Genomic DNA, 215,986 nt, shown 5'->3' on the forward strand with positions numbered 1-215,986 from the left:
AAAAAAAAAAATCAACGAAGAAAAAAAATTTAAAAAAAAGAGTAATTCATGAAATAATTTTGATGATGTTTCAGTACCTAGAGCAGTGAATCTCAATCTTGACTGCACATTAGAAACACAACACTGAAAAGATTCTTTTTTAAAAATTCCTATGTCTAGATCCCCATTTAGACCAATGAAATAACATTTTTTGGGCATCCAGGTATCAGTGTTTTTCTAATCTTTTTTTTTTTTTCGTAGTATTTTTTTTTTTTTTTAATCCTCACCCGAGGACATTTTTTCTATTTTTTGTTCAGATAGAGTGTGGGAGGGAGAGAGAGAGAGAGAAACATTGACGTGAAAGGGACACATTGAGTGGCTGCCACCCACACGACCCAACCAGGGCCGGGGACAAACTGCAACCGAGGTATGTGCCCTTAGCGGGAACCGAACCCAGGTCTCTCAGGACCTCAGGCCGACACTCTAACCGCTGAGCCAAACCGGCCAGGGCTCTAATCTTTTAATTTTGAGATTATTTTAGATTTCTAAAGAACTTGTAAACATAGTCCAGCGTTCCTGTTTACCCCTTACCTGCTTCCTTTAACACCTTACATAAGCATAGGGCAATGACCAAAACCAGAAATTAACCTTGCTACAATACTGTTATCTAAAATACAAGGTTTGTTTGGATTTCACCAGTTTTTCTATCAATGTCTTTTTTCTATTCCAGGATCCATTCCGGGGTCCCACATTGCATTTAGTCATCTTGTCTCCTTTTCTCTTCTTGGAGATGACAGTTTATCAGTCTCTCCCTGCCACTTTCCTTGATACTTTGGAGAGTACTGGTCAGGTATTTTGTAGAGTATTTCTCATTCTCATGATTGGATTGAGGCTATGCATTTGGGGCATGAACATCACAGAAGTAATGTTCTGTCCTTCTCAGTGTGTTGTATCAGGGGTGGATGATGTCAATACATCTCTCACTGATCATGTGGACCCCGATCACTTAGTTAAGTTGGTGTCTGCTAAGTTTCTCCACCGTGAAGTTACCATTATTCCCTTTGAAATGTATAGATATCTTGGAGGAGAGACTTTAAAACTATCCTGTTCTCTACTCTGAGTGTTACCTGGAAGTGGTTTTTTGTTTGTTTTTGTTTTCCAATTTGCAAATCTTAAGATATTTGAAATAAACTTTGTCATTTAATTCTAAGGAGGGGGGAGGATTATCTATTCCCCTCCATTTTTTGCCCACTAATTTTTGCTTCAATCAGTGGCTCTTGCCTATAGAAATTATTTCTCTTTCCCCCCATACAGATGTAGATGTGAACAAAAACTATCTCCGTCTTTGTGTCCTTTCATGCTGTGACATTTGACCAACATCACTTTTCTTTGTAAGCATAGCAAAGTCTTCTAGTTAATGATTTTCTGTGTTCCTTAAAATGTAACCATAAATACTTTTGTTAGTAGTGGTCAGGGTGACAACTGAGACGAATGTGAAACTGGTGACAGTATTCCACCAGGAGGAATGCATTTTGTCCCTTTGTCTTGTCAAGCATTAGTACCTGAGTTATACTATAAAAAAAAAAAAATATATATATATATATATATATATATATAAACTTGATAAATGTATTATTAGCATATTAGCATAGTTATTTATTTATTCATTTTTTTTGTGGTACATGCCCCTAGCAGTAACCGAACCCAGGACTCTCTGGTCTGCAGTCCGATGCCCCAACCGCTGAGCCAAACTGGCCAGGGCTATACTACTTTTTTTAAAGGTACAGTATCAGGAGTCTTTAGCAGAGAATAATTTGCACAGACATGCTGGGCCATATGTCTGCTCCAGCCCAATCTTCTGGTAAGTAAATTACACTATAGTAAATTCTATTATATTCTAAGAAGTTGCCTACTTCATCTTTTGGCCTAAAGATGCCTTCTTGGCCTGGCCAGTGTGACTCAGTGGTTGAGCGTCAACCCATGCACCAAGAGGTCGCTGGTTCGATTTCCAGTCAGGGCACATGCCCAGGTTGTGAGCCAAATCCCCAGTACGGGGCATGCAGGAGGTGGCCAATTGATGTTCTCTCTCACTGATGTTTCTATCTCTCTCTCCCTCTCCCTTCCTCCCTCTCTAAGATCAATAGAGAGAGAGAGAGAGAGAGAGAGAGAGAGAGAGAGAGAGAGAAAGATACCTTCTTATAACTTTGGCCATAATTTCTTTGCCCCACCATTGGACACCCTCCTTCCTTCTCCATTTATTAATTGGAACTCTTCAGTATGAAAGAGCATTGTTTATTTATATATATGATATCCTGGATATTTATTCTAGCAGTCAGGAGGTTGTAGCATCTGTTCAATTAAATATAAAAACAGCCCTGGCTGGTTTGGCTCAGCGGTTAGAGCGTTGGCCTGCGGGTTCAATTCCTGCTAAGGGCACGTATCTCGGTTGCAGTTTGTCCCCTGCCCTAGTTGGGTCGTGCGGGTGGCAGCCACTCGATGTGTCCCTTTCACATCGATGTTTCTCTCTCTCTCTCTTCCTCTCTCTCCCTCCCACTCTATCTGAACAAAAAATGAAAAAATGTCAAGTGAGGATAAAAAAAAATAAAAATAAAAATAAAAATAAATAAATATAAAAACAGCCCCAGTGAGAGCAGTGACCCAGGAAATGGAGAAGAGGAGATGTGTATGAGCTTGTAGGTGCACACTGATCAGATCTGACAATAGATGAAGGAACATGGAAAAAGGGTAGGTCAAAAGTGAGTTAACTGTCAAGCTTGGATGACTAGGAGACAGGTGCTGTCATTTGAATTCAAGGACCTCTTAGAGATAAATTGATGTTCTTCTTTTAAAATAGCATAGAGCCCTGGCCAGTTTGGCTCAGCGGTTGGAGCGTCGGCCTGTGGACCAGAGAGTCCCAGGTTTGGTTCCCACTAGGGGCACGTACCAAAAAAATAAAATAAAATAAAATAAAATAAAATAAAATAAAATAAAATAAAATAAAATAGCATAGAAGTTAGATCATTCTGTGTGTATGGTTCTGCAAAATGGTATTCTAACCTGATCTATCTTGGAGATGGTTCTATTTGGTGATATTTTCTGTTTCATTCATTGTTGTTTCTTTTTTCTTTTCTTTCTTTTTCTTTTTTGTTCAGATAGAGTGGGAGGGAGAGAGAGGAACAGAGAGAGAGAGAGAAACATCGATGTGAAAGTAACACATCCAGTGGCTGCCACCCGCATGACCGACCAGGGCCGGGGACAAACTGCAACGGAGGTACATGCCCTTAGCGGGAACCGAACCCGGGTCTCTCAGGACCGCAGGCCGACGTTCTAACCGCTAAGCCAAACCGGCCAGGGCCATTGTTGTTTCTTAATGGATTTTTTTTTTTTTTTTTTTTAGAGAGAGAGAGAGAGAGAAACATTGATTGGCTGCCTCCTGCACGCCTCGCACTGGAGAATAGGCCTGCAACCCAGGCATGTGCTCCAACCCAGAATCAAACTGGGGACCCTCTGGTGCATTGGACGACGATCAACCAACTGAGCAACACCATCCAAGACTGCCTCATTCTTTACTAAGGCAGCATGGCAATCCAGCCATAGTATGGATGTCTTTTTATTTCTTTAGCAAGTCCCCTACTCATGGATTTGCACATTATCATATATATCCCCCTAACGGGAACCGAACCAGGGACTCTCTGGTCCGCAGGCCGATGCTCCAACTGGCCAGGGCTCATTATCTCATATTTTTTTATATGACATTGTCTTAGGCACATTTAAGCAACTGCTGGACCAGGGTCAACATGAGAAATAAATTAACTGAATTGCAGGAGAGTTTTGTGTTGATCTCTGACAGATACTGCCAGTTTGCTCTGCAAAAAACTGTCTTCTCTTTTCCAAAACAAAACGAAGATGCCTCTTTCCCTATAACCCTCCCCCCCAGGCACATAGTTATCAAACTTTTTCATCCTTACCAATCAAATTGTTGGAATGTGTTATCCTGTCATAATTTATCTCTTTAAATGATATATGATGCTACTTTTATAATAAAAATGCATGTTCTTATAAATAAACATTAAATAAGTAACACTTAGAAGCTGGATACAGGGGATAGCATCTTTTCTCCAGACCTAAGATGTAAAGAGATTAATTCAGGATCAGAGCCTCCAGTGGAAACGCAACTTTCCAAGAGCAGGATTCTCAACCCTGGGCGCATGTTAGGTCCACTTGGTCTCAGAAGATGTTGCCCTGATCCACAAGATCCTGGAAGAGAGCCACTTGAGAGATCCCAAGTGGCTCCCTTTCACCACCAGAGGGCGCCTGTCTAGCGTCTTGATCCTCAGAAGCTGGGAAACCAATGAAACTTTCCAAGAAGCCAGAAAGTCATTTCAGGTCCTGGGATCCAGACCTGGTTTTGTTGTTGACCTACATTCCTGCTCCCCACACCTGGTGCAGCCATCCCTCATACCTGAGAATCCCTGCCTCCAGAGGAGCTAATAGTACTGGCTTCTGAGCTCTGGATAGAATAGAGGCTGCAGAGAAGGAAATTATTCCCAGTGGGGGCAAAGGCACACAGAAAAGTTACTGGAATCAACCTCGAGTCTAATAAAGATGTTTTTACATAACTGGTTCACATAGACACTGCAATATATATCAATATATATCTATATATCTATATCTATCTATCTTCTAATAAAAGAGCCATAGTAGCCAGCCTCCGAGATGGCTCCCAGTGAGTCTCACCTCCTGATATTCCCGCCTTTGTATAGTCCCCTCTCACAGAGAAAAGAGCTCACTTGTGGGACTAGCAGGATATTAAGGAAATTACAGTGTGTGACTTCATAAAGACATAACAGCTTCTGTCTGGCTGTCTTTGGAGTCACATACTCTGAGGAGAAGCCAGCTGCCATGTGGTGAGGACACGCCAGCAGCCCGATGGAGAGGGCTGCGTGGTGAGGGGCTACTGCTTCCTGCCAACAGCCACCACCACGTTCCAGGCAGGTGAGTGAGCCGCCTGGGCAGAGGATCCAACTCAAGTCTTGTTTTAAATATTTTTTCTTTATTGATTTTAGAGAGAGCGGAAGGGAGAGGGAGAGAGAGAAATAGAACCATTGATGAGAGAGAACATAGACTGGCCACCTCCTGCATGCCCCCCACTGGGGATCCGGCCCACAACCTGGGCATGTGCCCTGACTGGGAATGGAACTGGTGACCTCTTGGTGCATGGGTCGATGCTCAGCCACTGAGCCCCACCAGCCGGGTCCAACTCAAGTCTTTAGATGACTGCGACCACAGCCAACATCTTGACTACAGCTTCATGAGGGACCCTGAGCCAGAACCATCCTGCTAAGCCACTTTAGATTCCTGAGCTACAGAAACTTAGATAATAAATGACCATTGCTTTGAGCCCCTGAATCTGGGGTTATTTGTTACACAGCTAATACATATGCCTACCGCCCGGTCCGTGTGGCTCAGTGGATCGAGCATCATCCCATGGACTGAGAGGTCCCAGTTGGATTCCCAGTCAGGGCACATGCTTGGGTTGCGGGCTTGATCCCTAGTAGGGGGTGTGCAGGAGGCAGCCAATTGATATTTCTCTCTCACATCGATGTTTCTATATCTCTCTCACTTCCTCTCTCTCTAAAAAAATCAATTAAAAAAATAAAATAAAAGGAATACACGTGCCCACCTCATAGTTTTGTGAAGATTAAATGTAGTAATGTATATAAGAGCTAAGCATAGTGCCTCATATAAGTGTTGGTTTCTGTGTGTAAATGAACATATTATACATACATGCACAGAGACTACAGACTAACAGAGACACCTGGGAAAGTGGCAGAGTGACCAGGGCCATCAGAATGTCTTGAGAGGAGAAAAGTACAGTGCTATTGCCTAAAGTCTAGAGAGAAAGCTCAGGAAATTAAAGAAAAGAGGATAGCAAACTGCTGGCCTGAAGCCAGAATTTAGCTCAGAAATGTGTTTTTGTTTGGCTGAGAAAATGTTTTATAAAAAAAAAAATTGTCATCATGTAAAAATCAAGAAATTATTTTGAGCCCTGGCTGGGTAGCTCAGTTGATCAGAGTGTCGTCCCAATACACCAAGGGTGCAGGTTCAATCTCCAGTCAAGGCACATACAAGAAGCAACCAATGAATGTGTAAATAAGTGGAACAACAAAATCGATGTCTCTGTCTCTGTCTCTCCCCCTCCCTCCTCCATGCCTTCTTCTCTCTTTAAAAAAAAAAAGTAATTGTTGTGTGTGTGTGTGTGTGTGTGTGTGTGTGTTTCTTATTGATTTTAGAAAGAAAGGAAGGGAGAGGGAGAGAGAGATAGAAACATGGATGAGAACCCTGGCCGGTTTGGCTCAGCGGTTAGAGCGTCGGCCTACAGTCCAGAGAGACCCAGGTTTGCTTCCCACTAAAGGCACGTACCTCGATTGCAGTTTGTCCCCTGCCCTGGTTGGGTCGTGCGGGTGGCAGCCACTCGATGTGTCCCTTTCACGACGATGTTTCTCTCTCTCTCTTCCTCCCGCTCTAACTGAATAAAAAAAATGGAAAAATGTCCTTAGGTGAGGATTAAAAAAAAAATGGGAAAGAGCCCTGGCTGGTTTGGTTCAGCGGTTGGAGCATTGGCCTGTGGACCAGAGAGTCCTAGGTTCAGTTCCCACTAGGGGCACGTACCAAAAAAAATGGGAAAGAAAGTTAGATGGTAAGGCTGTTTGGCATTTGAAAAGTAACCCTAAGTACCGTATTATGCAAAGAAAGATTACTCAGGTCTCCTTGGCATTTGGTTTCCTGAAGTTACATTTTTGAACTTTAGATTCTTTTTTTTAAATAATTTTTTTTTATTGATTTTAGACAGAGAGGAAGGGAGAGGGAGACAGATAGAAACATTGATGAGAGAGAACATCGATTGGCCACCTCCTGCACGTTCCCCACTGGGCATCGGTACCACACCTGGGTATGTTCCCTGACCAGGAATCGGACTGGTGACCTCTTGGTGCATGGTTCGACGCTCATCCACTGAGCCACACCAGCAGTGCGAAAGTTTTTCTTTTAAGATGAGAGGAAAGCGGAAACAAGAAGGATAAGGTTAATCACGTATTTGATCACCTAGCTAATGTGTTATGCGCTTTGGGGGGCTTTTGTTGTCAAAAGTCGAAGGCACATTAAGTGGGATGAAATCCAAGATATACTGTGATGTGAGAAAGTTGAACAATGTCTTGATTCATTCCTTAAAGTTAGTTTTTTGGAGAAAAAGAAAGTTGTGTAACCCTGGTGCCCAGATGTCTCCTGGGACAAATGGCTGTTCAGATCTGGAGCAAGAAAGGTACAAGGTGAGATCTCAGGTGCCAAGTTCAAGAGTCTCCCACAGGCCACAGAGGGAATCATTTGAGTATCGATAAGAATAAGTGAAATGGGTTGAAACATAGCAAATATATTTAATTCCATAAACTCATAATTATACTTAAAAAAAAAACAAACCTCACCTTGGAAGATGGTAATGAACCAACTTATTGTTTTGAAAACTGGTAAATCAAGGGCAAGAAACAAGCATTTATTCTGCCTTTCTTCTCTGAATGGTACCTCAAGATAACCAAAGAGTGGATTAAGGGAAGATTCCACCTAATATAAGAAGAGGGAATCATCAAATCAGAATGTCACCATTTTTGCAACTTTTTATGAGTTAGTAGGTCGAGGCAATGAATGGCATTCAACATGACGAAAGAGAGACAACATAGAAGTGACATAACTGCGGATGCAATCAGCAAACTCTTACCAAGGAACAGAGAGGGGTGGAGGGGACCAATGGTTAAAGGGTCTTAGCCACATCAACCCATTGTAATGGACCTTGTTTGTATCGTGATCCAAACAAACAGTAAAACAACCTGAGAAAATTTTTTTTTTTTTTTTGCTATGTGCCCCTAGTGGGAACTGAACCCGGGACACTCTGGTCCACAGGCTGACGCTCTAACTGCTGAGCCAAACCGACCAGGGCCAACCTGAGAAATTTGAACAAGACTGAATAGTTTACTGTACTGAGAAATTTCTGTTAAAATTATTATATATGATGATGGTATTGTGACTGATCTTTACAAAGAGCCCTTATTTGTTTGAGTCCGTTCTGAAATAGTTATGAATGAATGAAATAATGAAGTGTCAAAGCCATCTCCTGGGAGCAGGAAGTGAGTGGGATGGAGATGGCACAGGCTGGCCATGATCTGCCAGTGGTTGAAGCTGGGTGCTGGGTACCGGGTGGGGTCGTCATACTGTTCTCTCTACTTTGGCATATGTTTGAAATTTTCCTCTAGAAAATTTAAAAACAGTGTGTATGTGGGAAGGGAGAGGATGTGTAAAACTAGTTGCTAGGATATGCAGACATTGTCTCTGAAAGGACAAAGGAGTTGGTAACAATGTTCACATCTGGGGCAAGGAATTGTGGGAAGAGAGAGAGACAGGTGAAGGAGGGAGCCTTTTCACTATATCCTCCTTTATTTCTGCTAAGCATACAAATGTCTTGCCTAAAAAAATAAAATGGGTACATTGGTGAGTCAGACTGCCTGAGGCAGAAGCAGGACGAGGGGTGGTGCTTCGATTGACAGAGCAGAAAAAGACTTTTGGACTGAGGGCGGGAGGAAGACCAGCGACGGCAGCAGTGGGCGATGGGTCTTGGCGAGGGCTCACCCGGAGCTGTTACAGGGCAGGATGGAAGATGGTGGAGAGGGATCCGCTGGGTGGTGCATCCCAACAAAACACACTGCAGAATCTCCCATCCTTTTGCACAAGTGAGAAAGCAAAGGCAAGGTTGAAGTGAAGTGACTTGCAAATGGCAGAGCTAGGATTGAACCCCGGCTTCCTGGAATCCCGAGCAGGATATGGAAGCAGCAGAGAGTTCCAGGGCCTCCAAGGCCATGTACGCCAGACGTGGATCCATGGCAGTGGTGTGGGCCAGCGACAGAGGGACACTCTGTGCAAGACTCCAGGCCACAGCACAACCATGGAGAGAGGGGCGGGTGTCCCAGGAAGGATGCGGGTTTGGATGAACCTGACCTCTAGAAAACAAAGAACGGGATCGTTTTGCACACCTGCATGTGTGGCTTGTATTGTAGTAATGGGCCCTGGAATCAGACTCGCCTAGGAGTCTGCCTCTCTGTGGGCCCACTTCCTGGGCTGTAAAATGGGATTAGTAAGGATCCCCTTCCCAAGATCACTGAGAAAATTCAAAGATACAGTATATATAAACTATGTAGCACACTACATGAAGGCATGGATATGAAGAGGGACCTATTTTATTATTATTAGTTATTTTAATCCTCACCCAAGGATATTTTTCTATTTATCTTCAGATGGAGCGGGAGGGAGAAGAGAGTGAGAGAGGGAGAGAGAGAGAAACATCAGTGTGAGAGAGATACATCAACTGGTTGCCTCCCACACGACCCCAACCAGGGCGGAAGAACTGCAACCAAGGTACATGCCCTTGACCGGAATCAAACCCGAGACTCTTTGGTCCAAGGGCCAGTGCTCTAACTGCTGAGCCAAACTGTCCAGGAAAAATGAAGCCATTTATTTATTTATTTATTTATTTATTTATTTAATCCTCACCCGAGGACATTTTTCCATTTTTTTAAAAAAACATATTTTTTCCTTTATTGATTTTAGAGAGGGAAGAAGTGAGAGGGAGAGAGAGATGGAAACGTGGATGAGACAGAACATGGCCGCCTCCTGCATGCCCCCCACTGGGGATCGGGCCCACAACCTGGGCATGTGTCCTGACTGGGAATCGAACCAGCGACCTCTTTGTGCATGAGTCAACGCTCAACCACTGAGTCACACCAGCTGGACCATTTTTCCATCTTTTGTTCAGATAGAGTGAGAAGGAGAGAGAGGAAGAGAGAAAGAAACATCAATGTGAAAGGGACACATCGAGTGGCTGCCTCCTACAGGGCCCAACCAGGGCCGGGGACAAACTGCAACCGAGGTACGTGCCCTTAACGGAAACCGAACCCAGGTTTTTCTGGACTGCAGGCCGACGCTCTAACCCCTGAACCAAACCTGCCAGGGCTGAAGCCACTTTAAAATGGAGCCAGAGCCCTGACCGGTTTGGTTCAGTGGTTAGAGCATCGGCCTGTGGATCAATGAGTCACAGGTTCAATTCCCATGAAGGGCACATACCTCGGTTTCGGTTCACCCCTGGTCCTGGTCAGGTCTTGGGGGGGGAGGAGGGCAACTGGTCAATGTGGCTCTATCACATGGATGTTTCTCTCCCCGCCCCCCCCCCTCTATCTGATGATAAATAGAAAAATATGCTCAGGGTGAGGAATAAAATAAAATAAAAATAAAATAAAATAAAATAAAAAAATGGAGCCAGAGCTGCCATGCGAGGAACTGCTTAAACCTCAAACTTCCAAATGTTAAAAACTGGGCAAAGTCACCTTTGGACTGGGTCTAAGGAAACACTGTGTTGCAAAGAACGGTTTCCAAAGATAACGAGACAGCAGTTATTGTGAAGACTGGACTGATGAAAATTAAAAATATTATTTAGAATTAGCATCACCATGTTATGTTAAATACGCCATTACACAAACATTCAAGCCCTGGCCAGTTTGGCTCAGTGGTTAGAGCGTCGGCCTGCGGTCCAGAGAGACCCGGGTTCGGTTCCCGCTAAGGGCGCGTACCTCGGTTGCAGTTTGTCCCCGGCCCTGGTTGGTCGTGCGGGTGGCAGCCACTCGATGTGTCCCTTTCACATCGAGGTTTCTCTCTCTCTCTCCCTTCCTCTCTCTCCCTCCCACTCTATCTGTACAAAAAATGGAAAAATATCCTTGGGTGAGGATTAAAAAAAAAAAAAGAAAGGTCTTCCTTTTACCAATGTACTTGTTCTGCTTCCCTTTCTCATAAATACCCATTGCCTTTGTCTCCTAATGGGGACACTATTTGGACTTCCCAAATAGTTATTCTTATTGATCTCAAATAAATGCTTGTTGCCTCACTTTGAAAGTTCTTTTTATTTTTGCCCTGGCTGGTTTGGCTCAGCGGTTAGAGTGTCGGCCTGCGGTCCAGAGAGACCCAGGTTTGGTTCCCGCTCAGGACACGTACCTCGGTTGCAGTTTGTCCCCAGTCCTGGTTGGGTCGTGCAGGTGGCAGTCACTCGATGCATCCCTTTCATGTCAATGTTTCTCCCTCTCTTTCTCCCTCCCACTCTATCTGAACAAAATATTGAAAAATGTCCTCTGGTAGGAAATAAATAAATAAATAAATGAATAATAAATAAATAAATAAATAAATAAAAACAAAACTTTCAAAAACAAGAAAGTTATTTTTATTTATTGATTCTAGAGAGAGAGGAAGGAAGAGGGAGAGGGAGATAGTAACATTGATGAGAGAGAACATTGATTGGCTGCCTCCTGATGCCCCCCCACTGGGGACCGGGCCCACAACCTAGGCATGTGCCCTGACCAAGAATTAAGAATGGATCTGGTGACCTCTTGGGCCGGTGAAAGTTCTTTTTATTTTTAAGTCAACATAACAAAGGTCAAACCAGCAGGGGTGAACATGATAGAAGTCTACTTTTCTCTTATTTAAGTCACCTCAGTCCAGGGCTGTTAAGGCAGCTCCGCAAGGTCAGGGATCCAGATTGTTACCTCATAGTCCAAAATGGCTGGGTTAGCACCTGCCATTACACAAACATTCAAGCCAGCAGGAAAGAAAAATGAAGTGCATGCTTCTTTCCTTTAAGGGCGTGGCCAAGAAGTTGGACATATCTCATGGCTCATGTTCCATTAGCCAGAATTTAGTCAAGTGAGAAACAGTCTTCCTCTGAGTGTGCTTCGTTAAACCACAGGGATCTAGTACTAAAGGAATGAGGTGAAGGGGGATTACGGGACACAAGCAATGGAAGACTGTCCCAGGCAGAGGGAACTGAACTGCGTGTGCAAAGACTTCCACAGCAAATGATACTAAAGCTGGGTATTAAAGCCTGGATAGGAGTGAGCTAGTCAAAGGGGACAGCCTGGGTAGAAGCACTGGGACCAGAGAGATGCCAGCTTCCAGGGACACGAAGTCCAGGTGGCTGAAGAAATAAAAGCAAGAGGAGAAGTCTCTGGAGAAGATGCTGCTGCCTGTCATCTGTGTCACAGGTCATTAAAAGTCAGGGAGGTTAAGAAACTTGGCCAGAGTTGAAGTCTGATTCTGTGATGTTAGGACTCAGCTAGTGAGCCTGGACTCCAAGCCAGGTTTATAGAATGCTTACAAGTTTAAAGTTACTGTTTGCTCAGAAGGATTTTTTTTGTTTGTTTTTACTTTTTTCTCTGCATTAAATCACACCCCCAGACCCCCTGGACATGGTGCCCAGACATCAGGTATTTTGTTTGTTTTAATCTCCTGAGATAATTCACATGCAGACAGGACTGAGAACAACTGGGTGGGACCCTCCTCCTCTGCCCCAGAGTGTGTTCTGGCGACCCTTAGCTCCTTATTCCTACTGTTGGGTGGGTGCCATTTGATCATACCTGCTTAATGCAGTATGCCGAAGCAGATGGAGGCCTGGGTGATTCATTTCCACGTCTCTGATCCCACAGGCAAGGAAAGGAGCTAAGAGGATTCTCCCTCTGTTTTTTGTTCTGTTCTGTTTTTCCCCCATTTTGACTCCCACCTAGTAAGAAGCAGGAGTCTGGCTTGGTTGGGGCTGAGGAGGAGGGTGCAGGCTAGCAGCTGCTGGGCTGCCTCCTCCCCCAACCTGCTCCAATCCTGACTCCCAGCGTGGTCCAGCCCTTACTCCTACCCAACAGCCCCCAAGCAGCGCTGGCTCAGAGCAGATGGAGCCGCCGCCGCACTCACCTCCTCCAGGGGGCGGACCCCAGCACAGAACCAGCTCCTGCCTGCTGGGAGCCTGTGGGTGAATTCCCAATCCTCAGGAGCACAGTTGGCCCCAAGGTCACCTCTCTTCTGCAGTCACCTTCTCCGTCCACATCCAGATAAGGATGTCTCCATCTCAGGCAAGGTGGGACTCTCACCTCAAAGTTAAGGTTTAATAGGCTGCACTCAGCTTCTTTAGGAGCTGGCCTCGCCTTCTCACTCACCCAGGGACCCTGTCTGTCCCTCTGTCTTCATGCCCACATTACACCATAAACCCAAGATGATTGTGTGGAGCAGAATATTCCTCTGGCTTTAAGAGTGATCAGGGGGTAACAACAACCCAGGATGGGAAACTTCACAATTGATGTTACAGAGCCCCCTTAAACAGTTGACAGTAACTCACTTCTGTGTTAGCTAGAGTCTTTTTTTTTTTTTTTTAATATCAGAGAGAGAGGAAGGGAGAGAGAGAGAAACACTGATGTGAGAGAGAAACATTAATCGACTGCCTCCTGCACGTCCCCCACCCGGGATTGAGCCTTCAATCCAGGTTTGTGCCCTGATGGGAATCGAACCGGAATCTCTCAGTCCATGGGAGAACACTCATACTGAGCCACCCCAGCAGGGCCAGCAAGGAGTCTTTTGATTACAAATGAGTGAAACTCATCTGAAACTAGCATAAACAAAAAAGGGAAGTGATTGATTCACATAGTTGCAAAGTCCAAAGGAGAGATTTTGTTCCTGGAAAGGGGACCTGGTCCTGAGCGGGTCTGCCGAGGACCAGCCGCCATGTGTGGGTCCTTGACTTCGTGCAGGAAAAATTTCACAGCACGAGGCCAGGTGACTATGAGGGAAACTTGATTAAAGCTGGGGGGACAGTGAAACAAGGAAGGGCTTAGCGTAGAAGAAACAACAGGAGAGAGTCTGAGCTGGGCTGCCTAAGCTCTCAGGGAAGTCAGAGAAAGGGGACCTTGGGGGCAGGGGATTAGCCTGTGACTGCCCATTGCTCCCCAAGTTACAAGTCTTGTGGGGTCCTTTAGAATTTAGGAGATGCATGCCTGTGGGGGAAAAGTGGGGGGAAGAAGAAGAGAAAGGGAACGGTGGTGAGGGGGTGCTTCCCAGAGGGAGAGCATGCTAGGTCCGCTGTCTTGAGGCTTTATCTCTTTCTTGCTGGGAGTTCATCTTAGGGGAGGGTTTCAGCAGAATATGTATCCGTTTTCTAGGTGTGCTCCTTCAGGATGATGGTCCTCACCGATTGGTCAGTGTTAGGGCAGGGGGTCGTTAGTCACTGCAGCTGGTCCTGGTGTCTCCCACCTGGTTTTGCTGCTTTTCTGGATCTGGAGCTGAAATACACCTGAGGCCTCAATGTTATTTCTAGGGAGGTGACCATCTGTCAGTTTGTTCAGCTGCCTGTCTCAGTTTCCCCATTCCACTTGTCCTGCTCACTGGCCTGTCTCAATTTCAGGTCTGGCTGGATCCAGCACCTATGTGAGGCTTGGCACCTTTCCTCTCCAGTCTCCTCTCTTTTCTTGTCTCATTCTTGTTCCTCCAACCCTCCTCCTCCTCCCCCTACCCCTACCTATCTCTCTCCCCCTCTCCCTCCTCCCTCCAACCTCCCCACCATCTCTTCTGCCCACTAGATGTTTTGTTGTTGTTGTTGTTATCCTCACCTGAGGACATTTTTCCATTTTTTGTTCAGATAGAGTGGGAGGAAGAGAGAGAGAGAGAGAAACATTGACGTGAAAGGAACACATCGAGTGGCTGCCATCCACATGACCAACCAGGGCCGGGGTACGTGCCCTTAGCGGAAACTGAACCTGGCTCTCTCTGGACCGCAGGTCAACGCTCTAACCGCTGAGCCAAACCGGCCAGGGCTACCCACTAGATGTTAATAGCACACACACACACCAGTGGTGACAGCACTAAAGGAAGAAACCTTTATCTGTGAGATCATTAGGGCTTGGAGCAGGGGGGGAAGGGAGCCCTTGGGTTCTGAATCTGGATTTCTCTGAAGATAAGATTCCCACTGCCACATTTTTAGCTGATTTGAGGAAGACCTATATGAAATCACCTCTTACTAGTCCCTGAAGCTTTCTAGGTCTCTGTCATTGTTTGCTTAAGTTTCAGTGCTGTGAGAATGAGAGTATTTATTTGAAAAGTTAAAGCATGGCACAAAATGACAAGGTTTTTTTTTTCAAGGTCAAGCAAACCATTCGGGAGCAGAGTTTGATTGTTACATCTGCATCAAATTAGTGGCTTTCAAAGATGCACTAAATTGTCCCTTTGATCTAATAATTGCCTTTTGCCTGGGGTGATGCCTCCCTGCTGGAACCAAAAGCCACTGTGAACTTCTCCAGCTTAAAGAAAAATGGGATCTTCTCAGAGCTGACATGTAAGAGATGATGACTCACGCAGACTTGGGTTCTAACTTGACCGTTTTCTTCCTGGATTTTGGAGAATAATATCTGGCTCCCCTTCTGAACTTAGTTTCTTTCATCTGAGAGCAAAAAGCCTATATTCTCCGTTTCCCTTTTCATCCAAATTCCTGGAAACAACCAAAGGTAAGTACAATTACTATCAAATGCCTTGACTATCTTGTCAGTGACTCCTGAAGCAATTATCCTGTCTTCCTTTTCAGTGCCTAGAGGCCACTTTGTGGCAGGCAGTTAGACAGGCGTGCGCAGAGCAAGGTTGATGGGCCAGATACAGAAGTCACCAGGGCAGAAAGTCCTGGGTGCCTAGCAATGGGAAAAACTTAGAAAACAAGGACTGCGAACCCAGGGTAAACTTTCCTCCCCTGGCATGTCAATAGTCATGCAGTAGACGCCCTTGAAGGAGGAACAAGGGGCCTAAGAGTGGCTTCACAAGACTCCCACGTGGGCCCTGGCATGACCACTCCTTAAGCATGAACCCCTGGGGATAACATCTAGGCCTCAGCTGTGTTTCAGCTCCAGACCCAGGGAAGCAGCAAAACCAGGCAAACGATGCCATGGCTGACCTCAGGACCAGCTGCATTGACTAAGGACCCCCTAGCACCAACCAATTAGTAGAGACCGTGACCCTGAAAGAGCACACCTGGAAAGCTGATGAATATTCTACTGAGTTCCTCCCCTGGGACCTCTTCTAACATCCCCACCCTTAACAGTCCTTAGGACACAGGACCCAGCAGCTCTTCCTCCCAGGAGGGAGCACACCAGGGCCTTTCTTCCCTCCCCTCCCCCTCTCCCTCCCTTCCCCCTCCCTTCCCCCCTCCCTTTCCCCTCCCTTCCCCCTCCCTTTCCCCTCCCTTCCCCTCCCCCTCCCTTCCCCTCCCCCTCCCCTCCATTGCTCCCACCCAGGCACATTGCCTTTACCTTTCTCTCTCCTAAGCTCCTAGGGCCTTTCTTTTGCCTCTGTAGCTTTTTTTTTTTTTTTTTTGAGCCTACACCCAGCTGGCTCACTTTTCCTACCTCTGTGACTTTCTAAATAAACTTTCTCTTATAGTTGAGTCCTGGTTCTGAATTCTTTAAATTTTTTTTCTTTTCTTTTTTTAAATCCTCACCCGAGAATATTTTTCCATTTATCTTCAGATAGAGTGGGAGTTGGGAGGGGGGGAGAAACATTGATGTGAGAGAGACACACTGATTGGTTGCCTCCCGCAAGACCCCCTAATAGGGCCAGGGACTGAACCGCAACCGAGGCACATGCCCTTGACTGGAATCGAACCTGAGACTCTTTGGTTTGTGAGCTGACACTCTAACTGCTGAGCCAAACTGGCCAGGGCTGAATTTTTTTCTTAGCCAGAACAGAAGAACTGAGGTTGCTAAATGAAGGTCTAGTCTGATCCTACCAGTCTAACACCTGGTGACATTTTTGCCACCACCAACAACTCTTTTTCTTAAAATTTTTTTTTTCTTTATTGATTTTAGAGAGAGAGGAAGGAGAGGGAGAGAGAGATAGAAACATCAATGAGAGAGAACATCGATTGGCTGCCTCCTGCATGCCCCCCACTGGGGATTTGGCTCACAACCTGGGCATGTGCCCTGACCTAACCTGGAACCGTGCACAGGATGATGCTCAACCAACTGAGCCACACGGGTCAGGGCCCAGGTGTGTCTTTATTTGACAAAGGTATCGGTGGTGGCTTGGAGACAGGAAGTAGGGGTCAGGGAGGAAAGAGTGGGAGGAACACAAAGGGACAGAGGAAACTTTTGAGGGTGATGGAGATGTTCACTACCTTGATTGTGGTGATGGTTTTCCAAGTGTATATATGTGTCAAAATTCAAAATTAAAATGTATGCCACTTATAAGTTGATTGTTCAACAAAGTTATTGCGCATTCTGCACTGTTTCAATCAAAGAATATGTATTACTTTTTCATTATGAAATGACTTTTGTCACACCCATCAGGATGGCCACTACCAAAACGGTAGAAAATAACAAGTACGAGTGAGGCTACGGAGAAGTTGGAACCCTTGGGCACTGTTAGTAGGAATGTAAAATGGTGTAGGTGCTTTGGAAAATAGTATGGCAGTGCCTCAAAAAATTAAAAATAGAATTACTACATGATCCAGCAACCTCACTTCTAGGTATACACCCAAAATAATTGAAAGCAGGATCTCAAGGAGATATTTGCCCACTCATGTTCATTGCAGCATTATTCACAGTTGCCAAGAGATGGAAGCAACCCAACTGTCCATGGACAGATGAGTGGATAGAGAAAATACGGTATATACGCACAGTGAAATATTATGCAGCCTTAAAAAAGAAGGAAATCTGTCACATGCTACCATATGGGTGAACCGCTAGGATGTTATACTAAGTTAAATAGCCAGTTATAATGAAAAAGACAAATACTGTATTATTCTACTTATACAAAGTATATGATTATTTTCAATGCCTGCAAGAAATGAGCTATTAAGCCATGGAGGAACCTTAAATGCATATAACTAAGTGAAAGAAATCAGTCTGGAAAGGCTTCATACTGTATGATTCCAACTTAATGAATTCTGGAAAAGCCAAACTATGGAGACAATAAAAAGATCAGTGGTTGTCAGGAGTTAGTGGAGAGAGATAAACAGAAGAACTTTAGGTCAGTGGAAATACTCTATATGACACCATAATGATGGATACATGTTCTTATACATATGTGCAACCCATAGCATGTACAACACCAAGAGTGAACTGACATGTCAACTACAGACTTTGGGTAATGATGATTTGTCATGTTGGTTCATCAATTGTAACAAATGTATCACTCCAGTGGGGGATGTTGATAACGGGGGAGTCTGTGCTTGTGTGGGGGCAGCAAGTATAAGGGAAATCTCTGTACCTTACCCTCAATTTTGTGTGAACCCTAAATTGCTCTAAAAAAAGGACAAATAAAAAAAAAATGAGAAAACAAGATTCTTTTTATAATTAATATGGGACATATTTGTTTGATAAGGCCAGACACCTGAGTTTATTCAGTGCCATCATTCTTTTTTAAAAAAAGATGTCTGGCCCTGGCCGGTTTGGCTCAGCGGTTAGAGCATTGGCCTGCGGTCCCGAGAGACCCGGGTTCGGTTCCCGCTAAGGGCATGTACCTCGGTTGCAGTTTGTCCCCGGCCCTGGTCGGTTGTGCGGGTGGCAGCCACTCGATGTGTCCCTTTCACATTGATGTTTTTCTCTCTCTCTCTCTCTCTGTTCCTCTCTCTCCCTTCCACTCTACCTGAACATGTCCTCGGGTGAGGATTAAAAAAAAAAAAAAAAAAGATGTCTGACTGGGACCATCCATTCTTCTGAGTTATGTCTTTTGCTTACTTGGTAGTGAAGAAACAGGAGAGTCTGACTTTTCAATGTCTTCTGGGACCCACTGGTTTCCTAATTTCCTGCGGCCACTAGGGGGTGCAAGGATCCCGAGCAGCTAGTGGACCTAGGTGCAGCCCAGGCAGCTGGGGTCAGGGCTTGTGGCTGGCTGGTGATTCAGCATAGAAGGCCCTCCCTTCTCTCTGGGGCAATGAACAGTAGGCTCTCCAAGCCCCAGGGCTGCAGAAAGACACCCCCGCATCAGAACATGTGCTGGTACCTGGAGCATCAGTTTCAGGAGACCCCAAGGAACAGCCTCAGGGGGGTTTTGCCCCTCTGTTCTGCATTCCTGAGCCTTGACCCCAGGAGCAGCCACAGGGCAGTTTGAACCTCCCAGTCCCTCTCCAGACAGTCTGGCTGTGTCTGAGATCACACAGGTACATTACAGGCTAGAATAACCCTGTAATGGATCGGGCTGTGCTTCCTGTACAAGTCTTGGTTTTCATTTACTGTAAGTAATCCTGTTTCTCCTATGAGACTTGAGAGCAAGAGAAGGAGGAAGGCTGGAGCGGAGCTATGAGTTTGCTGAAACCAACATGGCGGTAGTCAATGGCACCAAAGCAGCTACTGAGACCAACCTAGGCCTCTGAATTTTATCCAAAGAACTTTGAGGAAAGGTTGCATTAGGAAGTGCAAAGTGCCTGGGGCTCTGGAGTTGGACAGACAGGTTGAAACCCAGCTCTCCCATCTACCAGCAGGTCTAGTTATCTTCCCTCAGGACCTCAATTTCTTCATCTGGGAAGTGGCAATGATATTCAGGACAGTTTTATGAGCCAATGGTTCCCTAGCACCCATCACAGTAGAGCCTTAACTCATGATAGCTAAAATTGGACAGAGGCTTGAAACAACCATGTTATTATCCCTCCAGTCCTGTGGATGGACTGGGCTCGCTGGGCTGTTCCATAGCTGACCTTGACTGGAGTCTCTCATGCTGTTGCAGTCTGATGAGCTGAGGTCATCTGGAGGCTAAACTGGAACGCTGGGAAGACTGGGCCCCTCTGCACTCCACATGGGCCTCTCTGGCAGGACTGCTGAGCTTTACATACTGGATCTGGGAACTCCTAAAAGCACAGAAGTGAAGCTGCCCATTCCTCTTGATGCCAGGTCTGGAGCTGATACCACGTCTCATCTGTTAGCATCCATTGGTAAGTCCCAGGCAGCATAGACTTAGTGTGGGAGGGACATATCCCAGAGAGCCAATACTCCAGATGTGGCTCACAGGGGGCCATTATTAGGGACTAGACACCAGAACGGTGAATTAGTGTCCTGTTGCTGCTGTAACAAATTGCCACAAACTTAATGTCTGAACATAACATGCATTTATCGTCTTGGAGGAGAGCAGTCCAAAATAGGTCTTACAGGGCTGAAGTCAGTGTGCCTGGGTTGCTTTCCTTCCCAGAGGTTCTAAGAGAGGATCCTTTTCCACATTCTAGAGACCACCCACATTCCCTGAGTTTTGGCTCCTCCCTGTCTTCAAAGCACATTATTTCAACCTCTGCTTCCAACATCATAGCTCCTTTTTCTTTTTTAAACTTAATTTTTTATTTTTATTTTTATTGATTTTTAGAAAGAGGGAGAAGCATCAATTTGTTGTTTCACTTATTTATGCATTCATTGTTTGCTTCTTGTATGTGCCCTGATCAGAGATTGAACCCACAACCTTGGTATATCAGGACTGCACTCTAACCAAGTGAGCTACCTGGCCAGGGGTTAGCAGCCCCTTTTTCTTATATGATGCTCCTACCTCCTCTTATAAGGACCCTTGTGGTTACAGGGGATCTACCTGGATAATCCAGCATAATTTCCCCATCTCACATGATTAGCAACCCTGATTCCATCTGCACCCTTAATTCTTCCTCACCATGTAACACAATGTCTTCACAGGTTTCAGGCATTAAGGCATGGACATCTTTAGGGACATAATTCTGCAGGTAGGAAGACAGACACTTTATTGATTTTACTATATTCTTCCCAAAACATTTTTAGAGATTAGATTAATCATGAATGATATTTCAGGGGAAATGTTCGTCATGCTTTTACATAAACACTCCTTTGGATTTTTTTTGCATTCAATGAACATTGCCTGACCTGCAAGTCCTTGTGCTATAGAATCTACAAAACAGATGAACAAAACACCATCCCTGCCTTTGAGAAGTTCACAGTTGTGGCTCTGCGCCAGAATCTATTTCCATTTCTTCTTGCTCAAACATTCTTTTTTTTAAATCCTCACCCGAGACATTTTTCCATTTATCTTCAGATAGAGTGGGAGGGGGAGAGAGAGAGAGAGAAACATTGATGTGAGAGAGACACGTCAACTGGCTGCCTCCCACAGGACTCCAAACGGGGCCAGGGACCAAACCACAACTGAGGTAGGAGCCCTTGACCGGAATCAAACCTTCGACTCTTTGGCCCGTGGGTGGATGCTCCAACTGCTGAGCCAAACCAGACAGGGCACTTTTTCTTTTTTTTAAATTTCCACTGAAGGATATGTTTTTCATTGATTCTAGAAAGAAGAGAGAGAGAGAGAGAGAGAGAGAGAGAGAAACATCGGTCAGTTAGTTGCCACCTGTATGTGCCCAGACCAGGAATCAAACCTGCAACCTGGCATATGCTCTGATTGGGAATCAAACCCATGACACTTCAGTGCATGGGACAATGCTCTAACCAACTGAGCCACACCAGTCAGGGCTCTTGCTCACAGAATTTTGTGCAAATTGAAATGAGCCCAATTCCAGGGCATGAATCATAACAGATTTGAGTCAAAGATGGAACACTATGGCTCATAGGTCCAGCTTGCCACCTGTCTTTGTAAATAAAGTTTTATTGAAACTCAGCCACACTCATTCATGACAGTATTGTCTGTGGCTACTTTTACACTATAAAGGTAGAACCGAGTAGTTGCAAGAAAGACTATAGCCCACAAAGCCAAAGATATATACTATCTGGCCCTTTCTAGAAAAATTGGCTGACCCCTGGTTTAAGTCAGCCCTGGCTGTATATTAGAATCATTTGGGGAAACTATCTTTTTTTAAAAGCCAAAACCCTGGGCCCTACTCCCAGAGCTTGTAATTTAATTTATCTATAGGTGAGCCCTAGGCATCAGTATTTCTTAAAAGCTACCCAGGTGATTCTGTTGGGCTGCTAAGAGTGAGAACCACTTGTCTATGACAATCATGACAATTCTGTTCCCCTTTAACAGGGCTGACTTGGGGATGGGGTGGGATGAGAACCTACTCTGGCCAATAAACCATAATAGACAATCTACTGTGGGGGTGGGAGGAGCTGGTTCTGGAAAAGCCTTCCCACCCTTATATAAAGATAAGCATGAGCCCTGGCCAGTTTGGCTCAGCGGTTGGAGCATCGGCCTGCCGTCCAGAGACCTGGGTTCGGTTCCTGCTAGGGGCGCGTACCTCAGTTGCAGTTTGTCCCCGGCCCTGGTTGGTCGTGCGGGTGGCAGCCACTCGATGTGTTCCTTTCACGTCGATGTTTTTCTCTCTCTCTCTCTTCCTCTCTCTCCCTCCCACTCTGTCTGAACAAAAAATGGAGAAATGTCCTTGGGTGAGGAAAAAAAAAAAGATAAACATGAGCCCTGGCTGGTTTGCCTCAGTGGTTAGAGCATAGACCTGCTTACCGAAGGTTCAAGTCCCAATCAAGGGCACATGCCTGGGTTGCAGGTTCGATCCCTGGCCCTGGTCAGGATCATGCAGGAGGCAACCAATCAATGTGTCTCTCTCACATTGATGGCTCTCTCTCTCTCTCACTCTCTCTTTTTCTGTCTCTCCCTCCCTCCCTTTCATTCTATCTAAAAATCAATGGAAAAAATAACCTCCAGTGAGGATTAACAAACATAAACAAATAAAGACAAGCATGAGGAGGAAGTGGTTCTATTGTTACCTTTTCTCCCTTTCTGCTGTGGATGCCGTTGTGTAAGAGTGATGGTTGGAGCTATGGCAGTCATCATATGACCATGAGGGGATGAGCTTGAGGTTGAGAAGCCACAATACTGAGGATGGTGGAGAAGAAGGATGGCAAAAGCCTGGGTCCTTGATGACATCACTAATCTGCCAGGCCAACTCTGGGTGGCCTTCCTCTGCACTTCTTGTTAAATATCCTTATTTGAACCCCACTGGTGGGGTTTTCTATAACTTGCAGCTAAATGTATTTATAAATGACACTACATTCTGTTAGGGAGACAAAAAGAAAAGCTGCAATTACAACGGAAGTGGGTGTAATGAGTTGTGCGATGGCATCCCAAAAGCTGTGTTCACATCCTGATTTCCAGAACCCGTGAATGTGGCCTTGTTTGGAAATGGGGTCTTTGCACATGTCATTAAGTTAAGGATCCTGAGATGTAATCATTCTGGATTTTCCAAGTCAGCCTTAAATCCAATGTCAAGTGTCCTTATAAGAGAAAGAAGAGAAGACATGAAGAGGTGAAGGCCATGTGAAGACAGACAGGTAGAGATTAGAGTGACGCAGACACAAGCCCCAGATGCCACGTTTGAAGTCATTAGAATCTAGAAGAGTCAAGAAATGGATTCTTTCCTACAGTGTCCAGAGGGAACACAGCTCTACTGGATTTCAGACTCCTGGCTCCCAGAACTGTGAAAAAATCTATTTCTATTGTTTTAAACCATCTAATTTGTGGTAATTGGTTCCCTCAGCCACAGGAAAGTAATACAGAGGGAAACATTACAGTGGAGGTATGAAGAGGGCAAGGCACAGAACTCAACCAGGAAGCAATCAGACTACATTCCCACGCACAGTCCATTCTTAAACTCATCTGTTTCTTCAACAAGTATTTAGCAAACTGCTGCTCTGGCCGAACAGTGTGACTGACTCAGAGGATGTGGCATTAAACAAGAGAGACCCCATTTCTTTCTTTTAATTTAAATCATTTTTTAATTTTCAATTGTAGTTAACGCACAATATTATATTCGTTTCAGGTGTATACTCCAGTGATTAGACATTATATAACTTACTAAGTGATCATCCCAATAAATCTCATGCCCATCTGACACCATACATAATCATTAGATTGTTATTGACTATATTCCCTAGGCTGTCCTTTACATCCCATGACTATTCTGTAACAACCAATTTGTACTTTTTTTTTTTATCCTCACCGAGGACATTTTTGCATTTATCTTCAGTTAGAGAGGGAGGGAGAGAGACACATCAAGTGGTTGCCATCCACACGACCCCAACCGGGGTCGGGGACAAACTGCAACCAAGGTACATGCGCTGAGCAGGAATCAAACCCGGGACTCTCTGGACTGCAGGCCGACACTCTAACTGCTGAGCCAAAGCAGCTAGGGCCAATTTGTACTTCTTAATCCCTTCGCCCTTTTCACCCATTCCTTTAACAATCCCTCCACTTCCCATTTGGCAACCATTAAAATATTCTCTGTATCTATGAGTCTGTTTCTGTTCTGCTTGTTCATTTATTTTGTGTGTGTTTTTTAAAGATTCAATTGTTGATACATATATATTTATTGCCATTTGATTGTTCATATTTTAATCTCTTTTTTCCCCTTCTTCTTCTTAAAGAAGACCCTTTAACATTTCATGTAATAGTGGTTTGGTGGTGATGGACTCCTCTAGTTTTTTTTTCTTGTCTGGGGTAACATCTTACATGTCCTTTGATTCTAAAGAATAGCTTTGCTGGGTAGAGTAGTTTTGGTTTTAGGTCCTTGCTTTTCATCACTTTGAATATTTCTTGCCACTTCCTTCCAGCCTGCAAAGTTCCTGTTGAAAAATCAGCTGATGGTCTTATGGGAGCTCCCTTGTAAGTAACTGACTGCTTTTCTCTTGCTACTTTTAAGATTCTCTCTTTCTCGCCCTGGCCGGTTGGCTCAACGGTTAGAGCGTCGGCCTGCGGTCCCGAGAGACCCGGGTTCGGTTCCCGCTAAGGGCATATACCTCGGTTGCAGTTTGTCCCCGGCCCTGGTTGGTCGTGCGGGTGGCAGCCACTCGATGTGTCCCTTTCACATCGATGTTTCTCTCTCTCTCCCTCTCTCCTCCTCTCACTCTACTTGAACAAAAAATAGAAAAATGTCCTCAGGTGAGGATAAAAAAAAAAAAAGATTCTCTCTTTCTCTTTCACCTCTTGCATTTTAATTATGATATGTCTTCTTGTAGGCCTCTTTGGGTTCATCTTGTTTGGGACTCTCTGTGCTTCATGGACTTGTATGTCTGTTTCCTTCACCAGGTTAGGGAAGTTTTCTGTCATTGTTTTTTCTTTCTTTTCTTTCTTTCTTTCTTTCTTTCTTTCTTTCTTTCTTTCTTTCTTTCTAACCTCAATGGAGGATATTTTTGCATTTATCCTCAGATAGAGCAGGAGGGAGAGAGGGAGGAAGAGAGAGAGAGAGAAACAACAATGTGAGAGAGACACATTGAGTGGCTGTCACCCACATGACCCCAACTGGGGCTGGGAACAAACTGCAACCGAGGTACGTGCCCTTTGCGGGAACCAAACCCAGGACTCCCTGGTCAGCAGGCCAATGCGCTAACCACTGAGCACAACCAGCCAGGGCTTTCATTGTCTTTTTCAAATAGGTTACCAATTTTTAGCCTTCTCTCTTTTCCTTTTGGCATACCCATGATGCAAATATTGGTACACTTGAAGTTGTCCCAGATGCTCCTTACACTATCCTCATTTTCTGGGATTTTTTTTGGCTGTTCTTATTAGATGTTTTTTGTTTTTCCTTTATTGGTTTTAGAGAGAGAGAGAGAGAGGGGGAGAGAGAGAGAGAGAGAGAGATAGAAATATCAACTGGCCGCCTCCTGCATGCCCCCCACTGGAAATCAGGCCCACAACCTGGGAATATTTCCTGACTGGGAATCAAACCACAGACTTCTTGGTGCATGGGTCGATGCTCAACCATGGAGCCACACGAGCCGGACTTTGTTACCTTATATTCAAAATCACTGATTTGATTCTCAGCTTCATCTACTCTACTGTTAATTCCCTATAAATTATTCTTTATTTCAGTTAGTGTATCCTTCCTTTCTGACTGGTTCTTTTTTGTGGTTTCATATCCTTTTTTATGCTGTTGAAGTGTTCACTAAGTTCACTGAGAGAAGATTCAATAACCAGTGTTGTAAACTCTGCATCTAATAGATTGCTTATTTACATTTTGTTTAGTTCTTTTTCTATTGTTTCATTTGGAATATGTCTTTTTGTCTCCTCATTTTGGCAGCCTCCCTGTGTTTGTTGCAATGTATTAGGTAGAGCTTTTACATTTCTCAGGATTGGTTGAGTGGTTCTGTAGGGTCCAGTGGCACAGCCTCCCTAGGCACCCAAGCTGGGCCCTCGAGGTATGCCCCACTGTGTGGGCTATAGTACAGCCTCCTGTTGTAGTTGAGCCTTGACTGTTGTTGGCACATCAATGGAAGGGACTTACCCCTAGACCAATCTGCTGCAAGGACTGGCTATGACCACTGACACCATGGAGGATCAGCTATGCAGAGGCCCACCCCACAGAGCAGGACTTACTTCAGTCGGGCTCTGGTGCCCACTGAGTCCACCCCTTGAATGTGTTGCCTGTGGAAGTGTTTGGGTGGTGGTGCTTTGACGTGATCTGAATCTGTCCATTAAGTGCACTGGCTCTGGGGCCTCCTGGGAAGTGTAGGCCAAGATCAGCCACCACCTGTGTTCAACCCAGGTCACCTGATATAAGCTGCAAAACGATCTGCAGATGGCTGCTACTTGTGCTGAGCTTGGAAGTGCCCAAGTAAGGCCAAGCTATGAACCAAGGCTAGTTGCTGCTAGTGTGGAGCCTGGGGCCACTTAGCAAGAGGTACAGGGCACTCTGAGGCCAGATGCTGCTTGTTTGAGAAAGTTTAGTGAAGTCTGAAGCATGAGCTAAAACAGGCCATTCATATGGGAATGCCACTGGAAACAGCTTGGGTGGGCCTGCAAGTTGGGTGGGACAGGGTCTCAAGGAATCACTAGGATGGGGCAAACAGTGTGAGCCAGGTTGATGAAAACTCAGATATGGTACCTGACTGTGGCTCTCTGTGTGCTGGTGGGGATGGGAGGCAGAGGTCTAAGAAAAGGAACAATGGCCTCTGCCAGCACTTCTGTCTGGGAGAAAGCTGCCCTCCCCCCAGCTCTTGCCCTGATGGCAGACAATTCGGTTCTTCCTTGTATATCCCTGGTGCCTTTTGAACTGCTGCCCCAGTGCTGGAGCTCAGAGGGAGAGAGTCCAAGTAAGTTGGCGTGGGCCCTTTAAGAGGAACTGCCTGGGACTCTAGAAGCACCCTGTCTCACTCAGCCACAATCCCCACTGGTTTTTATAGCCAGAAGTTATGGGGACTTCTCTTCCTGGTACTGGAACCCTGAGCTGGGGGCCTGGCTCCTCAGGGGGGACTCTATAGCGGAGATATCCCTCCTGATTTTTATCCTCCACACATGGGTGTGGGACCAGCCCATTCCATGTCTCTGCCCATGCTGCTAGTCTCATTGTGGCTTCTTTAAATCCCTAGTTTGGGAAGTGCCATTCAGCTAGATTTCAGGCAGTTCTAAATAATGATTGATCTATAGTTTAGTTGTAATTTTGATGTGGTTGTGGGAGGATGCAAGTACCACATTTACCTAACACCGTCATCTTGACCAGAAGTCCCCTCTAGAACTCATTTCTGAATTCACAGAGGAAGACAGAATGTTAAACAGTTATAACACCTCATCATGGTGAGTATGGTGATAAGGGACTATGGAACTACACAGAGGGACATTCAGTCTTTGGTGGTCAGGGAAGGCTTCCCGAAGGAGGTGGCATCTGAGCTGAAAAACGAACAAGTAAAAGCCAATTGGCATAGAGTATGCTTTCAGATAGTAGCTCCTTTTCCTCATTCATATTGTGTCTATGTTCAGCTTCGACATTTTTTTTGGTAGGTGCCCCTAGTGGGAACCGAACCCAGGACTCTTGGTCCGCAGGCTGATGCTCCAACCGCTGAGCCAAACCAGCCAGGGCTCTATGTTCAGCTTTGATGTACGAAAAAGAACGCAAGAGGTAGATCAGACACAAACCCAAACCGTAACAAAGCATGGAATCCTCCCACAGCACAGAGCAGATGCTGCATGCATCCATAGTGCTCAGCTTCACCAGGACTAGCCTGAGATTCAGGGAAACCTGAGTTCAAGTCCAGCCCTATCTGACCTTCAGCTAGAACATTGAGAATATTATTTCACCTCTCTGAACACCAGTCCCTTCTTTGTTTATTTCTTTTTTGAGTCTGTCATGCTCCAAAGTCATGTCCTCATTGGACGTTGGATTTCATTTGCTGCAGACCAAGGTTATCAAGGCCAATACTCTGGTTTTACAGAAGGGTAAACAGGCTTAGCAAGAGGAACAGCTTGCAGTTAGTGGTGGGGCTGGGAACTTAAGCATCCTGCCTTCTAATACAGGGCTTGTCCATGACCAATTTCCTCTTCCACACAAAGCGGGAGTGCAGTGGACTCAGGATTTGACAAGGGGTGGCATGTTTTCAAACCTTTCTATCAAGCTAGGGCAGCTTGTAGGGAGACCAGCTTCCTCTTAAGAAATACATCTGCCTAAAACAGCACCAACAAATATTGAAAACAGCAAAAATGGATGAACAGCCATAGTAAGGAGTACCATGCAATCATTTAAAAAACTGATGTGGCCCTGGCCAGTTTGGCTCAGCGGTTAGAGCGTCAGCCTGCGGTCCACAAAGACCCAGGTTCAGTTCCCGCTAGGGGCATGTACCTTGGCTGCAGTTTGTCCCCGGCCCTGGTTGGGTCGTGTGGATGGTGGCCACTTGATGTGTCCGTTTCACATCGATATTTACCTCTCTTCCTCTCTCTCCTTCCCGCTCTATCTGAATAAAAAATGGAAAAATGTCCTCGGGTGAGATAAAAATAAATAAATAAATAAATAAATAAATAAATAAATAAATAAATAAATAACAAACTGATGTGGCATCCTGGCCAGGTAGCTCAGTGGGTTGGAGCATCATCCCCTACACCAAAAGGTTGTGGGACGTGTATGGGAGGCAACTAATCAATGTTTCTCTCTCACATCGATGTTCCTCTCTCTCTCTCTTCCTCTCTCTTTAAAAATCAATGAAAACATCCTTGGGTGAGGATTAAAAAAAACTGAAGTGGCACAAGATGTTCATGATATATCTTTTAAAATAAAGTGTATTTAGATATGCAAAAAAATTGCAAAGGAATCACAGGAAGTTTCCATGTACCTGCATTCAATATTCCTGATTATGATCTAAATCAATATGATACACTTGTTAGAATTAACAAACAAATATTGATACATTACAGCTAACTAAAATCCATATTTTATTCAGCCCTGGCTGGTTTGGTTCAGTGGTTAGAGCGTCGGCCCATGGACCAATGAGTCAGGGGTTCGATTCTGGCCAAGGGCATGTACCTCAAATGCTGTTCGTCTCCGGCCCCGGTCGGGTCGTGTGAGAGGCAACCAGTTGATGTGGTTCTAGCACATCGATGTTTCTCGCTGTCTCTCTCTCTCTCTCTCTCCCCCTCCCTCCCTCCCACTCTATCTGATGATACATAGAAAAATATCCTTGGGTGAGGAATAAAATAAATAAATAAATAAATAAAAATTTAAAAAGTCTTTAAAAAAATTTAAAAATTAAATCCATATTTTATTCAGATATTCTTAGTTTTTACCTAATATCGTTTTTCTATTCCAGGGTCCCATCCAGGATACCACATTACATTTATTTGTCATATCCCCCTTAGGCTGCTCTTGGCTGTGACAGTTTCTCACACTTTCCTTGTTTTTTTTATGACAGTTTTGAAAAGTACTAGTCAGGTATTTATAGAATGACCTTCAGTTGGGATTTGTCAAATATTTTCCTCATAATGAGCCTGGGGTGATGAATTTGGGGAGGAAGACCTCACAGATGAATTGCCATTTTCATCACATCAAATCAAAGATGTATATTATCAGCATAATTTTCACTGTTGACCTTGAAGATGACCTGGATAAGGTCATGTCTATCAGGTTTCACCACTGTCCATGATTTTGTTTTGGTCCAGCTTTATTGAGATGTAATCGTCCATGATATTTATATGAATGAAAAACACTAGCTTGAAAAATGGATGTAAGCCCTGGCAGATGTGGCTCAGTGGGCTGGGCATCGTCCCATGCACTGAAAGGTTGCCAGCTTGATTCTTGGTGAGGGCACATGCCTGGGTTTCCAGCTCCATCCTTAGTAGGGGGCATGCAGGAGGCAGCTGAGCGATAGTTCTCTCTCATCAGTGTTTCTATCTCTCTCCCCCCTCCCTTCCTCTCTCTATAAAATCAATAAAAACATTAAAAATAAAAAAGAAATTTAGCCCTGGCCGGTTTGGCTCAGCAGTTAGAGTGTTGGCCCACGGACCTGGGAGTCCCAGGTTCGATTCCCACTAAGGGCACATACACCAACTGCAGTTCATTCCCGGCCCTGGTTGGGGTTGTGCAGGTGGCAACCAATCAATGTCTTTCTTTCTTTCTTTCTTTCTTTCTTTCTTTCTTTCTTTCTTTCTTTCTTTCTTTCTTTCTTTCTTTCTTTTATTAAAGGAGCTAGAGAAACTAGGAAGTCGAAAGAAAGATCTGATAGAAACTAGTGTCTTTTTTTTTTTTTAATCCTCACTTGAGGACATTTTTCCATTTTTTGTTCAGATAGAGTAGAAGAGAGAGAGAGAGAGAGAGAGAGAGACATCGACATGAAAGGGACACACTGAGTGGTTGCCACCCACATGACCCAACCAGGGCCGGGGACAAACCACAGCTGAGGTATGTGCCTTTAACGGGAACTGAACCCGGGTCTCTCTGGACCGCAGGCTGACGCTCTAACTGCTGAGCCAAATCGGCCAGGGTGTGTTTCTCTCTTTCTTTCACCCTCTGTCCCTCCAGCTCTAACAGAAGATAAATGCAAAAAAAAAAAAAAAAGAAAGAAAGAAATTTAACATTAACACCATACTATTTTCTTTTTATTTATTTATTTATTTATTTATTTATTTATTTATTTATTATTATTATTATTTTTAATCCTCACCCGAGGACATTTTCCCTTTTTTTTGTTCAGGTAGAGTGGGAGGGAGAGAGAGGAACAGAGAGAGAGAGAGAAACATCGATGTGAAAGGGACACATCGAGTGGCTGCCACCCGCACGACCGACCAGGGCCAGGGACAAACTGCAACCGAGGTATGTGCCCCTAGCGGGAACCGAACCCGGGTCTCTCAGGACCGCAGGTCGACGCTCTAACCGTTGAGCCAAACCGGCCAGGGCGAGAAAGAGAGAATCTTAAAAGTAGCAAGAGAAAAGCAGTCAGTTACTTACAAGGGAGCTCCCATAAGACCATCAGCTGATTTTTCAACAGGAACTTTGCAGGCTGGAAGGAAGTGGCAAGAAATATTCAAAGTGATGAAAAGCAAGGACCTAAAACCAAAACTACTCTACCCAGCAAAGCTATTCTTTTTTCCCCCAGTTATTTTGCAGAATATCTCAGTTGGGGCTTATAAAATTATATCCTCCTGATTAGATTCTGGTTAAGCATTTTTGGTGAGAATACTTCCCAGGTGATGTCGTGTCCCTCTCAGTCCCTCCACCAACAGAAGGCATTTGATGTTAGTTTTACTCATCATTAGAGATGTCAAAGTTGGCCATTTAGGTAAGGCAGCATCTTCCAGATGTATCCACCATAAAGGGACCTTCTATCAGTAGTTAATATGTAATCTGTGGGGTGATACTTTGAGACTGTGTACTTTCCATTCCTTCAAACACATAGCATTCTATTACTATTTATTTTTTAGTTAATCCTCACCCGAGGATATTTTTCCTTTGACCTTTGTTAATCCTCACCTGAGGATATTTTTCCTTTGACTTTTAGAGAGAGTGGGAGAGAGGGAGGGAGAGACAAACATTGATGTGAGTGAGACACATCAATTGGTTGCCTCCCACACGACACCAACCAGGGCCAGGGATTGAACCTGCAACCCAGGTACAACGTGCCCTTGACTGGGAATCGAACCTGCCACCCTTTGGTCCTCAGGTTGGTGCTTTAACAGCTGAGACAACCAGCCAGGGCAAACGCACAGCATTTTATTTATTTATTTTTAATCCTCACCCGAGGATATTTTTCCATTGATTTTTTAGATAGAGCAAACACACAGCATTTAATTTTATTTATTTTTGTTTTTTTTTCTCAATTCTTTTTATTGTTTTTTTTTTTATTACCTCACCTGAGGACATTTTTGCATCTATCTTCAGACAGAGTGGAAGGGAGAGAGGGGGGAAGAGAGAGAGACATCAATGTGAGAGAGACACATTGACTGGTTGCCACCTGCACAACCCCAACCAGGCCAGGGACGAACTGCAACCTAGGTTCGTGTCCTTATCGGAAACCGAATCCAAGACACTCTGGTCTGCGGGCCGACGCTCTCTAACCACTGAGCAAAACCGGCCAGGGCAATTCTTTTTATTGTTTAAACACACAGCATTTTAAAAGGTGAGTTTGAGCCTGGCAGGTGTAGCTCAGTGGATTGAGGCCGTCCTCCCATGGACTAAGAGGTCCCGGTTCGATTCCTGGTCAGGACATATGCCCAGGATGCAGGCTCCATCCCTAGTAAGGGACGTGCAGGAGGCAGCTGATAGATGTTTCTCACATCAATGTTTCTATTTCTCTCTAAAATATCAGCAAAAACTTATTTTTAAAAAAGAATGCAGGGCCCTGGCTGGTTTGACTCAGCGGTAGGAGCGTCAGCCCATGGACCAGATAGTTCACAGGTTTGGTTCCTGCTAGGGGCATGTACCTCGGTTGCGGTTTGTCCCCGGCCCTGGTTGGAATCGTGTGGGTGGCAACCACTCGATGTGTCTCTTTCATGTCGATGTTTCTCTCTCTCTCTTCCTCCCTCTCTCTCTCCCGCTCTATCTGAAGATAAATGCAAAAATGTCCTCGGGTGAGGATTAAAAAAAAAAAGTAAAAATAAAAAGAGTGCAGGGTCTGGAGCTGGGTAGTATGTGGTTAATCCCAGGTCTGCCACTTACTCCCTGTGTGATCTGGGACAAGCCACTTAACCTCTCAGTGCCACAGTTCCCTTATCTGCAAAAGGAGGGTAATAATAGTCCCCATTTCCTAGGGGCATTTTTTATGCATGCAGAGCCCTCAAAAAATGTTAACTGCATTATGTGCGCTAATGAAAATCAGGAAGGAGAGGGAAGGGAAATTCTAATAAGAGAGAAGAAAGCAAGTGCTAGCCTGGAGAGTTGCAGGGAACATGGAGGTGCTAACGGTCCAAGGCAGGTGATGACCCTGCGAAAGCAGATACCTACTTCAATGGAGGGAAAAAGGAGGTACATCTGTAATACTTTCAACAATAAAGAGTTTTTTTTTAAAAAAAGAGAGAAAGAGACCCCTGGCCAGTTTGGCTCAGTGGTAGAGTGTCGGCCCGCGGACCAATGAGTCGTGGATTCAATTCCGGCCAAGGGCACAGACCTCGGCTGCAGTTTGTCCCGGGCCCTGGTTGGGGTTGTGTGGGAGGCAACCAGTCGATGTGTCTCTATCACATCAGTGTTTCTCTCTCCCTTTCTCTCCCTCTCTTTCCCTCCCACTCTATCTAAAGATAAATAGAAAAATATCTTTGGGTGAGGATTAAAAAAATAAAATAAAATAAAGCAAAAACAAAAATAAACAGAGCCTAGCAGCCATTCTACACAGGGGCTTCTCACGCAAACTGCACTCAGGAAGAAGCCTGCACTGACTGTCTGCCCACTGTGAGTTCCTGCCATCTGAGCCGCCCTTGTGAAGGAGCTCCTATTTCAACCAATGGGACTGAGGCTTTCTCCTCATAGGAGTTGTGCAGCTCCAGCTAATCAGAGTGGCTCTATTCTGACCAATCAATAGTGTGCCTTTGGGGCCAGATCAAACTTCAAGGATTTAGATTCTTCATTTGCATGAGAACAGGCCAATCAGGAACCAGGGACAGAGACTTCTGCTATATAAGCCAACTCCCGCACCGGCTCTGGGAGTGCACTCTTCCTTTCTACTGAGGATAGTGGCTCCCCTGAGCTGTCTCACCAGATGGAGCAGACCAGCGGGGGACAGAGTAGAACAAAACTGTTGTCTAGTGGAAGAGGGACTCAGCCCCACATCCACCTGGCCCCAGGGCTGCCTCACAGCAGTTCTTTTTTTACTAAAATTTCTTTCTTCACCACATGCCTAATTGGGGATTTCTGACGGCGTTGAATTGGCACCAACAACCATCAGTTAACATTCCATGGTGCCCAATGTGGGGCTCTGAAGCAATGACTTGATCTCCTGACACCGTCCTAAAATCAACTGGTCTGGCACCTGCACAAGCCCCTTGTGCTCGAGTTGTCTTCCCATCAGCACCTGAGGGCCTTGGGTAAGTCCTCTCCGACCCAGTACCTCCCATGCTTGCACTTGAGGTCTCGAAGACTTTATTGGTTTAGGTAGAGGACCCTCATCCAGTGATCTTGGTTCATATATTTGGATGGATTTGGGTTTGGCACCCAGGAGGAATATTCCTCAATCACGGTTTGCACCAGGAGGGTATCCTCCAGGGAGGACTTTCCTCTGCTGCATTTGGTACCTAGGGAGGGTACCCTCCAGTTGCATTAGGTATCGGCTAGGGTAACCTCCAGGTTGGAACTAGGCTTTACCCATAAGGTTTGTGAGGATACTCACACTTATGAGCACTGGGGTAGGGGGCACCACCCATAAGAAGGAGTGCATAGTAGGTAACTCATGCTCTAAATTTTCACATGCTAATCAGCCAGTATTTGGGACTTTGGTTGATTACATGCACCAAAATTATGGTCCAGAGAATTGCAGTTGGCTAGATCTCTGGACAAAAAACTTACGTTGTGATCGCAAGCTTTGTTGGCCAAGACGAGGTTTCTTTGCAACCCCAAAGCTTGTTTATTTGTATGTTCAATGAGCACAAAGAAAATACTGTCTTCCCAGAAACAATAGGAAGCTTAAAAAACAACAACAACTGGTACCTTGAGAGCTCTAAATGAAACCAAGAGGCTACTATTACCTCCCTTAGGAAAAATAATTCTAAATTGGGTACATGTCTTGATAAATTAAAAAGGAAACCTGCACTCATGGAACTGGAACAAAAGGGGGATTGTTGGAAAACTTCCTCTGACACTGTGCTAGCAACCAGGTACTAAAACAACCCCAGAAGATCCCTCCCTTCCCAGGCCCCCACCCTTGCCTACCACCCTGCCTACCCTCTACCTTCCCCCCACCCTCATCTTTGTCTCCATCCTGCCATCTGATGCTCAGGCTTCGCTTCTAGAGCCATTTTTTCTGCCTTCCCATGGGAAAATCTGCCTCTTTAAGACTTTTCAGGACCATTCTCTTTAAGATCCAGAATTTTTCTTTTGAATTTTGTGTTATTTTGCTGTCTGTGTTTATGTGTGACTGTGTATGCATGTTAAGGTATGTTTCTACCGCTAGATGGTATTGCCAAAAATTGATTTGTAAATTTAAATTTAGATTGTAAAGGGCTCTAGATTCAATTGGCTTAAAATAAATGAGCGCTCATACAAATTGGAGAAATAACAGAAACGAATGCAATTGCTTTTAAAATGCTCATGATCTAAGATTAATCTTTAGTAAATAAAAACTGACCTAAGGTCCGGCTGGTGTGGCTCAGTGGTTGAGCATCCACCCATGCACCAAGAGGTCGCCAGTTTGATTCCCAGTCAGGACATGTGCCCAGGTTGTGGGCCCGATCCTCAGTGGGGGGCATGTAGGAGGCATCGATCTTCTCTCTCATCGATGTTTCCATCTCTCTCTCCCTCTCACTTCCTCTCTCTCTCAAATCAATAAAGGAAAAAAAAAATTTTTTTTAAAGCTAGCCTAAGGGTGTTGGTTTAATTAAAGACATCCAGTTGTCCACTGCTCTGTAGCTTTGGAACTAACAGACCAGATGGAAAACCAGGATATAAGGTGGAGAACTCAGTGTTTCATTTTACAAGGTTAGAGGGGCACAAGATGCCTCAGTTTGGGATCTAGACACTTGTGATAGAGCTTGGTTAAGCTGTTATGGTGACTGGAAATGCTTGCATATAGAGAGTAGGATGTGTGTTTGGTAAAAGAAGGTATGAGGAATGGAAGTACATTTTTTATTGAAGAAAAGAAAATAATTTTGTCCTAAAGTAAATGATCATTCTACAATAAGAAAGGAAAAAAATAGGACAAAAGATGAAAGGTTTATGAAAGTTGAAGGAAATTTGTGTATGTTGCAAAAGGTTAATAGAAAATGAATCTTTTTTTTTTCTTGGTACATGCCCCTAGGGGGAACTGAACCAGGGACTCTCTGGTCCATAGGCCGATGCTCCAACCACTGAACTAAACGAGCCAGGGCTAGAAAAGGAATGTTTTGGTTTTTTTTTAATCCTCACCCGAGGACATTTTTTCGCTCTTTGTTCAGATAGAGTGGGAGGGAGAGAGAGAGAAAGACAGACAGAGAAATATCGACTTGAAAGGGACACATCGAGTGGCTGCCACCCGCACGACCCAACCAGGGCTGGGGACAAACTGCAACCGAGGTACGTGCACTTAGCGGGAACTGAACCCGGGTCTCTTCGGACCGCAGGCCAATGCTCTAACTGCTGAGCCAAACCGGTCAGGGCTAGAAAAGGAATCTTCACAAAGAAATGTTATGTATGGTCAAACTAAGATTGGAATAGATTTGTCTAATTTAAAGTATGCTGATACAGAATTAGAATTTGAGTTTCTTTCTGTGTTAAAGGGCCAAAAGTCTTTTTTCTATATTATTGGTATGCCCTAAATAGGAAATTATAAAGGGGAAGTAAAGATGTGCTCTGCATCACCAGGGCCTTGATTGCTTAGATTAACCAAACCTTAATATTTAAAGAGCTGAATTTAACTTCTAATCATTTAACGTTCTTTTTTTTTTTTTAAGAAACTGTCCTCTTTTTTAAAAAACAAGTTTTTATTGATTTTTTTAGAGAGAGAGATAGAAACATCAATGTGAGAGAGACACATCAACCGGCTGCCTCCTGGATGCCCCCTACTGGGGATCGAGCCTGCAACCTGGGCATGAGCCCTGACCAGGAATTGAACCCGACCTCTCAGTCCATGGGACAATCCTCAATCCACTGAGCCACACCGGCTGGGCTCATTTAACTTCCTATAGTTGCTTGTGAAGTATTTTTTTAAACCCTGAATGATTAAATGCAAAACTAAAATAAGGGAATATCTCTTTACCAAAGGGGGAAATGAAATTAATGAGGCCTATCTGATGTTTGGAAGGTAGATTTCAATCCAATTGCCCCCTCCCCCATGGATAAAATAATGTACTGATGATGATCCAAATATATTCTCATTGGGTAGACACATACCTACATGGAAGGGCCACAACCACAGCAATTACTGAAATACTTCTAGAGAGGAATTTTCTGGCTTGGAAGATCCCTACAGAAGTTCATTGAGAAAGGGAGACCCATTTTACTAGACAAATTCTACACCAGGTAGGTAAACCTTGGCTGATATTGCAGCATTTCCATTGCATGTGTCCTCTTTTTTGTTGTTGTTGTTTTTCTTTTTTTTTAATCCTTACCCGAGGATATGTTTTTAGAGAGAAAGGAAGGGACGGGGAGAGGGAGAGAGAAACATTGATGTGAGAGAGAAACATTGATCTGTTGCCTCCCATAGGCACCCTCCTGGGGATCAAACATGCTACCTGGGTATGTGCTCTGACCAGGAATCAAACCTTTTGTTGTACAGGACGAGGATGACATTCCAAACAACTGAGCCACACTGGCCAGGGATATCCTTTGGTTTTATAAACTTTTTTTTTTTTTCTTTATTGATTTTTTTTTTTAGAGAGAGAGAAAGGGAGAGGGAGAGAGAGATAGAAACATGGATGAGAGAGAACATCAATTGGCCGCCTCCTGCATGCCCCCACTGGGGATCCAACCCACAACCTGGGCATATGCCCTGACTGGGAATTGAACCAGTGACCTCTTGGTGCATGAGTAGACGCTCAACCACTGAGTCACACCGGCAGGGCTATCCTTTGGTTTTATAGAACAAACTGACAAGATAAGTAAAATTCAATTGGTAAAACATGTTGAATCTTTTCATCTGCCTTGACCTAAAGTCCTTGGTATCACTTAAGATCTGTTCCTTTTGGTCAACATCAATTGTCTCCTTCTAAAATTGTTCCCGGAAGACCTATCCTGTGAAGTTAGATTGGGGAATGTGCAAACCTGACTTTCTGCAAAGAACTTACAGAAGCTCTTGAAATTAATGCAAGTCTGTAGAGTGGTCTTCACAGTGTGCTCCCAAGAGACAAAGACACCCAGCGTCATGGCCTACAACCCAGATGGATGGTCCATCAAAAAAGACATCTCTGCTCTGCCTGGTTTGGTTCAGCAGTTAGAGCATCAACCCATGGACCAAGGGTCATGGGTTGGATTCCTGGTCAAGGGTTCCAGGTGCAACCCGGGTTGCAGGTTCAATCCCGGCCTGGTTGGGGCATGTGTGGGAAGCAGCCAATTGATATGTCTCTCTCACACTGATGTGTCTTTCTCTCTCCTTTCCCCCCACTTTCCATTCTCTGAAAATCAATTGAAAAAATACCCTCCGGTGAGGATTAACAAAAACAAACAAACAAAAACAACATCTCCACAGGACTCACTCCAGCCTTGCTGGAAGAGAGACCATACCAGTTATTGTTAACCAATCCCCGAGTTGCAAGGTTTAAGAGGTATTGACATATAAATTTATGTTTTTCATTTCAAAAGGCTTCCATAATTATACCCCATTTATCTGATTGAACACCACAGTCAATAAGAGACCTCAAATTAAAGTTATCCAGAACAGAAAACCACTCAGACAAAAAGCAGATGACATTCAAAACATGGCTTTTCCCAGGATCCGGAACTGGGCCAGTAAAGTCCTGCTAAGTGTAACTCATGTTTATTTCATAGCTGCTCTAACATTTACTTCTTGGATATTTTAACAACCTTAACCCTCTCACAACAAGCTGGTCACCTGTGTTTTAAATTGTATGTTCTAGTTATTCCACATCATTTAACCCTCGGCTATAGAGTACTTCTTGATTTTTGCTCTTTCAGCCCTTGTAAATGGGAAACCTTGGGCATAAATGTATTATTATACAATGCTTTCAAACCTTAGCCTTATCATGGAGCCTATCTGCTGGATTGCCATCCAATGCCTGTTTCTTTCTACCTCTGGTAAAACTGATGATCCCTTAGTTATTTCTGTTAGCAATTTCTCAACTATCCCTAACTTTACTATTAATTTCACCAAACCTCCACCTTCTGAAACTTATCAGGTTAAATTGCAAAAGGGTTGCAATTTACTTTCCCCTGTGTCTAACTAACTAAACCACCCTATGCATTGGTCACACTCTCCCCACGTGGGACCCAAGCATCTCCCATAGTTGGATTAGTTGTTAGCCACCTCTTATCGCATTGCTACCTGCATCATAAATGCCTTAGATGTGGTGGCATCTATCAACCCTGACTGCTTTGGAATTCCCCTTTGTAAGGCCATTGTGAGTGGAAACAGCCCATGAACCTAAATGTTCAGCCCACCATGTTCAAACATACCCAGAAGGACTTCTAGAGGGATGGTCAAACCAGACTGAGCCCTGGTTGGGGAATATGCTCATTCCTTTCCTGTTAATGAATGTATAAATGAACAAACTCTTGCGGGCTCTCTTTGTGCCCCCACATGTTATATTTTTGGCTGTGCATACATAAATCAGCTGTGGGCATTTGATGGTCTCGCTAGCTGGAGGATGACAATACCTTTTGGGACACTTGACATCCTCTTTCACTGTCCTAGGAGTGGGAACAGCCACTCCTCCAAGTTCTTATCAGAGGAAAAGGGAGGGCTGATTATAGTATGTCAGTACCCTGATGTGGATCCCTCTGTTTCTGAAGATAACTCTCATGGCCTTTCTGTGGGATGTGACTTGCCAACAGGTTTTGTTTCATTGTTTTTTTTTAAATCCTCACCTGAGGATATTCTTCCATTCTTCTTCAGATAAAGTGAGTGGGAGGGAGGGAGGGAGGAAGAAAGAGAGAGAGAGAGAGGGAAAGAGAGAGGGAGAGAGAGAGATAAATATCGATATAGGAGAGACACATCGATTGGTTGCCACCCGAACGACCCCAACTGGGGCCAGGGACGAACTGAAACTGAGGTATGTCCCCTTGGCCAGAATCGAACCCAGGACTCTTTGGTCTAAGGGCTGATGCTGTAGCTGCTGAGCCAAACCAGCCAGGGCACCAGCAGGTTTTATAGTAGGTGGGGGTAATTTCTTCCTCAGAATTGTATTTTCATGGGGTGGCCTTGGAACTGCTTAATTAAATATAATGTAAAACCTAACTAGAACCGTCAATCAAATTGCTCCCTCTTTTGAGCAATCTGAGCCCGGGAAGTATCTCTGGACTCCTGAGTACAAATAGTCCTCTACAAGAGTCCCCCTTGATGCTCAACCACTGATTGTGTGCTTGTAGCCCAAGGAGTTTGTGCCATAGCCAATATGTCCTGCTATACTTGGAAAAATATTTCTTCCCAGTAAGAATTAGAAACAACCAAACTCCTTAACTTGGCCAGATCCCTTAAGGGGCATTCCAGTTTTCTTTTCATGTCTATGGTTGGTTAGGACTTCAATTTTCTAACATTTTCAGTTGGCTCCCAACTGGGCTCAGAGATATTTTAAGGTCTGGGTTGTAATCGTTACTATAATTTATATAATATATTTTATTGTCAAGTTAGTGATGTTCTATATAACCAAATGGTTTTTTATCTTTAGTATTGATTTTATTTTTTTTATTTTTATTTTTTTTGGTACGTGCCCCTAGTGGGAACCGAACCTGGGACTCTTTGGTCCGCAGGACAGTGTTCCAACCGCTGAGCCAAACCAGCCAGGGCTTTATTATTGATTTGAGAGAGAGAGAGAGAGAGATAAACATCGATGAGAGAGAACATCGATTGGCCACCTCCAGCATGCACACTACTGGGGATTTGGCCCACAACCTGGAATCAGACCGGCGACCTCTTGGTACATGGGTCGATGCTCAACCACTGAGCCACACCAGCCGGGCTATATAACCAAATGTTTAAAACCTCCTCCAAAAACTTAAGTAATGATTTCATGAAGAATAGAAATAATCCATCAAGCCACTGTATCTCCTCCATGTGTGTAGTTCATGATGGTTGGAACCTTTATTCCTGATGCCAAATGCCTTTCGTCAATTACCCATGCTTTCTCTCACAAACTAAGTGCCTTTGTTATTTTAACCTTTCCTGAGTTGTTTTGGCTGCTTTTATAAGATATTGTGAATTCTGAGTCTGGCAGGTGCCCAAGGGGCCTCTTGTAAGCAAAGGGCTCTGGTTGCTGCATTGGCTACTGCCCTACTGAAGGAGTCCCATCCAGGGACTAGATGGAACAGAGCAGTAGCCAAGCCACCCTGGCACCAACATGGGGCAAATTGACCTGACTGGTCATCAACACTGTCTGGCAACAGGTTCTGACTGAAAGGGGGAAAATGTGAACTCTGAGAAAAAAGAGGATCCTAAAAAGGGTTCCTGGTGGCTAACTGGGCTCAAATTAAAAAAAAAAAACAATAAGTGAAATAAGCCAGTCAGAGAAAGACAAGTACCACATGATCTCACTTATTTGTGGAACATAAGAAACAAGCTGTCCAGAGTCATGGAAGTAGGGAACGGACTGACAAACCTCAGAGGGCTGGGGGATGGTAGGGGTGGGAAGAGGTTCACCAAAGAACTTATATGCATATATATACACAACCAATCCGCATGGACACTAGGCTGGGGAAGGAAGGAGGGGGTCAATGGGGAAAAAAGGGGGACATCTGTATTACTTTCAACAAAAAACAAAACAAAACAAGGAATAACAGCCTAGCAGCTATTTCTACACAGGGGCCTCTCACATGAACTGCACCTCAGGGAGAAGTCTGCTCGGAGGCAACTCCCTGCCTGCACTGTTCCTGCCATCTGAGCCAGCCCTTATAAAGGAGTTCCTGGAGTCCTATTTCAACCAATAAGACAGACTTTCCCCTTGCAACTGGAGCTGTGCAGCTCTGACCAATCGAGCAGCTCTATTCTGACCAATCAGGACAGTGCCTTTTGTACCAATCAAACTGTGGGGATTTGAGGTCCTCATTTGCATATGGATGGACCAATCAGGGATCAGGGTAGGGACTTCTATCTATACAAGCCACTTCCTCTCTGTCTGAGAGTGCATTTTCATTATTATTATTATCATCATTATTTTTAAAAACATTTTTTCATTATTGATTTTAGAGAGAGAGGAATGGAGAGGGAGGAATCCATGAGAGAGAACATCTATTGGCTGCCTCCTGCATGCTCCCCACTGGGGATTGGGCCCACAACCTGGGCATGTGCCCTGATTGGGAATTAAACTGGAGACATCTTGGTGCATGGGTCTACGCTCAACCACTGAGTCACACTGGCCAGGCTTATTATTATTATTTTTAATCAAATCCATTTTAATTCTGTCATCCATTATAAGCATTGCACAGTTGCCTTTCTACCAAAGACTGTCTGCTTTGTTTCCCTGGCTGAGCTGAAACACCAAAGATGTCTCCCAGGAGCAGAGTGGAGCAGACTGCCACAGAACAGAGCAGACCAGAGCTGAGTGGAACAGACCAGCACAGTGCAAACCAGACCAGCAAGGAGCAGAGCAGACCAGCAAGGAGCAGAGCAGTGCAGACCAGCAAAGATCAAAACAGAGCAGAGCTGTCTGGCCAGAGATAGTTGTGTTATTTTTATAGCCGTGTTGCATTACATTCTAGCTGTTTCACACTGAATAAAGTGTCCTTCTTCACTACACCCCAAATTGGGGGTTTCTGTTCACATTAAATTGGTGGCAGTGACCAACTAACCATCCGTTGACACAGGGATAGGAGCAGAATCGAGGAAGGGAGATCTGTGTGGCCTAGATGATCAGAAAGGGCAGCATGGAGGAGGTGATATTACAGCTAGGCCTCAAGGAAGGAGTTGAGAATTAAAGAGCGCTTGCTGGGGTAGGAAGAGGGTGGGTGCAAAGGTGATATGGTGTGGCTAAGATCTTGAGCTCCGGAACCAGATAGCCTTGGGTAATCTCTGTAACCCCCAACTCTAAAGTGGGTATACCAATATAGTACTGTTTGAATTGTCCGAGTTTGAAGTAGTATAAAGTTTGAAGTTAATATATGATAGATAGATCATATATTAACAAAACTTGCTCAGTGCACCCAGTTTGACATAATTGAAATACTACCCCTGAAATCGAAATGCATCAGAAATCATGACATTTCCAAAGTCACTAGGTCTGAGGAATGTGAGGCTCAGGATACTGAATATGATTTGATGGCGCCTCCTATACGTATGTCTTTGGGAAGTGGAAACATTTGCCAATTTTGGTCCAGCTTGGTGGTAAATTATATAAATTTAAAATTACACCAAGTTTTTAGTAATGAATCCTAGACATAAAAGGTGCTTCATCCTGTCCCTGCTCCATGGGACTGTTGGAACAATTAAATGTGACTGCGTTTAGGACAGTTAAATCCCAGGGCCAAATTCTCCACTAAACACAACAGGCCCAGGGCCTAAGTGCCTTTGTACTTTAAGGGGCCAATGAAAAAAAAAAAAATATATATATATATATATATATATTTAATCCTCACACAAGGATATTTTTTCATTTTTTAATTTTCAGACAGAGTGAGAGGGAGAGATAGAAAGAGAGGAACCGATGTGAGAAAGACACATTGATTGGTTCCCTCCTGCATGACCTGACCAGGGACCGAGCCGCAACCAAGGTACTTACCCTCGACAGGAATCCAGCCTGCGAGTCTTTGGTCCACGGGCTGATGCTCTAACTGATGAGCCAAACAGGCCAGGGCAGGCCCATGAAAATATTTAAATTTTGCCTAGCCAGCAAATTCTCAGTGGTTAAGCGTTGACCCATGGACCAAGAGGTCACGGGTTCAATTCCCAGTCAGGGCACATACTCAGGTTGTGGGCCCAATCCCCAGTGTGGGGCATGCAGGAGGCAGCCAATCGATGTTCTCTTTCATTGATGTTTCTCTCTCTGTCCCTCTCCCTTCCTCTCTCTCTAAAAATCAATAAAGAAAAAAAATTTTTTTTAATATTTTAATTTTATTATCAGAGGAAAAAATTTGAATTGTCTTTGTACTAACACGGTCATAAAATATAATATTTTTTTGGACTAAGGGCCCATGAAAGTCATACTGTGGCCCTGAGAATGCCTGGTACAAAGTAAACCTCAATAAATGTAAGCTGTTTTATCCTCTTCTTTATTGTTGCTAATATTGGCAAGAATGGGCCACACCTCCTTAGGGTGTGGTCATTAGACCAGCCCAGCTAGATGAAAGGATAAATACAGCCCAAGTAATAACATGGACCAACAGTGGTGAGTGCTGAGTGGTGAGTGTACACACCCTGCTTTGTGCTAAGGACAATCATTGTCTCCTCTTATCCTCCTAACATCCTCATTGAGTGGGTATTATTATCCCCATTTTACAGATGAAAAAATGGAAGCCACAGCAGTTTAGTAATTTGCCTGGGATCACAGAGCTAGTAAGAGAGGAGGCAGGATTTGAGTCTAGGTGTCTGGGATGCCATGGCCATATGTCTATAGTATGCTAAGAGAGGTGATGCTAATTAGAAAAGAGAAATCCTCAAATGGCAGTCATGAGAATCGGATTTTAACATAAAATGACAACACTGGGAGATTTTTGGAAAGGAGCTTAATGGTGTTTAGGGAGATGAATTTGGCAGTAGAGCTTGGAGTCTCAGTGGGTTGTCCTAATAATTCCAGGAACGTTCCATGGGGTTTGTAAGATTGGTGAAGGGCCCTAGCCATGCAAAGATAGGATTTGTTCTTTCTGGAACTGTGCACCGGGGGCAAACTATGGTTTAGTATTAAAGGGAAGTTAGCCCTGACTGGTTTGGCTCAGTGGTATATCATCGGCCCGCGCACCAATGAGTCTCAGGTTTGATTCCAGTCAAGGGCACGTACCTTTGTTGCGACTCAGTCCCCGGCCTGGTCAGGGTTGTGCAGGAGGCATCCGGTTGATGTGTCTCTCTCACGTGGATGTTTCTCTCTCTGTCCCTTTCTCTCTCTCCCACTGTATCTGAAGATAAATAGAAAAATATCCTCAGGTGAGGATTTAAACAAAAGGAGGGGGGCAGTTAGAGGTGCTTCCAGCCCAACCTCCCACCCAGCAATCATTTGGATGACTCTTTCTTTTAGTACCCTGACTTTGTAGTGGGCAAAATGCCATAAACCCCACTCTTTACCTGTATGATGTATCTACTAAAAATGATTTGGCTTTAACAAAAATTGATCTAGCCCTGGCCAGTTTGGCTCAGTGGTTAGAGTGTCAGCCGGCGGACCAGAGAGGCCTGGGTTCAGTTCCCACTAAGGGCATATACCTCAGTTGCGGTTTGTCCCCGGCCCTGGTTGGAGTCGTGCAGGTGGCAACCAGTCAATGTGTCTCTCTCACATCAATGTTTCTCTCTCTTCCTCTCTCTCTCTTCCTCCCACTCTATCTGAGGATAAATGCAAAAATGTCCTCAGGTGAAGATGAAAAAACAAACAAAACATTGATCTATTCAACAAACATTTACTATGTGCCTAGTTTGTGCCAGGAAGTGTATCAGGTAGCGGGGCACAGAATTAAAAAGACTGTCAAGTCTTCACCCTCTCAGAACTTACGTTTAAAGGAGAGAGCGTGGCCCTGGCCAGTGTGGCTCAGGTGGCTGAGCATCATCCCATGCACTGAAATGTCACCAGTTCAATCCCAGTCAGGTCACATACCCAGGTTGCAGGTTTGATCTCTGGTCGGGGTGCATACAGGAGGAGGCAGCTGATTAATGTTTCTCTCTCACATAGATGTTTCTCACTCTCTTGCCCTCTCTCCCTTCCTCTTTCTCTAAAATCTATAAAAACATTTTAAAAAATAAAAAAAATTCAAGGAGAGAGATTGGCCCAAAGGAAATGGATAACTAAATAACAGATTGCAACTGGATGGAACAGAGATGACTGGATGTCCTCTCCATATCTCTTCTTTCTTTTCAAGTCACAGCTCTCCTACTCTGTAGCTGGCCACATGGCCATGAAGCATTTCCCAGGCTTCCTTGCAACAGACATGGCCATGTGACCAAGTCCCCATCAATGGGAAGGAAGCTGAAGTGGTATGTTCACCTTACAGGAAGTGTCCTAAAAGAGGGGTGGGTCCTTTGACTAGAAAGGGGATTGTTGGAGTACCCATCCTAACTGTGCAATGAAGGTCATGCATAGCAGAGCAAAAAGTAGAAGGAGCCTAGGTTCCAGAGACCATGAAACCCCATCCAAGCCCTGCACAGCCCATTTTCAAACTTTTAGGTGATAGAGAAATAAATACCTGTGATTAGAACCCATCTAAGGTGAGAGTTTCTCAGCCTGGCTGATGAAAATGGGTGCTCAAGTGCATTTCTCTATTTAGTATAGTGAGTAAGAGAATTGACAATTAAAACCTCATTAGCTCTGTGACCTTGGACAAGTTGCTTAAACCCTCTGTGCCTCAGTTTCCTCATCTGTTTAAGGGGGATAATAGTAACTATTTACAAAAATGAATGCAGGTGAGTTCCTTAGAACAGTACCTGGCAGGTAGTAGACATTTAACAATTATTATTATTATTATTATCACTATTATTGTTGGTGTCACCAGTTGCATTGCAGAAATGGGGGTCATAGGGCATGGATGCTTAAATTAATCCTCATACTGATGTGATTAAGGAATTAATATAGAAGTCAGACAGACTCAGATCTACCACTTATTTGTTAAGTCTATTACATAACATCTTTGAGTTCAGTTTTCTCACATGAAAATGAAGGTAAATATCTATAAGCATCAGCGAGATGTTTTTGGCTCTAAGGAACAAAAAGTGATATCAAACGTAAGAAAATCAGCTCACAGCAAAAAGCCCAGAGGTAGGGTGGCCTTCTGTAATGGCTAATCCAAAAGCTGGATCTCATCATCAAGGACCCCGAAACTTTCCATCTCTCTATGGGGCATCCACATACCAGATCTCATTTCTGTTAGTTTCAGAGAGACACCAGGTTGTGTTGACTGCCATGAGCCACCCTGCCATACAGAGTATATGTGGCCATCACAAATGGGAGGAGACAAAAGTAGGTATGATCTCCCTGAGACATCTCTGACCTCTGCAGAGGAGAGAGGGGACCACCAGGTAGGGATCCTGCTGCCCACATGATCTTCCCACTCAGGCCAAACGGATCTATATGTCTGAACATTTATAGCAGTAAAATCTATCCCCTTCTGGGGGCGTCACGTTGAAAACAAACCTAATGCTTTTTGGATCCAAACTTTGGTCCTGACCATCCCAGCCCCATGTGTCAAATTCCTACCTAACCAATTCACCCTCTACCTAGAAGTTGAAGCATCCTAGGAGTTGAAGAGGTGTTAATAGAGGTCTCTGTCATGGCTGGAGGAAAAGACAAATGAAGTCTCAACGCCAAATCTATGCCCTGGGACACATCTCTGCAGGGGTGCCTGCACTTGCTGTCCATCTTGCATATTGGAGCCTGCCACCTGTTCAGGGTCTCTGGTGTATGAAGGCAGCATGACATGACAATTAAGCACTCAGACAGCCTTGAGTTTGTTTGTTTGTTTGTTTGTTTGTTTATTATTTTTTATCCTCACCCGAGGACATTTTTTCATTTTTTGTTCAGATAGAGTGGGAGGGAGAGAGAAAAACATCGACGTGAAAAGGACACATCGAGTGGTTGCCACCCACACAACCCAACCGCGGCCGGGGACAAACTACAACCGAGGTACATGCCCTTAGCAGGAACTGAACCCGGGTCTCTGGACCGCAGGCCGACGCTCTAACTGCTGAGCCAAACAGGCCAGGGCAAGTTTATTTGTTTGTTTGTTTACTTATTTATTTATTATCCTCACCTGAGGACAGTTTTCCATTTTTTTGTTCAGATAGAGTGGGAGGGAGAGAGAGAGAGAGAGGGAGAGAGAAACATCGACATGAAAGGGACATATCAAATGGTTGCCCACCCGCACGACACATCCAGGGCCAGGGACAAACTGCAACGGAGGTACGCGCCCTTAGTGGGAACTGAACCCGGGTTCCTCTGGACCGCAGGCCGACGCTCTAACTGCTGAGCCAAACTGGCCAGGGCAAATTTGTTTATTTTTAAATTTTATTTTCTTTATTGATTTTAGAGAAAGAGGAAGGGGAAGGACAGAGAGATAGAAACATTGATGACAGAGAACATCGATTGGCCGCCTCCTGCATGTCCCCCACTGGAGATCTGGTCCACAACCTGGGCATGTGCCCTTACTGAGAATTGAACCGATGACCTCTTGGTGCAGGGGTCGATACTCAGCCACTGAGCCACACCGGCTGGGCAGACAGCCTTGAGTTTAAATACCAGCTCTGCCTTTCACTAGATGGGTGACTTTGGACAGGTTATTTGTTTCCTCCTCTGAAAAATAAAGATGATAATTGTAGTACTGTCTCCTGGATGTGTTGTGAGAGTAAAAATGCAAATGTGGATGTCATGCCATGCAAATTTGCCCAGTAGCTCCCGAAGAGATGTTTGCTCTGGCTTTTACTCTTATCTCAAGAGGAGGGATGGGAAATGAAGAGCTCAGACATTCTCTAGACCCAGCTGATTCCATCTGAATGTGGATAAAGAGAGAGAAATTCACACCTAGTTTAGCTCTCCCCATTTGAAATAAAAATAACATTTTGTATTTTTAGGGTTTCCCAAAGAGTGATTCAAAAAACAACTCTATCAGAGTCACTTGTGGGCGGGGGGTGGGGGGGGTGGGGTGGGGGGGGGGTGGGGGTCTGAGAGGAGGGCTGGTGGAAACTAGACATCCAAGACCCAGCCTAGTCTGACCCAAGGTAAATTTGAAAACTGCTCTTTCTTTGTGGAGAACCTCAGCAGGGAAAAGAAGAGTACAGTCCATATTTGGGATGTCATGAGCATCTCGGCCTAAGGTTAGGGGGTCGGGGCATGCCATCTGTTTCCTTTCCCCGGAAGCTGCTGCCTGGCATCCCTCTGATGGCAGATGTGCCCAGAGGAAGCTGAGTGCTGGATCTGAATCAGCTCCCCTCCTGCCCACATTGGGATTAAGTGGGTGCTGCATGGTTTTTACTCGGACACCTCAGCCCGTCAAAGTCTCAGCTGGTCCCTCAGGCACCTGCTGAATGCATGGAAGAATCTGAAGACAAGTCCTGGCCTGTGTGTCTCAGTTGGCTGAGCATTGCCTGGACACGAAAAGGTCGTGGATTCGATTCCCAGTCAGGGCACATACTAGGTTACAAGTTTGGTCTCGATTGGGGTGCATAACCCATTCATGTTTCTCTTTCTCTGTCTCTCCCTTCTCTCTAAAATCAATAAGCATATCTTCTAATGCGTAAAAAAAGAATCTGAAGACAAGACATGAGTAAATGCTCATGCGTGGGACACATGAGTGTGCTTCTATCTTGAAAGTGAAATGGGACAGGCTCCTGCCCTCCAAGGACAGCGGGATCCAGGCAGGACGTCTACTCACTCATCCAAGGTACATTCACTGAACCCCTGTATGCTGAGGTAGGGAGACAGAGAAGGTGGGAAAGATGTGCACCTCTCCCACCCCCCACCCCACTCCCGCCCCACTCCAGGCCCTGCCTGCTCTTGTTCTGTTCTAAATGGCTCCTAAGGTAAAAAACACAACATAAGGCGTTTTCTCTCATCTTGTCTTTAGAGTCATTCATTCGTTCACCAGATTGGGTTTGAGCCCCGATGTGTGCAGGCCCAGGGGAGGTGGTGGGGGCAGAGGAAGCTCTTCCTGCTTTGTGGAGCTGACAGATGAGTATTAAATATCTGAACAAATTATTATTGTTATTATTATTATTATCATCTTGGACATTCTGAATCAAGGTGAGTCGGACCTCTCAGTCTGTGGCGCAATGTCAGAATCTGAAGGAGGCGTCCGAGAAGTCCTAGAAACACCGGGCTTCCTGCCTGGTCAGTGTGCTCATGACAGTGACAGCCAAAGCTCAGGCTCTCGGTTTGTGGCTTCGTGCCGTCTGAGAGCGACCCCAGGGCCTGTCGTCAGCATCTCCATGTCCCAGAATCCAAAGGCTGAGGCACTGAGACGGGAGGCCTTCCCGACAAGTAGCAGGGTTGGTGGTCGGCGACACTAGGGCCGTCTGACTCTTACTTCCTGTGGCCCCTCCTTAGAAAGTGCTCCTGGACCATCATCTCGGAAAGGGCCCCTCTCCTCTGCCACTCTCTGCCCTCAGCCTGCCTGGCTGCTCTTCCTGGCCCTGAGAGAGAGATGCGCTTCTTGTCTGTCTCCTCCATGAGAACATAGGCTAAGGGGATGCTTACAGATAAATCAGATCCTGCTGGTGGCATCATGCACACAGCCGAAAATAATTGGGTTTAGAAAGAAATGAGTTCAATTGACTTTGATTAGCCCTTTAAACCCCTATCAGTTCCAGGAGCCCTTCTATTTCTGGAACTGGTTGCTAGACTTGTTTGGCTCACACTCTTGTTCCCAGGGCCCTGCACAATGCTGGGCACACAAGAAGGGTTCAGTTAATACCTGTTGAAGAAATTAACAAATGAGTGGACCGTTCACTGCTAAATCATGTCCACATTGTCCTCATTTTCTCCCTCCCTCCCATCCTTCCTTTCTTCCTTTCTTTTGTTCACATTTTTTTTCTTTAATCCTCACCTGAGGATATTGTTTTCCATTTATCTTCAAATAGAGTGGGAGGGAGGGAGAGAAGGAGACAGAGAAAAACATTGACGTGAGAGGGACACATCGACTGGTTGCCTCCTGCACAACCCTGACCAGGGCCAGGGAACAAACCACAACCAAGGTACGTGCTCTTGATCAGAATCGAACCTGCGCCCTGGCCGGTTTGGCTCAGCGGTTAGAGCGTTGGCCTGCGGTCCTGAGAGACCCGGGTTCGGTTCCCGCTAAGGGCACGTACCTCGGTTGCAGTTTGTCCCCGGCCCTGGTTGGTTGTGCGGGTGGCAGCCACTCGATGTGTTCCTTTCACATCGATGTTTCTCTCTCTCTCTCTGTTCCTCTCTCTCCCTCCCACTCTACCTGAACAAAAAATGGAAAAATGTCCTCGGGTGAGGATAAAAAAAACAACAACAACAACAGAATCGAACCTGCAACTCTTTGGTCCATGGGCTAACACCCTAACCACTGAGCCGAACTGGCTGAGGTAGTTCACACTTTTAAGTCCCTCCTAGATGTTGTGTACTTTTTAGCACCTTGGATAACAAACTAAAAGTGACATGAAGCTCAAAATAGTGGGTTTGAAGGATACATTTTTAAAAATTTCCTTCACTATAATATGTAAAGTACTGTTGTATTATATTTATTTAGTTTTTTATCATATGCTTTTTTTTTTAGCTTTTCTGTATACTTAATGTACAAAATTGGCACATATATAATATATATAATCCTCACCAGAGTCCACACTTATTGATTTAAGAGAGAAGGGAAGGGAGACAGAAACAGAGAATCATCGTGGAGAGAAACAAACATCAATTGGTTGTCTCCCGTACGCACTCTGACCAAGGATGGAACCCACAACCTAGTTATGTGCCCTGACTGGGACGATAGTCCAACCAACTGAGCCACACCATCCAGGGCTAATGTATACATTTTGATGAGTTTGGACGTATGCATATATCTGTGGTACCAAGGCAATAAACATATTCATCTTTCCCCCAAAGATTTCTTGTGTCCCCTTGCTTTTTCTTTATTTAGTGGCAAGAACACTTAACCTGAGATCTACCCTCGTAACAAGTTTTTAAGTGAAAACATCATGTTTAACTACAGGCTTTTTTTTTTTTTTTTTTTAACTTATCTTTATTTTTGGTATGTGCCCCTAGCGGAAACCGAACCCGGGACTCTCTGGTTCACAGGCTGACGCTCCAACCGCTGAGCCAAACCAGCCAGGGCTAAACTTATCTTTATTGTTGAATGTGTTACAGATGTTCCTCCTTTTTCCCCTATTGACCCCCTCCTCCCCGCTCCCGCCCCCCTCCTGCCTTTCCCCACACTGTTGTCTGTATCCATTGGTTATGCATATATGCATAGAAGTTCTTTGGTTTATTCTTGCCCCCTTCCCCTTGAGGTTTGTCAGCCTAACAACTAATTTGTTGTTCTTCTTCTTTTTTTTTCTTTTAATCCTCAACCTAGGACATTTTTCTATTTTTTGTTCAGACAGAGTGGGAGGGAGAAAGAGAGAGAAGAGAAAGAGAAACATCGACATGAAAGGGACACATCGAGTGGTTGCCACCCGCACAACCCAACCAGGGCCGGGGACAAACTGCAACTGAGGTACGTACCTTTAGCAGGAACCGAACCTGGGTCTCTCTGGACCACAGGCTGATGCTCTAACCACTGAACATACCGGCCAGGGCCAATTTGTTCTTCTTAATTCCTTCACCCTTTTCACTCATTCCCTCAACCCCCCTCCCATCTGGCAACCAATAAAATATTCTCTGTATCTATGAGAATGTTTCTGTTCTACTTGTTCATTTCGTTTATAGATTAAATTGTCAATGTACTGTATTTATTACCATTTTGTTTGTTCATATATATATTTTTTTATCCTCACCAGAGGTTATTTTTCCATTTTTTATACAGATAGAGTGGGAGGGAGAGAGAGGAAGGGAGAGAGAGAGAGAAACATCAACGTGAAGGGACACATCAAGTGGCTGCCACCCGCACAACCAACCAGGGCCGGGGACAAACTGCAACCGAAGTACGTGCCCTTAGCGGGAACCGAACCTGGGTCTCTCTGGACCGCAGGCCGACGCTCTAACCGCTGAGCCAAACTGGCCAGGGCTGTTTGTTCATATTTTTTATTTTCTTTTTCTTTAAGAAGACTCTTCAACATTTCATATAATACTGGTTTGGTGGTGATGAACTCCTTTAGCTTTTTCTTGTCTGGGAAACTCTTTATATGTCCATCGATTCTAAATGATAGCTTTGCAGGATAGAGTAATCTTGGTTGTAGGTTCTTGCTTTTCATCACTTTGAATATTTCTTGCCACTCCCTTCTGGCCTGCAAAGTTTCTTTTGAGAAATCAGCTGACAGTCTTATGAGAGCTCCCTTGTAGGTAACGAACTGCTTTTCTCTTGCTGCTTTTAAGATTCTCTCTTTGTCTTGAACCTTTTGCATTTTGATGATGACATGTCTTGGTGTGTGCCTCTTGGGGTGCATCTTGTTTGGGACTCTGTGCTTCCTGGACTTGTATGTCTGTTTCCTTCACCAGGTTAGGGAAGCTTTCTGTCATTATTGTTTCAAATAGGTTTTCAATTTCTTGTTCTTTCTCTTCTCCTTCTGGCACCCCCATGATGCAAATGTTGGCACACTTGAAGTTATCTCAGAGGCTCCTTACACTATTTTTATTTTTTGAATTCTTTTTTCTTTTTGCTATTCTGATTGGATGTGTTTTGCTTCCTTATATTCCAAAAAAAATGGTTTGCTTCTTGGCTTTACCTACTCTACTATTGAATCTCTGTAATTTATTCTTTATTTCAGTTAGTGCCTCCTTTATTTCTGACTGGTCCTTTTTTATGCTCTTGAGGCCCTCACTAAGTTCATTGAGCATCCTTATAAGCAGTATTTTGAACTCTGCATGTGTTAGATTGCTTATTTCCATTTCATTTAGTTCTTTTCCTGGAGTTTTGTTCAGTTCTTTTTTGGGGGGACATGTTTCTTTGTCTCCTCATTTTTGCTGCCTCCCTGTGTTTGTTTCTATGTATTAGGTAGAGTTGCTATGACTCCTGGGCTTCCTAGAGTGGGCTATTGTAGTAGGTGTCCTGTAGGGTCCAGTGGCACAGCCTCCCTGGACTCCCAGCTGGGCCCTTGAGGTGCACCCCTCATGTGGACTTTACACACTTCTGTTGTAATTGAGTCTTGATTCCTGTTGGCAGATCAATGAGAGGGTTTTACTCAGGCTGATCAGCTGCAAGGACTGGCTCTGCACACTGTCCACTGACCTCTGACTACCTTGGAGGATCAGCTGTGCAGGGCCCACCACACAGAGCAAGACTTACTTCAGCAGGGCTCTGGTACCCACTGAGTCCACTCCTTGAGTGTGTGTCACTTGAAAAAGGTAGTTGGGTGGTGGTGTTTTGACATGGTCTGAAGCTGTCCACTGGGTGTGCTGGATCTGGGACAAGGTCAGCCACTGCCTGTGTTCTACCAGGGGCCACCCGGCATAAGCTACAGAGCGGTCTGTGGATGGCTGCTTCTTGTGCTGGGCTTGGAGGAACCCAGGCAAAGCCAGTTGTGAACCAATGCTGCCTGCTTCTAGTGCCAGGCCTGGGGCCACTTAATGAGAGGTATGGAGCGCACTGAGACCAGATGCTGCTTGTTTGAGAGAATTTAGGAAAATCTGAAGCAGGATCCAAGGCAGGCCATTCCTATGGTAAAGCAACTGGGAACAGCTTGGATGGGCCTGAAAGTTGGGTGAGGCAGCGCCTCGGGGAATCACCAGGGTAGGGCACATAGTGTGAGTCAGGTTGCTGGAGTCCCAGATATGGCACCCATCTGCCAGCCTCGTGGGGGAAGGGCGCACCAAAGGAACAAAGGCCTCTGACAGCACGTCTGTCCAGGAGAAGGTGCCCCTCGCCCCAATGCCAAACAGCTCAGTTCTTCCCTGTATGTCTCTGGTGCCTTTCGTGCTGCCTCCCCCATGCTGGAGCTCAGAGGGAGCGGGTGCCAGTAAGTTTGTGCGCGGGCCCTTTAGGAGGAACTGCTGGGGTGGGAAGGGCTTCAGCAGCCTCAGCTTCCCTCAGCCTCAGTTCCCACAGGTTTTTATAGCCAGGAGTAATGAGAACGTCTCTTCCTGGCACTGGAACCCTGAGCTGGGAGCCTGGTGTAGGACGGGGACCCCTCACTCCTCAGGGAGGACCTTCTCAGCCGAGGTATCCTCTTGATTTTTATCCCCTATGTGTGGGTGTAGGACCAGCCCGTCCGAGCCTGAGCTCCTCCTGCCAGTCTCCATGTGGCTGCTTCTTTAATTCCATAGTTGTAGGACTTCCGTTCAGCTTGATTTTAGATGGTTTTGAATGATGGTTGTTCTGTAGTTTAGTTGTAATTTTGATGTGGTTGTGGGAGGAAGTGATACCTCATTTACCTACGCCGCCATCCTGACTGGAAATCAATAACTACAGGCTTTATATTGTACACCTAATCTCCAGAAGTTATTCATCTTGTAGTTAGAACAAAGCTAAAGGTGGAAATAATCAATTATTTAGGGGGTCGAGGTAGGGTATAGAGAGTGAGGAAGGTCACTGGGGAAGACTCCAGTGAGCAGAAGTTTGAGCAAGACCCAGAAAAGTGACCAGGACTCCACCTGCAGGCTGTATAAAGGGTCAGAACAAAGGTGCAGAGGTGTGTGCGGCACAGGGCCAAGGTAGCCAGGTGGGAGGGGTTTTGGAGGGAGTAGCAGTTTGTCAGGCGAGAGTGTCCTTTTGTGAGTAGTTATTACTCAGGTAGCTGCATGTTTAACTAATGGTTATATTCACAGCAGATTTTTCTTTTTCTTTAATCCTCACCTGTGGATACTTTTCCATTTATCTTCAGATAGAGTGGGAGGGAGGGAGAGAGAAACACCAACGTGAGAGGGACACATCAACCAGGGCCGGGGACGAACTGCAACCGAGGTGCGTGCCCTTGACTGGAACCAAACCCAAGACTCTTTGGCCTGTTGGCTGGCGCTCTAACTGCTGAGCCATACCAGCCAGGGCTCCACAGCAGATCTTACACATCAACATTGGAAGGGTTTTATTTTATTTTATTTTTTTTTATCCTCACCCGAGGATATTTTTCCATTTTTTGTACAGATAGAGTGGGAGGGAGAGAGAGGAAAGGAGAGAGAGAGAAACATCGACGTGAAGGGACACATCGAGTGGCTGCCACCCGCACGACCAACCAGGGCCGGGGACCAACTGCAACCGAGGCACGTGCCCCTAGCGGGAACGGAACCCGGGTCTCTCTGGACCGCAGGCGGACGCTCTAACCGCTGAGCCAAACTGGCCAGGGCAAGGGTTTTATTTTTTAATTCATTGCGGTATAATTAGCATATCATAAAAATCAACTCATTAAAAGTGTACAATGATTTAAAAAAAAGTTTTCTCTATTGATTTTAGAGAGAGAGGAAGAAAGAGAGAAACATCGATGAGAAAGAACATCGATTGGCCGCCTCCTGCATGCTCCCCCCTGGGGATTGAGCCCACAATGTGGGCATATAACCTTGACCAGGACTTGAACCGGTGACCTATTGGTGCATGGGTTGATGCTCAGCCACTCAGCCACACTGGCTGGGCCAATTCAGTGATTTTTAGAAAGTTTACCAAGTTGGGAAACCATCATTAAAATCTAATTTTAGAACCTATCACTTTAAAATGATCCCTTAGGTCAGTTTACAGTTAATCCCCTTCGCTCCACCAGCCCCAGGAGACCACTGATCCACTTTCTGTCTTTATGCATTTGTTCATTCTGGACCTTTCATAGAAATGGAATCCTACAATGTGTGGCCTTTGCATCTGGCTTCTTTAACTTAGCATCACGTTTTCAAGATTCACTCATTTTGTAGCTGGTATCAGAACTTCATTCCTTTTTTTTTTTATCCTCACCCGAGGACATTTTTGCATTTATCTTCAGTTAGAGTGGGAGGGGGAGAGGGAGGAAGAGAGAGAAAGAAACGTCGACTTGAGAGAGACACATCGAGTGGTTGCCACCCACACAACCCCAATGAGGCTGGGGACAAACTGCAACCAAGGTACGCACCCTTAGCGGGAACCGAACCTGGGTTTCTCTGGACCGCAGGCCGACGCTCTAACCACGGAGCCAAACCGTCCAGGGCCTTCATTCCTTTTATTCTATTTTTTTAAATCCTCACCGAGGATATTTTTCTATTTATTTTCAGATAGAGTGGGAGGGAGAGAGAGAGAAACATCGACATGAGAGGGACACATTGACTGTTGCCTCCTGCATAACCCCTACCAGGGCTGGGATGAAACCGCAACCGAGGTACATGCCCTTGACCAGAATCGAACCTGCGACTCTTTGGTCCACAGGCCAATGCTCTAACCTCTAAGCAAAACCAGACAGGGCTGAATAATATTCCATTGTATGAATAGATCCTGCTTGATTTATTCATTCTCCTGCTGAGGGATATTGGATTGCTTCCAGTGTTTGGCTATTATGAACAGTGTCGTGAGAACTGTTAGAGCATACATCTGTATGGCTATACATTTTCATTTCTTTTGGGTAGATACTTAGGAGTGGAATGGCTGGTTGTATGGTAAATTTACCCTTGTTACGAAATTTTATTTTGCCTGGTTAGTATGGCTCAGTGGTTGAGTGTCAACCCATGCACTGAGAGGTCACTGGTTCGATTCCCAGTCAGGGCACACACCTGGGTTTCGGGCTCAGTCCCCAGTGGGTGGGGCACGGGCATGAAGGAGGCAGCCGACCAGTGTTTCTCTCTCATTGATGTTTCTATCTGTCCCTCTCCCTTCCTCTCTCTCTAAACATAATTAAAAATATTAAAAAAAAGAAACTGCATTTTTACACATACATAAAAAGAAATTGCAAATATTGTTTTACCTTTTTTTCCCCCAAAGAATAAGACACTTTTGTTGTTGTTAATCCTCACCCAAGGATATTTTTTCATTAATTTTTAGATAGAGTGGAAGGGAGGGAAGGGGAGAGAGAGAGAGAGAGAGAGAGAGAGAGAAACATCGATGTGAGAGAGACACATTGGTTGCTTCCTGCATGACGCCAACTAGGACTAGGGATCAAACCTGCAACTGAGGTACATGCCCTTGACCAGGAATAGAACCCAAGACCCTTTAGTCCATGGGCCGAACTGGCCAGGGCACTTTTTTTTTTTTTTTTTTTTTAAATGTGGCTTTATTAATTTTCTAGAGAGAGGAAGGGACAGGGAGAGAGAGAGATAGAAACATTGATGTGAGAGATAAATATGATCGTTGCCTCCGGTAGGTGCTCTGACCTGGAATCAAACCTGCAACTTTTTGGTGTATGGGATGACGCTGCAACCAACAAAACCACCTGGCCAGGGCTGCAAATACTGTTTTAGAAGAGATTTTTTAAAGATGAGGGTCTCACCTGGCCGGTGTGGCTCAGTGGTTGAGTGTTGACCCATGCACCAAGAGGTCACTGGTTCAATTTTTGGTCAGGGCACATGCCCAGGTTGTGGGCCAGATTCCCAGTGCGGGGCATGCAGGAGGCAGCCAATTAATGTTCTCTCTCATCAATGTTTCTCTCTCTCTCTTCCTCTTTCTCGCAAATCAATAAAGAAAAAAAAAAATAATAAAAGATGAGGGTCTCTTGGCCAGGCCTCAAGGCCTCATATTTAGATGGTAGTGGAATCATGAGAACATTTCCAGGACCCAAAGTTCCCTCAAATAAATACAGTGCTACCAAGGTTATTAATAGCCATGTGCAGAGTAGTAAAAAAGAGTTGCCCAACAGGCACATTCACAGCTGAAGTTGAACAAAGTGACCAGTGATATGCCTTCTGTTTCAGCTCTGGTACTATGAACGGTATGCTTTTCATGGTCTACTTAGTGCCAGGATTTTTGCAGTTTTGCAATTTTTATTGATTTCACTGTTTAAAATGGTCCCCAAGCCAACTACCAGGAAGAAAATGGACTTGCCTATAGTATGGTGCACTAATCTTGAATGTACTGCTTGATGACTTTTCACAGACGTACACAGTCCACAACCACCATGCAGATCAACACCAACTAATAGAACATTCCCAGTACCCAAAGTCCCCTCATGCCCCATCCGACGTAGCACCCACTTCCCATTTAATAGTCACCATGATGCCAAGTTCTAGCACCACTGATTAGTTTTGCCTCTTTTTATATTTCATACATAGAGTCCTATATGTTTGTGAGAGTCATTCATATTGTTGCATGTCTCAATAATTTGTTCTTTTTTTTTTTTTTTTTCCTCACCCGAGGACATTTTTCCATTTTTTGTTCAGATAGAGTGGGAAGGAGGGAGAGAGAGAGAGAAACATCGACGTGAAAGGGACACATTGAGTGGTTGCCACCTACATGACCCAACCAGGGCCAGGGACAAACTGCAACCGAGTTACGTGCCCGTAGCGGGAACTGAACCCAGGTCTTTCTGGACCGCAGGTCAACGCTCTAACCACTGAGCAAAAACGGCCAGGGCTAATTTGTTCTTTTTTATTGCTGTAGAGCTGTGGTTCTCAACCTTGCTAATGCCGGGACCCTTTAATACAGTCCCTTATGTTGTGGTGACCCCCAATCATAAAATTAGTTTTGTTGCTACTTCATAACTGTAATTTTGCTACTGTTATATCTTAGGCGACCCCTGTGAAAGGGTCGTTCGACCCCCAAAGGGGTCACGACCCACAGGTTGAGAACTGCTGCTGTAGAGTATTCCATTGTATGATTATACTTCAAATAATTTATCCATTCTGCCCTGGCCGGTTTTGCTCAATGGTTAGAGCGTCGGTTTGCGGTCCAGAGAGACCCGGGTTTGGTTCCTGCTGAGGGCCCATACCTTGGTTGCAGTTTGTCCCCGGCCCTGGTTGGGTCGTGCGGGTGGCAGCCACTCGATGTGTCCCTTTCACATAGATGTTTCTCTCTCTCTTCCTCTCCCTCCAGCTCTATCTGAATAAAAAAATGGAAAAATGTCCTCAGGTGAGGATTAAAAAATAAATAAATAAATAATTTAGGCATTCTCCTGTTGATGGTCACTTGGGTTGTTTCTAGTTTGTTTTGCTGTTGTTATTAGTATATCCCATTATTTATTTAAAAAAATGAATTTCTAACTAATATGTTCCTCAAACTTATTAAAGCATTCCTAAACACCCACAAAACAACCTACTAAGGATTTCTGCAAAATAGAAAGTCTTTATTGATTTTATAGAGAGAGGAAGGGAAAGGGAGAGAGAGATAGAAACATCAATGAGAGAGAATATTGATCAGCCGCCTCCTGCATGCCCATCACTGGGGACTGGGCCCACAACCTGGGCATATGCCCTGACCAGGAATCAAACTGGTGACCTCTTGGAGTCCAGGCTCAACCATTGAGACACAGGAGGCTGGGCTCAACATTTTCTTTAGAGTAGTCCCCTGTTGGTTTTTTTTTATTTGTTCTGGAGCCACACCTTAAGTAAACCATTAAGTTATGCAAATGAGGCTCCGCCTTTGGACCTGCTGGGAGGGGGCCTATAAAAGGCTAAAGGTGTTGAAGGCGAGGACCAGATCCCTCTCCCTTCTTTGCTAGGTCCCTCTGAATGGTCGAAGGATGCAGTGAGGTCCCAGAGAACTTGATTTCATGAGATTTACTGAGCAGACAAGGCCACTGGGAAACAGATGCCTGTTCGCAGCTTCAAGCGCAGCCAGAGGCGCAAGGCCCGGTCTCTTCCTAGATGTCTGAAGGAGCTCCCCATTGAGGTCCCCAGCACCAGCTTCAAAAACAGAGTGTTACTGGCCAACTTCTCCTGGAAGGACAGCAGCAAAAAACAAGGTATGTTTGTTTTAAATCATATTTTCCCACTTTATTGCTGATTCATAGGAAAACCATTGATTTTAGAGACTACAGTAGATTTGCTGTAGGTCGCCTTATGGAAATCTTGCTTCCCACGGCTGGTTTGGTTTTCCTCTGGAGGGTTTTAGGTATACAAGCACATGATTTGCAAATAAGCATTTGACGTCATCTTTTGTAGTTGAGCCTGTGTTTTGTTCTCTTGCCTTTGGCCTTGTTCCTTTGGAACTTGATTGGATTGACCAAAATGAAATTGGGTCTTTGAGTAACTGGTGAAAGGATGGATGTGGTGAAGGAGGCTAAAGGCAGAATGGAGAGCAAAGAAAGGGTGAGTTGTTATCAGATCTAACGAGGGTAATGGCTAACGGGCTTCTACACAGAACTCCAGCTTCAAGATCAGTACAAATGCCAAAGTGTGGGCATGATTACCCTTAAAAATTCCTTAAGTCACCTTTGTAATTTTTAAAACTCATTCTCTTCCAAGATATAGGAACAGATCACCTTACTGGGGACTGCTGAATTGACTATTGTATGTAGAAATGTTGTTACATTCCGCCCCTGCCCCCCAAAAGGTCTTCAAATCCCCTAATCACACCAGTTCAGAGCTGAAATCATATGAATTAACATAAAATGACTGAGCAGTTGCTTCAGTTCCATACACTGGGAAGTTGCTTTCCCTCCCATGATCCTTTGAGTCTCAGGGCCCTATTCTCATGCCGTTGTAATGGACACTCTATTGGACATTCAAACACCATCTTTGATTCCTCCTGTGCTTATTCTTGTTTTGCCATGCAGAGGATGCCCTTTGTCGCTTTGCCTACTTGGAGAATTTGTCCTTCCAAACCCCATAGACAGGGAGAAGGAGATTTTGTGTTGGTGGTGAGGGGGTTGGGGGTTGGAGTGGGAGCCCTGCAGGAGGACGCCAGGCGGGGCAGCTACCAAGGCTACTTTCTACATTTGCCTCAGACAGCCTGGCTCTCTGAAACCTACAAATGAATCTGTCTGTTCCTTCAGGCAGTATTTGAGTCTTTGCTCCAGATAAGGGCAAGCTTCCTACCTGGTACAGGCTACATTCTAATGGAGACAGGCTTTTTAATTTTTTATTTTTATTGATTTGAAAGAGAGAGGTATTTGTTCCACTTATTTATGCACTCATTGGTTGCTTCTTGTAAGTGCCCTGACCGGGGATCAAACCTGCAACCTTGGCATATTGGGACAATTCTCTAACCAAAACTTTAAAAAAAAAAAATTTTTTTTTTTTTTTTTTACTTAAAAATAATGAACTCACATACAGGCACACTTCTGTGTGCATGGCCCTGGGGATAAAGGATCAATGAGGCAGATGGGGCCCTGCCTCATCCCAGAAAATCTCATCTAGTAGGAATAACACGGTTAACTCACAGCTTTCAATTAATCACATCGCAATTGCTACCAAGGGCAAGTGCTGCGAAGTAAAAGTACAGTGATGAGGTGAGACAGGGAACTCTAAGAAAGTGACGAGTCAACTGGGGCAAAGGTTGTTGGAGGGAAGAGGCTCAGGCATCTGGAGAAAGGCCCTGAGGCTAGAGGCACTTCCAGATCCTAGATGGGGTGGGAAGGCAGGCAGGCAGGCAGGCAGGAGGGGCAGATCTCGCAAGGTCAGACCTGGGTGTGAGAAAGGAAGTCAATCCACTGAATTTTGTTTTGAAAGGATGACTCTGGCTACCCTTGGAGGAATGGCTCAGAGGTGATGGCATGGGGATACATTTAGGAAACTTACACTGGCCCAGGGAGGGTGGAGAAGGGAAAGGACAGGAGGGTGATAAGGAATGGGGGCCTGAACTAGTTTGTGGGCTAATTCCCCAGTGGGGGCATGCAGGAGGCAGCCAATCAATGTTCTCTTTCATCAGTGTTTCTATCTCTCTCTCCCTCTACCTTCCTCTCTCTGTAAAATTAATGAAGAAAAAAATAATAAGGTAAATGTCTCATGAATAACTTTTTATGTCAATTACCTATTGAAATGGTATTTTGTATACAATTGGGTTAAAATTAATATCACCAGTTTCCTTTTTTTAATGTATATTTTTGAGATATAACTCATGAGTCCAATATTCACCCTTTTAAGATGTACAATTCAGTGGGGTTTATTACATTCACAAACTTGTGCAACCATTGCCCCAATTATAATCCCAGAATATTTTCATCACTCCCCAAAGAAACCCATATTCATTAGTAGTTGCTTTCCATTACCCCTCCCCTGACCCATGGCAACCAGTAATCTACTTTCTGTCTATGGATTTGCCTGTTCTGGACATTTCATATAAATGGAAGCATACAACATGTTGTTCTTTGTAACTGGCTTCTTTAACTTAACACAATTTTTCTAAGGTTCATCCATGTTGTAGCTTGTATCAGTACTTTATGCCTTCTTATGGCCGAATTGCAGTCTATTTGTAGTTATATATATATCACATTTTGTTTATCTGTTCAAGAGTTGATGTACATTTGGGTTGCTTCCACTTTTTTGGCTATTATGAACAAAGTGGCTGTGAACATTCATGTACAAGTTTTTGTGTGGACAAGTTTTCAGTTCTCTTGGATATATAGCTAGTAGTAGAATGGTTGGATCACATGGTAACTCAGCTCTTTGAGAAACTTTTTTTTTACTTTTTAAAACATGACTCATAGAAAATTAAAAATTGCATATATGCCTCATATTTTACTTGTATCGAATAGCCAACCTAGAAGTCCACTCTGGGCCCAAGTGTCTTGGTGAAAGGTTGGAAAAATACACCGAAGGCTGCGATGGGGAGAGGGAAGGCAGTGCTGGCCATTGAGGAGGTACCCGTTGGTAACTTCCATATTCTGCTTTATGTACTTGCATCTCTCTTAATGATAAGTACCAAAGTCTGTTAACTGGTCTCTGCTCCAGGACCAAATCTCTAGCCAGCAGCCAAAGAGATATTTTTAAAAGTGTAAATCTGATCATGCCATTCCCTGATTAAAACCCTTCGATGGCTTCCCGTGGCAATATCAGGTGTAAATTCTTTCCCATGGTCTGGCATTCATTTGACACTCACGAAATAATTGTGAATAAATAATGGAAAACATTTTCTTATTTTGTTCCATATATATATTTAATTGAAAGACTTTTAAGTTAAGAAAGATGAAACAGTTAAAATTACTTACTGTGCAGGGAAGTATCCCATGTGCAATGTATGTCCATTTTCCTGCATCTTCTCCATCACTGAGTATATACCTTTTTATTCTAACCGTGGCCAATCTACTGGGTGAAAAACAGCTTGTATTTAATTTGGGTTTCTTTGTTACTAACTAGGTTGAGCATCTTTTGTTTGTTCGCTCTTTTGTTATTTAGTTTTATGACCAAATTAATTATTATAAGCTTAGTTTGCCTTTATCTAAAAGTATTTCTTTCACATCAAGAATCTCTGTCCTAGCCCTGGCTGGTTTGGCTTAGCAGTTAGAGCTTGGGCCCAAAGACCGAAGGATCTCAGGTTTGATTCAGGTCAAGGGCCTGGGTTGCATGTTTCCCTGTGTGGGAGGCAACCAATTGATTTGTCTCTCTCACATCCTCACTTATATATTTTTCTCTGTCTCCCTCTCTCCCTTCCATTCTCTCTAAAAAAAAAAAAAAAAATTCAATGGAAAAATATCCTTGGGTGAGGATTAACAACAACAAAAAAATCTCTGTCCTATGACTATGTCATGAGTATTTTTTCCTATTTTCATGTATTGGTTTAACATTTTGAAAAATATCTTATGGAAGAAACTACATGCTCACACATGAATCTAATAGTTCAAAAATATAGGCGGTTAAAGAAAATTTTGTGTGTATATTAGGAACATTGATAATAAAGAAGAATTAATAATAGCTGATACTTACATGGCATGTGCTATTTTACCAAGAGCATCTTTTTTAAATTTTTTATCCTCACCCGAGGACATTTTTCCATTTTTGTTCAGATAGAGTGGGAGGAAGCCAGAGGGGGCAAAAGAGAGAGAGAAACATCGACGTGAAAGGGACACATCGAGTGGCCGCCTCCCACACGACCCCAACCAGGACCTCAAACTGCAACCGAGGTACGTGCCCTTAGCGGGAACCAAACCCGAGACTCTCTTGTCCTCTGGCCGTCACTCTAACTGCTGAGCCAAACCGGCCAGTGCCCAAGAATATCTTTTATCCAGGGGCCTTCTTTTTTATGAAGGTCAAACTAGTAAATAGTTGGGACAGTCTGTCCCAACTATACCCCTCTGCCACTGTAACAGCCACAGACAATAAGTAAATGAATGGGCGTGGCCACGTTACAATAAAACCTTATTGCCTGGCTGGAGTGGCTCAGGTGGTTGAGTGTTGTCCTGTGCACAGAAAGATGTCGGGTCAGGGCACACACCAGGGTTTCAGGTTCGATCTCTAGTCAGGGCATGCACTGAAAACAGTCAATTGATGTTTCTCTCTCTCTCTCTCTCCCTCCCTCTCTCTCTCTCCCTCCTCCCCTCCTCCCTCTCTCCCTTCCACTCTCTAAAAATCAATAGAAAAAATATCCTTGGGGAGGTTTAACAAAAAAATAAAAAATAAAATAAAACCTTATTAATGGACACTGAAATGTGAAATTTACATAATTTTCACATGTCATGAAATATTATTCTTCTCTGATTTTTTTCAACCATTGAAAAAAAACATAACCATTCTTAGCCCCTGGGCTATACAAAACAAGAAACAGACCAGACACGGCCCAGGGGCTGTAATTTGTCAACCCCTGCTTTATCCTATTTGACTGTGATTGTGGCTCAATGAGGTGGACAAGGAGGTGTGATTTTCCACTTTCAACACATGCAGAGGCAGGTTCAACAAGGTGAAGGCACAGAGCTCAGGTGGTCTGGTTGGGTCCTGTTCCATTACACACAGATGCACAAAAGAAAAACAAAGGAGAGCAAGTGGTTTCATGGGGGCCAAAAGTTTTCAAATCCAAACTGTTCTAGGTTTCAGAAACTTAAAAATTCCCAAACTCTAAATTTTACTTTTTATATTTTTAATATACATTTTCAATTACAGTTGACATTCAATATTATATTAGTTTCAAGGGTATATAGTATAGTGACTAGACATTTGTATAACTTACGAAGTGATGCCCCCGTAAGTTAGTACCATCTGACAACATACATAGTTATTTTTTTATTTTATTTTAAACTCTAAGTTTTTTACAAATCTAAGGTTTTAACAATTCCATCCTAGACCAAACACTGTGTGTATGTGTGTGTTTGTTCATAGACCAACCAAATACTTTCTTTTTCTTTTTCTTTATTAATTTTTGAGAGAGAGGAAGGGAGAGGGAGAGATAGTTAGAAACATTGATTGGTCGCCTCCTGCATGTTCCTTACTGGGGATTGGGCCCACAACGTGGGCATGTGCCCTGACTGGGAATGGAACTGGCGACCTCTTGGTGCATGGGTCAACACTCAACCACTGAGCCACACTCGCTGGGCCCAACCAAATACAGTCGACCCTCGTTTATCGCGGTTAATCAGTTCCAGACTCTACTGCGATAAGTGAATTTCCGTGAAGTAGGATTCTTTATATATAAATCGAATATTTTCATAGTTAGAGCATAGAAAACCTGTTTACAACCTTCTAAATACGTTTTCAATATTATTAAAGCCCTCCAGACATGAAATAACACCCTTTAGTCACCATTACACTCGTATTACCCAATATATTAGAGAAAATAAGACATATCAGACGTTACAAATATATTATTATTGTACATTTAATTACACACATACACAGTTCTTATACACAACCACTAACCTATAAAAATAGTGCAACTTGTTCAACGATGAAGTGATGAAGAAGAAGAGATGTACTGCACAGCAAAGAAGAGCAAGGTTATTGCTCCTCTGCAGGCACGACCTCAGTAGGAGAGTCTTCAGGTGGTGCAGTATCTTCAGCAGGTGCATTGTCGTTGTCTTCCACTGAAGAAGCACTAGGAGTAGGCAGTGGGTATCTGGGTACACGGCTGAAGAACATCGTGATAGGCAGTTGCTGGCGCTGTCTTTTCATATGCGTGAGGAGGCTTTTGTAGGGTTCTGTCACTCCATCAAGTGCATCCGGAACCACAATGCATGCATCATTTGTGGGTCCCATTCGTCAATCATGTCCTGTACCACCTTAATAGTTCTCACAACTTGCGAGAGACGCTCAAGTGTGAGGCCAACTTCCTCATCCTGACCCCCAGGAACCTCTGGCTGCTCTTCCTCCTCCTCACTCGCAGACTTAGTCGTCTCCACCAGATCCTCGTCAGTTAAGGGACCCGAAGGTGTCTCCAGCAGCTCATCCACGTCATCGCGGGTCATATCCGCGAAACCTTCTCCTCCCAGCATCCGGGCTAGCCTGACTGCCTTATCCATTGCGGAGTTGCTTATATCCTCTGGGGTGAATCCTCTGCAGTCGTGGACAATCTCAGGCCACAGCATCTTCCAGCTGGACTTCACGGTCACTGTCTTTATGTCCTTCAATGTGGCCTGGGTGTGCTTCAGACAGGTCACGATGGTATACCGCCACCAGTACTCCTTCAGCAAGAAGTTCTCCTCACGGTCCATGCCTTGGACGAGGTGCTGCAGGGTGTTTCGTGTGTAGAGGGCATTGAATGCGTGAATAACGCCTTGATCCATGGGCTGGATCAGCAAAGTGGTGTTGAGAGGAAGGAACTCGATCTGCACACCGTCGTAGGATAGGTCTTGCGCATGACCTCCAGCACTGTCCAGGAGGAGAAGGACATTAAACTCGAGTCCCTTCTCCGTGAGATACAGCTGACTTGGGGGAAGAAGCACTCGTGGAACCAGTCCGATGGCAGCTGCTTCGTGATCCAGCTCGTCGTCGTGCATCCAATGCACTGGCAGCAGGTTCTTGTTCTTGTTCTTCAGGGCCCTCGGGTTCTTGGCCTTGTAGATAAGGGCAGCTTGAGCAAATATCCCTCAGCATTTCTACACATAACGATAGTCACACGATCCTTACACACCTTGAAGCCACGAACCTTGGCCTCCTCCTTGAAAATGAATGCCCAGCAAGGCATTCTTTTCCAGAACAGTCCTGTTTCGTCCATACTGAACACCTGTTCTGGATGATCCTCACCCTCTTCAAGGATCTTCTGGAACGTGTTGTTCATGTAGTTTTCTGCTGTAGGCTGGTCAGCAGAGGCAGCTTCTCCGTAGAGAACGACACTCTTCAGATGATACCTCTTCTGGAACTTCTTGAACCAACCCTTGCTCACCCTGAAATCCATGGACGTTGCAGAAAAGGGTCCTGGCTGAGGTTCGTCCGCCGTAAAGCACTGATAGAGCTGCCTGTCTTCTCCCGGACGACCAGCAAATCCAACGGAATGATTTTCTTGCGGCTGTCGCTGATCCAAAGGGCTAGGGCAGACTCCGTTTTCACTATGAACTTATTACGACTTGTCACGACACGCTTTGTTTCCTTGTTGAAAGAGACAGCAGCTGTTGCACGGATGTTCTTTTCATCTTTATGGATGGAGCAAACGGTAGACTCATTCAAGTCGTAATGGCGGGCAACCTCCATGATTTTCTTGCCATCTTTGATCATATCCAAGAGTTTCACCTTCTCCTGGATGGTAAGCATAGTTTCATCATGGGGCTTAAATAAAAGTTCTCAGAAATCACAAACACTTACAACAGCAAAGATGCTTCCGATGCGTAGCAATGTAGAAGCGTGTATGAGAGAAACAGACTTGCATGAGGCTGAGCCAATCAGTGGCCAGGACAGGAAGAAGCTAGGATAGCCAATCAGTGAACAACACACTCTGATTGGCTTGGTTTCACCACACCCGATTTTTTGGAAAAAAGTTATTGTTTAAACACAAGGAGTGGTCAAGCAGTTGCACCTGGTGTTGAAGGATTTGCGGGGGTGCTTGAATACATAGGCCTACAGTCCATACGTACAATATTTTTAATTTTAATTGTAATATAGGGGTGTATAATTGACTCAGACAACTGAGCGTGTGCTGCATCATTTTCACTGTCTCGATCTACTTTTTTTTTTTTTTTCATCCTCACCCGAGGACATTTTCCATTTTTTGTTCAGATAGAGTGGGAGGGAGAGAGAGGAAGAGAGAGAGAGAGAAACATCGACGTGAAAGAGACACATCGAGTGGCTGCCACCTGCACGACCCAACCAGGGCCGGGGACAAACCGCAACCAAGGTATGTGCCCTTAATGGGAACTGAACCTGGGTCTCTCTGGACCGCAGGCCGATGCTCTAACCGCTGAGCCAAACTGTCCAGGGCTCGATCTACTTTTTAATGAATATATTTGCAAAAAACGTGAGCGCGAAGCCGCGAAAGTTGAAGCATGAAGTGGCGAGGGACGACTGTACTTTTATTTTATTTATTTATTAAAAAACATTTTTTTTTCTCTATTGATTTTAGAGAGAGAGGAAGGGAGAGGGAGAGAGAGATAGAAACATCAATGAGAGAGAACACCGATTGGCCACCTACTGCATGCCCCTAACTGGGATTTGGCCCACAACCTGGGCATGTGCCCTGACCAGGAATCAAACCGGTGACCTCTTGGTGTATGGGTTGACACTCAACCACTGAGCCACACCGGCTGGGCCCGACCAAATACTTTTAAAAAGGTCCCTTTGAGAGTAGCTATCTCAACACTTGGCCAACTGGATCCCATCAATACTTTCTACTTAAAACTCAGAGAGGATGAGACTTTTAAATGACCAGAAGAACTGAGTAGGAGGTGGAGCCCCAGCTTCAGATCTGCACAGATTTAGAATCTTGGTCCCATCAGTTATTTGCTGTGTGACTTTGGACAAGTTGCCAGCCTCTCCATAAAAGAAAGATAACCATACAGGGTTGTCATTTTCAGTGCAAACTGAATGAGTGCAACAAAAATATGGTTAAAGTCTCACTCTTGCCTTAAAGTGAAATAATGCAAATTTCTTACCCTCCATCCCTGCACATTAATTACATTACTTTAAGGATCCAATAACCTCAGGGTGGGTAGGACCAAGAGGTCTGCAGAATCCTGTGTTGATACTCTTACCACTAGCCACCGAGCTGGTAAACAGAAATCCACACCCTCCATTGTCAAGGTTAGTTTTTTTTTTTTTTTTTTGGTACGTGCCCCTAGCAGGAACAGAACCCAGGACTCTCTGGTCCGCAGGCCGACGCTCCAACTGCTGAGCCAAACCAGCCAGGGCTTAAGGTTAGTTTTGAATGACTATCTTTAAATATTGACAAGTCTTCAGGGACACAACCTTCCCAGAAAATAGGGGAGTCTGGAGTCCAACCTACCCTTCTGGTATGAAAAGTGAATTTAATATATGAAAAGGACCAAGCAGAAAAATGGCTATTTGGCCCTGGCTGGTTTGGCTCAGCGGTTAGAGCGTCAGCCTGCAGTCCTGAGAGACCAGGGTTTGGTTCCCGCTAAGGGCATGTACCTCGGTTGCTGTTTGTCCCTGGCCCTGGTTGGGTCGTGCGGGTGGCAGCCACTCGATGTGTCCCTTTCACATCGATGTTTCTCTCTCTCTCTTCTTCTCTCTCCCTCCCACTCTATCTGAACAACAACAAAATGGCTATTTGTATTCATTCAATGGTAGAATATTATTAATTTACAAATTCTTTGGATGGGTTTTGAGGTATTGACAGGCCTGCCTGGGTGAGGACAACCTGGTGTGACTGTTAAGAGCTCCTGTGAAGTGGTGTACAGGTTGCCAGAGTAGAAATCTTTTTGTTTTTCCTTTTAAATAACAGCCTTATTAACATATCATTTACATACTATACAATTTACATATTTTAAGTGTACAATTAATTCAGTGGTTTGTAATGTATTCAGAGAGTTATGCAACCACCATCACAGTCAATTTCCTTTTTTAAGTATGTTTTTATTGATTTTTTTTTTTAGAGAGAGAGGAAGGGAGAGATAAATACAAACATCGATGTGAGAGACACACATCCATTGGATCCCCACTGGGGATCGAGCCTGAAAACCAGGCATGTGCCCTGACTGGGAATCGAACCGGGACCTCTCAGTCCATGGGACAACACTCAATACACTGAGCCACACCTACCCTCAAATCCCATGCCCATTAGCAGTCACTCCCCATTCTCCCCTCCCCTCTGCCACTGGCAACCACGAATCTACTTTCTGTCTCTATGGATTTACCTATTCTGGACATTTCATATATAGAATCATACAATGTTATGGCTAAATAATATTTCCTTGTAGACTATACCATTTTTATTTATCTAATCATCTTTCTATGGGCATTTTGAACTATTTTCCAACGTGCTTTCTGGACCTGTTTTGGGGCCATTTAACTCCTGCTGCCTTGGCTTCCTCATCTGTAATATAGGGTAATAATACTTCCCAGATCATAGGCAGGGCCACCTCTAGCCTATATAGACCCCCCTTTTTTATCTTTATTGCTGAAAGCATTACAGATGTTTCCCCTTTTCCCCCATTGCCCCCCTCCTTGCTCCCACCCCACCTCCTGCTTTCCCCAAACTATTATCTGTGTCCATTGGTTATGCATATATGCATATAAGTTCTTTGGCTTATCTTTTCCTAACTCCCCCATCCCCCTTCCCTCTGAGGTTTGTCAGTCTATAGACCCTTTTTTTTAATTAGAGGGAGGTACCCTTCTTGGCAGACACCTGTCTCATCACAAGGCAGAATGAGCAGATGGAACTTTGGTTGCCAGGGTTTCTTAGGCTGGCTTGCAGTCCTCCTTTCTTTTTTTTTAATCCTCACCCGAGGATATTTTTCCATTTTTTGTACAGATAGAGTGGGAGGGAGAGAGAGAGAGAAACATCGACGTGAAGGGACACATCGAGTGGCTGCCACCCGCATGACCAACTAGGGCCGGGGACAAACTGCAACCGAAGTACGTGCCCTTAGCGGGAACCGAACCCAGGTCTCTCCAGACCGCAGGCCTACGCTCTAACCGCTGAGCCAAACTGGCCAGGGCTCTTTATAAAAAAATATTTTTATTGATATTAGGGAGAGAGAGATAGAAACATCGATGAGAGAGAACATTGATTGGTGGCCTCCTGCACGTCCCCCGCTGGCAATCAGGCCCACAGCCTAGTCATGTGCCCTGACTGGGAATCAAAGCGGTGACCTCTTGGTGTACGGGTCAATGCGCAACCACACAGGCCAGGCAGTCCTCCTTACTTTAAATGTATAAGTCTTTGATTTTAGCTTCATAGTTTCCATTAAAAATATCATTTTCCAAAGTCACTTAAATCAGCTTCTTTTTTTCTCCTACTCTTTTCAGTGAGGTTATGTCCTACACCTTGGGTACAGTCAGATTCACTTGTCACAGTCTGCATTCTGTCCTGGGATTTCCCCAGTATCCTTCGTAACTTTTATTTTTGGTCTCACCCGAGGACATTTTTACATTTATCTTCATAGATAAATGTAGAGCGGGAGGGAGGAAGAGAGAAAGAGAAACATCAATGTGAGAGAGACACATCGAGTGGTTGCCACCCACACGACCCCAACCAGGGCCGGGGACAAACTGCAACCAAAGTACGTGCCCTTAGCGGGAACCAAACCCGGGATTCTCTGGTCCGTGGGCCAATGCTATAACCACTGAGCCAAACTGGCCAGGTCTCCTCTTAACTTTTTAAAAAAGATGATGTAGCCCTGGCTGGTTTGGCCCAGCAATGAGAGCGTCAGCTCACATCCATGTTTCTCTCTGTCTGTCTTCCTCTCCCTCCCTCCCTTCCTTCCACTCTATCTAAAAATCAATGAAAAATATCCTCGGGTGAGGATTAACAACAACAAAAAAGATGATATATGTTCAAGGGTACTTTATGTGAAGTAAAAGTTTATGAGTATTACAAAGGCACAGGGTCGTGTATCCCCCTTCCCTGCTATCAAACTGAACCCCTCAAAATTACCCTACTGGTCCCCCTGCAGTCAAAGTTTCTCCCTAACCCATGGAAAACACTGATTTGCTGCCCCACTTTTTGTACAACATACAAACTGCACAAGTATGAGCAAGGCTCTGCTCATGGTGTGGTTGTGACATTGAAATGAACTAGTTCACAGAAAGCCTTCAGGAAGGGGCCTGGCACATATTAAGTGTAAGTAACAGCCGTTTTAGAGGCCATGGGTGGAGCTTTTTTTCACTGGGGGTGGGGAGGTAGTGCTGGAAACCAGCCAAGTGACTCTGGGGAGGAAAAAGGGACAAAGGAAATGTCCAATGGTGTTGGTTCTGGCGGAACCTGGGAAGCCCCCTGTAACCAACAAGGCAACCAAGGGAAATGGTAATAGGGTGGTGGTCTCAGATAAGGGTCACCTGAATTCTCCACCACCAACCCATTCTGAACCCCTGGGTAACTGCTCTCCTCTTGGGGTCTGGGCCTTTTCATCTCTGAGGTTCCTGTAGCTCTACTTTAATGTGGGACTTCATGGGATCAACCAACTTTCCATAAAGGGCCAGATAATAATTATTTTTGATTTTGGGGGCCACAGAGTGTCTGTGCTCTGTTGTAGCTGCTCTGCCTTTGGTGTGGAAGCAGCCATAGACAATGCATACATGAATGAATGCTGTGTTCCAATAAAACTTTATTTAAAAAAATGGCACATGTAGCCCTGGCTGGGTTGCTCAGTTGGTTGGAGGGTCCTGCTCGCCAAAAGGTTTCGGGTTCGATTCCAAGTCAGGGCACATACCCAGACTGTGGGTTCAATCTCTGGTCGGGGCTCTCACAGGAGACAACTGATTGATGTTTCTCTCTCACAATGATGTTTCTCTATCTCTCTCTTCCTCCCTCCCTCCCTCTCTCAAATCAATAAAAACAAACAAACAAAAATGCACATTTAGCCCCAGAGCTGTAGTTTGCTGATCCCTATAGAAGGGAAAAGTATCAAGTAAAAAGTAGACATAATGCCCCTAATTCCTGTTTCCATTCCTCAGAAGAAACAGCTGTTAACAGTTTCTTGTGCATAGTATTGTGGCTAAAAGTGTGGTTTGGGATTCAAACCGACTCAGATCACGTGTGGGCTCCAAACTGACTCAAGATCACGTTTGGGCTCGTGTGTGCCTGGGGGTGAGCTGCCGTAGGAAGTGGAGATGTTACTAGCAGAGTTGTTGTATAAAGGTGAAATAAAACAAGCCAGGTAAGTCAGAATTTATGGTGACAGCAAAAGCCCAACCCAGTTCCCACCCTCACTTCCTTGAATATATTAAACTGATAAGAACAGATACTACACTTGATCTTAGCCTGCCTTGAATATAATAGACGTATAAAAACTTGTTGAATTGATAAGCCAAATCAGAGAGTTGAGAAGTGACAATAAGGATTTTCTAACATAATGGGTTGATATATTTAGGGTTATGACCAACTTAATAGGTGTTCCAAAAATGTTTAGTTCCTTTTAAATTTGGCCCAGTACATTGAATGCAAAATTTGAATCAGGGTCATACCAACGATGTAGATTTATTCATTGCATATTTGCGTCTCTTTCTTCTCTTCTTGAATTTCTACTCTTAGATATATCTAAATATTTAGTTCTGTCTTCTTAGTTGTATTTTACCACCGTCATGTTTTGTTTTCTTTGTGAGTTACAGTGAAATTAATTACTAAACAAATATGTAAAAAACAAAGTGGGAAAAGTAGGACTTAGTTAACAAGGTCACTCTTTTCAAGGCTTCATTTATTCTTATTGTGGAAAAAAAAAAACACCTAATAACAGCAAATCCTGACACAAGTTGTTCTGTGCCATTTATAAACATTGTTGATGTTGTTTTAAAAAGAAATTCAAAAGCCTCTGTCAGAATGTGTTATAGAGAAGAATTTCCTTTATGTTTTACTTTAGTAGACTGGGGGGGAGGAGCAGAGATTATTTGTGAACAAAAATTACTTTCTAAAAAAATGTGACAGTTATTAACATGGGACATTATCTTTTTGTATTAAGCCTGGGAATTCAAGGTTATTTAAGACAAAAAGCCAGCCCAGCCCATGTGGCTCAGTGGTTGAGCATCGTCCCATGCACCAAGAGGTCGCTGGTTCTATTCCTGGCTGGGGCTCATGCCCGGGTTGTGGGCTCGATCCTCAATAGGTGGTATGCAGGAGGCAGCTCATCAGTGGTTCTCTCTCACATCGATGTTTCTATCTCTTCCTCCCTCTTCCTTCCTCTCTCTCTAAAAAATCAATAAAAATAGCCCTGGCCAGTTTGGCTCAGCGGTTAGAGCGTCGGCCTGCGGTCCGGAGAGACCTGGGTTCGGTTCCCGCTAAGGGCACGTACTTCGGTTGCAGTTTGTCCCCGGCCCTGGTTGGTCGTGCGGGTGGCAGCCACTCGATGTGTCCCTTCACGTCGATGTTTCTCTCTCTCTCTCCCTTCCTCTCTCTCCCTCCCACTCTATCTGTACAAAAAATGGAAAAATATCCTCGGGTGAGGATTAAAAAAAAAAAAAAATCAATAAAAATATATTAAAGAAAGAAAAAGAAAAAAAGCCAAGTAAAACAATCAGCAGGGTGCCTGGCACATAGTAAATGCTAAATAAATGGCTGTTGTGTATGTGTGATTTTCTTTAACACAAAGGTGTTCTCAACCTTGTTTGTGGCCCTAAGAACCGGAGACTGATACTGTTTCCCTATCAATCCTGGTATCAAATGCCATTATTTTAATTAATTTAAATTCCCTGAGTTCCCGCACATAAAATCCAGTTACTGCTTGCAACAACAGTCACTGAACTGTTGCTAGTGTATGTATGCATTGATTAGATAAAAAAATTTTTTTGACAAAGAGCTAATGAAAGAAGGGCCTGCTTCTTTACTGACATGCATAGTAACATAGCTATGTCCTGCACATGGGTGTCCTAAGAGATGGGAGGAGGGTTCTGAGAAAGGCATTTCCAGCTTGAAGCATGAGCCAAGGTCTCACCGGATAGGGGACCTGTCCTACTGCCTCACAGTCCCCTTTCTCCTGGTAGAGTGACCTCCAATCTAGACCTTGAACCTGGGGCCAGGAGTGGTAATCATATTTGTTGAATGAATAAAAGAATGTGTGTGAGGTTTCGAACTGTTCAATTAATTTTACTTATTATTTTTTTAAAATCTTCACCCGAGGGTATTTTTTAAAAAAATTTATCTTCAGATAGAGTGGGAGGGAGAGAGAGGGAGAAACATCGTAGTGAGAGGGACGCACATATTGGTTGCATCTCCGACCAGGGCCGGGGATGAATCCAAGACTCATTAGTCCGCTGGCCGACGCTCTACAGCTGAGCCAAACCGGCTAGGGCTAATTTTACTTTTAACCTATAGATATTCTCAACCCCCATTTTCAAATGTCTTTGAAAGTAATTTAATTTTCCAGATCAGCTGTTTATTTTTAGAGTTGTTAAAAGTAAATTGAATCATTGAATAAGGCAAACAGCAGGGGGTACATTGACTTCTGCTATGGCCAGAGCTAGGCTTGAAAGCCATTTCCACCACTGTCTAGCTATGTTTCCTCTTCTGTAAAGTTAGAATAATAACACTTTCTACCAGATTGTAAAGAATGGCATAGTGATTAGAGGCATATGCTATTGAACGAGAGAATACCTTACTTTGCTAGTTTTTTGGGAGTAAAATACATATAACATGAGTAACATTACATACATTCACCATGTTATGCAGCCATCATCACTATCTATTTCCTGGACATTTTCATTACCTGCAAAAGGAAACCTCATGTTTGTTAAGCCACCATTCCCCCTACCTCCATACCCAGCCCCTGGCAACCACTAATCTGTTTTCTGTCTCTATGGATTTGTCCACTCTGGATATTTCATATGAATGGAATCATAAAATATACGGTTTTTTGTGTCAGGCTTCTTCCATTTACCAGAATGTTTTCTAGGTTCATCTGTGTGGTAGCATGTGTCAGGACTTCTTTTTAACAGCTGAATAACATTCCATTGCATGGATTGACCGCATTTTTTTATCCATTCATCTATCCATGGTAACTTGGGTTGTTCTGATGATTATAAATAGTGCTGCTGTGAATATTTGTGTACAAGTTTTTGTCTGAGACCATGTTTTCAATTCTGTTGGGTATGTAGCCAGGAAACCCCTTACTATTTTTACCTCTGAGACCCTGAACACTTTTCTTCTGTGTGCCTTAATTCCTTATCTATAAAAAAGGTTCATGACAGTTTATTTCACAGGGTTGTTGAAAGGATTAAATGAGTTAATTTAAGCCTTTGGAACGTGCCTAGCACAAGGAAGCACTCAATAAACATTAACAGTTATTATTGTGAAGATTAAGTAAAAGATCCACATTGAGTATGTTACCCGGCTCTGTGAATAGTAGTTACTTACTATTTGGTTTACAATTCCTGCTGATAGAATTCGGTCAAGGATGCATGTTATGTGGCAAACTTCTAAGCTAATATCGACCAATTAAAAATACTGAGTGGATGCTTTTTAAGCAAAGGATAGTTCCTAAAGGAGATTTTGCATGATTCCAGAGCAATGCTGCTGAAAGATGGCCTGTATTTGTTTTCCAGCTAATGTGGATAAGAAAATAGCTAGCCAGTTTGGCTTAGCAGTTAGGGCATTAGCCCTCGGACCAAAGAGTCTCGGGTTCGATTCCAGTCAAGGGCACGTACCTCAGCTGTGGTTGGTCCCTGGACCTGGTCGGTCATTCAGGAGACAACCAATCAATGTGTCTCTTTCACGTCACTGTTTCTCTCTCTCTCTCCCTCCCTCCCACTGTATCTGAAGATAAATGGAAAAATATCCTTGGGTGAGGATTTAAAAAAAAAAGAAAATAGTGTAAAGACAGTTGTGAAATTATGGGATTCTTGATTCATACTTTTAATGAGGTAGGGGAAGTTCACATTTGGGGTATACAGTGGGTATAAAGCCTTATTAATATTCTGTTGCAATATATGAACCCAGACTGCATGGGTTCTAATTTGGGCTTTTTTTTTTTTTTTTTTTACCTGTGTGATCTTGAGCTAGTTATTTAACCTTGAGACTGTGCCTCAGTGACCTTATCCATAAAATAGGGATAATAGCCCCTGCCTCATAGGGTTGTTGTGAGAATTAAATGAGTTAACATGCAAAGTGCTTTAAAAACCCATGCCTCACTATTGGCTCTATTTAACTGAACAATTATTTTTTTTTGTTTTTTTTTATCCTCACCCGAGGACATTTTTTTTATTTTTTGTTCAGATAGAGTGGAAGGAAGAGAGAGAGAGAGAGAGAGAAACATCGACGTGAAAGGGACACATCGAGTGGCTGCCACCCGCACGACCCAATCAGGGCCGGGGACAAACTGCAACCTAGGTACATGCCCTTAGCGGGAACCGAACCCGGGACTCTCTGAACCACAGGCTGACGCTCTAACTGTTGAGCCAAACCGGCCAGGGCTGTTGTTTTTTTTTTTTTAATTACACAATTGAAAAGATATCACTGTTTCATATTCTTACCCTTTTAAGAAGGTCTGACCAAGCCCTGGCCAGGTAGTTTGGTTGGTCAGAGCATCATCCCAATATGACAAGGTTGTGGGTTTGATCCTGGGTCAGGGCATATAGAAAAATCAACTAATGAATGCATAAATAAGTGGAACAACACATCAATGTTTCTCTCTCTCTCAAATCAATAAATTAAAAAACAAAAAACAATATCTGACCAAGAGGAGTGGGTAATAACGAGACAAATTTTCCTAAAAAACAAAAAAAGAGGAAAAGAAGATACCCTTGGCTGCTCATGGTCTCAACACTTCCCATTATTGCATCTTTGTTTTTAAAATTTCAGTCGACCCAGTCACACTACCAAAGTGTCTTTTGTGAGCTTTTTTTGTTTTTGTTTTTTAAATAAGACCCAGCATCTGTACACACACCTGGCCAATCAGGAGCTGTCATTGTAGCAAAAACTTGCATTAACATTTGCCATCTCACAGTGGAGAAGAACTTTGGATAACATGACTGTTTAATTTGTCACCCTGTGCTCATTTTTGCCATTCATCTAACATTCGGCCCCCCACACATAGGTACTTCACTTATGAAGAGTTTTGAGTGAAAGGAACTGGGGCTGGGGTCTCATCTCATTCTGCCCTTGCTCTTAAAATAACCATTTCACAACAAACATTGTAAAGTGTTTCAATAAAGTTTTAGCATGTCATATAATTTCCACAATAGTCCCTTTAGGTAGAAACTTTCCTCCCCATTTCCCTGATAGGACAGTTAAGTCTCATAAGAGATTAAATCAACTTCCCAAGTTCAAGTTTGCAGAACCCTCACCTGGATCATCTGGTTCAGAATCCTAAAGCTCCTTACCCTCCCAAACTGCTTCTAGCTGCATGACCTTTGGGGGGGGGGGTAATTTTTCCAGGTGTGAATTATCTAAGAACTTAAATATCCTGGTGAGGTGGGGGTGGTGGTGGGGTGTGTGGGGGGGTGTGGTGGGGGTGGGGTGGGGGGGCACATTTGTTCTCTGCCGCTTCCATCAAATTATTTCAGACCCTGACCAACATAGCTTCCAGGTCAATATTTTGGTTCTCAAGAAGAAGAACCAACCCTCTGTTTATGTGAAGTCACGGCATGGGCCCCAAAAATATGTTTTGCCTTGAGAGTAATGATAGGGTAGGGTAGCCCCTCCCTACACTTGACTACCTAATGATAAGTCAGCTACTCCGGCAGTTTCCTGTCTTCCCGGTTTTCCCTCTCGTTCGTAGGTCCCTGGTTTCTGCACCTTGGTAGGGGGTATAAAATTATAAAAAACTGACAATGAGCAGAAATGGTGCCCTCAGTCATCTCCCTCTTTGAAACTCTCTAGGTTCTTTGAGGCATCTTGGCATTCAGCCTCCCAGGAAGCTCACATTACTCAGCTGATTCAAATCTTCTGTGTTCTTCAACACACACCCTTTCTGCATGCAAATGGGCCTTATGGTTAATGCAGACATAATTCCACCAGGGAAAGAAGGAAACAGACTAGCACAGCCCTCTGCAATAATTGAGTCTGGCCCTTCTCGGTAGGCTTCAAAGGGTCCTGGTATTGCTTTTCTAGTAGCTGTGGTAGGTGGCCTAGAAATAAACACTATGCTCAAGCCAAAAATCTAAGAGTGATGCTTGATTCTTCTCTTTCCCTCTCACCCAACTCTGAGACTACCTGCAAGTGTAGCCAATCTGACCTGCCAACTTCCCTAAAGCTTCCTCTTTTCTCCATCTCCACCACCCTGGTGTAGTCTACCTCCATCTCTTGTCTAGACTATGGACAACCTCCACTTTGTTCTTCCTCACTCACTTTTTCTTTGAATGATACCCTTAAAAATTAATTTTATTGTGATTTGATTCACATACCATACAATGCACCCATTTAAAGTGTACAATTCAACAGATTTTAGTATATTCACAGAGTTGAGCAATCATTACCAGAATCAAATTTCAGGAAAAATTGAAAAAAAAATTTTTTTCTTTATTGATTTTTAGAGAGAGAGAGAGGAAGAGAGAGGTAGAAACATCAATGAGAGAGAACATCGATTGGCTGCCTCCTGCACGCCCCCGACTGGGGATTGGCCCACAACCTGGGCCTGTGCCCTGACCGGGAATCAAACTGGTGACCTCTTGGTGTATGGGTCGACACTCAACCACTGAGCCACACCAGCTGGGCAAATTTCAGGAAATTTTTATCAGCACCAAAAGAAATCCTATATCAAACCTATATATAACTCCCCAGTCCTCGATCTACTTTCTGTCTATGAATTGATTTACCTTCTCTGGACATTTTATGTAATTGGAATCATATATTATGTGGTATTTTACTTCTGGCTTTTTTCACACAGCAGTGTTTTCAGGGCTTATCCAGTTGTAGCTTCCATGAGTGCCTTATTCTTTTTTATTGTCGAAAAAGTATTTCCTTGTATGAGTATATAACATGTAATTATCCACCATGCAAGGTATTCTTTTTACTCCTCATAATTCTCTGGTTGGTTTTGAACTCAGTGATGAAAATTAGGTGGGCCAGTTTTCCCCGCCGCCTCTTCTTCTGCCAGAAGAGTCCTTTCTGCCCTTCCCTAAGTCTCTAGAGAGCTGGAGAGAAGGATTTCTTTGCCTCTGAGGAGTGTTTATTAGCATTTGTGAGAATCTGTGTGAATAACAACACCTCCTCAGTATCTGGGAGTGACCAGGGGCTAGGATTGAATTCTGGTGAAGTAATTGCTTCCGTTTTTCTGCTCACTTCTTTCCTCCAGCAAGAATTTTACTGGTGGGTAACCTTCAAGTGTATGAAATGCTTGTGGGGTTCCAGTCACATTTAAACCATTCATTTCACACATATTCACTGAGTACTTGCTGTGTCCCAGGCATCTGGGACATCACAGTGTCCCAAACATCTTCTGTGGGTGGGGATATGGATAATAAATAAACTGGAGGAAAATGCAGGGAAAGGAGATAGAAAGGTGGCAAATGGGTCTGGCTCAGTGGTTGAGCGTCGACCCATGCACCAAGAGGTTGCAGGTTCAATTCCTGATCAGGACACATGCCCAGGATGTGGGCCAAATCCCCAGTGGGGGCATGCAGGAGGCAGCCAATCGATTATTTTCTCATTAATGTTTCTATCTCTCTCTCCCTCTCACTTCTCTCTCTTTAAAAAAAACAAAAAAACAAAAAACCAGTAAAGGAAAAAAAATTAAAAAGATTGGGGGAAAAAAAAAAAAGGTGGCAAGTGGGACTGGAATTTCCTGGCCTGTGTATTTAATTTTTTATTTTTATTGACTTTAGAGAGAGACAGAGAAACACACACACACACCAGTTTGTTGTTCCACTTATTTATGTATTTATCACTTGATTCCTGTATGTGCCCTGACCCAGGGTGGAATCTGCAACCTTGGTGTATGGGGGTAACACTCTAACCAACCGAGCTATGGAGCCAGGGCAAATTCTTGGCTTTTTAGTGTAAAATTACATCCCCACTCCAGATGGTCACTTAGATGTACAGGTGTGAGGCATATATCCCTTTTCTGCACTCTCTTATTCACCCCCAATTCCACTGGTTACCATGGAAAAGTTGAGCCCTAATCACCAGTCTCCCAAGGATCGGAGGAAACAGCACGGAAGATACTCGCTGAGTGTCTCCAGGAATGAGGGAGATTCTGGGTGAATCGTAGCCAGAGTGTGCAGAGGGGAAGGGAACAAGCCACAGTAATGCCACATGTAAAGCTATTAGGGCTGGTTTTGAGGGACTAAACTTTTCTGGTTTGGACTAGAGTGAGAAAATAAGTTCTCTCAGTCAGGCACTGGCTGAGTAAATCACAGATCGGGTTAAGGGTGCTAAATAGGAACAGTAACTGCTCCTAGGTGCCGATGCCTCGCTCTGCTCCCGGCCCTCGTCTAGGCAGCGTCGGGGTGATACCAGCTACTGGACCAAGGTCACATGGCTGGGGTGGGTTTTCGGCCCCTACCCATGACAGCCACTGGGGCTTTCTGGGGGACCAAATCCTCGGGATGGGACAGATTCCGGGGCCCTCACCCACCTAGGGTGGGGGGCTGGGGGGCCCGCCTCGGAGCGTCCCCGGGCCCAAGCGGACCTCGGGGCTTAGGAGCAGGCACCAAAGGCTGGGGCTGGGCGAAAGGCCGACGAGGGCCGGGGCTGCGCGGGGGGCGCGGCGCTGCGGGGCGCGGGGCCGACGGCGGCGGCGGCAGCGGCGGCGGCGGCGGCGGCGGGCGGGCCGCTTCGGCTCCGCCTCCCCTGCTCCGCCTTCCGCTCCCGCTCCGCCCTCCGGCCCGGCGTCGTCGCCCGTTTGCTCTCCTCGCAGGCTGCTCTCTCTCGGCCCCCCATGCGGATGTGACATTTCAGGCCGCCGCCATTTTGAGAACGAGCCGAGCCGAGCCGCCGGGCGCCGCGTCCGCTGCCCGAGCCCCGACGCCGACGCCTAGGAGCTGAGGCTGCAGCGCCCCGAGCGCGGCCGGCCCGTCGCCCGCCCGCGCCGCCGCCGCTCCCGCCGGCCCCAGGCCCCGCAGGCCCGCCGCGCCAGGCCAGGCCTCCCGCCCGCCGCGCCCGGCCCGAGGCGGGGCTGACTCCGCGGCCCCCGCCCGGCCGCCCTCCGCCCCCGGCCGGCCCGCAGCCCCGCAGCCCCGGCCCCGGCGGCGGGAGGCGGGCCCCGCGGCGGCCGCGGCAGCGGCGGCGGCGGCGGCGGCCGCAGCAAGCGACGAGGCCGCCCGGCCCGGCCCGCCGGCCGTCCGCCCGCCTCGGCGCCGAGATTGGGCGAATCGCGAGCAAGTACGTGCGCGTCTCCCTGCCGCCGCCGCCCGCCGCGGGCCGCCCCGGGGCCGCCGCCGACGACGCGCGGGAGGAGGAGGAGGAGGCCGCCCCGCCGCCGCCGCCGCCGCCGCCGCCGCCCCGGCTCGCCGCCTCCCGCCCGCCGGGCCCGCAGCCCCGGCCACCGGCCGCAGGCGAGGCCCAGGCCGCGGCCGACATGAACCACCAGCAGCAGCAGCAGCAGCAGAAAGCGGGCGAGCAGCAGCTGAGCGAGCCCGAGGACATGGAGATGGAAGGTGAGGCCCGCGGGCGGCGGCGGCGAGGCCGGGGGCGCCTTCCATTGTGGCCGGGGGGAGCCGCGGGAGCCACGCGGGGGGCTCGCCATCTTTAAAGAGGCCCGGGCGGCTGGCCCGGCCCGGCGAGGCTGCACCGTCATGCCGGGCCCGCGGGCAGGGGCGGCCGGCGGCCCCCGCCCCGCTCATTGTCCGGACCCGGGGCTCCGGGCGGCCTCCCGGCACAAAGCGCTCGGAGTTGTAAATTAGGGCGCTCTGGTCGCGGACGGACGCCGGCGTTTCCTCGCTGCTGGCGGCCGCCCCGCCGCCCCGGAGCGGAGTTGGGCTCCCGGGACCGTCCCCCTTGTCGGGCGTCGTTGGGGCCTGCTGGTCTGGCCTGGTTCTGGCTGGTAGGCTCGGGAACGCGATCTCCGTGGACGCGGGGCTCGCAGCACCTGCTCCTCCCGTGCGCTCCCCCGGAAAGCCCACCGGGCTTAGCGACGGTCTCCCAGATCGCCTTGTAACAGCACTTGCCAGCGTCGGGCTTCATTTTGAAACACCTGCCAGGAACGCAGATGTTCTCAGCCTTTGGACTGGCCCAGAGTTGTGAGCCAGGCGCTCTTGGTTTCTAAGTTACCTGCTTTTCGGGGAGTTTGGTCCCCGGTTGTGTACGGTACAGTGAGCATCCGGCCAGGTGTGTGTTTGAAACTCCGGGAATGCCCCGCCACACATGGCTACTACCTACATCCGCATCCAACCTGACTCCGAAGGTAATTTTCTGCTCAGTGGCAGCAGTATTCCAAGGCACTGTACTTTGAGATGTAAGGTCTTAGAAGGTTTGTAAAGGCTGAAGGGGAAATGGTCTTTGATTTACACAGCTCAAGCAGAGTTGGTCATTGGAAGGCATCTTTCATTTCCCATGGCACCAAGTACTTAAGGTAAAGTCGAAGTTTTCTTAACTAAAAGAAAGTTTCCTGACACCTGGAGGTGTCAGGCTGGCAGGAGTCAAAAGGGGACACCTGAATGAACCTGTACTTGTTTTGCTTTTAGCAAGAGATCTTGAGTTGCATTAATGAATGGAGGCACTAAGGAAGCTGGGAAAAGAAGCACTTGTCCTGTGCGGTGGCTACACGTGTGGGTGCTGTGCACTGGTTGGTGGAAATAGGTACCGTGGCTGGTATTCCCTTGTGAATAACTTACTGCCAGTAATTGGGTGTTGACTGAAAAACTGGCCTGCCAGATTGCAAAAGGCCAAGTGGCAGAGATACTTGCAGAAGGCACTTCCCAGTGGTACTTACAATGGCAGAAATGGGGGACAAGAGAGCGGAGTCACCCTAAGGACTGGGCTATATATCTCACTTGGCCCCAGCAAGGCAGTCACTTTGCAGAGCTTTTGCAAGTGTAATTCAACCAGCTAAGCTGAAGGAATACATTGCTGAGAGAAATTTGTATATTCTTTTGATGCTAAGTAACAAAAAGGGTTGCTTTTCATTTTGTTTTTTGGATATTACCCAGTCAGGGCAAAAATCCAATAGTGCTAGTGTTTCGATTTTCCACCTATATTGCCTTACCTCTTTTCAAATGTTTTTGAATACTAGTGACAATAAACATAGACATCACCAAAGAGTCTATTTCTGGCACAGAAGTGTGTTTTTGGGGGAAGTGTTCCTGTCCACAAGTTTCAGGGACTTTTCTGTAAGACTAGAGCGTGTTGAAGAGTTGTGGAAGAATTTTCAGAAGTTCATGTGTGCTTTCAAGACTACGTTCTTTTCTCTTGGAGTTTTATTTTCATATCAGGGTTTGCATGGGAAAGGTCACTCCCTAAAACCATCTGTAGATTTACTGGAATCTCAAATGGGATGGCAAAGGTTGTAGTTATTAATGCTGATTCTTTAAACATAAGAAACTTGTTTCTTTTGAGTAGGCCTCTGTCGCAGATTTATCATCTAGGCTTGTAGTTGACACCCTGTGAGTACCCACAGGTGTGTGGTTTGCAAGCTGCCTATATATTAAGCAGTCTATTTCTGCCTTTCTTAGCATTTCCACTCCTAAAATGTGGTGCTAGTTTTATAAACAGGGCAGGGCAAAACTAGGTTTACAGTTGTGAGTATGCAAAACACAGTATTGTTGTATTATTTATTAACTGTTGCATTATTTTCTATACTAACACCTGTAAACTTACAGGGTCAAGAAGAGTAAAAGAATCTATTAAAAAGCCAGCAGGGTTGTATTTAGTTCTTAACAAGTCTGGTTGGCTCCATATGTCAGGCTGTTGGTGACCTGCACCTGTTTAGTGTTTTTGCCTTAATTCCAATAGAATCAGCAGCTGGAATCTCAGGAGTATGATCAGCTTGAGGAAGGCAAGGCTTTGTCAGTGTGCATCCTTGCCTGCCCCTCCTGGGCAGGGTGGTTTTGAAGGAGTCCTGGAAACTAGTTTGGTTGGTTGTTTTCTCCTATCAATGTTAGTTTGCTGTCCTGCTCCACTTTATTGGGGTTGCATTGGCTTTTGATTGAACTCTGCACAGCCTTTGCATATCTGCTGGAGAGTAACAGTGTTCAGAATTAGTTATGTTAAAAATGTCTTGTTCTAAGCGGTTAGGAAAGTTATGAAGGGTGAAGGACAGAGCGGGAAAAGATGGGGAACATGGCATTTCATTGGGGTTGGGCCACATGCTTCCTGTAAGGCCTGAAGCAACCCATTTCATGTTTCAAGTTGAGGGCATATAGAACTGGAAGTGGTGGTGGTGTTAGGTCTGGCCAGGAATGAATGTTCTTGGCAATTTATTTACTCACCAGCTCAGAGGCAGTGGAGGCTGAAAGGCTGAAAGAATGACCTGCGCACGCCTCTGCCCTGTGAGTGCTTTGGAGAGGTGATAATCTATCTGGTCTATGTTATGCCCTGTCAACAGGAAGTTTTCCCAAGGCCTTGCTTCTTCGCATAGACTGGCTAGCACAAATGTAAATATCCTCATGTTTGTTCCCCGGTGTATTTCTTCTTGTCCTTGTGAGCAGTCTCTGTTTCAGAGTGTAATCTCTGAGACTAATGGGCACAGACAGTTTTGTTTGACTTTTGTGTAGCACTCAGACCACTGCTATCAGGGACACCAAGTTTGAGCAAATCAATGAGTCAAGTCATCTGCAGTTTCTGAAAAGAATTGACCACTGCATTCCATGTTTTTTGTTTGGGGTGGGCCGCAACAGTGGTGGGTTTCTTTTTCTTTCAAACTTGTATGGGTAGATGGAGTTTCAAGTTACTTTTCTGCTAAAGCAGGTTTGGGAGTGGAAAGTGAGTATTCTTGCACACCTGCATCCAGATAAACTAAACTTGTGCATTTCATTATATCCAAAACATTTCCTTTTCAAATAGCATTGTAACAAGACAAATCAAATAATATGAGAATATTGATTTTCTTCTCACATTAGCTTGGTTTAATAAAAGAACTCTGCAAAGCTACAAAGTGAACATCAACTCAGAGAACTCAGAAAAAATTAGGCCAAACCTAGAAACATAATCTGATGTGTGCCTGTCAGTTTTTGAACAGATTGGAAGTTACTCCCACAGGCATCAGCCTTCCTCATTCTTTCAGGCTGCTGATTCTGATTATCTGTAAACAAATTAAAAATTGATACAGCAAATATGGGAATAAAGTATATGCTTTTCTTCCTTGATTTTTATTTTTTTGAATAAACTTTGTGGGAAGAAGCCTTTGAAAACTCATGGTGAGGCAGTGCAGTGTCTGAGAGTACAGGCTTAGGGCCAGGCCTGAGTTTGAATGTAGACTTTGCCATTTAATTGTTGTGTGACCTCATGTACATTGCTTAAGCTCTTGGTGCCTCAGTTTCTTCATCCTTGAAAAGGAGGTCAGTTCTGGCTTGCAAGATGGTGAGGATGAAGATAGCACATGTAAAGTGCTGGGCACAGAATTGGGAGCATGGGAGAGGTGCAGTCAATGGCACTGCTGTAATGGTCAAGCCTTTGCACCTGAGGAAGGATAAAGCTTGCTAAATCCAGGTGGGGTGAGTTGATTTTTGGTGATATTCAAAAATGTCGTAGTGTAATGACATCCTAATATGGATTAGGAAGAAAACATAACCAGCCTCAATCTAAGTAACATTATTTATGAAATTTTGGGCTTGATGTGCCTAAATAGGTATGTAAGGCCAATGATGTAAATATTTTAAGAAAGATTAAATGTGTAATATAGGGGATGAATGGATTTGAAGTGATGTGACACTGGTATTGCAGCTTGGTCAGCTCCATAGCCTTCTCTGATAGAGTATTCTTGTTCTTATACTAGTGTTAGATCATCCAATGGTGAATTTGAGGTTGAGCATCAGGTTGTAGCAGGGAAGCCAGGTCACCAAGCCTCCAGACTTTGGGAGTTGGCCTTGAATTCTCTCTAGATCCCCGTATCCTGTTACCAAACCCCTTTGGTTTCCCAGTTGCTACCCTCTAAAGCAAGGCCCCTGTTGCCTCATGCCGGGACTTTGCAATAGCCTTCTTACTGGTCTCTGCTTCCACCCTTTGTGATTCCCACACAGCTGTGAAAACGGACTGCCCACAGGACTGCTTGGTCCTGTGACTGTCCTGCTTAAAAGGACTCAGGTGTGCTGCCTTCCCTGTAGATGGTAAGTTGCACAGCCCAGTCTAGGCCACCAGGGTCCTCATGATGGCCTTAGCCTTCTTTGTGCTTTAGGCTCCCAGCAGACACACATTTGTGTTGAATGGGGTCCAGCTCCAGATTCTGGGTCTCACAATTGCATAGATGGTGACGTGACAGCTTCTCTTTCTGGAATGCATAGGACGGGTACCCCAGAAAGGAGATTCAGAACCCATTCAGATGCCACCTTTTTCCTAAACAGTTCTGGTCACCTCAGCCACTTTTCTTACGAGCGATGTCAACCTTTTGCCTCTTATGCTACCTGTGAGGTTACTATCACTTGTATACCTGTCTTCCTCATTGTGAGATTATTTGTGCTGAAGGTGACCATTTTATGTTTCTTTTTTGTTAAATGTACTGTGGAAGATACTCCTTCAGGAAACAGCAATTCTTTTTTTTTTTTATCCTCACCCGAGGACATTTTTCGATATTTTGTTCAGATAGAGTGAGAGGGGGAGAGAGAGAGAGAGAAACATCGACGTGAGAGCGACACATCGAGTGGTTGCCACCCACACGACCCAACCAGGGCTGGGGACAAACTGCAACCAAGGTACGTGCCCTTAGCGGGAACCGAACCCGGGTCTCTCCGGACTGCAGTCCAACGCTCTAACCGCTGAGCCAAACCGGCCAGGGCAGGAAACAGCAATTCTAAGGCTAGTAGTAGCACAGGAGATGGCTGGCTGGCAAGGGGGCATGTGAGAGAGTGCTGAAGCCACCAACCAATACTGCTCTGATAGCTGCTAATTCAGTTTTATTGCTTTTAATGTAACTTGCTTCAAGTGACTCATTCATTCATTCATTCATTCTCACCTGAGGACATTTTTCCATTTTTTTGTTCAGATAGAGTGGGAGGGAAAGAGAGAGAGAGAGAGAGAGAAACACTGACATGAAAGGTACACATTGAGTAGCTGCCACCTGCACCACCCGTCTAGGGCCGGGGACAAATTGCAACCTAGGTAGGTGCCCTTAGTGGGAACTGAACCTGGGTCTCTGGACCACATGCCAATGCTCCAACCGCTGAGCCAAACTGGCCAGGGCTCAAGTGACATTTTTGATCCTTTGGAAGGAAAAGTTTGTTTTCCAGATAAGGACATTGACAGTCCTTCATAAATTACTGGAGGTTTCTTTTCAATATTTTCAGATTTGCTTTTGTTATTGTTTTTGGTTTTTGGATGGAGCAGTATGGCTGGGCTCTTGTGCTTGATTTCCAAGGCAAAGAAATTTTACTCTGAAGACCAAGAATTGTAACAAGGTATTTCTTGACATGCATTGTGACAGAGTTCAATGTTAAATGTCACATGCTTCATAAACTTCTTGTTCTGAACTAATTTGGACCTAGGAAAGTTGGGGGAAGCAGGATTTTAAGTGTCAGGTGTAGTCAAGAAAGTTAGTTATGCCATTTTCTAGTGAGTTAACACATGCCTTGACTAATGAGAAGAAGTCAGATGGTGTTGAAATTCTCTTGAAGAGAAGCAGGCTTGCTTCTGAGGGTTGGTGATTTAAGCTTGGAAGTTTGGAATGGAGGTAATTAGAAAGTTTCTCATGTAGGGAAATAGACTAACCTGGACAAGAGCCAGATGCTTCCAGAACTTGATGACACATTGAGTGTGAGACTAACAAGAAAGAGGGGACCTCTGGGAGAACACACCCTGAGAAAAATAGCGTCACTGTCTACATTGTTGAGTGGACAAGAGCTGGGAGTAGAAGACCACATTGGGGTTATAATGACGGATGGCTCACTGCCTGGTGCTGGCTGGGCCCTCAGGTTGTGCAAATGCCACAGTGTAGCCAGTTCAGTTCTTGGTCAACCATTGAGGTGTGGGGACCACTGTTGTGAGGTCACAGCTGTTAAATTTCACAGAGATGCCCAGATGTCCTTTCAAGAGCACAGGTTATCAGATTGACAGGTGCTTTATCTTACTAAATGTTTGAAATGTGAATGAATATTACCTGAGTCTCTGGGTGGTGGTCCTTTTTCTTTTTGGGTCATTGAGAATCTAAAAGTTATGGAGAAGGAGTTTCCCTTGTGTGACCACAATGGTTCTACCTGATTTTCCTGCCTGGCATAGAATATTCGAAACCCAGGCCCTCCCTCAGTTTTGATTTCATGCCAGTGACTAAATTGGTTTTCCTGACATCCTAATACTGGGAGGGCAGTGCCCTGTGTTATGTACCAGCCTCTAGATTATCAACCAGGGGGAGGTCAAGCTCTCGCAATAAGTTGTTCTACTGGCCCTTGGTTTGGAAATGGGTTGTTGTGTGCATTTGTTAGGGTGACCTATATTGCAGAGCAAACTCACACCCCAGGGTGTAGCCACAGGTGTCTGGGTGGTAATCTCACTTCTCTTGGCTGTTCTCTTGCCACCCTGCTCATGGGACTTTGAGAAAGAGTTGAGGGGAGCATTTCCAAGGGAAACATGTAGCATTGCTTTAATGTGGTGGCTGAGTAGACCCTGCCACTCTATGGCTCCTTATAAAAAGGCCCCTTGTAAAAAGATGTATGGGCCACTTACAAATATATTTCATCACTATGACTTTGGGGAATAAATTGTGTTTTAAGGCCCTTATTTGACCCTGTGCAGTTGCTGTTTTATTTGTACTTATTTTTTGAATTTTTATAAGAGTTTATTTGAGCCAAACTGATGACATTGCTGGGAAGCAAGATCTCAGATGCTCCTTGTAAAATTGCTCTTTTAAAACAAACACATGTTGCCCTGGCCAGGTAGTTCATTTGATTGGAGCATCGACCTGATACACCAGGGTTGGGGGTTTGCTTCCTAGTTGGAGCACATACAGGAATCAACCAATGAGTACATGGATGTGAATGGAACAGCAAGTTGATGTGTCTCTGTCTGTCTGTCTGTCTCCCCTCTTCCTTTTCTCTCCCTCTCCTCTCTGCTTTAAGAAAAAATCCATTAAAAAAATATGTTTAGCCCTGGCCGGTTTTGCTCAGCGGTTGGAGCATTGGCCTGCAGTCCAGAGAGACCCATGTTCGGTTCCTGCTAAGGGCATGTACCTCGGTTGTAGTTTGTCCCCAGCCCTGCTTGGGTCGTGCGGGTGGCAGCCACTCGATGTTTCACGTCGATGTTTCTCTCTCTCTCTCTCTCTCTTTCCCTCTCTCTCTCCTTCCCACTCTATCTGAACAAAAAATGGAAAAATGTCCTTGGGTGTGAGGATTAAAAAAAAAAAAAAAATATATATATATATATATATATATATGTTTACATGGTTACTTAGCCCAGCTCCTTCTGAAATGGAGGGTGGGTAATTTTGAAGTGGTTGCTTCTTACAGTTGGTAGTTTATAGCAGCTTGGAGAAGAAACTAATCAAGTAAACTGTGTGTAAACATTCCATAGCCCAGATCATTGTTTTATAACCATCATAGATACCTATTGGAATTCTCCTCAAGAATTTCAGCTTTTTTGTTTTATGTCTTGAGCTTGTGAGGACTAAGAGGTTAAATAGATAGTGGCGGAGTACCTGTTGCAGAACGCCCTCAGAAGTAGCTGGTGGAGTGAGGGTTGCTGTGGCCTCTTTGTTAACCCAGCTGTCCCTCCCTCCCTGTCGAAACTGGGAGCAGTGGTGGCCATGGCACTGCTCCTGGTTGGTGTGGTATGTTGTCTGCCCTAGCCAGAAGTCCTCATTTTTCTGGAGCACTCCAGGTCTCCTGCTGCTGGTACTGATGGGAATAAACTGAGGTGGTTTTCTTGCTTTAGACCCATCTTTCTCCAGAAAGCCACTTGTTTTCCTATCAGGGCCTGGGGAGATACGCGAGAAGACTCTTAAAGGTTTAAGAGTGCAGTATAGTAGCCACCAGCTGCATGGTGGCAATTATAAGTCTAAAATTTAAAATTCCATTCCTCAACCGACTGGCTGCATTTTAAGTGTTCAGTAATTAATTATATATGCTGGTGGACAGTGCAAGTGAACCTGTCCATTGATGCAGAATGTGTTAGTGGCCAGTGCTGGTTTGGTTGGATCCTTGACTAGAAGGTGTTTCTGGTAATACTAGTGTCACATTGAATGTTGGAAAGTGTTCCAGTCTGTCTTGGAAAAGTAAAATTAAAATGAGTAAAAACATTGGAAACTTGTGGATAACTATTTCTTGGGCAAACCCTTTATTTAGAGTGCGGCTTCTCTAGTTATTTGTGGTACAGAACCAGGTTTTTTTCTTTAACTTCCAGTCCATTGTGGACAGTTTTCTAAACTGTATTTTGTGGGAATACAGTGCAAACATATTATTTAAGAAGTGAAATAAAATAGACATAGAATACAAGTGCCAGGTTATTATTAAATTCAACAAAGGTAAAGTTTCATTTCAACAGTTATACTTTGAACAAACATGCACAGGAAGAAAGGAAAGTATTGCATAAACTGTACATGTTTTTTGAAAATGTGTGTATAGGCCATTAATAGAAACACTATCACAATTCCCTATATTAGAAGCCTATATGCGCACTTTGAAGAATGCAGCTTACATGGACAGCTTGCTCAGTGGTTAGAGCATTGGCCTACAGACCAAAGAATTTTGGGTTTGATTCCGGTCCAGGGCATATACCTTGGTTGTGGTTTGGCCTTGGTTGTGGTTTGGTTGCCGGCCCTGGTTGGGGTCGTGGGGGAAGCAACTGATCGATGTGTCTCTCTCACATCGATGTTTCTCTCCCACTCGATTATTTAAAAAAAAAAAAAAAGTTTTTGAGGTAAATACTCTTGCTTCTTGCTTGGAGGGACAGCATCCCTGCTCCTCAAAAAGGATGATGTTTATTCAGACTGCTTCTTTGTTTTACTGATACTCACTTGAATTGTATGAACCCAGTGCTATAAGAGGTAGCAACAAGAATGGGAGAGATCTTGAAAGAGATTTTCCAAAATTTATCTCTAGACAGTTCCAGCTGTAGCTTGTAAACGTAAAACTAAATGATCTTCCACTGAAAGAAATGGATTCTGGGTTATATCTATTTTTGAGTTGCAGCTAACAAACTAACCCTAAAGTCTGCCAAGCTGTAATGTGGTCCTGTGTGACATGTGCCACATAAGTCTGACAACACCCCAATAGCCAATGCTTGGATATTGCAGGAAAGTCAGATTGCTAAAAAGCGTCTATTCCTGTTCTTCATTTTGGCAGGTCCAACTAACCCCAACGGGCCAGTGCTTGGATATTGCAGGCAAGTCCGATTGCTAAAAAGTGTCTAAGCTTGCTCTTCATTTTGGCAGGTCCACAGACTCTGCCCAGAGCATCTTTGTTTTTAGCCTCACCCCTTTTGCTTTCTGGTATTTTCTTGTGGACCTGGACCATGGTTTGCTCCTGACTCTTGGCACCCTAGTGGCAGTAGAGCTGACTTTGCTGTGTTGCTCAGAGCCTGTTGCAGGGCTTTTGTTTATCAGACAGTTGTGAGACCCCTCTTGACTGGCAGGTACAGAGCTGGCTGCCTCCTGGACTTGACAGCATCATAGAGTGAAGGCACCTGTTAAACATATTCAGGCGAGGCCTCAGTGAGAAACTTTTGTGGAATGGTGGAGAGGAGGTGGCTGTGCCGCAGGACTGGCCTGTGCTGGGGAAGGGGTAGGTCAATTAAGGATTCACAGCTGAGTTTGAAAAGAGGGAAGGGCTGGAGTAGTCAGAGGCTGGAGGTATAGATTAGCAGGATGGGATAGTGACCTACAGGTCTGACTAGAGGTTTAGGATCTGTGGTCAACCAACTGAATGATGGCCCCCAAAGATGTCTGTGCCCTAGTCCTCAGAACTGTGATTATGTCACCTTCATGGCAAAGGGACTTTGCAGATATGATTAAGTTAAGGGTCCCTAGATGGGGAGATTATTCAGCATTATCCACATGTGCCCACTGTAACCCGAAGGGTCTTTACACGTGAAGAGGCAGGTTGGATCTGTGGTGTGGTATGAAAAGGCCATCACTGGCTTTGAAGATGGAAGGGGGAAGCCAAGGACGGCGGATGGTCTCTAGAAGCCAGAAAGGCGAGGAGCCTTCAAAAAGGACACGCCTTTCTGATACCTCGAAGTTAGTCCAGTGAACCTCACTTTCAGACTTATGACCTCTAGAACCGTAAAAGTGTGTGTATTGTTTAAGCCACTAAGTTTGTGGTAATTTGTTTCAGTAGTGATTGGAAACTAATACAGGATCTGAGGAGGTGGGTAAGAAGCAGCAGGTGGGTGCCCAATAAATGTAGCTGGCCTTGAACTCGAGAGACTGCAGAGAGGCTAGATGAGTATGAGGCAGCTAACCCTCATAGCCATTTGTGATTCATCATCACCAGGAGACACCATTGGTCATAAAGATAGTGGTCACAATTTTTTAATCCTCACTCGAGGATATGTTTTTACTGATCTTAGGGAGTGAGGACGGGAGTGGGGAGGGGGAAGAGAAACCTCAATTGGTTGCCTCCTATATGCACCCCGACTGGGGATCAAACGTACAACCTGGATATGTGCCTTGACCAGGAATTGAACCTGAGACCCTTCAGTGCACAGGATGATGCTCCAACCAACTAAACCACACCAGCCAGGGCAGTTACTGCTTTTTAACTTAAACACCCCCGCTGCCTTCTCCTGTTTCTTTCCTCACCCACCACCTTGTACTGATAAACTGCAGTTGGGTTTCCTAGTTTGAACATTTTGTGTGGTTCACCACATGCTTTGAATATAGAAAGTAGCTCACTGTAAAAATCAGCAGGGGCCACCCCTACACACCCCTATAGTTCAGCAAGTGGAATAGGGTGGCAGAAGACACAGAACAAAATTGTATGAGTTTTTAAAGGTAGATGACTCCTCCCTCTGAGAATTGAATTAACTGAGTCAGGTGTTTAGTGACATTATAACAGCGGTTCTCAACCTGTGGGTCATGACCTTTTTGGGGGTCGAACGACCCTTTCACAGGGGTCGCCTAAGACATAACAGCAAAATTACAGTTATGAAGGAGCAGTGAAAATAATTTTATGGTTGGGGGTCACCACAACATGAGGAACTGTATTAAAGGGTCTCGGCATTAGGAAGGTTGAGAACCACTGTGTTATAAGATCCTGAGCTGAAATGAATCATCCCTAAAGAAAACCAACTGGGACTCTGGGTATATGAAAGCCCAAGTATCGTCAGCTGGAGCTCAGGGCACAAGTGTGCTTGCTACATTTCAGAGTACTCAATTCTGTGGACCTACAGGGTGAAGCACCTTAATTCAAGGTATAGACCTTGTCTGCTCAGGTCCTGTCCCCACAACAGCATTATAGATTAGCAGGCCCACACAGATGGCATGAACCTGGTTGCTCTCCCTTCTCCCCAGGTCATGTTCTGTTTTGAAGCCCTGACTACTGTGTTTTTCTACTCTCTTCTAAATCACCTAGTTTCTTTCTTAGGACAGTAGCTTTCACAAGGTGGAAGGAATGCTGGGTCAGAGGTACCAGAGCTCCAGGATTCCTGAACTGGGCAGGAGTGAAAAGGAATGAGGTGACTTCAGAGGCTAGTCTCCTTGGCTCACTAATTTCTAGCTAGCTGTGTGGTGTTGTGTGGCATATTTCAAATACTTTCCTTTGGGGCTTCTTTTCCTGACAGGTAGTTTTAAAGTAGGGTATCTATCTTCACAGGCAACTTTGGGAAGTATGTTTAGTTTGTAAAGTGATTGTAGCGGTCAAAAACTGGAGCAAAACAGTTTTAAATATATAGAAAGCCTCCCTTGGCTTGATGTCAGCATTTGCCTATTAAGTCAATGAAGAAAGCTTAAATATGCCCTGGGCAGTTTGGTTCAGAGGTTAGAGTGTGGGTCCGCAGACCGGAAGGGCCTTGGGTTTGATTCCCAGTCAAGGGCATGTACCTGGGTTACAGGTTCCATCCCCATGTCTGGTTGGGGTTGTGCAGGAAGCAACCAATCGATGTGTCTCACTCTCCTCTCTTCTTCTCTCTCTTCCTCCCTCCCTCCCTATCTAAAAAATCAATGGAAAATATCATTGGGTGAGGAAAGAAAGCTTTCTTTTCCCCAAAAGAAAAGAAAGCTTAAATAAATGTGGTTCTTTGCTCTTAGTTTTTCTGAATGTCCCCTCAGTTTTTCTGAATGTCCCCTCTGCTCTCACAATGCAATGTAGGACCCATGTCTTGCGCATTTTGTGAGCAGAGGGGTCTTAAGTTTCTGTGGTTTCCTCTGAAAGCAGCATACTTTTTTTGGACATTGCCTCAGATGGGTGATTTCAAATCATTGTGCAGATAGTAGATTTAGGATATTTACTGGCCATTGATCGTGTGTGAGCTTCTTCAGGGAAAAGATGCGAAGATTGGGGACAAATTCTGGCCTCAAGGAACTTGGCTAGGAGTGATGATGTCTACACAATGAATGATAACACCAAATGATAATTGCCAATGTATTGCGCAGCGGGCTGGCAAAGTCGAGACCTTTGAGCGAGTTGATTTTGGGGATGTCTGGAGAGGATGCAGATAAACGAAGTGATCCATGGACCTTCTAGTGGGGAACAGAATTGCATATGGTTCTTGAGGTGACTAGTTCAGCTTTAAGACACATGGCAGCCAGCTGCACAGGTTCTGTATTTTAGACACAGCAGCACGAGCTAGTGACAGGTGGTTGTCACCTCCTTCAGCACCCTCATTTCCCTGGGATGGTTATGTTAAAAGTGTGATCCCTGCTGATTTAAGTCTTCAGGATTATTCTAAAGTTGAAAGTTGGTTATTATTTACCTTGGGAGTGAGGATATGAGGAGAGGGAAATTAACTACTGTAAATATAAAGGCTTTCTATTGTGGCCAGTTATTTAAATCTGATTTCTCCTTTGATGAAGTTTAGTCCTGTCTTTTATTTTTTAATTTATTTTTGTTACAGATGTTTCTCCTTTTCTCACCATTGAACACCCCTCCCCCCCCCCCGCATTGTCTATATCCATTGGTTACGCATATGTGCATATAAGTACTTTGGTTTATCTCTTCCCTCCCCCTTTATTTTTCTTAAAATACTGTTTTTATTTTGGGTCGGTTGATATCAGAGAGCACTCAGTTGTATGATTTTGTTTTAGGGCAGAAAGTATTAATTATATCCCCAACTCTACAGGCGAAGAAACCCAGGCTCTGAAGGTTGAGGTGATTTCTAGACCTGCACTGTCCAGTATTGTAGCCTCTAGCCAATCCTGGCTGATTAGGTTTATATTAATGAAATTTAAGTAAAATTAAATAGTTCCTCAGTCTCACTAGCCATGTTTCAGGGGCTTAGTAGCTAGCTACTTGTGGCTCGTGGCTTCCATGCTGGACAGCACAGCTGTGGAGCGTGTGCGTGGGCACAGAAAGCTGTCTGTCCTGCACTGCTCTCCACCGAGCCTGTGAATTCGGTTTTAGCTTTGCCCTTCTAGCAGGCTTTTTGCCTCACAAGAATGTTTAGAATAATGGAAAACCAAACATTTTCCTCTGCAATAAGGTAAGGAGAAGGTTCCCCAAACAGGTTCACCATATTACATACTTGCTGGTAATCCAGAAATTACTGAATCACTGCTTTAGTCTCTGGGTTGGGGGTAGTTCAAAGATGAAGAAATGATAGATGTTTTTGCTTAAGGAAAGTCAGGGGGAGATACACACACACACACACACACACACACACATAAAATATACATAATATAATATATGTATATATATGTTATGTGCATACATAATACATGCAGGATAGAAAGGGATGAATGCCAGTAGGGGTGAAGAGATAGGGTTCTGGAAATTGAGGAGAGATCACATTAGACTGTGGGGAAGCTGGAAGGTTTGGTGAAGTGGTACTTGGAATGGGTTGTAAAGATGGTTAGGATTTGAGTTCAGGGCAATTTGAAGTAAGACTGCCAGAGGCAAGACTTCTGGGTAGATGAAAATAGAGATCTTCTTTGTGTTTCCTGGGCTTATCCATTATGGTTGTAATTACACATCCAGTTGTGTTCCTTTGCTTTTCTCTCCCCCACCTTAGGTGTAGGTCAGAAGCTCAGGGACTGGAGCCAGGGTCCTTTTTTACCCCTTGAATAGTAGTTTGTCCTCAGTACCAAATAATCAAATGCATTGCATTTTTATATCTTAGTTTCTGTCAGACTGGACACGCCACAATGTTAAATGACAGTTAGCCTTAATTTTGCCTGCTTTGGCAACAGCTATAAAGGGTTAGATCTGCACCTGCCTCTATGTCTTCCTGATAAAATATGTTAGTATCAGCAGGATTTTAAAAAAAACAGCAACTTATATTGAGATATAATTCACATACATCACAACCCACCCATTTAAAGTGTATAATTCAGTGGGTGTTAGTATGTTCACAGTTGTATAATAACACAATCAAAATTGGAACATTTTCATTACCCCAAAAAGAAATTTTGTAGTCCTTAAAGGCACTGCCTGTCTTCCTGTAGCTCTGTCAGTGTTTTCATTCCTTTTTATTGCAGAATAGTATTTCATATGTGGAACCTCACCATACTGGATCAGAAAGAGGTGCAGGTTCTCATGATTCTGTCTCTGTAATAGGTATTATTCAGTATTTTTAAAGGGAACTGTTTTTTTGTGGTTATGAATGTGTTCACCACTAAATGAAATGAACTGAGTGACCTAGAATGAGGGTCATTTCCGGTCATTTTCTGCTGCTCTGTTACTCAGAGCAGCAGAGTAACAGTACAAATGGATAAAGGAATTTACTATATATATATATATATATATATTTATATTTTAATCCTCACCCGAGGACACTCTTCCATTTTTTGTTCAGATAAAGTAGGTGGGAAAGAGAGGAAGAGAGAGTGAGAGAGAAACATCGACGTGAAAGGACACAACGAGTGGCTGCCACCCGCATGACCAACCAGGGCTGGGGACAAACGGCAACCGATGTATGCGCCCTTAGCGGGAACCGAACCTGGGTCTCTCTGGACCGCAGGCCGACGCTCTTAACTGCTGAACCAAACCGGCCAGGGTGGAATTTACTAGATTTTTACCATGCACGGACGGCTATGGGAACTGCTGAAAGTCCATGGATTCTGGGTCTGGGTCGATCTCACAAAACTAAGGGCCCACAAGGCAGAGAATTCCCGGTATGAAGGAATATGGATCTCCTTTACTCTTGGCCCTCCATATTGCTAGCAGAGTTTCTCCTAAGTGGGAAGAGCATGTAATTTCAGTTTAAAGCGTCACACTACAAATCCACCAGTCAGTCTGATCCTTGGACTATCAAACCTTTTGTTGTCAGGATCCTGTTACAATTTTGTTGTTGTTGTTAAATCCTTACCCGAGGATCTTTTTCCATTGATTTTTTTTTTTTTAGATAGAGCGAAGCAGGGCTGGGGGGGGCATTGATGTGAGAGAGACACGTCAATTGATTGCTTCCCACACCACCCAAACTGGGCTGTGGATCCAACCTGCAACCCACCATACATGCCCTTGACTGGCAGTCGAACCCGAGGGCCGAAGCTCTAACTGCTGAGCCAGACCTCTAACCGCTGAGCCAAATCAGCCACAGCAGGATCCTGTCACAGTTTTTAAGTTAGTGAGAACCCTAAAGAGCTTTTGGGTATGTGGGTTATATCATTATTTACCATATTAAAAATTCATACTAAAATCAACCTTAGGTATTTATTTAAAGATTATAAACCAGTACATGGAAACACACTTTTTATAGGAAATAATTATTTTTCAAAACAAAATTTAATGAGGAATCCATTTCTACATTTTTAAAAATTTCTTGTATTGTCTACTTAATGCAAGACAGCTGGCTCCTTATAGCTGCTTGTGGAAATGTAAAGAAAACTAAGTTTTATAGAGGCTTATAGTTAGAAGAGGGAGAGTACTTGAATAGCCTTTTCAGATACTTGTGGCAGTTTTATGATGTTACACCAGAGCTTGATAGCTACTTAAGGTTAATAGCAATGTGCAGTTTGAAACTGTGTGAACTAACTTTTCATGTTCTAATACATTAACATTCATTGACCTGTCTTGTCCTTTGAATAGAGCTTTTCTAGTACCATTCATCAGTCATTTGGAAAATACTGATTTGGTGAGTTACACAGATCTAAATATCAACATATTTCATTTACCGTTAACATTTTAAAAGATAGAGTGTAAATATCTCAAACATCGCATTCATGTGTGTGGTAGCCTCGTGCTGTTACCTAACTGGGGACAAAATTGTAGTTCTAACTTCTGAAAGCTTACTGGAACAAAGAGAGCAGTTACTTTTGTTCTGTATGTAAGAGTCTTAATATTCCTTGGCAGAGTGGGTGAAGATGGTTGAATGGTTATTTGTGGCAGCCTAGTCATCTACAGCAGGGGGGTGGCCACTTCTGTATCAGGTAATGCCATGGGGATGGGGAGCAGGCAGTGTTGGATAGTCCCTGTGATGGGGAAGTGCTGTGGATTGGGAAGTAGAGACCAGAATTTTGTTTTACACTTAAAGGTAGTTCTGTTAAGATAAATAACAGGTATTCATGAGCATGTAAGGGGAAAGAGCGCAGGATCAATTTTTTATCTTGATTATTTTGCTTTCTAATCCTTCATAATGGCCAACATCCTACTTATTAATCTTTATTCTGTTTGTATCTTTCCCCCTATTTTTTTCCATTTTTCAGTAGCTTGTGTGGAACAGTTAAAACTCTTTTGGAAGTCAGTCGGAATCTAAATTCTAAATATAAATTTATATTTGTTATAGAATAGCATACCTTGTTTATGCAATTGACTTTATTGGAGGAGAGTATGTGTGTCTTACATTTTAGTACTCTTTTTCCCCAGAGAATTAAAAGATCTGAAACCGTATACCAAGGGAATATTATTTAGAATTAGTAAAGCATTTCTTTTTATTTATTTATTTATTTATTTATTTATTTATTTATTTATTTAATTTTATTTTTGTTACAGATGTTTCTCCTCTTTTACCCCATTGACACCCTCCTCCCCATCCCTGCCCCCCTCGTCCCCAGCTTTATTGTCCATGTCCATTGGTTATGCATACATGCATATAAGTTCTGTGGTTTATCCACCCCCCTCTCTTCTGAGGATTGTCAGTCTATACCCTACTTCCATGTTTCTGGGTCTACCCTATTCCTCAGACTGTTACGTTCATTATATTCCATATATAAGTGAGATCATGTGGTATTTGTCTTTTTCTGCTTGGCTTGTTTCACTTAGGATAATACTTTCCAGGTCCCTCCATGTCATCTCAAAGGATAAGAGATCTTTCTTTAGTAAAGCATTTCTTATTCTCCTCCTAGGTATTTTATCCTTTTCTTTTTTAAAATACCATGTAGTAAAATTGACTTTGGAGGAGGGGAGTGTGGGTCTATGAGTTTTTAAAAAAAAAATTCTCACCTGAGGACCATTGATTTTTAGAGAGTGGAAGGGAGGAAGGGTGGGAGGAGAGAGAGAGAGAGAGAACATTGATGTGAGAGAGACACATTGATTGGTTGCCTCCTACATGACCAGGGCCAGGAATCCAACCTGCAACCCAGGTGCATGACCTTGATCAGAAATCAACCTCTAGACCCTTTGGTTTGTGGGCCAATGCTCTAACCAATGAGCAAAACCGCCCAGGGCTGAATTTTAACGCATGTATAGGTCTGGAGTAACTATTACCATGATCAGGACACCGAACAGTTCCCTCATCCCCAAAACCTCCCTCACACTGTTCTCGAGTAGTCACATCTTCCACCCAAGGCTAAACCCCTGGCGACCACTGATCTTCTCCAGTCCTTACAGTTTTATTATTTTGTAAATGTCATGTAAATGAACTCATACAGCATGTAACCTTTCCAGACTGCCTTATTTTATTCAGAGCAGTGCCTTTGAGATTCATCCAAGTTAGGTGTATCAGTAGTTTGTTCCTTTTTATTTTTGAGCAGTATTTTATTGTATGAACACACCACAGTTATTTATTCCTTCTCCCAGTGAAGGACATTTGGGTTTTCTCCAGTTTTTGGCAGTTATAAATATTCATGTACAGTTTTTTTTGTGTGTGAACATGAGTTTTCATTTTTCTCTAGTAAGGTGTGGTTAACTCTATAAGACACTGTCAAACTGTCTTGAGTGCTGGTACAGTCTAGCATTCCCACAGTCAATGTACAAGTGATCCAGTTGATCCATATCCTTACCAGCAATCAATATTGTGAGTATTTTTTAATATTGATCATCCTTATAAATTTGGTAGTGGTATCTCTGTGGTTTTAATTTGCATGTGTCTAATAGCTAATGGTCAAACAGGTTTTGTTTATTTGCCATCCCTCTTTGAATTATCTGTTCAAATATTGTTTTTTTGTTTGTTTGTTTTTTGGTTTTATTACAATCAAGTTTTGAGACCTCTTTTATATTTGGGATACAAGTTATTTGTGAGAGGGTTGATATGCAGGTATTTTCTCCCAATACTGGGGGCATTGCTGGTGTATTGAAGATGTTCAAGGTCTCTACTAGTTTGTGGACTGAATGGTCCCCTTCCCCTCTTTAAAAAATAAGGCCAGATTTTCTTTGCTACTCCTGGAAAATTAGTCTTTCTGCCAGAAACTTTTTATTATTTTTGGTGCGTGCCCCTAGCGGGAACCGAACCCAGGACTCTCTGGTCTGCAGGCCAACGCTCCAACAGCTGAGCCAAACCGGCCAGGGCTCTCCCAGGAACTTTTATTTTTTATTTTTATTTTTTTAATCATCCTCACCCGAGGACATTTTTCCACTTTTTGTTCAGGTAGAGTGGGAGGGAGAGAGAGGAACAGAGAGAGAGAGAAACATCGATGTGAAAGGAACACATCGAGTGGTTGCCACCCACACAACCAACCAGGGCCGGGGACAAACTGGAACCGAGGTACGTGCCCTTAGCGGGAACTGAACCCGGGTCTCTCCGGACCGCAGGCCGATGCTCTAACCGCTGAGCCAAACCGGCCAGGGCTCTCCCAGGAACTTTTAAAACATTTCTTTGGCCGCTAGTTTTCCATAAGGTCTTGATTTAAAATCTCTCTGCCTCTGACCTCAATCCTAGCCCCCAAATGCGTTGTCTTTTAAAATAGTTTTTAAGGAAAATCTAGGCATTTAAGAGAGAATGCTGTCTTTTGCCAAGGTAAACCGACCTTCTTAAAGACATTCTTGTAATTTATTCAGTGTTTCGTCTATTGGTGGACATGTCTACTGATTATATAGTTTTACTTAAAATTACATGAATAGAGAGTAAATTTATACATATAAGTTAGCTTTGAGATAATTGGATTTTATAGCACCAAACTGTTTGATATTATTGTCAGATATATACTGCAGAAAACTGACCCAGTTGTTTGGTATATACATCATTTACTTTGCAGAGCTCTCAGAAATTTGTGATTTGTGGAACTATTTGTATCCAGGTGAAATGGCCTTTTTCTATTAAGTCCTTGAGCCCCCCCCCCCCCTTTTAATAGAGCTTTATTGAGATATAATTCACATACCTTGTAGTCCCAGAGTTGTGCAACCATCACTTCAGGCAGTTTGGGAAGATTCTTATCACAGCAAAAAGAAACCCATGTACCCCTATCACCTCTTCAGTCTCCACATTTCCTATGTACCCATTACCCCTCAAATCTAGGCAACCTCTGATCTATATTTTGCCTAACGATTTGTCTCTTCTGGGCACTTCATATCAATGGAGTCATGTAATATGTGATCCTTGGTATTAATGGGCACTTAATGTTTTTAATTTTTCTGTTAATAATGATATTTCAATGTAAGAAATTTGCTTCTGCATATCTTTGGGTATGTATGGTAGTTTTCTTTGGAATGAATTAGAAATGACATTTTACGTGAAAACATTTGACTTTTGATTTTATTAAATTCTGCCTTTGGGGAGAATAATTTTATGCTCCAGCTAGCCATTTGACACCACCCATTTTGCAAGATCCTCAGTGTCAGTGGGCATTTCCAGTATTTTTCACTGATAATAAGGTAGATGAAAGGTAGATGGTTTTGTGTTAATCAGAGAAGTTGAGCATATTTGTTGGTCACTTTTGTTACGAATTTCTCCTTTGTTATAGTTGCATTGTTTCTTCTTAGTTTTTAGGAACTCTGTGTATTCTGGATATCAATTCTTTGGCTTTTTTTTTTTTTTTTTTTTTATTCTCACCCGAGGACATTTTTCCATATTTTGTTCAGATAGAGTGGGAAGGAGGGAGGGAGAGAGAGACATCGACGTGAAAGGGACACGTCGAGTGGTTGCCACCCGCAGGGCCCAACCAGGGCCGGGGACAAACTGCAACCGAGGTACGTGCCCTTAGCAGGAACCGAACCCAGGTCTCTCTGGACCGAAGGCCGACGCTCTAACTGCTGAGCCAAATCAGCCAGGGCTCAATTCTTTGGCTTTTATGTGTATTTTCCAGAAAAATACTGGAAATGCCCACTGACACTGAGGATCTTGCAAAATGGGTGGTGTCAAATGGCTAGCTGGAGCATAAAATTATTCTTTTATTATTCTTTTATGTGTTGCAAAGAAGCTACCTTCTTCCTGTAGCTTTCATGAAGCTCTGTCTCTGCTGGGTATGCTGAGACTTCCTTTTCGACAAGTGGCCTGTGCTACACAACTTAGCAGATAATGCTGGTTCTCTTTTTCTGTGGAACAAGACCAGATGTGTAAGAAAGCAATACAGACATAATTATAAGCTCAGTTGTGCAGGATTGGACACCCCTGTCAGTGCCCAGTCAGCCTTCACAGTCATCAGTCAGGGTTTGTGGAACAGACATGATTGGCAGTTAGGATGATCCTCCAGGGAGCAGATGGTTTTTACATAATCAAACCAAACAGAAAGCCCCAAACAAATAGTTTTATTTAAGGAACACAAATTTATATGTGGCCTTCTTTGTGGCTTTGTTTTTATATAACTAATTTAAATAGGGATTATTTCAGCATGTAGAGCCAACTGTCAGATTTTGAACCTTAAGGCTCTATCATTTAGTAGCTGGGCAGACACCAACTTGAGGCCCTGTGGTGGCCCACCAGCGACAGGACCAAAGAAGTCCTGGTTTAGTAGGACAGTACTGCCACCTGGAAGCGGGCTCCCAGCCAGTTTAATGGGAAGTGCATGTAGTCAAAACATATAAAAGTCATGAAAATAATAAAACCAGAACACCTTAAGAGTTGTGGTATTGATTAAGCCATAATTTTCTTGTTAATAATATGACCAAAGGAATTCTCTACCAAAGTAGAGCTATGGGAGGCTACCCTCCTAACCTGGCAGGGTAGCCCTGAGGGGCACCCGCATCCTCTGCAGAACAGCAAGGGAGCGTCTGTCTGCCTGTGGGGATGAGGACAGGCCTGACCAGATGGGTGTATAGCGTTGGCAGCCAAGGTCCAAACATTGGAACCATCTCAGCTCTGATGGACCAGAATACTGTTCTTTGAGCAGTGCTTTCAAGACCATGGTGGATTTCTCTTTTGAAAAATGTTATTGAATTTATTGGGGTGACATTGGTTATTAAAATTATATAGGTTTCACATGTGCATTTCTATAATACATTGTATATTGTATTGTGGGTTCACCACCTAAAGTCTTTTTTCATCACCATTTATCACCCTTTTACCTTTTCCTATGTCCCCCCACTGGTGGCTTTCTTTTCATTTGCTGAGGGGCACATGCCCAGAGTGGACGTTTGGGGAATGAAACTCAGAGCGAGTACTTATTGTAGCCTTCAAGGCCCTCCACAGCCTTGGCCCTGCCCACCTTTATTTATTTAGTTTTGGTTAATCCTCCCTCACCAGGGGATATGGGGATATTTATTTATTTATGTATTTATTTATTTAAGAGAGACTGGAAGGGAGGGGAGAGAGAGAGAAACATTGATGTGAGAGAGACACATTGATTGGTTGGTTGCCTCCCACACGAACCCCTTGGTGTGCAGGCTGATGTGCTAATCACTGGTCCACTGAGCAGGTCACTGCCCGCCTTTTGTCTGAACCTTCTCTCCCATCTTCTCTCCTTTGCCCCTCTATCTAGATTGAGCTTTACTAGTATCTCTGCCCAGCTGGTTCCTTTTCATTCATGGTTTCGACCTGGATGTTGCCTCTTCCTTTGTGTCTGATGGTACGTGTCCAAGCCCAGTGGCTCTGTTAACACTCTGCCCCCCCCCCCCATCACAATTGTCCCCTCTTGTCTCCTCCTACAAGAAAGTAAGTTAGTTTCAGGAGACCAGTGAGCTTATCTGTCTGTTCCCTCCTGAGCCTCAGGGACCCTCCCAGCTCTTGGCACACACACGGTGCTTGATAAGTAGGTTGGCTAATTTCTAAGAGAAGAGTGTAGGTTCTGCCCAGTCCCAGCTAGAGATGCTTCCCTTCACCTTCCAGGTTACTAGAATGTCTTCCTTATTGTTACTGTAATTGCAGGCAAGAAGGGCATGCCCACCATTTAGGGGGATGCTTGAAGTCCTTGGTAATGGAATGATAATGGGTTAGAAATGATCTTTTTGAAGCATTGTTGAAGTTGTCTACTTAGGACCACATTCAGAAACTGACTGCTTCTCTGGGAGGTTCCACTTTTCCTAATCAGGCACAGAGGAGTGAGGGCTGGAAAGCGCTTTGTTTCCTCAGGGCCAGCGGGCATCATGGTCTTTGTGACTGGAAGGTGAGCTTGTTGGCACCTCCTTCTCCCCACCCAGTGGCCCATGAGGGTGGTAAACTTGGGGAGCCACTGAGTCCTGGAAGGGAGAGAAGACTAATTGTTAGACTGGGGTGAGAGCAGAGTAATTCAGACCTGTGAGTCCTCATGGTAGTGTCCTTGTAAGAACTTCAGTCCCTTGTTACCTCCAGGTTCTGTCCAAGGACTGGCTGGCTGTATTCTGTAGTCTCGTCTGAGGCCCAGCATTGCCTTAGAAGATTTCCGCAGGGGGAAATGGAGTTGACTTCACAGTTACTGAGTTTCCCCACAGAACCGTATGTTTTCTCCATGTCAGGAAGTTGTTTCCCAGCTCTCAGGAGGCTCTGGTTTCTTAGGGAGTGTGGCAGCTCCCAGCCTGGGTGTCCCTTATGACTGCCCACCTCCCTCCTGGTTGCTCTGTTCCTGCTGTGCCCTACAGGTCAGTGCTGCCCTGGCTTCTGGACTGCCCTCCCTTATAACTGGCCAAATGGCTGCGCCCTGCTTCTCATTCATGCTCAGTACACCTGTCTGTCTCTCTTAGGCTGTCAGCTGTTCTTCTCAGTGAGCTTGGAGCTAGGTTCCATACATTGAGGATTTGTTCTGGGCCAGAACATCAGGAAATTGATTGTGTTCGAATCCCTCTAAATAATAGTAATAAAGCTGTATGTAAAGACTGGAAGAGTTCTCCTGAACAGTATGTCAACTTTGTGCAGGAGGTGGTTCTTGCGATTTAGTTGTTTGAAGCCATTTGGTAGCATTCTGGTTTTTGGATGCGCTGTTGATAAATACTATTGGGAAGAGCATGGCAAATTATTTCCCGATCTGTTTGAGAAGGCCCTGGTTGCTAAACATGCAGCAAGGCGAAGATCATAGTACAGAGTTGTTTGCTGAGCATCATGCAAGTGCCTCCCCTCAACCCCCCAAACTGGAAACAGTCGTCTGTAAGGGAATGGTTGAGTAAATCATGACACAATATTATGGTGCTAAGCAAAATGAAATTCATGTATCTGTCTATGCATATATGTATTTATATTGATTCGGGTTAGCTATAATTTATCTATGTAGTGTGATTAGTGTACCATTTTTCTGTTCCTGAGAAAAAATACATGCACACTGTGCATATGTACCTATATATGAACATTGAGAAAGCCTGGAAGGCGACACATCAGACGGTGGCTTCCTTCTCATTTGGCTCTGAAGCAGGGAAGGTCATTATTTCCCCTTAAGCATCTCTACACCCCTTGCCTTGCCACTGTGAGCATTTCATTCTTTAAAATCCAAAAGTAAAAATAAATGTGGAACCAGGACCTGTACAAAAATATTTATAGCAGCTTTATTTATGTTATCCCCAGATGTTGGCAGGTTGAGTAGGCAGGGCAGATAGTGGAGTGTCCCTGTCATGGAACCCTATTTGGCAATATACATTTCAGGGGAGTTAGGCTGAATGTTAAAATGCCTTCCAAAGGTTACATACCTACGTCCATTTCTGTAACATCATTGAAATAACAAATTATGAATGTGGAGATTGGTCATTGTCAGGGTTTATTGGGCAGGGGAGGCACACACATAAGGGATGTAGGTGTGGCTAGGAAGGTGCACTCTGAAGGTCCTTGTGTTGGAACTAGTATCTTCATTGTGGTGGGCACAAACATACACATGTCATAAAATTAGCACAAGTAAATAGGAATAGGATTAGTGTATTGTGTCAGTATCCTGGCTGTGATATATTGTACTATTGTTTTGCAAAATCGTGCTTTTGGGTAAAGTTGGGTAAAGGAAAAGGGATTGCTGTTATTTGATATCACAGTGAGTTTCATAGAAAAATGAAGTTGGGGGGGTATAGTAGAAGTTGTGCAGGACTACACAGATGACTGGGTAAGTGCACAGCTTTTCAGGAGGGCTGCATGGGAGGAGAGCTTGTGTCTGTGCAGGGGCAGTTTGAGCAGCACCTCAAGTTTGTTTGAAGCAGTTCCTGAACCAGTAGTTCCCATTTACTGGCCCTCTCTGTTCTCAGGCAACATTGAGAGTAGGCACTTAAAAAGTATATCTGTAGAGTTAAGAACCTCAGCCTTCTCTGCCCGGCTGCTATGGCTCAGGGGATTGAGTGCTGTCCCATGGACTGAGAAGAGAGGTCCCAATTCAATTTCCAGTCAGAGCACATGCCTGAATTTCGGGCTCAATCCCCATTAGGGGGTGTGCAAGAGGCAGCTAATTGATGTTTCTCTCTCACATCGAGGTTTCTATCTCTCTCCCTTCCTCTCTCTCTCAAAAAATCAATGAAGCCCTGGCCAGCTTGGCTCAGCAGTTAGAGCGTCGGCCTGCGGTCCGGAGAGACCCGGGTTCGGTTCCCGCTAAGGGCACGTACCTCGGTTGCAGTTTGTCCCCGGCCCTGGTTGGTCGTGCGGGTGGCAGCCACTCGATGTGTCCCTTCACGTTGATGTTTCTCTCTCTCTCTCCCTTCCTCTCTCTCCCTCCCACTCTACCTGTACAAAAAAATGGAAAAATATCCTCGGGTGAAGATAAAAAAAAAAAAAAGAAAACATATTAAAAAAACAAAAGAACCTCAGCTTTCTTTCAGCATCTTGTCTCTGTGCTTAGGACTTTTTAATCTTATTTCTCCCTGACTAGTGCCTCTGGATTCATTTGGCTGCTCCATCAAACTTGTACTGTATCTAAGGAGTGTGTGCCTCCTGAGGAAAGGGCCACATAGGCAGAGAGCATCTTGGGGAGGAAAGGTAGAGAAAGAGCAGTGGCTCCATAGCCTTGTAGGCCTGGGTTCCTCCAGTGGCAGTGCCCTCACAGTGCCTAGGTGTGAGCCCAGTGTGATAACAGAATCTCTAAGCCCAAGGGTTCATCTGGAAAGGGGAAAACATCCACTCTGCCTTACCCCCAGGCTTGTGATCGCTACTGAGAACCAACAGCGGGGGCCAGTAAATGGGAACTGCTGGTTCAGGAACTACTTCAAACAAACTTGAGGTGCTGCTCAACTGTCCCTGCACAGACACAAGCTCTCCTCCCAGGCCGCCCTCCCGAAGAGCTCTGCTCTGTGCACTTACCCAGTCATCTGTGTGGGAAGTTGTTCGTGTCTCAGCTGCCAGGCTGCCTCTTTTCTTTCTCGACAACACCATCATCTGCATACCGCATTGTGCGCTCATCACTCAAAGTCAAGTCTCTTTCTGCTTTCTTTTCTCCTTTTAATTGTGTGAGAATTTTAGACATGCTTATGGGGATGTTTCAAGCTGAAATTTTTCATATATAAATTTAATATTATATTCCTTGTTTGTTACTCTTGAGGGTTTGCTATGTTGTCTTTTTAGAAGTAACTTTTTTATTCATATATATATATATAGAGAGAGAGAGAGAGAGAGACACTTTTTAGAGAGAGAGAACTTAACTAAAGAACCAGTAATCAGATTTTTTAGAATTATAATAAGAGTTTATTTGAGCCAAGCTAACAACGTAGACAGGAGAGAAACATCTCACATGCTCCCAATCAGACGACCCCCCCCCCCCCCATCTTCTTTCTGCTTCTGGACAATTGTGCCTTTTTAGAAAATTTTTTACTGTTATTAGACAATTGTTTATTTAAAATCTCCTAAATACTTACAAAAATAAATCAAGTATTCTGTTTTTCAAGTGTCAAGATTTTTGCCATAGAAAATAGAAAGAACCTTTTATAAATTAAATGTTACAATGAAGCTACATCAAGTTTAATAATTGCACACTATTTTCTTTTGTGTTGTGCTTTAACTGCTTTACAAATTTCCAAACCACTACTACTACTTTACTGTGTACATGTTCATGATAACACATGGAATGCAACCATCCACACATTTAACATAGAGAAATGGTTTTTGTTAACTATATATATAGAGAGACCCTAACATGGTAGTATTGTGCCCTGAAAGCCACCCCATAGAGCCAGATACTTTGCCTTTTGAAGGTGATTGTTTTAATTATTGAAGTTGCTTGACTCTGTTTCTAGTCTTTATTTTGTGGGGAACTTTAAAAAAAAAGAATGTTGAGGTATAGAGCTCCTGGAGATTCTATGCAGTCACTCTGATGTGGATGAGAGAACCCTCCCCTCTCCCAGCCCAGCAGATTCTGCTGCAGAGCCATGCAGACATGGCGGGAAACCACAGACTTGGACAAGAAGGTGACTCAGGAGTTCAGATTGGAGTCTTTATGCTGCTGGATGGGTTTTCAGAACCAGTACTGATATTTCTGAACTGTCCTGAAATATATTTGGGATTGTCAGTTAAGAAATGAACATGCAGAAAGATACTAGTGTTCTAATTTACCTTGATAGTCTCTGTTTTATATAATATTCTTTAAAATTGGTTCATTGTTGGGAGAAGGATGAGAGGAGGAAGACTAAGCAGAAGCCTGCGGGGAGAGGGGTAGAGCTGGGGCTGGAGGTTGACTTGGAATTCAAGGTAAACTGGTAGAGTTGGGATTAAGATGTGCAGTTAAAGGCTCTGTTTGAGCACTTCAGGGACTAAGTTGGTGATCTGTATTCTGCCATTTTAGCTGAGTGGTGGTTTTGCTCACTGGGTTGTGTCACTAGGTGGGAAACTCAAGGAGGACGGGGTGGGGGGCTGAGTGGAGAGTGAATCTGAGGCATGGATGGATCTTTGTGTACCAGGATCTTTGTGGTCCTAAAACTATCTTAGCTGGAAGGCTGTGGAGTTTTAGTGTGGTGTTGGTTTCTCCAACCCCAGCGTTTTTGGGAGAGGTTTCTCTCTCTCTTTAGTATGTGCCCCTAGCAGGAACTGAACCCAGGACTCTGGTCCGCAGGCCAATGCTCCAACAACTGAGCCAAACCAGCCAGGGCAATTTTTTGGGAGAGGTTTGAGAAATCGTTAAGTGACAGAGCCTGGCTGGTGTGGTTCAGTGGTTTGAGCATTGTCCCATGGACTGAGGTCCCGGTTCGATTCCCAGTCAGGGCACATGCCTGGATTGTGGGCTCAATCCCCAATAGTGGGAGTGCAGGAGGGCCAATCAATGTTTCTGTTTCTCCCTTCCTCTCTAAAAAATCAATGAAAACATTAAAAAAAGTGACAGAAAATGTCAAAGCCAACACATTGGAATAATGTTCTTCATCTGTTGGCTTATCCAGGAGTGAGATTCAGATGCTATATTAGTGCTGCATCATTTCCATAGCAATTGGCCATGTTCTCTGGGTTAGTAGTTCTGTTGTGACATCACAAATGGGAAGGAAAACTGAACATAAGCATAGGCATCCTCAGTAAAAGAGGGAGGATATAGAGAATTTGTAACTAGTCAAGGTAGTCTTTTGTGTGTTTCTAAAGTCACTCTTTAAAAAAAGTATTTTGAAAAAAAATTTTTGTACTTTTTTACATATATATTAAAATTATGCCTCTGCTACTTATAACAAGGTTTGTTGACAAAGACTTATCAACCACGAGCAATGGAAATGATCTGTTGTTTTTCTCGGTGTCGTGTATGTTTTGTATTGATAATTGCTTTTTTTCACCCTGCAGACCTGTCATGGACTTTTGTCTGTTTATTTGAGGCATTCCATGTTGTCATTGGTGTTTGCCAAACATGTCTCCAGTCTTATTATTTGAGATCATTGTGTATCAGAAAATTAGTGTTGTTTGTATGGGCCAAATGAGAGTTGACATATCTGGGAAAATTACAGCTAGGTGAGACATAAAATTCAGGAGCAGGATCACTATATATAGCGATAAATATATCTATACACCAATCTTGCACTCTTTTGATGATAAAGAAGGTACTTTTATTTATTATTTAGGATATTTCTGGAAGCCTAGTACAGACTTTGTGGGTATCATTTAATTCTGGTCTAGGGATCTGCAGTGCCTTAATTAAATTTTTAATTCTCTTGTTGAACTAACTCATCTATGAGGAGCTATTTTAAACTGGATATTCAATCCCTCAAGAGCTAGACTTGAGTTGCCAACTTTCTACAAAGGTCTCATCACTGTTGGTTGGGAGCTTCATGAAGCCTGTTGTCCTGGTTTCTCATGTACATGGTGGACCAACCAGGGACTTTGTGCTATTTCACATCCACTGGTCTTGACCACCATCTCCATGCTTATGAAGGGTGGAAAAGAGCAAATTGGTAAGCTCAGCAGAAATGTATACCTTGGTATGTAAAAGATGGGGTATTGCTCAGGAGAACCCTGTTCAACTGTAGAACTCTATACCTGCTTTGCTTTCTGGGTTCAACTGCAGAGAAACCTTGTCTTCATTAACACTAAAACAGGATCTTTCATTTTATGAAATATTAAGCTTTCTTCATTCACCACATTGCAGTTAATTTTATTGCCAGAAAACTGTGGTCCAATTTATTCATTTTTTTCACTCCACACAGTAAGGTGTTGTGGATGGTGATCCGTAAGATCTCTTGAATTGATCTTGACTTTTATTATTACTCTAACTTCTGGTGAAAAAATACTCTATTTCAAGTCATCAGACAAAAAGATACTTTAAAGATACTTTCAGCAATAATCTGAATTCATTTGGATCTCAGAATCGTCCGAATCAGGGTCAGGCACGTTATGACTTGACAGTTTAGACTGCTTACATTTACATAACATTCTAGTTTTAGTAACAGTATTTTGTTTTGTATACAGGATTGTCATTTTTGCATTATAAACCATATTTCAAAGCAATTGCAGTGGGACAGATTTAAACTGAGGAACTAAATGAAAAGTGCTGGGTGTGCATCAAAAAATTGCTTTAAAATTTATAGTACAGCTCTGCTGGTGTGACTCAATGGATGAGTGTCCTACCATCAACTAAGAGGTCCCGGTCGATTCCTGGTCAGGGCACATGCCCAGGTTCTAGGTTCAATCCTCAATGAGAGCATGCAGGAGGCAGCTGATCAATGTCTTTCTTACATCGGTGTCTCTCTCTCTCTCTCTCTGTGTCTACCTTCTTCTTTCTCTAAAACACACACACACACACACACCCCAACAACAAAAAACCCCATATTTTAAGATTTATAGTACATATTCACATGATGTGAGTGTGTGTATATGGTGTATATTCTTCTGCTTCTAGCAAACCTCTTAATAGTTTCTATGTATCATCTCAGTGGTTGTTTATTTGTATAAAGGGAAATAATTATATATATTAGTGTTTCAACATACTCTATCTCTTTCATAACAAGGGTTGCATTTATTGCTTGGTGTCTTAAGTTTTTATTTTAACTTAAGAGAATTTCCATATAGATACTTAAAAAAACTGCTGCATAGGCCTTCTCAGGGCTTTTTTCCCCTCATAAAATATTTTTATGATGGTTTCATGATGTAATTTAGGAGGGTAAATGTGAGTGAAAGACATTTTTTAGTCAAAGTACCTGGTTTTTTCATTGCTTTTTAATTAAGCCACATATGTTTTAGAGTTTTGAGTTTGAGCTTCTTAAGCAACGATAAAAGGATTTCTCCTTGCCATATTTCCCTCCACCAATTTTTCTGTCAGGGCGTGGTGGTTAAGAGACCAGTTTAAAAAATATGTATGTTGCCCGGTTGGTGTTGCTCAGTGGTTGAGCGGCGACCTGTGCACCAAGAGGTCATCAGTTCAATTCCTGGTCAGGGCAGATGTCCAGTTTGTGGGCCTGATCCCCAGTAGGAGGTGTTCAGGAGGCAGCCAATTGATGTTCTTTCTCATGGATGTTTCTCTCTCTCCCTCTCCTTTCTGCTCTCTAAAATCAGTAAAGAAAATAAAAAAATATTTATGTGTTTATTTTTAAAAATAGCTTTTAACACATCTTTAATTAAGTGTATATATTTAATGAAACAACTTATTTAAGAGTATTAAAACTATTGAGATGAGGGAGGTTATGCCTGTTTCTTGCCTTCCAAGGATTTTAAGGTGAATGTGAGATGCTTAAGAAGGATAAAGTACAGTTTACATTCAGGAATTATTTGAGAGATGTAACCTGATAGTTTTGGGTTTAGCAGTGTCTAGAGAGGGAAGGAGGCGGGTGCTATCCGTGGTGCTGAACATAACATTGCTGGTCTGAATGCTGGAAAGGATCTAAAATATTAGAGGCCAAGACCACACCTATGTAAATATTCTTTTTTATTATTATTATTATTATTATTATTTTTTTATTTTTTTTATCCTCACCCGAGGACATTTTTTCATTTTTTACTCAGAGCGGGAAGGAGAGAGAGGAAGAGAGAGAAACATCAATGTGAAAGGGACACATCGAGTGGCCGCCACCCACACGACCCAACCAGGGCCAGGGACAAACTGCAGCCAAGGTACATGCCCTTAGCAGGAACTGAACCCGGGTCTCTGTGGACCGCAGGCTGACGCTCTAACCGCTGAGCCAAACCGGCCAGGTCTGTAGATATTCTTAAAACTACACCTCCTATTTGTAGCCGAGACTCTCTAATTTCTATCGAAGTGTCTGATGCCCCAGGGAAAGCCGAGTGCACAGGCAACATGGGGACCAGCATTAGTCAAAATGAGCTATTCTGATATGCGGAAGAAGGCAAGGATTTAAAAATGTGAAGTATGGCCTTTTTGGCCATTAGAGACTATTTAAATCCTGTCTTGCCATCACCTCTACTCCCTTTAAATCATTGACCCATTCCAGTGTAAGAAGATTGTTTTTAAATTAAGTAGTGTTACAGTTAGAATTCACACCTTATATTTGCCAGCCATCGCTTAAAAGTTTTGAATCCACACGTCTGATTATACGTAAATGTTTTTCAAGCCAGATTTTAGCAAGCATTCAGAATACCAAAACCATTTTATTATTTCCTCAATCCTTTCTGGGCTCTTTATACATGCCAATTTTCCCAGGAACCTCCTTCCCAATTCCCTGTGGTTCCCCCCACCCCCAATACCAGTCCTGGTTTTTGCATGGATTTATACTTCAATTATACAGTAATTGTCCAGAGACTTTGTGGATGATAATTAATGTTTTAAGACACTGACATGTATCTGTGGTAAAAAGATCTAATGTACACTCTTGTGTATATTTGGTAAATCCTCAACAGTATTTTCTGTAGGATTGATTGGGTTTAAATACTTCAAAATAAATACCATTGCAGGTGGAGCAGATTATTGTGTAGTATAGTGTACGTTCAAGAAGATTTAGCATGACCAAGTTTATATTCAGCAAATATACTAGTGAATACCTTTTGGGTTAGGATGCATTTATTAAGGCACAGTTGGAACTTACTAGTTCCTATAACTCATCAAAAGTATATTTTTGTTTATTGATTTAAGCCATGAAGGTAAAAATATGGAATTTCTTTGTTTTCTTTAAAGCTGGAGATACAGATGACCCACCAAGAATTACTCAAAACCCTGTTATCAACGGGAATGTAGCCATGAGTGATGGGCACAACAACACAGAGGAGGACATGGAGGATGGTAAGTATGTGTGGTTTGCTTGCTTGCATTGGGCAGAAAACTCTGTCAGAAACACAAATAGATGTGATGCCTGTTTCTTCTTCAAGTACTTCTGAGTTTTTTAAAAGTAGCTAGTTTTTAGGAGGCTGTATCTGAAGAAAAATTAAGTGTTGAATTTCAAGATTGCCTGCAGATTTCAAGGTAAGTTGATTCTCCCCAGCCTAGGTGAGAAGGTTCAAATACAGAAGTTTATAATAGATGGGAACTCAGGCCTGCAATTTTCCAGCCACTGTTAGTATTCAGAATAAGTACATGTTACTCTCCTTTCCTTCTTGTTTGCAGCAAGATACTTCTAGACATTGGAACTTTGCTTTCCATTGTATTCTTAGTGTAGTGTGTATATCAGTTGTCTGTACCCCACTCCTGTTAGGTGTGAAATCAGACCGAGCTTTGGGCTTCATTCTCCCACACTAACTTTTGGTCTATATCTTCTATGCAAAAAAAACATGCATATGTACATGCATGGTCATTTTGTGCCTAGGGAATCATTTTCTTTTGAGGCAGTTTCTTCTTTAAAAATTATCAGATTATGTGACCTGTACATTTGCAAGGTCAAAATCATGACCAGGTACAGCCAGTAATCACTTTATGCAGCCCCTGGAATCTTGCAGTGTAATATGAAACCATGTTCTGTCAAAAGCATGTCCATCAATCCTCATGAGGGTTGTGTCCTTCCCAGGGGTGTAACGGGGCAGTTGAAAGAAACCTCATCAGCCACGGGCTGCACCACCAGAAGGACTGCTGTTCAGACCTCCTGCCAAAAGTTCAGCCTCCATGAGAAACTGCAGCCGTAGTTGAGAGTTCTCTCACAGTGCGGTTTACCCCCTGGCAGCTGGCTGAGGCAATATCTGAGGAAGGTAAAGAGGCGTGGTCTAAACCCCGCTGCTTTGTTACCTGTGGAGTGCGCTTTCCACTCTAGACCAAGGGCAACGGTGTGGGTGTGGTCTCTTTGGTTGCTGGGCTCTTGGTTTTATTTTAGACACCGGAGGTGCCAAAAGTGATTCAGAGAACACAGTGGGAAGGCACAGCCAGATCTGATGTGCCTGCTAGGTGTGAGTTAAGGACCAATTCTAGGCCCCATGCTAGGCCTCCATGGGGAGCAATAGCTAGCCTAACCTAGACACAGCACTTTCAGTCTAGTTTCCACAGAGCGATTTTATACTGATATTTCCACTAGTGTTTTTATGCGGGGGGTGGGGGGGGCATGGGGAAAGGCACAGGTGCAGATAAAAGGGCAGGTTGTCTCAGCCTCGGCTCTGTTGCCTTTTTGGGTGGGTCGTTGTAGGGGACTGTCCTGTGCATTGTAGAACCGGTGTCATACCACCCTTATTCCCCCGGTTGTGACAACTAAATGTCTAGACAATGCCAGATATCTCTTGGGAGCCAGAATTGCCTCATTTGTGAACCACTTTTATGAGATCAGAATGTATGTAAAATCCCTTTTCTCTTGAGGCAATTTTACTAAATTATTAGTAGTAAATAATGATGCTGAACCATAGAACCCAAAAGTGAAAATGCTCCTGTTGTGAATTACCAAATGGAAAAAGCATATTATAGGAGAAAGAAGAGTGGTTTTCAATAGCACTTTCTTCCTGGTTTGGATTTCAGGTGCCCTTTGAAAGGCCCAGGAGTAAGAGAATGAAAAGGATCATTTTTATTTGATGGCTAAGGGGCGGGAGGGAGGTGGTTCTTGTTCTAGGAGTAGAAGCCTTAAGGGCAGTATTGCCCCAGCTGCGATGTGTATTTCAAAACACTCTTCTGCAGGACATAAGTGTGTTGTGAATCTAGGAAGTTTGAGGAGTGCTAGGTTAAACAAGTTTTTTATATGATAGTACTTCTCTGAGCTGTTGGTATCTAAACATCTTTCTCCAAAGACGTTTTGTTAATGATTCCCCAAGATTCTGGACTTGAGAACACCTTTTCCTGAATCTCCTTTTAACATCTTAATATAGAAAACACTGGATTACAATGATCAGTGCCTTAATTTTGCAGAGAGGCCTTAGTAAGGGATGGTTTTTATACAAAAGTTAAGTAGCTAATAACACAGATTGGAAAAATGTTTGTGAAGTAGAGAGTATTTACAAATTCTGTTAATATGGAATTGTGGGCAAGTATCAAAATCATTTTCTAGTTGTGCCCACCTACTCTACTTTGATTCAGTTTATTGTTTTTCCTGAGGTGACCATGAGAAGTTTCAGAGCTAATGCAGCCTCTGCAGATTTAAGTGGATCTAGATTGAGATCGTTGGTACCCATGAAACAAAAGTAATTTCTGGGAATTAAATAGGACTTGTAAAGACGTGTATTCAAATGAATAATGGAGGCTTGATTAAATTAACTGCAAGAATGCCATTTGGGGAAACTTCAGGCTAACCTTTCTTATTCAGAAACCAAAATATTTTATCCTCCTCTACTTTTTCACACCAACTGAACCCCACGCTGGTACATTGGCCTTTGCCCTGCGAAGATAAGATTGTTGTAAGAATAGGCTTGGTGGGAGCTGCTGCTTCCTCTTCGGGGACAATATGGGAAGGTAGTGGGCTATCTTTTCTGACTGAGGATGTCTGATGGCAGCAGTTAACATAGCTCATTGTCCTATTATTTACAGTAGAAAGGTGCATGGGGTGATGAAATAGGTGCTCTGTGGCAACCTGGCAATTTAGAGTTTCTGTTTGGAGAAATACTAATACTGCAGGATGTAGGGGCATCATTTATAATCCCAGGTGTACTGCTTTGAAAACATTTTTAATTTTGAAGTAGTTATAGACACAGGAAGTTGCAAAAATAGTACATAGGTTCCCAAGTACCTTTTATCCATTTTCTTGGGCAGAGTTATATTGCCTTCTTGTAATTCTTCATAGGGACATATCAGGCCAGCCTTATCTGCCGAAGGTGGGTTTCTAGTCAGCTTCTCTTTTTTTTAGACTCTTCTATTTTGACCTTTTGGTATTTAATGCAAATTTTCAACCATTCAGTTAGTATAAAGAATTGCCAGCCATAGGATGAGGTTTCTATTCATATGAAATGTTATGTTAAATTTCCTGATTAGCATGTTTTGGAAGAAAAGTATGTTCTAAGGATGTATGTGCCTTCAATGTGAGGCAGAATCTCACATCTAGTGCATACTTTAACAAGTGTGAAGTGAGTACCATGAGCCAGGGCTGCACCAGGCTTGGGGCACTGAGCCTCTGCTGGGCCTGCCATCTCATGGACTTAGTACCACGCTGACTTTACTGTTGTTGGGTCCTCTTTTATATTTAAAGATTAACTTAGGAATTTGACTAAAGTGTGGGGTGGAAGAACAGAAAAGCATTTATAATATGTATCCATTTTTGTCTATATAAAAATCTAATTCTACAAACTGTTGAATTGTATCTGAAAACAAAATCAGAGCATTAGAAGAGAGGTGGGACCCTGCAATGTTGAACTCTTTAGGTCCCAGGAGTGAGTGTCCTGGGGTCAGTTTTATTTGGTTCCTTTCAGTTCTTTGATCACTGTAAAGCAGGTCAGTTTTATTTGGGTCTGTGTTTGGCGGAGTGTTAGAATGACATTCTACAGATAAGAGGCAGGGTCATTGTGCTTAGTGTTCACAAATCTTGGGTATTGAAACTGCCGTGGTCACTTTGTAAAATACCTTGGGTAAGATGAGCCACTTAACTCAGCGAGCCTTGGTTTCTTCGTTTATAAAGTGGGAATTAAGTAATGGCTGCCCTTGCCTACCTTAAAGGATTCAAATGCTGCTCAAATGTGATCTGTGTGTCTACAAAAAAGTGACCCACTTTTCTCCTAAGCCATTCTAGACATCATTCTCTTGAGCAAGTTTCTTTTGCCTTTTCGGTGGACTTTTATTATCCTTCAGAGGGATTAGGGTTACCTGCCACCATGAGAGGCTTGAATATAGAAAGCACCTCTTAGACATGGCTCACCCCTGCTCAGCCACTCTTCTTTCAGAGGGCTTCTCTGTAAACTGCCGAGCAGGGTTATATGTAGGGAGAAAAAAATAGGGATGAAGAAAGTGTTTAAAAGAAGGTAAAAATACCAACTGTCATGCATACTTTTGGTTTTTCTTTCTTTGGTTAAGAATATTATTACCCTCTCATGAGGACTGATGGACATGTTTTCCTAAGAACAAATTCAGTTAGTCGCAAATTAAGCAGTTTGTGTACACTGAGAAGTCTGCATCTTGAGCACTCAGCTGTCTCTGTGCAGATTGGAGACTGAAGGATGAAGGGAGTGTGCTATAAACTGGCTCTTCTTACCCTAAACTTCCAGTCTCATTGGGTACTTCAGGAGCCAGGGGGTGGGAGGGGCAGGATGACAAAATAGCACCTGATTCTTTAAAAGCCTTCCAGGCTCCTTCTATTCTGTAGACCAACTGTGGCTCCTCATGGTGTGGCCCTTGGTCCCCTGCCCTTCTGTGAACTGTTTCCAGTCTGCAAGGAGATAGGTGCAGAAAGTGAGAGAGAGCATTTAGAAATGGGTACCTTGCTGTGGCAGTTTATGATGTTTTCTTATGAAGTGCTGGCAGTGACAGTTTGGTGGGTGGCATTGGGAGGACCACTCCTTCACACGAGTCTGAGAAGCGTCAATATGGACACTGCTGGATTTGTCAAAGCTAATCTGGGGCCTGTGTCACTTGTAAATGAATAGCCAGCATCAGTAAAAGGTGGAATTCTAAAGTGTGTGATGTTAGTTGAAAGTCTGCTAAGAGGCACTATATCAATACTCTGCTTTTTATTGGAGGAAATCATAATTTTTAAATTGGCCTTTAGGCTCATTGAGTAAAGAATACCAGTTTCTTTTTGTTTTTTTAAAAATTATTCTCCAGAGTGAGTCCAGGCTGGTGTTTCCCAAAAATTGTGAACTAATGAAGTTAACCTTTATTTTTAGGCTAACTTTTTAGTTATCTTCCTGTCTCTAAACAGTGCTGTGCTTCCTTGGGAATGACCGTTTCCCACTCTTCCCCCTCCCCCCAAAGGCTGCCTGTGTTTGCAAGTTCAGCACCCTTTAATTTTTTCTCTCCAGCTCAGCCCAAGTCTCAAGCCTTTTTCTTTTCCTCCACACCCTTGTTCTTGACAGATGTTACATGTTTCATCCGCTCTCTCTCCAAAGCCCCTCCATGCACTAAGGATTATGTGAGAATTAAGATAGAGTAGGATAGCTGGTCTTATCACACTGAACTGTTAAATTTAGGAGGGAATGCAGGTGTGTGTGTTAGCCTTCTGAGTTTGGGGTGTCATTCACACAGAAACTGTATGCCATTGTGCGGTTTTAGGTTATTAGTAAATTGGGCTGATTCCGTCCTTCTCCCAGAGAGCAGGTTTCAGCAGCTAGGTTGTGGTTGGATATAGCATAGTTTATCCCTGTTTGCTGGTGCTTTCAGGGCTGTTTCGCGGGCTCTGATTGACAACGTGTTTTCTTGCAGACACGAGTTGGCGCTCCGAGGCAACCTTTCAGTTCACTGTGGAGCGCTTCAGCAGACTGAGTGAGTCGGTCCTTAGCCCTCCGTGTTTTGTGCGAAATCTGCCATGGAAGATTATGGTGATGCCACGCTTTTATCCAGACAGACCACACCAAAAAAGCGTAGGATTCTTTCTCCAGTGCAATGCTGAATCTGATTCCACGTAAGACAGTTTAAATGATGCAATTACAAATCCACAGATAGTTTATAATACATTAGAAGCCAAATTTGATCGGCCTAACTTTTTTTAAATTTGAAAAATTTTAAAAATTTCCTTGCTGCCTCTACATAGTCCTTTGATTTTAAATTAGATTAAAAACAGTTCCCTCTTTAAAACTCAATGGTTGGTATTCTATCCAAACTAGAAAAGATTTTCTTGGAAATGCAAAACTAAAGTTTGTATGAACATGGAATCAGGGCCCAGTGGATTAGCTGACTACTGGTTACTAGGCTTAAGTTTACTCACCAGTAGCTCTGCAAGGGGAGAATTGTAGTTAAGGAAAATTCTTTCTGCTGACATCCTTCTCACTGTGTGTTAATCACTTCCTATGGGTTGTTCACAAAATTCAAATTAAAACATTTGAGGCTTTTGCAAAATGGGCCTGTCTGGCTTATTTTAGAAAATTTTTCTGTGCATGTAATTTCTAACGAGGAATATTATAACATGTCCCTAAAATTAAGTGTCTTGCTGGTCCCTCTATTCAGATGGATCCAAAGATTAGAGGCTTCACATTTTCTGCCTGTTTCCTAAAAGTTTGACTACTTTTCTTCCCTTTAGTTGAAAACTGTCACTATTCAGCGTTTATCAGATCCCCCATTGACACTGTTTGAAGGGATTCCAGATCACTTTGTCACCAAGCTGCTTCCTTGGACCACATCTGCCCCGTCTCCTGGTGACCTCCAGATTGTGGCTCTTTGGTGCCTTCAGGGAAGGTTGTTCCCCAGAGGGCACTGGCTCTAGCTGTCCTTCCAAAGCTCCAGGGAACACTCATTTTATTTTTATTTTTACTTTTACTTGAATCTTTAAGAAGTGCCAAGCCCATTTTATGGTGCAGCCAGGGCTGTGTGTAGATTATAATTTTTCTTCCTATGTTCACATTGTGATTCTGATCTGATGAGTATTTGGGCTAGATTTTAGTCTAGCAGCTTCCGCCTGAATAGTAATTTGGAAACACAGTGAGCCCTCCCACCCAGCATAAGGACCCTGAGCAAGTGGAAGTGCCGATGTGACAGCATTGCTCCTTGGTGTTTCAGTGAGTTAGCAGCCCGTTCAAAGTTCAGTCATAATACTCCTATATCAGCTCTGCTTTCATTGTAAACCTTATGTGGACTTGTAAACTGACATATCTTTTTCATTTTTAAACAATGATCCTTTGTGTTCTGCCTCAAATGTGACTGGCTGCATCTATGGTCACGTCTCTTGGTTGTGGTTCAATGCCCATGTTTAGAGTTTATCGGGAGCCTCGGTACAGCCTTTCCCAGAGGCTTGTGTGGAAGGTGCTCCTGAGAACTTGACAATAACAGTACCTATGAGCTGCCAGGGGTGGGAGGCGATGCTTGGAAGTGACACTTTTATTAGTAGAACCTTTTTTTCCCCAGTTTTTTTTTTTTTTTATCCTCACCCGAGGACACTCTTTGATATTTTGTTCAGGTAGAGTGGGAGGGGGAGAGAGAGAGAAACATCGATGTGAAAGGGACACATCGAGTGGCTGCCACCCGCACGACCCAACCAGGGCCGGGGACAAACTGCAACCTTAGCGGGAACCGAACCCGGGTCTCTCAGGACCGCAGGCCAACGTTCTAACCGCTGAGCCAAACCGGCCAGGGCTTTTCCCCAGTTCTTTACAAATAATATCAAAAGAACTATAATCTGACCCAAAAGCTATAGTCTCTTATAAAATTGAAACATGTATTTTATAGATACAATAAAAATCTTGAATTAAACTTTTGAAAAATTATAAAATAAATAAAACCATGAGTTAAAGCCATACATAGGGGCACCCCCAAACTCTTTTAGCTTTTTTCTCCACCAAAGGTACTTATGTCCTTCTCAGTCCCTCCAAAAGAGAAAATAAATAATATGGGAATATTTTTATGTGCCTAGTTTTTAAGAATGTATAAACATCAATGAAATGTGTCATCTAAGGCTTAGGTTATTTTCTTTAAACAGGTCGTGGTCTTGTCATGCACAAGCAGTGCTGAAGATAATAAATTACAGAGATGACGAGAAGTCATTCAGTCGTCGTATTAGTCATTTGTTCTTCCATAAAGAAAATGATTGGGGATTTTCCAATTTTATGGCCTGGAGTGTAAGTAACAGTGGATTTAGCCTGAATAATCTGAGCATCATTCTGTGTTCCCCTAAATCTTTTATTCTTCAAAGCCTTCTGTTTGTTTTATAATAAATTAGACAGGTATCTATATGTGGGGTTTTGTTGTTGTTTTCCCTAGCTAAGCTTTTAGCAGCCAACAACAGGACTCAAGTCTCAACATTTTGTCAAACATTGTAAGCTAGTTAATAACTTTCCTTGATAGGTAAATTTTCTTTAGTAGAAATAATACCAATTGGGGTCCTTCCCTGAGTCAGATATAGTTGCAGGGTGGTTTCATGAATTCTCAAGTCAGTTCATTTTGGCTGCCTTTTGCAAATGGTCTTAGGAACATCTTGCTCTCACTCAGTCACACTAGCATGGGTTCTCTTGGACCTCCCCAGCCCTGCTCTGATGAGCACACTGATTCCTTGCTGTGGCACTGCACCCTTAATGCCTTCGGGATGCCTCCTTTGGTTCAAAGAACACTGTTTAAAACAAACCAAAACACTGAAAAGCTAGAAGCCTAATTTGGGTGTTTGAAAAAGTAGTATTTTAATCTATTAGGTACAAGACACTAGGGTAATTATCTCTTTGGAACAAAGTCAGCATCTGTGTGATCTTATGCAAGTTGGATATTCTTATTTTTTTATAGGAAGTGACTGATCCTGAGAAAGGATTTATAGATGATGACAAAGTGACTTTTGAAGTCTTTGTACAGGCGGATGCTCCCCATGGAGTTGCGTAAGTTTTTCTTTAATTGGGTGCTATTAAGAAATGTGTCTTGTGCTGTAGTGAGGACATTTGCATATTATCAGAGATGCACATATTTCACCGATAAGCACCCTCTTTGTGTTTGCCCCTTGGCACACATGGGACACACAGACATGTATGCCAGCTTCACATTTACTGCTTGGTTTAGCAGTTTTATTGAGCTGTTTCTTTATGCCAGACCCTGCTGTGCACTCGGAATATAATTATATGGCCAACAAGACAGCCATGGGTTTCTGTCCTCAAAGAACGTACAGGCTGGTCAGGTAAAGGATAAGACAGGTTGTCACGTAAAGAACTACAGCAGGAGCTGCTCTGTGTTTATTTTGAAGAGGTCAGGGGTGTGCAAATATGGGAGCATCATCCTGATGGGGACACCAATAAGATGGTGAAGTAATGAGTGGAATCCCATAGAGCTTAGAGGAGGGCCTGTGAAAATACTTCTGCTCTGTCACTTGGTCCTGGAAGGTCTGTGTGCAAGGGGATGATTTGGCCTTAAAGAATGTATTGGGTTATTGTTTGATAAGGAAGGACAGTGGATTTAGGGGCAGGGAGAAAGACATGAGTGAAGACACCAGAAGGAAAGTTTGCAGAATATCAGGAAAGTATGAAGAGTGGAAGTGAAGGCTGAGATGGTAAGTTGGGATCAGGTTGTAGAAGACCAACAAACTTTAAAGCCCAAAGCAAAACAGTAACATTCTATCTAGGAAGAAGATAAGTGACAGATACCAGTCTCTTGCTTGTGCTTTTTGGTTCCAATCGGCCCTGTTCCCAGGCAAGAGTGCATTGGCTGACCCTGAAGGAATGGGGCAGAGAGCATTGGGATGGCTGTGAAGGAACTGTTACTTAGTCCAAGTCCTGGCTAATGCGGCCTGGGGGAGGCACTGGGAATTTTTTTTAAAAAGCAGATGGACATTTATTAGTTTTATGTTAATTGGTCTGATACAGACGAATCAGGTGTCTCTTGAGTAGCCTTTTCAAAACATACACTTAGTTTGTATTCTGATATCAGAAGTGAGGGGTTGAAACAAGGTATTTCTAATTAAATTTTTTTGGGATTCCCTCCCTTCATTTAAAAAACTTTTCCGTGTCTCTTGTTTTAAATGGTAGATTGGGTTTTTCAGCTTTACCAATCAAAACAGATTTATTGGTTCAGCCACACTTGTCAAAACTTATTCAACCATTATCACCTAGATCTTTATGATTATAATTCTTAAAATAACCGTCTGTAAAAAAAATTATTTTTACATATCAGCAAATTTTAACTGAGCCATTTGACACACCTGAGTGTGTTTGCAAGGCCGTGGACTAACCCCAGGAATCAGAGTACTGTTAACTTTGACCTCATTTGTCTCCTCTATGAATGGTCACATGATTAGTGGCGATCACATTTGTTTATGTCTCTGATTAATATGTGCAGAAGGAGATGGGGATGGAGGTGCAGGGATTGTCCTGCTAAGTGGCATTCTTTCAGCTTCCTGTTATTACCGGGGGGGGGGGGGGGGGTAACGGGGACTATTAACTGAGAAAAAACTACCCTTTCTTCAAACCAACCACCAAAATAAAAGACTAAAGAGAAAAAGGTCTAGATGTTTAAAAGTCTGCATTAAAATTTACCAGCATACATGTTTGTCTTTTCCTGTGTATATGACTACAGAAAAGAGGGGTCTCACCTGTTTCCATTTCTTGTTCACTACATATGACCTAATGTATATGTAAGAACTACACTGGGGGTCAGTTTGATATAAGTATATAGAATTTAATTCGTATCTGTGAGTGCTGATCTTGGTAAGTGATGGCGATGCTACAGATGTCGGCAGACAGTTTTTTAAGCTGCTTCTTGAATGCTGGGATTGAATAAGCACTGGTCCACACACTTGGATGGACAGAGTCAGTGACCACTGAAGGGAGCCCTGTGATAGGAACTCTTGGCCTTGGTGTTTAGTGCCATGGGCCTGGTGATGAGTTATGAACTTGGAGGGGTGCTAGGCCTTCCTTCCTTTGTCAGGATGGTGGGAAACAGCAGTGAAATGTCGGCCACCATGCTCATATCTAGTCAAATCGCTCCACACACATTGCATAAGTAAGGAAGGAGGTGTCCTGTGCAGCTTTCCCTCAACCTCAAACTGATCTTGTAGGTGGGATTCAAAGAAGCACACGGGCTATGTCGGTTTAAAGAATCAGGGAGCGACTTGTTACATGAACAGCCTGCTGCAGACTTTATTTTTCACAAATCAACTACGAAAGGTAAATGGATGGTATTTCTCTCCTCAACCTTCCACCCACCCTTTTCTCTCAAGTGTTAAGGGACAGGCAAAGTCCTCTCGCCAAACTTTGCCTTGTCTTCTGGTGCCACAGTGCTGTCTCCAGAGAGGGCCCCCATTTTATGCTTGTGCATATCTTTATTCCTCGGTGTTTGGACACTTTTAAAGCTAATTGGGGTGCTCAAAAGTTCACTACAGGTTAACAGTCCTACTTTGAACTAGAAATAATATGGGTCTGTTTTAAATATGAAAGCCATTAACAACAATTAAAAACTTTTATATCAGAAATTGATCAGTTGGAAAACTGGCTATGAAATCTAATTTTCACCTATTATAGATAAAACTTGCTTTTGTAAGAGTAGTCAAACCAGAACAGACCTCCCTTGAGTCTAATGTAGGGGAGAGAGTCATTGTACTTTAGGAATGTCTTGAGCAGCATGGAGCAGTGCAGGCAACACGGACTCCTGGTTGTAGGGGCACCATTGGCTGGTCTGCTGGCTTTCCTTTGTTTGTACTCTTTTCGTTCATTGCCATGGTAGGATCATATCCTGGGGATGGCTAAATGTGGATAATTTCAGTAACATTTGTTTCATCAAATCTTCTGTATACAAGTAATGTTAAGTTTTAAAATGTTGCTCCGAGAAGTATGAAATAAAAGTGGTTCTCTTTGGATGGTGAGCTATAGGTTATTGAAAAAAAATTTTTTTTTTTGGGCCTTCTTATATTTTCTCTATTGTTTCTAAAGACTTTCATGATTTAAAACAACACTTTCTGGCCTATTTAGGGGATAACCAAAGGCCTTAATTAAACTACCTTAGCTATTGTAATGATAGAAATGATACATGTCAAATTTCATTTTTACTTATTACTTCTTTTAGGCCGTGTACATGATGCCAACAGAGGGTGATGATTCATCCAAAAGTGTCCCTTTAGCATTACAGAGGGTGTTCTATGAACTACAGCACAGCGATAAGCCTGTAGGAACAAAAAAGCTAACAAAATCTTTCGGGTATGTATTGGAAACGTGCCTTTCCATTCTGCTGCTTTCCTTAAGGAAGAATGAGTGGCTAGAATAATTGTGAGCACAGTGTAGGCATTTAGTTGTGCTAAAGTGTTTTTTTATCATTGTATTTTTATTTGACCTCTTTGGAAATAGTGGCTTGGTTTTAGAATTTTGCTTGAGAAATAACTTACTGCATAAAGCTTTACCTGTCAAGAAAAGGACATGTATGGTTTTTAAACGAATGTATGGTACTTGTAAACACAACCTCCTTTTGCAGTAAGTTGTTTTGAACAAGACAAAGTTGTGAACATTTGGGTGTCCTGATAAAATTCAGTTTATCTTTGAATTATAACCTCCCAAATAATCTTCTCAGAAAATGAATTGAAGAATAATCACTGATTATACAGTTTAGTTTTTTAATCTAAGCTGCTTGTTAATTTACTCTTATTTGAAACTTGGAAGTTTCGATATAAATGTTCATTTTATCTTTTCAAGGTGGGAAACTTTAGATAGCTTCATGCAACACGATGTTCAAGAGCTCTGTCGAGTGGTAAGTTTTAAGCTATAATTGTATGACAGCTTAATATTTTGAAGCACTGTCAGAAGTTGTTACCAAATAAAACCTCAGGCCTACTTCATGTCACCATAATTCAAATGTGCCCATCTTTGTTCAGGACCAAAGCTAGGCTAGAAGGAAATAGCAACATCTGTCTAGTTTAAAAGCCAGAAAGAATGGAGATAAATGATCTGAGAGGGTAGTATGAGGGGCAACTTGATAGTAGGCAGGGTAGTATGAGGGGCAACTTGATAGTAGGCAGTATACATTTAAATGTGTTAAACTGGAATATCTGCTTGAGTTGTTAATAGAAGAAATCACAGGTTGGCCTAAGTAGCTGTCCTGACTACCCTGTTTCACTTTAGAGGAGTGGCTTCTGTTATCCCTGCAGCATCCAGACCCCTCCTTCGCACAGAAGTTGTGGTTGAGGCAGACCTCTGTGTGGGTGATCCTCCCCCAAACCAGCTTTAGTCACTAGCAAATTCCCATTCTTCCAGTTGTGATGAAAGACACACAAACACACACACTACATGAAATGGCTATTCAAGGTGATTGGCTGGGCAAGGTGTGTTTTCTTTTTTGCAGCACTAGCTGGATTGAATCCAGTTCATTAAATATCCATGGACAAACCAGTCAATCCTGTTGACAGGCTCAACCTCATTAATCTCTTGGTGTGGACCAATACGAGTTAAGTTTAGTGCTCAATTTACATGCTTTTCCACAGAGGTAAAATGAATATAAAAAAATGCTTCTAAAGGCACTACAGATTACTAATTCATTCCGAAGGCTGTATAGAGGGTTAATCTCAACTGTTGCATGTAGATATTTTTGTAAATCCAACCAAGGAAGAAGATTTTGTATGTTTTTGATAATTGCATGCCAAAGGTTGTAATATTTATAGTCTAGAATTTCTTTGACCATTGAAATTTCCTAGTTGAGTTGCAAATTGCTATATATTAATTAAGCATACTATTTTCATAAAGCCAAAACTTTCTCTTTCAGTTGCTTGATAACGTGGAAAATAAGATGAAAGGCACGTGTGTAGAAGGCACCATACCTAAATTATTCAGAGGCAAAATGGTGGTATGTGATTATCACTTTTAAAGAATGATTCTAGAAGATTTTAAAATGAGAACATTTTGCTGATTAATAATGCTTGTGTCATTTCCCCCTCATTGTAGTCCTATATCCAGTGTAAAGAGGTGGACTATCGGTCTGATAGAAGAGAAGACTATTATGACATTCAGCTGAGCATAAAAGGAAAGAAAAACAGTAAGTTCTGTGCATGCAGTGGCCTGCTGACCTTCTGATAATTTCTGTTGTGGTTTAAGGCTTCACTACACAAGTGCTTTTTATTGAACTGTAGCATAGACAGCAGGCTGCCCAAATGATGAGTGTACAGCTCACTAAGTGAACACTCAGTCCAGAAACAGAACATTTGCTGGTATACTCAGCCCTGCCCCTTCCCAGTCACTGCCTTCTCCTCAGAGCAAACCACTGTTTGCATTTCTAACACCCTATTATAGGTTATATTTGTGTGTGGTAAATATTTATGTAGGATGTAGTATCTTTCTCATTTATTTTGCTCAGCATTATTTCTGTGCAATTCACCTATGTTGTGAGTAAGCAATAATTTGGTAGTTTTCATTGTCTTAAAGTATTCCATGTTGGAAATATATTACAAGTTTTGAAACTGTCTTCTTGATAGATATATGGGTTGTTTTCAGTGTGAGGCTGTTAGGCACAAGTTCCTTGACCATGCTTATTTCTGTCTCTAGTTTTAATTCACATTAAAGATCATGAAGATCATGAAGTGGTTACCTTTTCAAATACTTATTGCCAGTTTGGGTAACTTTCTGAACACAATGGAATACAGTTAATGATGACTTTATGTCCTTGTCTATAAGTTCTGTCACCTGTGTGATTTTGTTGAGTTGCCTTGGTCTTCATCATGGCTGTTTTCCAGCTTTGTGGTGGTCTGCTAATCTTTCATTAGATGTCAGTCGTTGTGATTTTGATCTTCTTGGGTGTTGAACATGCTGAACTTTTGTTCTGGGGCACAGTTAAGTTTCTTGGCAATAATTTGGCTTTTTCAAGGCTTTTAAGCCTTGTCAGGTGGGAGCACAAAAGTATTTAGTTCAGAGCTAATTTGTTCCCACAACTAAGGCAACACCTTTCTGAGTTTTAGCCTAAAGTCCCATGTCTTGATTTTTCCACTGTGGCAGGAGGGAACACAGACTAGTCACAGGCTGGTGGTGGTTCTTTCCTTGCTCCTAGATGATATCCTCATTCTACTGAATACCAGCACTCATTGAAGGCTCCTGGAGGACCCTCTGCAAGTCACTGGTGCTCGCTTCCTGTGCAGCTTTTCTTTCTCGGGCTCCCTGTCCTACAGATTACAGCTGGATTGGCCCTTCCGGCCCTGTTTGGGTTTTTCTTCCCTGCTTTGCAGCCTGGAAAGTACACAGTAGTTGGGAACTAGAGGGTTCTCTCAGGGGTCACCACTCGCGCTGTCTTCGTCCAGAGCGTGGGCAGTGTTGTTTTCCATACAGTCTGGTGTTTTGCTTGTTCAGTGCAGGAGAGGAAGTCCGGTTCCTGTTACTGTCACCACTACAGCAGAAGTTCTTCCTGTACTCTGGATGCTAGTTTTGGGTTTGATTGCTGAGATATCCCCCCAGAGTGGGGCTTGCCTTTTCACTTTTAATGTTGCCATTTGTGTAACAGAATTACATAATTTTGTGATCTCCAATCTATCAGTCTTTGCTTTCTGTGTCCTAAGAACACCTACTCTAAAGTCAAAATATTCTCTTATCTGTTACTGTTTTATTTTTTCTGTTTATCTACAACCACTTGGAATAGTTCTTTTTGCGTGTGGTAGGATAAGGTTGATTTCCACCCCTTACCCCCCTGTATGGATATCAAGTGGTCCCATCACATTTTCCTCATTGCTTTGCAGTGCAGTTTGACAATTACACGATATTTAAAGTGCACATTATATTCGAAATACGTATACCTTGTGAAAGGATTACTTTCATCTAATTAATGAACACATCCATCACCTCACATATTTCATTATTTGTGTCTTGATTGTTTGTTTGTTTTTTGCAGAAAACATTTAAGTTCTACTCTCGGCAAATTTCAGTTGTACAGTATGGTTTCAACAGCTGTAGACACCAAATTTTACACTAGATCCTCAGATCTTATTCATGTTATTGCTGCAATTCTACCTTTTTACCACCCTCTCCCTACTTCCCCTACCACCCAGCTCCCACATTTCTTCTCACTTTCTGCACTGTCTCCATAATTGTAGTTTTATAAGTGTTTTGGTCACAGTTTGTTACTTGATTTTGTTCAAGTTCTTAGGATACTGACTCCATGTTATCCTTTGCAAGACCCTTAGGAAACCGTGTCAGTGTCCTTAGAGTTGACACCTTTGCTGGATTATTAAAAGTGGCTCTGGCCAATGACTTACATTCCCTTCCCTGGCATTCCTAAATGTACTGAGTTGGCTTTATTGTAATCAAAGCTTTACTGATAACTTCGGCTGACTTTTTTCTTTCTCTCTTTAAAGTATTTGAATCATTTGTGGATTATGTGGCAGTAGAACAACTAGACGGTGACAACAAATATGACGCCGGGGAGCATGGCTTGCAGGTAACTGGGAAATCTTGTGCCAGTGTCCTGGTGTAGTTTTCCACTGTCTTCTCAAATCTTTTGTTTGTGAACTAACAGTTTACCTGTATCTTTTTATAGGCTGCTGGTATTTAGAATTCAAAAGGATTTTATTTGTTGGTCTGGATGTTATTATTTTAGAGAGCTCTGAGTGTGTTGCTGGTGGGATTAAACGAAGAGGGTAGGGAAGGTGTCAGCAGGAAACTGAAGTATAGCTTGTTTATTAGAGGTAGAGCTGTCACCCAGCACATCTGAGGCACTGTCCCTGTGTTTGAAGACTTCCATTGCATCCATTATCCTGTTTCTCCTCTTACTGGTGTCAGTACATGGGGTTCTCCTTAGTTTCTCCTAGTCACAAATAGAATTTCTTAGTCACATGGAGTCTGGTTTCAACTGATGGTGATTTGCTTTTTTTGTGTGATGGAGTTAACAGTTTTCGGGGGTGGGGGGTGGTCATGACTTCAAGAATGATATTTGTTCCATGATACTTGGTATCCCCGTTTGTTTTCCACATTGCCCTTCAGGAACTCTGGGCTTCTGGCAGAGCAGTGGGTATTGTGAACAAGCGACTAACCCATGGTCGGATGGAGGGACAATGACTGTGACTGGCTGGTTCCTGGCTGCTGGTCAGGCTAGTGGGTGGATCAGCAGCACCCTCCTGGGTCTAGCCCTCCAGTGTCTGTTTTACAATGTCATAACCTTGACTCATTGACTTTACTGATTTACAGTTTTCCAGATCATCTTGTGTTTACTAAGCCTGCTAATTTATAATTCATGATACTAATGTACCATTTTGCAGTGGGCCACAGATCTTCTTCTCTTCTGCTTGGTCAGGCACTCGGCACCAAGTTGTAAATCAGAAAGCCTCTTTGAAAACATGCATCTGGATGTGCTAGGAGACACTTTTGTTAACTCAGAAGAATTGCCCTTATCCACACTGGAGATTTGTGGTCTGCGCAAGCAATTCGTATTTCAGAATCTTAGTTTCAGTGGACAGTGACGGAGAAACAATTCTTTTATTATTATTTTAGGTTATTGAAACCATGCTGTTCCTTTGTGTGGTAGTAGGTTCCTGGGGTTTATGTTTTTTCTTTCACATACCCTGTCCTCTTAAATACACGAGTTTACATCATAGAATGATGCCAGTAGGTTTGCCTTTCACAGCCATCAGGTCCTCTAGGGCAGCGGTTCCCAACCTGTGGATCCCAACCCCTTTGGGGGTCGAACGACCCTTCAACGGAGTCGCCTAAGACATAACAGTAGCAAAATTACAGTTATGAAGTAGCAACGAAAATAATTTTTAGATTGGGGGTCACCATAACATGAGGAACTGTATTAAAGGGACATGGCATTAGGAAGGTTGAGAACCACTGCTCTAGGTGGACATTCTCTAGTGGGTGTTAAAAGGTTATGGTGCAGAGAAAAAGTCTGGATTGGAAAGAGACCTGATGAAGGTCACTGATGGCCTGGTAGTGACTGAGTTTGGCAAGGTCTTGTTTTAGTGAGGGAAAAAGTTGGCTAAGGTGGAGCAGAGATGGAGAGAGGTGTGAAAGCTGTAGTCACAGGTCCCCCTGGGGAAGCTGGGTTCAGAAGTTGGGGGTGTCATGTAGCACAGGCAGTAACTGGGGGAAGGTCATGTTGGTGGGCAAAGGGCTGTGCTGATACTGACTCAGAACATTCTTTAGAAGTGGGTTTGAACAGGAGGCACTTGTGTGCTCCACAGTGTGCATTCTTAAGTAAATATCATGAAAGTCCAGGGAAAGGAAGCCAGTCACCTCGGGTTCTCCCGACCATAACAGCATCCGTCTGTACTTGTTCTGTCCAGGTGTCCCTTAGCACACCTAAGCTTACATGATTGTAATCGGTCTTCTGCTTTTGTAGTTAGTGGTTTTTTTCCCCTTTGTGTTCCTCCGTGTTTTTCATAGTGTTTAATGACTATATAATAAACCAGAAAGTGACCAAACCTTTATTTACTTAGATATTCCCCTATTGGTAGATATCAGGGTAGAATATAATCCAAAGTAAGGGGAACTCTCACACAAGCATGATTTTAATAGAAATAAATACAGGTTTAAAAATTTTTATTTTTTTAATATTTATTGAGAGAGAGAGAGAGAAAAACAGATGTGATCAACTGCCCCCTGCACTGCAACCCCCCCCCCGGGACCGAGCCCACAACTCGGGCGTGTACCCTGACTGGACCTCTCAGTCCATGGGACGACGCTCAATCCACCGAGACACACTGGCCTGGCAGGTCTAAACATTTTAAAGGCACCCTAGATGGATACCTAAACTCTTCTCCCCATCAGAAGTCCCCAGCATGTTCCAGTTTTGCTGAAATGCTCTTGCTTTCATTGCTTCAAGAAATAAGTAGCAGTGAAGTAAATTTGCATGTCTTTTTCAATCTCCAGGAAGCAGAGAAAGGTGTGAAATTCCTAACATTGCCTCCAGTGTTACATCTACAACTGATGAGATTTATGTATGACCCCCAGACGGACCAAAACATCAAGATCAATGATAGGTAATCTAAGTGGAATACAGAGGTTACAATTTAATCATCACCTGGATTTTTAAGAGGGAAATCTCAGTGCTTTTTTTAGTCTGTGTATGTTTTTCAGTCTTATCTCTGATTTATAGGTGTCCCTTCTGCCCAGGTATCCAAGAACTGTAATTTTATTAAAGGAATACTTTTACTCAGATTTGGGGCTGCTCCTTTTGTATCTCTCTCTCAAGGATTCCTAGCCGCTGTGCACTGTAGCAGGTTGGCTGTGAGGAGAGGGTGCTTCCTGTCCCACAGATGCTGCAGTCACCAGGATGTAGATGCCACTTCAGAACTGGAACATGATATTAGTTGTGTTTGTTTAAATAGGATTCTGTAACATTCTGTAATGTCTCACTTGGTGTTGACTTGCAGAATGTGGTATAACTTCCACGAATGCTTAAGTGGGTGTGCATGTGCTCCATTCCAGGTGTTTTCCAGATTCTTAGGGTACAGAGTACAGGAATGAAACTACATATGGCTTTATCTGGTTTGGGATACAGTCTTTATCCTGATTAGTGTGAGCACCACCTTTGTACAAGATCTAGGCTGGTCAGTCACCCTTCAGACTGGAGAGAGAGAAGTAACCCAGTCAGATTACTTGCCACCAGCTGGGTGTTTGCTCATCTGCTCATCCCTTGGTGCCCTTTTCTGTGGAATATGTAAGAGACAGTCTCCACCAGACTCCACAGACTGGCAGCCTGCAGACTAAGTCCAACCTGCTGGTGTTTTGTTGGGTTCTTCCTTTGGTTTTGTTTCTCTTTTTATTGGAACTAATTGTCAACATTATAAAATTATATAATTTTATGTAATAGGCCATATTTCTGGCATCTTTTAGGAATTCAGAACATTTGGTGATACTGGGCCAGAATTCCTGTGGTAGCGGGACTGGCTTGCTCGGGGGCTGCCCCTTTAGGGTCGGTGAGCATGCTCTGCCTGGGCCCTCCCCTGCCCTCCTCACTTCCTGCCTGCCTCTGACAGCCCTCCCCATTACCATGTAATTTGAAAGTTTATGGAGCCAATAATTTAAAAACAAGTAGAGTTCAGATGTCTTTGAAATCGGTGGGGATTCTTTTTTACATGTCCTCCTTCTCCAAATTTGATTTTTCCACGTCTCTCAGACCTATAGGATATCCCTAGTGGTCTTAGTCCTGCACTGTCAGAATCATTCATTAACACACACTGGGAATTATTTCTTTCCTAGGAAAGTCACAGTGTACATGTATCACAAACAAGACTGATTGATTGTTGTGTTGTATCCTTGAACTTAACATTCTGTTAGGTATCTTAGTGCTTTATAGGCCTTTTTCTCATATTAGCTTCAAATCTTGTATTAATGTGTAAACAGTTAATTTGTTCTAACGAGTAGGAGCTGCCCCAGAGTCAGTTCATAGGGCCTCCCAAGTCACATTCGTGCTTCCCCTTTCAAGTAAAGATGAGCCAGTGAATTAGAAAGTCTAGCAATAAATAAAGCCTAAAGGTGAAATATTTTACCTGTAAATGAAACCTGGATTTCTTTTAAAAGTTTTTTTTCTTTTAATAGGTTTGAATTCCCCGAACAGTTACCGCTTGATGAATTTTTGCAAAAAACAGATCCTAAGGACCCTGCAAATTATATTCTTCACGCAGTCCTGGTTCATAGTGGAGATAATCATGGTGGACATTATGTGGTTTATTTAAATCCCAAAGGGGATGGCAAAGTAAGTTCTGGGCAGGGGTAGGGTTGGATGTGATTGCCTGTAGGGCATTTTCACTGATGGCAGCCCAGCCTTTTCCTGTTGTTCCTGCCTGATGGCCTTGTTAGCAAAGGAGTCCTTCCTGGCCTCTGAGTTATCTGTATGTTCTGATATGTATTAATTACTGATACTCTAAAGTTGAATGGTAAATTAGGGACCAAACTTCATGTATGTATCTCTGATAGTGTTGAATGTTGGACCTCACAGAATCCCTTTTACATCTATTATGAGGTACTATTTTCCAGGTACGAATTATAACAGAATAATTCACCGAGGCCTGGGCAGTGAGGCAGTGTTTATAGCTTGGTGTGCCACGTGCCCCATTGCCCACACCGAGTAGTGCTCCATCTTTTCTTGGTTCTTGTGGATCTCATCACATAATCACCAAGGGGACAGATGGGGTCCTCGGGGTCTGCCTCTGGCAGCATAGGGCCAGCAGGGAACACAGCGAAGGTGGAGACTGCCTAGCTCATGTTAAGGGAACCCACGGCAGCAGACCTGTATGAACCTTTAACTGTGAGGTTGAATACCATTAAAAATGACTTAGTGCACGGTAAAGAGATTGGAAGATAATTATGTACAAGTTCTGACTTTTTTAGTCAGGCTCTTACTTGCTGTGATACTATGTCATGAGAGATACAGGACAAAATGTCCCATTCAATTTTAATAACCACACCATAAAATTTCAGTCTTACTAGCCAAATGAGGTACTCTCTGTATGACTTTCTCAATTCTGTAAAGGGTTGTAGTGTCAGTAGATTGGACCGAAGATGAAAATGGGCTGAGTAGATTACAGAAATTGCCAGTGGATGGATATGAGCAATTCCCCAGAATACAGGACAAGGAAGGCGGAGGGTCTGTTGAGTTTTCTTAAGAGGGATGCCTGAGGCAGCTGGCCCAGCACAGCATCAGGTGGTCTGTTCTAGGAAAACACTCCCTGAGGGTTTGTGTGCTTCCAAAGCGCTTTCCCTCTGTTGATGTCTCACTGCTCTCCTGTCCAGTGGTGTAAATTTGACGACGATGTGGTGTCGAGGTGTACAAAGGAAGAAGCAATCGAGCACAATTACGGGGGCCATGATGATGACCTCTCCGTCCGGCACTGCACGAACGCATACATGTTGGTTTATATCAGGGAATCCAAGCTGAGTGAGTAGAAGTGGTCTTTTGTGCTCTCTGCTCAGTGGTGAACTCTGTAGTCACACCAGAAGTCACTGCCCTGGTGGTTGACTCCATGTTATAGTGGCCGGATGGATTGGGCTTGTGGGCTTTGATGTGGACTCAGGGCATCAAGTAATTTCACTTTACTAGATTGCTATATTAACAATGACATGAAAGTGGGACTTTGTAAGGAGGGGAAAGTAGAACCTGACACAGGTGAATGAAGATGCATTTGTCCTACAGGTGAAGTGTTACAAGCTGTCACCGACCATGATATTCCTCAGCAGCTGGTGGAACGATTACAAGAAGAGAAAAGGATTGAGGCCCAGAAGCGGAAGGAGCGGCAGGAAGCCCATCTCTACATGCAAGTGCAGGTCAGCCTCAGCCTCCCATTATCCTGCGGGGTTTGGGACCCTGGGGGCCCTGCTGAGAGCTGCAATGGCTGAGGGCTGGCATGAACTTGGGCTTATTGCTGACAGATCAGGGATTACTGTGGGCAGCCCCTTTAGCGTTTTCAACTGAGTGACTGCGTAGGCCCGTTTCCTGACCATTTGGAATATCCACTGCAGTTCAGAGTAAGGACTTAGATGTAAGAAGTACTCAGGCCACCACAGAGCAACGATACATTCGAGTATTTATAAAAGTGCAGAGGGGAGAAAAGGGGTGAAGGCCTCAGTGGAAGGGTGAGTAAGAAGGGAGGGCTCCCATAGGGAGACGGAGCACAGTCCAGATGGGGCATGGGGAGGTGGCATGCCAGGCCATGGAACAGCCTGACACAGGATGGAGAAAGCAGGAGAACTCCAACAGGGAGGTGGGAATTTTTAGGTGGTCTTGGTTCATGATTCATTTGTGATACTAGAAAACAAAGACACATTGTTTTAACTAGTTAGCTACCCGGGAAAAGGTGCATTGCACATCCTGTCTTCATATTTGGTGATCACCATATAGATAGATTTTTAGCTAATGCTTATAGATGAGTTAAGAGTGGCTGCATGAGCCCTGACTGTTGTGTTCAGTGGTTAGAGCTTGGCCTATAAGACCGAAGGGTCAGGTTGGATTCTGGTCAAGGGCACGTACCTGGGTTGCAGGTTCAATCGCTGGACCCGGTCAGGGTTGTGCAGGAAGCAGCCAGTAGATTTGTCTCTCACATTGATCTGTCTCTCCCCCTCTTCTCTCTCCCTCCCTTCAACTCTCTAAAAGATCAATGGAAAAATATCCTCAGGTGAGGATTAGCAACAATAACAAAAAGTGGCTGCGTGAAAATGTAGGTTTTTGTCTTTTCTAAATACATACCTTGATTTCGTTTTTAGTTATTTTGAAACGTTTTTCCTTGGATCTTCTGAAGAAGGTTCAAGGAAGCAAGGCTAGTTGTTTTTAGCATTTTACTATTTGAACATAATCTTTTTTTATTTTAATCTTCACTTGAGGGTATGTTTATTAATTTGAGAGAGAGAGAGGAAGAGGGGGAGAGAGACAGGCATTGAATTGAGAGAAACATTGATGTGAAAGAGAAATATTGATCGGTTTGCCTGTCATAGGTGCCCCAATCAGGGATGGAACTTGCAATCTAGGTATGTGCCCTGATCAGGAATTGAACCCGTGACCTTTTGATGTGCGGGATGATCCTCCAACCAACTGAGCCACCCTGCCAGGGCATTTGAACTTACTCTTGATCAGCAAGGTCTCATTTTATTTTGTATGTCAGTTGTTCTGTATTTTTGTGTATGTTTTCAGATAGTTGCAGAGGACCAGTTTTGTGGCCACCAAGGAAATGATATGTATGATGAAGAAAAAGTAAAGTACACTGTGTTCAAAGTATTGAAAAACTCTTCACTTGCTGAATTTGTCCAGAACCTCTCTCAGACCATGGTGAGTGCCAGCTGGTCTTCTAATGGTTTGTTTTGACATCCAAGTTACCCTGCTTCTTTATAACTGGACAAGATAGTACCTTTTGGGGCAGGTGCTGTGTGTAGGCACTACCTGAGAAGTGAGGTGAGTGATGAGCTCATTTTTTCTGGGTTGTCTATGTCTGCTCTGTGACCTAATTTTTCAACTGAATCAACAGTGGAGGAAGTCAAATGTGAATGTGAATCTTCTCTCTTGTGCCTCCCTCCCCGTTTTCTTTCTTTCTTTCCTTTCCTTTCCTTTGTTTTTGGTATAGCGGGCACTTGAGTCTTGAATACTAGTGATCCTGAAGGCAGGAAGAGCTGTAATTATGATTTTTTTTTCCCTCATAGAATGATTACAGTGATACAGAATTAAAATATGAACTGATATTGTTTTAATTTAAGTTTAAAATTTTTTTCCAGGGATTTCCACAAGATCAGATTCGGTTATGGCCCATGCAGGCCAGGAGCAATGGAACCAAGCGACCAGCAATGCTAGATAACGAGGCCGATGGCAACAAAACAGTGAGTGTTGTCACAGCCGCACGCCTCAGGGTGCTCTGCTGTTGGCACGGCAGCGTGGCTCCCCTTTGGGCCAGTTAGATACATTTTCTTCAGTACACGAGTATAGTTCTGCATTCTCATTTCGCCATTAAGATGTTCTGAAACCAGCATCTCTTTTGGAAATAGATGATTGAACTCAGTGATAATGAAAACCCTTGGACAATATTCCTGGAAACAGTTGATCCAGAGCTGGCAGCTAGTGGAGCAACATTACCCAAGTTTGATAAAGATCGTAAGTGCCCTGCAAACAACCAACCACTTTCAGAGCAGTAGAGATGGATTCCTTCCTGGTCTGTTCTAAACATGCTGGGTTAAGTGTTATTCCCTTGCAAAGAAATCTTATTATTTAAAAAAATGCTCATTAAATCCCTGTCTGGACAAGATAGTACCTTTTGGGGTAGGTCAAATGGGGTAGGTCAAAGCTTTTGATTAAGTCAGATACAACTGAACTGTGTTTTGTAGTATTCTGGGAGGAGGGAAGAAGGTAGCGGTGTTGAGTCCTCCTACTCCATCTTTAGTGTTGGCCCCCATGTTTTGCTGACCAAATTGGTCTTTTATATATTGGGCAGGTTATATAGAGCAGGGGTTTGAGACTTTTTCTGTCAGAGCCCAGATAGTAAATCCAGTTGACTCTTGCATAGCATGGACTTGAGCTGCACAGGCCTACTTGCATGTACATTTGTAAAGATAAGTACTGTATATATTTTCTCTTCCTTGTGATTTCCTTAATAACCTTTCTGTAGCTTACTTAATTGGAAGAATGTAGCATATAATACATATAACATTCAAAATATGTGCTAATCAACCCGTTATGTTATCCATCAGGCTTCCAGTCAGCTATTAGTGAAGTTTTTGGGGAATCAAAAGTTACACATGGATTTTCAACTGCTTGGGGAGGTTGTTCCTAATCCCCCAGTTGTTAAGGATTAACCGTGTTTCATGCATTGTGGGCCATGTGGTTTCTGCCTGCCATTGCAGCATGGAAGTGCCCCAAAGGATGTGTAAATGAACCGTCTGGCTGTACTCCAGCACTGTGTTATATACAGAACATCGCTATACCATCATATTTTTATTGCCATAAGCAGTCACTTCTCTAACAAAGACATACAACCATTAACATACATTCCCATAACAACACTCAGCCATCTAGTTAGTGCTGGTTCTTGAAACTGGGATTTTTAAATTCACTGTCCCCAGTTCCACCCTCATTGCAACACATGGAGTTTCTGAGGGGGGTGATGCTGTAGTCACAGGCCTCGTCTGACATAATAACTTCAGTGGCTTACTATGTTAACTGTTACTTCTTTTAAAACAATGCACTGTTAATTAAGATCCTAACAAAACCTGTTTATGTATTTTGTAGATGACGTGATGTTATTTTTGAAGATGTATGATCCCAAAACTCGGAGCTTGAATTACTGTGGGCACATATACACGCCAATATCTTGTAAAATACGTAAGTCCTACTGCGCTAACCTTCTGAGTTGATCCTGCTAAAGTCTTAGTGTATTACAGCTTTGGATTCTTTACTTTTCTTTTTCCTAGGAGACTTGCTCCCAGTTATGTGTGACAGAGCAGGATTTATCCAAGATACTAGCCTTATCCTCTATGAGGTTTGGTTTGCTTTTTCATAACTAGTGTATTGTTAATGGTTTTCAGAGGGGGGTTTCTTGTTTGTTTGTTAATCCTTTACCCGAGGATATTTTTCCATTGATTTTTTTTTTTTTTTATATAGAGTGGAAGGAAGGGAAGAAGAGAGAGAGAAGAATTGATGTGAGAGAGACACATCAGTTGGTTGCCTCCTACACCACCCATAATGGGGCCGGGGATCAAACCTGCAACCCAGATATGTGCCCTTGGCTGGGAATCAAACCCGAGATCCTTTGTTCCACAGACCGACGCTCTAACCACTGAGCAAAACTGGCCAGGGCTGGAGAGGATTTTTGTTGCTTGTTTGGTTAGCCCCAGATTTTTTATGTGTAACGTCTACACCTAAGGCGAGCTCGAGTTGATCACATTTGTAGATTTGTGATTTTTACCAATTGAGGATTGATCAGTGATTATTACATCTTTATGGATATTAGTATTTCCAGTTAGCACTGTAACATTAAAAATGTAGGGCCAAGCCCAGCTGGTGTGGCTCAGTGGTTGAGCGTCAACCCATGCACCGAGAGGTCGCCGGTTCAGTTCCCGGTCAGGGCACATGCCCAGGTGGGGGGCATGCAGAAGGCGGCCAGTCGATGTTCTCTCTCATCAATATTTGCACACTCCCCCCCAAATCAAGAAAGAAAGAATGTTTTGAATAAAATTTATAGGGCTGATAGAATTGGGTGTAGAGAAAATAGACAGTGTATGGCCATATTAAACATTAGACAATTGTTAACTATTTCATTTCTCTTACTCTAGGAAGTTAAACCGAATTTAACAGAGAGAATTCAGGACTATGATGTGTCTCTTGATAAAGCCCTCGATGAACTAATGGATGGTGATATTATAGTGTTTCAGAAGTATGTACTTTTTGAAGGATTTTATCACTTTGTACTAATATCAGAAGTTTTTTTTTCTTCCCATAAATCCTATAACAGGAAACAATTGTGTCTAGACCAGTGGTTCTCAACCTTCCTAATGCCGTGGCCCTTTAATACAGTTCCTCATGTTGTGGTGACCCCCAACCATAAAATTTTTTTTATTGCTACTTCATAACTGTAATTTTGCTACTGCTATGTCTTAGGTGACCCTGTTAAAGGGTCGTTTGACCCCCAAAGGGGTCGTGACCCACAGGTTGAGAACCGGTGGTCTAGACCCTGAGTCGTGTTTTGTTTCAAGTGCCTCACAGTGATGACAGAAATTGGCTGTCCCTGGGTTTTGGAATTAGGGATGGTGAGCATTTTCAACAATACTCTCATTTCCTAAAAATGTCTATAGTGAGCATGATAATTGTTACCGGGGTGGCAAAAGTCTAGGAAATAGCAAGATTGTATTCCTTCCCTTAAAGCAGCATTTCTTAGAATGCCACCTACTCAGGTAATCGATTTACACCAGCATGTAAACCCAGCAGGTCGGTGGTCTGCGTCTGAAGGCAGCTTGGTGTTGCTTTTTCCTTGCTCTTAAAGTGTCTGGCCAGGGCAGTCCTGACATAGGTTATGGGCAGGCCGAGGAATGGAGTGGCCAAGAAGTGGGGCCTGGTATGCTTTAGTGATACCCTGCTGCCTTGGCGTGAAAGTGCAATCTGCCGACTCCTTGTTAGAACAGGCTCTGCCATGAGCCAGCTGTGTGGGCCCTGCATCTCACCTGAGTCCTTCCCCTTGTCTGTAGAGGAGAGGGCATGATTTTTGTATTGAGATCAAGGATAGAAAGCAGTTAGCACTGTGCGTGGCTCAGAGCACACCTTGTGTACGTGATGGCCTTTCCCCGTTGTCCCTGGCTTACAAAGGTACCTGGGCGGACCCCTCACATCCTAAAATATGTCCTTGAGCTTGTATCCACACCTACTGGTGTCACTGTTGCATCAGAGATGGTGACCCTTGGCCTGGGCTTTGATTCAGTCTACAAATTGTTTTTTCTCCCCCTAGGGATGACCCTGAAAATGATAACAGTGAATTACCCACCGCAAAAGAATACTTCAGAGACCTCTATCACCGTGTTGATGTCATTTTCTGTGATAAGACAATCCCTAATGATCCTGGATTCGTGGTCACGTTATCAAATAGAATGAATTATTTTCAGGTATTTGATTAATGCTCTTCTCCCTTGAGATTCCACATCAGAAAGACCATGCTCTTTTTAAAATTCTTGCTGATGAGGCTGATGGATTTGGTTTAGGAGGAGGGGTCAGTCCTTCTGTTGGTGGAAATTTCTGACTAAAGTGGTTGGTGCTACGACTGCCATGGGACCAAAGCTGTTCTTTCCTCAGCCTCCCCTTCCTCATCTGCTGCCGTGTCCCTCTGCCCTCTTGTCCCTCGAAATCCTCTCTACCCCGGCACTGTTTGGTTCCGGGATGATGGTTGGTAACAGCTCCTTGCTTCTGTTACAAAATGCCAAGTGTGAAGCAGTTTAAAAAGCATTAGCAAATAGCCCTGGACAGTTTGGCTCGGCGGTTGAGCGTCGGCCTGCAGTCCAGAGAGTCCTGGGTTTGGTTCCCGCTAGGGGCACGTACCACCAAAAAAAAAAAAAAAGCATCTGAAAATAGAAAAATCTAGGTGGTGATAGTACTAAGGAGCCATTTAAACCAGAAAAGGAGCAGAGTTTCGAGGAGGGAATCCACATTTGGGGAAGGGTCAGAAAAAAAGACACGGAGGAGGCAGCCCTGTAAGGAAAAGGCCTTCCAGGCAGCGGGACAGCAAGAGCCAGGGGCATGGGTGGGCCAGGTGTGCTGGAGGGAGACAGGTATGTCAGGAGCTTGATGAGCTGGAGGCAGATAACGGGAGGACAGAAAGCGATGATGAACTGATGGATGCGTCTCCTTCCCTCTCTGTTGGGAAGATTCTGTCACATTTATTTAAAGACATGAAGCGTGTTGTTAATGATGAAATTTATAAACAAATTTTAGTTCATTCCCCCTTCCTTTCTGATCCTGGTTTATTCCCTTCTCCCAGGTCGCAAAGACAGTTGCACAGAGGCTCAACACCGACCCGATGTTGCTCCAGTTTTTCAAGTCTCAAGGGTAAGCCGCACTCACAGACACTCGGTATTTGGTGGTTACTACATGCTTTCCATAGTTCATCCACACATCTTGGAACTGATTTCAATAAGTAGCTGGCCACATCATCTAACATGCCATTTCTTGCTTAGTTTCAGATATAGAATTGTCACCACTCATATCTTGACCATACTACTCCAAGATGTTAAAATAATTGGCACCCTCATCTAAAGTCAGGCTTACATTAGATACGCCATCAAAACACACACACACACACACACACACACACACACACGTGTCCAGCTGGGTCTACTTCTGTGTGCTGTGTCACCATTGCAGAGAACACTCAGGTGTGACAACTGGAGGGACTAGGACTCGGGAAATAGCAGCATTAGAGTGGGACCCTGTGCCAGGTCCCACTTTCAAGTCTAGGTGTAGGTGCAAGGCCAGTGATGTGGTTTTCTGCTCACTTGTAGATATTTGTTTTAGGCAAATAAACAAGTCATTTATTTATATGCTGTTTTCTTGTGTAGTTATAGGGATGGCCCAGGTAATCCTCTTAGACATAATTATGAAGGTACTTTAAGAGATCTTCTACAATTCTTCAAGCCTAGACAACCTAAGAAACTTTACTATCAGCAGGTATGAGTCCAAATTAATGTACTCATGGGTAATAAAGAGAAGCCTTGGGTTTTTGTGGAAGCATATCTAAAATGAGTCTCTCTTTTCTTAATAGCTTAAGATGAAAATCACAGACTTTGAAAACAGGCGAAGTTTTAAATGTATATGGTTAAACAGCCAATTTAGGGAAGAGGTAAGTTTTTTTAAATGTTATGAATTTTTATTTTTATTGGCACTTGTCGACGATTTCTGTCTCCCCAGACCTTGAAAACTAAAACAACAAAAGAAAGCACGATGAGTGATAGCATGTTAGATGCCCCTGGATTCGAGTTTGAGGAACCGGGCATGACATTGAGCTTTGTGTCCTCCTGTCACCACCTCTGAACCACTCAAGATTCGGACATCTTGAGTTAGTGCACTGCTGCTTGGCCTGGGGCAGTATTTTTTTCCAGCCATTTCAGGCTTCAGTGGGTGCAGCCAGCCTACCAGTGAGCTGATAGGGACAATGCTGGGCACTTGCTTCAGAGGTTGCTAACGTTGGGCACTCCGGTGTCGTGCCTGTTGCACACAGCAGACGGTCCAGCCACACTTTACGTGGTCCTTCTAGAAAGTGTGCTGCTGGGATCCCAAGTCTTTCTCTCTTTCTTACTCTGCCAGTTTTGAGGGAAAATTTGAGCCACGTACTATGCACGTTCACACCTGTGTGGAGTTGATTGGGCCAAGACTGTAAAGCCCACCTCTGGTCATGGTCCAGACTAATTAGCCTTCTTTCTCACTGCTGAGAGTTGGAAAGGCTTGGTGATCATTTCCTGAGAGCCTGTTCTGGAAGTTGCAAACGTTTTGCATTGAGTGGTATTTTTGCTTTTTATTATTGAATTTATTGGGGTGACATTGGTCAATAAAATTATATAAGTTTCAGGTGTCCAGAAAGTGGCATTTCTTTTTCTTTTCTTTTCTTTTTATTTTTCTTTCTTCAAATTCTTACCCGAGGATATTTTTCCATTGACCTTTAGGGAGGGTGGGAGGGGGTGGGGCAGGAAGAGAGAAACATCAATGTGAGAGGGGCACATTGATCGCTTGCCTCCTGCACATGCCCCAGCCAGGGCTGGGGATTGAACCTGCAACCCTTTGGTCTGCAGGCTAATGCTCAAGTACTGAGCCACACCAGCCACAGTGAAAATGGCATTTCTTTAAAAAAGAAAAAAAATTTTTTTACAGTATGTTTTTATTGATTTTTTTTTTTTTAGAGAGAGTGGAAGGGGGAGAGAGAAACATCAATTGGCTGCCTCCTGCAAACCCCCTACTGCAAATGGAGCCCACACCCCGGGCATGTGCCCTGACCGTGAATTAAACTAGGATCTCTCAGTCCATGGAACAACGCCAGTCCACTGAGCCAAACCGGCCAGGGCATGGTATTTCTTAAAGTCTCCTCAGTACGTGGTGGGTCCCAGGTTTTGGCATACAGTCTGAGTGAGCTCACATATCAGGGGCTCTCATGGCGGATTATAAACAAGGGAGTGCTGGGAGCTAGAGACCGCTGAGATCATCTGTTGCTGTTTTTCTCTCTTCAAGCAAAATTGGTTTGCTATAGCAGACCCTTTATGTTTTCTTTAAAGCATTTATTTCATTTTGTCGTTTCTTAGGAAATAACACTATACCCAGACAAGCACGGGTGTGTCCGGGACCTGTTGGAAGAGTGTAAAAAGGCTGTAGAGCTTGGGGAGAAGGCGTCAGGGAAACTTAGGCAAGTATTTCCTGGAGCCCTGAGGCCCGCAAGTGGAGCAGTGGCGGCAGCCCCAGACCTGCAGTTGTTGTGTTAGTGGACACTGAACCCAGCCAACCTCTGGCGTTGTTGCCAGACTCGTCTCTCAGCTCGTCTTTTGCAGCAGTTTTTCAATATTTCATGGTTAGGCCATTTTCTTCCTCCTTTCCCTCCAGGCTCCTGATATGAACTACCTATAGTAAAAATGCGTGCTTCAGGTAGAAAAGCCAAGCAAAGGGAGGATACGATTCCAATAGAATAACTGAGACTGGAAAGAGCTGCCATGATTGTATTAGAGATATTGGGCTACTACTGAACCGTGGAGCCAACACTCAGGCTGTAGACAGAGGGCACAGATATGATGACCAGTTTTTATTTGAGAGAGCAGGGCACTTATTTTGTCGCCTTACAAAACAGCCCTTGTGGCTATTGGCTCCCAGAAGGTTTTTGTTTTCTACTAGTAATAAAAGGAGGAGCCCTTGGTTCTCAAAGGGGTAAGTGTACCGTGGAGGGAAGACTCAGCTGCAGGAGACTCGGCTTCCCTGAGGCTTGCAGGTCCCTCCCCTTGAATTGCACACTTTGAGGGGGCCACCTGGCCGGTGTTGTGTCTGCTCCCCTGGGTGCCTGCTTTTGACATTTCAAATCTTTTAAAAAGAATGAAGACAAGCAGATCTTGATAGTTTTATGATGAGAAAACAATTTGTCTTTTTTCACATGAATTTATATCTTTTCACCCCCTTCCTGCTCTGTACAGGCTGCTAGAAATTGTAAGCTACAAAATTATTGGTGTGCACCAAGAAGACGAACTATTAGAATGTCTATCTCCTGCGACGAGTAGAACATTCCGAATAGAGGTAACAACCCTGTTCTTGCCCCAGGGAGAGTGTGAGGCCCTGGTGGGTGGGGCAGCAGCTGTCCGCCACTTGTCCAGTTGTCTTACTGTGATAAAAGACGCACAGCGGAGACTCTGCCGCTTCAGGTGCACAGTCCAGTGGCATTAAGACATTCACACTGTGGAGCACTTGTCAACCACCATCCACTGCCACCATCTTCACCTTCCCCAGCCAGACTCCCTACCCATCAATATGCCCCCTCCCTGCCCTAGCAACCATCCTTCTCCTTTCTCTGAGTTTGATGACACTAGGTACCGCATATAAGAAGAATCATATATAGTGCTTGTACTCAGAAATTAATTTTAAATAAGTGCCACCAGACAAATCTATTCAGAAACTGGATCCCTATTGGTTTCTAGAGTTGCTGAAATTTCCACAGTAAATGGAAAATCCATTTTTTGGTGTCTTAAAATCCAGAATTTTCCTTAAAAACTTAAGATACTTTTTCTGGCTCTGAACACTTGCCATGTTTGGCATTTTGGCAAAAATATGACCTAACTTCCTCATTGCAGGAGCAAGTCAGAATTAAAACATGGTGTTTTTTCTGCACCAAGTGCTTGACTCAACTCCCTGTGTTTAAATGTGTGTCCCCAGGAAATACCTTTGGACCAGGTAGACATAGATAAGGAGAATGAGATGCTGATCACAGTGGCGCATTTCCACAAGGAGGTGTTTGGGACGTTTGGAATCCCGTTTTTGCTGAGGATACACCAGGTGAGGTTTTTTGGGTAACAGGTTGAGCATCACAGAGACCTCACCCCTTTTGGATTAGCGTTGCCCAGTCTGGTTTCTCGCCTGGGCGGGCAGACCACGGGCTTCAGTGGGTCCCTGTGGGCCGTGAGAGCTGGCACGGTGTGGCACAGGCACGTCAGCACTCGCATCCTTTCCCGTTCACAGGGCGAGCATTTCAGAGAAGTCATGAAGCGAATTCAGAGTCTGCTAGACATCCAGGAGAAGGAGTTTGAGAAGGTACGCACTCCTGGGCACTTGAGATTCAGCGAGCAGCGTGCTGGCAGCTCGGCTGGCACAGTGGCCTAGGCTTTGCTGAGGTGTGGATTTTGCTGACATCCGGAATTGATGGAGGAGTTTTCACTTTTGTCTTTTAGTTTAAATTTGCCATTGTGATGATGGGCCGGCACCAATACATAAATGAAGATGAGTACGAAGTAAACTTGAAAGACTTTGAACCTCAGCCTGGTAAGAACCCTCCCACGGTTTTCCGTCTGTGTGGGGTGAGGTCTAAGAAGCAAGTGGTAAGTAGCTGGAGGTGGACAGCCCTGCCGGAGTCAAGTGCTACCTCTCCCTTTTCTACAACAGGCGACCTTGTCTGTAATAGGAGGAGCAGCAGCCCATAACCCATGAATTCTCTCTCTTTTTAAAAATCTTCACCCGAGGATATTTTTCCATTTATTTTCAGAGTGGGAGGGGATAGGTGGGGCGAAACATCGATGTGAGAGACACATTGACTGGTTGCCTCCCACATGACCCCGACCAGGGCCGGGGACCAAACCACAACCTAGGCCCTGACCAGAATTGAACCCGCGACTCTTTGGTCTCCAGGCCAACGCTCTAACCACTGAGCCAAACCGGCCAGGGCACCCATGAATTCTCTCTTTTTTTTTTTTTTGGTGGTACATGCCCCAGCAGGAACCGAACCCAGGACTCTGGCCCACAGGCCGATGCTCAACCGCTGAGCCAAACTGGCCAGGGCATGAATTCTCTTAAGGATTAAAATATGTGGCTTGCATTGCACGGCTGAAACAACTAGGGTCCAAGGTCGGGGTGTGACTGGCAGGCTCTGACAGTGCTGCCCCTGGAGCCACTGAGACATGGGGTGAGGGCGTGGGTGCCCGTGGCTCCAGGTGTGCGTGCAGCTCAGAAGCCCCGTCCTCACTGGATTCACACCTGGGCATCAACGCTGCTCGTGTGGTCACGTTGAGCACTCCTGGTGTGGGGGTCCCGGTACTTACTCTGTGATCTCATCGCCGCTTTCTTCCCACTAGGTAACATGTCTCACCCTCGGCCGTGGCTAGGGCTCGACCACTTCAACAAAGCCCCAAAGAGAAGTCGCTACACTTACCTTGAAAAGGCCATTAAAATCCATAACTGACTTCCTCACCCCGTGCGTGCAAGGCGAGGACCGCGTGTGGGTGTGTGCCCTTTTAACAGCGAGAACTTCGGTACACGTGTGTTCTGCCGAAGTCTTCAGCAAGAGGATTTGCTGCTGGTGTTAATTTTATTTTGTTGAGGCTGTTCAGTTTGGCTTCTCTGTATCTATTGACTGCCCTTTTTGAGCAAAATGAAGGTGTTTTTATAAAGCTTGGATGCCAATGAGAGTTATTTTATGGTAACCACAATGCAAGGCAACTGTCAGCATAACGGGGAGAAGAGTTTAGTGGGATGCGTGGCGCTGGCGAAAGATCTCTAGTCTGTGTCTAGTTGGAATAAGCTGCCTGGCTGCCTCCTGGGGGTCCCAGTCACCACCCCGCAGCTAGTAAGTCTTATGTTTAGGCTCGTCTGACGTATTTCCTTCAGTTATGCTTTCAGTGACCTTTTGTGCATCTGTAAAGGCAAAACAGAGAAACTCACAAGCTAATAAATAGCGCTCTTTCCTTCACTGCGTGTCCTGTCGCCCCTTCCTCGGTTCTCTTCCCCAGCTGCCTGGGTCTTTTTAATAAATCCGTCTCACTTCCGTCAGCCACTACTGTTCTGCAGCCCATGTGCAAGGTGGATGCACTGAATACCGTCTGACAGGCGTTCCGGGGGTTTTTTATTAAATGGAAAGCACTGTTAAATACAATGAAGGTGTACTATGCTGCCTCTCGGCAAACTTGATGATCTCGAGTTCCTACAAACAGGTGAAAAAATTATAAATAGAATTTCCTTGAAATGGAACACATGGAGTAAAACAAAGGGGAGAGCCTTTTAGCAAAGAGGGCATGCTCACTAGTGGTTAGTAAGCTGTTGACTTTGTAAAAAAAAGTTAAAAGAAAAAAGAAAAAAAAAAACAGGAAAAATGAAATTGTATATTTAATGAATGACTATGTACAATTTACTGCTGGGAGGAGGTGACTTTTTGTTGGGTGAATCTACAGGTTACTCACTGATGTTGATATTCATTGTGTGTAGTTTCGTTTCAGTCCCGGCCTTTGTTTTGGAGCTGATGCCAGCTGCGTGTCTAGTTTGAGTGCAGTAAAATAGAATCAGCAGATCACACTTATTTTTCATTCTTCTCCAGTATTTTTTTGTTTGTTTCTGTAGCATCGGTGTACACCAACTCTTCCTGTATATTGCCTTTTTGCTGGAAAATGTTGTATGTTGAATAAAATTTTCTATAAAAATTATAATTCAGTGAGTGACGTGGAAGTTGAGGAAGAGTTCCGCTCTCCCCAGAAAGAGGCTTGGGAAACCTTTTCACTTACAACAAGGTTTTACTGAGATACTCCCCCACCAATGTCAGTTTTGCTGATGTGCAGTTCTGGCTTCTTTCTTTTTTTGCCTCTTACTAGTCCCATTTAAAAGCTTAAGGATTAAAAGGCTTTCCAGATGGGAACCCTGTACAAAGAAGATGACTGGACATATTGGAGTGGTGGGAGATGCAGCGAAGGGGACGTGGGCATTGTGGTGGTCGTGGCTCTCCACGTGGCTGGCCCCAGTGGTCCCGCATCTCATTCCCAGTGCACTGGGCTGGCCTGCACCCCGGGTGAGTCCTTCCCAGGCCTCCGCAGTGATGTGTGGCTTTCACACCCTGCAGCTGCCCTCTGCCCGTGCGTGGATAGCAGCGCCCCTACGTCTTTCCGAGGACATGCTGTTTTTGTCTTAGGTTTTGACTGAGGGTAGGTTATAGTCTTAGGTAACTGAGACAGAATTCTCCCCGAAGTTATTAGTGACTGTTTTTACAAAAACTTTTACAGCATGGATGACATGTGCTGCACTTTCTGTTCTATCCACTCCCAGTTACATTGTCAACAGTCTGAGTTCATAACACCGATGTTCAGGACAGGGATGGAGACAGACTGCCTTTTAGACAGTGCACTGAACCCTCAGTGGTGTGCCGTCTCCCTCTGAGGTGTCGGTGTCGTGTGAGGATGACCCGAGTCCCAGAACATTGGCTTCTGGCAAGCATGCTGTGGCGGGAATGAGGCGCCCACCCCACTGGACACAGAAGCAGTGTGCTGGAAGAAGCAGCCACATTTTAAAATTAAAGAGCAGACTAGGTAGGGAACAGGGCTTCATTGTCATCTGTTTAACAGCATTTCCCAGAGCACCTTCCCAGTGTCCCTGCTGGTCCAGCGCGGGGATTGCCGGCCTTTCTCTAAGAGCTTCGAGTGCGCTGTGTTGGGGACCGCCACGTGCAGCGGGAGGCGAGGCCGAGCTCCAGCGCGCGGGCATTGCCGTGCTAAGAAAGTTACCTCGGAGGAGCCGGAGTCTGTGCCACACGGGGTTGTGCGTGGCGTGCAGGGCTGCCCGAAGGCGAAGCGTCCGCCGCACAGCACCGCAAAGGGTCTTTCAGGGTGACCCTGGGCCACAGTTCTGACTGCAGTGAGAACAAGTGGCGTCCAGAAACCGTCTCTTCTAAGCAAGGCCTTAGCCTGGGCATTCCTCGTGCACACCTCACCTCACCTTGTTTTGGGGCTGACATTCGTGGTTCGGTGGTGCGTGGGGCTGAAACTTCCAGCAGCTCACCGAAGTGCCCGCCTTGACGCCGCCTGAGCAGTGTGTCCAATGAGCTTCTGGCTCTGCGGGCCTTGTGGTGGGCTCCAAGGGACTACAGCTTTGCCATGGCCGGAATGCAGCCACGGACCACCCTTCCGTGGAGGACCGGGGCCAAACCTGGGAGCACTTCATTTATGGAAACGCAGAAATGTCGGTTTGCCGCCCCCTGGACTAGACGGGAAAGGAGCGTCTGTGGAGGATGCCGGGCGGCTGCAGTGGTCTGCGAGCAGGACCGCCCAGCAGGGAGGAAGCACGTGAGGATGACGAGCGAGGCCACCCTTGCCCCTCCCTGAGAACACTCGTCTGCTGTGCGGGTGGCAGCAGTGTTCCTGGCCGTGGCGGTTTTGCTGTGGCCTGCTCTCTCTCCAGTATAATCTGCCCTGGTGACCCCATTTGCACTGCCCAGCACTACCACGAGCCACACGTGGCTGTCGAGTACCTGAGATGTGGCTAGAATGTCAGAGGATGTGAACTTCGAGTTGCCACATGTGGCTGTCACCTGCCATTCCGGATAAAGCCACTTGAGCCCACGTTCCCTCCCGGGTTTGTCAGAGTGGTTAGCTGTGGCCTTCCTGTGTAAAGCACGAGCGCACTGGGGCGCTCATCTTCCTGCTTGGCGTGAGCAGAGCCTTCAGGGATGCTCACATACTGGATGGGAACAGAGGCAAGGATCAAGCGCCCCAGTTCCCTGCACCTGGCACTCCCGGGGGGCCGGGAGTTGGCGCCGACTAACCCTTTCCGCCTTCGAGGGGCTGTGAAGCTGGGTCCGTGGCCTTCAGGAGAGTGGTCGGGCGGATTGTGTGCAGATTTCAGGGGACGGTTCCATTCACATTGAACTGCAGGGACCACTGACCCACACGTGAGGCCAAGTACCATCAGTGGGTAGATCCAGCGTGGGCTTACGGGTGTTGACCCCAAGATCCTGCCAACTTTGATGTACCTTTTAAATGTCTCAGTGTAATGTTTGGATGGAAAAGCCTGCACCCTGAGCGCCTGTGAAGCCCAACTCCGTGAGTGCTGCGGGCCTGTCCCCTCCGACCTGGTGAGGAGTGGCGCTCAGCCCTTCCAGACTCCTTTCTGCAGTCGTCCTTGTGGTGGCAGAGGCTCAGGGTCAGCTGCGTCCACTCCCCGCAGACGTAGGGTTGGGGTGAGAGTTAGACAACCGTGGCCCCTCCCGCCCCTTCCTCCCACCGGGCATTGCTGCTTCCTTGCCTCTGTCCACACAGCATAGGCTTGGCTTGAGGTGACAGCCACGGAAACAGGTGTCCCAGGTGGTGACAGGCGCACCAGCTACTATGTGCTGGGCTGGGCTGGGCGGCCAGCGCCACACCCTCTGTACGCCCGTGATAAGGGAGGTGGGTGTATGTCTTGTGTTGGCCCCGGCCTGGGGTCAGCAGTCTTCAAACAACTCGCCACTGAGTAAAGTCATCTCTGTACCTGGCGAGGCATCTGGGCAGCCGAGTGACAGGGACATGGACTTGGGAGGCGGCAAAGTGCAGAGCTGGCCTTGAAATGGCCTCACTGCCACCGTGCCGTCCTTTCTAGGTGCCCCCGCAGCCCTTGATGGGTGGTAGGAGGGCTGCTCCCCTTGAGACCGGAGCTGGAGGAGTCATGAGCAGGACGCTGTGCCCCACTGTCCCTCCCAGACACTGTCCAAGCCACACCTGGCAGCTCCCAGGTGGTGCAGAGACGAACCCGGAGCATGGAGAAGCCAAGTGAACCTTTTGGGGAAGGTGTGGGCAAGAACAGCTGCGACCCCCGCATGCTCCAGCCTAGTTGTACAGTGAGGCCGGGACGGGAGAGCCAGGGGCGTCCAAGGCAGCGAGTGAAGTCCCTGGGGATGATGGGGACTGCGGGGGCCGGGGCTTGGGCCAAGGGCAGACATTCAGGCTGACGGCCGCTGAATGTGGGTCCTGTGCAGCTGGACCTCCAGGGTTTTCTTACAGACACCGAAGTCTGGATCTTCAGTGCAACTTTCCCAGTTTTTACGAGTTGACAAACGACATTTTCTTAACGCTGGGCCGTCTGATCAGAAAGGCCTGGGGATTGGTCCCTGGCTCAGGGAAGGGTACAGCCTGGAGCTGGGCGGGAACTTGGTGGAGGTGCGGACCTGGGACACCCGCTAACGGTGGGCAGAGGCCGATGTGCTGCGGTGGCCCTGCTTTTGCCATGGAAACCGCTGCTGTGGAACTAAGGGTCTGGGCCCGCGGACCTCTCTGAGGGCCTGTCCAAACCAGCCAGCTGCCTGGTGAGTGTGGGGTCCCTGGTCCCAGCTTAGGGCGGCCAGGCACGCTTTGTGAGTGACCCGAAACCTGACACCTCTGCAGAGGTGTGGACTTCCTCCCAGACGACGTTTGGCCAAGGCACAGGTCAGCACTTCTCCCTCTGGGTAGTGGTGGCCGGTGGGCCCAGTCCGACCTCTGGGACTCGCTCTGCCTTTCAGTACCGACCCGCACCCTGTTTGAGACAGCATAGTCTCACCTTAATTTTTTAAAATATATTTTAAATTTTTTATTGATTTTTTTTTTTAAGAGCAAGGAAGGAAAGGACACACACTGATGTGAGAGAGAAACATCGATTAGTTGCCTCCAGCACATACCTCAAGTGAGGATCAAACCTGCAACCTGGGGATGTGCCCTGACTGGGAATCGGACCTGTCACCTTTTGGTGCACGGGATGACACTATCCCACTGAGCCACACCAGCCAGGGCTGGTCTCGCCTTTAAACACAGAACCAGGTAGTGTCCACCTGTCTTGTGGGCCTCAGGCCTTGCCGTCGCCCTGTGTTCAGTTGGCACCACTGTCCTGCTTTGTTATAGATGAGAGATCGGCTCCCAGGGACTGGGGGCCGAGCGACTCTCAGACGTGTCACCTTCTGTAATGCTAAGGTCTCATTAAAATGGGTCTCTGGATGTGGGAATGGGGACTCACTCAACCCCCAGTGTCTGTTTGGAAGTTGGTGCTCCCCTGGCTCTCCAGGGCACTTGGAGGTGTGGGAGATGGCGAAGAGGCAGCTGCTAGGGCATCTTTGTGGGGCACATTCAGATCCGGGGACACATCACCCTTCCCCTGGCTGGTGCTATTAGCGCTGTTACAGCAGGTGTGGCCAGAGTAGCTCTCCCCCCGACCTGGTCAGACGTCCAGGAACCTCTGCCTGCTGAGGACAGCTTGGTAGAAGGCCCCGTCACGCTTCAGTGCCTCCACGACTTCAGCTCTGCACACGCGTGTGCGCAGACATGCACGTGCAGACACGCACGCACGCCCGTCTTCCTGCCGCTGTGCCTTTTCTCGCTGCTGCGCCCCGTGCATCTTTGGTGGACAGGTGAGTTCCGGCGGCTGGTCGGCTCCTGGGCCTGGACGGCGCCTCCGGGCCCGGGTGTCTGTGCGCAGGATGGGGGCGCCGCACTCCCAGGTGGCAGTGGGCATTGCAGCCGCCACCTGCCACACTTGACTGAGATGAACATCACAGGCCCTACCTGTTCCTCTCTGCCCCCTAATCTCTTTCACTTCCCTTCTCTATGAGATTTGTTTCCTTTGAAAAGATGGGTGGAATCTTATTTTTGGCATTTTGCCAAATAAAAAGACCCTCAATTGTGCGTGGGTTTTCCTTTAGCAATACCCACACTCGACCTCATCCCCAGGCAGACCCCTTTTTACCCACAAGGGATCCCGTTCCTAAGCCATATACAGCTCTAAGCTGCCAAGTTCTTGCATGGTCGTCTCAGCAGCACAGGGTAGCTACTGTGCTGTAGCCCTGAGGGAGTTTTAGGAATTAAACTCCTCCTTCGGGGTGGGGGACAGATTTGGAGAGATTTGCTTCCCGCTCCCAGCTCCCATGAACGCACCTGTCCCCACCAGGTCCTGGCAAAGTGACAGACCCAAGGATGCTGGCACTGCTGGGCCGGGCTGCAGGAGGTGGGAGGAGGGCAGGGCGCCGCAGAGGCTGCAAAGGGAGGCGTCCAGGGCGCGGTGCGTGGACAGCGCAGTCTGTAGGGAGGCAGCCGCCAGCTCACAATGGCCTCGGGTGACCCAATGTTAGAAATGTGGGCTCAGCCCAAGGAGGGCGAGTTGTAAGCAGTTGTCTGGCATAATCAGAGCTAAAGTTACTAATTCTCACCTGAGTTCATTGAGCTTACTCTGTGCCAGTCACTGGCCAGAGGGAGCCGGCAAGATGGCTCAGGGAGGCCCAGCGGGCTGGTGCCTTCTTCAAGGAAGGTCAGGGAGGGAAAGAAATGGTTGTGGGGCAAAAAGGACAGGACTGAAGGGTGGTCTGAGGGACTGGAGGGGTGCCATCCCCAGCCACCAGGGCCACATGAGGTGGGAAGAGGGAGTCACTTTGAGGCCTGTTGGGTTTGCAGGACCCCCTGAAGCATCCGAGGGGAGGGCGGCGGGAGGCAGGTGGACAGAAGCTGCAGGAGTGATGTGAGCAGAGACCCGAGTTGGGGCCGTAGGGGGCATCAGCAGGACAGGGCGTCCTGAGGGCACCCAGGCGGTGGCCAGGGCACTGCTGCAGTCCGGGTGGACAGCAGGGTGAGGGGCAGGGGCTGCAGAGAAGGCAGGCAGGTAGGCGAGGGGGGAGTGTTTGGTGGATAGTGAGTGGCAGGAGGATGTGACAGGAAGTGCAGGGGTAGTCGTGTTGCTCCCTCCCCGCTGGAGATGCAGAGACAGTTGCCAGTAGAAGCTCAGGCTGATGGGAAGGAAGCAGGGGAAAGATGGGAGCTGGTCAATGGGTTGGTTTCTAAGAGGTCAGAAGAGGGTGGACCCTGATAAGGGAGGGCTAGGCATCATTCATCCAGTGCTTACTGAGCACCTACTATGTGCCTCTGCCAGTCTGACCTATGGAGACAGGAGGGCAGGGGAAGGATGGCTGGGCCCTGCCTCAGTCCCTTTACAGCCCCCTAGGCAGGGGTGGGGCGGGGGAACCCTAGCAGGACAGACACAAGCAGGCAAAGGTCAATTAATTGGCATTTATTTCATGGAGGTTCACGGGCGATGGTAGCGGAAGAGTTCATTCCGGCACACGGGGCACGAGTGGCTCACGTCCTGGAGGCTGTCCACACAGAAGGGGAGGAGACAGCAGCCCAGGACACACCTGCAACCTCGGGGGCAGTGGGCCGTGGGCCGGGATCCAGGCTGGGTGTGCTGGACTGCTGGTGCCAAGCCCGAGCACCCCCTCCAAACTTGGGCCTGCCCTGGCCCCTCTGCCCGGAGCCTGCCCGCCCCACCCAGCAGGCCCTCCCCGCAATGGTCAGGGCCCCACTCACCCAAATACGAAGAGGGTTGTACACAGCATCCAGGTGAGGATCCCTGGGACCGGGGTGGTCACCGTGATGATGTAGTTCCCGCAGTACGGACACTGGTAGTGTACAGGCATGGTAGAGGCCATCAAAGGCACGCCTTGGAACATAGCATGGGGGCCAGGAAGGGGGAGGGTCAGACCTCACACCCTCTCTTCCCGCTCCCCCATGTCCACTGCTGGGCAGGCCCCCGCAGGTGCTCGGTGCCCCTGAGCGCCAGGCTGTCCACATGAGCCCCCTGCCCCTTGCAGTCTCTTTCCCACCATCCACCACCCTGCGGGGCTCAGGGGCCTGCCTGACCGAGGGACCCAGGGAACAGGAGCATCTCTGGGTTTAAACTCAATACACTTCAGTGTGTTCCCAGGACATCACGCCCACACAACCCCTTTTAACTCAGCCAGAGCTGGTTTATAACCCTGCAGTTAAAACTCCAACTGACACCCTTGTTAAAGCAGGTGCATTAAAAAGAAACAAAACCCTACCACCACCACCAGAAAACCCCAACCCTTCCCAGTGGCATTCTTCTTGTCCCTCCCTCTCGCATTTGTACAGAAGGACCATAAAAACTGTGTAGTCCTCGCTGGTTTGGCTCAGCAGTTGGAGCATTGGCCACACACGGAGGGGTCTCAGGGTTGATTCCCTGTCAGGGGCACTTACCTGGGTTGTAAATTCACTCCCCAGCCCGGGAGGGGGCGACCAATGGATGTGTCTCTCACACACTGATGTTTCTCTCTCTCTCTGCCCCCTCTAAGAAAATTCAGTGGAAAAAATATCCTTGGGCCAGGATTAACCAAAAAATAAGTGTGTTTAGCTTAGCTCTCTTAAACATCACAGCCATGCCTCCAGTCCTGGGTGATTTCACACTGGATGGACGTGCTCATGGCCATGGGCAAAGTGGCCACTGGCAGCTGTGGGGGCAGGGAAGGAGGGCTTCCCAGAGGAGGTGCTGTTTGAGCAGTCTTGGTGAGCGGTCAGGGCAAGGAGAGGAGGCAGCGGCACTCACCTACGTGAACAACTCGGGGGCCTTCGGCGTACACTGGGGGAGGTGCTCGATTTCCTGGGTGCGGAGGAGGAGGATACGGCGATGGCTCTTTGGGAGAGAGGAAGGGAAAACACACTCAGATGTGAAGGCCCACTATGTGGCAGACTCTGAGCTAGAAACTAGGTCGGCCTGCGAGATACACCCATTTTACAGGAGAGAAAGCTGAGGCCTGGAGGAATGCATCAAGTTCCCGTGGTCGTATAGCTAGTGGATGGAGGAGCTGAAAGGTGAGCCCAGGCGTTTCTGACCCCAGTTGTGCCCTCATCGTCCTAGGATGTCAGACCTTCCTGGAGGCAGTTCCAGAGAGTTGAGGATGCAGAATTAGCACGGGGCTCTAGAATCCATTTTTTAAAACATCCGAGGCATTTCTTAGGTGTCAAGCTCTGCAGGAAACACTTGACATCCCTTGTTCCATTTACTCTTGCCAAATCACCAGCGAGGTAGCTATTGGCATTATTCCAATTTTGCAGATTTGGAGACTAGGCTCAGAGAGGTTAAGTAACATGCTTGAGGGCCCCCAGTAAAGAAGTATCAGAGTCAAGGATGGAACTCAGGGTGCCTCCAGAGCACCTGCTGCTGTGTGTGGTGCCCTCGCCTCTGGTCCGGGTAGCTCCAGAAGTGCCGACAGTCCATCTACGCCTTCCGGGGGGGACATTTTGGGCCCCAGGTCTGCCTCCATTTTTCCCAGCCTTGGGTTTTTCCTGACCCACAGTGTGCGGACACCGAGCTCCACCCCTCACCAGTGCCTAATAGTCAGCTCTTGGCCAGCCCTCAGGGTCCAGGATGCAGGGAGAAGGCTGTTTGGACAAGAAGTACTGGGGTCTTGGATCCCCAGAGGGTGGTCTGAGAGAGGAGATGATGGGAGCCCTATAAGTGTGGGTGATGGATGGGAATCCCCTTGTGTTTCACTGGGAACCATATGGGTGCTTTGCATGGGAACCTGACCCTCCCAGGAAAGGAGCCTCATGATTTGGGGGGGGGGGGGTGGGTTCTCTCCACCCACTGCCTTTCCCCAGAGGAGGAGCAACCAGGAAACAGCCCCTCCCCACTTTCTGCCCACAGTCTAGACGCCTTGGGACAGGAAGAGGTTTCATACTCACCTCCAGCAGCCCCACCATGGGCTGGTTTTTGTACCCTTTTACAGATGACAAAACGAAGGTCACCAATTAAGTATCTGGCCCAGGACTGCCAGCTAGAAAGTCATTCTGATCTGTCACTGAGTTAGCAACTGCCCAGCCCTTACTCAATCATCTCTTTTAATCCTCTCAACCATTTTTCAGATGAGAAAACAAACCCAAAGGGTTTCTGTGATTCACCCAAGCTTACATCAGCATGGCCAGAACCCCCACTCCTCTCACCCCATCAGTCTAGGTGTCTCTGGCACACGGGCTGGGGGAGGCTGGGGGAGAGGAGGCAGGTCGTACCTGGCATGGGGAAATTGTTAGCTTTGTTCCACGGCTCTCTTGTGACACTTTGGGAGAAGGCACAGGAGGTTGAAGGCCCCACTTCGTCACCATTGGGTCATATGGTCCCAGGTTGGCCAGGGACAGCAGGACTTGGGGGTGGTGAGGACGGGAATCACCCCCCAGCTCAGCAAAGGGAACACAGTCTTCTCTCCTGCTTCCCGCGGGCCCTGCCCTTGGCCTGTCCCCAGCCTCTCCCAGCCCCGACCTGAATGGGCACGCTCACCCTGGGGATGGTTCCATCTTGGTACCCCGGAGGTCCTTTGTTCTAGCAACGGTATCCGAGCAGGGTCGGGTTCCGCGTTCTGAGCGGCAGAGGGCTTGTCTCCAGCTCTCATGGCTCCTGGCCCTCAGCAGGAGTGCAGGTCAAGTCCAGCGCCTCCGGCGGGGCTGGCTCTGTGGAAGAGCCATTGTGAGGTGTGTCCTCACCGTGCAGAGGGGTGGGGCCTCCCAGGTGCCCAGCTTGGGGAACCTCTGAACATGGTCCCTCGCCACTGTCCACGGCCCCACGCTGTGGCAGAGTGGAAGCCAGCGCTGTGGTTCACGGGGCGGGGCGGAGCTGATCGGAGCCTTCTGTAGAGTCTGGTTAGAGCCGGCGATTCTGCCTCGAGGAGTTTATCCTGCTCTGTGCGAGCTGTGAGGATGTGCGTGTCCTCTTATTTGTAGGTAGGTGTATATACATATACACACGTATATATGTTTTTATCCTCACCCGAGGACATTTTTTTGCTTTTTGTTGTTGTTGTTCAGATAGAGTGGGAGGAAAAGAGAGGGAGAGAGAGGGAGAGAAAGAGAGAGAAACATCGACATGAAAGGGACACATCGAGTGGCTGCCACCCACACGACCCAACCAGGGCCGGGGACAAACTGCAACCGAGGTACATGCCCTAAGCGGGAACCAAACCCAGGTCTCTCTGGACCACAGGCCGATGCTCTAACCGCTGTGCCAAATTGGCCAGGGCTATGCATGTATATATGTATATGCATATAGCAAATATGTATATACACGTCTATATGTACAGATGTGCGAACATATGTATACACACATATATGTACATGTACACACATGTGTACACCTATACTATAGGTGTATGCACACATTGGTGTGTGTGTATGTATCACAAGGTTAACTGCCTCTCCTGCTTGTTTAGCTGTGTAAGTTTGGGCAAGATCCTCACTTTCTCTAACCCTCCACCTCCTGACTTACTCATCTTTAAATGGGTATGATAGCTACTTTATAGGGTTGTTATGATATCAAATGATATAACGCAGGTAAATGTCCAGCCAGGTGCAGCGGATGAAGCCAGCATGGTCATTGAGAAGTGATTAGTGGCCTGAATAGCCCAGAATAGATGCTCCCAATTGTAGGGGGTGGCTTCTGTGCGGGCTGGCTCAGTGCCTTAGCTGCGGTCACAGCCAGGATCTGTGTGTACAAAGGCACGCACTTGGCCAGTATTCTATATGGCTTCTCATAATGCTGCAAAAGTTTGGGGACTGTCCGGGATACCTGCTCGTCTGTCAGACTGCAGCAACCAGAGTTATGCGCGTCTGGGAGAAGTGGGATTTGGTGATCTCTAACAGAGTTACAGATGTGGGGCCCACTGACTCAGCAGTACTCTTTCTAGAAATCCACCCCCAGGAGAGACCAGCAAAAATGCCAAATGACAGAGGCGGAAAGCTATTCAATGCAGCAGCAAAAACGAGACATGAGCCAAATGCCTATATGTCTAGTTACTCTTCAGCTGCCAAAAATACAGGGAGGGAGGGGAGGGAGGAACAGAGAGAGAGAGAGAGATGGAGGGGGGCTAGGGGGAGAAAGAAGGAAAAAGAAGAAGAGAGAGAAAAGATAAAAGAGGAAAGTCTCCTTATATTGCTGTGATGTAGTGTCTCCAGGATATATTGCTAAGAAAAACAAATTATATATACATACACACACACACACACACACACACACATATCTTCATATATATATATATATCTCACTACATTCTGTATAAGGAATCAGGGTGGGAGCAAATGAAGAATTAATAAACGAAAGGGGTCGATGTTGAGGGACACAGATAAAAGTGGGCCCTCTCTAAATAGACTCTGCTTTATTGGTTTGACTTTGGGACCATGCCATTATTTTTTTCCTAATTACAAAGGAATTATGTAAAAAAGAAAAAAGCAACACTGAAAAATGAAAAGCCACCAAAAATAAACAAATGTGACTATATATCAAGATGTCTTACAGGGGACACAAAGCACAGGCCATAAAAGAAAAACCTGAAAGACGACCTCATCAGCGCTCAGAGCGCCAGCTCTTTAAAAGACAAACAGGTGAAACAAGAGGCTAGCCGCGGCCGGGAGAAAGTATGTGGTCTGTACGTGTGCCAAAGCGCAGGTATCCGGAATGTAAAAGGTCTCCTTCCAACCAATCATAGTTATTTATAAGATGCAACATTAAAAGTGGGCAAAAGACCTGAAGAGACACTTCATAAAAGAAAACAGGAATGGCCAATATACAAAAAAACAACAAAAAACAAACTACCACCTCATACCTGCTCGTATGAGTGTAAAATGGTGCATCGCTTTGGAAAACAGGCAGTTTGATAAAAGGCAAACATACGCTCTCCTGTGACCAGTAAGTCCACACCCAGATTTTTACCCAGGAGAAATAAAAACATATGTTCAAAAACAGACCCATATGGGAATATTCATAATAGCCAAAATTTAGAAACAACCCAATAAATACAATGCATTATTGATGTACTCAGCAAGATAAATATATCTCAAAAAACGATTAAAAAAATTTTTTTATTGATTTTTAGAGAGACAGGAAGGGAGAGGAAGAGAGAGAAACAGCAAAGCATGGATGGGCCGCCTCCTGCTTGCCCCCCACTGAGGATTGAGCCTGTAACCCAGGCATGCGTCCCAACCAGGAATCAAACCAGCAACCTGGAACAATGCCCAACCAACTGAGCCACACCAGCCAGGGCTCGAAAAATGATTTTAGCAAAGGAAACCTGACCTAAAATAGCACGTCGTCTGTGATTCTTTTTATCTGAAGTTCCAGCGCAGGCTAAGCTGTGCGGTCTGACCAAGGGAAGGTGCCATCTGCGAAGGGAGACAACCAGGGTGCGGGCAGGTGTGGCCGGCGTGGCAGGTGCCGCTGACATCACAGGCACCGTTAAAACCGCTTTTCAGCTGGGGGGGAGGAAAGTGTCCCGAGGAAGCCCCTTCCTAATTCCCACAAAGGTGTTGTCTTCCTGGAGAATAAAATGCCTGGTTCCAGCAGCACCCCTCTCTCAGCTCACCCTCTGACCTCTCCACCTCCTCATTAATACCCACGGTGTCCACGCCCAGTTATGTACTGGTGTCTGAGATTTGGTGCCTACGGTTTCCCCCGGCGCCGGCATGGAGAAGGTGCTCCATAAACATAGGTTCTGTGTGTGAATGAACGAAGGAACCAGCTGCATGATGCACTCATCACTGGCCCACCCCTTTCAGCGTCAAATCCCTGGATATCACACCCCAGGGCCCGAGGTCCTAGTATAGACTTGAGGTTACACATGTTGGGATGGGGCTGGAAACTGCCTTCTTTGGGGATTTTGAGGATGATGGTCCTCCGGACCCAGTGTTGGGATGCTGCCTGCCGTGACTGAATGGAACACTGAGCGTGAATGAAGTGGCTGATGGACGATGCGCTTGGGCGCCCGACCGTTCCAGATACGGCCACCAGGGGGCAGCACCAGACTGCGCGAATCAGCCTCGCCTCATCCCTTTGGGGTTTGAGAGGGTCCCATCTTGAGCAGGGATCCAGTCAGCAGGGCCTCTCCTGTCCCTCTCCCTTTAAGGGTGTCCCTACCCTGTCCTGAGGCTGAGGACTTCTGTTTCACTCAATCACCTTCAGGCCAGGCTGGAAGAAGTCAAAAGAAGGCTTGAGGCCAGCATAAAGCCGCACTGCAGGAGTGTGGGGGAGCCAGGTTAGACCCCGGTCTCTCTGCACCGAGACGCAGGGCCTTTGGGGAAGCCATGAGACCTGACTGGGCTCTTCCTGGGCCTCTTCTGTGAGGATCAGTTCTCGGAGGCTCAGGGCTCCTGGAAGACTGTTTTGTTGTTAACTGTTTGTTTTAAACCTTTGCATCCCCCAAATAAGGCCTGACATAGAGGAGAAAGAAGTTGGTCTAAGCATGGGCTCTGTCACCCCCAGCTGCGTGATCCCAGGCAGGCCTCAGTTTCCTCCGCTGCCAAGTGGACCTAAAATAAACCTTCCTACTTAGAATGTTATGAAATGTAATGAGAATTACCTTGCTGGCTGATCCTTCACACATGCCTACTTTCTGTTTGTTCTGTTCTGCCCCTGGGCATTTGCACATGCTGTTCCTGTGCCAGGAATGCTCTTTCCCAAGATAGTCCATGGTTCATTTCATCGTGAAACTTCAGCTCACATGCCACTCCTAATGGAGGGCTGGTGCAGATTTCTTGGCAAGAGGAGCCAGCCATACTCTACCATACAAACTGGTTCAACTTTAACAACAGTTACTTCTGTCTAAAATTAACTGGTTCATGTATTAGTTTACTCGATTATTGTCCATTACTCTTAAAATGTCAGCTCCATGAGGAGCAGACCCTCATCGATTTTGTTCACAGCTCTCATCCCAGTACCTAGTACAGTGCTGGGACATAGAAGATGCTCAATAAAGATTTGTTGAGTGAAGGACGAGTGAAAGAAATCCATATAAAGCACTTAGCCCTGTGCTAATGAAGACTCTGAAGCTGGGCTGCTTAAGGAAAAAATGAGATGGGACATTTTTTCCTTCCTGCTCATCCTCTCTTCCCAGAAGGGCCCAGCTCTGAGGGAGGCGATATAATAAGGGGGAAGGAATCCAGAGGGATGACTTGTAACTGTAATTATTGGGCAAGTGTGTGGCGAGGGGGGCTGGGTGGCTGAGAGGCCTGGGCTTTCTCCAGAGCCTTCTCTTCCTTCTCTTTCTGCCCATCAGTGAGATCCCATCTGCTCCAGGTGCACGGGAAGCCTGGAGCCCTGGGCGGGGAGCTGCTGGGTCATGCTCAGTGGAATTCCCAGCTCTGCCAACCCACCCTGCCTGCTTTCTCCCTCCCAGCTGTGGTGAGCTGGGAGGGGCCGGTGTGGGAGGCATTGGCTGCTGCAGGCTCCTCACCCCAAGCCCCACTGCTTGCTCAGGGGCCAGGAATGAAGGCAGTTCTCACTCCTGGGCCATGGAAGCCCTCTCCCTGGACAGCAGGCACCTAGATGGAGGAGGGTGACAGTTACCTCGTCCCTGGCAGCTGCAGCCCATCCCCTGCCCTCAGAACTCTCGGCCAGCGCCCCCAATCAGAACTCTTGCACAGCACCGGGGAGGGGGTACTGTTTCTGGACTGGGGAAGCCCTTGGGGTCTGGGGAGGACCCGGGAAGCTGTGTGATGGGAGGGTGTAATGTTTCCACCTGTGGTGTTTGCATGGGGGCGGGTACATGTGTGGGGAGATGTGTGTGTGTCCATGTGGGAGGGATGTACAGGGGCAGTATCTGTGTGTGGTGTGTGTTCACATGGTAACTCCTGGGCCCATCTTTTCCCAGCTTCAGCCAGCTGCCCAGAGGGTAGGACCCCCACCCCCTGCCCCCACAGGCCTCCCCACCGGGCCCAGGGTGACGTTTTCAGCTCCCTCTCCACTGTAAGCTCTTCTAGAACCATTCTGCAGAAGGGGAAACGGAGTGATTTGCCTGGTCCCTCATCAGTGATAGGCCCTCGTTTCCTCAACATGTATTTATTGAGCACATAGCATGCGTCAGGCATAGGAAACCAAGCGAGGCAGACGAGGTGCCTGCCCTGGGGAGCTCACATTTTAGTGAGGGAAGCAGATGCCAGACAGGGTCATACGGGGAAGGGTGAAATGATGACAACAATGGGAGATGGGTGGGACAGACAGATTGGAAGGGCACCACCTTTGGCTGGGCAGAGGGTCCCCTGAGGCATCCCGGGAAGAGTTCCCCTGGATCTGGATGTTGGTGGAGCCTGTCACTCGCCGTCTGTCTCCAGAGCCTGCACACCTACCTCAACACAGCTGGATGGGCCCCTCCTCACCACCGCTCACCCGAATATGTTCCAGAAATACAGTGGCTTCTCAAAATGATGAAAGAATTAGAAGGAAACAGGAAGTGCCCCAGAATATTGGTCCAACTTAGCAGCAGGGCAAAACCCCCAGCAGCTGCACAGGAAGCAGTGGAGCAGGTGGGCCTGCCTGAGGGGCCGGGGCAGGATGTGTCGGTGTGGATTCATCCACGGAAGCACGTGTTCCCGTCTGGTGGGGATGTTGATCACGGGGGAGCCTGCGCCCACGTGGGGCAGGGAGACAGCTCCAGGACGTGTTCCACTGCGAGTGTAGGGAGGGGTGCTGGAAGTGTTTATGTGTGAGTGATCCTTTGTTAAGTAAGACTGCCCAGCATTGCATCACCCTCATAACCATGGCCTCTTGTTTTCCATGCCAGGAGTGCCCCCGAGTCATCTGGATGGCTATGGAGGCCCGATCACATTGCAAACACGGCCTTGGGGGTGGCATCACCCTCTAGCTGGTAGGGAGGAGGGAGGATGAGAGGTGGGCCTCAGTTGTGCTGATCCCCTGCCTGGAATGCTCTTCCCACCTGTCAAGACCCCATTTGGCATTTCCTACAGGAAGCCCTCCTGGAAGTCCTGGGGCAGGGCAAACTCACTCCCGTTTCCCACATCAGCATTTCTGTGTGTTTGGAGAAGACGAGAAAAGGGGTCTGTGAGAAATGGCCTCACGCACCCATTCATCTCATCCGTCCGTGTGTTCAGTCACTGATTCAAGACTGCTCACAGGGACTCTGTGCAGGGCTGGGCCCTGGAGGTACATGCTAAGCCCAACAGTTTTTTGTTTTTTTAATCCTCACCCGAGGACATTTTTGCATTTATCTTCAGATAGAGCTGGAGGGAGAGAGGGAGGAAGAGAGAGAAAAAAACATCGATGTGAGAGAGACACATTGAGTGGTTGCCACCCACATGACCCCAACCATAGCCATGGACAAATTGCAACCGAGGTACGTGCCCTTAGTGGGAACCGAACCTGAGACTCTCTGGTCCACAGGCCGACGCTCTAACCGCTAAGCCAAACTGGCCAGGGTACGACAGTTTTGTATTCCCAGAGTTATGGTCTACTGGGAGATAGAAAATGAACTGGTAGACGAAATAATGAGAGATTTAGATGAGAACTCTCAGGGGAGCCCCGAGAGCGGTGGGGCTCCTCTAGACAATGATGTTGAGACTTGAAAGATGAGAAGACACTCTTCTGCCTCTCCCCACTCAATAAGCATGCTGGTGTGTGATGGCTGGAGCTCCAGCAGCTGTTTTGGCCCCATAAGACAACCCTGAGGCTAGAAGACAAATGTTAAAGGATGATGGAACATGAATATAGGAGACATCAAGTTTTGAGGACTACAGACCCGTTGTATCAACTGAGACATAGCAACTTCAGTTTTCTTATACATGACAGAGCTATAACTCTCCAATTCACATAAGCTTCTTATTGGAGTTTTCTTTTATTCAGTAGTGTTCTGCTGAAGTGTTACAGCAGAAGAGTTGGGATTTTATTTAGAGGCAATAAGTTGTCACTGCAAGGTTTTGAGCACAGGAGGGACATGGTGACAAAGTTCTCTTTTCTTCTTTTTTAAAGAATCTCTCCTTGACCAAACTTTAGGCAGGCTCCTCTGAGCCCTCTGCTTGACTGGGCTTGACCTTGGGCTCCTGTCTTTGTTCTGGTAGAGTCCGGTTTTAGCAAGAATCTTGTCAAGTTGGTTTGGCCAGAATCCCTCACCCTCAATATCTGATCACCCTCGATATTTGACCAAATTCCTCAGCTCCTACGGCTCAGCCCCCAGGTGATGTCTGATCACCTTGGCCCGCCTTCTGCAAGAATCCTGCTAGCCCAATTTAGCCAGAATCTTTCCTCTTAGTAATCCCCCCACCCCACTGCTTGGGTACAAATCCCCACTTTTCCTTGTTGCGCTTGAGTTGAGTGCAATCTCTCCCTTACTGCTAAACCCCTTTGCAGTGCTCCCTACACCCACTGTGATGGTCCTGGATAAAGTCTGACTTACTGTTTAATAAGTAGCATAAGTATTTTTTTTTTTCTTTAAACGTGGTGGAATTTTGAAAGATCATTCTAGCTGTTACACAGAAAATTGGAGTCTCGGTATGAAATTAGGGGGAGGCAGAGGGATGAGTGGAGGCCACTGCCCTTGGTGAGACAATAGAGGCCCAAGTCACAGTGAGAAGTGAGGACAGGACGTTGATGGGAGATACACTTTGGATGGAGAAGTCTCCATATCATGCCTGTTATCACTCTTCTTTTTCATAATTTTTTTTTCTTTATTGATTCCTAGAGAGAGTGGAAATGAGGGGGAAAAATATCGATGAGAGAACATAGATTGGCCGCCTCCTGCATGCCTCCCACTGGGAGCCTGGCCCACAACGTGGGCATGTGCCCTGACCGGGAATCAAACCGACCACCTCTTGGTGCATGGGTTGACGCTCAGCCACTGAGCCACATTGGCTGGGCATGCCTGCTATCACTCTTAAAGATGAAACTCCCTTATTGAGTCCCATACATTTAGCCCATTTTGGCAACTGCCATCTCATCCTACATGGTCTCTCTCACCTCAGGGCCTTTGCCCATGCTCTCTGTAACCTCTCTTGGGAATGTCCTTTCCTTTGTTTAACTCCTAATCTTCTGGAAGATCTCAGGTCAATTAGCACTTTCTAGAGAAGTCTCTCCTGGCTCCTCCAGCACCATGATTGTCCCTGCTGTGAGTACAGTGGGATTTTATACCATTGTGTGATTACTGGTTTAACATCTGCCCTCCCTAGGAGTGTAATTACTCCAAGGCACAGGGCCAACATGAGTTTTGTTTCGTCCAGGGCTTGGAACAGAGCTCAGGTGCAATAAATATTTGTCAGATGGCTGGCTGGCTGACTGGCTGATTAATCCTCATTGGGCAGAATATTTAGGCCAGATCTCTTCATAAGCTGTTGGCTTAAAGTCTTGCCCTTGGCCAGTGCTATCAGATAGGGCCAACATGGTGGACTCATGTCACTGGCTACAGGAGGCTTAAGCCATGGCAATTTGGGAAGAACTCCTCCCTGAGACCAGGCTTGTCTGATGGGCCTGAGGGTGGGACACTCATGGAGCTATGCAGGCTTATCCAGCCTACCACATGACACCCTGGTTATTGGTTATCAGTTATCAACCTGTCTGCCACCTCACCAGGCTGCAACTCCCCTAGGGTGAGGACTGGGTGGGCACTTTTTACTTCTGGGTGCTCAGTGCCCAACACAGAGCCTGGCATGGACAACACACCCAGTGAATGATTGCAAACCAGTACTGAACCAAAGAGGGTGTGAAATTCTGAGAGGCTTCAATTAGTTGAGAAGGGATCTGGGGGAAGAAGGAAGAAAAAGGGATAGCCTTAGTTCCTTCTGGTTGCCACAACAAAACAGAGAAATGCATTTCTCACAGTTCTGGAGGCTGAGAAGTCCAAGATCAAGGTGCTGGCCAACTTGGCTCCTCTGGAGGGAGCTTGTAGACAGTTGTCTTCTCACTTTGTCTTCAGTGGTCTGCAAGTTCCTGAGGGGGAGGGAGAGCAAGGGACGTGAGTGGCAGGCAGAGCTGGTGGGCTCCTGTAGAGACCCAGTGCCATCCCCACTCCTGCCTGTGGTCCCAGGACAGTTACAGGCTACCTCCCCACTACCCTGCCCTTGCTTTACCAGTCTAGGCTCAGGGCTGACTGCATTCAGGGGTGCTTTGGACTTGCTGTGACTGGGGCTAGGACACCTCTTTCTTTGTGTTTCAGTTTCCTCTCCTGTGAAACAAGAGTAACATCATTTATCTGCAGAGACAAAGGACTCATGGACAGAGTGGAAACTAAGAACAAAACGAACCAAAAACAACCACAGAAGAAAAAATCAGCGGTTTTCCCTCGTTTTTTTTTCTTTGAATTTTCTATTTTTGTTCCTTTCCCCGGAACCCTCTTTTCCTCCCTTCTGTTCTTTGCTTGTTTGTTTTCCTTCGGCCTCTCTCTTCATTCCTCCTGGTCATTCCTTGGTCTCTTTCCCAGAGCGCCCCAGGCTCATTCGGATTCGGAAGCGAAGGTCAGGTGGAGGCCGGGCCGGACCCGGTGGGTTAGAGGAGGGTTCTGCACGGGCGCGAAGACCGGATTTTTCCACTTTTCAAGGGAGTTTTCTGCCCGTGGGTGCTACACAGGCGGGCCCTGCCCCCGCCCCCGCGCCGGGCTAGAAGCCGTGTTCCCCTCGGGCCGTGCGCTCCCGCCAGTCCTGCGCGCGTACACAAAGGTCCGTCGGGGCTGTCCCCACCCGCGCCGCCCGCGCCGCCCGCGCCGCCCCCACCCCCGTCGTCCCCGGCTCCGGCTCCCGCTCCATTGGCTGGAAGCTCGTGGGGCGGGTCCTCAGCGGGCCCGCCCCTCGGGCCACGCCCCCTCCCCTGTGTAGCTGGAGCAGTCGGAGCCAAGCAGCTGGCGGAGCGGAGCGGATCGCGGGGTAAGGACTTTCTCCGGGGACCCCAGGAAGGTGTGGTGGGGTGCCCCCGACCGTAGGCCCGGAAGCAGCCGGGATGGGACCTCCTGTGCGCCACTGCTCCCATTCAACCCCCTGTTGCAGGGTCTTCCAGCTCGCCGGCAGGGGGCTCCGGGCCGGGACTCTAGGCTCCTAGGAAACATCCCGGTCGCCGAGGCCTGTTTGGGGAGAGCGAGTACTCCCCCAAGGGGAGGGTGGGTGTGGCAGCAGCTAGAGGGATTGGGAGCGGACGTCCGGCAGCACTTCCCGCCCGGCCACCTGTTTTCTGCCTGCAAGGAGCCTACCCTCGCCGCCTTATCCCCTCCCCTCGCTTTCGTCGGTGCGCTGGAGCGTGGATGGGGCGACGCGCGGTGCGGTGGAGCGAGACGCGGAGGGGCGAGGGCGCCGCTCCGGAGGTGGAGCCGGCCGCGCCAGCTGTGGGTTCGGCTCCCAGACCTGGGCCAGGCCCGGCGGGGGCGGTGGGGGAGCCCTCCTGGCGCCGCGCGATTGGCCGCCTCTGGGGGAGGAGGAATCACCAGGCGCTCTTCGAGTATGTTTGCGCCGGGATGGGGAGCCCCCAGGCGCAGCGGCAAACTTCACCCGCGTCCGCAGCCTCCCTCCCTGCTGGCCTCGCTGGCAGCCGGTTTGCAGGCCGGAAGTGAACTGTTCTGTTTTGATTTAAAAAAAGAAAGCCCCTGACCCCCACTGCCTTTCTGGGGTTGGACTGGATGTGTGTATTGGGGTGGGGGTAGCGCAGATCAGCCCGCTCCAGGCAGGGCCTCCGTTCTCATGGGGGGGGGGGTCTCATTGCAAACTAAGAGGCCACTCTGAGCCTCAGTTTCCTCTTCCGTGGACTGGGAATATAACTTTTCCTATAGTAACGCGTCGTGTGAGAATAAAGGGACATGGCTGACTCAGTGCCAGGAGAAAGGTTAGCGACTGTTACCATTTTTACTTGCTATTTTGATATTTCTCAGTCTCTTAGCTCCCAGTCTTGCCCCTCCCGTCCGTTCGCCAGGGGAAACTTGTGAAAATCTGTTCAAATCAACCCCAGGCTTAAAGTCGTCCACTGATGTCGCCATTGTTGTCTAAGTGCCAAACTTCTCAACAGAGCTTTCTGTTGTCTTCCACCTGGATTTTTCCCACTTCTCTGTGTCGCCTGCTTCCTCCCTGTGGGCCTTTGCCCCTGAAGTCCCTCTGCCAAGAATGACTTCCCCACTCCTGAAGTGATCCTGCCAGGCCAGGGGCCTCCCCACCTCTGCTCCTCCCCTACTCCCAGGGGTCCTTGATGACCTTGGGTTCTTAGTGCTGACCTTTCTGGCCTCCCCCCACCCCTAAGTGGCCCAGAAACCCCTCCAGGGCAAGACAGGGTCATGGAACTATGGCCTGGTAAATCCTGGGGTGGGGGGTCCCAATGAGTTGATCTGAGCCCAGGTTGTGCCCTGGGGTCTGGGGGTGGGTTTGAAGATGGGTTCCCCTGGGAAGGGACTCGTTTTTTCTTTGGCTGAATAACAGAGTCAGGGAATTTGGTTTGTGTCCCATCAGCAGGGACAGGAATGGGAGGGATCATTCTAGATGGCCCTGTGCCTGATATTTCCACCATGTGTGGTTTAACTATTGTTGACACAGCCCATTATAGTTGGCACCGCACCATCAGGTCTCCACAAGGTCCCTGGGCCTGGGAGGCTGCCACTATTACTGTCCCATTTGACAGATGAGGAAGCTGAGGTGTGGAGGAGTGAGGTCACTTGCCAGGGGTTACAGAAGGCGTGAAGAGCAGTCAGGCCTGAAACTCAGGTCTGCTGCCAGGGCCCTGAGGCAGGGATGGAATACGCTAGTGCTTGCAGTGGGGGTGCTGGGGGTGCAGAGCCGGCTTCTAGTTATCAGTAAGGGCTTGGGCTCTCCCGGAAGGGGCCGTCAGGGCTGAACTGGGCTGTGCTGGGTCCCAGGTGGTTAGGGAGATGGGTGACCATCTCCTGGAGGGTCTGGGTGGGAGTGCTAATGGGGGATGGTCAGATGGCAGTGCTGGAGGGCCCGGGCTTTCAGACCTCTTCCCAGCACTCGGGTCGGGGCGGCAAGCAGTTTCCAGCTGGGCTGGGCCTGGAATGGGGCTCAGCTGCTCTCATCCACCCACCTGACACGGAGGCTGGCGCTGGGGCTGCACCCTCCTGCCTTATTTGTATTTTTCTCCATGTTACTCCATCCCCCTTCCCCGCTCCTCCCCTTGACTCCCCCATCCCGCTTCTGCCTTTTCCTCCTTTCACCCCCTCCATTCCTCCACTCCGCCCCTCCCTCACCAGAGTCTGGCTCTCTTTGGAATAATGGAGGGGAGTAGGACTCTTTGTGGGCCTCTCTGGCTTCCTGGGCCCCTCTGTTCTACCTCAGCTGACCACCCCCCCAGGCCTTCAATCCCTCAGTTCTGCCAGGCTGGGGCTCATCTGGGCTGGAGGTGGGGAAGAGAGGGGAGAGGAAGGAGGGTATTTCTGCCTCAGTTTACAGGCCAGGATCTCAGGTACACCAGCGTAATTTTGTGACTCATATAGAGCTTCAACCCCGCTCTTTCCCCCACCCCCATCTCCCTTCCACCCTCTTACACTGTCTGACAGGTGGTAAAATCTCTTAACCCACCCTGCTTTGTGTTCCATGGTCCAGCAGCATCTGCCTCCCTGGGAGTGCAGACTTTCAGGCCTCAGCCCCGGATCTTCAGAATCAGAGTACGCATTTTATCATCCCCAGAGATTTGTGGTTTGACTAAAGTGTAAGAAGAGCTGGCTTAAATCATTCCGACTGTACTATAGATTCCTTATCTGTAAAATGGGGACGATAAAAGTGCCTTCCCTGTGGGGCTGATGTGGGGTGAATCTAGTTAATGTATGTAAATGCTGGTACAGAGCCTGACACAGAAGTCAGTGGAGAGTGGACATCATACTTTCAATGCCCTGCCCCTCATGACAGGTTCTCCAGTGCTCTATCCCCTTCCCTTTGTGTAGGCTACTACTCATCCTCACTTGCCAGCAGTGGCTTGGTCCTGGGGCTGGGAGGTATCTGAACATGATGCCCAGCCATGGCCCTCCTTAGCCACAAACCCATGGAAGCCTCGAAACACTCCCACTTTTCAGAATGGGAGCTTAGAAATTAAAAAAAATAGGCTTGGCCCTGGCCAGTTTTGCTCAGTGGTTAGAGTGTCAGCCCGTGGATCAAAGAGTCACAGGTTTGATTTTGGTCAAGGCCGCATACCTAGGTTGTGGTTTGTCCCTGGCCCTGGTCCGGGTCATGTGGGAAGCAACCAATCAGTATGTCTTTCTCACATTGGTGTTTCTCTCTCTCTCTCTCTCTACCCCTCCCTCCCATTCTATCTGAAAATAAATGGAAAAATATCCTCAGGTGGATTTATTTTTATTTATTTATTTATTTTTCATCCTCACCCGAAGACATTTTTCCATTTTTTTGTTCAGATAGAGCGGGAGAGAGAGAGAGGAGGAGAGAGAGGGAAACATCGATGTGAAGGAACACATCGAGTGGCTGCCACCCGCACGACCAACCAGGGCCGGGGACAAACTGCAACCGAGGTACATGCCCTTAGCGGGAACCAAACCCGGGTCTCTCTGGACCGCAAGCCGACGCTCTAACCGCTGAGCCAAACCGGCCAGGGCTCCTCAGGTGGATTTTAAAAAAAAGGCTTGGAGAGGTTTAACTTTGGTGAGAACCATGCTAAGAATGAAGCTCCCAACTTGAACCTAGCTCTTGTTCCCCTATTTATTGCCCTGAAGGGTTATAAAGCTACCAAGAATGGAGCCTTGTGAAATGAACTGCTGACTCCCTCTCACTAAAGTGTGAATGACTGACAGCACTATTACCAAGGCTTTCCTCCCTGGAGCTCTCAGAACTGTCCAGGAGGACCTGCATGGCCTGTGGAAAATTCCCAGGCTATTTTGGGCTGAGGCCCCCTTCTCTGCCCTTTCCCAGGGTAAAGGCCCCGCTGACACACCCTTCCCTGGGGACAGGCAGGGTGGGAGTGGCTTCCTAGCTTTCCCACCTTTAGGCCTTGGGTTCTCTCTCCAGGCTGGGCACTCTTCAGAACCTGGGGGTACTGACTGGGTAAGGGGGAGGATGGCCAGCTGCTCACCTGGGAACACCTGCTTTAAAAATGCAGCCCCTCTCCCACACTCCCTTCCCCTGCTTGCCTTTTCTCTGTAGCTTTTGCACTGTTGGGTGTACTGTGTGTTTCACCAGTTTATTTAGTAGATGTGAGGCCCAGGCAAGTCACGTGATACTCTGTGCCTCAGTTTTCCCATCAGTGAAGTGGGGATGAAATGAGCTGAGAACACTGCTGGCTCCAGTTCTCTGCTCTTGCTGTCCTGGTGGCTGTGGGTCTCTCCCTCCCTGCACAGAAGCTACTCGAGGGCAGGAATTTTGCTGTCCCACGGTGCACTCCTGTTACATGGTGGTGCCCAGGAACCCTTAGTTGAATAGGAGGCAACATTCTTCAAGGTCCTCTGGTGCCAGGGCGGGCACCCTGTGTGCTTGGGGGCAGGGCGCGGCCCACCCAGCCACTGGTGTGCACACACTGGCAGCGACAAGCCTGGGCCACCAGCCAGCTGTATGCCTGTGTTCAGTGCACAGATGGCTGCAGTCGTGTGAGCGCACAGACCTGTGCCCACACACCACACACGTGCACAGAGTCAGACACACCCATACTATCACGTGCACACAGAGACACACCCACAGTCATGTACACACATGTTCACAGACACACAAACACATGCGTGCACAGCACGGCTGCTGTGACAGGCCTTGGGCATGATATTTGGTCTGAGTTTGCTGCAGGCCAGAGGCCCGTCCCAGGTGTGGCCTAGAGCTTCCTGCATCTGTTTGCAGACTCCCCCCAGCTGCAGGGAGTTGGGGGGTGGCCAGTCACAGAGGGTGGGGCTGAGGCCGCCCCTGGTGTTGCTGGGAGAGCCTGGACTGTGACAGTGGATGGGGCTGGGGTTGCTGCACCCCCTCCATCTGTTCGTGTGTTGCGGGAGCAGCACCAGGACCCCAGAGCTGGCTTTGGGTGACTGGCTAACCCCTCCCCAAGCTGTTTCTTTACAGCTGGACTTTGACCTTGACTGAGGCCTCCCCCACACAGGCTATTCTCCTCCTCCTCCTCCTCCCTACCAGGCCTGTGGTGGGGGGGTAGTGTACTGGCCCTTGGCCAGGCCTGCTCCAGCTGCCCAGCTGCTCTCCAGCTCAGATGGGCCACGAGAAGGCGGGCAGGGTGGCGGTGAAGGCTGCTGGGTCTCCCAGGCCAGCACTTCGCTCACCCCACCCCTTCCCAAGTCACTCCTGCTGCCAGTGCCTCAGTGTCTTCCTCTGCCAGGTGAGCATGAGGCAGCCACCTTCTGCAGACTGTGCAAGGGGACGAGCACACGGCAAGTGCAGCCAGGCCTTCGGGGTCTCATGCTGGTTAAGGAGCCTCTGGGTCGTTCCCTACATTGTCTCTACACCCTGCTCTGCGCAGCCTCAGTGCGGGGCCCAGGACCTAGAAGGACCCCATGCTGCCCTCACGTTGCTCACCCCACAAGGTCATGGGCTTCTGTTGGCATCTCTGAGGGACTGAGTGTACTGGGGGAGTCGAGGGGGTGGTGGGGAGAGAGGAGAGGGCCCCAATTTGGGTCTGCTTCATTCACCCAGGGGGAGATGGGCATGGCAAGGGGAATGGAGACAGACAGACAAATTGGTGTGAAGAAAAGAAGACACACCTGGTGGTGATCTGATGCCATGCCCAGTACTTCCTGAGCTGGCCCCGCCCTCCTCTCCACCTCCCCTGCCGCCTCTGACCCACTCCATCCCCAGCACCCTCCACATCGTCTTTGCTGGCCTCAGTCATGTGGCCCTTGCCAATCAGGACCTTTGCACAGGCATTTCCCCCTGCCTGCAAGAGCCTGCTTCTGTTTTTCAGATAGTCGACTCTCTCTCACTGTTCAGGGCCCAGCTTGTACCCTCATTAGGGAGGCACCCCCACCCTTTTATCTCCTGTGTATTTTTACTAGCCCTTTTGGAAATCTGCAATGATCTTGTTCATATAGTGATTTACCTGTTTATTCTCTGGCTCCAAATTTATCCCTGTGTCTCTAGTGCCATGAACAGGGTCTGGCACTGGGCACACATCTGTTGAATGATTTTATGGTGAGAACTAGACAATGATAGCTGACACTTAATGCTCACTTTTCCTGGGAGGACGGGGTGCTGAGTGCTCAGCATGAATTCTTTCATTTCACCTTCACGATCACGGTGTGAAGTCAGGACTGCTGTGCTCTCCATTTCTCAGACATGGAAGCCAGAGGGTAAGCAACGCGCCCACGGTCACACAGCTGGTAGGAGGTGGGATCCGAGGTCGGACATGCTGACTCCGGAGGAAAGGAGGTTAGATCATGTGTAGAAACGGGGAAGGCAGTTTCCACCTCACCCTGGTGTCACAGCCGCTGTGGCCCCACCTGCTGTCCTGGAGGCCTAGGCGGGGCCCTCCCTTCTCTGGGCTGGCCCCTTCCCAGAACCCCATGCGTTGGAACATTCCAGGACTCTATGACCTGTGCTGGTGGGTCATGCTGGAGCCCTGACCCCTAGCTAGGCAGCCGGGGCCTTTTTGAGGTGGGGGCTCCCCGGACTCGCGGTCCTCCTTGGCCGCCGATGCAGCTGAGAGAAGGGTCAGGAGGTAGCTATGCCCCTCCGTCCAGAAGGCCAGCTGGCCCTCCCTCACCAGCCAGGCAGAACTGAGGCCTGTGGGGACTGGGGGGAGGGGTCGTGGAGGGGGTGGTGGGGAGTGCCGGGGCAGAGATCTTGTTTTTGCGGGGAAGGAATCAGGCCTAGATCTTGGGTGGTTTGGTTGGGGCAGAGACACTGCTGGTGATTAAATGGAAGACCCGGTGCCCTGGGGCCACAGAGTTACTGTTAAAGAGGGAAGCTGGGTGGTGAGTTGGGGGTTCAGGATTGTCAGAGCTGCTCGCGGAGACCTGGATTTTGAGGCAGACTCCTGGGGTGTTTAAAAGATAGCTTACATTTCACATGGGAAAACCCTATGTGGGGTGCCGATGCCCCCAGGGGCAGCTTCTGTCCTTCCTCACTGTGAACGCGGCTGAGGGCTGAGCCCAGGCCCTACCACAGCCCAGCAGTGCTCAGCGATTCCGCCAGCTGCCCCTCTGCAGGCAGCACGCTGGTCCCAGGGAGGGGAGAGCATCTGCCCAAGGCCCTCTGGCTCCTGGGCTGTACTCTTCCCTCTTGACCTTGAGCCAAGGGAGTTAGACAGGCCGCCTCTGTAGCCCCAGTGTGGTGTTCCTTGGGTACCTCGGCCACGTCCTGCCCTTGGCAGAACTTCCGTTTTCCTCCCCGTCCCCCTACCCCTGTGCTTAGCAGGCTTTAGAAAATGTTTCTTGAGTGACTTGGTCCCGATCTGGGGGGCTGGCATTAAAGCAAAGGCCCGCCCCGCCTGCCCTGTCCGCCTGCCGCCCTCGCCGGCCCCCTCCCTCCCTCCCTTTCACAAGTGTTCACGAGGTGCCCAGGTCTGTGCTGGGCACTAAGGACCTATGGGGACCGATGGCAGCCTTGTCGTGGGTGTGAGCTGGCACAGCGGTGATGGAGGCAGGCCCGGCTGCTGCAGACCCCAGGGGAGGCGTGGGACCCTGCTGGTCAAGCCAGCGTGTTGATGGGGACGTGACTGTGACCCCCACGCTGAGTGAGCTGCAGCCTGCATTCCACAGAGGAACGAGTCTCTGATGTGGGGGTGAGGATGTTTCCGGGGGCCCTCCTTGCAAGGTGTGAGCCTCTGAGAGCCCCCCCATCTCTCTCCAGGTCAGCCATGTCATCTGAAACTCCTCCGCCACCACAGCCCCCCACCCACCAGGCTTCGGTCGGGCTGCTGGACACCCAGAGGGCCCGAAATCGCTCACCATCCCCGCTCCGGGGCAATGTGGTCCCCAGCCCGCTGCCCACTCGCCGGACGAGGACCTTCTCTGCGTGAGTCTCTGGCTGGCTTGGGGGAGGCTTCCAGAGACTGGCCTCTCTGTGCCTCAATAACCCTGTTTGTCAAATCGAGACATTTGGGGTTGGGGTCGGGGTGAGAAACTGAGAAGGCACTTTGTGATCTCTGGAGGGCACTGCCCCAGGGCCACTGGAACCTGTCGTGGGCTGGGGGCGAGGGATGGAGGTCACAACAGCTGGGAAGACGCTGGGGTCTTAAATCATTGATCTTTAACCGCACACAAGCCTCTTCCCTTGCGAGACCTCAACTTCCTCAGCTGCAAAATGGGGACAGTAGCAGGGTTGCCACAGTGTTGCAGAGGGTGCACAGGGCACCTGGCGGATGCAGACCTCAGGCCCAGCGAGTGGAGGCTGCTGCTGCTGTTAGTAATGTGTCATCAGAGGTGCTCAGAGAGCTTTTAATCTAATACTCTCTTTCCAAATGGGGAAACTGAGTCCTAAGAAAATTTGCCAAGGTCATCCCAGAGGCACTGTCCCTGGATTCTGTGTGACTGTCTCCATGGCTGTCCCCGGTGGCCTAGCCGGGATGAGCCGGATGTGTGCCCCAGGGGAGGGTGGCCGTCCTGGAGGGCTGGTGGGGGCCTCACACGTTTGTTTCCCTCTCTGCAGGACGGTGAGGGCCTCCCAGGGCCCCGTCTACAAAGGAGTCTGCAAATGCTTCTGTCGATCCAAGGGCCACGGCTTCATCACCCCCGCAGAGGGCGGCCCCGACATCTTCCTGCACATCTCCGAGTGCGTCGGGGGTCTGGGGCAGGCGGGGCACTGTCGGGGCTCCTTGGTGGCAGGGAAAGTATGTGACTATGCCGGGTGCTGCGGATGAGGGTGTGAGACCAGGCGTGTGTGACCTGGGGTGACTGTGTTCAGGGGTGGGGTTGTGAGACGGCACTACGTGGTACTGGTCTGTCCGATGCTGCAGGTGACTGTGTGTGTGTGCACGCATGTGTCTCTGTGCGTGGATGTCTGTGTGTTTGAGCCAGTGTGTGCATGTGTGTGTGCACGTGTGTATCTGTGTGTTTGAGTGTATGTGCCTGTGTGTGTTTGTGCGTGTGTGCGTGTATGTCTGTGTGTTTGAGTGTATGTGCGTGTGTGCATGTCTGAGTGTGTGTATGTGCCTGTGTGTGCGTGTGTGTGTTTGAGTCGAGAACCCCGGGGTGGGGTGAGCGCCCTATGTATCTGGTGGATGGGGAGAGGCACCCCCGTGTTGGGCCTCAGGGTGGTTTCCTGCCCTGCTCCGGGAAGTGGCCTGATGAGGCTGGGGGCTGCCTGGCCCCTCTGATCCGGGAAGTCAGAGCTGGACCCTTTCTCTAGTCGCTTGCTCACTGACGCCCTTCCTTCCTGAGTGTCTGGAAGGCCTTAGAGGACCCAGGGTGGGGCCCGCACACTGCAGCCCGGTGTCCTGCCGCCTGGGCTGCGCTTCCGGCCTTCGGATGTGGGCCTGATCTGGCACCCCACCCACCCCATCCTTTGGCCTCAGCATCCCCTGATGTTTTATTTCAGTCTATGGGGAAGTCCTGTTCTGCAAAGGGTGGGGCAAAAGGAGGTGTACAGTTGTGAGGACCTGAAATACAGGGCTTATTCTTGTATTATTATTAATCATTACATTCTTTTCCCTACGAATAACTAAACCTACTTTTGCTTCACCCGGTATATAGAGACCGTATTTTTGAAAATAGGGTCCTATTGCACATGTCTGCCATGGTGGGAGGATTACCCTTTCTTTACCCCCCACCCCATTCTTACACATCAGGCCTTAAGTAGGCCCCTGCCCAGTGTAGACCTAAGGTGCTCAAGCAGTGATTTGATGTCTGTGAGTGCGTGCGTGGTGTACTGCCCCTTTCCAGCAGGACTTGTAGTGGTTTGCAAGGGACTCGGGGCACCGTGAACAGTAAGTAAAGAAAACATGGGGGTGGGGCAAATAAGAAAGATGGAGACAGTGGGGTGCCTGGTTCTGCTGCACATTTATCCCTGAGCTTCCTGGCAGCCAAATCAAAGAGGGAAGCCCCATTTGGGACGAGATTCTTTAATCAGGCAGGAGGTGTCACAGTTCTGGGGAGCTGCTGGCCCTGGCATTCAGGATCTGAAGGGGATTTGTGGGGTCTCATCAAGGGGGCATCAAGACAGGCACACCACTTCTATGGGTGGGATGGTAGCTCATGTCCTGTACAAAGTAAGGGAGTCTCCCGGGGGCGGTCCCAAGGGAGAGGACCCTTCCTGGAACGGGCTTTAAGCACAAAAGGGTCTTACTTGAAGTCTCACCAGGTTTCTGGGGATTGAAGAGCTGGGGTCCAGCCTGGGTTCTGGGACTCCTGGACCAGGGTGGGTGTGCTGCAGACACTCAGGAAACCCCACTCAGGCCATCTTTCAACCCCCCATCTTTCAACCACCTCATTTCTCTCGGGCTCAGGCTGGCTCCCCCTGCTCTTCTGTCCGAAAGGCCCATGGTGCCCACGCTTAATGTAACGTGTGAGCACTCCCAGGGGGCCCCCGGGAGGCAGCTGATTGGGCTGGGGGCTCCTCAGCCACGACCTGAGGCTGGGGCAGCGGGCAGCGTGGCACCACTGAGCATGGTGGCTCCCTCTGACGGCAGGGCGGGAGGGGCAGGCCCTCTGAAAGGGGTTGCCCTCTGACCAGCGGGTCTGGTGCCCTGGGCATGGCATCACTCGGGCTTTTCTGAGAGCTGGGCACTGAGTGCTTTCCCCCCACCCTGCAGTGTGGAAGGGGAGTACGTTCCAGTGGAAGGCGATGAGGTCACCTATAAGATGTGCTCCATTCCGCCCAAGCACGAGAAGCTGCAGGCCGTGGAGGTGGTCATCACGCACCTGGCGCCGGGCTCCAAGCACGAGACCTGGTCTGGCCACGTCGTCAGCTCCTAGGAGAGGCCGGAAGCACCCCTTCTCCTGGCTTGTGGGAGACTCTGGGGGAAGGAGGAGGCAGGACCAGACTGGAGATGACATTCCACTGCTGGAGATATGGCTTCAAAGGGGGGGAGCCATATCCTGGAGGAAGGGGTGTTGGGGGCAGGCACAGGGGTGTCTGGGCCGCCGGCACAGTCTTGGACCATCACAACAAACACCATCTGAAAAGTATTAAAGGCATTGAACAAGGAGAGGCGCCCGGCTGGTGGCTGAGTAGAGGGTGCAACCCTGGCCCAGGGGTTGGGTCAGGTGGTATTTCTCCAGCCCACAGAGTCCCCATCGCCATCCCACTGGGCTGGAGGCTCAGAATTCCGCTGGGTGGTGACACATGGACCCTGTTTGTTTCCTCAGCATGCATTCCCCCCAAGCGCCCCCTTCTTGTGTCTCCTTGGCCCTGGGCAGAGCAGGCTTTTTTTTTTATCCTCACCCAAGGACATTTTTTCATCTTTTGTTTAGACAGAGCGGGAGGGAGAGAGAGGAAGAGAGAGAGAGAGAAACATCGACATGAAAGAGTCACATCGAGTGGCTGCCACCCGCACAACCCAACCAGGGCCGGGGACAAACTGCAACCGAAGTACGTGCCCTTAGCGGGAACCGAACCCAGGTCTCTCCGGACCACAGGCCGACGCTCTAACCACTGAGCAAAACCGGCCAGGGCAGAGAGCAGGCTTTTTGATTCTAGGCTTGGTTGGTTCCAGGGGAGCTGGCTTCAGGAGGCAAGGGGTGCGAGGAGCGTGAGGGGGTCTTAGGTGCCTTTGCAGCAGGAGGTGTCATGGCTGAGGGTTGGGAAGAGTTTTCCCAGGAGCCCTTAGCCCTCCACCTGGCAAAGCCTTGCCGAGAGCTGAATTCTAACCCTCGGAAGCCTGGTCTTTTCCATCTGTCTTCAAGTTGAGTGATCATGGCTTAGCAGCTATTTCCCATCCGTCGTTTAGGTGGTGGGTGGGGGTGGAAGGAGGGTGTTTGTTTAAACACAGGCCTTTCTCCGGATCCATCAGACAGGAACAGGGAGCTTGCTTTCTGACAGCCTGATAAAGTCAAACGTCAAAGGAGAAATACACTTTCAGTGCAGGGGTTCTCTCGAAAACAGGTGTGAAGAAATGCTCAGGAGGTTTTGTTTTTAAACAACGAAAGCTCTCACCCGACATTGGGAACCTTTGTAGATGGTCCCAGGAAACAGGCCGTTCGGATTGTATTCGCTGTGCTTTGGTTTGGCTTTAGTTGGGGTTTAAAAATAGAAATGTCTGGGTAATATGTTTGAAATATGTGGCTTATATGTAGTCAAAAATCCATTTGTCAGCGCGGGGAAGTGAACCCTTCCAAGCTGGCTTCTGGGCAGACGAGGATATTCCAGACTCCGGACGGGACTTTGGATGCGGGAGGCCGGAGTGGCCTCATCAGGTGTCTTTGTTTGGGGACCGCTTCAGCTGAAAGAGGTGGGAGGCTGGAACTCTGGCTGACGGCCGCTGCAGTTGTTTTAAAACAGACGAATAAGTGTGTTGATGTGTGTGCAGTGAAACCCCACAGTTAAGTGACTTGATCTGCTTTTTCCTGGCCCATTGTGCCCCTCGAAGGGTCCTCTGCTTCTGCCTTTGCCTTCTGCTGGGTCCAGCGTGGCCTCTCCCCGCTGGCCTTGGATGTCGCCCAGGCGGCCCCTGGAGGCCTGTCTGCTGGGTGCAGACCACACTCTACAGCCACTTCTGCATCTTGTGTGTGACCCCACCAGGCTGCACCTGCCAGTGGGTTGGGAATTGGATCTGCTGTTCAGAGGTGGCCTGTGTGTGGAATCCTTTGTAACGGCTCTCGCAGCCCCTTCGGTCAGTGCGTGTTCTAGAACTGCAGGATGCTAGAGCCGGAAGCCCCCCGCCCCCCCAGCCTCAATATACACAAACTCCTTGAGGCTCTGGGAAGACTTTGGTGGTGGTGACCGAGTGGGGAGTAGCATCCAGGGTTCCTGAATCCAAACCTTTTCTCCCACCGGTCGGTCACCTTCCTCTCAATAAAGTTTGTTTGTGCAAGGCGGTGTAGTTTGTTAACGGGGAGGCTGGCTGGGAGGAAGTTGTTCCTTAGCCTGCGAGTAGGGGCGGCTCCCCAAACCTCGGGGACTGGCACTGTACCTCCTAGCCTGCTTGTTTGAGAAAGAATGTGGCACCGCCCCCTTTCCCGTAATTACCATCCTCAGTGTGTGTGTGTGTGTGTCGGGGGGGGGGGGGGGGGGGGGAGCTTGGAGGTAGAATGTGGCTTTGTGACCACAGGAAATGTCACCGAGTCGGTCACTTGTGGGCAGGTCTACTTTGAGGCATTTCTACGTTGCGCGGAAGCTCAGCCGTGGGAGTGTGGAAGGCAGTTCCTGGTTTCCGGGAGGTGGGGAGGTGAGGGGCTGGGCTGGGGGGAGGTGGGCTGCTCTGGGAGGGTGTGTGTCAGGGGGAAAGGTCTTCCGGGGCCAGTGTTTCCCTGCGGAGGTCGATAACCACCTTTGGTGGTGCAGAGGCAAACATTTTTATTTAAGAATACTTTGATTTTCAAAAAGAGTATTAGGAAAGGCTCTGGCCAGTAGCTCAGCTGACACATCAAGGCTATAGGTTTGATCCCCAGTCAAGGCACATATAAGAAGCAACCGGTGAATGTATAATGTGGAACAACAAATCCATATTTCTCTATTCCTTCCTCTCTCTAAAATCAATAAAAAAAAAACACCCCAATAAACAAAGTGCATTAGGAAAAGTTAGAAACCAGCCCATTGAATCAGTTTAGGGAGAGGCCAACGTAAGCATCTAGCTCAAAACCATGAGACTGGACTGTTCTGAGAAGTGACCGTCCGCAGGTGGAATGAGGGAGGCCGAGGCAGAAAACCAGGCGATGCTGGGAGCAGCCACAGGTGAGGGGGGGAGTGAGCTCCAGAACGGGAGTGGGGGGCAGGGAGGTGAAGGCGGCTGGAGGCCTGGCTGCCTGGCCCAGGTGCCTGCCAGGGCCCAGATCAAGGAGCAATTGGGGGAAGAGGAAGAGGAAGAGGAAGCAGTTCTTGGAAAGGAAGTGATTCAAAGCCACCTGGGCCCCGCCCTTCCGGAATCCACATCTCCACATCTCAGCTGTCACTCAGATCTCGAGCCTCCTCCGGTTCCTCCCTCAGGATCCAGTTTGGGCTCCGGCTCCTCGGGAGGTTCAGGAGGGCCTTCCCAGTGGCCTCTCACTCCAGGGGCCACCTGCTGTGCCCCCCCCCCCCCACAAGCCCCGCACAGGCCTTTCCCGAGGCTTCAGCCTGAAGGACCCAAGTCCCCATCAGCTTCTGTAGTGCTGGGATGGGACTCACTTTCCCACCAGCCCCAGGCTGCGACCTCTATGCTTCCCCTGCTCAACTTAGCCACCACGTGTACCATTCTGGTGCCGGCGTCTTGACTCTGCGAACTGCTAGGCTGAGAGGCAGACTCAGCTTAAGGTTACTTCAGGTGGGGCTAAGAGTCCTGCTCGTTGGGCTCCGGGGCGGTTACCAGAGCTCGTGATAGTTCACACACCCCTCTCAAAGGGCTTTACTGAAACGAAATCAACTATGTGGTAGGGACTGTACCCCATTCAGCGGAAGAGCAAACAGGTTGACGTGAAAAGTAATCAGAATGAGAAACAGGAAACAATTAATTTGCTACTTTTCGTTTTGAAAGGTCATTACATTATCATTTGCAAAAGACTTCAACAAGGGAAGATACTCCCAATGACACATCCTGAGAACCGCTAAGATACGTCAACCGTGGGGTCCAGGGGGTGGGCTGGCTGATTTAGAGCTGAGACAAGCCCGGGGCAGGTTTGGGGGGAACCCAGGTTCCTCTGGGAGGAAAGCAGCTGGTGGGGGTGGGGTAATGCACACGGACTCAGGTCAGCGGGGCCTTCGGCAGGGGCCATGCTGTGGACTGAGGCCGGTCCGGGCCCCTGCACCAAGCTGCGGAGGGCTTGCGGGTCTCAACGTTTCCAGATGCTAACAAGTGTCGTGTGAACCGTTGCCTTGGAAAGCTGTCTCCGCCCTGTTCTGGACCAGGGCCTAGGGATGCCTTCCAGTTTCGTGAGGAACTTGCAGAACCTGGACGGGAGGAGTGAGGGCCCTCGGCCCAACCATGGCTGCTCCCAGCCCTGGGTCAGAGTCCGGGTGAGGGCCGGGGTCCACGGGCTTACTTATGAAAAGACCCGCAGAGAACAGGGCAGCTTCAGTCTGCTCATCATCGTGGCTTTTCCGATCCCTGAGAAACTCGAGGCAAAGCAGGCCCCTGGGAAGCCCAGCCAGGTGCACCAGGAGGCTCTCTGGTGAGGTGTGACACCCAGGCTGTCTCTCTGACCTGGGCTTGGAGTGAGCACCTGGGCAAGGGCTGTGTGCTGATTCTCCATGGGGCCTGTGGGACCTGCTTCCTCCCTTCTCAATGGTTGGAGAACCAGCTCCTCACTGTGTAGTCAGTACTGAGCTAACCTGCGTACTAGCCAGCAGAGGTGCAGATCCTTCGGGTCAGTTGTCACCTGGCCAGCCAGCCATCCACAGGCCACACTGAGGTCTGTGGCTCTCAAACTGGAAGTGTAGTGGGAACAGAGTTCATGCGGTCACTTAGCTTAATACTGCCTGCCGACCACAGTGCCCTTGGTCCCAAAGCTGCCACTGCAGGGGCTTCATTTCAGGAAGTGTTTTTACATTTCTGTCCTGGCCTGGATGGTTGTAATGACCTGTTGGCATGGGAAGGAGGGACCTGTGGTTGGCACCGAACGAGCCCTTCCGGCTTGTCAGCGGGCCCCCCCCCCACGGGAGGGCATTAGGAGAAGAGCTCGTCACAGATCCTGCGTGTGTCCTCGGGGGCCTTCACAGTGTAGCCCCTGGTCCTCGGGTCCGTGAAGATCTCGTGGTCATTTCCACCCTGCGGAGACACGAAGCAGACGCAGCCGTTGCTGGGGCAGCCCTGGAGCCGGGCTGTCAGAGGAATGAGGAACCTGCCATTTTACGGGCGGGAGAAACTGTGTCCTCGTTCCTCTGGAACTGAGCCAGGCATCACTGAGAAAGGGCTCATCACCTTCCCCTGAACTGCGATGCAGCTGGGAACATGTAATTATGCCAATGGAAGAACTCATTGTGTTCTTGTGACGATCTAAGGCTTATTTTTCTAGAGAGAAAGCAGCAGGGCAGGTGACGGAACTCCCAGGGCCGTCGGTTTGTTTCCACTGTGCCCAGACTTTTCTAACGGGCCACAGGGAGTGTGGCAGGCCAGCCAGTCAGAGCAGCTCTGATGACGGACACGTCCACGTCTGAGCTGACAGGCCACTCGCCACGTGTGACTCTGGAGCACCTGCCGTGTGGCTAGTGGACAGAGCAACTAATTTGACTTGGATTCATTTACATGGAAACAGTCCCGTGTGGCTGGTCTGAGCCAGGTGGCCTGGGTGTGGATCCTGGTTCTACCACCGACTAGGGGGTTCTTTGGGCAACCCCCACCTGCAGAATGGAGGGTGGTGGAAGCGGGAGGACCTGGGCACTGGGGGTGCCGTGACTGGGTTCGCAGTGCTACGGGTCTCCGGTGAATCAGCAGGCTTCCTGCAAAGAAAGCTCTGGGGGAAAAGCTCCTGCTTTTCTGCTCATGGAATTTCCTGTATTTTTCTCATAAAACTGGATAAACACTCTAACTCAAAATCTTGGAAAAAAAAAAACCACTCACAATTATTTGATCATATAATGAAAATAATCACCAAGAAAAAGGGGTTTTTCTCATAAAGAGTCCGTAGAAAAACCTGACATCCTTTTAAAGGCTTGACTGACACCTGAAATGACTACTGCTCTCATCCTTTAAGAATAAGCCATCCCGAGCAGATGCTGTCCCGGAGGAAGCGGAGTGCAAGGTTTCCGGGGGGACTGTCGCCGGGGCCCACGGCGTGCTGGGTGGGGAGTGATGTTAGAGGCCATGACCCTGGAGCTGTGAATGCCCTTCTCAGTGCTGCTCGGGAGTCTGCTGTCCTCTGGTCATTCAGAGGCCCCGACTTTCATGCCCAGCATCTGCTACCTGAGCAAGTACATGTGGAACCACTTCTAGTAATTCCTGATAAAAAACGAGCCCGATTTCTCGTAGAAATAAATGGCATGGTAGGTAAACACCACCCAGGGTATGTTCAAAGGAAAAACAAACTCCTGCACCGTCCAGAAAGAGCACACATCTGTCTGGGACTGTTCACTGCCGATCACCCACAGCCTCAGGAGGGAGGAGTTAGAGTCACCTATCAACCCAGCACACCTGGTGGGGCAACTGCTCCCTGCCTGGCCTGGTTTCAGCCACAGTGGCGGCAGACAAACCCACAAAATGACAAAAATGCCTCCCAGCTTGCTCAGCCATGGGCAAGAGCTGCAGAGAATAAAGGGGAAGGGAACCGGGAGTGACAGGGCCCCTGGCGCAGAGACCTGAAGGAAGTGAGGGACAAGCTGCATGCCTGGCTGTCCTGGGCAAGGCAGCTCAGCTCTCAGAACCTGCTGGGTGCACCTCGAAGGGTCCAGAGGGTCTGGGAGATCATGGTAAGGACCCTGGGCTTTCTGTGAAGCCACCAGAAAGCTGCAGCCAGGACACCCTGAGATTCACCTACAGCAGGATCCTTCTGGAGAATGGGTGGGGGATGAGGACAGGCAGAAGCAGAGTGGAATGAAGAGGCTCCTGCAGCCAGCCAGGGTGCACTGTGAGGACAGAAGCCACTAGCTGGGGAGAGTCATCTCTGAAGCATGGGGAGTTTGCAGCTGCTGCGCCTGCCCCTCCCTGAGAGGATGTCACAGTTGGGGACAGGTGTGTACCTGACAGATGCCTCATTTGGCATGAGTCTCCCATGGTCCTGTTGGGGTGGGGCTGGGAGCTACTGGGTAACTCACCCACGTTAAAGGAAGACAGGCCCAGAGAATCTGGGCTGGGCTGCCAGGTCCCCTTACAGCTCTGCACCACAAACCCCGGCAACCTCTACCCTCTGTCCCTCCTGCCAGGGGACCCGGCCTCCTCTACGTGGGTGGCCACACAGAGCTTGCACACCAGAGTCAGAGGGAGGGGCAGGAGCAGCAGAGCCAAAACCGCTGAGAGTGTCGCCCTCTGAACCCGAGGCCTCAGACAACCAGTGTCAAACACTGGATCTGCATGTGCACCGAAGGCCACCTAACTGGCTGGGGAAGCTCAGCTTCCAGGAGCCAAAACAAAACCTGGTTCCTGAGAGGAGACAAAGGGAGGACGGGGCAAGGGCTGAGTAACCGAGATCATGTTCTCATTAGAGTGTATCGGGACCAGAGGCTGCAGCTCAGTGCAAACTGCCCATGAAGGCCGAAATCCCCACCAGGCCAAGGCCTGGGGACACACAGAAGGCAGTGTCTGCAGCGTTCAGACACCAGGGGAGGGGGCTAAAGGGTGTCCAGTCCCCACTCCACCCCTGCACACACTGTAGCAGAAGTGAACCCCGACGATCCTAACCTTGGAGACAGACCATGCTGAGGAAGCAGGACCGAGCTGCCGACCTGCCTGCCGCACAGACAGCCTCCCTGTCGCTTGGAGTTCAGACTTGTGCCGCCCATGGACGCTGACCTCAGGTCAGTTTACCCAACATTTATCAAATGTGTGGGTTTGATGGGTACACAGATGAGGGTTCCACTCTGAGAGAGCGAGGAGCAGGGGTTCTCCCTCGCTGCAGGTGACAGTCTGTGGGAGCTGTACAAGTACCTCCATGAAGTTGGGGAAAGAATAAAAGACACTGGGTCCAGAGGTCCAGGATGTCCTAAGAGCTCCTGGGAGATGACAGCAAGTGCTGCAAAGTGCCTGGTGTCCCCAGGCCACTGCAGGGTGTTCACTGGGGCACCTGCAGGACATGGGGAATTCGAGGGCATGCCGCTTGACGGCAACATGTGGCTGCTTTGTCGGTATGTGACAATCGGCTGCAGAGACATTCGGCACAGACAACTTTAATGTCCATTTAAAAATGCATGCCCTCTGTTCTCATTCTCCAAGGGAGCCATCAGTGAGATCTGACTCGGCCGACCTATGCTAGCAAGTCTGCCATCCTTCAGAGAAGGCAGCCCTTTGGGAAGGGTTCACTCTACCTATTCAACATTCCTTTTGTTGGTGACATTTGTGATTTTCCGTGATCTGAGTTTTTGGTGGCCTTTTAAATGAGCCTCCTGTACGTGAAGGCTGCTGCTGCAAAGATCTTGTGTATTGGCCCTGCAGGAAGTTAACCCTTGTTGTTTCCTATTTTGCTTATTGCACAATTGCTTCATGATTAAATGGATTATGTAAGACGCCTTGAACTTCTATCATACCACTCCTTGATGAGGAAGCTGAAATGTTTTCTGTCACTTATTCTTTAAGAGACTTAAATTAGTTTGGGGGTTCTTTTTTTTGAGTACGAACCCAGGACTCTCTGGTCCGCAGGCCGACGCTCCAACCGCTGAGCCAAACTGGCCAGGGCAGTTTGAGAGTTCTTAACGTTACTTTTCAGGCCTCTGAATGACATTAACAAGCATGAGGGGAGCCAGCATGCAAGTACCCAGAGGCCCCCAGCTTAACGACAAGAAAGGCCCGCCCCTCAGTACGGCTCTGCCCTTCTCACTCCTGCCGCCCTCCCCTCTCTCCTCTCCCCTGCCATCCATGGTCAGCAGCCAGTTAGAACTCTGTGCCCAGTCACTTTGTGTCCCACAGCATCCTCCCAGGACAGTCTCAGATTTCAAAGTGGAGACTGTTAGCTAATTAATTAAAGTGAAGTCCCTGCAGAGAGACTGCCCAAACTACTAGATACATTTATCTGAGAAAGGCTGAGAGCACCCCGCACCTGTGCAGTTTGCACCGCTTCAGAGTGATCGCGTTAGACTGGTCTTCCCTTTTGTGCTCAGGGACATGGGGATTTCCTGTACCTTCTGAGATGGAGTTCTTTAAGCGGGAGAGTAGTCCTTTTAAATACTGTCACGAGGGTCTGCAATATAACTAACTCTTACATATGCTGCGAATACTTCCTTAAGTTGTACAGGAAAATGAGCCAATTTCTTACTTCCTAACATCTTTGGAAAGAACTTTCACCGATGAGCAACTCTGTAACTCTATGGGGTCATCAATGCCACTGTTCTGATTCCTGAGAGAGAAAAAAATAATCGTTTCCTTATAACAAGGCAAGAAAAGTTTATTTTACTCCTGATAACTTATAGAACAAGAATAACATTTTTCTCTCCATTTTGGACATAAACCTGCCAACGTGTTTTGTACGTGAAAGATGCAGTTACTTTTGATAGAGAACAGTGCTTTTCAGTGCCTAGAAGGTGCGTCCCTAGGTAAGGGGGCTGGTACTGCAAGCCTCTGGAAGGCCAAGTGGCGGTGCCACGGCGCGTGTCTGTGGGCGCGGAGAGTGGCAGCTCACACTGTAAGCAAGTGGTCAGCAGTAAAATAAATACTTCTAGAATATTAAAAATAAATAAATGCCCCTAGATAACTCTACTAAATTTTCCTTTTTTAAAAAAAAATATTTCTTTTAGTGATTCTAGAGAGAGAGGAAAGGAGAGGGAGAGAGACAGAAATGTGGAAGAGAGAGAACATCGACTGGCCGCCTCCTGCATGCCCGCACTGGGGATCGGGCCCATAACCTGGGCATGTGTCCTGACCAGGAATTGAACCAGTGACCTCTTGACGCATGGGTTGATGCTCAACCACTGAGCCACACCAGCTGGACTAAATTTTTCTTTAAAAAAGTGGTAAACAGCCTGGCCGGTGTGGCTCGGTGGATTGAGTATCACCCCACGGACTGAGAGGTCCCGGGTTATGGGCTTGATCCCCAGTGGGGGTTGTGCAGAAGGCAGCAGATTGATATACCTCTTTCACATTGATGTTTCTCTCTCTCTCCCTTCCTTTCTCTCTAAAAGTATCAATAAAAACATATTAAAAAATAAAGTAGTAAACATTTATGCTTTAAAGAAAAAAAAAGCCTGGCCCAAGTCACAATGCTTTGAAAACGGTCAGGTGATTCTAACGCACTTCAGGGCTGAGCACCCGCAGCGTAGAAGCCAGTGGTGAACATGCCTGAGGTGTGGGAACAAGTGGGCTGGCCGTCAGGCGAATGTCCCTGGGTGGCCCTCGGCACCTGCTGATGGCTCTAGCACCATCCTCTCATGCACAATGGGGCTTCGAGCTGTGTGCGGGGCTTGGCATGGGAGGGCACCCAGGAGACACTGATTCTCCAGGAGAGAAGTAGTTGTACCAGGGGACTCTGGAAGCCAGCCTGAGGATGCTCCCTTCACAGGGCTTGCCCACTCAGCCACAGTCCTGTTCTTAGGACCAATGAGGCCATGGATTGTGGTGTCTAGGAGGAGGCAGGCCAGCAGGGACCCCAGCGAACACCAGCAGCCTGTGGTCTCTTGTACAGCATCCAGCTTCCCATCCTCCCACAGGGAGCCAGCGGGGTCTCCTCAGCTGGGCTGAGAACCTCTGATCTGGTCCAACCCAGGGTGGAAATGCTGAGTCAGAGTCAATCAGCGGTTCACAAACTGTTAGAATGTTTTCATGCTGCAACTACTTTAAGGCCAAGATGTTTTTTACATGCACTGGACAAGCAGAACTTGTCCTGCCTGAGTATTCAGAAAGGCTAGGGGTGATGTGGCTGGTACGGCCCCTGGAAAGCCACGCAGCGCAGTCTGGGGCGTCTTTCCATGCCCTGGCCATCTCCTTCCCCACAGCAAACCAAGTCCCCCCACCACGAAGCTCAATTCAGAGCTGGGTTTGAACAGACCTGGCTCCTGTGGCTGACTGGAAGGATGAGGGGGTTTCCAGGGCTGACAAGTACTTAGAAAAGTGAGGGCCAAGGTGTTGCTGCTGCTTTGCTCTGCTCTCTGGAGGCGCTCACAGCAGGCGGCACCCCTGTGTGACATCAGATCCCATCAGAGGAGGCTGTGTGTCTGGGAGACAGGAGGGTTAGCAGGCTCTGAGCCTGGAGTGCTTGGCAGGGATACGGCTTCTGACCAACAGCTCTTAGCTCAGGTGCCATTTCCCTGGAAGCCAGCAACAGCATTTGCCTGGACAGAGAGAAAACAGCTTCCAAAATGTCTACCCCCACACGTGAAGAAACATTTCATCTCTGCGCCTCAAGTTTCAAGAATCGACATGTTACGATTCTTTAAATGTTTAAATGGCTGGACTGTTCACTCCCATTTCCAGGAAACCACTGACAAGAGGGGTCAGAGGGGAGGGCAGAGCACGACCGAGAACGCTGACCAGTGTTAGTCACAGCACAAGAAGCCGTGATTCACCAGCACCTCCACCGAGGAACAGGCGAAGGGACTAGGCCCAAATGACGGATCGTTACATGGCCGTTAAAACCTTGTTTGCAAAAAAGACTCACTAACATGGGGAAATAAAATATGGTAAGAGAACAAGAGCATAAAATAAAACAAGGAACGTGCAGGGCCCCGTCTGGGGTCCTATCCGTGCAGAGAGAGGCCTGGGTGGCACAGCAGCGAGACTACGTGACCTATGCTTCCTCTCCGTGCTTTGTCTGATTTTCCATGGTGAACGCACAGTACCTAAGAATGGGGGTGAGGGGAATCCCTGCTGAACAGTATCGTGTTTAAAAGCAGTACGACGTAGAAAAACAGAATTTTTGATTGGTTATGCAGTGGTTAAACAGAACAGAAAGCGAATTCCTAAATGCAGAATTCCCCAAAGAAGCGCTTTCCTGACTCACTCAAGAACGACGTTCCACTGTGCAAAGTCCCACCTGCGGCTTCAGACGGCTGTTTACACCCAGCAAGAGCGCCGTCCTTACAGAAGGGCTTCCGCCTGCCTGAGAGCTCTCCCCTCGGCCTTCATGAAACGGCTCCAGTTGGGAAGGCCTGGGGAAGCTTCCGGCCATTCCTTAGGTCTTGGGTATAATTTCATGAGCTCAGTCTCTTCGGAGCCTGCACTCAAAGCACTGCAGTGACGGGTGTGGCTATAAACCAGCTCTCTGCCATTACAGAAAGGCTGACTGACACACCTCCTGAGAAGCGCCCTGTTCCTTTGGGAATTAGAACCTTTCCCACGTGCTGGAGAGAAGGTTTGCTGACTGGAGAGTGTGTGCATTTAAAGAGCAGGTAGTTTGTTCTGGTGCCACCAGCTCATTCATAAGTGGTGTGACCTTGGGTAAGTTACTTACCCTTTCTGAACCCCCATTTTATAATTTTGAAAGGAAGACACGTGATTTTGTATCCTGAAGCCCTATTCATGCTAAAAGGCAGAGGCATGTGGGATAGATCTTAGTGGAAAAAAGCAAGTATTCTGGACTGGAGGAGAGGGAAGGGATAAGACACTCTCTGCAGCCCTGACAACGTGCCTGCTGAGTGCAGTGTGGCTCGGGACGCCTGGTGGCAAGGTAACCACCGAAGGGCAGAGCCCAGACTGGGCAGTGAATACGTGCACTGAGCCTCCTCTCAGGCTCACGGTCCTTGGGGACCCACCTGTAGTAAGGAGAGCCTCGCTCTGCTGTCATGATGGCCCTGGGGAAATTCCTCCCAGGGGTTCCTTGGCTGCCACACCGGGCTCTGCTCTCTGTGGTTAGACTGAGTCCTGAACTAGGGATTTCCAACACCCTCCGGGACAGCTCCTGTACCTGCGTGTGAGGCCCAGACTGACCCCTCCCAGGTGTCCCCAGTGCCCGCTCCCCACTCCCAGACTTGGGGGACTCCTTGTCCTCCTACCATTCAGGACTCCTATTGCCCAAAGTAAATGAATGCCTCTGGGAAACAAAATGCTGCAGAAAACAAAGTAATGGCAAGGGCTCTGAAATGCAGAGGGTTTGACAACAGCCGGGTCAGGTGTTCTGGAAAGCGCTCAGGAGGGCAATATTTAATTCAAAAGCCAAACAGAGAGGCTCACCTGCCTTCACTGAGGTGTCTGGTGTCTGAGCTCGGAGGGGAGGGGCCTTCATCAAATACCTTCTCAGAGGACTGGAACATGCTCAGTTTGAGCTGGGCCAGTGGGTCAAGTGTGGGAGAAGGGAAAACAGCCCATTTGTCCACTTCCTCCCTTCAAGCCCAAACTGAACAATGAAACCGCAAAAACACTCCCATACTCACTGGCATAGTTTTGTCTCCAAAGAAGTAAATGGTCTTGAAGCCGTCATTTTCCACATGTCCCAGGCAAAACCTCTTGTCCCATCCATCAGGAAAGACATCAAAGCTGATCTGGCCTCCTACCAAATGGGGAGGGAAACAAAAGCTGAAGGTGAACCGGGGGTTGATGACCCATCACTGGGAAGAAGGTGCAGGTCGCTCGTCAGCGGCTGAATCGCCACGGCTGGTGTTTAATGCTCTAGTTTGCTACTTACCCTACTTTGGGGATGGGTTCTAGAAGTTCATTCCATTCTATGTGTTTTTCCAACATTATTTCACCTAAGTCCAAAAGTGTGATCTAGAGGACCAGCTGGGAATGCAGACTGCATTTGCATTAAGTGCCCCCTGGAGCAGGGGTTCACATGAAGCAGGGGGGGCGGGGCTGGGGACGGCCGCACTCCATTGTGCTCGTCTCCAGCCTGCACGCTCTCTGTGGAGAATGCCTGGAAGCGGGCTGCATCCAGCTCATCTTGCAGGAAAATGGAAACCACACGGGAGGTGATTTACAGGCAGCTTTCACTGGCAACAAAAGCCCTTTCAAGGCTTTGTCAGAAAGATGTTCACCTCACAGTTCACGACACTTCACAACCCACCCAGTCATCTATTATACATCACCCCTCTGCAATCCCAGTCTCCCCACAGCCCGCACATTTATTAGCGCTAGTAACACCAGAGGGCTTTCAGTAATGACTCATCAGCACTGACAGGGGAAATCAGCTCGCTTGAAGCATCTGACAGGCAAGTGCTACCAAAACACAAATCTGAGACATCGGTGTGGGAAGGAGCCTGCTGCAGCCACCAGAAACATTGTGTGCTGGCCCATCACAGTGAATAAGTCTGGGGAGCCTACGCAAGTCCCTTTTCCTTTGCAGAACCAACCGAGCTAACTTCTAACTCAGTCTGATTTATCTAAGAGGCTCCCATCCCATCTTTCTGCTGTGGAGCTTACTGTTGTGCCTGTTTTCTGCCCAAAGGTGTAAGGGTAAGTGCTTACTCTTCATTAAGCAAGATGCTCTTATTTTTGACCAGGAGGAGAAATATAGGGAGGAAGGCTCCTGCTGGGTAAGAATTCAGGACCAAGCCCAGTAGCCTGGAAGTCATTTCCTACCTGGGCAAGTCTGCCAGGGCCCATTACACAGGAGAGTAGTTTTCCCCTACAGACAGACTTCTCCCTAAATCCTCTTGCCCACCTTCAAACTGGGCACAGTCCAATTCCAAGCATGCACCAGCCCACCACAAATTCCTGGCAACGCTCAAAGCCCATCCGAACATACAGTACCTATGGAAAACGTGAGGCCTTTCCCCGCAAACTCTCTCCGCAGATCTGCTACAAAGTTTTGTCTTATATTTTCTTTCTGAGAAAAGCAAAAAGATACCGATTGTCTACTGCGTTGCACACTTTGACTATAACCCAAAGTGGCACCTCTTATCTTTACAAACCCAGGCTATTTCAGAAACTCACTTTGTCGAGTTCGTAGAACTCAATGCGTTCTTCTTGACTGCAGCTTCTTCCGATAGGGGACACATTTAACATCCCGTTTCGGAATTCAATGAAAGTACCCCTGGAGAGGAAAAGGGGACACAGGTTCCAGAGAAACGTTATCTATCTGGGCAACATTATAAATAGACAGACAGACTAAAAACGCTGGGCGATTCCAAAAGGCAGAGGCTGGTGTAACCCACATTTTAGAGCTGTGCTGGGCCTCGTGGCCTCCATGAGCCACGTGTGGCTGCCAAGCCCTGAAACGTGGCTAATCTGAATTGAGATTAGATTTCAAAGACTTAGTAGGAAAAAGGAATGTAATCATCACTAATAATATTTTATGTTGACTATGTTAAAAAAATTACATTTTGAATGCAGGGTTACATGAAACATTAAAATTTATTTCACTGTTCCTGTTCTTTCTTTTTTAACGTGGCTACAGAAAACTTAGAAACTGCGCATGTGACTCCTTGTATTTCTGTTGGTCAGTGTGGCGTTGGGTGGAGAATCTCATAGTTAATACAAAGCTATGAAAATGATGACCTGTTCTCCAAGTTCTCTGAGGAGTTTGAAAACGTATGTCCCAGACCACTTTGCTAGGGACCTCCTGAGGACACTGATTTTACCAGGCAACGTGGCACAGGAAAAGGCTCTGTAATTGAGGAAATGCAAGCTGGCCACTGGCAGACTGTTCCTAAAGGGTTGATTCAACCACAGAAAAAGAGAACAGCCTAACATTTTTTTAGTTACCTCAAATGAAGACGTTTTTTAAACACCTTTCCCCACCATGTTTCCAGTTTGAGTTCCTAAAAGAGTTTCTTAGATACTTAAATACTTGTAGGCTATTTACTCTGACACATGCAATGGAAGTGTTTTGTGACAGGTTATACGCCCTGACGTATCTTCCGGTCAGAGCTGTGACCCTGTGAGGCTGACACATCTTCCCTGGACCCTTTCTGCTATTTCAGTCCCACAGCCCTGATGTCCAGCTACCAGCCACCTGTAAATGCTGAGAGAGCACAGGGTGAGGGCGGAGCCCAGGACCCTACTCAAGGCCAAGGCCACCTCCCACCAGGCTGTGACTCTGGGCCCTCCCTGAGCCTCAGAAAGGGGCTATGGGCACTCGCTCTGGCTACCTCTGCAGGGTCCTGTGAAAATCAAATGCACCAGTGTAGGTAAAAGTAATCGGCACTGGGAAGCAGTGACTACTCGTTAAGGAGAGCGGAAACAGTAAAGCTAGGCTGACCTGGGATATACGACATCTCCCTGCTGTGCTCACCTGCAGAGAAGGAAGGGACAGAACACGAGTGCCTAGGACACTGTCTCAAATGCCCTGTGTGGGCGGTCCTGGCGTCGGACAGACCAGCCCTGTCCCTTCCACCTTCTACATGTATGCTGGGGGATCATTCCCAGGGTGACCCTAAACTGTCAGAAAAAGAGCTCAGTTCTTTTTCTCCAACTTAGGGACACAGTATGACTCTCATCCCCACAGCATGGAGGGAGGCCGATGCATCTTAGAAAGCCTCCTGTCCTGAAAATCAGGATGAAGGCCGTTTGCAAGGATTCAGCTCCTCCCTGAGTCTTCCTGCACCTGCCTGACCCACGTGGGGCACATAGCTATAACACTGAGCAATGTAGGCAAATGCTGACCCAGGCGGGTCTCGGTTCTGCCTCCTGAATCCAGCAGGCAGGCCATGCTCATTGGGAATCACAGCTCTGCACATGCCCCCCCTCATTAGGTGACACCTGTCTGAGGACTGCATCCTGCCTTATCTTTTTTTTTTTTATCCTTCCTTAATGCTTAGTCTCAAGTAGAGACTAAGCTGACCTGGGATATAAGACATCGTTTCACTCGGTACTACGGGGAATGTCTAACATGTTCAAAAGCAGACAGAGCAGGGTAACAGCCCCACGGGTCGCTTTGTTCAGTGCTGACGCAAGGCCTTGCCTCACCGCAGCCTCTGAAAGCAGACTGTTTGCAGTTGCCATCCAGTGGACATGCCGTTGTTTACAGAGTCATTGTTCCACCACCGGTGATACCAGAAGGCTTCCAGGGATTCTTTATGGAGCACTAGGCTCTGGACTTAAAAGAGCACCAACCCACCAAATGACATCACTCCATACTCCACTGGGGCCTCTGCTGAAAGCAAACTCACCTCTTCTTCGGGAGTTTAATTTTCGCAATGTAGCTCAGACAGTAGTTGATTAAGTCTTGGATCAGGGCCTCACCCAAGTGACCCTGAATATTCTAGGATAAAGAAAACACTGGAATTACTTGATTCAGTGGAAGGCATTTTTTTTTTTAAATTTTTATTTTTTAATCCTCACCTAAGGATATTTTTCTATTTACTTTCAGAGTGGGAGGGAGGGGGGAGAGAGAGGGAGGGAGAGAAAAACATCGACATGAGAGGGACACATCGACTGGCTGCCTCCCGCACAACCCCGACTAGGGCCGAGGGTAAACTGCAACCAAGCTACGTGCCCCTGACCAGAATTGAACCTGAGACTATTTGGTCTGTGGGCCGACACTAACCCCTGAGCCAAACTGGCCAGGGCAGTGGGAGGCAGTTTTAAATGGTGTTCAGCCACGATCAGCCGAGGGTCCCCAGGCTGAGGCAGCAGAGAGGGTGACACACCCTTCCGCCCCTCTCCTTCTTTCTCTTTGTTCCCTGGTTGAGAACATTAGGTGAACCGGAAAGGGTTGAGTCAAAAGCATTTTCTGTTTCATTAGTCGAGATTCTTGTATGCATTATCTTTCAGATGCTTAATGGAAGGCCCAAAGAGCTCATTGGTGCTGCTTTTTACTCAAGCAAAACACAGAGAAACCATGTGTGCTCCGCTCTGCCTTTTTCACACACCCTGTCTGATCAGAACGGCCTTAATGCCATAAGGGGCACACACCACTTCTTTTTATTAAATGTTATTAATTTTTGTTCCAGATGTTTCTCCCCCCTCCCCAGACACCCTCCTCCTGATCCTGCTCACCCCCCAGCATTACTGTCTATGTCCATTGGTTATGCATGCGTGCATATAATTTTTTTTTTCCTTTATTGATTTTTAGAGAGAGAGGAACAGAGAGGGAGAAAGAGATAGAAACATCAATGAGAGAGAACATCAAATGGTCACCTCCTACATGCCCCCTGACTAGGGATTTGGCCCACAACGTGGGCAAGTGCCCAGACTGGGAATCAAACTGGTGACCTCTTGGTGCATGGGTCGACGCTCAACCACTCAGCAACACCAGCGGGGCAAGTTCCTTGGTTATCTCTTTCCTCTCCCCCAACCCCGTCCTCTGAGGTTTGTCAGTCTGATCCGTACTCCTTTCTATGTCTCTTTTTGTTCATTATATTCCACAAATAAGTGAGATCATGTGATATTTGTCTTGTCTCTGACTGGCTTGTTTTGCTGAGCATAATATTCTCCAGGTCCCTCCATGTCATCTCAAAGGATAAGAGATGTTTCTTTCTTACAGCTGCGTAGTACTCCATTGTGTACATGTACCACAGCTTTTTTATCCACTCATCTACTGATGGACACTTGGGCTGTTTCCAGATCTTAGCGATTGTAAATAGTGCTGCTATGAACACAGGGGTACATATATTCTTTCTGATTGGTGTTTCAGGATTCTTAGGGTATATTCCTAGAAGTGGGATCACTGGGTCAAATGGCAGTTCCATTTTTAATTTTTTGAGGAAACACCATATTGTTGTGTATAGTGGCTGCACCAGTCTGCATTCCCACCAGCAGTATACTAGAGTCCCCTTTTCTCCACACACTCGCCAGCACTTGTTTGATGATCTGTTGATGGCAGCCATTCTGACAGATGTGAGGTGATACTTCACAGTTGTTTTAATATGCTTGTAGGGATTCAGCTTGCCCTAGTCTCTGCTTTCATAATACAGATATTAGATTGAATAGCCTTAAAAAATAATTATGAGAATATAGTCAACAATTTGGAATATGTAATAGTCCTATGGTTCAATATTCACAATGTAAAAAATACAGGGTGATGGTTCATTGCCACCCTGTTCCTCAGCTCCCAAATCTACTTCCCCAGAGGTGGTCACATCAAATATCTTTTTAGAAAACATTTCACTAGTAGTAGACAGCAGCTTGGATATTCAAGAACCTACCTGTTTACACAAGAGTTTCCCATCTTTGTATGCTACCAAGCCATTTTCTGGAAACACATAATCATATTTTTCAACCACTGCAACCAAAACGAAAGAAAAGTCAGAATGCAATGAATTGGAACTTATGTTTTTATTTCTTGATTAACACTTATCACCAATAAAACTGCTAAACTCCAGTAAGAACTCTGATGACTAGGCTAGAGATAAGAGACTTGGTGATGGGCCATTTCATGTCTCTGCCTTCACCTGCCTGTTTGTAAGGGAATACCTCATCTTCACAACTGGGAGAGCGAGAAAAAGTTCCTTAATTTTTTAAAAAAATTATACTCCGCTGGTATGGCTCACTGGTTGACCCATGCACCAAGAAGTCGCTGGTTCGATTCCTGGTCAGGGCACATGCCCAGGTTGTGGGCCCAATCCCCAGTCGGGGGCATGCAGGAGGTAGCCAATTGATGTTTTCTCTCATCAATATTTCTATCTCTCTCCCTCTCCCTTCCTCTCTAAAATCAATAAAGAAAAAATATTTTTAAAAAAATAAAGGCTCTTCATTACATATTTTAAAGATGATGACTAGGCTAGAGATCACAGACTTGGTGATGGGCCATTTCATGTCTCTGCCTTCAACCTGCCTGTTTGTAAGGGAAGAGAGGAGCCAATGATGGCTCCCAAACCTCCTGTGAACTGGCATCACCAACACCATGAAACTGCAGATTTCCAGGCTCTGTTCCCTGAATGAGACTCTGTAGGGGCTAGGCTAAAAATCAGATTTTTTAAAAAAAAGCTCTTTCTGTGATCCTAATATGCAGTCAGATATGCAGACCCTGCCCACACATATCTAAATGAATTCGCAAACTATAGGTGCTGTAAAAATGCAGATCCCCAGGCTCTGCGTTGGGTAGGGTCCCCACCTCTGTATTTTCATGAGCTCCCCAGGTGATTCCAATACAGGTGGGTCTTCAACTTTTTTTTGGCTTGTGAATGTTTTGATTCCCTTGTTTTGACTCACTTTGAAAAGCATGACCACTGTCCTAACCTGATAAAACCTCTCTGAGCCCTTGGGGAATTATATGACCAGAGGCAGGAAAAGCAGTCAGGACCAGGTAACATGATTTCCTGGGCTTAATGCAACTCATTATGTTGTTTAGTATTTCTAAGCAGAGTACCTAGAAGGAACATTAAGTATAAGGGGAACAGAGAGTTTTAATTTTTTTTTCTTTATTGATTTTAGAGAGAGGAAGGGAGAGGGAAAGAGAGATGGAAACATCGATGAGCAAGAACATAGATTGGCTGCCTCCTGCATGCCCCCCACTGGGGATCTGGCCCACAACCTGGGCATGTGCTGCGACCGGGAATTGAACTGGTGACCTCTTGGTGCATGGGTCAGCACTCAACCACTGAGCCACACTGGCCGGGCAGAACAGAGAGTTTTAAAAGGAACACAGAGACTACTCTTTACTGGTCCAATAAATAGCCCACAGAGATTTGGACTGTAAGCTATTACATCCAAAACAGTGGTTCTCAACCGGGGGTGATTTTGCCTCTAGAGGACAGTCGGGAATGTCTGGAGACATTTTTGACTGTTACACTGGGGTTGAGTGCACTACTGGCGTCAAGTGGGTGGAGGCTAGGAATGCTGCTCAACATCTGTAGTGCACAGGACAGCACAGCACAGAGTCATCTGGCCCAAATCATAACAGACTAGATATAGAATTTAGCTTTTAAAGTTATTAAATTAGCCCTTCTTAAGAAGTATGCTTAAGGCAACAGAAGAACCCTGGCTGGGTGGCTCAGCTGGTTGAAGCGTCATACTGTACCCAAAAGGTTGTGGGTTTGATTCCTGATCAGGGCACATGCCTAGGTAATGGGTTGAACCCCAGTTTGGGCATATGTATGGGAGGCAGTGATTGGTGTTTCTCTTTCACACTGATGTTTCTCTCTCTCTCTCTCCCTCCTTTTTTCTCGCTTTCTAAAATCAATAAAATAAAAGATTACAGAAGAATATAATCTGTTAAGCATGAAATGTACAGCTCTGTTATTTTCTTTCTGCTCTTAAGATAATGTCACTGACTCACAACCCCAAGATGTCTTACAGACCTCTCCTTCTGTTCAAGACCACCTGGCCATAGTCACATAGATCTGGACAGGACGTCACCAGGAGCTTAATAAATCAGATTGCTGAAGCTTGCATAAGAACTGACCATCAACACAGCCCACGACCCTGGACTCTTTACTCAAAATTCCTCATGATTTTTGCTCTAAAAAACTCTGGTTTGTGCCCTGGCCAGTTTGGCTCAGTGGTTAGAGCGTCGGCCCATAAGCCAAAGAGTCTCGGGTTCGATTCCAGTCAAGGGCATGTATGTAGGTTGCAGTTTGATTCCCAGCCCTGGTTGGTATCGTGCAGGAGGTAACCAATCGATGTGTTTCTCTCACATGGATGTTTCTCTCTCTCTTTCTCCCTCTCTCCTTCCCTCCCTCTTGCTCTGTCTAAAAATTAATGAAAAAATATCAATTAAAAAATAAATGAAACCTCTTGTCTGTAGACCATCGAGGAGTCAGGATTTCCCAGCACAAGATGGCTGGCCCCACTGTGCAGTGCTGAACAATACACGTCGATTTCTTTCACTGCGCCCGTCAGAGCATTGCCTATCTGCAGCACTGGGCGGATGGAACTCTTTGCTTGGGTACAACGATGTTAACAGTGCCGAAAAGAATGATCAGTTCATTTACCTTTCCATCCATCCTTTCTTACAGGTCAGGCACCCTGGAGGCCCTGGGGCTACGAGATGAAATACCACAGTCCTAGTCTTCAAGACAAACTTATAACCAGGCAGTTTCCCATAATCGGTGCTACACTGGCAGGGCTGTACATTAGAATCTCTTGGGGGTAGTTGCTAAAATACATTTCCCCGGCCCTGTGGACCTATTGAGTGAGAATCTCCAGTGAAAGGTCCCTAAGAATCTCCAGCTTCCTGGGGTCCTGCACTGGGGATTACAGTTCCGTAGGTGGGGGAGGAGCCTGGATGACTCATGACTAAGGGAACTCTGGGAAACACGGTGTTAGGGCAAGAGGGAGGAAGCCCTTAGACCCAAAGGGCCCCTCCACACCTGGGTGAAGACAGTCAGGAGACAGGGCCTGAGCTGAGGCTACCAGGGCAGTGGATGGAGACAAGCAGTACGACAGGCAAAGACTAAGACACTCACCCTTCCGAGTGAATCTATCATGTATCTGAGTACCAAGCGCTCCATTAGTGACTCCAGAAACTTATTTACAGGAATGAACAAAGGAAAATAAACACAGAGAACATGTTTCCCCAACAAGGAAGCAGGGAAGAGGTTCAGGGCTGCTTAGGACACTTCCTGGCTACAGGTCTTAGTGTCCTCGTGAGAAGTTAATCTTTTACCAAAATGTAATTAATAACATATAATTTACCATCATTTCCCAGTTGCTCCTGCACTTTCTCAAAGTCCGAGCCACCTACTACTCCGATTTTGACCTTCTGCCTCAATTTTTGTAGAAAGTCATCCATTTCTTCGGTAATTTTCTACATTTCAAAAAGGAAAACACAATAGTTATGAGCCATAAAATAATCAGGAGACTAAACTCACAAGAATAATAGAATCCTTACTTTTATACATGCCAATTCTGTTTCTAGGTCCGTAGATAAGTCCAAATATTTTAGCTATACTTTTGGGACATCAACTTTTTACCAGACAAATACATGTTAAATTTACTTATTTTTACCTCATTTAAAACACATGATATAGGAATAGCTGTTGTGTACTGTTCGAGCTATTTTTCTATGCATTCATATACATATACTTGGCTATATGCACATACATATATAAACAGGCCTCAGTTTTTGAAACAAAGGGGGACTCAATCCATGTCTTGTGCAGTGACTTGCTTTTTCATGCCACATCCACACAGATCCAGTACTTCCTTCCAAACGCTACACTGTTCTCCATTTATGGATTTAAGTTGTTGACTTTAAAACAAAATAACAATCAGATTTAAAAGAAAGTTCAGACTTGGTTTATTATAATTTACATTTTTTTAGTCTCTCCTAAAAAAAAAGTTCCTATCTATAAACAATGGTTTCAATGGTATAATTTTATGCTCGCTAAATTCCAAACTGTGCGCTAATTCAAAAGAAATTATAAACTAAGATGAAAAGATATCCCTGTATTAACACAAATTGCATGCATTTTTAAGTCTTATTTCATTACTTTTAGCAATCTTCATCATATACTTATGAGGCAGGACAGTAAGAAGCTAGGGAAATTTCTTGACTAGTGGAATAAGGAAAACGGAGACAAAATAATTAAACATGGCCAAACAATTTGAGCAAGTTATAGTCAGCTAATGAATCACAAGGCTTTATCTGCCCTAACTAAGGACACGTAGGAACAAATGCCAGACTGTCCTGGGACAGAGTGAGCCTCGGTCCTGGTTCTTCTTTGATGATGTTTTTTAGAAATGAAACTAACCAGGAAATACCCCTGACCCCTCAATAGCCACATTTTGATGGATCAACATACTGAAGGACAAACCTGGAAAATCCTGTTAAGATCCCCCCCACCCCAGACCTGCCTTAGGATTCCTGCTGCCTAAAGGAAGGCAAAGCCTTAAAACAAGGAACCCACAGTGTGCTCTCTCTAGAGCACTCCCATGCCTTTCTCCCTTAGCCATGTATCTCAGCTTTCTCATAAAACCTAAGGGTCCCCACAAGACTTGCAACCAGGGGAGCACTGGGCCGCGGCAGCTCATCATGGGTTTGTTCTCTGAACCTGTCTCCAAGGCCCTTTTTTCTCTGACTTTCCAGTGAGCTAACAGCAGCCCTGCCTTGGCTCACTTCTGTCTCTGTGACTTTTACTTCTTAGTGAGTCCATGCAGCCCAGCGTGGCCCAATCCTTTCCTATAAAGTTTCTAAAAGCCAAAGCAGCCCCGCCTAGGCTCTCTCCTGTTGCTTCTTCTGTCCTAAGCCCTTCCTTGTTTCACTGTCCCCAGCTTTAATAAACATACTCTCAAAATCACTTGGACTAGTTTTGTGAAATCTTTCCTGCACAAAGTCAAAGACCCACACACTACTGGCTGGGCCAAGGCAGATCCGCTTGGGGCCTAGTCCTTGTCCGGTGGTAACACTCATATGGAATATATTTTTACAAATAAAGTTACCAGGAATTAAAAACAAAAGCAAAACAAACCACTTAAGTCAACTTCAGTATATAAACATCTGGAGTTCAGTCCTCTTTTTCTTAAAACAAATTTTTAGACTAGTACATACATATGATTAATCAAATAAAATTGTACAGAGGGCTTAAATAGAGTGCAATCTTTTTTCCATCCTCCAGTGGAATCTCAATCTAGTAAACAAAATCTAGAACTGTATTAGCAGTCTTGATGAGTCAATGACCATGAAAAGGAGTCCCTGAGGCCCCCAAGTGGTTTACTCAGTCTTGACATCAGAATGGGAGGAAGTGGGGAAGACTCCTTTGATTGCAAAATATTAAAAATGCAATACTAGACCAGCCGGTGTGGCTCAGTGGTTGAGCGTTGACCCATTCACCAAGAGGTTGCAGGTTCGATTCCCGGTCAGGGCACATGCTCAAGTTGTGGGCCAGGTTCTCAGTAGGGGGCATGCAGGAGGCAGCCAATTGATGTTCTCTCTCATTGATGTTTCTACCTCTCCTCCCCCCCTCTCTAAAATCAATAAAGAAAAACAATTTTAAAAAAATGCAATACTAACAAGAATAGCAGAACCAATACTTCCATCTTCAAACAGAAGCCTAGAGGAAACTGTATCTTACCTGTGTGCATATTGATGAGCTAAATGGTTTGTACAACCGTCAGACCTGTTCTGCAATGTGAACAGGTTGTACAAGGTGCCTTTTCACTTCCATGTGGCAGCCAATATTTTTTAACAGGAAAAATAATCCAGCTGCTTGTGACCACAACACTGTCTAAACTACATCCCACTGCAAGACAGATCTTTTGAGCAAAATTGTTGCGATGTTCCCAAATAACTCTTGTTGATTACAATAACTTGATAATTACAAGGAACTCTTTAACAATCATCCTAGACAAAACAAAACACAGAGCATGATACCAAAGGTTGAAATGAAGGGGGATAAATGTTAAAAACTCACTTTCTGGAAATAAAACAATTATAAAAGACTCTCTTGGGACAATTAAGATAAACTGAAGGAAACAGAGGAAGCATCAACAAAATAGAAGCTGTGGGCTAGAATTAGTGCATCTTCTTAGGTTTGATGATGATACTGTGGTTACAGTAGATGCCCTCTAGAGAGGCAGGCTCAAATTTTAGGGGTGGAATACTGTGATGACTGCAGTTTAGGAAATGGTATAGCCAAGAGTTTAAAAAAAGGCCCAGCCTGTGTGGCTCAATGGCTGAACGTCAACCCATGGACCAAGAGGCTGCGGGTTCGATTCCCGTTCATGGCACATGCCCCAGTTTCCGGCTCAATCCCCAGAAAGGGGGCGTGCAGGAGGCAGCCAATGGATGTTTCTCTCTAATTGATGTTTCTATCTCTCTCTCTCCCTCCACCCCTAAAAAAATCAATAAAACATATTAAAAAAAAAAAAAAAAAAGAAGATAAAGTTCATGTAAACCATTGTTGAATTTAAGTGGTAGGGATATGGCTGTTCTGTGCACTACTTTTTCAGTGGTTCAGTATGTTCTAAATTTCTCACAATAGAAAGATGGAAAACAATTAACCCAGGTTTAAGCCCCTGTTCTCTTTGCAGGCTTTTGTTCCACGTCTCAACTGTTTTTATTTTTATTTATTTATTTTATCCTCACCCAAGAACATTTTTCCATTTTTTGTTCAGGTAGAGTGGGAGGGGGAAAGAGAGAGAGAGAGAGAGGAAAACATCAACGTGAGAAAGACACATCGAGTGGTTGCCACCCATACAACCCAACCAGGGCCAGGGGACAAACTGCAACTGAGGTACGTGCCCTCAGTGGGAACCGAACCTGGGTCTCTCTGGACTGCAGGCTGACGCTCTAACCACTGAGAAAAACTGGCCAGGGCGTCTCAACTGTTTTTAGACGAAGTGACATTTCTTAGGAAATTACTCAGTACAATGAAATTCTACTAAAACAGTGACATGTGCAAAGCTCTGGACTCCATTCTAACTAGAATCTACCTGTTTAGGTCATATCCTGTTTCAGCAGCTTCAAGAACAGATAATCCATTCTTCTACTTCCGTATTGTATTGTGCTTATCAATGTTTGAGAATGCACATACTGAGAAAGGGAAAGGCTGGATAATGCATGCATCTGTTGCTAAAATATTTTTACCTAGGGCACCCAGCACATATACTTTATGCTTATATCATGTGATTTCTTCTAGGAATCAGAAGCACTTTCCTAAATGGCATACTTCTTCCACCTTAGAACAATGGCAGAAAATGGTAAATTTAGCAAATACAATGCTCTGAAGCCCAGAGATGGGTATCAGATCTGCTGTGTGAAATCAAGACGATCTTGAGTCTCAGTTTCCTTATATTTAATGTTTTTTAAAAATTGATTTTAGAGAGAGGGAAAGGGAGAGGGCAAGAGAAACATTGATTAAAGAGGAACATTGATCAGCTGCCTCCTGCACACCCCTCCCCCCCCCAGGGGATGGAGCCCACAACCTGGGCATGTGCCCTGACAGGGAATTGAATGGGTGACCTCTTGGTGCATGGGACGATGCTCAATCAACTAAGCCACACTGGCTGGTCAGTTTCCTTATATTTAAAAGGGCAGTAGCCCTGGCCAGTGTGGCTCAGTTGGTTGAGCGTCGTACCGTGCACTCGATCACCAGTAGGGGTACATTTGGGAGGCAGCCGATAGATGTTTCTTTCAAAAAAAACCACAAAACAATAAAAACATTTTTTTTTTTAAAAAAGGATAGTAACAACTATCCTACTTAGGATGAAAGGAGAAAGGTTGAGAGGCTCCAATCATAGTGTGTAAAAAGGCTTGGAATGTAAACCCTAGACCATCATGGCCAATGGGCCCAGTTGAGCAGCTGTGTGTTTTTGTAATAGAGTTTTACTGGAATATAGCCATGCTGTGTCTACATATGGTCTATGGCTGCTTTTGCATTAAAGTTGAGTAGTTACTACAAACCATATGGTCGGCAAAGACAAGAGTATTTGCTCTCTGACTCTTGACAAACAACGAACCGCTGACTTTGGCTTTAGACCACTATGGGCTTTTAACAACCCACAAGTGTGTGTCGATCACTGATCTCAGAGTCAAAAAGGGCCTTCGGAGAAACTGCAGTTGAGTAGCTTCACTAGATAACATCGGACATGCGGCTCAGAAAGGTACAAGGGCACGTCTAAGATCATATACATTTGACGTGGAACTCTGAAGCATACCACTGCTTTCAACTGGCCAAAAGTAAGGTGGGTAGAGGCAGAACTTGAGGATACAGAGGCCATTTGGGCCTCAAGTTCGGTGGGCTGGTGGTCGGTGATCAGTTTGTACAAGGAGGAGGTCAGAGTGAACTTCATCACAAATGTTGATCTTAACTGAAACCTATCTGTGCCCTATAGCAGCAAAATCCAGAAGTGTGAGGCAAGTTTCCAGGAGTCCAAGGAGGCTCTCAACAGGCAGCCTGGACCCACTGCAGGGGCTGGAGAAGGGGGTGATGGTGGGGGCTAATATTTATTGAATATTATTGAACAGAGCCTACTGTAAGCCCAGATACCTTCATGAACTTGTTTGATTTCATTCGACCCTCACAAACACCATATGGAACAGGTAAGGTCCCCATTTGAAAACATAGATGCTGAGGTTCAGAGGTTAAGTGACTTGATCAAAGTCACACAGCTGTTATGAGGAAAAGCTGACTTCTCTAGGTCTGTTCGACCTGGAAACTCATGTTTTTCATATCAGGATACAAGGCACATCCCATAGGTGACAAAACTGAGGACGGCACATAGCTGGTACGGGGGCTGAGCAATGGCTCAAACCTAGGGCTTACGGTGGGCGTCCAGGGCTGCATTTCCCAACCCAATACAAGTTTCTTATTCGCAAGAGTTTTTCGGCCCATCCCATCTCCAAGCACCCTGAGGTCTCCCCTCTCGTCCCTCCAGGGCACCCAGAAAAGCGTTCAGCCCTGCCAGAGGAGGTAGGCGATCCGCAGCCGCCCCTCGGTGCCCACCCGGGAGGGTCGTTAGCCCCGTCGGGGAGCAGCAGGAGACTCTACACCTGCTGCCTCCAGCCCGCAGGGCGCCGCCTACCTGCCGCGGGGCCGTCAGAGTCCCGTCCACGTCGAAGAGGCAGAGCGCTGGGCCGGGCGCAGCCATGTCTCCAGAGCCCATGTCGCACCTGACGTGACCCGTTGGCACCTGGACCTCGGCCCGGAACTTCCGGGTTCAGCCCCCGTGCTGCAGGGCACGCCGGGAGGAGGAGATTCCACTTCCACAACGCCTGGGGCGGGCGTCAGCTGTTCTCGCGGGACCACAAATCCCAGAATGCAATGTTGCGCACGCAGGCCTGTTACGGCCGAGCATGCGCTCTTAGAGTTCCCGACTGCAGGTGGGATCGGCAGGAGGCAGCCGGGCCATGGTAAGGAGGTGGTGGTGGGACTCGGGTTGGGGTCAGACCTGGGCAGGCGGGCCGAAGCCTAAGATTCCGGGTCGGAGAGCGGGCGGGAGGGACCTCCGGCGTGGGCTACGATTTGTTATTCCCGGGCTTCCTCTGCGTCCAGGTCACGTGCGTCAACAACAGCCATACTAAAACTCGCTGAGCACTCACCGTGCATCAAGTCCGTCAAGTGCTCTTGAGGGCTTTAAAACCATCTCATTCAGCATATTCTGAATCTCCGCTTGAAAGATGGAGAAACTGAGGCCCAGAGAGGTGGAGTAACTTGCCCAAAGACCCACAGCTAGTGACTTTAGGAGCCCAGGTTTGGAACCCAGATCTGGTTCCAAAGCCCAAAGCATCTCTCGCTGCACTACTCAAGGTGTGGAACTGTGCAGTAATCAAATCCTTGTGTTTCTGTTTGGCACCCTTATCCCTCTCTCTTCGTCCATTCTTACCCCTCCCTCTAACTAGGCTAAGAAAACACGTTTCGCCCTGGCCAGTTTGGCTCAGCGGTTAGAGCGTCGGCCTGCGGTCCGGAGAGACCCGGGTTCGGTTCCCGCTAAGGGCACATACTTCGGTTGCAGTTTGTCCCCGGCCCTGGTTGGTCGTGCGGGTGTGTCCCTTCACATCGATGTTTCTCTCTCTCTCTCTCCCTTTCTCTCTCTCCCTCCCACTCTATCTGTACAAAAAATGGAAAAATATCCTCGGGTGAGGATAAAAAAAAGAAAACACGTTTCCTTCAGATAATGCTTAACCTGACAAAATATCTAATGGATTTGTTCTCCACTGGAACAGTGATTGTTTTAGTTTCCCGCTTGGGGGAATGTTCACCCACCCTTAGGGATCCAGTGCCTCCCCCAGAGTTGGCTCTCCCTAGGTATTTGTTTCATGAATGAAGACTGTGCCTGCTTCCTAGACCTACTTGAATTGCCTGGAGGAAAGAGGACCAGTTTGAGAGTGAGACTCTGCCTGGCTCACTGGCTCGGTGTCTTTGGGTAAATTTCTCACCTTCTCTGGGTTTCGTTTCCCAGTGAAGTGGAAGTGGTGGTTTCTGTTTCACACAGCTTTTGTGAAGATCACATGGGGTGAAACATCTGGCTTTCCCTTTCCCTCCATGGCGACCTCCCAAGGTTGGCAGGAACCTCCATGTAAGATGCTTTGCAGATGTTCATTGTCTGATGAGCATGGTTGAGTTCTTTGAGAGAAATGATCTCTTTGTCTCCCTTTCAGGCTGCACTCCTTCGAGCTGTGCCGCGGTTGCCAGGGCCAGTGGTGTGGAGAAGGCCTCTCTATGGGCTGCAGTGCTGCAATGGGCAGGATTTCAGGAGGTGGGTGGGGAGCAGGTCACCCACCTCGAAGGAGAAACCAGCAGGCACAGAGACAGAGAAATTCCAGATGATCTACCGGTTTGATGCTATCAGAGCTTTTGGATACTTGTCTAAGCTGAAGGTGGCACAGACGGCCCTGACGGTGGTGGCCCTGCCGCCTGGCTTTTACTGGTATTCTCAGGGCCTCATGACTTTCAACTCCCTGTGTCTCATGGGTGGGATAGCTGGGTTTGCCCTGGCCATGCTGTACTGGATGAGCTATTTCTTCCGGAGGCTGGTGGGTATCCTGTATGTGAACGAGTCAGGCACCATGCTGCGGGTGGCCCACCTGACCTTCTGGGGCTGGCGGCAGGACACATACTGCCCTTTGGCTGAAGTGATCCCTTTGACAGAAACCCAGGACCGGCCCCAGGAGCTTTTCGTTCGGATTCAGCAGTACAATGGGAAGCAGACCTTCTACCTCACCCTGCGCTATGGACGCATCCTGGACAGAGAGCGTTTCACACGGGTGTTCGGGGTGCTGGACATGCTCACGTGAACAGTTGGATCTCCCAACAGAAGATTATAGACGGGGATCTGACAGCTGGAGACTTTGGCAGGGCCCCTGGGAAACTTGTCTGTTGGGGTGAGGAAATCCATGAGGCGATGCCAATAACCCAGTTTAGGAAAGAGGCCTTAGTGCAGATTCTTACCGCACTAATGTATGACATTTCATTAGGTAATGGCCAGCAGTTTCTGTAGTACTATAAAATGGGGAGACAGGTGTGACGGGGGAGCAAAGGATTCGGAGTTGGAAGACTTGGGTTCTGTTCATTCTTAACTCCCTGCCCTCGGGCAGGGAACTGAGTTGCTCTGAACCTTGTTTTTCACACTTGTAAAATGGAAAATCCTGCCTGTCTCATGGGATGGGTGTGAGGATAAACAATAAATGTCAAGTCCTTTACAAACTCAACAGGCAAGAGCAGACATTAAGTGTCAGTTCAGAGGTGATGGTGTGGTGGACCCAGCAGCAGATGTGACTGGGATGAAGCTTAGAGGTGGGTCATTTGGTTCTGCTGGATGGTAACTACACCACTGGGGCAGGAGTGTCATCCAAGCACCTGCAGCACCCCTGCCGAGACGGATCACTTCCCAGAGGTCTAGGGGCTCTCACGCCAGATGCCTCTGTGGACTTTGTGTTCCTAGGCCAAATTTTTGCCTGAAGATAGGTTCTCAAACCCTGGCTCCATGTGTGGAATCACCTAGAGAGATTTTAAAAAATAGTGTTACCCAGGCTTATGGCCAGGCCCCTCAGGTGGTTCTCAGGTGTAGCCTGGGTGGCCAGCTGCTGCCTGGAAGTCTCACCACACTGGGAGGTGAGAGCCTGGTTTCTCACTAGCCTTGGCATGAAAGAGCTTCCATGCATGGTCTGCCCACGCAGTACCAGCAGAGGGCACACAGAGCAAATACGTTACCCATCCCTTTATTCCTGAGCTAAAATCACAGATCTTCACGTGACAATGGGAATCAGGTTAGGGCTTCTACAATGCATGTAGGGCAGCACTTGGGAGATGTCCAAAAACCCTCAAACTAACATGAACGAAGACAACAAAATTTGCCTGTGTTCAACCCCTGTAGATTCTGTTTAGAAGCTGGGCATCTATTTTTACGCTTCCCAGGTAATTCCAAGGCACCCGAAGTTTTGAAAATCATTGTGTGAGGTTTACCCGTCCCCAAAACTATGCAGCAGCTTTTCAGAAAATGGAAGTGGTCTTTAGATTCAGGTGGTGGATATCCTGGTGATTACTCCCTTTGACAACAATTCTGAAATAGTAATGTGATAGAGATACCCAAGTATACATATGAGAATGTTCACTGAATGTTTCTAATAGCAAAACAAATGAAACAGTAGCACCAAGACTGGAAGGAAACTAAATTTCCATTAGTAGGCAACATGGTTAAATAAATGGTAAACTGTAATTGAAAAATAAAATTAAAAAAATGTTGGTACATTTATACTGTGGGATATTACATGGCCCTTAAAAAGAGTGAGGTTGAGCCCTGGCCAGTGTGGCTTAGTTGGTTGGAGCATTGTCCTGTACACCAAAAGGTGGGTTTGATTCCCGGTCAGGGCACATACCTAGGTTGTGGGTTCAATTCCCAGTCGGGCATGTATGGAAGACCAATGTTTCTCACATTGATGTTTCTCCCTCTAAGATCATTTTTTAAAAAGGTGGGGGGATGGGGAAAAAGGTTGAGCTATATCTACTAATGTGGAAAGGTCACCATGGGGTAGCATATGTAGGAAAAACAAATCACAGAACAATAGTTTGGTGTGATCTTATCTGTGTTCTTAAAAATGCAAACATTTCACCCGGCATGTATGGCTCAGTGGAGAGAACTTGGCCCATGGACTGAGAGGTCCGGGTTCAATTTCCGGTCAGGGCACATGCCTGGGTTGTGGGCACGATCCCCAGGAGGCAGCTGATTGATGTTTATCTCACATCAGTGTTTCTATTTCTCCCTTCCTCTTGCTCTAAACAAACAAAAAATCAATAAAAAAAACAAAAAAATAGTTTATATAAAAAATGCAAAAATTTGCCCTGGCCAGTTTGGCTCAGCCGTTAGAGCATCAGCCTGCAGTACAGAGAGACCTGGGTTTGGTTCCTGCTAAGGGCGCATGACTTGGTTGCAGTTTGTCTCTGGCCCTGGTTGGGTTGTGCAGGTGGCAACCACTTGATGAGTCCCTTTCACATCGATGTTTCTCTCTTCCTCTCCCTCCCATTCTACCTGCAAAAAAAAAAAGCAAAAATTTCACTTGTAAACAGTACCTGTGGGGAGGGGATTGGAGGTGGGAGGGGGTGGATGACAGGAAAGGAAGACTTCCACTTTCAACTTTATAACCTAGTATTTAACATTTTCATAATGAGCATGTCATCCGTCTTAACAAATGAAGAAAAATGCTGTGATAAGCACAGTCTTCCATTCTTTCTGCCTCACGTTAGCTTTGTAGGTAAAGAGTTTCTTAGCCATGAACTCCCACTCTGGACTTGGAAGCAGAGTTGACAGTAGGAAACATTCAGTCATTGAGAGTTTCAGTGGGATGTAACTGTGTTTGTCCCTTGTACACTGGTTTTCCTCCCTGTCTGCCGAGAACCGCACACCCCTCCAGACCACCCCTGGGCTGTATATGATTTAGATGCAGCGGTGGGGTGGCCTGTAACGTGTTCATTTTCATGTGGTAGCTGCTGTGGACTGAGTTGTCCTCCCTACAGTCCCTGTGTTGAAACCATAACCCCCAATGTGATGGTTTGTAGGTGGGGCCTTTGGGAGGTGCCTAGGGTTAGATGAGGGTCTTAGGGTGGGGCCCTCACAATGGAACTCTGGTCCTTGTAAGAAGAGGACGAGACGGAATGCACTAAGGAAGGCCATGTGAGGACATAACCCGGAAGAGGCCGTTGCCAAAAATCTGACCGTAGACTTGCAGCCTCCACAATTGTGAGAAGAAAACGTTCGCCGTCCAGCCTACAGTGCTTTGTTACAGCAGCCCGAGCTGACTAAGACAGGGTCCTCCAGACCAGGGTGAGGTCGGCTCTGGCTGGGGACATTCACATTGTGCACAGCAGAAAGCTATTGTCCTTCCCACGCTGGTTACCAAAAATGAGACATCATAGGGCCAGACTTCCCCCCAGCCCATCATCAAATGACCATGTTCAGTGCACTCCCCAGAACCGATCTGGCGTGTTTGCTGCTGGCGGGGCCACCCTGGGGTAAAGTGCTCAAACAACTAGGGTTGGAGTTTTCCTTTTGCTGTTTTACCACTTCAGGACTTGTGAGTCCCCAGATGGAAAGCGAAGTCCTCCTTTGACCCCCAGGCAGAGTCCAACTTTTATGGCTTTGTTTTGATCCTGCAGCATTCAACTGTAAAATCTTGGCTGATTAGAGTTAATCAAGCAGGGCCGATACCATCTGGCCACGTTTGTACCCACTCCGGTGACAAAACATCCGTTTTACTTATTAACAGTTGAAATATATTCCAGGATTCAGGTGAGTTTACCTGGGTTGGGAAGAAGATTTACAGAGGAGGAACTTCACTGTGACAGAAGTATGTTGTTACAGTGAATATATACCTATCTACCCACTGTACCTAGGAGTAGTGAGGCAGCAGGTGTGGGCGAGGCATGTGGCTTTGCAGCAAGATGTCCTGCCTGCTTGAATCCCAGCCCTGGCACTTCCTAGCCATGACCTTGGATCATTCTGCAGTCTGTGTGTGCCTTGGTTTCTTCACCTGTGAAGGAATGATAATAAAAGCACTGGCTTTGAGGGGACTGGCTTATTACTACACGAAAAGCACTTACAATACCTCTTGGTCCACGGCAGCCCTCAATAAGTGTTAGCTAGCCTGACTGTTATTAACCTCATTTTGCAGATGAGGCTCTGAAGGGTGAAGTGACTTGCTCAAGGTCACCTAGCTAGAAAGCAGCAGAGTTGGGTCATTCTACTGTCTTGTCCTGCCTCCTGAGTGGGGAAGAAGTATAGAAAATAGAAATCAGTGGTTGTTTTTAACAGATAGTATTTGATCGTGAGGTTCTAGTACCTTCCACCCACCTGCCTTAGGACTGTATAGAATCTCGCACCAGGCTGACCAGTTCAAGTTTACGTTCCAAGGCCGGTGGCCAGGCCGGCTATGAGAAAGGTTGTTGAGTCACTGGTAGTCTGTACCCTCCACCAATCCCAGGCTGACTGCGTGTGTGCACACACAAACACACACTTGATTACACACACCATCTTTCATATGTCTGTGTGCATCCTGGCTTCTGAGCTGTGTGAGTTTGGCAAGTTCCCCTAACCTCTCTGAGCTTCAGTTCCCTCGTATTAAAAATAGGCACACAAATGCTTAGCTCATAGGTTTGTTGTGAACACATTACAAAGCCCCAGAATATGCTTGCATATTGTAGATGCTCAACAAATGATACTTATCACTAAGTGTAAGAATT

The 215,986-nt window shown here is 46.3% G+C and overlaps 5 protein-coding genes and 1 long non-coding RNA gene across 21 annotated transcripts; 3 read left to right on the top strand and 3 right to left on the bottom strand.

Moving 5' to 3' along the window:
* The first annotated feature begins 82,149 nt into the window (after positions 1–82,149).
* USP7 (ubiquitin specific peptidase 7) lies at positions 82,150–150,909 on the top strand. 9 transcript variants are annotated; one of them, XM_036280795.1, is made up of 31 exons: positions 82,150–82,857; positions 115,353–115,457; positions 120,921–121,119; positions 123,127–123,265; positions 123,921–124,009; positions 126,175–126,283; positions 127,179–127,309; positions 127,799–127,853; positions 128,862–128,942; positions 129,041–129,131; positions 131,431–131,513; positions 133,943–134,052; positions 135,614–135,770; positions 136,808–136,952; positions 137,208–137,338; positions 138,699–138,833; positions 139,274–139,375; positions 139,541–139,646; positions 140,778–140,870; positions 140,960–141,027; positions 141,821–141,921; positions 142,987–143,140; positions 144,010–144,077; positions 144,587–144,695; positions 144,790–144,867; positions 146,318–146,418; positions 147,191–147,290; positions 147,924–148,043; positions 148,227–148,298; positions 148,436–148,526; positions 149,333–149,652. In XM_036280795.1, exons 1-31 carry the CDS (start codon positions 82,779–82,781, stop codon positions 149,437–149,439), a joined length of 3,309 nt encoding a protein of 1,102 aa, XP_036136688.1. In that variant the 5' UTR covers positions 82,150–82,778; the 3' UTR covers positions 149,440–149,652. The 9 variants fall into 9 exon arrangements, with proteins under 9 accessions (XP_036136688.1, XP_036136691.1, XP_036136689.1 ...); XM_036280796.1 differs by lacking the exon at positions 82,150–82,857 and adding an exon at positions 99,455–99,502; XM_036280797.1 differs by lacking the exon at positions 82,150–82,857 and adding an exon at positions 101,584–101,602.
* A 6,119-nt stretch (positions 150,910–157,028) lies between these two features.
* On the bottom strand, positions 157,029–160,185 carry LITAFD (LITAF domain containing). Its single transcript, XM_036279738.1, has 6 exons — positions 160,074–160,185; positions 159,347–159,375; positions 158,865–158,868; positions 158,348–158,432; positions 157,310–157,456; positions 157,029–157,137 (listed from the first exon to the last, which is right to left on the bottom strand). The coding sequence occupies exons 1-6, from the start codon at positions 160,183–160,185 to the stop codon at positions 157,029–157,031; spliced, it is 486 nt and encodes a 161-aa protein (XP_036135631.1).
* Positions 160,186–168,230: 8,045 nt separating this feature from the next.
* On the bottom strand, positions 168,231–169,918 carry LOC118641843. 2 transcript variants are annotated; one of them, XR_004961659.1, is made up of 4 exons: positions 169,802–169,918; positions 169,628–169,722; positions 169,378–169,487; positions 168,231–168,242 (listed from the first exon to the last, which is right to left on the bottom strand). It is a non-coding gene; the product is annotated as an uncharacterized LOC118641843 (long non-coding RNA). The 2 variants fall into 2 exon arrangements; XR_004961660.1 differs by lacking the exon at positions 168,231–168,242 and adding an exon at positions 168,383–168,667.
* A 405-nt stretch (positions 169,919–170,323) lies between these two features.
* CARHSP1 (calcium regulated heat stable protein 1) lies at positions 170,324–181,558 on the top strand. Of its 2 annotated transcripts, none has more exons than XM_036279436.1 (4): positions 170,324–170,416; positions 178,262–178,426; positions 179,060–179,182; positions 181,161–181,558. In XM_036279436.1, the coding sequence occupies exons 2-4, from the start codon at positions 178,269–178,271 to the stop codon at positions 181,321–181,323; spliced, it is 444 nt and encodes a 147-aa protein (XP_036135329.1). In that variant the 5' UTR covers positions 170,324–170,416; positions 178,262–178,268; the 3' UTR covers positions 181,324–181,558. The 2 variants fall into 2 exon arrangements, with proteins under 2 accessions (XP_036135329.1, XP_036135328.1); XM_036279435.1 differs by lacking the exon at positions 170,324–170,416 and adding an exon at positions 176,818–176,839.
* A 3,407-nt stretch (positions 181,559–184,965) lies between these two features.
* On the bottom strand, positions 184,966–209,454 carry PMM2 (phosphomannomutase 2). Of its 6 annotated transcripts, XR_004961742.1 has the most exons (9): positions 209,337–209,454; positions 203,508–203,619; positions 200,078–200,154; positions 198,101–198,192; positions 195,924–196,023; positions 195,741–195,816; positions 194,426–194,541; positions 192,106–192,271; positions 190,599–190,744 (listed from the first exon to the last, which is right to left on the bottom strand). XR_004961742.1 is itself a non-coding variant. In XM_036280450.1 (8 exons), the coding sequence occupies exons 2-8, from the start codon at positions 203,602–203,604 to the stop codon at positions 186,147–186,149; spliced, it is 660 nt and encodes a 219-aa protein (XP_036136343.1). In that variant the 5' UTR covers positions 203,605–203,619; positions 205,886–206,148; the 3' UTR covers positions 184,968–186,146. The 6 variants fall into 6 exon arrangements, 5 of the variants coding, with proteins under 5 accessions (XP_036136344.1, XP_036136343.1, XP_036136341.1 ...); XM_036280450.1 differs by lacking the exons at positions 190,599–190,744; positions 192,106–192,271; positions 209,337–209,454 and adding exons at positions 184,968–186,248; positions 205,886–206,148; XM_036280448.1 differs by lacking the exons at positions 190,599–190,744; positions 192,106–192,271 and adding an exon at positions 184,969–186,248.
* A 121-nt stretch (positions 209,455–209,575) lies between these two features.
* Positions 209,576–212,952, top strand: TMEM186 (transmembrane protein 186). The gene is made up of 2 exons (XM_036279594.1): positions 209,576–209,664; positions 210,913–212,952. Exons 1-2 carry the CDS (start codon positions 209,662–209,664, stop codon positions 211,546–211,548), a joined length of 639 nt encoding a protein of 212 aa, XP_036135487.1. The 5' UTR covers positions 209,576–209,661; the 3' UTR covers positions 211,549–212,952.
* The last annotated feature ends 3,034 nt before the right edge of the window (positions 212,953–215,986 follow it).

Source organism: Molossus molossus, unplaced genomic scaffold, assembly GCF_014108415.1.
Source record: "Molossus molossus isolate mMolMol1 unplaced genomic scaffold, mMolMol1.p scaffold_m16_p_3, whole genome shotgun sequence".
Taxonomy (NCBI): domain Eukaryota; kingdom Metazoa; phylum Chordata; class Mammalia; order Chiroptera; family Molossidae; genus Molossus; species Molossus molossus.

Excerpts from the sequence above, each read along its gene's own strand:
- USP7 (XM_036280795.1), top strand. The coding sequence starts at position 82,779 with ATGAACCACCAGCAGCAGCAGCAGCAGCAGAAAGCGGGCGAGCAGCAG. Across the intron at positions 144,868-146,317 it reads ACAGCCAATTTAGGGAAGAG|GAAATAACACTATACCCAGA; the intron begins GTAAGTTTTTTT and ends GTCGTTTCTTAG. Across the intron at positions 146,419-147,190 it reads AAGGCGTCAGGGAAACTTAG|GCTGCTAGAAATTGTAAGCT; the intron begins GCAAGTATTTCC and ends TGCTCTGTACAG.
- LITAFD (XM_036279738.1), bottom strand. The coding sequence starts at position 160,185 with ATGAGAGCTGGAGACAAGCCCTCTGCCGCTCAGAACGCGGAACCCGAC. Across the intron at positions 157,457-158,347 it reads GGCCCCCGAGTTGTTCACGT|TGCTATGTTCCAAGGCGTGC; the intron begins AGGTGAGTGCCG and ends TCCTGGCCCCCA. Across the intron at positions 157,138-157,309 it reads ACAACCCTCTTCGTATTTGG|GTGTGTCCTGGGCTGCTGTC; the intron begins GTGAGTGGGGCC and ends CCGAGGTTGCAG.
- CARHSP1 (XM_036279436.1), top strand. The coding sequence starts at position 178,269 with ATGTCATCTGAAACTCCTCCGCCACCACAGCCCCCCACCCACCAGGCT. Across the intron at positions 178,427-179,059 it reads CGGACGAGGACCTTCTCTGC|GACGGTGAGGGCCTCCCAGG; the intron begins GTGAGTCTCTGG and ends CCCTCTCTGCAG. Across the intron at positions 179,183-181,160 it reads ATCTTCCTGCACATCTCCGA|TGTGGAAGGGGAGTACGTTC; the intron begins GTGCGTCGGGGG and ends CCCACCCTGCAG.
- PMM2 (XM_036280448.1), bottom strand. The coding sequence starts at position 209,417 with ATGGGCTCTGGAGACATGGCTGCGCCCGGCCCAGCGCTCTGCCTCTTC. Across the intron at positions 203,620-209,336 it reads CTCTGACGGCCCCGCGGCAG|AAAATTACCGAAGAAATGGA; the intron begins GTAGGCGGCGCC and ends TTTGAAATGTAG. Across the intron at positions 196,024-198,100 it reads ATTAAACTCCCGAAGAAGAG|GGGTACTTTCATTGAATTCC; the intron begins GTGAGTTTGCTT and ends TTTCCTCTCCAG.